The 284,298-nt window shown below is 39.3% G+C and overlaps 1 protein-coding gene across 1 annotated transcript; it reads right to left on the bottom strand.

The window, feature by feature from the left end:
* Positions 1–96,274: 96,274 nt before the first annotated feature.
* MARCHF11 (membrane associated ring-CH-type finger 11) lies at positions 96,275–213,210 on the bottom strand. The gene is made up of 4 exons (XM_066360786.1): positions 212,620–213,210; positions 211,263–211,418; positions 118,599–118,791; positions 96,275–96,752 (listed from the first exon to the last, which is right to left on the bottom strand). Exons 1-4 carry the CDS (start codon positions 213,163–213,165, stop codon positions 96,430–96,432), a joined length of 1,218 nt encoding a protein of 405 aa, XP_066216883.1. The 5' UTR covers positions 213,166–213,210; the 3' UTR covers positions 96,275–96,429.
* Positions 213,211–284,298: the final 71,088 nt, after the last annotated feature.

Genomic DNA, 284,298 nt, shown 5'->3' with positions numbered 1-284,298 from the left:
TAATCATTTCACAGCCCCAGATTTCGCAAATTTGATGGTGTTCCTACTGCTGATTAAACTGGTGACCTTGTTGCAGGTATTTAACCTTAGTTTCCTGATCATGAAAATATGAATAAAAGTACCTACCGCATGGGATTGTTGGGAGGATTACTTAAATTGATACAAGTAAATCAGAAGAGCACTCAAGTGACTCTGTGAGGACAGAAAAAGTAAAACAGCCCCCAAATTACTTTTCCAGTACCTCAGCAAACACACTGTAGATATAGTTTATTTTCCACTTCACCTCATCAATTAGCTTTCAGAAAGCAGGGGTCTAAAACTTTAGATTGCATTGCAATAACCTGGAGGGGCTGTTAAAATACACATAGATGGGCCCCTTGCCTGGATTTTCTGATTTTTGCAGGACTTGAGAATTTGCATACTTAACAAATTTCAAGGAAATGCTAATATTGCTGGCTTGAGGACCACACGGAGAACCATTATTATAAACCATTGATTTCATTAAATACTCTTGCTGTTAAGCAAACTCTTCTGTTCTAAATGGAACAAGATCAGGTTAAAGTACATTAATCTATTTGTGATTCATTTAAAAATCACTTATCAGAATTTATAAAAGTATACACTTTCAATACTATTTTATGAGTTGACTTCTTTGAATGGAAATTTCAAAAAAGAAAGTGGAGAACAAACCTAGGACATGGCTATTAATTTGAACCTTCTGAGCATCACCCAATCTTATACAACTTTGGGTATTAGTTATGGCTTGTTTCAGGTTTATTGCTATTCAGAAAACTAAAATGAAAAGCTGGGGCTTGCTATGTTTTCAGAATTGTAAGGCTGTAGAGCAGATGATACAACCAGGGGCCTAAAGACCTTTTCTTCACTTTCTATAAAGTACCAGCTGCAATGACTTCTGAGATCACAGGAGAAAGAAAATCTCATCCTCTTGATGGAAAATGAAAATCCCCCTAGCGTTTACGAGACTTGGAGAGGAAGTGGCTGTTCACTTCATGATATGGAGAAGTACATGCGGCAAGGGCCCAAAACTCTGAGCCTGCTTTCCATCATGTTACACACAGAGAAGGGACACAGACATGCCAGAGATAGTCTATATTGAATGCAGATGTCCCCAAAAGAGCAAGTTTATTCTGTTAAACTACCACAGCAACACCAGCTGCTTATGAAATCATGAGGAGAGAGAGGTGAGGAGGGTTACATGTTCAGACATATATTTACAATAATTTTACAAAACCTCATTATTTCTAAGGAAGAACAAGATGAAAGCAGCCTGCTTAGAAAACCAGACTTGCCGATTAGCTCAACCATCGCCCACTATCTCAAACACCATTTCTGCAAAATATATGCACTAAATGGAGAATTGAGGCAGTTATCCAGAGCAGTCAAGAAAAAAAAAAAAAAAAAAAAAAAAAAGCTCATTTTGATTCAATCAACTGTCTGCTTTAGTAGGCAGATTTACCTTACATAAACAGAATCGAATCTCCTCTCCTTATCGGACAAGATGGGTTCAGACTTCATGTTTTAGAATGACATCTGGCTAACAGTGCCTGAAAAACCTCTCCCAGCTTCCTTTAACATTTTTCTTCACTTTATGATCTTTCTGGCTAAAGATCAATCCACCCATAAGTCAATCAATGAATTAATAATGACTTTGGTCAATCTGAAAAGTAGACATGATAGGCAAATGTTTTTAAAACAAGGAAAATTCCAATGACTAAAGAACTGATGGAAAGTTATGTACTGTCTGCTTCTGACTCAGAAAGGTAAGGATGGTACCAGTCAGAAAATTGGACCATAGCTTCTCATCTACATGGAAATGTCAAATGAGGCACTACACGGGTTTTGGGGTTTTTTTGATGTGGTAGTATCTTTATGCTTAAATGCATTGGATTTTGAAACTCCCAGGAAACTTTTGAGCAAAAAGAAAGGAGGTCTGAAGGAGAATATCCTGGGAGAGGAAGAACCTAAGAAATATTCTCTCGTTGTAGCCACAGAGACAGCCAGGAAAGCATTTTGAACAGCTTCAATTGATGAAAAATTAATCAAAATTTAAATCTAACAAATAGCTTACATAGTAACTTAACTTATGTGAACATAACAACATAACTATAATGCTTTTTACAAAGTAAGCCAGACCACGTCTGTCTGACTCATCTTTTTATCTCATCCTTTTAGACAACTGAGAATAGAAGTAAAGAGTATAAAAGATTTGCTTAGTTTTCCCTTTGCAGTATTCATCTCAAACCTAGAATTGATAAGGCTCGTGGATTATCAGTTCATTCTGCGATGCAGGGATAAACCTTGGTCCTAGATTGTTACCCTCAGCTTTAACTCATTTAGTAGCAGAAAATGTGTTTGTTTGTTTTATAATTACCCCATAGCCATGGTTAATGACATCTAAAATAAAAACCAGTTTTATTTTGCACCTATTTTGTAGCCTTGCCGACCATGGCTAACTTTGCATATTTGAGACACTGAATTAGGAGTTTTAAAAGTTTCTTTATTCATAAAATTAGATATGCATACACAATATAATACATTGCAAGTTACTTGAATAATAATTTTTGGTTTCTGTAAAGTTCAGGTAAAGACAGCAGTGATTGGAGATTATTAATTAAGAAAACCTAATAAATTCACTCAAGTGTGCTGATATTAGACATTACTGACTAGTTCTTAACAAAATTTTTCATATGAAAGGTATAAAGTTCCCCCTCTTAGGAATAAAACATCAGTGTGCACAGTATGATTTCATCTCTATTTATTTAAAAGCATAGAAAAGGACTATAAAATCACACTCAAAATATTAACTAACAGCTGTATATTTTCAATGTTTTGAGTATAAATTATGTAAACATTTCTAATTTTTCTATCATAAACATGAATAATTTTAAGTTAGAAAAAATAAACATTAAAAATTCAGAATATACAATGTTATATATATTAATTCAACCACATAAAAATTTATAACAAAAGAGTAAAATAACATAAATTAAAGTGTTAGCAGTATTTATCTCTAAGATGTAGGAATATAGAAAATTTATTTTCATCATTTTTGCAATATTTTAGTCATTTTGATAATAACCATGTTTTAGATCTAAAAGAGATTAATGAAGGAAACATGAAGGCATTTGAACAATAATTTATCTTTGAAGAATAACTGTATAAAAAATTCACTGAAGAGTTTTATGACCCAATAATAATAAAAATCATACTCAAATAACAAGAAGTAATATTTATATGAAGGGTGTTATGGAGAGAGAAAATGGCAATGGAGTAGGCAGACGTTACAACTCCCACCTTCCAGAATCAAAGTGGATTACAACTTAACTTAGGAACAATCATCTTGAAAAATCAACTTTGGACTAAACTAAGCAGAATCTATAACCAAGTATCACCAAAACACCATACTGAGACTGGTAGGAAGGGCAGAGATGCAGAAAGGGCTACCACACTCTCAGAAGTGAGAGGTGGCCTGGAGGGACTCTTACAGAGTGGTGGGTTGCCTGGAGAGTTGTGGGTCCTCAGCCCAAGGCCCGGAACCCCAACCTGGAGCCCCAGAGACTAAAGGAGGTACACGGACAGTATTTAGTTGAAAGAAGAGCTGGGTTACTGTTTGCAAGAGAAAGATAGAACTCTCATACCCAGGCTCTGTCTTAAAGGGACTGTGAAGAAAACCTCATTCACAGCCACTTACCTGGGGTTCCAGGAGTGGGGAGCACCAAGAGAACTGGAGTTGTGAGAGGAGAGTATAGTCTTGGAGGCACAGGGAGAGACTATAAGGGACAGCCATCCTGACCCCTGTACTGAGTAACTCCCCAAATCTAAAGTGAACATTTCTCCTGGGAGAACCAACACCAGCAAAGGGAAGCAATTACCCCACCCACCAGAGGCTCTCCTGTTCCAGCCAATGCAAAGAGTTGCTTAGAAGTAGGAGGTGCACCAGGGACACAGACTTTGAGTGCTGAGGTCTGGGCTACAATGCCCCCCAAACTGCTGAGTACCCTACAAATGGGGGGAGGGCCCAGCAGTGGCAGTAACCATGGTGCTCAGCCCACAAAGCATGGGAGGCCAAAGCCCAGCGAGGCATCCTGTGCACCTGCAGGGGGTGTAGCCTGGCGAGGCAGTCCATGTGCCTGCAGGACAGCCTGAGCTGCAGCCTGTGAGCCCACATACCCAATAGTGCTGGTGCCTGAGTGCCCAAGGAGGTGGTGGTGGCAGCGGGCCAGCAGACAGACCACATCTCGGGAATAGAGAGGCCACACAAACTGGCCAAGAGTAGATAAAAGTCAGCCTAAGAGTGCAGTTGATATTTACAATGGCATCTGGGCCCAGCAGAGGCAGCCAAAAATTCTGGATCACCTGTAGCTCCAAGAAGGTTGCTAAGGGCCAGTCATAAGCAGTGACCCCCACTGGTCTGCACCAGGTTCTGGCCAGGAAGGTCCAGGGCTGGCACATCCAGCAGCTAGGTACAGAGAGAATCAGCACAATACCTAACAACCCTAGTTAGATTGGTATCTTATGGAAGGGCTCCTCACACCTGACCCAGCTAAAGCATAGAAAATGCTGACACAAATAGAAAAAAGAGGAGTAGCAGCAGACAAGTAGCCCACAGAAGATTACAAACAACAGTTGAGGCCAAACCAAGAAGATCTAGAAACAACAAAACTGAAAGCTGGAGGCAGACAACATCAACCCTATACTCAGCTAGCTACACAAACAGCACATTCAAAGAAGCAGTCTATATGGAGACAAAATGGGAAGACAGAAAAATTAAATCCAAATTAATCAATAAGAGAAATTCCCAGAAAAAAAAAAAACCTGAATGAGATGAAAATAACCAAGGTCCTGGATGCAGAGTTTAAAATAATGATTGTTAGGATGCTCAAGGATCTTAGAGAAACAATGGACAGACAAAATGAGCAAATAAAGAGATAGCAAGCATCAAAAAGGACATTGAAATCATAAAAAAGAATCAGACAGAAATGACAAATACAATATCAGAAATGGAGACTACACTAAATGAATTAATAGCAGGCTGGATGAAGTAGAGGATCAAATCGGTGATTTAGAGGACAACATAAACAAAACAACAGAAGCAGAAACTAAGAACTATCATCTGGAAAATCCAACATTGGACTAAATTAAGAAGACTCTTCAAACAGGAACACTGAAGAAGCCACACTGAGACTGGTAGGAAAAGTTGAAATGCTGAAAGGGCTGCCCAGCTCCCCAGAGTGAATGGCAGCTGGGAGAGACTCGCGTGGCAAGAAGTGAGTTTAGCAGAGAGGGAAGGGTCCTGAGTCCCAGGAACAAAGCACCAGCCTGCAGCCCCAGAGCCCAGAAGAGGCGTAAGGACAGTATTTAGCTGGAAACAAGTCAGGATACTGTTTGTGAGAAAGAGTCTGATTTCTCAGACCCAGGATTCTTCTTAAAGGGACCGCACAGAACACCTCTCTCACAACCACTCACCCAGAGCTCTGGGGGATAGGGAGAGAGGAGAAGACTGGAGTGGCAGGAAGAGAGTGTAATCTAGGAGGCACAAGGAGAAACATTTTGGGAGACACCCACCCTAACCCCTGGGACGAGTCACTCCCCAAATCTGAAGGGAATATTTCCCCCAGAAACAGCAATACCAGCAAAGGGAAGCAGGATGCCAGCCAAACAAGTTCTCCCGCAGCACTCAGAGCAGAGTCACTTAGGAGGAGGGAGCTTTTGGTGCTACAGTAGTGAGTGTTAGGGTCTGAGCTGCAGCACACCCACCCACATGGCTGAGGGCTCCCCTGAGGGCAGGAAGCAGTGGGACACAGAGGCGCTGTTCTGTCGGCAGGGGCAGAAGCCTGCTGGCTACCACTGAGCTCATGTGTGAGCTCAGTCTTGCCCAGCTGTGGAGGAGTAGGTGTACAAAAGCGGTCAAGCCCAGCTGCCAGCAGCCTGCAATCCAGCCTGCGGGAGAAAGGCAGGAACCTTGAAAGGGGTGGAGACCAGCCCTTGAGCAAGGGTGCAGGAGCACAGCCTTGCCCTGCCTGTGGAACTGAGGCTTGTGCCCTGACTTGGGAGCCGGCTCCTCCCACAGGGGTGGAGACAAAAGCCTAGAACAGGCGGAGTTCCGCTACTGAGTTGAGCGTGGGCATGCAGTCCTGCCTGGCCGGTAGAGCCAAGGCTAGCAGCCGTTCCATGAGCAAGCTCCTCCTGCAAGGGAGGAGCGAAAGCCCGGAAACAGGCAGAGACCCGCAGCTGAGCAAAGGTGCTGCCACTGCCCTCAGGGCCAATCATAACGCCACCCAGGGGGTGGGGCAAAGGCCAAGGCCACCAAGGCTTGTGCACCCGAGCACGTGATCACAGCCACTCCCATGAAGGAGAGGTGGAAACCTCAGCAAAAGCCCCAGTGGGCAGGCACCCGCAATGCCCAAACCCAAAAGCCCTAGACAGCAACAGAAGAGGAGGTGGTGGGCCTGCAGACAGACCATACCTAGGGAACAGAGGCCATACCCAGTGGACTCCAGTGGCCAAAACCTTCCTTTACACAGAGAAAATGCGAAGGCAGAGAAATGCAACAAAAATGAACCAAGAGAAATCCCCAGAAAAGGACCTAAATGAATCAAATATAATCAAATTAACAAATGCAGAGTTAAAAATAATAATTGTTAGGATGCTCAAAGATATTAGAACAACAATAGATGGTCATTATGAACACCTAAATAAAGAGATAGCAAATATAAAAAGGACATTGAAATAATAAAAAAAGAATCAGTCAGAAATGACAAATACAATATCTGAAATAAAGAACACAATGGAAGGAATTAAAAGCAGGATGGAAGAAGTGGAGAATCAAATCAGTGAGTTAGAGGACATGATAAATAAAGGCACAGAAGCAGAGCAGAAAAAGAAAAGAGACCCAAAAAGTCTGAGGAAACTCTAAGAGAACTCTGTGACAACATGAAGAGAAATAACATCCACATCATAGGGGTTCCTGAAGAAGAAGAGAAAGAACAAGGGATAGAGATTTTGTTCAAACATATCATAGCTGAAAACTTCCCTCAATTAAGGCAGGAAAACATCTCACATGTTCAGGAAGCACAGAGAACTCCATTAAGAAGAAACCCAAAGAAATCAACACCAAGACACATCATAATTAAAATACCAAAGCTAAGTGATAAAGAGAAAATATTAAAAGCTGCTAGAAAAAAAAGACTATCACCTACAAAGAAGCCCCCATAAGAATGACTTCTCAACAGAAACACTTGAGCCCTGAACGAAATGGCAAGAAATATTCAAAGTAATGCAGAACAAGAGCCTACAACCAAGACTACTTTATTCAGCAAGGCTATCATTTAAAATTGAAGGAGAAATAAAAAGCTTTATAGACAAAAAAACCCTCAAGGAATTCACTACAACCAAACCAAGGCTGCAAGAAATGCTAAGGGACCTGTTGTAAACAGACCAAAGGAGAAAAGAATATAGCAAAAGAGGAATACAGTTTTAAAGAATAAAATGCCAATAAACAATTACATATCAATAATAACCTTAAATGTAAATGGATTAAATGATTCCATCAAAAGGCATAGGGTAGCTGGGTGGATAAGAAAACAGAACCCATACATATGCTGTCTACAAGAGACACACCTTAAATCAAAAGATGCACATAGACAGAAGATAAAAGGATGAAAAAAAAATATTTTATTCAAATGGAAATGAAAGAAAAGCTGGGGTAGCAATGCTTATATCAGAAATAATGGACTTTAAAACAAAGACTATAGTTAGAGATAAAGAAGGTCACTACATAATGATAAAGGGAGCAATCCAACAGGAAGATATAACCATTATAAATATCTATGCACCTAATATAAGAACACCTAAATATATAAAGCAGACTTTGATGGATTAAAGGAAGAGATCAACAGCAATACTATAATAGTAGGGGATTTCAATACCCCATTAACATCATTAGATAGATCCTTAAGAAAGAAAATTAACAAAACAGCAGACTTAAAGGACATATTAGATCAACTGGATTTAATAGATATCTTCAGAACCTTTCACCCTAAAGCAGCAGAATATACAGTCTTTTCAAGTGCTCATGGTACATTACTAGAATAGACTACATGTTAGGGCACAAGAGTGGTCTCAACAAATTGAAGATTGAAATCATATCAACCACTTTCTCTGATCACAATGGCATGAAACTAGAAATCAACCACAACAGAAAAACTGAAAAATACTCAAACACTTGGAAACTAAATAGCACGTTATTAAATAATGAATGGGTAAACAATGAGATCAAAGAAGAAATTTTAAAATTCCTAGAAATAAACGATAATGAGCATACATCAACTCAAAATTTATGGAACACAGCAAAAGCAGTCCTGAGAGGGAAGTACATAGCATTACAGGCATACCTTAATAAGCTAGAAAAAGCTCAAATAAAAAACTTGACCCTACATCTAAAAGAACTAGAAAAAGAACAGCAAGTAAAGCCCAGAGCTAGTAGAAGGAAGAAAATAATAAAGATCAGAGCAGAAAATAATGACATAGAGGCTAAAGAAACAATACAGAGGATCAATGAAACCAGGAGCTGGTTCCTTGAAAAGGTAAACAAGATCGATGAACCTGTAACCAGATTCACCAAGAAAAAAAGAGAGAGGACTCAAAGAAATAAAATTAGAAATGAGAGTGGAGAAATAACAACTGACACAACAGAAATACAAAATATTTTAAGAAAATACTATGAAGAACTGTGCGCCAAAAAACTAGACAACCTAGATGAAATGGACAAATTCCTTGAAACATATAAACTTCCAAAAATTAATCTGGAAGAATCAGAAAACCTAAACAGACCAATTACAACACATGAGATTGAAACAATTATCAAAAAACTCCCAAAAAAGAAAAGTCCTGGGCCTGATGGCTTCACAAGTGAATTCTACCAAATATTCAAAGAAGAACTAACTCCTATCCTTCTCAAGCTATTTCAAAAAATTCAAGAGGAAAGAAGACTTCTAAGCTCCTTTTATAAGGCGAGCATAATTCTGATTCCAAAACCAGGCAAAGACAACACAAAGAAAGAAAATTATAGGCCAATATCCCTGATGAATTTAGATGCAAAAATTCTCAACAAAATATTAGCAAACCGGATCCAGCAAAATGTGAAAAAAATCATACATCATGATCAAGTGAGATTTATTCTTGGGAGGCAAGGCTGGTACAATATTTGCAAATTAATCAATGTGATTCCTCACATAAACAAAAGGAAGGACAAAAACCACATGATAATTTCAATAGATGCAGAAAAAGCATTTGATAAAATCCAGCATCCGTTCATGATCAAAACTCTCAGCAAAGGGGGAATACAGGGAACATACCTCAACATGATAAAGGCCAACTATGACAAACCTGCAGCCAATATGATACTCAATGGGCAAGAATTAAAAGCAATCCCCTTAAGATTAGGAACAAGGCAGGGGTGCCCCCTCTCACCACTCTTATTCAACATAGTTCTGAAAGTCCTAGCCGCAGCAATCACACAAGAAAAAGAAATAAAAGCATCTAAATTGGAAAAGAAGAAGTAAAACTATCATTACTTGCAGATGATATGATATTGCATATAGAAAACCCTAAAGTCTCAGTCAAAAAACTACTGAACCTGATCAGTGAATTCAGCAAGGTGGCAGGATATAAAATCAATACTCAGAAATCAGAGGCATTTTTATACACTAACAATGAACTGTCAGAAAGAGAAATTAAGGAATCAATGCCCTTTAACATTGCAACCAAAAAAAAAAAAAGTACCTAGGAATAAATTTAACCAGGGAGATTTAAGACTTGTACTCAGAAAATTATAAAACTTTGATAAAAGAAATTAGGGTAGATACAAACAAGTGGAGGCATATACCATGCTCATGGTTAGGAAGAATAAACATCATTAAAATGTCTATATTGCCCAAAGCAATTTATAAATTCAATGCAATACCAATTAAAATACCAATGACTTACTTCAAAGATATTGAACACATATTCCAAACATTTATATGGAACCAAAAGAGAACATGAATAGCCTCAGCAATATTGAAAAGGAAGAATAAAGTGGGAGGTATCACACTTCCGGATATCAAATTATATTATAAGGCCATTGTACTCAAAACAGCCTGGTACTGGCATAAGAACAGGCACATAGATCAAAGGAACAGAACTGAGAACCCAGAAATAAACCCACACTTTTATGGACAATTGATATTTGACAAAGGAGGTAAGAGCATACATTGGAGTAAAGACAGCCTCTTCAACAAAGGGTGTTGGGAAAATTGGACAACTACCTGAAAAAAAATGAAACTAGACCACTAACTTACACCATTCACAAAAATAAGATCAAAATGGATAAAAGACTTAAATGTAAGCCATGAAACCATAAGCATCTTAGAAGAAAACTTAGGCAGTAAGCTCTCTGACATCTCTCACAGCAATATATTCACCGATTTGTCTCCACTGGCAAGTGAAATAAAAGACAGGATAAACAAACGGAACTTTATAAAACTAAAAAGCTTCTGCACAGCTAAAGACAATAAGAACAAAATAAAAAGACAAACTACACAATGGGAGAATATATTTGACAATGCGTCTGATAAGGGGTTAATAACCAAAATTTATAAAGAACTTGTAAAACTTAATACCAGGAAGACAAACAATCCAATCCAAAAATGGGCAAAAGAAATGAATAGAGACTTCTCCAAAGAGGACTTACAGATGGCCAATAGGCATATGAAAAAATGCTCAACATCACTAATCATTAGAGAAATGCAAATGAAAACCACTATGAGATATCACCTCACACCAGTCAGAATGGTGCTCATCAATAAAACAACACAGAATAAGTGCTGGCGAGGATGTGGAGAAAAGGGAACTCTCCTGCACTGCTGGTGGGAATGCAGAGTGGTGCAGCCACTGTGGGAAACAGTATGGAGATTCCTCAAGAAATTAAAAATTGAACTGCTTTTTGACTCAGCTATACCACTGTTAAGAATATACCCCAAGAACACCATAGCACTGTATGAAAAGAAGAAATGCACCCCCATGTTTATGGCAGCATTGTTTACAATAGCAAAGATCTGGAAACAGCCCAAGTGTTTGTCAGAGGATGAGTGGATTAAAAAGCTTTGGTACATATACACTATGGATACTACTCAGCCATAAGAAATGATGATATCGGATCTTTTACAACAACATGGATGGACCTTGATAACATTATACTGAGCGAAATAAGTAAATCAGAAAAAACTAAGAACTATATGATTACATACATAGGTGGGACATAAAAATGAGACTCAGAGACATGGACAACAGTGTTGGGGTTACAGGGTGGGGGGGAGGAGAGGGAGGGGTTGGGGGAGGGGAGGGGCACAAAGAAAACCAGTTAGAAGGTGACAGAAGACAATTTTATCAATGTCACCCCATTAAAATTAATAAAAAAATAATAATTTGTCTCACGGCTAATTCAGGCAGATAGAACAATAGTATAAGTATGCTAATTCTGCTTCTCAGGCCACATCCTGCAAAAGGGGCCCCAAGAAAATTGGTGATTTGGCTCTTCTAATTTTGCCAATTGAATTTAAAAAAATAGGTCAGGAACACCCTGAAATGGAACTAACATTACATGAGCATAAATTTAAAGGACTTTTTGATACTGGAGCTGATGTATCTCTTATTGCTAAGCTACATTGGCCTAACAGATACATTGGTATCTGTTATTGCTAAGCTTCCTGGCCCACTCATGGAGCAGCCACAGAATTACAAGATATAGGGCAGAGTAAATCCCCTCAACAAAGTTCTAGTTTTTTACATTGGGAAGATTAAGAAGGTCATTCTGGATTTTTTTTTAAGCCTTATGTGCTCCCTGGATGGCCAGTTAATTTGTGGGGTAGAGATGTTTTAAAAAATATGGGAGCATTGCTTGTCAGTCCTAATGGTTGAGTCAGTACTCAGAAGCTTGATCGGGGATTCTTGCCCACCAAGGGACTAGGGAAAGAACAGCGAGGAATCCTCACCCCCATAGAAGTGGCGCCCAATACCAGAAGGTGTGGATTAGGATATCAAAATTTAACATAGGGGCCTTGGTAGCTCCTGCTACCTCAATAATGCATTGTGCAGACCCAATTACTTGGAAATCAGATAATCTTGTATGGGTAGACCAATGGCCCCTTTCTCAGGAGAAACTTAGGGCAGCTGCTCAATTGGTACAAGAGCAGCTACAGCTTGGGCACATTGAACCATCTAATAGCCCATGGAATACACTCCCATATTTTGATCTTGTCACCTCCTGGATTATCAAGGGGCATAGGTTTTGAGCTATGCCTTACAGCTTATAGGTTTTGAGCCTCAAAATTATTGTTGTTCCTTTTTTCAAAAGATAAACAACAATGGCTCTGGGAAACTTCTACTAAATGGCAAATAGCTCTTGCAAATTAATGGACAACTTTATACTGAAACTGTCAACTTAAAATCAGCTCAAAGACTAGAATTATATGCCACTATCATGGCTTTTCAGCATTTGACATATTCCCCCTTTAATCTATATACAGACAGCAAATATTTACTTATGGTGTTTCCACTATAAATAGTGCTGTCTTAGGGACAAAAGCTGATGAACTATTTCAGCAGTTCCTCCTTCTTCAAAGACTTGTATGTCAACATAGAGCTCCATGTTTTATAGAACACACTCGACCTCACTCCATGCTCCCTGAAGCTTTAGCACAAGGGAATGCCCTTGTTAATCAAGATACCCAAAAGAAAATTATTTGGAGCAACCATGACAGATCAAGCAATTCAGTCTCATACTATTCATCACCAGAATGCTGCAGCCCTGTGTAAACAGTTTCAACTTTCTTGGGAAGCAGCATGCAGATTGGGAAATCCTGCCCAAGGGGTACTATACTACAATCTGTCCCTTCATTTGGAGTTAACACTCAAGGACCCCTACCAGGACAACTGTGGCAAATGGATGTTACTCATATACCTTCATTTGGGAAACAGTCCTATGTCCACGTTACAGAGGATACATATTCTGGATTTATAGTAACCTCTGTCAGAACAGGAGAGGCTGCTAAGCATGTTATAGCTCATTGTCTGTATGCATTGTTCTATTATTGGATTTCCTAAACTGGTTAAACTGACAGTGCTCCTGCATATGGAGCAAAAGCATTTTGTCAAACCTTTCGAATTATGGGTATTTCTTACAATATTTAAAGTCAAGGTATTATTAAAGTGTACCCAGCAAATATTTTAAGGTCAATTTAAAAAAATTTAAAAGGAGTGAGTCATATCCTGGAACTCCTATGGGTCTACCATATCATGCTTTTCACTTAAAAAATTTTAAATTTCTTTTGAAAGCTGATGAACAGGAGATGCCAAATCTTTTTCTCTTGCAAACTACTACCTTTTTTTAATTTGATCCAGCTAACACTGTTTTGTCTTTTTACAAATAGCTCCAGATATATGGAAAAGATTTATATAGGCAGATGGGGATCCTCAAACCCCTCAGCGAGATCATCTGAGCATGGCTTTTAAGGTACCAAGAGGCAGAAAAAGCCCAATAGAGATCAGGTGAACTACCAGCTTTTAGGATATGCCCTCAAAGGCTCCAATGCCCCAAAGGGGTATCATAGGATGCCATCGGGGTCCTGCTTCAATAGTGGAAATAGAGGTCATTGAGCTAAATCCTGCCAGATTTACATTCCTCTGCTGTGAGGAATCAGAGACACTGGAAGGTAGGCTTTCCCCTCACTCCTATAAGGGAGGGTTCAGTCTCTTCTGGCCCTGCTCCAGCCACCTATGACCTAACCTTGCCCAGAATGCTGGGGTTTGCCACTGAAGGCTGAAGGTGCCCAGGGCCATCGGCCCCATCTACAACACTGTGGATGAGCCTAGGGTATTTCTTCCAAGAAGCAGGTAAACTGATCTCATTTCCACAAAGGCCACTTAACTATGTCTTGCCTGAATAGTCAGGTTTTTTATTCTTCCCTCGAAGATCTCTGTTGTGGGTGTTGATAGTCCTATTTTCTGCTGCTTTGTTTAATATATAGTGTTTTCTCTATTCCTCCTACCTCAATGCCCCACACATATTTCAGGCTGGGACCTACTCCTCATTTAGAGCTCTCTTTCCCCCTTTTGCCAACTTCTATTATGAATCTACCTTTGCCACCCAGCTTAGTGTATCCCAAGGTTCTCTTTACCATGCCACAGTCACAGAGCTCCAGGGAAAAGCATCCTGGTCTCATCTCTCCAAGCAGAGGAGAACAGAAGCTCCATCTCCACACATGCTGCAGATGGCTTTTTCAGTCTACCTGAATCATTACCAGCTAGAAGCAGTGGTTACTGGGACTTGGATGTGAGCTGCAAAGTATAGAATTGTGACAACAATTCCAGTGCTATGAGGACTTTTCCTGGATGTGGATTTTTCCTGGACTCCTTCTCCTTGTGATAGCTCCTAACAGACTGAACTGGGGTTGGGTTGCATTTTTCAGGGATTTGGCATGGTGATGGTGGCAACTTGGACTTGGTGAACATGTTAAGGACACTACTCTTTTATGGATTCTTGCTGTATTGGCCAAGAGTTTGCTTAAAGGCTTTAATCAGTGTAAAAAAAAATAGAAGACTGGATAAAGAAGATGTGGCACATATACACCATGGTATACTATTCAGCCATAAGAAATGATGACATCGTATCATTTATAACAAAATGGTGGGATCTTGATAACATTATATGGAGTGAAATAAGTAAATAAAAAAACCCAAGAACTTCAGGATTCCATATATTTTGGTGGGACATAAAAATGAGACTAAGAGACATGGACGAGAGTGTGGTGGTTATGGGAGGTGAGGGGAGGGAAAAAGGGAGAGAGGGAGGGGGAGGGGCACAAAGAAAACTAGATAGAAGGTGACAAAGGACAATCTGACTTTTGGTGATGGGTATGCAACATAATTGAATGACAAGATAACCTGGACATGTTTTCTTTGAATATATGTACCCTGATTTATTGATGTCACTCCATTAAAATTAATAAAAATTTATTTATTAAATAAATAAATAAATAAATAAAAAGATACACATAGACTGAAAGTGAAGGGATGAAAAAAATATTTCATTCAAATGGAAATGAAAAAAAAGCTGCGGTAGTAATACTTACATTTGACAAAATAGACTTTAAAACAAAGGCTATAGTAAGAGATAAAGAAGGTCACTACATAATATTAAAGGGAGGAATCTAACAGGAAGAGATAACCATTATAAATATCTATACACCTAATGTAGGAGCACCTAAATATATAAAGCAGATTTTGATGGATATAAATGGTGAGCAAACTATAATAGTAGGGGATTTCAATACCCCATTACCAAAAATGGATAAATCCTCAAGAAAGAAGATTAACAAAGAAATATCAGCCTTGAAGGACACACTAGATCAACTGCATTAAATAGATATCTTCAGAACCTTTTACCCTAAAGCAGCAGAATATACATTCTTTGCAAGTGCTAATGGTACATTCTTTAGGATTAGACCAAATGTTAGGACACAAAATGAATCTCAATAAATTAAAAAGATTGAAATCATATCAAGCATCTACTCTGATCACAGTGGCATGGAACTAGAAATCAACTACAATAGAAAACCTGAAAAACATTCAAACACTTGAAAACTAAATAGCATGTTATTAAATAACAAATGAGTTAACAATGAGATCAAGGAAGAAATAAAAAATTTCCTTGAAACGAATGAAAATGAACATACAACACCTTAAAATTTATGGGACACAGCAAAAGCAGTCCTAAGAGGGAAGTTCATAGCATTACAGGCATACCATAAGAAGCAAGAAAAAGCTCAAATAAACAACTTTACCCTGCATCTAAAAGAACTAGAAAAAGAACAGCAAGTAAAGCCCAGAGGAAGTGGAAGGAAGAAAATAATAAAGATAACAGCAGAAATAAATGACAGAGAGGCTAAAAAAACAATACAAAAGATCAATGAAACCAAAAGCTGGTTCTTTGAAAGGTAAACAAAATTGATGAACCTTTAACCAGATTCACCAAGAAAAAAAGAGAGAGGACTCAAATAAATAAAATTTGAAATGAGAGTGGAGAAGTAACAACTGACACAGGAGAAATACAAAGGATTGTAAGAAAATACTATGAAAAATTAGACAACGTAGATAAATGGACAAATTCCTTGAAACGTATAATCTTTCAAAAATCAATCTGGAAGAATCAGAAAACCCAAACAGATCGATTACAACAAATGATTTTGAAACCGTTATAAAAACTCCCAACAAACAAAAGCCCTGGGCCAGATGGCTTCAGAGGTGAATTCTTCAAAATATTCAAAGAAGAACTCCTATCCTTCTCAAGCTATCCCAAAAAAATTTGAGAGGAGGGAAGACTTCCAAGCTACTTTTATGAGGCAAGCATAATCCTCATTCCAAATCCAGGCAAAGACAATGCAAACAAAGAAAACTATAGGCCAATATCCCTAATGAATTTAGATGCTAAAATTCTCAACAAAATATTAGCAAACCAAATCCGGCAATACATGAAAAAAATTATACATCATAATCAAGTGGGATTTATTCTGGGGAGGCAAGGCTGATATAATATTTGCTAATCGATCAATGTGATTCATCATATAAACAAAAAGGAGAAAAATCACATGATAATATCAATGGATGCAGAAAAAGCATTTGATAAAATCCAGCATCCGTTCATGATCAAAACTCTCAGCAAAGTGGGAATACAGGGAACATACCTCAACATGATTAAGGCCATCTATGACAAACCAACAACCAACATCATAAACAATGGGCAAGAATTAAAAGCAATTCTCTTAAGATCAGGAATAAAGCAGGGGTGCCCCCTTTCACCATTCTTTTTCAACATAGTTCTGGAAGTCCTAGCCACAGCAATCAGACAAGAAAAAAAAAAAAAGCATCTAAATTGGAAAAGAAGTAAAACTATCATTGTTTGCTGATGATATAATACTGTACATAGAAAACCCTAAAGTCTCAGTCAAAAACTACTGGACCTGATAAATGAATTCAGCAAGGTGGCAAGTTATAAAATTAATATTCAGAAATCAGAGGCATTTTTATACATCAACAATTAACTGTCTGAAAAAGAAATTAAGTTAAGCACTTGCCCATGAAAATAAATCAGCAAATATATTGCTGCAAGAGATGTCAGAGAGCTTACTTTGTATGTTTTCTTTTAAAATGCTTATGGTTTCATGACTTACATTTAACTCTTTTATCTATTTTGAGTTTATTTTTGTGAGTGGTGTAAGTTGCTGGCCTAGTTTCATTCTTTTGCACGTACCTGTCCAATTTTCCTAACACCATTTGTTAAAGAGCCTGTCTTTACTCCGTTGTATGCTATTACCTCATTTGTCAAATATTAATTGTCCATAAACATTTATTTCTGGATTTTCTGTTCTGCTCCATTGATCTATATGCCTGTTCTTATGCCAGGACCAAGCTGTTTTGGGTACAATGGCCTTGTAGTATAACTTGATATTAGGAAGTGTGATACTACCCATTGTAATCTTCTTTTTCAAGATTGCACAGCTAAAAACAATATAAACAGAATAAAAAGACAACCCACATAATGAGAGAACATATTCGATAATATGTCTGATAAGGGGTTAATAACCAAATTTTATAAAGAACTTGTAAAACTCAACACCAGGAAGATAAACAATACAATCAAAAAATGGGCAAAAGAAATGAATAGACACTTCTCCAAAGAGGACATACAGATAGCCAATAGGCAGATGAAAAAGTGCTCAAATCACTAATTATTAGAGAAATGCAAATTAAAGCCACAATGAGATATTACCTCACACCAGTCAGAATGGCGCTCATTAACAAAAAAACACATAAGTGCTGGCAAGGATGTGGAGAAAAGAGAACCCTCCTGCACTGCTGGTGGGAATGCAGACTGGTGCAGCCACTGTGGGAAACAGTATGGAGATTCCTCAAAAAATTAAAAATGGAACTGCCTTTTGACGCAGCCATCTCATTTTTAGGGATATATCCTAAGAATACCAAATCACTGATCCAAAAGAAGAAATGCACCCCCATGTTTATTGCAGCATTGTTTACAATAGCCAAGATCTGGAAACAGCCCAAGTGTCCGTCAGTGGATGAGTAGATTAAAAAGCAGCGGTACATATACACAATGGAATACTACACTGCCGTGAGGAAGAAGAAAGTCTTACCTTTTGCGCCAAATGGTGGACTTGGAAACTATTATGTTAAGTGAAATAATCCAGGCAGAGAAAAAAATATCATATGACCTCACTCATTTAAGGAATCCAATGAACAATATGAGCTGAGGAATGGAATAGAGGCAGAGGCGGGATTAAAGGGACCAGAGGGAAAGTGGTCAGAGGGAAAGGGGATGAGAGGATGGGATCAGAGAAGGGAAAGAGAAATTATAGTGAAATTATATATATATAACACAGCGTTATAAAGAGAGGACAGCAAATCCTGGGGGGAAGGAAGGAGGCTTGGGGGGAGGGAGGCAAGGGGGATGTCTAGGGGAACACGGGGGTGGGGGGAGATATATTTGGTGGGACACTTGAATCTATGTAAGCACAATAAATTAAAATCAATAAAAATTTTAAGAAAAGAAAAAGGAAAAGGGTGTTATGTGCCAAACACTATCTGAGAATTTGCATGTTTCCCTTATTTTACCTCTAAAACAATGTTATGCATTATATTATTATAAGAATCATTTCACAGATGAGAATGCTAAGGCTAAAAAGGGGTTATAAATGAGTAAGTTACTTGCCCAACAGCTAGAAAAGAGTGAGGTCAACATTTAGAACAAAACCTCTGGTCTAAAAACTGAAGGATAAAGATAAAAATCACTCAGGTCATGTCATGTTTACTTGCACCAGATAAACGTCCAGAGAAGGGTCCCCTTCCAGCCTAAAGACACCACAACTCAGGCACATCTAATTTTTATACTTCCAGTTTTGACCTGCACACAAATACCCCATGTGAAGGACCCAAATAATTTGGCAATTCTAGCTGACCTCTTTTCTATCAGTTTTTGTGTAATATCAACAAAAGAAATAGAGAGAGGGAGAGAGAGAATGAGAAGAGGAAGGGAAGAGAAGAGGAAAGGGAAAGGAAGAAGGAAGAGGAAGAAGAACAGGAGGAGGTGGAGGAAGAGGAGGAGGAGGAGGAGGAGGAGGAGGAGGAGGAGGAGGAGGAGGAGGAGGAGGAGGAGGAGGAAGAGGAGGAGGAGGAGGGGGAGGAAGAGAGCTTCCCCGGCATATCAGTGCAATCTGCAACATTTCTTGACTTCCTGGTGCAGGTCAACCATCTTACAATGTGTTATCTCTGCTCTGTGGACCTCTTCTCTTACCTTTCCTAATTCTTGTAAGTTTACTTTTATATTGACACCATCCAGGGAATGGGAAACTAGGAAAATATGGTTTTGTCTAATCAAATTGACACAGTACAAGCAAGCATGCTTTTCCTCTGTCTTTTCATCCATGAACTTGCAAGATGTTTTTTGTCTGCAGTATTCCCAGTCTCTGTCAGTGTTCCACAGACTTCCCACATTCAATTCCTGGGAGGAAATGCCCAGGATGGCTTGCTCTCATTCTGAGCCTTTCTCTGAAAGATGAAGAGATTATTTCTTCAAGTCCTTTGGGTACACAAAGCCTCATTATTGTTATTGTTTTACCCTGCAAGGCTTAATTGAGAAAAGGATAAACCTTAGGAGAGCAGTACTTTTTCTAGAAAAAAAACAAAAACAAAAACAAAGCCCTTCTACCTCTGATGGCAGGGTCAGTATGACTATACTGCGGCTTCTGTTCATCTCTGAAACTTCCCTGGGTGCGTCATCACTGTGCATAATTGTGATTGTCTCAATATAAAGTCACAAAAGAATTTCTGACTTTTAAAATGAGTAATGTGAATTCAAAACTCACAGCCACTTTATCTTTCGGGATGATCCCAGTTCTGGGTGAAGCTGCCATTCTCGGAACATCCGATCATGAAGAATGTTCACAACACTTCCCTAAGCTGCCAGACATCAGGCTAGAACTGGTGGGAGCGACCTAAAACCAGCTTGGGAGTGATGGCCAACTAGCAGAGAACCAATATTCAGGAAGTTTATTATTAGCAGTGTGTGGCCATGAGTTTGTACTCAGAATCACAGAAGCAAGGCAAATACAAAGATCAATTAAGAAAGTGAGAGGTCAAAATTTGGGTATAATTTGGAATTCAGATAAGGCACAGCTGTCTGAATTTATTTTGTTGGTATTGTCCCTAAGACCCACTACAGTAATTATAATCCCTTTCCATGACATCCCCTTTCTCACATATCATCATCATCATCATCAACAACAACAATATTATCATCATTTAAATGCTGCTGTAAACTCTAAAAATAGAAAAAAATATTCAACAAACCCAGACCTACCAAGAATTGGTCAACCTGTGTGCTGACAAACTACAAACACTGTTTCAGAGTGTCCTATCTTTGTAAGGCCATCGTGACACTTCACTTTACTATATATTGCATTGACTTTTACCACTGTATGCCACACAGTCGGCCTGTGTGAACTAACAGTCATGCTTGTCTAGCCCTAATTTGGGATGAGTGTATTTACAAATGTAGAAATTCACAATGTAGTAGATAGAGTGTGAATGTCAACATCATGACACTTGGTGTAAATATTCTAAAAATCTATCTTTCAAAAAACCTTATCTGCTCTTCCCTTATGCAATCAAGCCTTTTCTATCATATGTTATGATAATCTATGTCATATACTCTCTCTCCAACTCAGACATAAAAAATTTTTAGCTCAGTTTGTTTCAGAGTTGTCTTTTCATTTAAGTAAATAAAACAATAAATTTTTGGACTTTGACATTACTTGACAATTCTCAATTTTATTAGCTTTTAGCCATTTACTTTATGTTTTCCTTATTAGTTTGTGGTATATTTTTTTTTATGTTCAATGGCAATTATCAATAACAAAGTTCCTGAAGATGACAATTTATTAATTTGCAAGTTTATCATTGGAATCACTATGTCTTACCTGATTTTGAAGTAAAATCACTGAACTGTGAGATGGGTAGAAGCACAGTATGTCATGGAGAATAAAATATACTCACTGATTCAGACGAACATAGGTAGAAAATCTCACTCTCCCATAAACTAAGAATGTGATTTTGGACAGTTTCCTTATTTGCAAAGTGTAAATAATAACGCCCATCTCTGGGATTGGCTGTGGAGAAAAAATAAGATGTATGTAGAAAAAGATCACACAGTTCATGCTCAATTCATGGTGGTTTTAAACATTTTTCTAAATTTCAGAATAAATAAAGTAATTAAATTAAAGTAATTAAAAATAATGAAACTTCATAACTTGGAGCAAATGCATTAAAAACCATCATGAAGCACTTTTTACTGTGAGATATAAGATATTAAATTGCATGGCTTTCAGGAAGAAAGGGATGCTTGGGGTAAGTATGTTTCTAGCTTTCTAATGATGATAATAAAAAGCAAAACCATGCCGTCTTATAACATGCAAGGGGTGTGTGTGACTAGGAGCAGAGGACTCCTTGGAGTGTCCATCGGTGTAACCTAATGCAACAGGGAGCCCAGATGGCAGCGTTCCATGCCCTCCACCACCACTCTTCTTATATACAACCTCCAGCTTAATGTGAATACTCCCCAGAGAGATGTCTAGAGAAGATGTCATTTTTATAGTGTCCAGGAGGCCAAGGATTCAAGAGGTGTGACTATTACTACCAAGTAGTAAAACTGCAGAAGGAAGCTACATGCCTTAGTCACCATGTCATCTGTCAGCTCCCTGGGGGCTGCCTGTGGCTCCTGCAGAGGTAGGACTGAGTCACCACAAACTGCAGAACAGAGGCGATGTCCAAAGATAAGACTTATTGATCTTGAAGTGCTGTACCTTCTAAGCTCTTATCCCCAACTCCACTGTGTGGGATCATGATAGCAACTAAGGGTGTGAGAGAGGAAAGGGTCTAACTCATTTGTACCCCACAGTATGATTGTCTTTCCAAAAGCCATCCCAGTCACTTAGACAGGAATGTACATGATCCTTCACTCCTTCCTCCTTGTGATAGTTGTGCAATAGGTCAACTTGACTAAACTGAACGATGGTATCTAGAATTCCCTTTCTGGTATATTAGTGCTTCAGATGAGCTAAAAGGATGTCTTTTGTAAGAGTGGGAGGGTAGGAGAAAGGCAGCCACCAATTGGTAGAGTACACACCCTTCTCCCTGGTATTCAATCAAACACTGTTCTAGATGCTGCTATGAAGGGATTTCTTATATGTCATTAGAGACCTTAATCAATTGATTTTATGTTTATCCCAGGGGAGATGTTCCTGATGGGTTGGCTTCTGTGTTATGCCAGTAGGTGAAGTGTGGGGTCCTTGACATGCTCCTAAAGCTTCTGTACCACTCGGCTTTCCACCATTGCACTGTCCCTTTGTGCCACATTCTGCTCTTTCACTGTTATCCAGTGGCCTGAAATGTTCTTCCAGCGTTTCCTACCTGGCAGAATAATAGCCTCCCAAAGATGTCACATTCTAATCCTCAGGACCTTGCATGATATGCCAAAGTGGAATTAAAATTGCTGATGGAGTAAAGGTTACTAGCTGGCTGATCTTCAGGCAGGGTGATTGTCCTAAATGATCTGAGTGTGCCCCACCATCCTTATTAGTGAAAGAGAAAAGCAGGAGAGTCAGAATTTGAGAGATAATTGAAGATACTACAATGTCAGCCTTGAAGATGGAGGAAGAAGGCCATGATCAAAGAAACAATGGTAGCTTATAGATGCTGGATAAAGCAAGGACATGGATTATTTCATCGAGCCTCCTGAGAAAACACAGCTTGGCTAACATTTTGATTGTAATCTGGCAAGACCTGTTTTGATCTTGGGACTTTCATAATTGTTTAATAAATGTGTATGCTTCAAGACACCACATTTGTAGTAATTTGTGAAAGCAACAAAGGGAAATTAATCTATCCATCATTAGGAATTCACACAGCAGTATACACACACACATACAGAAGGAAATAGAGAAAGAGAGAGAGATACTGATAAATATTGAGTAAGAATAAAACAGGGAGACAGAATGATAAACAAGATAGAAAGAGAAAATGATAAACAATGTGGAAAAATTTTAAAAATTGGTGAATCTGGGTAAAGTGTAAATGAGAGTACTTTGTACTATTCTTGTAAGTCTTCTGTAAGTTTCATTTTTTTTCAAAACAAAAAGTTAAAAGTTCTTTCATTAATAAAAGTAAGGGTGTAGTAGATGATAATTATTTTCATTTATAAAATTAAAAGTTGATAATATTTACCTTCATTTTGGAAATATTACTGCTGTGTGAATTCCCAATGATGAATAGATTAATTTTCCTTTGTTTCTTTCACCAATGTGGTGCTTAAAGTATACACATTTACTAAACAATTTTGACAGGGATTGCCAGAATGGATTAAATACATACATATATGTGTATATGTGTGTATATATATATATACATATATATATATATACATATATATATATGTATATGTTGTCTACAAGAGACTCATTTTAAATTCAAAGACACAAATAGTTTGAAAGTTAATGAATGGAAAAATGCATTCTACACAAACAGAAACCATAAGATAACAGGGGTGCTTATACCGTCAGACAAAATAAACAAATTTTAGGAGTTTATAAGAGTCAAAGAAAGACATATATTAATAAAAGGTTCAATTCAGCAAGAAGGTGTAAGAATTATAAACACACAGCAAACTATCATCAAAATATGAGAAGCAAATTTTGCAACATTGAAGGGAAAAATAGTTATGCAATAATAGTTGGAAACTTCAACACCCTACTTTCAATAATAAATAGAACAACAAACAAAAGATAATAGAAATAGAAGGCTTAAACAACTCAATATATCAACTAGATCTAACATATGTGTATAATATACTCTATGACAGAATACATAGTACACATGTATACATAGGACATTTTCTAAAACTTGAAATCCTTCAGTGAAAATGTAAAATGGTACAACCACTGTACAAAATAATATGGCAATTCTCTTTAAAAATAGAGATAGAATTACCATATACCAAGAAGCAATTCCACTTCTTGGTATATCCCCCCCAAAAATTGAAAACAGGGTCTCAAAGAGATATTTATACACCCATGTTCATTGAAGCATTATTTCTAATAGCTAAAACATGGAAGCAACCTAATGGATGAATGAATATGTAAGTAAAATGTAATATACACATACAATGGACTATTATTCAGTCATAAAAAGGAAGAAAATTCTGACCTATGTTACAATGTAGGTAAAAAACCTTGAGGATATTTTGCCAAGTAAAATAGGCCAGTTACAAAGAGACAAATACTATATATTCCTACTAATAGAGGTATCTAAAATGATCAAATTCATGAGACAAAAAAGAATGTTGGTTGCCAGGTCCAGGAGAAGAGAGGAGTTACTGTTTTAGTAAGTATAGTTTCATATTTTCAAGATGAAAAGAGTTCTGAAAATGTATGAAGGTCTGAATGTACTTAATGTCATTAAACTATACACTTCAAATGATTAAGATTGTAAATTGTATGGTATGTGTGTTTTACCACAACAAAAAAATAAAAAAATCTTTATAAACCAATATTAAAGTGCACTATCAAAAAGTATCTTTCTGGATCTGACTAGTGGCTCAGTGGGTAGAGTGTTGGCCTCCATATGTACATCCCGGGTTCGATTCCCAGACAGGGCTCACAAGAGAAGTGACCATCTGCTTCTATTTCCCTCCCTCTCTCCCTTCTCTCCTTCTTCCCCTCCCACAGCCAGTGGAGTGGCTCAATAGGTTTGAGCATAGCACTGGGCACTGAGAATAGCTTGATTGGTCTGAAGTTTCACCTCAGGTGTTAAAAATAGCTCGTTACTCAAGCATTGGTCCCAAATGAGGTTGCCAGGTGGATTCCGGGTCAGAGTGCATGCGGGAGTCTGCTTCACTATCTCCCCTCCACTCATCTTTAAAAAAGTGTCTTTACTTCTAAATATAATTCTATCCCTTTTATTTTCTAACTCAAGTTACCAGCAACTGAAATCACAAGGACATATATACCATATCATAAAATAATTTGCTTCATCAGAAACTTTTCCACTAAGTCATCATTGGAAATAAGGGCTCCTGGAAGTGAATATACCAGTTTATCCTTGCATGGACTTTAATAGTTAAAATCCCCTGAGTCATCTCTGCCTTTATATGACTAAGTTCTAAACCACCACAGAAACTACTTATATTCTCCCCATCAAGCATTCTTCTAACCTGTGTATAATAAGATGAAGTTAAAAGAAAATGTCAGTGAGCATATTAATTTTTGAAGATCTCAAACACATAAACTGGATTTTAAAAACCATATGCTAGTCTTCTTTAGTTTCCAAACCACAATGGATGCATTGGGAATGATCATTCTAAAGTCCCTGTGATAAATAAAATCCAAGATGGTTACACAAATGACGACTTTCTGGTAGAAAATAATTTTATTCATTTGTTTTCTATCCTAGGGTTTTTTTTTCTCTTCAGAAATATATGGGGTGAGTATAAAAATGAAAAGATACAAGAGGCATGCTTTCAGTGTTTACAAAGCAAGAAAAAATTGGTATAGTTCTGTGAATGAAGAATATTTTTACAGTATTTCAGACTTGGCAGGACATCTGGTGTGAGTGTTATCAAGGGCATTAGAAGAGATAAATACTGCTATTAGTTCCCTTACTCTGCTACCATATACAGATTTTTTTCTTTTACTCTACTTATTATTTACTCAGGAGAAACAGAATCCAATTAAAAATGTATTTCTGAACTGATTCTTACCCAACTCTTGAATTCCCTAACACTATGATCTGTTTTTAGTACATAGGCTCACTTCCTGACCTCATCTTCCTTAAATAACTTTCCATTCATTGGCTTGAATACTGTATAGAAATCAGAATTTTTAAAACGTATGAATCTGGAAGACTCAATATTGTTAAGATATCAGTTCACTCTAAATTGATCTATGCAAACCCAATGAAAATCCCAGCGGTTTGTTCTGTGAACAATGACAAGCTGATTCTAAAATTTACATGTAAAAGAAAAGCAACTAGAGTCGCCAAAATAATTTTGAAAACAAAGTTGGAACCTTCACTATACAATTTCAAGATTTAATGTTAAGCCACATGAATCAAGACAGCATGGTATTGGTAAAAAGCATAGACCACTAACAGAGTGTATAATCAATAGACATCTCAGTAATATTGAACACTCCTGGAGACCAAATGTTTGTTTCCAAATGTCATTTCCTTATAAAAGAAACCAGAACTGCTTGTTGATGTTGTTGATTCTGAGGAGGAGGCATGGAAATGTAAGATGAGCCTGGAGCATCTTGTGCTATCAGAAAGTAAGGAAGTACACACAAAAGAAATATGGGAGCATTTCAAAAAGTCAGAGGAGCCAAAATGAAAGACCTCCCATTGTCCAAAGCTGGAACAAGTGGAGCAACAAAATCAGTGATGATAGACTGGTCTATAACAAAGAGACTATAATAAGCATCACTGAGTCCATATGACATAAATAAAAAATTAAATAAACTAATAAATGAAAGAGGACAGCTCTTCCAACTAATGAATGTAGAAGGGATGACAGTAATCAAAATATATCACCATTAAAATTATTGCAAGCAATGTCTACCAGTGAATGCTAAAAACAAATGGGCAAAACTTTGAGAAGAAACACAATATTTCCCTAGTCTCAAATTAGCTCCCCCAAGATATTTATCAGTTATAAAAAAATAGTGATTGTAACATAGAAAGACCTGGCACATAACACCTGAGCCAACTGATGAAGGTGAGCAGACATACTGGCATCACCCTAGTGCCCACAGGATGCCAGGTATTACACACACACACACACACACACACACAGTATAATACACTAAGAAGGTACCTTCTCTCTGTGGTGCTCTTGATAAAAATTCATAGATTGAATCTATTCATGAAAAAACATTAGTGAATCCAAATTGCAGAACATTCTGCAAAATATACTTCAAAAGTAACAGGGTTATGGCAGACAGAGTGAGAAACTATCACAGACTGTGAGAAATTATGGCATCACAGAAACTAAATGCAACATGGAATCACGGATTGAGCTATGGGCCAGAAAAGAACATTAGTGGGAAGACTGACAAAATCTAATAGGGTCTGTGGTTTAGTTTTGGTTTTTTGGGTTTTTTTAAAGAAAAAGTAAGGGTCTAGGTGCAGGCTCTTAAATAAAATTCCCCTAGTTACCCTAATATGGTCTAAAAAAGTATACCCATGGTGGGCTACTGTGACTGTTCACTGCATTTAAGAGTCAAGAATAATTATGGGTGTGTGAATAGATACTAATAAATTCATGTTTTAGAAGGTGTTGGTAATACGCAACTCAGCTTCAGGAGACAGTATCATGTAACAGAAAAATTTCACATTTCCTAATCTATTGATCTCCTCTGTTCTCACTGGTCTCTAAAAGTGTTGTTTCTTCTCCTCTGCCCATCTGTCTCTCCTTTCCCCTCCTCCCTCACCTCCCCCAGTCCCTCGGCATTATGTTAATACATAGCATAAAACTGAAGTCTATTTTAAAGTAACCGATATTATCAAGTTTTATAGCTTCTCTACTTAAGCTTTTAAAACTTTTTTTTTCAAAATAAAAAGTCAAAACTGTATTAAGGTTATCGTTTTTCCGTGTAAACCTTAAATTGCTATACCATGTGTGAGGTTACTGGCTTTTGACAGAAAATGTTTTCCTGTTGCTGGCAAAAATCTTAGAAGTCTATTCAGGACACAGACAACAGTGTGGTGATTGCCAGTGTGAAGGGGGGCAGGGGGAGGAGGGTATAAACGGTGATGGATGGAGACTTGACCTGGGGTGGTAAATGCACAATATGGTGGACAAATGATGTGTTGTAGGATTCTGCACCTGAAACATGTATACAGTAATTTTGTTAACCAGTGTCACCCCAATAAATACAATAAAAGGGAAAAAAGTCCATTCAGAATAATGTTGTCAAAATAGATTTTCATGAGACACTTTGAAATAGATTTTAAAAAAGCACACAAAGATTTTATTCTTTACCATTATAAATCAACCCTGTTTTCCCCTTCCTATTTATAATCATGTTGCAGTTGAACACAATTATGTAGGTGGTCAGCTAAAATAAAAGTCATTGAAAAATGTGATGGTTCTTTTTTTATATAGAAAAGCGTAACTTTTACTTGCAAAAGAGAGTTCATCAAATTCTGTCACATTTCCTTTTCCACTGTTAGTACTTCTTCAGAAAAACAAATTATATTGAGTGCTGAAATGGTACAAATTAGGACGATGAGAGGTGCTGCCTGAGTTAGCTACCCCATAATTTATATCAAAATTAACTTCAAGTGGGCCTCAAGTACTTTCAGAATCCGGTTGTCATCCTAAATGTCTTTATGATGGTTGCAAAATGTCATTACTTTTTCTTTTCAGTTTTCTGCTGATTTCCTAAGTTGAATTACCTCTAACTTAATTCTGAAACAGTTTGATCAGAAATGCTTGGTGCGATGGGAGCATGATGCTGTGTGCAGATGATGTTTTGAGTTGTACACTTGAAACCTGTATGGTTTTGCAAACCAGTGTCATCCCAGTAAATACAATTAATAATAAAGAGAAAAAATGAAAAGATCCCAATGATCAAGGGGGATACAAATCTATGTTCCAAAAGTGAAATTAAATATAGCATTTCTCAAAACCGTTGGGAAAATATGAAACATTAAAAATAAGGCTGAAGATACAAAATTCTGACCCATAACAAACAGAGATAATTCAAGTAGCTAAAGGACACTTTTTAAATCTTTCCATTAGTCCCTCAGAGAAATATGAGAATATTTTTGCATTCATAAAATAAGTATAGAGGAGCTTTATTAAACTAAAAAACATGATTGCTCCAACTTTTAAAAATTCAATAGGAGGGTTGAAAAATACAGTGTGTCCGTAAAGTCATGGTGCACTTTTGACCGGTCACAGGAAAGCAACAAAAGATTATAGAAATGTGAAATCTGCACCAAATAAAAGGAAAACTCTCCCAGTGTCATACCTATTCAGTGCAGTTCGATGTAGGCTCATGCACAGATTTTTTAGGGCTCCTTAGGTAGCTATCCTGTAGAGCCTCTACAGACTCGTCACTGACTGATGGCCTATCAGAACGGGGTTTCTCCACCAAACTGCTGGTTTCCTTCAACTGCTTATCCCACTAAGTAATGTTATTCCTATGTGGTGGCACTTCGTTATAAATGTGCCGATATTCATGTTGCACTTTGGTCACGGATTCGAATTTAGCAAGCCACAGAACACACTGAACTTTCCTCTGTGCCATCCACATCTCAACTGGCATGGCTGTGGGCTGCTCCACTGTATACACGGTGTTACGTCATCATCTGCACATGCGCACATGCTGCCACATCATCCTATAGAAACTGGGAGGGTAAAAAAAAAAAAAAAAGAAAGAAAGAAACTGGGAGGGTTTTCCTTTTATTTGGTACAGATTTCACATTTCTATCATCTTTTGTTCCTTTCCTATGACCGGTCAAAAGTGCACCATGACTTTACGGACACACTGTACATTTAAGGAAATCTACAGGAATAAAAGGAAATGGGGACCATAATTATGCAAGATATGATAGGACATAGAGATTAAATCAACAAGTCTCTAGCAAACACTGATAGTTGCCTACTCAACATCCAATTTCCATTTCTTCCTTATTAACATTTAGAATAAAGGGGACCTCCGATGGCTTTTCCCTTTCCCCTTCACTCTTCTCTCCACTTTCTGACAGGACCACAGGAAGGACACATGGAGAAGGAGCAGTCACGTAAGGTGATGACTAGGGAAAGAGAATGACTCTGGGTCTGTATGGCATTGTGCAATTGTCATACCAGATTTCTGACCTCTAGATTTCTTATTATATTTAAATTCAGAACTGTGTTCTGTTGAATGAACCACATAAGTCAGGTTTCTATTTACATGGAAACATATAATAACTTTACTAATATAATTAATTCTAAAATAGCATCATTTTTACTTAATAACATAATGTCATTCATTTATAACATTCAGATATCTGCAAATAATAGTATCTAATACAACACCTAACTAATAACCAAAAAAATGAGTAAAGAGAGAAAGAAAGGGTAAGAAAAAGAGATGGTAAAGGAGAAAAAAGTAAAGGTGAAGAATTTTCAAAGAAAATAAATTTCAAAAGATGAAGGAATGCAATTGCTTTACATTTGGAAAGGCCTTTCAAGTGCTGAAATAATTAATGAAAAACATTCACATTTTGTACAATAAGAATAAAAAAGATCATCTTAAAAATAAATAATATATACAAAGGCCCTGGCTGGTTGGCTCAGTGGTAGAGCGTCGGACTGGCGTGCAAGAATCCTGGGTTCGATTCCCGGCCAGGGAACACAGGAGAAGTGCCCATCTGCCTCTCCACCCCTCCCCCTCTCCTTCCTCTCTGTTTCTCTCTTCCCCTCCCGCAGCTGAGGCTCCATTGGAGCAAGGTTTGCCCGGGCGCTGAGGATGGCTCTGTGGCCTCTGCCTCAGGCGCTAGAATGGCTCTGATTGCGGCAGAGCAACGCCTCAGATGGGCAGAGCGTCGCCCCCTGGTGGTCATGCCGGGTGGATCCTGGTCGGGTGCATGCGGGAGTCTGTCTGACTGCCTCCCCGTTTCCAACTTGAGAAAAATACAAAAATAATAATAATAATAATAAATAATATACACAAAATATAATATAAAATAAAATTGAAGAAAAATTTGCTTGAATTAGAATGTCTAATTAAACATCTTTAGACATACATGGATTTAGAAAGTTTATCTTCCACACGACCTTTCTTAGAAGTTAGGTCAGGATGCTCTCCAGTGGTGGAAACAGAGGATTTTTGTTATCTTTGTTGCAGTTGTTTAATGACTAAAATTAGTATATATTATTTCTTTTAATTGTTAACATATCTTTACATAATGCAAATAATTACTTTCACATTTATGTTATGTTTATATTTATACAACAGATATCTTTAAATTATCTTGATTTGAAAATTTTGATATCAAAACTTACTCAACATTTATTCAAACAATTTTAAAATTCAACTTATCCATGCCTTAAAATGTCAGAAGTTAAATCATCTCCTTAGACTGTTTTTTTTTTTTTTAATGAGAAGAGGGGAGATAGTGAGATAGACTCCCGCATGCACCCCAACCTGAATCCATCCAGCAACCCCTGTCTGGAGCTGATGCTCAGACCAACCAAGCTATCCTCAGCACCTGAGGCTGATGCTCAAACCAATAAAGCCACTGGCTGCAGTAGGGGAAATGGGAGAGAAGGGAGAGAGGAAGAGGGAGAAAAGCAAATGGTTGTTTCTCCTGTGTGCCCTGACTCGGAATTGAACCTAGGACATCCATATGCTGGGCTGATGCTCTATCCACTGTGACAACTGGCCAGGGCATCCTTAGATTTTTTCTAATAGCAAATTGAGGAATCAATGACTTAGTAATCTATGTTTTTTTTTGAGATATAGAAATTTATTTAAAATGTAATAAGACTAGTCTAATAAGTTCCTTGTGGAGGTCCAATTGTATAGAATTGCAATCTTACAGAAAAAAAAATCTTAGTATTTTTAATTTTTCAGGTCTCCTGAATGAGCTTTAATTCCTACAACCCCTGGGACATCCCATCCTGATATATTTGTTGAGCTGAGATAACTCATGGCAAACTTTGAGAACACTGGTGAATTATTTAATAAAGCAATGAAGGAGGGAGTCCATCACACAAGACAGCGCTAAAGAACTGAACAGAATCCAAATTTATTCTTCTTGATGCTTCTGAGTTACTGTCCCAAAGTCCCTTGAGCAAGGAAGGCCAAGGCCAATTATATTGGCATGGAAGAAAATCAACAATTAGCATTCCCACTGCCATTTAGTCTTTTCTTTAGCTTTTTACTCTCTAAGAGTATAATTAAAAAGTGATTTTTAGGCTGATCTCAAGAGGTAGAATTATAAAAACATATAAAATTCCTTCTTGCATTATTGCAAGTAATTTTTTTTATGTTGGCCACTGCAATAAGACATTCAGAATCACTAAATAGTAACTGTCTCAGATTAAAAAAGAAGAAGAGCCCTGGCCGGTTGGCTCAGCGGTAGAGCGTCGGCCTGGCATGTGGGGGACCCGGGTTCGATTCCCGGCCAGGGTTCATAGGAGAAGCGCCCATTTGCTTCTCCAACCCCCCCCCCCCCTCCTTCCTCTCTGTCTCTCTCTTCCTCTCCCGCAGCCAAGGCTCCATTGGAGCAAAGATGGCCCGGGCGCTGGGGATGGCTCCTTGGCCTCTGCCCCAGGTGCTAGAGTGGCTCTGGTCGCAGCAGAGCGACGCCCAGGAGGGGCAGAGCATCGCCCCCTGGTGGGCAGAGTGCCCCCCCTGATGGGCGTGCCGGGTGGATCCTGGTCAGGCGCATGCGGGAGTCTGTCTGACTGTCTCTCCCCGTTTCCAGCTTAAAAAAAAGAAAAAGAATACTCTGAATCTTTTGAACAGTTCAGGTGTCAATGCTAATTTCAAATGTTTTATTATTATACTTTTCTAGTACCTTCTAAATCACAAATAACATTGGGTAAAAAATTCAGTAATGCTTTGTCTGCTTGGCTATCCCTGGACTCAATATTCTCCCTTTTGAGAGCTGCCTGAAGTAGATAATAATGTGAAATACAGATGTTATGAGAGGTGGGTGGCAAGAGTGTCTTGTTGCTACTTATCAGAGGTCTTTTCAATGTCTTTTTCTGAAAGAGAAGTGGTTTTACTGCAGATTGCCTTGTGAGTATTTGGGAGAGCTTAGAGTGTAACTTTTCAACCAAAGAATCAAACAGTGTATTAACTTTCTTGATCTTAGGAAGATCATTGGCAATTCAGAAATTATTAAAAGGAATATAGACAAATTAATTTCCTCACTGGAAGTGGTTTTCCTGGATATTAACATTTCTGATGATTTCTTTTATCCTTTCTTTGCTTATATATTTTTTTCTTTTTGCTGCTCACCTCCTTCCATTTTTAGTTCATTGTTTTCTTCCACTTTTTTCTACCTTTCTAAGACAAGTCCTACTACCACGTTCCTCTTACAAACTCACATATTATGTGAACAAGAAAGAAAAAAAAGGAGGGAGAAAAAAGGAAATTTTTTTATTAGCTACACATATTTACCTCACCATCTAAAATACTACCAGTCTCATGGACCCTGATTGATTGTCATGTTTGGATTTGTGAAGATAAAAACTGTGCTCTGTGGAGATAAAAGTATTATAAGATGATCCTTTGGCATCACTTAGCCTTATCCCTCTTACTGTTAATGCACATACAATTGGTTTGAGAGATGAAATCTTTAGTAACCTCAGGCACCTTTCTGTAAGCTATGCTCACTTTAACTGCCACTTATCTATATGCTCCTATAACACCTTTGTGGAACAAACTGGAATTTATGAACAGAAGCAATTTAATGTAGGCTGATGCCTTTGAAACCTGTCCCTGTAGCACTTACAGCACTAGTAGGCTGGTAAATATTTAACAATCAACTCTTTGTTTAAAAAACCTTAATTGTAGTGTTTGCCAATATCCAAGTTATAAATAGCCTCACCATACCCAATTCCAAGGTAGCAACATTTTGTCACTAGCTTAGGTCTGGGGAGAGATGCATACAGTGGGCACTCATGAACAGGTATGAGGCAGCTCCTGTATCTTTCTTTGCTTATTGGATGAATTTACTAATACTTTAAGCACTTGGAGAGGTCCTGGGTGTCCTTCTCATGTCCCATTTCTAATATCTTCTCTCTCAACATCCCCCACATACTCTCTAACATTTCTATTCATGCCTATCTTTGCCTCTTACTTCTAAGAGAAAGTGTTGAGGTGATCAGACAATATCCCACCAGATTCCTGCCCCTAACATACAATGTCCCGTCTTTGCATCCAACCTCAGTCTTTCCTCCACCCTCTGAGGAGGAGGTGGTCTTTCCTTAAAGTTAAATTTTGTATTCAGGATCCCATCTCCTCAATTCCCTTTAGAGTTATTCTCTGTCTCCTAAAGTTTTAATCCACTTTTTGTGTCCTTTCTCTCTTTTCAGCATGCAAACATTCCCAAGGTTTGTTTTTGACCATACTTTCTAAAATCTCACCTAATCCCACTTCCTCTTAGATTATCCCTCTCAGTTATTTTTCCATTCATAGCAAAGCTTTGTGAAGGAGTGATGTGATAGACAGAAATATAAGATAGGCAGAAATCCCAAGATGCCCAACTTCTAGTATCCACATCCTGTATAATCCCCAGGATTTGTGAATGTGATGGCTCTCGTGTCCATGATTAAGTCATCTCATGTGGCACAACTGACTTTAAAAGTGGGAGATTATCCAGGTGGACCGACTTAATCACATGAGCCCTTTAAATCTGGGTCTACGGCCAGAGACAAAGAAGTCAGAGAAGGATTTAATGCACCACTGTTGGCTGGAAGAAAGAAAGGGCCGCACGGCAGGGAACAAGGCAGCCTCTAATAGTTGAGAGTAGTATCCAGTGAACAGTCTGCAAGAAAATGGGGACCTCAGTCCTTCAACCACAAGAACTCAGTTCTGCCATCAATAAAAATTCTAAATTGGAAGTTCTTGTCAGAACTGCCAGACAAGAACTCATCCTGGCCAACACCTTGATTTTTGCCCCAAAGAACACAGAAGCTTTCTTTAAATCGCAGAAGGTCTTGCAGTAATGCCCAAAGGGCCAGTCATATAAAGTTTGATGACATCTGAATAAAACAAATGCAATTAATTTCTGTAAGAATTTCCCCCCATTGTATATGGGATTTATTTCTATCTTCCTACATTATTTTAACATACAAATATAAACACTTAACTGCCTTCCTTTGCATCTGCCAACTTGGAGCTCAGCACCATTCAGAAAATGGAATTTTTCCTTAAGGAATTTACACTCTGGTTCTAAAGATAGCATTAAGTACCTAAATAACTTTCACATGAGGAGAGTGATGTCTCACTAAAAGTGGAATTTGTCCTGGCCAGGTTGCTCAGTTGTTTAGAGCGTCATCCCAATATGCCAAGGTTTCAGGTTCAATCCCTGGTCAGAGCACACACAAGAATCAAAAAATGAATGCATAAATAAGTAGAACAACAAATCGATGTTTCTCTCACTCTCTCTTCCTTTCTTTCCTTTTCTATAAAATCAGTAAATAGAAAATGAAATTTAAATTTAGATATAAACTTCAGAGAAAAGACTAATAATTTCCTGCTGAAATAACACAGAAGTTTTATCAACAAGGTGTTACAAGATCCTTGATTCGATGTGCAAACTGAGATAAGTAGTCTGTTCTGGTCACCTTAGTAGAAAGCCAGGATATCACTATTTGTTTCTAAAAATGTTGTTCCCTCACAGAGCATCTTGGGTTCAGTTCAATAAAAAGAATAATAATAACTCTTCTTTGGAAACTAGTTATTATTCTCAAAGGAATACAATTCTGGGGTTTTCATTTTGGTAAATTTCTTACATTAACAAATCGCAGCATAGTAAAAAGACCCACTGCTTCCTTACTACTGGAGTAAGGTGACATGCCCAGGCACATCCCAGGCAGAACAACCCCTATTACTGGGGTTCAGTCAAGGAGCATCACAGAGAAGTCCATGTTTTTCCCAAATATTTTACCAATCTCCACCAGGAGATACATTTTCTGAACATTTTGCTCCCAAAGGAGGGAAACAAAATACATCATTATTATTCATTAATGCCTCAGCTCTAGAGAGTTTCATGACCAATCAGCTGTCAATGGGGACTTCAGAGAACAGGATCGTTAGGGGACAGAGCATAGAAGACAGAGTGTGTCATTTGGAGGAGAAATGGGGTGGGCTCAGCAATAAGCCACATGCTCAGGACACAGGTGACTGCAGACCACAGAGACAGTAGGAAGCTTTTCTAGAAGAGAAGAAAGTAGAGGAAAAAGGGTGCAGTAGGGCAGACTCCCTGGACTAAATGGGACCTTCAACAAGGGCTTAGAAAGGAAATAAACTTCCTCCAAGGTCACACAAGTGACAAATTTTGGTACATGAGCCTGAATTTAGTCCTTTCTCTTGCTTCCCCTTGACTCTACTAGGTCTGTCAAAGCAATATTTCCTTCTGAGATTGCAAGCTTCTGAATTGGGAGGAAAGAGTCAGTCTTACCTTTCTTTCTCTGACAGCCCTCAACACATGTTAAATAGGTGTTCTTGAAGCAGAATTTATTTTTTCTTTAATATTTTTTAAAATTTTATTGATTAATTTTTAGAAAGTTAAAAAAAGAGGGAGAGAGAGACAGAGAGAGAGAGAAATATCAATTTTGTTCCACTTTTTTTTTTTTGTTCCACTTATTTATGCATTCATTGGTTGATTCTTGTGTGTGCCCTGGTGGAATAGAACCCACAACCTTGGCATGTCCAGACGACACTCTAAACAACTGAGCTACTGGGCTTAGGGCCAGAATTTATTTTTTCTTAGTCATGAACATTCTATTTCTGTTCATGCAGCTCTGTAAAACCTGTCCTGCCGAAGTTCATCCACATACACACACAAACACATACACATGCATGAACATACACACATACATGCATAAACATACATACACATAGCAACAAACATGCACGCAGATACATATATGTACACATACACATGCACACAATTTGTGCGTATATACATGCACATATATGCACATGCATGCATGAACCTATACACATGCAGACATGCATGTGTATACATACACATACATATATAAACACATACACATACATACCCTTCTCAAAAGTTTCAGACAAAATGTTGGCTCTTGGTTCTTTACACACAAAGAACCATCCTAATCTGTCTCTTTTTTACTGACCTTTTTGCCTTTTCAATTGCTGGTGCAGGCCATCTCCCCATGAAAGTACCAGAAGTCACATCAGAGAGCCCAGATTTACCTATGCACTAGAATACATTGAGAAACTTAAAAAAAAAAAATGATGCTGGGGCTGTAGCCTAGAGATTCATTGTTAATTGTTCTGGGATGGGATTCAGGCATCAAGATATTTAAGTGGTCCCAGCTGATTTTAGTGTACAGCCAGGATTGAGAACCACTGATGTAAATGTTATTACTTTTCCATGGAGAAAACTCCGCCCCAGACTAATGAAATCAGAATCCTGAGAAATGGGGCCCAGGCAGCGGTATTTCTTTAGCTCTCTCATGCAATTGTGATGTGCAGCCAGGGCTGCGAATATCTGTATTAAAACAACGGTCCTGCGCCAGTAGCGCATATAAGAAACCTCCAAGGAGGTTGGGAAGAATACAAATCCAAGAAGCACCCTCAGTCTACATCAGGCCCCTTAGTTGGCCAAGCTCCACTCCTGTCGCTGCCGGTGATGGAGGATGCTGTTAACGGGGGCAGACCACCTGCAATTTGCTTTTTTGAACTCCTCAACCCAATGAAAAGTGGAGCGTCCCATCCCATGGCCCCGCTGCTGCCGCAGACAAAGAAAAAGGTCCCACCGAGCCTCTGAGAAGGAGACGCTGGAGTGTTGACAAGCAGACTTGGCCAAGGTGGCATGCTGCCTATGGGTTTATGTGCCTCCAGGTGGGCCTGCGCTCAGTGCTGGCATTTAGAGACAACATCATTGCCTAAGATGAAGCAATGTTTATGTCTGTATATCGTGGACACTCAAAAACATTCCTTGAATTAATGAATCTAAGGAAAGTTCTTAATGGGCCTAAATCTCTGGCCTCTGAGGGATTTATCTAACAACTGGATTCCATACGGAATTTGTTAAAGAAAGTTTACTGGTAAGAAATGAGCCTGGGCAGCAGCTTGCAATTATGATGAATCTCAGTCCTGACATTAGACACTCTGCTGCTAGTGACAGATAAGAAAATGTCAGCTCTGACTGTCCACTCTATCCTGCAGCTGACAACCCACTCAACAGGTCGAAGAGAAAGTATGAGGTTTGCAATGCGCATCCACCTTGGAGAAGCATCCCTGTTACTCCTTTGTGGCATGATCCCACCATGACCTGTAAGTGTAAGTTAAATTTGTCTAATGTGTAACCGGTCTCATGTAATCCCAGCAAAATGTCAAAGAGAGTGTTGAGCCTTTCATAGAGCCACTTTGGGTCCTCAAAGAATATTCCTTCTCTTTTTGGGTAACAACACATTTTATAAGAAATGGTTAGTTGCCACTCACCCTGGGGCTATGTATTCTAACCCTTCACCTTCACTCCCCAACTTAATGTTGACTCCTTGGCCTAAAAATATAAGAAACTTCTCTTAAAGGAGATAACTGCTGGAAATATTATGGCTGCAAGCTGGAAGAAATGAGGTGTGTACCACAGACCACATAAAACAATGGAAGCAATTTAGAGACAAAATGTACAGGGTAACAAGGACAGCTTTGCAGTATCAAAAGCATATGAGTGGCCTGCCGCTTTGGGCAATGCTCAGCTAACCATGGCCTTCACCCAGCCAGCCTGGGAGCCACTCTGGATGAAGTCTGGGTAGCTAGAACCTTCCATCATCAAAATTGGCCTTTCTGAGTGGCCCGTAGTGGGTCACGGCAGACATTATGAACCAGAACTCTTCAGTGCTGTTTATTTCCTGCTGATTTAGAAGAGGGGCAAAACCAAGGGACAATTTACAGTTGATTAAGCGGCCAGTGAACTGTGATATTCCTTCTGGTTAGAGTCACCATTGTCTTTTTAATGAAGCGCTTAGTTGAACAAGAGCTCCATCTATGGGAGAAATCAGTTATACAGACTTCTACCCTTAACATTTAGGAGATTATCATTTGCACTAGACCAGTAGTTTTCAACCGGGAGTGATTTCCCCCTCCCCCAGGGAACATATGGCAACGTCTAGAGACATTTTTGTTGTCATAGCTGGGTTGCAACTGGCATCTGGTGGGTAGAGGGCTGGGATACTGCTAAACATTCTACAATGCACAACACAGCCCCACACAGCAATTTTCCCACCCTAATAACAAGGTGGAGGAATTCTGTTTTGAGAACAAGAGAAACTGAAAGTTATGCTTAGAGATGAATTTAAATCCTGCCATTCCAGGCCAAAGAAGTTAATTTATTATTTAAATCTTTTCATATTCTTCCGCCAATACTTTAAGCTTCTCATCTCCCTACCTTTTTTTATTGTCCATAAAATTAACAAACTCTTTAATCCTAAAATGTTAGAGACTTAATATATTAATCTGCATCTGGGCTATTGGATAAAGTAAACTAGAGAACAAGGACAATATTTAAGGCAAAGCCATAAATTTGTAACAGTAGAGTTTTAGGTACTGGCCTTAAATGCAACCAGTATTTTGGGGTCAAGGGTTTTCCTTGTAGCCTCCCAAAAGGTGGGACCTCCCTTGTGGCTGGTTAAACTGTATCACCTGGTATTCAAACCATGGCAATTGACATTGTATTTGCAGAAGTCCTCACAGTAGGTACACAACACTGTGAAAGTGTTTGGCTTTCTTGGATTCTCCACTCAACATCTGTCACAAGGTCACCATTCAGTGTCACAGGCAGCAATTTACTAAGTGGAGTTGTGGAGGACTCAAGACTAACAGTCAACTTCTGCAAAATTTTTGTTTTGTCCACAGGGAAGCACATGTACCCCTGAAGTTTATGATGGAGAAGAATTTTATAAAATTATAGCCTTGAGCCAGATTTTTCTGTCCTTTAAGGACTCCTAATTGTAGATTCTGAGTAAAACTTAGAAGCCTTGTGCTCAGAATTGTCACAACCTCAGGTGCTCTCAAGGATCAAGTACTGCCCCATGCAGAAGAATCTTTGTCCTGGCTGCAGAGCCTACAGGAACCCCAGTCCAGGGAGCCTCACTCTAGCCATACCACCTCCAAGAAAAGCAAAGGATCAGCCCCCTTGCCTGAGAATATGCGGCTCTTTATTCATCTCTATGGCTTTGTGTCCCTCCTCCCCTTGCTAAGGATCAAGCATTAAACTCATCTTACCAACCAATAAGCACCCACAACGTGCTGCATGTGGGAACACAGAGATGAATACGAGGCAGTTCTAGTTCATGAGATGACAGCAAGCATGTCATACCTGCATGCCCTGACTCCTGTCCATTATTGTTCCATGTACTGTAGCATCTGGCTCTGGCTGTTGCAATGAAAGGAAAACAAGCATTCTTAAAAATTGTCTGTTGATCTATTCTGTCATTCGCATTAACAGGTCAAGTATTAGACCCTGAAAATCTCTAGGAAATTGCCTGGCTTTTCTACAGCATATCGACATTTCTACACTATGACGGTATTAGGCAAAGTATGTTGTGAGAAGTAGTAGAGCATCCTAAAAATTCATATTAAATGAGTAATGATTTAATAACTTTCTTCTTCAAGTGCCAACAGCAAGAAATTGTACAGTTTTATGGGGACCCTTGATTTATTGGTACTGAAGATTGCCTCAGCACAGCCAGTTTGCCTCATAATTTGTGGGAAAGAAATAAGATTAAAAAGAAATGTGAAGGGGAAAAAAAATGAGTTGAGAAAAATTGGCAATGGGGCTTATGCAATATTGACTGTAACTGAGAAGAGGACATCCCTGTCGAATCTAGGGCATGTTTATTCATCATGTGCTCTATAATGAGACCAGTGTCCTCCAAACTGTCTGATGTACGATCATTGCTTGTAGTCAAATGGATCTGATGAGTAGTGCATGTTAATGTGATATTCTCAGTAATTACAAAAGTAAGTATAAAAGATGGAAAAAAATAATAATGCAACACCTACAAACACTGTAAACTCAAAGGTATGGAGTTGTTCTCTTTCCAACCAAGACTTGGTGAGATGGTTGGAGGAGTGTGGGTGATGGAGGAAAACACATACAAATGTACATAAATAAAATAAAATAATGAAGCGTTTTATCATCTTTTATGTTGACAAGAACAAGAACTTTCCAGAATATCGAAATATTCATTCAATGACCTAAATATATAGTAGTAAACAAAGAAAAAGAACAAAACAACTGGCCAGGACTGAATTTATCCCTAAGAGATCAGTTTACAGCAGTTCAATCATGGGCTATGGGATTTGAAAAAGATTGAAAGTCTGAGTTATAGACTCATAGTTCTGCATAACAATATTATTTGCTAGTCCAAATGCTGCCAAATTTTGGTTTGCTGGGATAAAATAATTTACTTCTTTTTTTCTATACAAAGAAATTGTTTTAATAATTTTAAATTTTTAAAAAATTATTTTATTATTATGTGTCTAGATGGGACTTACATTACCAAGAATGCGTAATTGCTTTTGTTACTAATAAATCTAGGTTAATAGTTAGACAGTTTGTGGCAATTGCTTAGATTTCTCATGTTCCATTTGAGAAATGTGAAGTTATTAAATTATAACCCATTTGATATGAGTTTATAAAGCACTACAGTTTTGGTACATATCCTAACTACTTCAAACATAGAAGGCCAGGTTTTCTACTCAGACTCTTTTGAGAGCAGTATGGATTATCAAGGTTCTAAGAAGTTATGGGTTTTGCGATCATTTCTGCAAAACTTTGGGACTAGAAAAAGCCAAAGATCATCTGACTAGCCCATACAAGTTCAAGGCAGCCATGATGAGCCAGAACTCTTCAGTGCTGTTCATTTCTTGCTGATCCAACTCCAATGCCATTTCTTAATTATCTTTATTATAATATGCCTACTAAATGTTTGTTTAATTGGAGATTTTAAGATTTCCCAACATTGTTCAATCTATTTGGGGAGGCTGATTTAACTATTAAAAATGATGATTTTTTTTACACTAAACTCAAATGTTTACCTTTTGGTAATTATCTTTGTCAACATTGGTCCTAGATTATGCCCTGGAGCCATATTAAATAGTGTGTGTGTGTACATATGTGTGACTACCTACTTCTTCAGAGACAGACTTTGCAACATGTGTAGATAGCTAGCTAGCTGTTATCATCCAAGATATGAGACTTTTCTCAATAGGCTAAATAATTCTATTTCTTTATATAATTTAGAATTAACTTTTCTCTAGTTTAGGATTAACTTTGATAATGGATAGTTCCTCTGTTCTCAATATACTGCACTTTGTCCATATGCATTTAAACTGTGACATCCAGAACGGCAGCAGAAACCTCTGCTGTCTGATCTAGTAAGTAGAGATGATACCTTCTCTTTCATCTACATTTTTAATTCAACAAAATTGTATTGGGCAGCTACTGTGTGCTGGACTCTTTGCTGGGTGTTGAGGGTATAACAATGAACCACAAGATACAGCCTCTGCTGTGGTTAGATATGAGCTTCAAATAAATACACACCAATAGAAAAAATTATTACATGTGATAAGTAAAATGAAGACACGGAATTTGTGCACTTTAAACAACACCAATAAGGAAAAATCTGATTTATTTTGAATTCAAGGAAGGTTTTTTTAAGGGACATTGAATCTGAAACCAGAAAAATGAATGAAATAATTTTTCTTACTGTATCAATTAATAGAGTCTATGGCCAAACTAATTTTCAAAGGATCTATATCAATATGTGGACTCATTTTGAGCTTATTCTCAGATTTGATCTTATTTCTCATTTTTTTTTACAGAGACAGAAAGAGAGTTAAAGAGAAGGACAGATAGGGACAGACAGACAGGAAGGGAGAGAGATAAGAAGCATAAATTCTTCATTGCAGTACCTTTGTTGTTCGTTGATTACTTTCTCATATGTGCCTTGACTGGGGAAGCTACAGCAGAGTGAATGACCCCTTGCTCAAGCTAGTGACCTTGTGTTCACATCAGTGACCATGGGGTCATGTCTATGATCCCACGTTCAAGCCAGTGATCCCCCTCTCAAGCTGGTGAGCCCACGCTCAAGCTGGCGACCTTGGGGTTTTGAATCTGGGTCCTCCGCATCCCAGTCCGATGTTCTATCCACTGCGCCACAGCCTGGTCAGGCCTTCAAAAATATTTATTGAGCATCTATTATCTTAAAATAAATAGATACAAACATACACATATGTGTACTTTAAACATTTGTGCTAAGTCCATAGAAGACTCCCTCTGCCAAGGCGAGTGTATATCCATTTTATGTAATTCCTACTCTCAACTTTTCAAAAAATACCTCCAACACACAAGGCAGTAGAAGATAAATCATTCACTGAATAAACCTTTCCAAGAATCTGCTAGGAATGGAAGTCACCTTAGTGGCTGCTAATTCTCAAATTCTACAGTGTCCATTGTGTTGCAATTGCACTAATGTTTTCTTTTTTCTCTCATTTATTCCTTTATTGATTGAGTCTACTTTTCATTCTGAACTTCTAGAGCACAAAACACTTTTGTATGAATAATGACGTGTTCACGTCTAAGCAGAGAAAGTGCACATGGACCCCTCTGGTAGACCACAAAGAAAGAGGAGTCCCTCCTCTGCGCTGTCACAATCCCCCTGCAGGGACGAGGCCTTTCCACTAGCAGGGAGTGGGTTATATTTTAGCCCTCGCTGACACCTTTGTTCTGCCATCCTTGAGGCCTATTCCTAGACTACGGAGTACCATTCTTTTTCTTCACAATACCTTAAAGATCATTAAAAATGATTTACCATTTTCATTTGCAAGCTTTCAATACTGCAGACTGGAAGACTGGTTTTGTCTTAACTTTTATTTTTACCCCCTTCGAACAGATCATCCAATCTTTCCAAGCCTGACTTTTACCATATGTAAAATAAGGATATTAATGAATCCTACTTGCAAAGAATTTAAGTAACAATTACATGAGATAATTCACATAAAGAACTTAGCACAATGCCTGGAACTTTGTAAGTATCCAATAAATCATAGTTCTTATTACTTCTGGTCCTTGGAAGGCAATGGTCTGAGCCAAGAAAGCACCGCAGCCAAAGTTTCATTTTCATTTATTCGTATATCTTATATTTCAGTCTCCACATACCAATGAGGGTACTTCATGTTTAAACTACAAATAAAACAGAAAATAGTCATCAGGAGTTGTGATTTTACAACTAGATTGTCATCCAGCTCTATAACATAATTACATTCGGTGTGTTCAAACTACAAAACCATCTCTTCTGTGATCATTCTCTTCTAAAAAGAATTTAGAAAGCCACTGATACTGCCTTTAGGGTTTTCTCAGTCTGTTCAGGCTGCTATGGAAAAAACATCATAGCTTCACTTGTGTAGCTTATAAACAATAGAAATTGATTTCTAACAGTTCTGGAGGCTGGGAATTCCAAGATCAAGGTGTGGACAATTCTTGTGTCCAGCGCGGACCCGCTTTCTGATTTTTCTCTCTGTGTCCACACAAGGAAGAAAGGACAAGGGAGCGATCTGGAATTTCTTTTTTATGGACACTAATTCCCTTCATGAGGGCTCCAGCTTCATGACTTAATGACCTCCCAAAGACCCCACCTCAAAAATACTATCACATTGAGAATTAGATTTCAACATATAACTTTGCGGGGAGGAGTAGGGAACAAACATTCAGCCTAAGGCAAGGGTTTTAGTCTCACTGGCATAATTCTTAAAGGTTTTATTTTACTTGGGAATATAGCCTTATTTCCTATTTCCTACAGCTTTGGAGCTACATACTCAGAACTTGAGCTTTGGTAGTGTTAGATTGGGTAGCTAATTAGACATGAGCTGGGTCAGGCAAAGGAGGGGGAGGAAAGAATTGCCCCCATGCATTCCTTGTATGCAATGCAGGCTCTACCTCACCACACTCAGACTGATGGTCTCCAGTTCCCTGATATGGTATCAGCCACATAGTAATACAATGAAGACAGATAATTAAGAAGAAGCTGAAAATAAAGAAAGAAAGAAAAAAAAAAGAAAGGGAAAGTCCAGGAAGTTATGCCCATAAATACCTAAATTCTGTACCTGATCAGGACACTCATTCTCGGAAGTGAGTTGCCCACTCAGGCCTTCCTGAGTGTATTCTTGCATGGCCAATAAACCCTTGCTTTGCTTGCTGTACTTTGTCTCTTGATTGAATTCTTTCTCTCAAGCAAGACAGGAATTGAGATTCCATTGCCTCACATAGAAGTATCTTAACCCTCTTGATCCCTTTCCCCAACTAGTTCCCATAGCATGCAATTATCCATTTCTTTAGACCTAGATCCCACTCCAAAGCTATCAAGACATATCCAAAGCAATATATGTGTATTCTTCAGTGATTTCTCTAACTTCCTTCTCTGCAATAAAATTCTCTTATTCATCAGAATTGAGGCCATAGAAGCAATTCTCCTATTTCTTTCTTCTATCTTTAGGAAAATCAACCTGTAAGACAAACTGGTCAAGAATGTATCAGACATTCTACTTTCAGCCCAATGATACTCCAGCAGATAGATGGTAATGAGATTGAATTCCCTCAATGAACCTCTCTCAGGAGGCCTAGTGTGCTGTTGGTGGGATGGCATAAGTTGGTAATTACAAAGTAGTCACAGGGAAGTAAGTAAAACACATGCAATATAGTCAACAATATTGTGATGACTGTGCATGGTGCCAGTTGGGGTGATGAAAATATCTAAGCAACACTGTAAAGTGTATGACTGTCTAACTCAGTGGTTCTCAGAGTGTGCACCAGGGTGCACTAGTGTGCCTTAGAAGATTTCCAGGAGCACCCTATGGTATTCCAGAGAAATATGTGCCTGTTGGGGACCAAAAAACCAACAAGATTTTTGGGGGACAGAGATGTGAGGAATTGGCTGTAAGCTGACAGTCTGCCCACCCCCACCTCACTTGCCTGATTAGGTTGCAAAAGGCTATTAAGCTGTGGTGCTGGATTGTTTACACTACCCCCCATGTTCCCCGGAAGGACTGGAGGCAAGTTTCTTCTATCCTTTGTTTGGTGTAAAGTTAAGATGATATGTATGGTGAGGGTTTTCTGCACTCAACACAATTAAGAGTAAAAAGAGAGAAAGTCTTCAATGTATTGATGAGGAAATGAGAGTTTGCCTTTTAAATATAAGCCCAAACATTGAAGAAATCACTAGGACACATCAGGATCATGTTTCTCATAAACACAAGAATAAAAAAACACATTTGTGTTGGGACCTGCCGAATTTACTAAATCTTACTAAGAATGTATCTATATATATAAAAAGAGAACATTTTGTCATTTTTTTTAATTTTTAACCCCTCTTTTTTATGAATTCTAAAAAGCATAACTCAAAAAATGTAACATAAAAATATTTTTTAGTGTCAGAATAAATTTAATTTTGTTGTATTTATTTCACTTAATTACCATAAAAGCATGCTTAGAGTTTATATATTTTTTTCAATATTTGACTTAATTATCATAAAATATTTCTCAGAAATTTGTATATGGTGCATCTACAATTATTTGTAGGATTTTAAATGCACCTCGACTTAAAAAAGTTTGAGAACCACTGATCTAACTACTAATAGAGAGAGAAAGAGGCAGAGAGAGGGACTGATAGGGATAGACAGGTAGGATGGAGAGAGATGAGAAGCATCAATTCTTCATTGTGGCACCTTAGTTGTCCGTTGATTACTTTCTCATATGTGCCTTCACAGGGGGGCTACAGCAGAATGAGTGACCCCTTGCTCAAGCCAGAGACTTTTAGTTCTAGCTTATGACCTTGGGCTTTAAGCCAGAGACTTTTGGCCTCAAGCCAGTACTATGGGGTCATGTCTATGATCCCATCCTCAAGCCAGATGATCCCACCTCAAGCCAGTGACCCCATGCTCAAGCCAGATGAGTCTATGCTCAAGTGGCAAACTTGCAGTTTCAAACCTGGTTCCTCTGTGCCCGGTCTGATGCTCTACCCACTGTGCAACCACCTGATCAGGCCCAATACATTTTTAAAAAGCAAAAAATAAAATAAAACACAATGAGGCCTTTGGGAGTTATGATGTTGAAAGCAAGTTACAGAAAGATATATTTTGACAATCTGAAAGCTTAAAAATATCAACATGTTAGTAAAAAGCATGTAGTGATTCACACATGTCTAGTAACAAAGAGGCATGAAAATGAGAACAGCAAACACGAGAGTGATCATCTCTGGCAGAAAGTGAGAACTAGGATTGGGAAAAGGAAACACAGGTTTCAGTAGGAAACTATTTGTCTATGGTTTATTTTATAAACATATCATAAATATGTTTATAAACATATTACTCTTTTTTAAAATGTTTCCATTGGTTTGGGAGAAAGAGAGAGAGAGGAAGGGAGTGAGAGAGACAAGCATCAACTCATTGTTCCACTTAGTTGTTCCATTTAGTTGTGCACTCACTGATTGCTTCTCAAACCCTGACCAGAGACTGATCCTGCGACCTCAGCACACCGGGATGACGTTTTATCCACTGAACCACACGGATAGGCCTCGATATTATTCTCTATACCTTTTTTGTGTCTGAAATATTTCAGAATAAAACTTTTAATTTTTTTAAAGCATCCTCCTGTAGCCCAAGATACTATGCTAGAATTATGATATATCTATAAATATCCTCCATTTCCTTCATCAGGTCAAGCACACCCATGGTGTGCTCAATCAATAATTTATTACTCTCTCCTTTTACCCACTCCCATGGCTAAATTTTCTGACATGCCTCTGTGTTTGGTTTTATAGATTTCCAAGCAAGTATATATATTTTTAATACTCTTAGACATAATTCTTTTAACAGAAGAAGAAGAGAACCTAATTGAGCTGGGTTAGCTATAAAAAATGATCCAAATTGGCTTTTGTAAACAAATGTGAGAAGAGCAAGGATGCATCAAATTATGAACTCTAATGCTATTGTAACTCTCTTTAGGTTTTCTCTCTTCCTCTTTCAGCAATGCTGTGATTCTGTAGTAAATTCTGTGATATGCTGCCTTCAGGACTAGAATGCTTATCCCCCCAGATACCCTTCACTGTCAGCTATATTTACAAATTGCCTTGACCCAACAAAGTTACCTAGCCCATGTTCATGTCCACTTTTAAGACAGCTCATAGCCAGTGAGTGGTCAGTGCAGGCTTCAGTCTGAAGATGCATTGTTTTTGAGAGCTCCCCACATGGTTAGCCAAATCTTTTACTGAAAGTACATTTTAGCCCAACCTCTCCCACCACTCGGTGCTGCTTTCTTCCCTTTTTTCCATAGCTATTGATCTCAAGAGAACTTAAAAAAAAACCAGCCTGACCAGGCAGTGGCACAGTGGATAGAACGGAGCATTGGCCTGGGACGCTGAGGACCCAGGTTTGAAACCCTGAGGTCATTGGCTTGAGCATGGGCTTGTCCAGCTTGAGAGCAAGGTCATTGGCTTGAGCATGAGATCATAGACATGGCCCCATTGTCGCTGGCTTGAGCCCAAATGTCGCTGGCTTGAAGCCTTAGGTAGCATGCTAATTTGAGGAAGGGGTCACTGGCTTGGCTTCCATTTAAGGCACAAATGAGAAAGCAATCAATGAATACCTAAAGTGCAACAACTACGAGTTGATGCTTCTCATCTGTCTTTCTTCCTGTCTGTCTATCTATCTCTCTTTCTCTTTCTCTCAAAAAAACAAACAAAAAATACAAAAAAAAATCCAGCAAGATCATCTCTGTCTCAGGATCTACTTCTCTGTCTCAGGGTGCTCATCCTTCAACAGCTTCCCATCTTTGATATCTACAATGAAAGGGACTTCTATTTGCCAGCTCTATTTCAACAAATGCAGAAAAGAACTCTCATTGAACTCCAATACTATCCAGTTGTGTGGCCAATATTGCCCAGTGTCAGCATATTGGACAGCACAGCTCCGCACCAGTCACTAGGACCTGAAATATGGCCCATTCTGAGGTAGGTGTCCACTCTTATACCTATGGCTTTGGGCAGTGAGACAAGATTATGTTTTTCCTATTTGCATCTCAAGAGTTGGATAGGGAGAAAAGATTCACATTAGTGACCGAGAAATGGCACTGGGAAGACCCTTGGTTAGCCTGATACTCTTCTCTCTCCCTTTTCATACTTCTGTTTCTGCTGAATAGATATGCCTTTCCTTCACCATATTTCAATTTTTAGTCCTTTCCTATGCACAGCTTAAGTGATCATGTCTCTATGTTTGCAAGTTTATGTTGTTTGTACTAGTACCTGTATATCACCAGTAAAGCATGTAAGTGCACATTTATTGGCTATTATTCAAAAAGTATGAAAATTTCATCTTTAAAATATTATAAATTTCATCTTGATTATATTATCCTAGTAAAGCGATACATATATTTTTCTCTTCCTTTTCTCCAAAAGTAAGTCTGCCTCACCCAGACTTACCACACAGATTCAGGCCGGGTCAGGACCATAAATGCTTGTTAGTACATATGTGCCCACTGGTTATGATATGCAACGTGGGAAGAACACCGTCTTTCTGACTGCTGGTGCCACATGGCTAATTACTATTGTAAACTCTGATCTTCCCCCTCTTCATACAGTTTAACTGAAATATGTCTCAAAACCATTCAAATAAATGCACCCAGGACCTAGGTACAGTCTCTTGATTAACACTAGGGAAATGTGCTTAGGAGTATCCTGGACAGAGAAAGGGCACAGTCCACACAGGGAGTCAGCTGGGGACTGAAGGGAATTTTAAGACCAAGCCAGACATTATGTTCTGTGAGCATTCAGACCTCAACATGCTGGCTGCTCCTTCCTAAATTCAAAGGGATTTCACAACCCTGAGGAGCTCAAAATTGGCCCTAAAACTAAATCCAATGGGAATAAAATTGCTTATACCTTTGTGCATTATGTTACCCAATGGATATATTCTTCTACCAACTTACCCTTACTTGTTTTACTCATTTGTCAAAGTTTGTTCCTCTAAATCCTATTTACTGTACATTGTTAATAGCTTTTTAACAATTGTTAAGTTATTTAAAGATTAAACTTATTTGAACAGAGCTCAAAGGTGCAATAAAGGAGATATATATCATATCTTAGAAATTTGGTCATTTGCTTCTGAAATTACAAAAATGGCACTAGCCCGGGGAGAGCAACAGAAAGGAAAAGAAACTGCCATCAAAAACTATAAACTCCCAACTGCTTCTGAAAGGTCCATTTTCCAATAATAATAATAAAAATATCAAACAGCTCACATTTATAGAGTTATTACATGTCAGGGATTATATATAGCTAATACCATGTATTATTGCATTTTTTCTCTTAAAGTGATCCTAAGAGGTGGGTAATCTTTTAGTTAGCTTCATTTTACAAATGAGCAATTCAGTAAGTAATCTAAGCCCCCCACCCCCGCCACCAATTAGCTCACGGCAGGGGCAAGAATTAAACTTGACTTTAAACAAGAGCTAGGCTTCCTTTCTCCTGCCCAGGGCACATGGTCATTTGGCAGCTTTTCTATAGAATTGCATGTTTGTAAAGCTTTTGTTCTGTTTAGAAGAATTTCAGATCTATTCATTTAATAACTTATTAAAGCTATGTAAATTTTCAAGCACTTAGAACAACCCTAGAAAATCTTGTCTATGGATACCCAAGAATCTAAAGAACCCATTTAAGTTTAGTAAAATATGGTCAAATTATTCTCTTGTATCCAGGGAAACACCAGAAATGGGAGACCCAGAGATGCCCTCTTCTCCCTTCCTCTCCTTGGCCTCAGGATGAACCTTGGGCAGCGTCAAGCCCATTGTCAGGGCCACCACACTCAGAAATGCAGGACGAGCCTTGTGTAAGCCGGACTGACCAAGGTGATGAGTCAGCTCACGTCCTGACTGCCAGACTCTGGACCTTAACACTGGACTGCATCCACCAGGAGTGGGCACTATTTCCTAATTTGTACAAAGACTTTTATATATATATATGAGCCAGTGTGACGGCCTACACCGTGGACGATACATCAACCATAAATGCCCTGACTTATGAAGAAAAGTCTCCCAATCACAAAATCAAAAAGCCCCAGTTTCTCACAAAAATTGCCTCGAAATGGATTGAAGACTTAAGTATAAAACTTGATGGCATAAAAACTCCTAGGAAAAGCATAGGGGAAAAGCTCCTTGATATTGGTCTTGGAAATGATTTTTTGGATCTTACATCTAAAACACAAGCAACAAAAGCAAAAACAAACAAGTGGAACTACATCAAACTGAAAAGCTTATGCACAGCAAAAGAGACAATCAACAGAATGAAAAGGCAACTTGCAAAGGTATTTTCAAACCACATATCTGATAAGGAGTTGATATCCAAAATATATCATATAAGGAACTCAACAGCAAAATAAATAAATAAATTAATTAATAATCCAATTTAAAAAATGAACAAAGAGACTGAGTAGACATTCGTTTCTCCAGTGAAAACATAGAAATGGCCAACAGACACATAAAACAGAACTCAACATCCCTAATGAGAATGAAAATCAAAACCACAGTGAGATATCATTTTATACCTGTTACAATGGCTATTATCAAAAAGACAAGAGATGAAAGTTCTAGTGAGCAGGTGGAGAAAAGAAAACCGTTGTATGTTGCTGATTAAAATATAAGTCGATACAATCACTAGGAAAAAGGGAATGGAAGTTCTTTTAAAAAAATAAAATAGAACTATTATACAATTCAGCAATTCCAGTTTTTGGTATTTATCTAAAGAAAATGAAATTAATATCTCAAATGGCTGTATCTATACTCTCATGTTTATTATAGCATTATTCACAATAACCAAGACATGAAAACAACCTAAGTGTCCATCAATTAATGAATGGACAAAGAAAACTGTTTTATCTATACAATGGACTATTATTTAACCATAAAAAGAAGAAAATCCTACCATTTGCAATAATATATTTAACTTTTGATGGCATTATGGTAAGTGAAATAAGCCAGACAGGAAAAGACCAATACAGTAGTCCCTCTGTCCTCACCATCTGGGGTTTTACTTTCTGAGATTTCAGTTACCCATGGTCAACTGTGATCCAAAAATATTAAATGGAAAATTCCAAAATCAAAGTTTGTAAGTATTGCATACCATCCTGAGTAGCATGATAAAAATCTTGTACTGACCCACCCTGTCCCATCTGAGACATGAATCAGAGCTTTATTCAGCATATCCACACTGTCAGGCGTCCCCAAACTACGGCCCGCGGGCCGCATGCGGCCCCCTGAGGCAATTTATCCGCCCCCCCCCCCCGCCACACTTCTGGAAGGGGTATCTCTTTCATTGGTGGTCAGTGAGAGGAGCACTGTATGTTTCAGCCCTCCAACGGTCTGAAGGACAGTGAACTGGCTCCCTGTGTAAAAAGTTTGGGGACCCCTGCCTGAGATGGTTCCCACTTAATAGATATCGTAGTTATCAAATTTGTTATCAGAGAGAAAGAGACTGTATTTATGCAACTTTTATTACAGTATATTATTATAATTATTCTATTTTATCATTAGTTCTTGCTGTTAATCTGTTACTGTGCCTAATTTATAATTTCAACTTAATCATAAGTACATATATATAGGAAAAATATAATATATATAGGATTTGGTACTATCCTTCGTTTCAGGCATCTACTAAGGGGTCTTAGAACATATCCCCACAGTTAAAGGGACACTACTGTACTGTATGTTCTCTCTAATATGTGGAATGTAAAAAAACTTCACTTACAGAAACAGAAAACAGGCCCTGGCAGGTTGGCTCAGTGGTAGAGCATGGGTCTAGTGTATGGATATCCTGGGTTCGATTACCGGTCAAGGCAAACAGGAGAAGTGACCATGTGTTTCTCCACAATTCCTCCTCTACCTTTTCTCTCTATCTCTCTCTTCCCTCCCATAGCCATGGCTCAGTAGGAGCAAGGTGGCCCCAGGTACTGACGATGGCTCCATGCCTTGCCTCAGACACTAAAATAGCGCAGTTGCCAAGCATTGAAGCAATGCCCCAGATGGGCAGACCATGGCCCCATAAGAGGCTTGCCAGGTGGATCCTGGTCAGGGCACATGTGGGAGTCTGTCATTCTGCCTCCTTGTTTCTCACTTAAGAAGGGTCATACTGGATTTAATTTTCTAGTAGTAGAACCTGCACAATGAGGATTTTCACACCCAGTCTTATTACAATTCTTAACAGATCTCATCAGCTGTGAGAATGCCAAGGACCTGGATCTCAGTCTTCATCCATGCCACCAGCATTGCTTAAATACCTACTATGAACCAAGTATTGGAAAGCCCAGTGGAGAGCAGAGTAAGAATAATTGATATTGTCCATCTTGGAAAGGCTATCATAAGATTTATGTAATTAAAATGGATAGACAAGACCCAGAAACTTGTAAGATACCCTCAAGAAGAGATAACACACTGATCACATGTCTAATGAGGCCTTAAATTCTCTGCTTTGACTTATGTAATAATATTCTCATATTAACATGAAGAATAATCTTAGATGGTTTAGAGAGCTGCCTAAAAGTAAGAGAGTAATCCAAATAGCCTCTGAGGTCTCTTTCAATCATAATGCTTCAATGTATCGACAGACAAGCAATCCTCTGAAGTTGTATCATACACTTGGGGGAGGAGGAAGCAGAGCACATGTACTTGTGCTGAACCCACTTGTTTAAGTTACAGAATTAAGACGTGGGATATGTTTGCAGCCCACTAATTTCAGACCTCTGCATTTGACCTACACTTTATACCAAACTTCAGGGCAGATGAGCTAGTAAGAGCACAAAATTTCCCCTAAACTACCTCATTTTAAACTCAAATTTCATTCCATCTCTGCTTTCTCTGTGTCTTGCCCTTCATCTCTGATATCTTGCAGCCTTCTTTTGTTTCCTGTTTTATGTCTGTTTACCTATCCCTCCAGATTCTGACCTTTGTATTTTCATTGCACTGAACAAAGGGTGTCTTGTTTTCTTGTCCCAGGGTGCTTAGGACTGCCTCTCTGACACGCCTTGCTGCACATCCCCCGGGGCCAGCACTAGTAGACAATATCTCCCATTCCCAGGATGTGCCATATCTTCTCTGGCTCTTATGCCCAAATGTTGGATGTCATATTCAGGTGCAAGTGATGGCAAACATAACAAAACACACTGCACCTGACCAGTAAGTGACCTGCCCTGTAACTGGCTGTGGCTGCCAATTCCACACTATTGGTAGTCTTTCCTGAAAGCATGATAGTACTACTGTACTAACTGTACAGTATTCTGTAACTACTTAGTCATTCATTCTATAAGAAAATATCTTCAAGTTAGAGGAATCTTTGAGAGCAGTGAGGAGACCTGAATGAGTGACCATCCCCGTGGCTCTTGAGTGAGTTTGGGGCCTGGACCAGAGGCCCTTCTCCAGACAGAGTTCAAAGAGCTCTGTGGAGCTGCTGCCAACTTTGGCAAAGGAGGGAAGCGGAAGGCCACCAAATGCAGCAGCCCTCCTGGCTGTGGGTGTTGATGTGTCCCTGACGCAAGTTTCTATGCCAATATTCTGTCATTTAGACTGTTGGTGAATTGTTCCAGAACAAGTCAAGCTATGCACACTTAGAATTACTTTTTACTATTAGGGGCAACCCAAAAAAAATGAATATGTGCTCTGGTCCAGAGACATAGTACAAAGGGAAAAGAAGGTAGAAGAAGCAGGAGAGCAAATCGGCAGCTAAAATAGAATGACAACTGGTAGTAACACAATGTTCCAAAAATATTCTATCGGGTTACTCTGTGAATAATGACTGTGTCTGGAAAAGAGAACTCTTAAAGGCCATAAGCATTTATAGAAATGATCTCATGCTGAAGAAAAAATGAATAGTTAGATGGGGTTTTGGAGGGTTAGAGCAACAAATAAAGTCAGACAATATCCACTATAATCTTTTATTTGGAAGTGTATGTAATTCATTTGTGTTGGTGTTGGGTTTTGGTACTGAGGAATATATCCCCTGAGGTGCACTTTATGAGAGAAACAAATAAATAAAACAATTTGCAATAGATCTGAGAAAGTTTAATCCCTTTCTACTGAAAAGTGCTTATGCTTACCTACAGGGCTTAGTGAATTTGGGTCTTTCTGAAGTAAAATGTTTTTTCCCCAATAAATAAGTGTAACCACCTTTTATTTCAAATAAAGAATGTGAAGGTGAAATTTGAGAGATGTTTATTGACAGGTTAGAGAAAAATAGGACTGGAAGCATAGAAAGGCAGTTCATGCTTTCAGGGAAGAGATAAGAAAAGATAATATAACAATAATGTCTTGAATTGGTAGATTGCTTTGGCTTTTACAGAATGCTTTTCTATATTTTTCCCACTGGAATATAGACTTTTTAAAAATAAGAAATTTGTCTTAATCAACCTTTGATTACTCAATCTTTAACATAATGTCTGGCTCATATAAGGAACTTAATAAGTATTAACTTTATGAATATACCAAAGAACAACTGATGAAAAAATTTACCATTTTATTTAATTTTTGCTGTAATCCTATGAGTTTGGATTTATTTTCTTGATTTATGTATGAAAAAATCAAAACAGATAGACAGAAAATGACTTGTCCAAGACCATGTGAGTCAAAAGTAGAGCCAGTTTTCCAGACCAAGTTTTCTGTCCTTGGCCAGAGCCTTTTTACAGTAATAGAGCTCAGATTTTTGGGGTAATTTTGAAATAAAGCATGGGTTTGGATTTAAAAAGAAAAAGAGAGGACCTGGCCAGTTGGCTTAGTGGATAAAGCATGGGCCCAGCATGCAGATGTCCTGGGTTCAGTCCCCAGTCAAGACACACATAAGAAGCAACCATCTGCTTCTCTTCCTTTCCTGGTCCTCCTTCTTTCTCTCTTCCCTTCTCACAGCCAGTGGCTTGATTGGTCTGAGCTTCAGCCTGGGCACTGAGGATGGCTTGGTTGGTCTGAGCTTTGGCCTCAGGCTCTAAAAATAGCTTGGTTGGTCCTAAAATGGCCCCAGACAAGGGTTGCTGGGTGGATCCTGGTTGAGGTGCATGCAGGACTCTTTTATACTATCTCCCTTTCTCTCACTTAAAAAAAAAAGAAATAAAGAAAAAGAGATGTGCTTTCTTTTATTTTTTAAGGTCAATCGCTATATGTCAGCAATCACCACAATCATTTTTTATGAAAAAAAAGAATATCTCTTAAACTCAGTTGAGGATGACAATAAAAATTTATTCTCAAGTAATGGGTCTGCAGGTCAAATGACTACAGATGGACTGATTTAGTCTGGGATTGGCTGGTGGTTCTGCTTTAAGTTTCAAGTTGGGCTGAGTTTGGATCCTCACTAGATGTTGGGCTCAGTACTCTTCTAAGTGTATTCATTCTGGGGCCCAGACAGAAGGGCCATCAGCTAGCTACCTAGGTGAGTTATTCTTATAGTGAAAATGGAAGAACCAGAAATGAAGCTATTGTTGCAGGTACATTTCAAGATTCTGCTTCCATCTTCACTACTAATATCCTGCTGACCAAGATGGTAGTCAGAATGAACCCCAAAGATGCCTATGCTCTAATCACTGGAACTTGTGAATATGTTATATTACACAGCAAAAGAGACTTTACAGGTATAATTAAGATGATGAACCTTCAGATAAGGAGGTTGTCCAGAATTATCTGGATGGGCCCAATCTAATCACATGGGTCCTTAAAAACACAGAAGTTTCTTCTGTTGGAATGAGAGATGCATCAAAACGAAATGTTGGAGACATTTGAAGCATGAGAGGAACTCCACCCACCACTGCTGGAGGGGCCACATGGAAAGCATGAGGAGCAATGCAGACCACCTCTGGGAGCAGACTGGACTCAGCTGTCAGCCAGCAAGGAAACAAAGATCCCAGTCTTCCATTCACAAGGAACTAAATCTGACTGACAATTTGAATGAGCTTGAAACACTCATCCCTAGAACTTCCACATAAGGGTCCAGCCTTTCCATAACCTTGACTAAGGCCTTGTGAGACTATAAGCAGAGGACCCCGTTGAGTCTGCTGAACCTCTCACTTACAGAAACTGTGAGATAATCAGTGGAAGTTGTTTGAAGTCAATAACTTTGTGGCAATTTGGTATGAGAGCAATAGAAACTATTACAGCCAATGAAAGTCAAGCAGCCACACCGAAACTCAAAGGTCAAGGAAGGCTACTCTTTATATCGTTTGGCTGTGGCTAATCTTAAATGTAGTAGTACAGGACAGTGAAAAATCAGAGGCAATATTTAAACTTCCCCAATAGAACTAAGGTGAAAAAGAGCATCAGTTGTCCAGAGAAAATTTAGCTAAAATTATTGGGAGGTCAAGAGGCTACTTTAAAAACTTTCCCCAAGATACAATAGCTCAGAAAGGAAAAATATTTTATTTTATTTATTTATTCGCTTTTTGTATTTAGTGAGAGGAGAGGAGGCAGAGACAGACTTCCACATGCACCCTGACTGGGATCCACCCAGCAAGCCCACTAGGGAGCGATGTTCTGCCCATCTGAGATGTTGCTCTGTTGCTTAGCAACTAAGCTCTTCTTAGTGCCTCATACAGAGGCCATGGAGCCATCCTCAGTGCTTGGGGCCAACTTGCTCCAGTCAAGCCATGGCTGCAGGAAGGGAAGAAAGAGAGAAAGAGAGAGAAAGAGAGGCTAAAGGGGGAGGGGTGGAGAGCAGATGGTTGCTTCCCCTGTATGCCCTGACCAGGAATTAAACCCTGGACATCCACATACTGGGCCGGCACTCTACCATTAAGCCAACTGGCCAGGGTTGGAAAGATATTTTAAGTAAGTTGTTAAACCAGAGAAGTTGTTGAGTGACTTTTGAAAAAAGTAATTTTGACCTGAAACAGGTGGGAATAACTTGTACATTTTTCCAAAAAAGAAGGGGCTGTTTGGTGGGAGTAGAAATTAACACTTGAAGATTCATATTCTGGGAAGAATCCACAACCAACTAAGGCTCCATTGGTTATTCAGCTTTGTATAGTTTTTTTGGTGGTATTTTCTCATCAATTTATGAATGTAAGTTTGTATTTCAAAGGGGAGATTCTAAATATTCAAGGTAGAAAATCTAGGAACAGTATGGAGTGGTCCCAAGATTTATAAAGGAGTATTTTCTCTTTTCTCTTAGATGGTGGTGGCATAAATTATTGTGGTAGTGACTCCCAAGGGCCCAGGGACATGCTGAAAATGGGTCCTATAAGGGTATTAAGGAGAAAATTATTTTTTTACTCCTTCTTATGTTGTGCCTTGTATCTATAGTTTATAATCCCGCTGACCAGTACAGTGAATCACCTAACAACCAATGCCATGGAGCCAGGTCAAGCTTCTTCTGAGGAAATGGAGTTAAGTTTTTCCAGGAAACCTTGTTTAGAGACAATAACTGTTTGTTGATATGTAGTCAATATTCTAAGTACAGACAGCTCCACACTCAGCCACTCACTTTTATCAGATTTATAAGACTTGGAGAATTCAGATAAAGCAACCTGTCCCAAAGTGAGTGGCTTATGTGAGGGAAATCTGTGTTTGTTTCAACCGTTAGGAAAAATAATTTTCTGAGTCTGAGAAGCTGTCTTCTCTCACAGAGACCTAAAGAGCAATGGTGGGGGCTCTTTGGTTTGAATGGGTATGAGCCCCAGTTCTCCTCCATCATAACTGTGTGATTTGGGGTAGAGTATTTAATCCCATTAAACCCAATGTTAATAATCCATAAACAGAGGCTATCACAGTAGCCCCCTCATAGGCAGAGAGTCATTCTGAAGATTAAAGAGTAGCTGTGGTTGTCATGACTCAGGGTTAAGCAACATGTAATCAGCTGGCTTTCAGGAGAAGAGGATTAAGGTTGACACGAAAAGGGACTTCACAAAAGAAAGACTTACAAATCATACTGCGAAAACTTACAGAAACTCCTCCCATGAAGGCCTTTGAAAGTAATCCAACTATAAAATTATTTGACAGAAGTTTCTGGCCATTCAAGAATTTATATAGTCAAGCGATGGTCATCATCTCAAAGTTACCACCTTGGGAATTTCTACACTGATTCTAATGATATTACATTCAGGCAAACATTCTTTGGCACCTCATCACAAAAACAACCTTCAGAGAATGAATGTGCTCCCTTGACATTCCTTTATAAAGGACTGTTGTCATCTTAGGAGCGCTGATGTGACTTAAGTGCAACCAAAAGTCATTCAGGGTGACTGAAGAGTGGTGACTATACCTCTCTATGGTTCGAGTCGTTGCACTAACATTTACATTTATGGGGTCTAGATCATATGACTAAATTAGAAATGAAAAACACTGTTGTATATAGGTTTAATATGATTTCAAATCCATTTGTTAATGATGTAAGTGAAGTTGTTTTAATCTATTCATTTATGACAAAGACCAAAAGAAGTTGTTTTGATAGACGTATGAAGTCACTTGTGCCAGGCTGTCACCCATCTACATCTGTTGTTGATAAGCAGTCTGCAGCGTGGCTAATGAGGATCCCGCTGGAGGTTTACTGAACATAGGGAGAAGCAGCTAGGACAAGGGGACATTTAAACTACACAGCCTGAGAGTTTGTGAAGACTACTTGAGTTGTAGTTTGGGTGAGATGACCCTTGGCTAACCTAAAAACTCTCCAAAGACCCTTGAGACACTTGCTGCTACCATGGCTAAGGCAACTCTTTGGTTGGTTGTGGTGTTAAACAGTTCAGCTGTCTAAGAAGTGACAGTTGTCAAAGCAGCTCGCCCCACCCTTTAACACTGGCATCTTTGTTCCCTAGCAATGTGCTCTCTCAACAGGGAACTTTTAGTTTTGTGCTGGCAGCTGGAAATCAGCTCTAGGTTGGTCACCATTTCTCTCAAGTGTCTCCCTGTATAAAATGGTCCATCTCCTATTAAATTTGGTCTTTTCTCCTTCACCTCCCCTTGTCTGGAACAATAGTGTGTGGTATGTGTAGTTCCAGTACAAGTCCAAAGGCCTGAGGACCAGGAGAAACAATGTTGTAAGTTCTAGTCCAAGAGCAGGAAAAGACCAATGTTCCAGTTCAACAGTCAGGTAGGCAGTTACCTCTTACTCAATCTTTTATTTTATTCAGGTTTTCAGTTGATTGGATGGAGACCACTCTAAGTAGGGCAATCTGCTTTAGTCAGTCTACTGATTGAAATGTTAACTTCATCCAAATACATTCTTATGGACATACCCAGAATAATGTTTTATCAAAGGTCTGGACACATTTGTGGCCTCTTCAAGGGGACACATAAGATTAATCATCATATCATGGTTGGTTTTGTTTTGTTTTGTTTTGTTTACAGAGACAGAGAGAGAGTCAGAGAGAGGGATAGATAGGGACAGACAGACAGGAACAGAGAGAGATGAGAAGCATCAATCATCAGTTTTTCGTTGTGACACCTTAGTTGTTCATTGATTGTTTTCTCATATGTGCCTTGACTGTGGGCCTTCAGCAAACCGAGTAACCCCTTCTTCAAGCCACCGACCTTGGGCCCAAGCTGGTGAGCTTTGCTCAAACCAGATGAGCCCGCACTCAAGCTGGAGACCTTAGGGTCTCAAACCTGGGTCCTCCGCATCCCAGTCCAACGCTCTAACCACTGCACCACTGCCTGGTCAGGCATATCATGGTTGTTTTTAACCATGCCTTGAAGTTCTCCTAAGGCACTAGTTCCCATTTGTAGCTCCCTCTTTGGAGAGAAAGGGCATGTGTATGCAAAAGGGAGACTCTGGTCTCTATTCTGAATTTAAGCTAGAATTGGTAGATAGGTCACACAGATGCTATCTCTCCCCACTTCTGTCTCTTTGAGAAAGTCTTTGATAGTTGACCCCAATCCTCTTTTCTGGTGAATATAGGGTCATTCTCTGAATTTCTTCTTGCATAAGAGTTTTGGATACGACAATCAATCAATAGAACTTAACATGCAAGATGAAATCTTTGCCATCAAGACTCTGATCCAGGTCCAAGTAGCTCAGAAAGCAGATGCTTTATGTGCTGCCTCTTCCAATATTTTTATGACAAGAAACATATTTATAATGTACATAAGATTCTAAGTGTTACTTCTCTAGAATCAGAACACCTGGAAAGTTAAAATATCAGAGATCATTTCATTCAAATGACTCAGTTTGCAGAAGAGTAAACAGAGTCTTGTAGACAGTATCTCTTTCTCTGACTGTTGAGTGTCTGAAAGCATCTTACAAATGGATGATTTCTTAGGTCATGAGTCTCACTGGGAAGCAAAGCTTGACTCCATAGATGCTGAAGACCTGACTTTTACATTCTCATCCTCTGCAGCTAAGACATAGGCATGTGTCCAAGGCTCTCCCAATCAGATGTACCTATCCCAAATTCTGAATTGGGAGCTTGAGATGTGAGGAAGCAGAAAGATTTCATCCTGGTGTGTGTGTGGGGGGGGGGGGGGGGGGAGGGCAGTGTTTTTAGGAACTCCAGCCTGATGATGCAATGGTGGCATTCTTGCTCAGTCCTGGAGGCAGCAATGGTATCTAGACTGGTTTTGTCTCATGGTCCTAGCTGCTGCCAGTATCCCATGTTCCTGAGCAATACTTTCCTTATGGCCTTCCTGATTGTTCTGAGTGCTACCCCATCTCTTCTCAGTAAAATACCTATCAGTCTAACTCAGTCAAATGTTTTATTTTTTTATGTTGTTTTCAGTTTGTATTTTAGTTCCTCACAACTAAAAACCCTGACTGATAAGTAACCCACTGGGGACACACACTCCATAGGTCTTGTAGCAGATTTGGGATTGGGGCTGAGTAACTTCCAGCTCTGTGTGATTTACTGGGAGCACAAATATTACTCTTGTTATGCTAATGCCATTTCTAGTCTTCTTCTCTGCCTTCTCCTGAGAAACACTGTACTAGGATAGCATAGAGGGTCAGCTTCACTCAAAATTTTGTGAGTAACAATTTAAGTGCCTGTATTAGTGAGAAATAAGTCAGGCAGCAAGAACCTAAAACTCATAATATCAGCAGCTTAAATGAGCTGGAAGTAGATTTCTTTCTAAATAAACTAGAGAGGTGCACAGTGGGAGCTTTGGAGCTCCAGCCTGTTAGAGGTCCAGGCTTCCTGCCTCTAGTTTCCCCTCTACCCTTAGCACTAGGGGACTGGCTTATGAGGTTTGTAGTTAGTATCTTCTTGTAGACAGAGCCTAAAATGTTTCTTATCCAGCCCCTACTCCCTTTATTTAAAGAAGTATGCAGATGCTTGCTAAAATTCTTCCCCAAATTGCTCTACCATAGACTGGTAACACAAACAGCAAACTTTTTTCACAGTTTGAGAAGTTGGGAGGGTGAAGATTAACATACCAATTAATTTGGTGTCTAGGGAGAACCCAGTTCCTAGTTTCCAGGTGGTGAATTCTTCTTTTATCTTCACATGACAGAGAGAAAAGAGCTTTCATTTCTTTTTATAAGGACACTTATCTCATGGGGGCCTCTAGCCTTATGACTTTATCTAAACCTAATTGTCTATCAAGCACCCCACCTTCTAATGCCATCACTTGGGGAGTTAAAGCTTTGACATATACATTTTGAGGAGACAAAACATTTAGTCCCTAGCACCACCCAATGCCAACATTTTTCAGGATATGAGCTCAGAATAGGCTTTTTTTTTTCTTTAATTGAGAGGCAGGGAGGCAGAGAGAAAGACTTTTGCAAGCCCCTTACCAGGTGATGCTCTGCCTATCTTGCCACTGCCCCACTGCTTGGCAACCAAGCTATGTTAGTGCCTGAGGCAAGGCCATGGAGTCATCCTCAGCACCTGGGGCCAACTTGCTCAAACCATTTCAGCCATGGTTGTAGGAGGAGAAGAGAGAAGTGGATGGGGAGAGGTGGAGAAGTAAATGGTTGCTTCTTCTGTGTGCCCTGACCAGAAATTGAACTCAGGACTTCCATATGCTAGGCCTACGCTCTACCACTGAGCCAACTGGCTAGGGCTGTTTACATGAGTTCAGAATAGACTTTTCAGCAAGTGGGTGGCAGGGCGACAGAGCAGACACCTCTGCACTTAAATAGCACTGACTGTGCAGTTCTGACCCACCTAGCCAAGCAGTGGATGAATGACCTTGGAGAGGGAGGGTCTACTCTCAGTTCAAGTTATAAAGCCAAAGCAAAAACAAAGTCTTCTCTCTGAGTGATATGCAACACAAATATGCCTCTGGGCACAGATGGCAATCACTGGGCACAGATGCCACAGTGCCAGGAAATGGAAGCTTTTATCTTGAACTTTTCCAGCCAAATTTAATCTGATTATATAAAATGATTGCATTGTAAATCTTAAGTGCATGATGAATTCTGACTGCCCTGGCTTTGGTTCCTCTTGAAATCATCAGAAATTATTCTGTATTCAATACCTCCAAAACTCCCAAGAAAAATAAAGGATCTCCTCTACAAAGAAGGACATTATTTAACATCTCTCAAAGCCAAGGTTTTATCTGCTAGTAGCTTCATTGATCATCTTCAACTCTTTTCTTGTTTGCCTGCTTATCACCAATTCAAACCAGCAGAGGTTATATTCATGTTAGTGACTAGTATTTTGTATTGGAATAGGCTTTCTCTCACATCAATGCAGATGCATGATAATTATAAAAAGTTATCTGTGAGTAGGTTTATTACTGATGCTATCCTGTAACCAGAACAGGTACTTTAACTTTTAATTATCTTCTCCTTTAGATTCTGAAAACAATTCTTTTAAGCTACGGACTCTCTATAACATCTATTACTGTTAGGATCAGCCTCCCACCTCTTCAAACACATAGGGTATTTTTTCCACTCAACATCATTTGGTCAAGGTTAGTGTAAGTGTTAAAATCTTTTCACATCTCAATAATTACATCTTCCTCAGTATCAAGAAGGAATGATGAATAGCCACAATGAGAGACAGAAATAACAATAACTATTTGCAAAAACACTTTGGCAATTACAAAATGTTTTTACATAAACTATTAAAAGGTAACAACCTGAATCTCCCAACCCCACTTTATGTTGCTTGATTTGGCCAAAATGCCAACCCTGAGCAAATAATGTTTATTGCATTAGTTTTCTTTAGCAAAAAGAATAAAAAATCCTACAGTGGTCTCAGTAAAAGTTCAGCAATTGTTCTCAGAGAAAAAAGAGGAAAATAGCTCCAGGTATGTTTGATAGAAATCAAATGGCCCAGTATGGTGGGCTGAACAGACAAGATTACACCATGGGGATGCTGTGAAAATCGAAAGCATTGATTTTTTTTTAAAGGCAGAGCATGGGCTCCCAATATTGAAAGAACTCCTGAAGCGTAGTGTCTGGTGTGAAACAGGAAGCACGCTTGGCAGCCTACGGGGCCAGGGTCGGTTACCACTGCTGTGCCCCAGCGGGGAAAAGACTGTGGGAGGCAATTTAACTCCCTGCAAAAAAAAAACCACACACACACACACAAAAAAAAAAAAAAAACCCAAGAAACAAGACCAACCTCCGAGATATGTTCTACATGACATGATAAAACATCAGAGCCAGCTCTTAGAACTGCTAAAATGCCACAAAATGACTTCTACCCTCTACAGCACTGGGTTCCTAAGCTTGGGTTAGCTCATGTCAATGAGAAAACATGTGTTCCATGACATTGAGGTTTTAAGAACTCCCCAAGAAGACAGGAGGCTCAAGGACAAGTTTGGCATGAGCCAGTGCTTCCCTGTTTGCATGGCTGACATCATAGACAGTTGTCTCCTGGCCCAGGACCGCCTCAGCAGCCGAGCTAGCATGCTGGAGCAGGAGGGCTGGCCCTCGGTGGTGGCGGGGAAATGAAATGCTGAGGGCACTGATATCCTCTTCTTATTTTTTGCAACTTAAAGTTTATTGTGTTTAATTTATAAATGTTGGGAACAAACCAGAAAGATAAACTGAGTTCATTTGAACCCACCAAAGTTTCTCTAAAATAATATACACATTGTTCTGTGTAACAATTATAACATTGCTGGTTTATCAATTACTGTTATTTTACAAACAGAAGTCACTTTCACGGCTAGCCTATCAATTTTAGAGATTGTGAGCAGCCGGAGTAAATGCCATGTGGTTTTTGTCCTATCCTTGGTCTCTGCTTACCTTCCCAGCTTCAATTCCTGCCTCTCTTTCTCCCCTTTACACATTGCTTCAGCCACAATGAACTACTGTAAAACACCATGTTCCTCCATTCTATCTCAGAGGTTTTGCATGTTCTGTTCCAACTATCCGTCAGCCCCTCTTCCTTGCTTATCATTGCACACCTTCAACCTGTCTTCAGCTGTCTGCTTAAAACATAATTTGCTATACAATTTCACAGCACCCTGTACTTCCTTTGTCTTTACCATAATAATGGCAAATACTTATACAACAAAGTGTTCTAGGCCCAATTCTAAAATACACATTCTCACATCACACACCAATATGTGCCTATAGATCCATGTACATGTAGCTACTGTCTATCTATAGATATGGTAACAGTCAAAGCAGAGGAAATAAGGACATACAAAATATAATATATGCAGATAAGATTTTCACAGCTTAAAAAAACAGAGACAGAGAAAAAGAACCAAATGTGCAGGTTCTTTTCAAAAGAAGATATCATAAACTTATGGTTTGGGATATTAAAAATTGCTTTACATTTTGTAACATGAGAAATCATGCAAACTTTAAACTAGAAAGTCTTTCATATTTCTTCTAAGTCTAAGATTATCTATGAAATCCCAAATGGCTATGTAGTGATATATAATTTTGAAAGCAATAGTGTTCCATCAACATTCTACTCTTCATCCTGTAATTAAGTTGAAACATTTATGTTAATAAAATCATCAAATACATGCACAGATGCACAAACAACACATGTTCATGTTCTGACACACACATGTTTTCCTGATATTTCCAGTGAATGAAGATCAAGAATATTTGGGGAATATGAAACAAAAAGAGTGTAGTTAACCTGTTAGATACTGAACACCTTTGCAAATGAACAGAATAAAACCTTATATTTGGAAAACTATTGACACACTGACAATCATACTTGGGGAAAAAATTAACAGCTGTAAGAGACAATCAGTGTTACAGTGGTGTTTGGAGAAGTGAAGCATGTTTTCAATTACTCTAATCCCCAGAGTCAAATATTTAAATTATGATGTCACCATGGACCAATGAAATGTTCATGCTCCTTCGCTGCTCTGGTCTGGGTGGGGCCTGACAGGTTCTTCACTCAACAAGGCCAGCCAGAAATCAAGGGCAGTGAACAGACCTGAAGGCCAGTGGTGAGGCAGGAGCAATTGCATTGTTTCCCAGTCGTTGATGGAAATAATGAGCTCCATAGTGCTTCTCTACACTAAGATTAGACAAAATGCTCAGTTGATTGAAGTTAAGATATGAATGTGCTAAACACAAGCACTGAGCTTTCCAGAGTCGTGTGTATATGGGTTTGAGCTGGATGATAAAGCAATCAGGAAACCCAAGGCTTTGGAGTGGATTTAGACATCTTTGGCAGAAAAATCAATTGGGAAGACTGTTAAATGTATAGATATCAGGTTCCAATTTAGACACACATGAAGCAGAATCCCCAAGCTACAGGTCAGAATGGGCCAGTTCAGCTAACTTGTGCTTTAAAAGTTTTCTACAGTTGATTCAAAATTTTTAGCTAATGATCAACCCCTCTCTGTCTGACCTTGAGTTACTTTTCTCTCTCCTTCATTCAAGAAATCTTTTTATAGTGGGCAAGTGTGGAGAGTCACAATTTATATGGATATGAAAGTGGCCTACTTTGGACACATGTTGTCCCTTGTTCTCCAGCTAATTTGCTTGATCTGGCGGCTCAGGGCCCTAACTCCATAGGAGCAGTCCAAAGATAGGCCATACCTATACATACATGGGAGGTGGGGGAAAGGGTGAGATTTTCTCATAGAATTCCCCAACTTTTGCCTTTTTAATTTAAAATGATGTTTTTCTCCCTTGAGTATGGCACTTTGCTCATAATGTTTGAATATATTCTATTGTCTGCAAATTTTTTTTGTTTTTTTCTATAATCAACTCCTACATTAAGATATAGATTGTATATCTTAGAAAAGTCATTATTACCAGTTAAATTTAAGTGTTTTTTAAATTTTACTTGATGACACATATATATATATACATGTAGTTATGATGCATATTGATTATGGCTTTGGATGTAGACATCCTCAGCTCAAATACTGGCTCTGCCACTTGCTAGTCTGTGACCTTGGACTAAATCTCTTGGGCTCTCAGTGTTTTCATCTATAAAAACTACTTTATAAAGCTGTTATGAGGTTAAGTGAGCTAATATTTATAAAGTGCATAAGACAGAGATAGGGCAATAATAAGGACTTATTATGGGTTAGCTTGTATTATTCCTTTCTTTTTATGTGTAGATAAAGTGAGACTTTAAAAAAATAATTCCTATCTTGCATCAGTTTTCTTTGCCTTAAAACAGGGCAATAAATAAACAACTCAATTCCTCCATCTACAGATTGGAAATGGGAGCTCAGCCAACCTTTGGAGTGAAGCATGGGAGATATGATGAAATATCATAAGCCCCTTTCACAATGGTGGGGCAGAAAAGGACTTCACTCTTCACCCTCTAAGGACAGTATCACTTGGAGAATATTGGCACAGTAGACCTCAGTTACTCATTACATTTATCATGGGAAAGTGAAAATTCTGTGTATCTCTAAGTTCTGAGAGAACTTCAGGGAAGACCAGGAGAACTGATGGATGTAGGAAAGAAACCAGCACTTACAGAGTGCCTAATATATGCCAGACAGTATGATATACCACAGTACTCCCCAAAACAAAGATATTTACAATACTTAGACTCAAGGTACTGCCTGCTGCTCAAAGTGTGGCTATTTTCTCTCTACATGCCTCCCCAGGGATGGGACATGAGGTCCATTGCTCATTTAGAACCCAAAGATATGCAAGGGAAGACTGAGCTCATTGAAGATTTCCCCAGGACTCACCCCACCCCACCCCACATCTGCACACTCCACCCTCACCTCCAGGGTACCAGGGCCACCCTACTTCATGCCATCTCCAGAGTAGAGAAAATTTACCAGCAAGTGAGGGCAGGTTGAGAAATTTTATTGAATTAGGGAGATGTTTGGGGGACTATGCAATTCTCAGAGATAATATTCATTTCTCGGATGAAGAAATATACTTCTGTAGTATATACCAGTATATTAGATGTCCCAGGAGTTTCTTTTCAAGTTTTAGTAAATGTATCTTTACTTTTTGAGAGGAGGGCATACAGAATATGATTTTAATAATACTAATTATTCATTTTCATATGTATTGAGCTATACATGTCTATAAATTATTTTTGTACCTTTTATATCTTCTAATTATAATAAAAGAATATCTTATAACATAAACCAAATAAAAATGTAGAGAAAAACTTTGCATCACACCGGCCACATACTGTGTCAATTGTGAAGCACCCAAAACAGACTCAGGACATAGTCCTGGGATAAAGCCAGGGAACATGATGACAAAGGACCCTTTGTTCTTCCTATGGCCACACATGTATATATAGTGCATCCTTTCTCCACACATACATGTATAGTGCTTCCTTTCTCCACACATCTATATCCAGCTCCAAGGAGGATCCACAGAAAGAGGTTGGTGCCTGAGATATTTGAGTGACTAAGCAATCTTTCAAGTAAGACCTATCATTATCTAAATGGAATCTTTAAATATGGAATTGAATTTAAAGTACTTAAGTTACTTTTATATCATTTTTAAGTTAAAATGGTAAGCTATTTAAAGGACTTAAAGTGCACAGCTACTAATGTAATGAGGTGACACTAACATACATTATGGAAAACAATGTGTCTCTCATACTAGCCGTATTTGCTCAGTCTGAAGGCAAGATGAACAAATTTTAGACCAAAATAATTGTAAGATATTAAGGAAATCTATGAAGGAAATGGGCATTTATAGAATAAGAAGTGACAGCATTGTTTAACAGTGCTAGAGCCCAGTGACCTGTGTCTATATTTTATGTGAACACAGAACTCAGTGAGAAGAGTGTATAAAAAGAAGAACTTTTACCTAAATTCAATGCCTCTACTACCTACTCAGATTGCTGGGCATGACCAGAAGGCAGGGCAGAAAAGGATGCAGCTGAGTGTACCTGTGTCCCAGGAAATGATCAATGTCTGATGAAACACAAATGACCAGTCTCCTACTTCAGATTCCTAGAAGAATCTATAAGCAAATTCTTGGAATTACTCTGTATGTGTAGAACAAAATGTCAAGGAAATATATTACGCCATCATTAAATAAACTTTTACCCCAAGTCCCCATCTTCTCTATAGCCTAAGATGGTTCACATGTGAGCCTCGAGGTACATGTTTGTCTGCTTTGTATAAGGGATCAGACCAGATTCTAATGCAAACTACATAGAACAAATAATATATACTTCATAAGCATTAACAACTATCATCATCATTTTTTATTTTAAGCAAGTCACCCTGTCCTCCTGAACAATAAGCCTCAGTCTTCTGGCCTAGACTTAATGGGGAAAGGCTGCCTTATCCAATGGGGAAATATAATATTATTACAAAGCGTTATCCTGCTAACTTAGTTTTCAATATAACAGTTCTATTTGTTTGTCGGTTTCTTGTGGATTTTTGAAACACAAAAGAGACATAGCCACAACTGAGGACTGATAAGTTTTACATTTGGAGGAAAATGATGACTCAGTATTGCCTTTCAGTTAGATTTCTTAAAGTGATATTTATATATAGACAAGCCACAATTCTTCTACCCTCTACCCTGAGAAATAGACTCTGGGCATCCATAGCCATAAAGGAATATTTTTGTGGTAGTTACCTCATAACTCTCTGTGTTCTTAAGACAAATTGACTCAGGTTTTTGACCCACAAATAGATTTTAGAGCATAACACATGCAAGATAGAGCTATTTCTTGACAGTGGGATCAGACAAATGATGACTTCAAGGGAAATAACATTTGAAGAAGCCATTCACATTGAATTAAAGCCAAACTAGAGACATAAATTAGATACCAAAGGCCAGATAAAACTGCTGGTTTCATAGAGAGGAAAAGCTGAGAAGTTTATTGAGGAATACAAGTATGATTATTTCTTGCCAAAACAAAACAAAATCATTATCACAGAGGTTTGCCTTTGCAAGCAGACACAGCTGTATACAATATGTAAGTATGTGTCTCAGGCTCAAAGACCACATGGAAATCGAGTTAAGAATCTGGCTTATATCCATCAAAGTTTGGGTAATGTCAAGGTTACGCCAAGTCTTCAAACCACAGAACACCCTGTGTGATGCCACAGCTCCTCCAACCATCTGGTTCTTTATATTGGGTTGTTTGATCACCAGTCATTTTGGATCTCTCCACACAGGTCTGGAAAGCAGAGCCTGGGGCTCAAGACTACACTTTGGTTTGTTTGTTTTTTTTCTTATCCCTTGCAGTAAGCTCTGAATCTAGGAGTTGGCCGCCATATTTTCTAAGCCTCTGTCTTTAAAGGAATTGCACTTCTAGTAAGTAAGAACTTTTTATTAAATGTATTGGGGTGACATTGGTTAATAAAATTGTATAGGTTTCAAGTGTACAAAAAAATCTGAATAAAAAATAATGGTGGTATTCATCACTGTGCTTTGGTGGGAATTAAGAGGAAGAAAGAAAATCCAGGGAGTAATATTATGGGATCCCTTTTGAGGGGTGTAGATTCGGAATAAAGGGAAATCTTCAGTCATAGCTAAGCAAATTCCATTGTTGAAATGGACTTAGGAGTTTCTGCTGGCCATGGTGATGATGAGAGGAAAAGATGTTTCTGGGAAATTATGTGCGAATAAAGAGTACAGCTGATGGAGCCTTCAAATGAAAGTAACAAAACAGCGATTACCTATTCACTATCTAAATGTTTTCTATCTAGGTTTGTCACGTGCCTTTCCACATAAATGGTGTCTGTGCAAGTGGCAGGAAATATTGTATGATCTGACAGATTTTTTAATTAGATGAAAGTGACTGCCGAAGAAATTGAGATATTGGAGCCAAGGAGAGAGACCTAGAACAGAGCCTTCTGTTATGACCATCAGCACAAACCAACTTACTGGCTCCTTGATCTTGAACTATGTGAGAAAATAAATTTCTGGTTTCTGCACTTCCAGCCTGTAGTGTTTTGCTAATGGCAGCCCAAACAAACTAATAAAGAGCTCAATATATGTTTGCTATACAGAAATGAGAAGGGCTGGAAGGGAAAAATGATGTGTCCACAGAACAACACAAAGAATTGACATGATTACAGCTTCCCCCTTGAGTTGACCTCTTTAACTACCTCAAGTAGCTCCATCTTTCTGACCCCACACCAGTATCATGAGATAGTCTTTCTAAGTCAGAGGGAAAATTTGGGAAGAATTTGCAGCTACTTGCAAGCAAAGGGAAAGCAGAGTGTCATCAGTATCAATTTATAGACATTTTTGGGAGGAGACTGTGCTTCAAACCACACCACAAATAACACAAAAAACAAAAGCCTTCATTCTCCACAAGGCTATTCACCATTTGCAAGTATAAGTCAATAAAGCACTCCCAAGCGCCTTGTTTCTTGTCTTGATTTTTTCAGCCCAAAGAAACTTAGAGTCCAGAATAAAATAGAACAAGCTAGGACAGTATGCACCAGCCTCAGTTCTAGGGACCTAATCAGTGCAATCATTAAACAATATGTTCTGGGAATCCACTTATATTGGGTAATATATGCAAACATGTAATTTCTTATTCTTGACCCAGACTGTCATTCTGCAATTAGGTCCAGGAAGCTAAGGGAAATAAGGCTTGGAGCTATATGTCTTTTCAGTGTCATCGCAACTGCAACAAAAACAAAAATTCCACAGAGATCTAATAGCATATTGTTGCCAATATGTGGATCTTTTATTACTGAATGTTCTTTTTCTTTTGCTTGTGGCACAGTTTTAAATCACTAGAGCAGCTTACGTTTAGGAGCAACCAGATGATATTTTTATGTTCTGTGGTCATACCCCCAAAACCCATTAGTTAGCACTATACTTCTGTAGGCAATGCATGAAATGTTTAAAGTACTTCATTAAGGCCCTGGCTGGTTGGCTCAGTCAATAGAACATCAGCTCGGTGTGTGGAAGTCCCAGGTTCGATTCCTGGTCATATCACACATGAGAAGCAACCATCTGCTTCTCTTCTCTTCTCTCTCCTCCATCTCTCTCTCTTCCCTTTTCACAGTCAGTGGCTCAGTCAGACCGAGCCTCAGGCACTGAGGATAGCTTGGTTGATTTGAGCATCAGCTGCATAAAGGGGTTGCCGGTCAGGGCACGCGCAGGAGTCTGTTGCTCTATCTCCCCTCCTTTAAAAAAAACTCATAAAGAATTCACACCAGAAGTGCCATGTGACTCTCTGGTTAATGAACCTCAAAACAAACATAACAAAGCTGGAGAAGGTCCAAAGACACAAAATTGAAAGATAAAAGATGTCACTTTGAAGGCGGATAAATAATCAAGGGTCTCCCTTATACAAAGATTAGGATTTAAGGAACCATGGAGATAAATATCCTTAAAAACACTGATAAAGTAAATATTGATTTCTCCAATTTATTCCAAAGTATTAGAACTACATACTCCCTTAAACTTAAAAAAGTAATTTTAGGACAAATACTTTATATCATGGCTCAATATGAAAAGTATCTCCACTTGACCAGGCAGTGGCACAGTGAATAGAGCATAGGACTGGGATGCAGAGCACCCAGGTTTGAAACCCCGAAGTCACCGGCTTGAGCATGGGCTCATCCAGCTTGAGTGTGGGTTCGCTGGCTTGAGTGTGGGATTGTAGACATGACCCCATGGTTGCTGGCTTGAGCCCAAAGGTCTCTGGCTTGAGCAAGGGGTCACTCACCTGGCTGTAGCCACCCGGGCAAGGCACATGTGAGAAAGCAATCTATGAACAACAAAGGTGCGGCAATGAAGAATTGATGCTTCTCTCTCCCTTCCTGTTTGCCTGTCCCTGTCTGTCCCCCTCTGTGACTTTCTCTCTGTCTTTGTCAAAAAAAAAAAAGAAAAAAAAGTATCTCCACTTGATCAGAAAATATAGATTCACAAAGTGTAAAATAAATAGTTAATAAACCAAAATTACTGTGCTGGGTTGGAGTTTCGGGAAAATTCTTAGAAATCACATTTTAAAAAACAAAGTTATGTTAAAGTAAAAAAAAAAAAACCAGTAGAACAAGTCTCTCAAGCACCATGAAACAAACTATCTTTTATATTCTTTGAGTAAAATACACTTTTAAGAGCTCACTGACTTTTTTTTTCTAATTTAAATATTTTATTTCTTATAACATATAAATCATTTTTGCAAAGGACTGTTTTGGATTTGTTGATGATTTCAATTCTAATCATTCTTATATATTTTTTTAAATTTAAAATTTTAATTTATTGTGTTGATGCGGTTTCAAGTGTTCCACTTAAGAGCTCACTGACTTTTGAATAATTCATTGCCAAACAACATCACATGTAGGTATGTCAGTGAGAGAGTACAAGTTGTCCTCAGTGCTGACATGAGCATGTAAGTTACCAATTAACTGTCAACATTGCCAGAAAATTCGTAGAATTTTATTGGCTAATCAGTTCCCAAGTCATGTACCTTGATAAACAAAGGGGTAACTTTCAGATTTAGAGGCTGAGCACTAGACTACACAAAATGTGTTTGTTAAAAATGGATACAATTGTATTTTCAAATATATTAATATATTTTTGAATTTCAGTTAAATATATTTTGTTTCTACTGTCTCTTCTGAAATTCTCTAAAATGATAGTGAAAAGATTTAAAGAGGGTCATAAGGATAAAGTGAACCATGGAAGGAATGGCAATGACCGATTTTGGAAGCTGGAAGGGAAATCAGAGTACAAGAAAAGTTCCCCATGGAGGAGAGAAGAAGCTGGCTGAGTTGGACCTCAGAACCCAAGAAGTTCTCACAAATTAAGAGGCATCACAGGAGTGCAATCAGGTTTGATACAGAATGATCATTAAGTAATTTGTTTAAGAAGCTGTTAGCCTGACCAGGTGGTGGTGCAGTGGATAAAACATTGGCCTGGGATGCTGAGGACCCAGATTCAAAATCCTAAGGTTGCCGGTTTCAGGACCGGCTCAGCAGCTTGAGCTCGGGGTCTCTGGCTTGAGCCCAAGGCTGCTGGCTTGAAGCCCAAGGTCTCTGGCCTGAGCCCAAGGTTGCTGGCTTGAGCAATGGGTAACTGGCTCAGCTGAAGCCCCCCAGTCAAGGCACATATGAGAAAGCAATCAATGAACAACTAAGTGTTGCAACAATGAGTTGATGCTTCTCTTCTCTCTCCCTTTCTCTCTCTCTCTCTCTCTCTCTCTCTCTCTCTTTCTCCCACACGCACTTAAGAAATAAAAAGTTGCCTCTCAGTGCCATTTACTGTATGTCCCCATGTATAAGACACACCTTAATTTTGGGGCCCTAAATTTGGAAAAAAAAATATATTACATAAAGTTATTGAACTCAAGTTTTATTCCTCTACGACAGCGGTTCTCAACCTGTGGGTTGTGACCCACAGGTTGAGAACCGCTGCTCTACAACAATGAGCGCAAAAACAAGCGAGAAATGCAAGTAAAAATAAAAATCTACAACCACTGTATAAGACACACCCAGTTTTAGACTCCAAATTTTTTGAAAAAAGGTGCGTATTATAAATGGGGAGATACGGTACTCATCTGTAAGTTGGGAAGACTAAAGTCCAAATGTCACTAGAGAATATCTGAGTCCCTGGGGCTTCACCCTCCTCAGTTCTTGTCACACTCACAGGAAAGAATTCAGGGGAGACAGGGTGCAGCGTCCAAGCAAAGCAAGCAGTTTATTAAGCAAAGCTACACACTTGGCACAAAGCACAAAGGAGTCAACTCAGCTAGTCTGAGTGCCCCGCCTGTTGGAGTCTTAGGTATTATATACTGTAAGCTTCAAGGCTTTGTATCCCTGTTATCAAGGCTAATAGGCAGGGTTTCAGGGTTCTCCTTTGTACTTTTTTCTTGCAACTGTTGGGACATCTGGTTATCTTGTTTTCTCTGGTCTCAGGACTACTGACTCCCTTATTCACTGGCTGAGATAAACCCTCTGGCTCCCCTTCCCCTTCTTCTGTCCTACTAATTATCTGTCGTACCTAATATAAATTCTGCATGGTGAATTTAAATTTCTAAAGCTCTTTAAGTTTTTTAGAGAAAGAATTCAGAAATGAAAATTTCCTTTGCTGTCAATATGCCGAATACAGGTAAGAAAATGTTTTGTGTATAAGTGAACATAAAATATTCTGCAGGAGAATTGAGCAAGCTATGGGGGGGGGGGAGTTTTGAAAAAGAATAAAAAGGACTGTGAACTTTGTGAAGAAATAAGGGGAAGGAGTTAAATTCTAATTCCTTGTAGCAATTATTTTTTCCCCTCGGGGAAGGACATTAAGAACTTTATGCTGCAATGCCATCTATATTTTATTGCGCCAGTGCACAAGTACATCTTTCCAAACTGCCACTATTCATTGCTCTTAAATAAGAATAGATGAGTTTGAAAGGATATGAAGATTCATTAGTCCCAGCTCTAAATACTGCAGGTGAAATTCTTTCCATCCACTATAGCCTACTGCAGACTCAGAGAAGAGCACACAATACCCTTGAAAATTACATTTCCAAAGAATGTGGCCCCTGTTTGGACAAATGCAAAGGCAACAAGGCACAGGCCTTTGTTCATTAACCCAACCCCTCATGCATTCTGCCAGATAAAAAATAATATTTAGTCTCCTAGGACAGAGTCTTTTCTAAATATTAAGAAGATCCAAAAAATTGGTGGAGGGGTCCTTTGATATTATTACTAAGGCGTTTATAAAAGAAGTTATATAGTCAGAAGAAAAGTATTATTAAAAATTCCTTCCTTCCAATCATATTAACCAGGGCAGTATGCATTCCAAAATACCTGAGGCAGCATTTACTTCTGGGGAAAAGCTGACATGAGGAGCCATGAATTTTACTGAGCACCCACTCGCCCTGCCTGGGTAACTGGTGGTTGACATTTATTACCATATTAATTGTCACAACACTCCAAAATGGTAGATATTGTGATCTGCATTTAAAAAATGGGGGCATAGAGACACAGAGGGCTTAAGTTCAGTGCAAGGCATCTTGGCTCCTTTCCACTAGGCCAACCGAAAAACTGTCCTATCCTATCCCATATTTGGTGACTATGTCATATCCCTGAGAATAATAATTTTTTTAAGTTCTTTTAAAATAACCAAAACTCTACTTCCACATTGTCACCTGGTTTACCTCCCTGTTACATGCCCAGCCCCTAAATGAGAATACCTAAGTCTCCCATACAGAGGAAAGGCTATTCCTACGTACTTTCTTAGGGTGGTGTGTTTAGTTTCCCTAAAATGTACACAGAGTGTAAGACATGACTGGGGAGGGATAACCATACCTCATTTACAACATTTGTTTTAATTTTCAGTTCACCAGGCTTTGTTACTTATATGAATGACTAAGGGCAAGAACTGTGTCAGGCAACCGGAATACCCCATGGCAATTAGCCCTATGCCTTTTACATAGTAAGTCTTCAAAACTTATGAATATTGGCCCTGGCCGGTTGGCTCAGCGGTAGAGCATCGGCCTGGCGTGCGGGGGACCCGGGTTCAATTCCCGGCCAGGGCACATAGAAGAAGCGCCCATTTGCTTCTCCACCCCCCCCCCCTTCCTCTCTGTCTCTCTCTTCCCCTCCCACAGCCAAGGCTCCATTGGAGCAAAGATGGCCCGGGCGCTGGGGATGGCTCCTTGGCCTCTGCCCCAGGCACTAGAGTGGCTCTGGTCGCGGCAGAGTGATACCCCGGAGGGGCAGAGCATCGCCCCCTGGTGGGCAGAGCGTCGCCCCTGGTGGGCGTGCTGGGTGGATCCTGGTCGGGCGCATGCGGGAGTCTGTCTGACTGTCTCTCCCCGTTTCCAGCTTCAGAAAAAATACAAAAAAAAAACTTATGAATATTGTGACTGACTGACTGATTGAATGAATGAATGAATGAGTGAGTGGACAATAGCTAACTGATGGGGTGTCCTCAGCTGCCGATCTGTTTCTCCCTTTTTACTCACCTTCTAGCAACTGAACCACTCCCCAAACAAAAGTCTTACCTTCCTTTTCCTACTGCTCCCCTGACTTGCTCTCCACTATATCACCCTCTGTTGACTTGGCACATCTTAATGAGGACCCAAAGAGAATGATTCAGCTTACTGTCATGTTTAGATCTTTTGTGACATTTTCTCTTTATCATTTGTTCGTTACCAGTCTAAGTGACTCAGCTCCTACCTTAATCAAAGTGGTATTTATCTGTATATAATGTCACATACATACAATTTTATATAGCATGGTTTTTTTATAATATAATTTAAGAACTCTCCCGCAGTCACTCTCATTTAATTGGCATAGAACCTTCTGGAGCTAACAGGACACACCTCTTGAGTCTTATCTCACAGGAGATAGAGGTGACTGAAGCAAGGTCCCATAGCCAGTTAAGCTAGTAAGTGTCAGACACATATCCCATGTTTTTTTCACTGGACCACCAATCTCTTCTTCGACTGCTAATGACCTTGTTTCTGCCCTCAGGGCAAAGGTCTAATACCAAGGACTCAGTTCCAGCATCACACAATGGTTACTGGTAAACTTGATCATAACTTCTAATGGGGCGCTCTTGTTTTTTATCTCACTAGCCTTGAAGGATTTGTAAAAGCATATTTCTGTTATGAACAAAAAAATGACCGGAATTATTTAATATTTCTAAAAACCCAACCTCACTGAAGTATTATCAAAAACTGACATTCCCGGCCCTGGCCGGTTGGCTCAGCGGTAGAGCGTTGGCCTAGCGTGTGGAGGACCCGGGTTTGATTCCCGGCCAGGGCACATAGGAGAAGCACCCATTTGCTTCTCCACCCCTCCGCCGCACTTTCCTCTCTGTCTCTCTCTTCCCCTCCCGCAGCCGAGGCTCCATTGGAGCAAAGATGGCCCGGGCGCTGGGGATGGCTCTGTGGCCTCCGCCTCAGGCGCTAGAGTGGCTCTGGTCGCAATATGGCGACGCCCAGGATGGGCAGAGCATCGCCCCCTGGTGAGCAGAGCGTCGCCCCTGGTGGGCGTGCCAGGTGGATCCTGGTCGGGCGCATGCGGGAATCTGTCTGACTGTCTCTCCCCGTTTCCAGCTTCAGAAAAATACAAAAAAAAAAAAAAAGAAACTTCAATTTGCCCTGCAGCATAGTTGTAAAATAAAACAAGATGATCTATGTAAGGTATATAAGACGATGCTTGGCACCAAGCAGTTGCTTAGTAATTTATTTTCTGGGTGAGTTTTCATATGCTTCTTCTTGTTGTTGTTGTTTTTGTGTGTGCATTTTTTTTTATTAAGTGACAGACTCTTGCATATGCCCCCACTGGGATCCACCTGGCAAGCCCCTAAGGCCAATGCTCTGTCCATCTGATGCCGCTGCTCCATTGCTCAGCAACTGAGCAGTTTTAGCACCTGAGGAGAGGCCATGGAGCCATCCTCAGCTTCCAGAACCAACTTTCTCAAACCATTTGAGCTATGGCTGTAGGAAGAGAAGGGAGAGAGAAGGAAGAAGGGGAAGAGTGGAGAAGCAGATGGCCATTTCTCCTGTATGCCCTGACCAGGAATTGAACCCAGGACTTCCACACATTGGGACAATGCTCTTCTGCTAACCAGTGGTCAGCAAACTCATTAGTCAACAGAGCCAAATATCAACAGTACAACGATTGAAATTTCTTTTGAGAGCCTAATTTTTTAAACTTAAACTATATAGGTAGTACATTCCTTATCAAGGCAGTGCCCGCATGTGGTATTTTGTGGAAGAGCCACACTCAAGGGGCTAAAGAGTGCATGTGGCTGGCGAGCTGCAGTTTGCTGACCAGTGCCTAAGCCAATCAGCCAGAGCAATGCTTCTGTCTTTTATATCATACACACACACATTTCCTACAATTGTCTTGATGCCTAAAGTCCAGATCTCTTGAAAACACTCTTGTTAACATTTCTTCAGTCTAGAGATGAAATCCATTAGCTAGCTAGTAAACAGATAGATGATTGATAGATAGATAGATAGATAGATAGATAGATAGATAGATAGATAGATAGATATAGATGATAGCTAGCTAGGTAGACAGACAGATAGAGAGCCCTGAAGAGACAAATATATGATACATGAAAACATACACACACAGAAAGAGAGAGAGAGAGAGAGAGAGAGAGAGAGAGAGATATTAATGGAAAGACAGAGAGAGGCAACTGAAGTATTGTTTTTGACTCATCCACACCCCAGAGGTGTCACCACTCATTCTCCCTGAGTCCGAAGCCTGAGTAATCACAAATAACATTTGGACTTAGGAGGTTTCACTGCAGGTCCTGGTTTTTTAAATAATTTCTTTCTTGTGACTGAGTAATAAGACATCAGAGGAAAATGGAGGTCATGAATAAGAAAGAAAACATTTAAATCTACTCAGATACTAAATATGGGCTTATATGAAAACTGGAGAGCAAAGACCATATGTTTTCCCCATTCTAATTGTACAGTTTCAACCCTTCAACTCCATCAGGACTCCAATAAATGCCTCAACACCTTACCTCCTCTTCCTGCCAAACATGCCTCTGACCTCAGCTTTTACTATGTAGCTGGGAGGTAACTAAAATTGCTGTTTATGTAGAACTTAGGAGTGAGAAGATTCACACTGAGGAAAGAGAAAAAGAGGCTGTAAGGGGCAGGTTCTTGGAAGAAAGGGCACTGGAGAGCACAGTCCATCGAGACCAGAGTCTCACAGGCCTCGAGCAGGGAACAGTCTCAGGCAACAGTATCCTCACTGACCATTACCAATATACAAGGGCACGTGCAAGAAGTGGACATGGTAGGTCTGAACAAAGTGGTCACAGTATGTGTTGCTGACGTGGGTCCTACAACAACAGGAATCACGTGAGGATGGAAGGATTCCATAGATCCAGGAACACTTTTACCTTGTTATCATACCGCTGAATAAATAATATGTCTGCACATTCAATTCATAAGCAGCACTTGAAACAGTACATGGATGAGTAGGCTTGTTCTGAAGGCCTCCTTGTCCTGACACTGCATGGTCAGACCTCCTCCTCTCCAACCCCACAACTCCCAGGACTTTCTGTCTCAAGGCTTTATCATGCTCACTTTGGGACATTGACTATATATTGGTCATGTTCTTGGGCTCAGAGACTGTGTCTTCTTCATTCTTTAAATTCATGTAACCATCATGTTTTGTCCATGTAGGTGCTCAGTAAATGATTTTAGGATGAATGAATGCATAATTCTCTATCTAGCTCCTCCCTTCCCCCACTGAAGGTATTTGCAAGTACAGATGATTTGAAAATGACTGACTTAGACTATGTAATTGGTGGTAATACCAGGTCTTTTGTGAGAAGGAATTTCGGCATAGGATTCTGTGAGAGCTCCCCTAGAGAGGTTAGTATGAAGAGCATGTCACAGATTCAGTTCCAGGAGTTCTTTTCCTGGTCCTCTGATAAAGCAGCTATTGGTAAGCAGCAATAGACACTATGATCAGTAGGGGGTGAGTGGTCAGTGAAGATGGCAGTGTCTCTGGCCAGTCCCAGTCTGAGGGTGCTCTAAGCCATGACTTTCATGTAGAACCTGGGACAGAATGAGAAGCACCTTCATCAAAGCCATGAGGACCACACTGGCCACCATAAGGCTGAACCAGATAGACTTGGGGTGTAGTCATACTACCTGGGCTGCTGACCCCGACTGGCTGTGTAACAGAGGTTTGCTCCATCAGGTCAAATTCTGACCAAGCCACAGGGAAATGTTTCCTCCCCAGCTCCCACCAAGGATGTGACCCTAGGTAGAAGTCACCGATTGCTAATTATAATATAACGAATAAAAAGGGACACTGGAACATTGCAAGTCTGATGTTGGGTTTTGTAGGGCAACATGAACCTAACTGGTTGGTACTTTTGTCACAGCGCTTGGGTCTACTCCATGCAGGTACTTTGGGTTTTTCAGCAGCTCCCTCTCAGTCTGATACAGCTAAGAACTCCCTGCAGGCCCAGCCTCAGCCTGGGATGGGATAAACCAGCCTTCCCTAAAGGCAGCAGGATCTGTGTTGTGTTATTTGAAAATGATCTGTGAGATTTGGATGACAAACCACTGAGGTTGAAAGTTTCTTTTTGTCCTCAATTGGATTACACATGCTGAGATCATTTCTTCCTTTGCATTTTGCAGAATGCTTGTCACTAAGATGAGAGCAGGGAAGGGGATGGTCAGAGAGGGGTTACAGACAATGTTCCCAAATAGGTTACCATTCAGGGGGTATATACCAAAGAAGTCTGTGCTCAAATCCCTGCTTCTAAAGCCCACTCTGAGTGGATAGCATGCTGTCTGTCCCTGTTATCTGACATCCCACTGGCCTTTGCACAGCCGCTGTGACCTTGGATTCTTTACAAAATGAATCCGGATGCCTATCTTGTACATTCAGTGCAGTGGCACAGGTCAGTCATTGCTTGTTAAATCTCTAAACTTTTCAAAAATGGGAAATACATAAAAACAAGCATGGTAGCAATGTGTCAAATACACACCCTGAATCAAGCTTTTGATGTCTGGTAGAAATAAATCAAAAGCAGACACGTCCCTCGACCCTCGATGAGGCGATGCCTGGAGCTGGCGAACAGCAGGTTGCTGAGTCTAAAGTGCACATAAAATCCAATTGTAAGTTGACTGATCACAGATAAGGACTGGATTCACTTATTGCTAATTAGGGTGAATAAAAAGAGACACGGGGAGATGCAAAGCTTGGGATTGTGGGTAGTGAAAGCCACTTGGTGGGAGGAAACCAATTTTTCCCGGTGTTTTGAAAATCATTATCATATAGTGTCTAGTCTGTTACCTATGCCCTGAAGTTTGCATGTAGTAAGACCCAAGAATATTTCTAATAAAAGTACACTCCAAGAAACATAATCAGAAGTGGTCTTAAGGGTCTAAACTAGGAAGAATGAGTGTGTTTGGCTCACTACTAAAGAACAGATCTTTTGTTACTAGCAAAGATAGTTTTGCTTCTGCCCAAGTTGTAAAATGCACACCACTGAACAATGCTCTGGATGCTATCAGCTGAGGTTGGTGTGACGCCAGGTAGCCCACTTGATTATCGGTTATTTTATATGTACCTCCTGATGCTAACTTCTCTTTCTTTGGGTGAGCTCACTATTCCTTTACACTATTTAGAAAAGAAATGAGCTGCTAGGTTCACACAAGCAAGGAGTGAATGTGAGGAGGTTTATAGCCAGAAGACACCAGTTAGAGATAGTGCTGGTTAATAATATAAATGGAATTTTTGTGGGAATTCTTACTCCATAATGTTGGAACATTTCTTTGTCCCACTTTATGACCAGGGGTGAGATAGGAGACTTATTTTAATCTTAACTCTATTCAAAACACTAGAGTTTTCCAATGAGAAAAAGAGTTTTGCTGAACATTTTAAACAATAGATTCCAGATGGATTTTCTTTGTATCATATTTGGAATTGTTTTCCCTGAATGGGTCCTAAAGATAGACCATACATATTCACCAAAGACTGGAGGAGGCTGAAATATTAAGCAACTAAGATGGCAAGTTTACCTGCATCAGGTGTCACTTTGGACAAATGGCTTCAATTCTCTTTTTTTTTTTCTTGTTGCTTCTAATGATGTATTTAATATAGTAACCCTGGCAGGGTAGGCATCACCGGATGAATTTGAAGAATCTACTCAAGTGCATACTTTGAAGATATTTGGTAATAATAAAGAAATGAATTTTATTTCAAATTAGTTTCAGGAATAATTATAATGAGAACTGGTGTATGTGTGTGCATGACAGAGAGAAGGAGGGGGTGCAGGGAGAGAGATTCTAGTGAAGAAGCCAAGATTAAAATCTGGCTTTGATTTCCACTCATGTCCAACTTCTAAATAGTTACCATCAAATAATCATCATGCAGAGGTAAGAGTCAAGAGTATTGGTCAGTGCCAGCGCTACTCGAACAGAATGAAGGCCAGTTGTAAACTTCCAGCAGAGCTGTAGCTAACTTTGGGCAAACATCAGCCATGAACTGACGTTCCAGAGGCTCTGCTCCCTTGCTGCACCTACGGCCGCATGTGTTGTCTTGTTCTGTGCTGTCAGACACTGATATCCTGGCCACAACAGACTGAAACACAGATTGATTCCTCAGCTAAAAGCCACATCACATACGTAGTAGCCCAGTGGCTTACAAGGTAGCTAAGTGCCAGAGAGGTGTGCCCCTTTTCAGATTAAGTCCAGCCAACAGAGTGAGAGTTTCTGGAATAGTTGAATCTACTCCAGAGTGATCTGGAATGACACAGGAGGCAGAAGACAGACATAGAGGCAGGGCACCCATAGAGAATAGCCAAGAGCAGAAAGAGAGACCAAAAAAAGTTGAGTGTTGAGAACAGCAAACTCACTAGAGAAGGTTCCAACAGATGCTATTGGCACTCGAGCTACTGAGGATCTGGAATGATGCTGCAATGCCTGGGACACCTACTGTGGGAGACTTGGGTGGGTTTCTGCCCTCCCTCACCTCACCAGGTGTTCCCTATTGGATCCCCACCATCCGAAGCATCTCAAGCATGTCTCTTCTTGTGAGCCAAAGTAATTATAATAATAATAACTGTCCAGTAATAATAAAATGCTTGCTATATGCTGAAAGTTTTAAGTAGATTTTACATTTTATTTCAAAAACACTGTGAAACAAATATTATAATTAGGAGATTCATTTTACAGATGAATAAACTAAGACAGAAGAGGGTCAAGAAAAAAGGAAGCCTTCCTATAATAAGTACTAGTAGTCAGTTAATTGGAAATGCAAATTGAAACAGGAAATTGTTAAAAACTGATTCATGCGTACTTTAAACACTTAAAACATAGTAATGTGGCCTGACCAGGTGGTGGCGCAGTGGATAGAGCATCAGACTGGGATGCAGAGGACCCAGGTTCGAGACCCCGAGGTCGCCAGCTTGAGCACGGGCTCATCTGGTTTGAGCAAAAAGCTCACCAGCTTGGACCCAAGGTCGCTGGCTCCAACAAGGGGCTACTCGGTCTGCTGAAGGCCCGCGGTCAAGGCACATATGAGAAAGCAATCAATGAACAACTAAGGTGTTGCAACTTGCAATGAAAAACTAATGATTGATGCTTCTCATCTCTCTCCATTCCTGTCTATCCCTCTCTCTGACTCACTCTCTGTCTCTGAAAAAAAAAAACAACAACAACAACAACAACAACAAAAAACAAACAAAAAAAACCCCATAGTAACATGTATCAGTTTGGCAAGGCATTTTCTTTCAGTAGGAATTGCTAATTGGAATGCAGCTCTGTTTTCCTGGCAGAAACCACACATATAACATATGCTCAGCATTTCTGAGTTTTGGTTTCTTTGATGCGAGATGAACCAAGAGGCATTTGTGAAGCCATCAAATGCAGAATCTTTCTAGACTTCTCTCTTATTTCTTATAATCTTTTCTATTTACTCTCCCAGCATCCACCTGGAAGGGCTCATTCTTGTCCAGTCCTGCTAAAACATTCAAGTTTGTCTTCACGGGGAAAAAAGCATCTTTTTTCACACTCAGATTTCATCATTAGCTCTATTTAATTAAATTATATGATGGCAACTGGTATTAAGATATTTGGGGAGTAACTCAGACAAATCACCTGGTAAAAGCAAAAGTGTATTAGAGAGGGTCTAATAGGGAGGACTTTATATTCCAAGATGGCTGAAACTATATATACCACCTCACATGCTCATTTAGAATCTATTCTAAATAATTCTTCCCCCAAAGCTGAAGGGGACTTAGTGATCACATTGACAGAGTTTGAAAAAATGATGCTACCTCAGTTTCAAGCCAATGCTCTTACACCACAGCCCATAGCCCTGACCAGCCTCCCAGCTGACACCAACACCAACTTGCCAACCGTGTGAATGAACCATCTTGAAAGCAGTTCCTCCTGTCCCAGTCAAGCCACTCTGTTATACCACGTGCAATGGAGATGAGTCGTCCCTGCTGAGCACTTCTCAATTACAAATTAGTGAGCAAAATAAAAGACAGCTCTTTTAAGCCACTATGTTTGGGTGGTTTGTTATGCAGTAGTAGACAACTGGAATGAGTGCTTTGGGTGCAACTGGTAATTTTCACAGAGGGAGTGGAGGATATATATCAACCAGCAGGTCTATTAGATAAACTTTCCCTGAATTCTCTAAGATCACACAAGAATGAAAAGATAAAGCCTAGCTTTGAACTCAGAAGACTATGACTTTAGAACTATATTACTATATATCTCTGAAAAAAATGTTAGAAGCCCTCCTAAGTCGTGCATAGTAGTGATGATACATAGCAGTTTGGTCTGATTTCTTAACTACATGCTTATAGACCAGCTCTTTAGATTTACAGGGTCCAAGGCAGGAGTACTAATTAATACCAGAAGTCCAATACTTAGAGTAAAAAAAAACCCAACAAACTATTAAATAAGGTAAGTTTCACAATACCTTATCAAATCTAAACAGTCAGGTCTGAGTTCTTGGACTCCATGATTTTCCCCCTTTCCTTTCTACCTCTGCATCCCCTCCTTACTGCAGGGTCTTTGGTCACATGTGCCTAACCTAACCTACAACCCACACATCCAAGCTTCATTCACACATCCTGTGGCCCCATCAGCTGCCTCTTGGTCAGCCCCAGGTTCTAGAGCTGGCCCTGCTGGACAATGGTCAGCCTCAGCAGAATGAACCAAAGGGAAAAATTCATGTTAGCTCCGGCAGTGGCCTTGAGCCATGTGGGCAGTGACTACAGCATGGCCTAAAGGAGAGGTAGGTCTGGATGGACTCTGTGTGGACATGGACCCATGGTCCACAGTTTTCTTGTGCCATGGGGGTTGTGCAGCTGGGGGGACTAAAGCAGCACCCTGTGGGCTCTAAGGACAGTACTTTCTCCACCCCTCACTTGGTGCTTCTCTCTCAACTCTCTCCCCCATCATCCTTCATAATGTCTGGCATATAATTGAGGATCGATAGATATTTACTGAATAAAGTAGCCTTATTTCCAAACGCAAGTTTTACATTTTTAATCTTGGGAGGGGCTTAAGATTATCAGCCTTGAGTGAGGTCACAAAGCTGAGATAAGAGCCAGGTTTGCACACACCTTCGAGCACAACTAGAAAATTGATTCTAAGTGACTCCAAAGAATAAGCACAGTGGATGACAATTAGATTTGGCTCAATGAATGGTGACACAAAGCAAGCACCAGACATTTGAGAATGAAACCTTGAGCACTGATTGTCTCAGCTCTTTGTCCTGACAATGAAATTTTCCACTGATGCTGACAAACTGCTGTCATCTCTCCCCAACACCCATGCCCAGCAGAGACTGCTCCTTTCCCTACCCAAAACACAGCCAAATAAAGTGGGAGTAATTAGAGTAAGGCTTACCTCACTGCTCCGTAGAATGTTACAATGCTGCATTTAGGAGATTTATTTGAAAATAATGACTCATCCTGATTATACCTTCTGAGAAGCCTTTGAGGAACCACAGAACCTTCCATGTCCAGCACCAGGAGCTTTAGAAGCATGTACAAGTCACAGACCTTCTAAATGTGTAATGTATCACAGACTAAAATCGTTCCAGTGTTATGTTGCAGCATATTCTCTGCTACGTCCAGAAAATCATTACCTATGGAGGTAGATGTGTTATTTAATCAAAGCTAGGTGTTTTAATACTATCTTAGTCTGAACCTAAAGAACCTGAGTCAAAAGTCTTATTAAAAAAAAGTTTGCCAGACTGTGGTGCTACAGTGGATAAAACGTCAACCTGGAATGCTGAGGTCACTGGTTTGAAACCCTAGGCTTGCCTGGTCAAGGCACATATGGAAGTTGATGCTTCCTGCTCCTCCCCACTTCTCTCTTTCTTTCTCCTCTCCTCTCTAAAATGAATAAATAAATAAATATTTTTAAGTTAGCCTATCATTTTGATTAAACTTAGTTCTACTAGCTTCAGAAAACGACCCATATAAGTTGTAACTGAGGGGATTTTAGGTAAAAGTGAAAAGTAAAAAAAAAAATTTCCTCCTGCAATCCTGTCAATAAATTTAATTTATGTGTACTTTTATTTAGAAGAGGATTAATGCCAATTCTTCATAAATATGGCTGTGTGGAGATTTTTAACATAACAAGACACAATTCTCACGGGGTATAATTTGTAAGTACACTGAGAATTCTGTTTCCTGTAAGGCTACCACATCTGAGGCCAGCACAAAGATCAAGCCTGTGAGAAATGAATGTCACACTCCCTCACTGAATCTTCTTCTGACATTTAAAATGTCCCTCAGGACTCAAAAAGTTTACCTCTGCCTGAATTCATGAGTGGAGCTCTGGGCATAGATGTTGACCAAAAATTACAGGGGTCCTTGGGTTCCATTCCTATGACAGTGACGTAATGCAAATTTGGGTGTAACTTGAAACACATCCTATCCTAAGTCACTTACCTATCCTAACACAGTTCTAAAATCATAATCTAGAACTTAAAAACACACCTAAGCCACAGAAAAAAGGAAAAGTCCTATACTGTAGTAACAGAAAAAATGAGTGTAAAAAAATTCCTTACTTTTATTCCTGTGGTTGGCTTGCACACTGGAAGGGGCATTGCAATGTGGAAGAAAGTGACCTTTTGGGAGGAGGAAGTTGGAAAGTCAAGATAACCTGCAGAAGGTTCTGGAGATACTGGGTCAGGTGAATCAGGATTGCCTAAGGAACATGCAGGAGATGCTGGAGATGATTTTACCTGTACTACAGGTATTGCATCTCGAGAAGCAGCTGATGTAGAGGGATACAGGGTCTATTGCAGGCCTCTCCACCTTCTTAAAGAATTGTTCCAGGCTAGTTTGGAAGGTTTATGACTACTTCTCTTCCAAAATCTGCCTATAGCATTGCAAGGCACCCATAACAGCTCTGTAGACCTTACTGAATCTATCCTCGCTGGGGTCCTCAGCCTGAAATTTTTCCCCTACCATAGAAAAACCTTCTGCCAAACTCTTGGTAGTAAATCTGTTGGGTTCTGGGGTTTCTATCTCTTCCTCTTTAATCAGCTGCTTCTCCAGCTGAATGAGATCCTCAGCAGACAGTTCCTCTCCACGTGATGCTAGTAGCTCTGTGATATCCACCATGATGGCTTTCCTCTTCTTTGAAGAACTATCATTTGAAGACTCTTTCATTTAGAACCCATGATAAGGGCCAAAAATTCACCAAACGGTGACATAAACGAAACATTTGTGCTTTTAAAAGTCCAAAATGGCGTAGGTAAGCAGACTGGGGACTCCAACTCTCTCACTCATATGCTGCATTATTGTGTATTCTTCCGCCGCTCACAGCCAAACTAGTTCGCCCACGTAGTCCATAAGTATGAGGCTAACAGCGTATGCCAAAACACTCACCTCTCAATTTTTTAAGTTTTCATGGAAGTGAGCACCATAAACTTGAAAAGTCGTATGTCGAGACGATTGTAAGCCGAGGACTTCCTGTACATAAATTGATGTTGTAATGGTACTTCACCTTTAGAGATTTTTTTAGAACATTTTATGAATTGAGGGGAAGTAAAAGTCAACTATGGGGACGTAATTTATTAATTATCTACAATTAATCTTTTCCCTCTTATGTCTATGGAAAACTAAAAGGTAAAAGAGTAAGTATTTCTTCTCCTTCCCCCATCCCCAAGACTGTGTTTACATTTTATCCTGTTGTGGACAGTTGTTTTGTTTTATTACCATTATTATTACATGCCCTGAGGGTAATTATCCTGGTCCTGGAAGGAATGGGAGGGGAGTGATGCAGAGAATAGATGTCTGCTAGGCCAAAGAATGGCCCCACAGATGTGTCCCAATCTGTGACACTGGTGACTATGTTACCTTACGTGGCAAAGGGGAGTTAAAAGAGCTAACTTACCTGGCTTTTGCCTATGACTTTTTGCCCATAATGGGGGCATATAGCCATCTCTAGCCAAAAAAACTGAAGAACTGAGTATATTTAAAAGGGCATAAGTATAGTTGCAAGAGGCAAGATAGAAGAAGGTAGCGGGGAATGGGTGCTGAGCTGGCCAAGCAACAGTATTTTCAAAGTCCAACGCAACACACAAGTGTTAATGGTGAGAAAAGCTGGGGAATCGTGCAAGGCCTAACACCTTGGCCTAGTGGATTTTTAAAACCCCTATATTTGAATATTTAGGAAAATGAAAAAAAGAGGTGATTTGGATAACTTTATGTGAACTAAAACAACTAGGTGGAAGGTAGTATTGTTGAGCTGAAGATAGCTTTAATCAGGCTGTCTGAATTTGCACTCAGCTCTGCCTCTCACCAAATGGGTAGCCCTCCACATGTCTTCTAGCCTCTTATGCCAGAGCTTCTTCATCCACAAAACAGACATAAACATACCAAACAGATTTTAACATGGAGCAAAGACTCATTAACATTAGCTGCTTTTATTAAATCCTGCACTCTGAAGGTCTTTGAACATGTTGTTTTCTTTAGTTATTATAATGGAAAGTTACATTTAAAAAGGTAATCAAGTGATTTATAGTCTAAAGCTATGCTTTTTAAAAACCATTCTCATCCATAATTTCCAAATAAAATTTTATGTTTAAAATAATTCTCAGATTAAATAACAGTAACAAATAAATAAAAACAAGGGGAATTTGGAGAGTGATACGATGTTATTTGCAAGTCTGAGTCCATTTCACTACCAGTAAATTCCATTGGGCTTCTTAATTCAAGGCAGTCCAGGGATAAAGGAGCACTCTGTCTTAAAGGGATTACTAAGAAACTAAAGCAGATTACTCTGTGTTAGTGGTCTTCATGGAGGTCGAGCAGGTGAGCAATTTGCAACTTCAATAGGACTGCTGAAGCTAGCATTCTTCTTAGTAGAACAGCAGCTCTGGGTCTGGGAGGTAAGAGCAGAGGAGTACTTTTTCTCTCCCCAGCCTTCTCTTGTTGGGCTAGGTAGTGACCCAGAGGCTACATGTTTCTAATATCTAAGAAGAAGAAGAACAACAACAAAAATCGAATAACTTGGATATGATGAAGACATCTCTGGAAACACATCTGGTTCCTGCAGAAAATTATGCTCAATAGTACCCAGGTACAACTAGGACCCAATCTTGAAAGAGACTCAAAATAATGTGCTTGTACATGAGCACAGTCTGAAGACTACACCTGTGATGGGCAGAATAATGTCCCCACAAACATGTCCTACTTCCCCAAACCTGTGGCAGAAGGAACTTGGCAGTTAAACATCTTGAGATAAGGAGATTATCCTGGATTACCTGGGGAAACAAATGTAATCAAAAGCATTCTTATACGATTGAGACAGAGGTTGGAGTGATGCATTTTGAAGATGGAGGAAGGAACCAAGAGTCGAGAAATGTGGGCAGCCTCTGGAAGGTAGAGAAGATAAGACAACAAATTCTTCCCTAGAGCCTCCAGAAGGAGCCAACCTTGTTGTTTTTAGCTCTTTCCAATTTGTTAGTCCATTTTAGACTTCTGACCTCCAGAAATGTGCTATAATATATTTGTATTTTTTAAGCCATTTGTGGTATATAGAATTTGTCTCAGCAAAAAAAGAGGAAACTAATATAAGACCTTATCATTTGTTGTTTCCATGATCATGTGTCTCAGTATATTCCTTCTTATGTTATTAAATCTCTTAGAAAGGAGGCCAGTAAAGATTCTCAGTAAGTAACATTGGGGTATGAACTGCCTCACTTCTGGCCCTTCCTCCAGGTTATATCCTTCTCAGCCCCCTACACACATACGCACTATGCACACACGCACGCACACAGCCCTCTTCTCTAGGCGCTGGATCTAGGTGATGGAGCATCTCCAAATGGACCTAGGACACAGAAGCAGGGCTAGAGAAGTAGGGTTCTATTAAACACCAGGAAATGGGAACTCTTCAAAGTTGGCCAAACAACAACCAAAAATGAGGCTATAGAAATTCAACCTGACTTAATGAGATTTATTTGACTATCTCAATAAGCTACAATGACCATATCCAAACTTCTGATGGATGCCTTATGAATTTAAAAGATTTAAGGAAAAGTGATTGAACATCATCTCCCAGTGCATCGAGTCTCTGTTCAGCTGACAGTGTGAGAAGTTACTTCCATCAAAGAGAGCTCTGGTAACTCCTGCATCAAGTGATTCTTTCTAATGTGACAATGGACCATTTAATTTGGCTCTTTCTAGACTCTCACTCTTTCTCCAGGTGGGAAGACCTCTGTGTAACTAAAGGACTAATTTTATTGACTCTGTTGATCATCAGTATGCTATAGGGGGCGTTTAAACATTAATCGTACAAGCATTTTGGCAGCCCATAAAACAGTCTTTAGGAAGCTGATACGATGAAAAGTTCATTATTCAAATGCTGTTAAGCCAATTCTAGATATGCTTTGACAAAATTAATCAATGCCCATTCTGTGGTCCAGCTGCTGGCATAAATACTCTTACTCCATAAAGCAGGATTTTAAAATGCCAAGGTCACCATTACCCACCTTCATACATTAGGCTCCATTCCTGGTGCATCTTAGAATAAACCTTTTATTTTCTACTTGTAATACTGAAAAAAGATAATTTCCTCTGAAACACCACATTGCATATAGAAAACTTCTCAAAAAATAGGAAGACATGTACCTTGATTTATCAATGTCACCCCATTAAAATTAATTTAAAAAATTAAAAAATAGGAAAACATGAGAAAATTAAGTGACTACTAACTTGTTTTAGAAAATCAATATAACCCTGGCCAGGTAGCTTAGTTGGTTAGAACATTGTTCTGGTACATTAATGTTGTGAGTTTGATTCCCAGTCAGGGCACATATAAGAGTCAACAAAGGAATGCACAAATAAGTAAAACAACAAACTGATGTCTCTTTCTTCTCTCTTGCCTTTCTCTCTCTCTAAAAAAAAAAAATCAATCAATCAATAAACATTTTGAAAAATCAAATCAATATAAAATGCTTTGGGTTGAGGTTTATGACGTGTTTTATAAAAAACTTGCGACCAAAATTTTACAGAAAATTATGCATCTGTTTCATCCCCCTATTGGCTCCTAGTGTACTATATTTCCTAGGAGAAAAATCTCTTAAAATAGCTTTGAAGTCTTTGACTAATTTACTAAGTAAATCCACAGCATGTAAACAGGCGTCTTTACGAATGCAATGAATTAATTTCCAGGTTCCACCGGGGCCTAAGACTTCAAGCTTTGCTATAAATCACAGCACCTGCTGCAGTGCTGTATCTCACACATGATGGGAACATTTTGTTCTGAACTAATAAATTAGAACTGAAATGCATGCCTAAAGAATCTTCTGAAGGTCTTACACAACTATTTCATAATATATCGAACATCAAATTATTTTATATGCTATGTCATTTATACAAACATATAAATTGAAAATAAAAACCAAACTTTGTGAGTGAAATTTGATTAAGGATAAACTTGAAAAAGAAGCTTTAAAATACCAGCTACATGCAACCTACTGTCATTAAAATTTGTGAGTCAAACAAATAAGGTATAAAGAAAAATACAAATACAGCATGATCTTTGTTTAAAATGACACCGAATACTAGACAACAGCTAACCTAATTCGAGATTAACAAAGACAAATTAATGTTGCTGTTGGACTCCATAGGTATGGGAGAATTGAGCATTAGTACATTATCCAAAATAATAGGTTACATTAATATTGCTAACCTATGAGAAAAACAACAGAAGGAAAATAATAGCAGTTCTAAACAAAAGCAAAAGCAACAGAAAAAGCTTGTTTTATTTTGGCATATTTTTAATTAATGAATAATAAAAAAAATTAATGATACTTAAGAAAACTCAGATGATAAACTTTAGTTACTCTGGGAAGTGTTTGGGCATAATTTCAATAATGGAGAAACTGTCTTCTACTTCACAAAAATGACAATGTGCTCTCCTTTTCAGAATTACGGGTTTTGCCATCTTCTGGAGGAGGGGAGGAAGCCCACCTGTCTGATATTTCTATTGCATTATATCATTTACAGGATCAGCGCTTGTGGGTGACTTCTACCTATCTCATTATATAGGATATGGTCACGATTCACTACTTTATTTTATTCCGAGCTTAAGAACTGGCAGTGTTACCCAGAGGTATAGGGTAAAGAAGGGACATCATCCTCTAGAGACGACCTTGTCAACTATTGCCACCTGTTGCTCTAAGACCAGCTTCTTACGGTTCCATGTAGAGTTCAGTCCCATCTACCTAGCCTACCTCATAAGGTTGTGCCATATCTTCACATGCAGCCTGTGTTCCCCCATGTGAACTCTCACCATTACTGGAGTATGCGTCTTTTATACCCAAGCTGTTTCGAGAACGTTCTTCTCCACTTGTCTGACTGGCAAACTTCAGTTCATGATTTAAACTCAAGTCTCGTCAGCTCCTCGGTGTCTTTTTCACTTGCTCCAGGGAAAACTGATTGGTCTTTTGGACTGACACTTGCCTTGGCTGACCTGCATCCTGACACATAAGGTATCATGTAACACATCCTGCCACACAGTCTCCCCGCGACCCTGGGGCATCTGTGGTCCACCGCTAACAATGCCCGACAAACATGGAAGGTGCTTTATGAAAGGTCAGTGGCTGGAAACACACAGACTGCATACAGGCCTGTTTTCACCACACTGGAAAAAGTTTTTTGAATAATTAATTTAAAATATTCCCAACTTATTTCCTGACCATAAATGTTTTTGAACTTTAAGGCAGCCCAAGTTTGAATTATAGCATTCTCAACTGGAAGTTAATTGCTTAATATCATAACCCATATTGCATGATAATAGAATTTTATTTTTAAGTATTGATTTCAATTCTCTAAATGTGCCCCCTCCAGCCAACCCCCCCCCCCCCACACACACACACATTGAGTATTTCTTTTGAGTTTCTATTTACTGTAATCATTTCATGGGTGGTACATTGTGTTGAGTGGAAATTGTCAGATCTATAGTCCAAGAGTGATTGATTGGGTCACGTGTGGACATGTGTTGGAGTGTGTTAGGAGGTGGGGGCTGTGAAGACACTGCAGGAAAATAATGGGTGTGGACAAAAGATTCCTCCAAAGGGCAAGGTGCTGGAAAGAAGGGGAATCAAGGGGTGCACGGTCCCTTCAGACTGACAAAGCCACTCTGCTCCTGACAGTTCAGCCATCTCTGCCTCCTGCACCCCACACGGATGTCACAGAGGGCTTCTCATCCATTGCCCCAGGGTGTTTTCCAGTGCATTGTTAGGAATATAAAGTGTACATTGATGAGAAGAGCAGGCTTGCTAAATATTGGGGCAGCAACAGTCTAATCTGTGTCTAAAATCTTTATAGAGTACTGTTAGTGCAAAATCCTGAAAACAGCATCCACGATGACACCCTATAAAATGTGGTGCTAGGTATTAGTGAATAAACTGTCCAGGACAAATAATGGATTATTTATTTGACAGTTGTGCATCCCTGGCGCCTCTGTTAATTAAGTTGCCTTTCTGCCTGACCTGTGGTGGTGCAGTGGATAAAGCGTCAACCTGGAATGCTGAGGTCGCCGGTTCAAAACCCTGGGCTTGCCCAGTCAAGGCACATATGGGAGTTGATGCTTCCTGCTCCTCCCCCCTTCTCTCTCCCTTCTCTCTCTTTCTATCTCTCTCCCCCTTCTCTAAAATGAACAAATAAATAAAAAATCTTTAAAAAATAAATAAGTTGCCTTTCGGTCCCAGGTGGCAAGATTTTGAGATGAAGACCAGCTTTATAGGACTGACCTCCAGTTCTCAGTTCCTCCCCCAAGATTGTGCTCCTGTAATATCAGATTAAAACGAACAACATTAAAATGAGAAGGTTTAACACCCTCACTTCCTAGATCTGACCCTAAATGGTGGCTAAATTTTCTTTCTTTCATAATTCCCTGATTCATTCACATTTCTGCAAATTTTTACATCCTTAACTTATTTGTGACAATTTTTTAACTGAGGATATATTTCAAGTGCTGGTAGAAATAGCTGTGTAACATTCGCAATGCTACCTGTACACAGTCACTATTCTATTATCAATCATTCAAAGAGAATTAGAAAGTAGAATGTGAGACATTTTATTTCATATGCTTTAAAATCTGATCAGTTATTTCAAATGACCTACATGTTCAATTCATGTTGCTAAGGAAGGCAGACCACCTGCCTCCTCATCTATTCTGTCATTGTGATTAAAATATGCCATTTACTTCCATTAGGAGGATAAAAAGGTGAAAAATCTCCAGGTACCACTAGTTAGCAGCCGGATCCTGGGGAGTCAATAGCCTCATTTCTCTTTTTCTCTTTTCACTTAAAAAAATACTTATCTAGTGAAAGAGAAACACTTCTTGCTGTTAATGAATGTATTTCCCCAGGACTTCATTAAACCAAGTAATAGAATCGGTGTTTAAATGATTAAGTAGGTATATAAGCTTTTTCAAAAAGAAAATCTAATTAAGATGGTGCTTGTAGAAACCAAGACACTAATAATTAACCAAAATAATTTCGATAGATCTATGAGAGGTTTATGTAAATGTAAGGTGGTATTATTCTCACAAATGCAATGGTGCAATGTTTTGGTGAGCTCTGAGGGTTGTAAGTGTGCAGGGTGCTCTGCCTATGCAACAGATGGGAGTAAAACTGTTTTACTCTGCTCATCCTTATCTTTTTATAAGCGCTCTATACTGTTTCAGAAGTTAGATAACAAGCCATAATTCTTAGAATTTGCATTCCTGGTGAAAGGCTATTTTATCCCAGGGGGGAAAAAAAGTCATGATCAAGTTTGCCACCCAGCATGAGGCACAAGGTGGTCCAGTGCAGAGCATGATGGGAGCCCCTCTAGGATGCTTTATTGATAGGCACTTTGGAATCTGCCCACAGAATTCTAAACCCTTCCCCATTCATAGCATGTCTGAAAAACTACACATGGAGCACAAAGTTTGATAAAAAATATATTTAAAACAAGCAAGAAAAAATAGTTTTGGCCTTAAAGATCACTTTCATCATTCTTTTAACCAAGTAGAGTTAAATTATAGGTATAATGATTTCAAGTATCAACTTATAAAATGTGTGATAAATCAGAAAACAAACAAGAGAATTCTTTTTTTTTTTCAGAAAAATGTATTTGCAATTCAAATGTTCATATAAAAAGCATAAACTTTAAAAAGTTTATAGATGTGTGTTTTTAGAAGTGTTACGGTTTTGCCATTCATTGCAATTACATTCCCAAATGTGGAGGGTGGTCCGCACTGCTTACATTTGTCACACTGAAGTCACTCTCATCACGACTTCCCCTGAGCTGTTATCTTCTGACAGATCTTCATGGGGCCTCATTCGATTGAACAGATGTAACAACACGTAGCCACACTGAAACCTTGGGGAGGTTAACTGCGTTGGGTGCACTAAGTTCCTGTTCCGCAGAGCAGTCAATGGCAACCATAAAGTCCTGCTTGAAGAAGACTCTCCCCGACTACTTTCTTCGATGTCTGTGGCTTTGTCATAATTTAATACATCCCAGTGTAAGTTAACAGCTCTCCAGCGCTTAAATACTCTGTAAACTGCAGCTCCTTCATGGAAGATGAGACCTAAAATTCAAAAATAAACAAATTTAGAAAGACTGGTCATGATCAGAATTTGGAATATTATTTTGTGTGCAAGTAAGGAATTGAAGAAATAACTAGTCAAATCTCTGTTACTCATCATATTATGCTATTCTGACTATCTCAGATATTTTGGCTAATGGCAAACAACTAACCGTATTACATGGTAATAATCAATACTCAAAGATTAAGACTCAGCTACCGTGCAGAAAGTACAGTAATCGTGGACATAAATTACTTGCTCCATTTTGACTCAGAACATACTTTGGGTATTTCATTGCCATAAGAGAAACATCAGGTTCATTTACTCACTCAACATATATTTAACATATATTTCTTGAGCCAAACAATGTTAGAGCTTGGTGCAGCTGGGAACTTAATCTGAGAAAGAGACAGATATTAAGATCAATATCATCTCCCCAGTTTCTAAAACAATGTCTGACACACAAGAGGTATGATATAACTTTTTGTTATTTTTACTCTCTTCCAAAATTCAACAAAAATTTATTAAGCGCCTATTTGAGAGTTTATGCATATTATCTCTTTTGTTCTCATCACAGCCTGATGAAATAATTATGAGCATGTTCCCATTTCACAAACAAGAACGCCAAGCCCAGGCATGTTCAGGAACTTGCTCAAGGGGAGACACTAACAGCGGTGGAGCGGGAGCACAGACCCAGGCACGTTGGCTCCAGGCTCCTTACTCTAGGCTGCCACACAGCGAATTGGACAATCACACATTTCGGAGACAGTTTCGGGAAAACAAGCTAGGTAATATGAGGTCCTCAGAACACAAACTAGTCAGTGAGTCAGATATGGTGTTCTAATACATGGCTTCGTATCCTCTGTCCACCCAAGGTCCTGCATACCCGCAGGGTGTGCAAGGGTCCAAGAGCTTTTGAATTTCTGACCCTCTCAAAAAATAATGTCCCTGGTGGGGGTGGGGAGGTCCTCTAAATGGTGAAACACAGAGGAGCTCTGTTCTTTCAGAAGCTGAAATGCCACAGAAAGTGTGTGGGGAGGCCAATCAAGTCTTTTTTCAGATGGACAACAGCATGTAAGTAGAATGCATTAGATGATAGCCATTTTATAACAATAAATTTGAAAATGAGTGGATCCTACCTCCTTGCCATTTACAACCTTGAATATATGTTCTCTAGAAACTCTCATAATTGTGAACAAGGAAGCATGTTTAAAATGTTTATTTGTATATTTGTTTTTGAGAAAAAAAGTCACTACAATCTGTCAGTCCTGAGAATAGATAAGAGTGCAGTGTATGGACCCAAAGGAATTAATCCACTCATTAACTGATAGGCACTTGGGCTGCTTCCAGATCTTGGCTATTGTAAATAACACTGCAATGAATATAGGAGTGCAAATATTCTTTTGAATTAGTGTTTCAGGTTTCTTCGGATAAATTCCCTGAAATAGAATTTCTGGGTCATAAGGCAGTTCTGTTTTTAATTTTTTGAGGTAACTCCATACTGCTTTCCACAGTGGCTGCACCAGTCTGCATTCCTACCAACTGTACACTTACACAATAGAATACTAATTGGCCATTAAAAAGAAAGAAATCTCACTCTTTGTGACAGCATGTATGGACCCGGAAAGCATTATGCTAAGTGAAATAAGCCAGTCAGAGAAAGGGAGTACCATATAATTTCACTCATATGTGAAATTTAATGAATAAAATAAACTAACAAGCAAAATAGACAAAGTAGGCTGGCAGCTGGCAGGGGTAGGGGATTGGAGGGCTGGAGGCAAGGAGGAGAGGGATTGAGCAAAATGAAAAAAAAAAGAAAAAACTTAAGAACACAACAACAGTGTGCTGATTGCTGAAGGAGGTAGAGTGCGGGGAGGTGAGTGAGAGTAGAGGGCAGTCACAGGGTGATGAAAGGAGACTTGACTTGGGAGAGTGAACACACACAGTGCACAGACGATGTGTGGTGTAATTGTGAGCCCGAAACTGATACAATTTTATTAACTAGTATCATCCCAATAAATTCAATAATAAATAAATAAATAAATACAGTTTTACCTTAAAAAAAAAAGGACTTCAGCAACAATATAGAAGGAAACAGTCACAAGCACAAACACGGACAAACCTCATAACAAAAATAGTGGAAATCTCAAAGCAACAAGGAAAAATAAATTAAAGTTTCAGGAATCAATGATTAAATAAATAATATACATTTTTATGGATACAGATAGAAATGGTAAATAAAAGTATAAAAGCATGCCTGAGAATAATAACCATTAAATTCACAACAGTGGGAAGGAAAACACGAAATGAGATACGGGAGAGGCTTCAAAGAAGGCTTTCAACTGTATCTCTAATGTCATGCTTTGTTTTGTTTTGTTTTTGATGTTCAACATATTATTCTGTATACTTTTGTGTGCCTGAATAATTCATAATTTCAAGAATCCCAGAGAATGAAGAAAATTGATTTAAGACAAATTAAGAAATAGACAGATGAAGTAAGAGAGACTATAAGGAGGTTACCCATATAAATGTGAGGAGTAAAGTAGCAGCAGTAGTGAGAATACAGAGGAACAAAGTAATAAACTTGCCAGAGGAAAAAAGGGCAGGAATTGTAATACAAAAAAAGGGAGGGGGGACTCAGAGTTCCACACTTTTAAGGCTAGAGGAATAGTGATTGAAAGGATGAGCACAAGTAAGGGTTTGGAACATGCTTTTGTTGAGAAATTATTTCATGTTTTTGTCAGTTAAAGCAATGCCAGGTAGGTGATAAAGATACCCAGCCCTTGGAAAGCCACACCTACCTAATAGCAGAATTTAAGTTTTACACAGTTCTCTTACCAGGAGATCAACTTCAGACACAGGTAACTTAATAGCATTCCAGAGATATATCATAGGCCACTAAAAATGCACATGGTCTAATAAATAAAAGGAGTCTATAGTTTAACTATTGTATACCACCAAAATAAAATGGAGAAATGTAAAAGTATGTTAATCACAGCAATTTCAAATAACTGTTATGATCAACTTCTTTTTCCTAAGGAATAATTGGAGGGGACCCAACTGCTCAGATGACTTTGGGAAACAGTCAGAGTTAGGAGTCAAGACTACCAGATTTTAATGGATGATTCCATTAGTAGCTTTCTAATAGCTCTGTGGCCAATATTTAACTTTTCTGGTTCTATTTTTCCCCTTAAAATGTAATTGGAATACCTAATCTATACACTTAACAGAATAGTATGAAGATAAATTAGAATTCATCAATGATAAAGCACTCAGATTTCCTTGGAGATGGTAACTATATAAATACAAGATATTATTATTAATTTAAAAATCTATAGTGAGTCTATTTGGTGAGGAACATTCATTCACACTAATCACAAAATCATTACAGCTTGCGACAGGTTCATTGTACATAAGTGCCATAATGGGGTGACAGTTTTACCAGGGAAACCACTCATTTTACCGAATCCTATTCTTTTTTTTATTGATTTCCTTTGAAAGGCCAGAAACCAGTTCATAAGCTAGAGCTTAAAATCACTTTCTGGGTATATACGCCGGTAGCCCTTTTCTAGATACATAAATCCACCCAGTGTGCAGAAATAAGTCTCACAAGTCTTCGGAGAACATTTTGAAACAAATTTAAAGAGTGAACTACTTGAAGTCTTCATGAAAACACAATTCTCCAAAATTTCCAGCTGCAAGTGCTGCTTCTTAACTGCATTTCAAGTTATAAACAATGCTTAGATTGCGTTTTGTTCCCTGTGAGCATTCAGAATTAAACCTTGCCCTCTAGAAGCTTAAATTTTATTGAAATATGAGGAACCCCATCCCATCTTCCAAGGTGGTCCTCTGTAACATGCATTTCCCCCTTTCTTCTTTAAATGTTCTGGAGTTGTGCCAAATGCCTTCAGTACTAGTGGTTATGAGAAGATATGACAACTATGATCATTAAAATCCAGGGGTAAGAACTCATTCAATCCTAGTCTATGAAAAATCCAGCTATTAAAGATCATAGTGCCATCCTTTCTTACTGCTGATTGGTCTCCTCTAGTTTCATAACAAAAAGCTCCCTTCTTCCAGTAGCCACCTCTCTCTGAGTAACACAGGTTAAACCATAAAACAAATTTATCACCTTGACATTTTTGGTCATATGAGAACAGGCTTAAATTTACATTTTCATCTGAGTCACTAAACCTGAAGGGAAAATCAAAAATTTCTGTAAAATGTATGTATTAAATATTTTAGACTACTTGATACATTATTAATAGCATGGATGTCAACAAGATGTGAATCATGGGAATTTAGAGTTTTAAGAATTGAGCTCTGTTTTTGTCATTTCTTGCCATTAACATTTTCTTTTTCTGAAGTGAGAAGCAGGGAAGCAGAGAGACAGACTCCCACCTGAGCCCGACTGGGATCTACCCGGCATGCTCACCCCAGGGGCAATGTTCTGCCCATCTGGGCCATTGATCCATTGCAACCAGAGCCACTCTAGTGCCTGAGGCAGAGACCATGGAGCCATCCTCAGCACCTGGGCCAATGTTGCTCCAATGGAGCCTTGGCTGCAGGAGGGAGAGAGATGGAGAGGAAGGAGAGGGCGAAGGATGGAGAAGTAGATGTTTGCATCTCCTGTGTGCACTGGCCAGGAATTGAACTCAGAACTTCCACACGCCAGGCTGATGCTTTTTGCCAGTAACATTTAATTGGAGCACTCCCTTATTGATGTGCAGAAGAACAGTTTTGTCAGGGAGTAATACTGAAAAACAAGGCAGGGTTAAATAGTTTCTGATTTTATTGAAATAAAAGCAAAGTGTTTATATAGGTAAAGTATATCCCAAGTATGGAAGTGGTGTGTTAGTTGAAATTCTTATACAGTAGTAAAATCAGACCTCAATATTCAAGGAAATGATGGAGCAGACTATCAGGTACACGTGTTCACACATGCAAGTATGCATGTACACACACACAAACACTATGTGTCTCTGTTTATTTCAACACAGACAGATGGTGTGTTATAATTAACAGAGACTTCCAAAATTTACAATCAAGTACAAGTTTTGATGTTAACTTTTGTCCAAGTAAGTCTGGTTATCTTCATAATTTAAAAGCCAAATTTTTATCAAGAATATATTTTAATAGTTAAGCATTGTTCTACGTGCTTTACATGCACAATTTTCGTTTGGTCATGACAGCAGCTCTACAAAGAGATACTATTATTAAACAATTTCAGAGTTGAGGAAATTGAGACCTACAAAAATTTAACTTGTCCAACATCGTGAAGATTTAAGAATCAGAGCTGATGCCTGACCTGTGGTGGCAAGTGGATAGAGCATCCCCTTGGAATGCTGAAGTTGCCAGTTTGAAACCCCAGGCCTGCCCGATCAAGGTACATACAAGAAGCAACTATTATAGGTTGATGCATGCTGCTTCTCCCCTCACCCCATTTCCCTTTCTCTCTCCTCTAAAATCAATAAATAAACTCTTTTTAAAAAAGAACCAGAATTGAGATTAAAGCTCAAATTTGTCTATAAGCAAACCATGGGTACTACAGTTATTCATGCTAAACGTCCGACATAAGGGCAGTCTCTCCTAGTCACAGAATGATAACCAACTAAGAGACCTTGCTATCAACTGTATCTCCCTAATATTTATGTTGAAGCCTTTATCCTCCATGTGACAGTATTTGGAGGTGGGACGTCTGGGAGGTAATGAGGGTTATATTAAGTTATAAGGGTGGAGACCTCGTGATAGGATTAATGCTCTTATAAAAAGTGGAAGAAACACGAGTTTTCTCTCTCTCTGTTGTGCAGACACCAAGCAAAGGCCATGTGAGAACATGATGAGAAGACAGTCATCTGCAAATCAAGACGAAAGCCCTACCCAGGTACTGAATATGCCAGCACCTTGACCTTGGACTTCCCAGTCTCCAGAACTGTGGGAAATAAATGTTTGTTGTTTAAGGCACCCAGTCTGCAGGCTTTTGTTTCAGTAGCTCAAACAAGCTAAGACAGACTTTGTACATAAACAATATCACCCTCATTTAAAATATGAGTAAATTAAGTCTTGGTCGGTTTAGGCAAAGTTATACAATTAGTTGCCATTTTTAACATCCTTATGTGTCACTGCCACTGTTTTATCTCTAAAACTGCCAACAAAGCAGCCCTATTCTTCCCTCCCCGCCCACGTGAGAGAAGAGGGGTGGGAGCCTCATCTGAAGGCCATGCTGTAAGTGGTGAGAAGTTCATCTGGTGAACTGCACTCATGCTGAACCTTCCCAAGAGATGCCAGGCCTTGAGGAAGCCACAAAGAAATGCAGCTAAAGCCCTATGTGCTATTCAATCAAAATGGCCCTGAGATACCCTTTGCCGCGATAATCTTTGCTAGAATGTAATAAAATGCATGAATAGTACTGGCATATTTTCCCAACCTTCCCCAAATATAAATGCCCAACAGTCCTGAAAACTTAGCTTTGAGTGTAGAGTTGACAACTTTAAAAGTCACTCCTACATTGTTGAAATAACTGTAAGTCATGATTGCTATGCATACTGAATGTTTTTTGTTGGACTAAACCAGTGGTAGTCAACCTGGCCCCTACCGCCCACTAGTGGGCATTCCAGCTTTCATGGTGGGCAGTAGGGGAGAAACCAAAGTATAAATAAAAAGATAGATTTAACTATAGTAAGTTGTTTTATAAAGATTTATTCTGCCAAACTTAGCGAAAATCCGACATAAAGTACTTGGTAAGTAAACATTATTATAAGTTTTAACTTGTTGTAACTCTGCTTTATAAATTTTATAAAGTTACTTCCTTACTTTATAAATCACCATTACTGTGGAACCAGTGGGCAGTTAGAAAATTTTACTACTAACAGAGATACAAAAGTGGGCGGTAGATATAAAAAGGTTGACTACTCCTGGACTAAACTATTGATGGAATTTAAAGAAAACAAAAAACAGCAGTGCAAAAATATAAGACTTAAAGATATAAAAACTGAAAGCAATACATATGTCATCATAGAAGTCACCAAGTTCACAAAACAAAGTCACAGTAAACCAGTAACTTAAAAGCTGAATTTCAATGAACTACAATGTCCTGGTTATTGCCCATATCAAGAATAAATAACATAAAGACAAATCCCACATAAAATACATTTGCATCTACAGAGGATGGATTGATTTTTGTGTAGCTGATATAAATCTTAGATATATACTCACAGAACCAAGTTGAGAATGGTGGACTGGTTATGACAGCTTAAAGCTTAGGAGTTCAACACTCAAATCATTGGTAATAAAATCTGTGCAAAAAGCATGATAAGGACACCAGATTATTCAGAAACATCCCATGACATGAAAGTCTTTGACAGTAGAAGCTGGTTAATTTCCAAATATTGGTGATCTAACCCACCCCACCCCCAAAGGAGCATCTAGGGCACATGAAGAAATGATTATTGATTGGTGGAGACCTTAAATGACTGTTTCTCTGAGAGCACACAAAGGCACCCTCATGGTCGTTGTCCCAGACATTGCCACTCTCTATGTCCTTCTCTCTGCTCAATGAACTGCAGCCATCAGCCTGATGCAAAAAGCACGTTTGTGCTGCATCTTTAATGCTGATGACATCACTGACTGGAAATAGAACAAGATGGCAAAGCCAGGTTCCAATAAGAAGTACAACCTTTTCCTAACTGGCAGTGAGAGAAGCAAGCATGCCCTTGTCTGACAGGTCCTGACACAGGCTGAAGTTGCATCTTGATCTGAGATCCTTGTTTCAGTTAATAACCAGCCCCCCAAGTCAAGTCAGCTGAAACCTGAGAATCACTGAGACTCCTCTCTCTTCTTACACTAAATTCTGCTAATTCTGTCTTCTTAGCAAAACTGAGATAAAAACATAAATCAGAGAATTCCCTGAAAGGAACACTCTCTTACATTTGTAGATGAAGTATTAAACATGCTTCGAGATCCAAACACACTCATAATTTTTTCTCTGACCCACTCAAAATTAATCACTCCCTCCTACCACTCCACACAAGCAATACCTGCATTGCTTTAATGATTACTTGTATTGGAATGTCTCAATTATATGCCTGTGACCCTAGTCAGCTGTGTACTCTCTGAGGACAGAAACCCTATTCCTACTTCAATGCTTGATACACAGTAGGAATTCAATAAATCTTTACCAACAGAGAAGAAATGAGAGAGTAGCCATGATTGGAATTTGGAGGATGACAAGAATTGACTTAATCTACATAGTGTGACTGCTATTAAAAGAAAGAGATCCCAAGTATTGTTCTTTGAAGTGTTAGTGTGATATCTTGATATCAAAGACAAATGGATGTACACTCCAAGAGTAGAGATGAAAAGGGCCCCTATTTTATGACAATGGTCTTTGGGTTAGGGAGTGGGGGTGGTGTAGACACACACAGACAGATACACACATATACACACAAATACACACAGGGGGTCTAACAGGAATAGAGGAGCTATAAAGTTTTCTACAAGAATTTGTTTTTGTCCCAACAAATTATAGAAGCCTCCCCCATTGTTTTGCTGGCCTGGTTACCAAATGTTTGCCTGCATCAAACTATCATGAAGCCAGACAGTTATAAAATGATTGTGCCAGACCTAAAGTCTATGAGATGGGTATGGATTCCAGACAAACGGAGAATAAAATAGATGCTGTCCATTCATCTCACCACTTGCTTTTCTAAAAAGCCAATCTAGCAATTATTTTACTGATGTCTTGATTCTTTTGTGGATAGGAGAATTCTGATCTTTTTATTACTAGCCTTGGAGCACTAACATACCATTGATATATTCATAGAATATTCCTCAAAAGCTGCAAATTTAGTTACACATTAGAAAATACATAATGCTAATTTTTTGTAACAGGATTCAAAGAGTTTACTAGAAAAAACTGTTATAACATCTAAGTTTCTACCCAAAGTTGTTTGAGGTAAAAACAAAACAAAACACTAGGGTTATGATTATTTCAATAAAAGAAATAAAAGAATAAGCCCAATACTTTTGTAGATTAAAAAAAAGAGATCCTAGGCCCTGGCTGGTTGGCTCAGTGGTAGAGCGTCGGCCTGGCGTGCAAGAGTCCCGGGTTCGATTCCCAGCCAGGGCACACAGGAGAAGCGCCCATCTGCTTCTCCACCCCTCCTCCTCTCCCCCCTCTTTGTCTCTCTCTTCCCCTCCCACAGCCAAGGCTCCATTGGAGCAAAGTTGACCTGGGCGCTAAGGATGACTCCATGGCCTCTGCCTCGGTCGGTAGAATGGCTCTGGTTGTGACAGAGCAACGCCCCAGATGGGCAGAGCATCGCCCCCTGGTGGGCATGCCCGGTGGATCCCGGTCGGGCGCATGCGGGAGTCTGTCTGACTTCCTCCCCGTTTCCAGCTTCAGAAAAGTACAAAAAAAGAGAGAGAGAGAGAGAGAGAGAGAGATCCTAGAGTTCTTATAAAACTATAAGCATGGATTAGAATCAGTTTCATTTCAGCTGCAACTTCAATTCTTTCCTTCTATTCATGAATAGGTGAAACACGTGGTAGCAAAGGGATGACATTATATATCCCAGGGATCAGAAGTGGACAAATACAGTTACTGAATTACAAAATTAGAAAATTTGGGGTATGATTTAATCCAACCCCTTTATTTTGGGGCATGAGGACTCCAAAGACCAGAGAAACAACATGGCTTGACAAAGGGTCTGTGGTAGTTAGTGTGTGAGCCCAGTATCAGGGCCAGGCCCTTAATGCCTGGCCCACTGTGCACACTCTGCAAGAACTCAGACTTCAGCAGCCAGCCTTGGGCAAGCCAGTCCCCACTGTGTCTCGTTGGCCCAAGGGGGCTATTACACCGACTAGGAAGTAGACAGAGTCTGGGGTGCTAAGTTCTCCTCTGGCCTTTATCCTCAAGGATACATTGCAGCATTTGGATAGCAGAGGGGAGGGTTACAGTGACCCTCACAATTTATCAATAAATCACTCTGCAGGCCCTGATATCAACTATTTGGTTAAAAAACTGATCAAAATACATCTTCTAAAGTGTTCATCAGAGCTCTTAGGATTGGTAATCTATTTTGATGGATCTCCATTGGTTTCCCACACTCTATTATATAGACCAAAGCCAGTGCTTAAAAGAAGACGATTAGTAGATTTTTCCTCATAGACACAACTAATTTTCCTTTTTTTTTTTCTCTAATGGACAAACTGTCTACTGCAAATTCACAGAACACAATGTTTTCAGGGTAAATCATAATGTATTGGTCATTTTATTTTTCAGGGTGAGAATAATATTTTAAAATTTCTAAATTAAAAAAACCTATTCATCTCTGTAACTTATAATAAGATATTTCATTTTTCTTGGCCTGTTTTTTCATTTCTCTTAAATCTAACAGGCAGAGGGTAAAAATTCCAAACAGAAGCTGTCATCTAAGCATAAACGATATTTCTAACTCTTTCATTTCATTCACATTGGTCAAGTTTATTTAATTGCAAATATTAATGGAATTTTTAACCTGAATATAAAAATGCTCAGACCTCTGGTTTCCTTAATATTTTATTTTGTGATCTAGCAACAGAATTCAAAGTTGAAAAGTGATTCCTTACATAAGCAATTCTTATTAAGGAACTGTTTCACTCAGACCAATGGAAAGAGACAGTGGTTTTGGTATGCTGCATTAAATATTTTCCATTCTTTTTACTAATGTTTTTGTATGTTTTTGGTTGTATTGATTTAGAATAAATAAAGATGGCACAGAATAGTTATATTACTTTAGATTTTTAGAGGAAAAATTTCTCCATTTCTGATATAAAATAAGCTCCTTCATATTTAAAAGTATTTCTTCTTGATGTTATGCCTCAGGTATTTGAGGCAGCAACAAAAGAAGTGCTTTCACTTTATTGATTAGACAATATTTTGTAAATTAGTCATTCAAGCTCAGCATATAAGAAAGGATTTTTACCAAATAATAAAAAGAATTAACTGACACATAAACACAGTCTCTGAAGCCACAGGGTCTAGATTCCAATCTTGGGTGCCTCTTCCAATCTGTGTGTCCTCAGGGAAACTAGTTATTGTTACCTTAGTCTTCTCATCTCAGAGAAAAGAGTAATAACAGTACCTATACCCCATAGGGTTGTTGTGAAGAATCAATGTGAAAACTGAATTAAAGTGCTTAGAAAGTTGCCTGGGTCACAGAAAGCATGGTCTTAGCTCTCATGGGAGATACAGTTTCTACAACCTCATTTCTGCGTATTTGGAAGCAGCTGAAAACATACCTAGACCTCACTTCTGTGCTCATTCCCGGGGTTCCTCCTGACACTGGAGTTCGTCCCCACTCCATCAGCACCCCAGTCCCTCATCCTCCATGTTATACATCAAAGCGTCATTTGAAAGAATAATTGTATTTACATCCTCTTTAGAAAAAAATAATTCTTTGCCACAAAATAGGATGAGACAAGGAGATCCCCAAATAGGCGGGTGCCAGTTCTGAAGAACATTCTTGGGCAGGTGGTTTAAGGAAGTTGCCTTTTCTTGTCCTGGTTCCCTTGCCACACAATCTCCAGTGCTCTCCCTTCCAAGGAGACTTCCCCTTCCCAAGTTGAGTTGGCCTCTGAAATAACCTCATTTCAGAGTGGCCTAAGCATACACTCAGTGCTCTCTATCATGGTGCAGCTGTCCCCAAGCCTCATGTGTTGAGAATTCTCATAATCACTCTTCTGGAAAGCAGTAAAGTCACAGACAGAGTGAGGTGCACGAGCACATCTGCGCACACCTACATATGGAGTGAGCTGCAAGAGCTGTTACCTCCTGACCTCTGAGCCGCTCTCCCTGATCACGAGTGGCATGTCCCCTGACTTCTGGATGTCCTCAGCTTCCCAGACCCACACACTTCAGGTCCTTGTGGACGACTCAGACACAATCTGGTGTGTCTAACCCTTGCCTTCTGCTGTTCATCTTCATTCCAGTCTAGAATTGTCCCTTCCAGAAATCGTTGCAGTTACAAGCTCTGACACCACCACCCATTGCTGACAACCACCCCCTCCAATACTTCCCACTCACTCACTTTCTTAATTTCAATGTATCCTGTTCCACTGCCTAAAGATTTTGAGTCCCCAAAATGCAGTTTTCCCCGGATTAACCAGCTTCTTTCTAGAGGTGGTTCCTTCTCCAGCAGCTAAGAAAGCACACCCCCATCCTCTGATCCCTCTCCCACCATTGCAGGTGAAAGGCAAGGTTGGCCTGGCGCTGTCTTCCTGCAGCTCTGCACACATCTTCTCGTAGCGCATGCTCAGCATTCCACTGCTCTGCACTTACTCTTCATCCCTATTGGGTGAAAAATCACAGCCATGCAGCCCTGTGCACTGGGGTCACCCCTGCCCCCACCTCAGGAAGGCTCTCAGTCACACCCAATAATGTCTCTTGGCTCAACTTCCTCTCCTAAAGCTCTCCACAGACTCTCTGCCCACACAGTGCCTTCGCTGCCTCAGCAGGTGGCCATGCTACCTTCTTGACTTGCCTACTTCCCTGACTCTCGCTCTCCAGCACTGGACAGCAGGGTGTGTGTTATATTCCAGAGTAGACCATTTCTGCCGAAGGTCAGATAGTAAATATTGTAGGCTCTGTGACATTATGGTCTCTTAAAGGTTGCCACTACTCACTGACAACACATGAATGGATATGTCTGTATTATTATAAAACTTTATTTATAAGGCACTAAAATTTTATTTGATATGATTTTCATATTTCACAAAATAATATTCTTCTTTTGATGTTTTTCAACCATTTCAATATGTAAAAACAATTCTTAGCTCATGAGCTGTATAAGAATATCCCTGTGCTATTTAATCTTTACTCTACACTCTAGGCTATGGATACAATAAATAGTCAATAGATGACTGACACCTCATTGGCTAAACTGCCCCCAATTGAGAGAGCTGGTTCAAAGAGTCACATTATACCCTAGGGAGGGAATGGAAGTCAACAATAACAATATATTTGATCAGCTGCTCTGCTAATTACATCAATATTTCTCCAGAAGAACATGAACTTTACAAGGTCAAATGAAAGGTGTTGAGTTGGGTTTTTTCCCAGAAGAGGCCTAAAGAGTTAATTATATAGATTTGAGGAACCATGAAGGGCAAGTAGTAAAATAAGTTCCCTTCAATTTTATTTCCTGGGGTTTTAAAGGCAGCAATATCACTAATAACTAACTATGATAATAATCTTTAGAGAAATTGGCAAACATCTGTATGACTAAGGTGTACAAAAGCCTATAATTTATACCTCCAGAATAAAGAGATAATAACAGCCTATTTCTCAAAACATATAAAGGATAAAAAATTGTTGCCTCTGTAAGGATTCTGAATTATAAAGAGCCACTGTTTCTCCCCATCCAAAGGGTCTGACTGGGATGTGCTCAGAAATGAGAGACAGATGACCTGAGGCTGGGCTGGTGGTGGACAGCAGACTTTGGCTCGCGTTGCATCAGAATCTTTCTATACATGAAGCTGTGGCATTTCCTGGGGCAAAAAGCACACTAAGCTATTCTGAAATCAGGAAATAATGATCTGTACTTGCGAAGGAATTCCACTGATCATTCCAAACAAGCTAGCAGAGCATGCAACTCTAGTAGCAGTTATGTCTGCAGGGTGACAGACCCACCTGCAGGGCCAACCTCACAACCCAGTCCTCAGCTCAGCCTGGGAGGAACTTTGAAGGGAAACCCAAGGGGCTCTGGGCCAGAGTGGAAGAAGTTTCCTGTCTGCCCTGCACGAACCAGCAGCTGTGCAAAGGTCTCCTAAGTATCCAAACGGTGGCACCGAATGGATGTAGGTCCCTGACCAAATTATAGATCAGGAAATGGAGGCATTCCTGGAACAAAAGTGGCTGACAGTCTTCAGATGTCAGGAGGAAAATTGTGATACAAGATTTAACAAGGTTTTCAGTTGTTCTTTTTTTTTCACATGCCTATGATTCATGCAAACTTCTCCATGTTAGTGCTTCCCATGAAACTCAGAAAGAGGCAAGGGTGATACCCTCTGCAATGCACCTTCTTGCTCTGTAATGCAAAGTGCCAGCCTCCCACTTAGGTAACTTTCTCCATCCCCCTCTGCGGCTGAATGCTGACCTGCTGACATTCAGAGCTGTTTTCCTGCATGATCTCAGTGCTCAGACCCCAGGCTTGGTAGTGGAGGTTAATAGGCTGGGAGGGGATGAAGTAGGATGGAAGGTTGGAGCTTCCAATGTTCTTTGATTTTAAAAAAAAAACATACTTGTGCACAGATTTAAAGTCTTAGGATCTATCTCACTGACATTTTGAATGGGGTGTGGTAGGTGTGGGAGTATAAGCAGCTGACAGTTAGTGTCTCCACTCCCCACAGGGAAAGTATTTCCAATGTGGCGATGGCCCATGTCCAGTCACACTGGATCCTGTCGTCCTGGGTCTCCCTGGGGAAAGTACGAGGAAGCTCCCTCTCAGGCATCGCCAGCCCCTCCGCACAGGACTGTGCTGGAGCACGCCCTCCAGAGCGCAGCCAGCCTGCGTGTTCTTTTGGTAATTTCACAGTTTCAATTTCACTTGGAACGATTTGATAACATTATATTTTATACATATAATTTTATATTTATTCATAAATATTTTGCAGCTTAAGAAATGTTCTCTGTCCACAACGACCGAAGGGCTATACATTTGGCCAACTCTGCTGACCACTCCTACTCTTCCAGACAGAGTCATCTGTGTGGTGCGTGACCCTGCGTGGCTACGCGGGACCTGGCGGTGCACCTGTGCTCACCGGCAAACTCCTTTTTTTTTTCTGCTCTCAATGATGGCATTTCAATTCCAATGCTGATCTTTTACAAACTCTTTCACTAAATATGTTTTTCATCTAAAATGCTTTAGGAACTATTGCCAATTTCCGAATCGCGCTGAGTGAGACGTGCCAGAGAGCACGAGGAATTTTAAGCAGGAGACAATCTAAAAGTCGTTCCTAATTTGCTTGGAATGCATTAGAATTTTTTCTCCTTAGTTGATTTACTTTCTTAATTATGCTTTGTTTAAGCTCATTGCTTTCTACTAGTTGAAAGTGAGCCACACAGAAAGGAAGATGACCTGAATGCACCACTTCAGGCGGAAGCAACCCTGGCATAAACCAGACCGACAACTGGTCACCCTCCAGGGCAAGAGTTCATGCGTGGTAACCGAGACCAACTACCCTAAAATTACTTGTCAAACTTCTTCACCTTTCCTTATATACTGTCAAAAAATTGGAAAGTGTGCATTTTAAACTTCAGGTCAATAATGTGTTAAGTAATAAGTTACTTTTAGCTGCTTTACCTGGAGGAAAAACTAACAAAGTGAAGCAATATCAAAAGCAAGGGAGAAATATTACCTTGGCTTTTAAAAATGTAAAGATAGGTCTGATATCAGCAGTCTAATACCGTAGGACTGGAGTGTGTTTATTCGTTGTTTGGAAGTTCTATAATGAAATGTGGATTAAAGTTGCCAATTGGGAACTCTAAATAGTTTTCGTGTGTACAAGTTTTCACATTGCTCTAGCTAAATAAATATATTACCAACTGCAAAAATACAGATTTTCAAAAGGGCTGTAATAATAGAGATAAAATTTACATAAATTTTTTTAAAAATGTACTTATATTCAAAATATAGGAAAATAAAACTTTATTTTGGAGAGAATGGTATTTCTGCAGAGGAGCATTTTTCAGTATTGACTATAACTGATAGAGCAAGGAGAAGATATTTTGATCTGATCCTCACTCTATCTCAAGTTATCTTTTAAAATTCCCTAATCTCTGCAGCTTTCAAAAGGAAGACAGCATTAACAATCCCATTATACTTTATTTCATTATTACAAGAGTGCCTTGAGAAATATTTTGGGTTCTGGATGGGAAAACAGGACGCACATGCGTGCGTGCGTGCGTGTGTGCGTGTGTGTGTGTGTGTGTGTGTCCGCCTGTGCCTGTGCCTTAATCTGAGAAATAGAAAAACACAGAAAACAAGCAATAACAGAATCAGTACTTTAGCCACAGAGCTAAGTGACAGAGAGAAGCAATTTTTCTTAAAGCAATTTCAGGGAGCACTTTCTACACAGGGTAAAAGGGACAGACTGAGGAGTGAAATGCTCTGTGTCAACAGTGTAACACAAGGGAATGGCCCAGAGCTCCCGAATGTGGGGGGAGGCAGGGATTTTCAGAGGTGGTGATCTCTGATTTCTATCACTTCTGCTGGATTCCATTTCAGAAGGAATACGTGGAGTGTTTACACCACGTCTATGTCCCTATACAGCACGTTCCTGGCTTCCCGAAAGACACCAGGCAAAGATGAGCTGTACATTCGCATGGCCCGGTGTGGCCACTCTTATTTTCTTCGATAAAATTGCCCTTCAGACTTAAAAAGTTATAAAATGGATTTTTTAAAAAAAAACACTCTAATGATGTTAAATATATATAGTTCCAACTACCAATTACAATGTCAAAAAGTAATAATCATGCTTTGTCAAGGTGTGGGAAAACTGGAATTCTTGAATATTGGAGGGGGTCTGAATTGGTAAAGCCTTTTTAGCGTACAAAATGTTAACATGTGCTTATTACTCAAACTAGACTTTCACTTCTTGGAATCTAGCACACGGAAACACGTGAAAGGATGTCCCCTGCAGCACTGCTCCTAATGCCAAAATACCCATCAACAGAAGAAAGTGTAAGTAAATCATGTACATCTGTTCTAATGCAAAAAAAGCTCAAGATCATATTGTTGAATGAACACAACTATTTGTTCAACAATATGAGTAATTCTGATTCTGCTTATATGAAAAATAAAATGCATTAACATGTTGGTACCCATATGCATGTTAACCTAATGGAAAAGGGGTGAGGACATGCATCCAAATGTTGAAAGGGGATGTTTCTTCGAATGGCGTGACATGGCTTGGCTGGTTGGCTCAGCAGTAGAGTGTCGGCCTGCCGTCTGGAAGTCCCAGATTCAATTCCCAGTCAGGGCACCCAGGGAAGCAGACATGGGCTTCTCTACCCTTCCCCCTCTCCTTCCTCTCTATCTCTCTCTTCCCCTCCTGCAGCGAAGGCTCCATTGGAGCAAAGTTGGCCCGGGCACTGAGGATGGCTCCATGGCCTCCACCTCAGGCTCTAGAACGGCTCTGGCTGCAACGCGGAGCAATGCCCTAGATGAGCAGAGCATCGCCCCCTGGTGAGCATGCCGGTGGATCCCAGTCCAGTGCATATGTGAGTCTATCTGACTGGCTCCTAGCTTCTAACTTCGGAAAAATACAAAAATAAAAATTATAAAATGGGGGGGTGACATAACAGAGTAGTGTGAGTAAAATGATCTTTCTTAAACTTTATATATTTCACAATTATAAATACAAAGGTGTTTATAATTTGAACATGTATATATTTATGTAAACAATTAAGAAAAATTATAAAAGAACAAAAAGTAATCCAAATGTTTAAATTGTGTAACCATAACTAGTTTCTTCCCTTAGTATCTCAGGGAAGGTCAAACATTTTCCAGACATGGAAATGTTTCACTACTTCATAGTATTAATGAGATTAGGGAGAAGCACTGCTATCCCAACCATAGTAGGGTTTTAGTTTTAGTTTGTTGCTTCTACAAGAAACTGGACTTACCCCTTTTCTACCAGACACTACAAGACATGGTAACTGTTCTCTCTTTTTGGATGCAAGTGAATCAAATGACTCTCTATCTTATGGCCATCTCTTATCAATCTTTTAGTCACTAATAAACATATTCTTTTTGCGGCCCAAACTTGCTATGAAGCACATGACCAATGTGCACAATCCAAATAACCAGATGCTGTACACAGTGCCATCAGCATGCATTTATTCTGCATTTCTGAGTTTGCTAACTTTTCTTTGTCTACTGTGCAAATCTTCTTAGGAGGGAATCTTCATGAGTCTGCTCTGGTTATTCTCCCTAAATTACTGCCCTTGGCTACAACATCTGGGTGGTTTAAATCCTTTATGTTAGTTTTCCTGGTGCACAATGATGGTCTGAATGCCATCTGTTTAAATAGTTAAAAAGAGCTCCCCAAATATAATATAAAGTTTTATCTCTTTACACCTCCATGTCCTTAAGACATATCTTCCTCTGTGGCTCTCTGTGTACCTCTTGACCACCACACTTTTACCTTTAGTACTTTCCTTCTCTTAAACCTCTTGAACTCATTTTCACTTTAGTCATCTCTTGTGGAACAGTTTCTTTATCTTTTAGGAAATACAACCCATTTATATAGACACGGCAAAATATTAATGAAATCCTTATGCATTGACCATTCTGTCAACATTAATGAAATCCTTACTCATTAACCATTCTATAGAAATCAGTTCTATATGGTATAGCCCCTAGCCATATGTGGTTATTTAAGTTAAATTTGAATTAATTTAAATAAAATAACTTTACTATTCAGTTTCTCATTCTCACTAACCACATTTCAAGTGTTCAATAGCCAGATGTAGCCTGTGTCTATGGTACTGGGCATCATAGATACACAACGTTTTCACTATTGCAGAAAGTTCTGTTGGACAGCCCTGATTTAGGTACTTCAATTCTAATAGTTGCTAAACCCTTGAGAGAATTCAAAACTTTAAATGCAAAAAGAAACTGGCTCTTGGAAAAGCAGAAAACTTATTAATAATAAATGAAAGCAACAAACAAATTCACTCTGGCTGGATATAAGTAAATAAATTTCCCAAGTACATAAATTTTTTACAAATCTTTGCATTTCTGTTTAACAATCCAATAAGAATCTCTTTCTAAACATTGCATACACTGGCTGTATTATAACATTTTTTTATTCTGGAATAATCTATAGATTTTCAGAATTCTTCTTTAAAAAGAACATTTATGAAGCTGCCAATCTGCTCCTTCTCATTAGGTATAAACAAGTGTGAAAAGCTTGGATGAATAGGGATATAAGAATATTTTCAACTATTATACTTTAAAGCCCACTGAATATCACGCTGATCTCACATCCCCTGGCAGTGACAAGAGGACCAGCTCCCCATTTGCCAAACATCTACTCATCCGGTGGCCTGCTTGGCTCTTACTTCCCCAGGAAATCTACCTGAAATCTTTCACTCCCTGCATACCACATCCCAGCGTTAATCTCTCTGAGCTTTGTCCAACTACAGTCTCTTGTGCATTCTAGTTACCTACTTGCATGTCTGTCTTGCCTGTGGGGTTGGAAGCTTCTTGGGGGCAAGACGTGATTGACTCTTATTTTTATTCCCTGCACCTGGCACTGCATCTGACACATACAAATATTTATTAATTTTTAATGAAATATTTATTAACTTTTTATTAAAATTGTTTATATTTATTATTTTAAATAACCATTAAATATTTATTAAAATGAGCCGAACAAATTGAGCTCAAAACTGTAAACCTGCTTTTTACTCTACTCTGACTCAAAGTCTTGCTGCCAGGGGTATTTGTGAATGTGATCTATTTTGTCACTATCTACACTTAATAGGCAGACATTTCAATTAATTTGAAATGTTAGCAAGAGCTATTACAGGCTATGATACTTTTGGCTATTGGTAGCCTACCTATATTTGCTTTTTTGACTACAGTAGTTTCCTAATTTCTTGGGGGAAAAAATAAGATTTTTTTCTGAATCCAAACAGACTAATTAATGAGATTTCCAAGTAAAATCAAGACTTGTTTAATCTGAGTTCTTTGACATTTTTCAAAATATACAAATAAATCTTTAAATAATGAGATTCAGATTTGATGAGTCAAAAGACAAAAGTATTGTCAATATTTAAACTTGGATAAAAATTTATTTTTCAAAGTACCTCCAGGAAAATGTCAATTGGTGTTTGTTTTTAAGAAACTTTACTTGACAAATTGGGTAAACACCCAGATTTCTAAAAGGAATTTCAAATATGTCATATATTGTCAAAAAGTCATGAGTTTGTATGTATGTGCTTTTAAAAGCAGAATTCTAATCATCTTGATTAAAAGTCTGGCATTAGCATTCAAAACATGATATATAATAAGACTAAATACAGTTGTAAAATTCAGGGAAAAGATTTCCTGACCAGGAAAGATATGGCCTTTTCTAGTTAATACTGAACAATTTTACTAGAGTTTATTTTTTCCTCCAGGATGGATTGGCAGGCTAATGGTTCTTTTGCTTCTCACCTCCCCTTTGAATATTAGTGGAATACTACATTTTATAACAGTTATGTTGAAAATCAGAAGAAAAACTATCTCTGAATTTTTTGAGCGACTTGTAGAACAAGTTGTAATTTTCTTATTTAGAGCAGTGCCCAAGAGATTACATGTGTACAGACATTCAGAATTTCCAAAAGTGTGCATAAGCGTCTCCACATCTAATAGCAGTTGTTCTTATACACGATTAGCTCTATTATTCAGGCAGCATCTGTTCAGTTCTACATACTATTTATGATATTTTTCTGCCTTATTTTATCCTTTCTAGCCTGAAATTTGATCGTGTTCTTTCTTATTAGCTTTGTACCAGTGAAAAAGGAGAAAAGAAGAGAAAGGAGAAATTCAGGCTGATTATATATATTTTTTTAAATGACTGAGAATATCAAAAGTGCTACATTTCTCTGAGTAGAAGCCTAGTGATCTAAATTATTTCCATTTATTTGTGATTTACTCAAATGCCCTTAATTTACAACTTTCAATTAATAACATTATTTTATAATCATGATTTCCTTTATGTAGGCCAGTAAGCTAGGGATGATTATCCCCATTTTTATAGGTAAGAAAACAAGAATATGGACAAAGTTGATCTGTCTAAGCAGGGGCCAGGATTCGAAGCCGAGTCATTCGATCCAAGCTGTGCATCCATCCCCTGAAATCAGCATGTATCAGAACTTTGGGGGGGGGCTTGTTAGCCACAGATGAAGCTGAGGTTTCTGATCAGCAGGCATGGGGTGGGGCCTGAGCATGTGCATTCCTGAAGAAAGCTGCAGGCACTGTTTCTGCTGCTGCTGGTGGTCCTTGAACCACACAGGGAGAACCACTGCTTTACACCACAAGCTGCCCGCCTCCACGCTTTCCACATCCCACTGAGCTGCCAACCACATCAGACCAGGGAAAGTCTCCTAGCACCGGTGTCACCCCTCCCCACGCCAGCCCCCCACTGCCAACTGCTCGCCATCAAGGTGTCTGTGGCACCTCATACCCACATGAACACTGCTTGAATCGGCCTCCATTTTCTCCCAGTATTAGGGAAACACAGATTGGTTACGTGAAACACAGAAATAGAAAACCTTTTTTTTTTTGTAGGGTCTGTTTAAGCTAAAATGTTTGATCCTTTTTCTCTCCTAAGCCACTGAATTAAATAAGTGAAACAAAGAGGACAGCAAGGAAAACTATCCCCAAGTGCCTGCCCTTGGGCAATCTGAGTCACCTCCAAGTGTGGGCCCTCTCCCCAAATGCATAACATTGCCATTGGCATCCATCAGTGCTACCCCAGCTTTAAGAATGGTGACTGATTAGCTCTTATTCCTTAGAAATAAATGACTGTCCTTATAGTGCCCACCCCAAATAATTTCTTTGATTCCTCCTTCCTTTGCGTTTCTAAATATGTCACTTAAAATGGGCATTATCTTGTTCACTTATTCAGATTACTTAGAAATACAGATACTATGCTTTTTGAGAAAATTAACCAGATTGTGATGTCCCTGATAGTTAATTAACCGGAGAACCAAGATCATGCCAATGACAACATTCTATATTACATCCAACTGTTGAAAATGTAATAGCTGCAAGAAATGATTACTGACAGTTTGTTAATGTTTAATATCATGGGCTTACCTATGCACACTAGATCCATAAAACCATACATTCCATAGCAGATTCGAAAAAGGATGTCCTTCCTCTGCCACACTGCATAGGGGCTGAAGGCTGACCAGAGGAGCCAGGTCACACTCGCTATTAAGAACAGGGATCCTAGGGTTACAGCAATCATCTGAACTTTCTCAACCAGTGTTATAGAAATGCTTTGCCACTAAAAGAAAAACAGAGGCATGTAAGAAAAAAGGTGCTGTGTATAATTTAAAAAAGAAAAAAAGAAAAACATTTTCAGCCCCATGTTTCTCTTCATAATGTTAGACCCTTTTCAGTCTGATCGGCCCCCCCAATGAATTTTTTCATTTCATCTAGGCTATACAAAATAGACAAGGAGATAAATATTAATAAGTTGCCTTAACTTCATTATTTTCAGTAATTCACCGTTCTGCAAGCTTTATCTAGTTTTATTGCAGATAACAGCACTGAGCATGAATGGCTGAGGAATATTTAGTACCTGGGAATCACATTATCTTCTTTCAGGCATGCACAGAATTAAAAACACTCTGAAGAAACATGGTAAGGATTCCTCTATTTGAAAATTTATTTTGCTCTTAACACATTTAGCTACTGCAAAAAGGGGAATCTCTTGTTTTGTGAGAAAATGTAAAAAACAAATAATTAGATTATATAAGAACAAAAGTGGAAAAGCTGTTTAAAGCAAAATACTAGAAAAATTATAAGGGAAGTATAAATTATGTATTATCTCTCATTAGTACATTTCATGTACTCATATATTTCTGACCTTTAATTATCTATAGGATAATCCATGAAGCCATTTCTGTCAAGATTTAGAATTTGTACACAAATGGAGCATCTTTGAAACTCACAAACTGTATAAAGCGCACACTATTAAAGTAATTTGAGAGACTTGATAGTACAAATAATCAAAATCCTTGAAGGGTGTTATCGACTTGAAATAATTCATTAGTTCCTGTTTTGACTTTTACATAATTGAAACAAAAGTAAAATGCTATTGCGGTTTGTCAGTAAACAATGAAACCTAAAACAACCTGTAGAATCTCATTCTGTGTGAGAGCTCTGGCTGTTGCAACATATGGCTTGTCAGAAGAATTCCTTAACTATTTCTTAACAGTTTAAAGAACCTTTAAAAACAAATGAGCTCCCACTAGTGAATCTGGTATTTTCTTAAACTCTTTACTTACCTGAAGTCTGAATATGTGCATCCTCAAGTGGTAAGTCTGTCACTGCCCACAACTTCCCTCGCTCCCTCTCATGAGCTCTCTGTCTTTCATCATAAATAATTTACATATTACATTTACATGTGCATTTTTACATGCATATTCATGGTGTTCTTAATTTCTACATTTATGAAAGATTAAATATTAAAATACTTTTGAAATATTTCATTCTCTAAAGTCATCTATGTTTCTTTAAAAAAAAAAACAAAAAAAAACAGAATCTGCCCTGGCCGGTTGGCTCAGTGGTAGAGTGTTGGCCAAGCATGTGGAAGTCACAGGTTCAATACCCAGTCAGGGCACACAGGAGAAGTGTCCATCTACTCCTCCACCCCTCCTCCTCTCACTTCTCTCTCTCCCTCTCTCTCGCTTCTCCTCCTCTCCTGCAGCCATGGCTTCATTGAAGCGAGTTGACCCCAGGTACTGAGGATGGCTTCACGGATTCCACCTCAGGTGCTAAAAAATGGCTCTGGTTGCAATGCTTCACTCCAGATGGGTGAAGCATTGCCCCCTAGTGGGCTTGCCTGGTGGATCCTGGTCGGGATGCATTTTAGGGAATCATCCATTTAACTTTGAACCTTCTATGACTTGGATTGAGGAACTTTAGTTACTGTAAAAGCACTGAGTCTTTTAGTCTCTTAGATGCAAACACCAAGAAAGTGTGAGTAGGTGACCTTTGGGCAGACACAAAGGAATGCATCTGAACGGATTTTAGACAATTAGCCTAGAGGTTCTGGATTGCTCCTTCCTTTGTGCTTGTTAATTAGCAAAAGAAAAGAATGTACTGACCCAAATTAGCCCTTTCTCCATGTCAGCAAAATAGCCATTAGTCATTCTTCCCCTTGTCACCTGATCTCCCTCCCCTGTAATCCTGTTACCCCTGTTCTGCTTCTGATAATAAAAGCTAAGGGAGAAGGAGATTCAGGAGGTCTTCTTTGCCTCCCTTGTCAGGCTTCCCCCTCTCTTCTTCTTGACATAAGTTTGTGTCTTGAGTAGGTTTTTTTCACATGACACCAGTAGTTTCCAGCAGACTGGAGTACTACAGTGAGTGCAGGAGTCTGTCTCTGCCTCCCCTCCTCTCACTAAAAATTAAAAATATATATATAATTAAGATAGAAATGAATAAAAAAGAAACCAGAACCAAATAATAAAGTTTGGTGGGAATTCTATAAGAAATATATTTCTAATTATTTTATTTATTTTTTAAAACTTTTATTTAATTTATTGGGGTGACATTAATAAAATTATATAGGTTTCAGGGGTAAAATTGTAGAATACATCATCTGGATATTATATTGTATGTCCACCACCCCAAGTCAAGTCTCCTTCCATCATCATTTTAATACAAAGATTCATTTATTGAAAAATGGTTCTTGCTTTCATAATTATGGATGAATAATTAAACTAATCAATATTATCTTATCATTACAAATCAATCAATGTATTTCAAGCATGTATTTGAAGTTGGTTTTTCGTGAACTTCCTGACAAAATTTTAAACAAATTCATTTCAAACTGCTAGGAATTTTCATTTTAAACCATTTTAAATTTGGTGTCACTAAACAAGCATAAAGTGTTCATGTCTGTTGTTCTTTAGTGTTGATGCTCACTAAACTTTGCATTAAGTACAATCACATGGTACGCAATATAGAAAACTACTTCCAACTACAATCTGTCCTAGATGAGTGTGCTACCGTGACTGTATGTGTTAGCTTACCCTCTATTGATTAATTAATCATATCAGATAGATGAAAACAAAGCATACTTTTAAATCCATGTGGCAGCTACATTGGCCTCCTTCCTGGCCCACTCATGCAGCAGCCACAGAATTATAAGGTATAGGGCAGAGTAAATCCCCTCAACAAAGTTCTAGTTTTCTACAATACATTGGTAAGATTAAGAAGGTCATTCTGGATTTTTTAAGCCTTATGTGCTCCCTGGATGGCCAGTTAATTTGTGGGGTAGAGATGTTTTGAAAAATATGGGAGCATTGCTTGTCAGTCCTAATGGTTTAGTCAGTACTCAGATGCTTGATCGGAGATTTTTGCCCACCAAGGGACTAGGGAAAAACAGCGAGGAATTCTCACCCCCATAGAAATGGCACCCAATACCAGAAGGTGTGGATTAGTATATCAAAATTTAGCATAGGGTCCTTGGTAGCTCCTGCTACCTCAATAATGCATTGTGCAGACCCAATTACTTGGAAATCAGATAATCCTGTATGGGTAGACCAATGGCCCCTTTCTCAGGAGAAACTTAGGGCAGCTGCTCAATTGGTACAAGAACAGCGACAGCTTGGGCACATTGAACCATCTAATAGCCCATGGAATACACTCCCATATTTTGATCTTGTTGCCTCCTGGATTATCAAGGGGCATAGGCAACCCTTACAGCTTATAGGTTTTGAGCCTCAAAATTATTGTTGTTCCTTTTTTTTTTTTTTTAAATAAATTTTTATTAATGGTAATGGGATGACATTAATAAATCAGGGTACATATATTCAAAGAAAACATGTCTAGGTTACCTTATCATTAAATTATGTTGCATACCCCTCGCCCAAAGTCAGATTGTCCTTCGCCACCCTCTATCTAGTTCTCTGTGCCCCTCCCCCTCCCCCTAACTCTCCCCCTGTCCTCCCTCCCCCCACCCCTGGTAACCACCACACACTTGTCCATGTCTCTTAGTCTCATTTTTATGTTCCACCAATGTATGGAATCATGTAGTTCTTGTTTTTTTCTGATTTACTTATTTCACTCCTTATAATGTTATCAAGATCCCACCATTTTGCTGTAAATGATCTGATGTCATCATTTCTTATGGCTGAGTAGTATTCCATAGTGTATATGTGCCACATCTTCTTTATCCAGTCTTCTATTGAAGGGCTTTTTGGTTGTTTCCATGTCTTGGCCACTGTGAACAGTGCTGCAATGAACATGGGGCTACCTGTGTCTTCAGGTATCAATGTTTCTGAGGTTTTGGGGTATATACCCAGTAGAGGGATTGCTGGGTCATAAGGTAGTTCTATTTGCAGTTTTTTGAGGAACCACCATACTTTCCTCCATAATGGTTGTACTACTTTACAGTCCCACCAACAGTGAATGAGGGTTCCTTTTTCTCCACAGCCTCTCCAACATTTGCTATTACCCGTCTTGTTGATCATAGCTAATCTAACAGGGGTGAGGTGGTATCTCATTGTAGTTTTGATTTGCATTTCCCTAATAACTAATGAAGCTGAGCATCTTTTCATATATCTGTTGGCCATTTGTATCTCTTCCTGGGAGAAGTGTCTATTCATGTCTTCTTCCCATTTTTTTATTGGATTGTTTGTTTGTTTGTTGTTGAGTTTTATGAGTTCTTTGTAAATTTTGGAAATTAGGCCCTTATCTGAGCTGTTGTTTGAAAATATCATTTCCCATTTAGTTGGCTGTCTGTTTATTTTTATATCAGTTTCTCTTGCTGAGCAAAAACTTTTTATTCTGATGTAGTCCCATTCATTTATCTTTGCCTTCACTTCTCTTGCCATTGGAGTCAAGTTCATAAAATGTTCTTTAAAACCCAGGTCCATGAGTTTAGTACCTATGTCTTCTTCTATGTACTTTATTGTTTCAGGTCTTATATTTAGGTCTTTGATCCATTTTGAATTAATTTTAGTACACGGGGACAGGCTGTAGTTGAGTTTCATTCTTTTGCATGTGGCTTTCCAGTTTTCCCAACACCATTTGTTGAAGAGGCTTTCTTTTCTCCATTGTGTGTTGTTGGCCCCTTTATCAAAGATTATTTGACCATATATATGTGGTTTTATTTCTGGGCTTTCTATTCTGTTCCATTGGTCTGAGTGTCTATTTTTCTGCCAATACCATGCTGTTTTGATTATTGTGGCCCTATAATATAGTTTAAAGTCAGGTATTGTAATGCCCCCAGCTTCATTCTTTTTCCTTAGGATTGTTTTGGCTATTCGGGGTTTTTTATAGTTCCATATAAATCTGATGATTTTTTGTTCCATTTCTTTAAAAAATCTCATAGGGATTTTGATGGGAATTGCATTAAATTTGTATATTGCTTTGGGTAATATGGCCATTTTGATTATATTTATTCTTCCTATCCAAGAACAAGGAATATTTTTCCATCTCATTGTATCTTTTTCGATTTCCCTTAACAATGCTTTGTAATTTTCATTATATAGGTCCTTTACATTCTTTGTTATGTTTATTCCTAGGTATTTTATTTTTTTTGTTGCAATCATGAAGGGGATTATTTTTTTGAGTTCGTTTTCTAATATTTCATTGTTGGCATAGAGAAAGGCTATGGACTTCTGTATGTTAATTTTGTATCCTGCGACCTTACTGTATTGGTTTATTGTTTCTAATAATCTTTTTGTGGAGTCCTTTGGGTTTTCGATGTATAGGATCATATCATCAGCAAAAAGTGATACCTTTACTTCTTCTTTTCCAATATGGATGCCTTTTATTTCTTTGTCTTGTCTGATTGCTCTGGCCAGAACTTCTAGCACCACGTTAAATAAGAGTGGAGAGAGTGGACAACCCTGTCTTGTTCCTGATTTAAGGTAGAAAGTCCTCAGTTTTATGCCGTTTAAAATGATGTTGGCTGATGGTTTATCATATATGGCCTTTATCATGTTGAGATATTTTCCTTCTATACCCATTTTGTTGAGAGTCTTAAACATAAAATTGTGTTGTATTTTATCAAAAGCCTTTTCTGCATCTATTGATAAGATCATGTGGTTTTTGTTCTTTGTTTTGTTGATATGGTGTATTACGTTAACCGTTTTGCGTATGTTGAACCATCCTTGAGATTCTGGGATGAATCCCACTTGATCATGATGTATTATTTTTTTAATATGTTGTTGTATTCGGTTTGCCAGTATTTTGTTTAGAATTTTAGCATCTGTATTCATTAGAGATATTGGTCTGTAGATTTCTTTCTTTGTGCCATCCTTGCCAGGTTTTGGTATGAGGGTTATGTTGGCCTCATAAAATGTGTTTGGAAGTATTGCTTCTTCTTCAATTTTTTGGAAGACTTTGAGTAGAATAGGAACCAAGTCTTCTTTGAATGTTTGATAGAATTCACTAGTATAACCGTCTGGGCCTGGACTTTTATTTTTGGGGAGGTTTTTAATAGTTTTTTCTATTTCCTCCCTGCTGATTGGTCTGTTTAGGCTTTCTGCTTCTTCATGACTCAGTCTAGGAAGGTTGTATTGTTCTAGGAATTTATCCATTTCTTCTAGATTGTTGTATTTGGTGGCATATAATTTTTCATAGTATTCTACAATAATTCTTTGTATATCTATGATGTCTGTGGTGATCTCTCCTCTTTCATTTTGGATTTTATTTATTTGAGTCCTGTGCCTTTTTTCCTTGGCGAGTCTTGCCAAGGGTTTGTCAATTTTGTTGATCTTTTCAAAGAACCAGCTCCTTGTTTTATTGATTTTTTCTATAGTTTTTCTGTTCTCTATTTCATTTATTTCTGCTCTGATTTTTATTATCTCCTTTCTTTGGCTGGTTTTGGGTTGTCTTTGTTCTTCTTTTTCTAGTTCCTTAAGGTGTGAAGTTAAGTGGTTTACTTCGGCTCTCTCTTGTTTGTTCATATAGGCCTGAAGTGATATGAACTTTCCTCTTATTACTGCTTTTGCTGCATCCCAGAGATTCTGATATGTCGTATTTTCATTTTCATTTGTCTGTATGTATCTTTTGATCTCTGCGTTTATTTCTTCTTTGACCCATTCATTTTTTAGAAGTATGTTGTTTAGTTTCTACATTTTTGTGGGTTTTTCCCCCTCTCTTTTGCAGTTGAATTCTAGTTTCAAGGCTTTATGATCAGAAAATATGCTTGGTACAATTTCAATTTTTCTAAATTTGCTGATATTGTCTTTGTGGCCCAACATATGGTCAATTCTTGAGAATGTTCCATGTACAGTAGAGAAAAATGTATACTCTGTCGCTTTGGGATGAAGTGTCCTGTAGATGTCTATCATATCCAGGTGTTCTAGTATTTCGTTTAAGGCCACTATATCTTTATTGATTCTCTGTTTGGATGACCGATCTAGAGCCGTCAGCGGAGTATTGAGGTCTCCAAGTATGATTGTATTTTTGTTAGTTTTTGTTTTAAGGTCAATAAGTAGCTGTCTTATATATTTTGGTGCTCCTTGGTTTGGTGCATATATATTAAGGATTGTTATGTCTTCTTGATTCAGTGTCCCCTTAATCATTATGAAGTGACCATTTTTGTCTCTGAGTACTTTTTCTGTCTTGTAGTCAGCATTATCAGATATGAGTATTGCTACACCTGCTTTTTTTTGGGTGTTGTTTGCTTGGAGTATTGTTTTCCAGCCTTTCACTTTGAATTTGTTTTTATCCTTGTTGCTTAGATGTGTTTCTTGTAGGCAGCATATAGTTGGATTTTCTTTTTTAATCCATTCTGCTACTCTGTGTCTTTTTATTGGTAAGTTTAATCCATTTACATTTAGTGTAATTATTGACACTTGTGGGTTCCCTACTGCCATTTTATAAATTGCTTTCTGTTATTTTTGTATCTAGTTTGATTCTTCTCTTTTGTTTTTCTATCATTTGTTTCTGTTTGTTTGTGTTCCATACTTCTTTCCTCTGTTGCTACCTTTTTTAAGTCATGTGTTTTTGTGGTGGTTTTTTCTAGGGTGGTTACCATTAAGTAATGAAAAGGGTACCTACCATATTCATTGTAGTACCCTATCTTATAAGTATTTCTGCACTTCATCGTCCTTTGCTACTGTTAATCTCCATTCTCTCCCCCCTTTTTTTTTCCTTTGTTGTCACAGTTTAAGTTTGGTTTTCTTGTGTTCTTGGTGGAGCTGTTACTTGTGGTGTTGTTTTCTTTTGTTCTTTGAATCTGGTTGGAAAACCCCCTTTAGTATTTCCTGGAGTGGGGGCTTTCTCGTGATAAATTCTCTCATCTTTTCTGTATTTGTGAATGTTTTTATATCTCCTTCATACTTGAAGGATAGCTTTGATGGGTATAGTATTCTTGGCTGAAAGTTCCTCTCTTTCAGGGCTTTAAATATTGGGGTCCACTCTCTTCTAGCTTGTAGAGTTTCTGCTGAGAAATCTAATGATAATCTAGTAGGCCTTCCTTTATATGTTGTACTCTTCTTTTCCCTGGCTGCCTTGATAATTTTTTCTTTGTCATTGGTTTGTGTCATCTTTATTATGATGTGCCTTGGAGTGGGTTTGTTGGGGTTAAGAAAACTCGGTGTTCTGTTTCCTTCTTGAATTTGAGGCTTTAGTTCTTTCCACAGGCTTGGGAAGTTCTCGTCTATTATTTGTTTGAGTATATTCTCCATTCCATTTTCTTTCTCTTCTCCCTCTGATATACCTATTATTCTTATGTTATTCTTTCTGATGGAGTCAGATAATTCCTGTAGGGCTTTCTCGTTTTTCATTATTTTTGAGTCTCTTTCTTCTTCTCTCTGTTGTGCCTCAAGTTGTTTGTCTTCTATTTCACTAATCCTATCTTCAATCTGGGTTGTTCTGCTAGCTAAGCTTGTTACCTCGTTTTTCAGCTCGTGAATTGAGTTTTTCATTTCTGTTTGATTTGTTTTTATAGTTTCAATTTCCTTGGTAATATATTCTTTGTGTTCATTGAGTTGTTTTCTGATCTCCCTATATTGCCTTTCTGTGTTTTCTTGTATATCTCTGAGTATTTTTAAGATTTCTATTTTAAATTCTCTGTCATTTAGCTCCAAGGCTTCCAATATGTTAAGTCTTTTCTCCATAGATTTTTCCACATCTATTTGTGTTACCTCTCTTTCTTTTGTATCCATAATATTCGATTTCCTCTTTCTTATTGGCATCTGAGGGTGGTCTTGTTGATAGCACTAATTAGAATTAATAAAGAGTAAAAAGTAAAAAAAAAAACAACAACAAAAAAAAACAAAACAAAAAAAAACAAAGGGTAAAACACCCCACAAAAAAAAGCAGTAATAATTTATTATTTCCCCCTTTTTTTTCTTTCTTCTCCTTCCCTCCTCTCCCCTCCTCAGGGAAATATCGTGCCTATAATGGAGGGCCTGGTTTGCGGTGAAGAGTTCAAGGGGCAAAAAAAAAAAAAAGGGGAGTAGGGACTTACTAAATGCAAAAAAAAAAAAAAAAAAGGAAGAAAATCTTAGACAAGCATAAGTTGATCTGCCTGCGGGTGATGGTCAACTAAGAGATATAATGAGAGGGATAAGAGGGAACCAGAAAAAAGGACAAAAAAAGGAATAATAAAGAAGAAAAAAATAAAAATAATAAGTAAAAATATGTTGTATTAAGTGGAGCAAAGACCAAATACAATGGAGACCTTGGGTTGGGAGGACCCAAAATGCCACAAAAATAAACTAACAAGAAAAAAAACAAAAACAAAAGCGAAAAAGAAAAATAAAGCCAAAAAAAACCTTGAGTCCCAAATTAACTAATTTGTTCGTGATTGAGGATTAAATGGGAGGAAAGTAAAACGAGAAAAGAAAAAACGAATAGAAAGGAAAAAGTAAGAAAAAGAGAAAAACGAAGGAAGAAATAAAAAAGGAAGAGAAAAAAACAAAATAAAGCAAAAAAAAAACAAACAAAAAAAAACAAAAGAGGAGAGAGTGAGAGTTAAGTGTCCTGGAGTATAACCCCAAAGGAGGGTGAGGATGAAGAAGAGAAATAAAATGTAACACTTATGGGTAGTGTAGTTCAAGAAAAGGGAAGCATAAGATGGGCAGAGAATAGAAGGACCGAGGTGGAGGAAATAAAGGCAATAAGATAGAAGAAACAAACAACAACAACAAAAAAAAAATTTAGTGGAACAAGTTGTAAAGTCTGTGGATTTTTCTTGATTTTGAGATGTTAACTTCTTCCTTTTTCTTTTCTCTCCCTCTTCCTGGTCGGTGACTCTGTACCCCAGGCTCTGCCCCTGTGTCACATTTAGGTAGGGATTTGCAGTTGATGGGATTCTATGGCAATGTCATATAATTGGCTTTAGTCTTGCTGGTAGTCAAGGCTTGTTTGCGTTTGCAGGGTCCAACGATGAGAGAGTTTGCTTTTGTGGATTGTCTCTCCTAGTCCCCCCTTCCTGAATTAGCAGCCTGGTGATCCAGTTATAAGGCTGCCACTGCTTCTGCCTGGGGAGTAAGAGGCTCAAAGAGCTGGGAAATCCCCACTCTATCCCCACTCAGTGCAAGGCTTTCGGAAGGGCTCTGACAGTCAGGGCCTCCAGTGTAATCAGGCGGGGGTGGGAGTCAATTGTTGTCAAGGTGACTGTTCAGCGCCTAGCATTCAGTTGGACCTCTCAACCCAGGCTTTCCACACTTTGTAGCCTGTTTTGGCTGGTAAGAAGAGGCACTAGTCTCTGCTTGCGACTAGTGTGGTATAGATCTTATTATCTGCCAAGTCCTTCTTGTTAGCGTTTATCCCTGAATATGGAGGCTCTATCAATCAGAAGTTGCCCCCGTCCCTTTAGCGAGAGGCACTAAAAAATATCACGCCTCTTGTCTTGGGTCGGTGAACTGAGAGAGATCTTATCAATTAGAACCGAGGGTGCGCAGATTTCACGGGTTAAATTAATTTTAGTAATTGGGTCGCAGCTGTGCTCCCGAAGGTATTTCAAGCTGCCTGCGCGCGCCCCTCCCCCAACGCTTGATTGTTAGCTTGAATGGCTGGGTGAGGTGCCCCGCCCGCGGAGAGAATCTCCCAAGTAGGGAATACCGCCCTGGGGCCTCTCCCGCTCCCCGTGCGCGGGCCGCTGGGAACGTTAGCGGTGTTCGGTCTGCAATGCTCGGTCTGCAACCAGACCGGGCGCGCGCCAGCGGCTGCTCGCCGTTCCGGAGTGTGGGCAGTGCTCGCTTTGCAACCGACCCGGGCGCTGCTCGCGGCGGCTGGCGGCGGCGGCTGGCGGCGGCTGCTCGCGGCTGCTGCTCGCGGCTCCCGAGTGCGGGATGACTTACCACAGGCGCACTTCCTCGCGGCTTGAATGAACGTCCCTGCGGTAGCTTCCTCCACACCCTCGACTCTCAGATTCAAGTGATAACAGTCCTTTTGCTTTCAGTTTGTGTGGAACTCCGTAATGCTCCGAAGATAAATTTTCCTGTTTCTAGTTGATAAATTTGTTGTGATTTTGGGGAGATCTGTCGGACGCGCTGCTCACGGCGCCATTTCCGTGACATCACTTGTTCCTTTTTTCAAAGGATCAACAACAATGGCTCTGGGAAACTTCTACTATTATAAATTGCAAATCGCTCTTGCAAATCAATGGACAACTTTATAGTGAAACTGTCAACTTAAAATCAGCTCAAAGTCTAGAACTATATGCCATTATCATGGCTTTTCAGCATTTGCCATATTCCCCCTTTAATCTATATACAGTCAGCAAATATTTACTTATGGTGTTTCCACTATAAAGACTGCTGTCTTAGGGACAAATGCTGATGAACTATTTCAACAGTTCCTCCTTCTTCAAAGACTTGTATGTCAACATAGAGCTCCATGTTTTATAGGACATACTCGAGCTCACTCCATGCTCCCTGGAGCTTTAGCACAAGAAAATGCCCTTTTGGGGGGGGGGGTATTTTTCTGAAGTTGGAAACGGGGAGGCAGTCAGACAGACTCCCCACATGCGCCCAACCGGGATCCACCCAGCACACCTACGGGGGGGGGGGGGGGAGGATGCTCTGCCCATCTGGGGTGTTACTCTGTTGCAACCAGAGCCTGAGGCAGAGGCCGCAGAGCCATCCTCAGCGCCCGGGCCAACTTTGCTCCAATGGAGCCTTGGCTGCGGGAGGGAAGGAGAGAGACAGAGGGGAAGGAGAGGGGGAGGGGTGGAGAAGCAGATGGGCACTTCTCCTGTGTGCCCTGGCCAGGAATCCAACCCGGAACTCCTGCACACCAGGCTGATGCTCTACCACTGAGTCAACTGGCCAGGGCATAGGAATGCCCTTGTTGACCAAGCTACCCAAAAGAAAATTATTTGGAGTAACCATGACAGATCGAGCAATTCAGTCTCATACTATTCATCACCAGAATGCTGCAGCCCTGTGTAAACAGTTTCAACTTTCTCAGGAAGTAGCACAGAAGATTGGGAAATCCTGTCCAAGGGGTCCTATACTACAATCTGCCCCTTCATTAGGAGTTAACCCTCAAGGACCCATACCAGGACAACTTTGGCAAATGGATGTTACCCATATACTTTCATTTCGCAAATAGTCCTATGTCCACGTAACAGTTGATACATATTCTGGATTTATAGTAACCTCTGTCAGAACAGGAGAGGCTGCTAAGTATGTTATAGCTCATTGTCTGTATGCGCTGTTCTATTATTGAATTTCCTAAACTGGTTAAACTGACAATGCTCCTGCATATGGAGCAAAAGGATTTACTGTATTTTGTCATTCTTACAATCTTTAAAGTCAAGGTATTATTAAAGTGTACCCAGCAAATATTTTAAGGTCAATTTAAAAAAAATTAAAAGGGGGGAGTCATATCCTGGAACTTCTACGGGTCTACCATATCATGTTTTTTACTTAAAAAGTTTTTAAATTTCTTTTCAATGTTGATGAACAGGAAACACCAAATCTTTTTCTCCTGCAAACTACTACTTTCTTTATTTGATCCAGCTAATAACACTGTTTTGTCTTTTTCCAAATAGCTCCAGATATATGGAAAAGATTTATATAGGCAGATGGGGATTCTCAAACCCCTCAACGAGATCTTCTGAGCATGGCCTTTAAGATACCAAGAGGCAGAAAAAGCCCAGTAGAGATCAGGGGAACTACCAGCTTTTAGGATATGCCCTTAAAGGCTCCAATGCCCCAAAGAAGTCTCATAGGAATCCATCTGGGTCCTGCTTCAATAGTGGAAAGGAAGGTCATTGAGCTAAAGCCTGCCAGGCTTACAAGTCTCTGCTGTGAGGAAAAGACACTGGAAGGTAGGCTTCCCCCTCGCTCCTCTAAGGGAGGGTTCAGTCTCTTCCAGCCCTGCTCCAGCCACCTATGACCTAACCTTGCCCAGAATGCTGGGGTTTGCCACTGAAGGCTGAAGGTGCCCAGGGCCGTCGGCCCCATCTACGACACTGTGGATGAGCCTAGGGTATTTTTTCCAAGAAGCAGGTAAACTGATCTCATTTGCACAAGGGCCACTTAACTATGTCTTGCCTGAATAGTTAGGTTTTTTATTCTTCCCTCGAAGATCTCTGTTGTGGGTGTTGATAGTCCTATTTTCTGCTGCTTTGTTTAATATATACTGTTTCCTTTATTCCTCCTACCTCAATGCCCCACTCATATTTCAGGCTGGGACTTACTCCTAATTTAGAGCTCTCTTTCCCCCTTTTGCCAACTTCTATTATGAATCTACCTTTGCCACTCAGCTTAGTGTATCCCAAGGTTCTCTTTACCAAGCCACAGTCGCAGAGCTCCAGGGAAAAGCACTCTGGTCTCATCTCTCCAGGCAGAGGAGAACAGAAGCTCCATCTCCACACATGCTGCAGATGGCTTTTCCAGTCTACCTGAATCATTACCAGCTAGAAGCAGCGGTCATTGGGACTTGGACGTGAGCTGCAAAGTATAGAATTGTGACAACAATTCCAGTGCCATGCAGACTTTTCCTGGATGTGGACTTTTCCTGGACTCCTGCTCCTTGTGATAGCTCCTAACAGACTGAACTGGGGTTGGGTTGCATTTTTCAGGGATTTGGCATGGTGTTGGGGCAACTTGGACTTGGTGAACATATTAAGGACACTACTCTTTTATGGATTCTTGCTGTATTGGCCAAGATTTTGCTTAAAGGCTTTAATCACTGTAAAAGGAAAAAAAAAAGAAAACAACCCAATTACAAAGTGGGCCAAAGACCTTAACACATCTTGCCAAAGAAGATATAAAGATGGCAAATAAGTATATAAAAATATGCTCCACATAATATGTCATCAGAGAAATATATATCAATATAAAAACAATAATGAGATACTACTGTACATCTATTAGAATAGTCGAAATCTGAACACTGACAATATCAAATGCTGATGAGGATGTGGAGCAAGAGAAACTCTCATTCATTGCTGGTGGGAATACAACATGCATGATACAGCCACTCTGGAAGACTGTCTGGCAGTTTCTTACAAAAATAAGTACATTTTACCCTGAATAACACAGCTTTGACCTGCTCAGATCCACTTATAGGATATATTTTTCAATAAATATGTATAGCACCAAAAAAAAAAAAAAAAAAGTCCATGCGGCAAAAGTGTTTGCCAGTAACCCTTTGTGTTCTAAATTCATTATGCAATTTTAGTGAAGTTAAATTAGGACAGCTCAATATTGTATGGTTAATTATATTTAGCTTCAATTAGGCTGGCTAAATTAATTGACCCAAGACTGCCTGCATTCCAATTCAGTAATAAATAGTGGCCAGCAGCCCTACTAGACACTCAGATTTGGGTGAACTGGTGTGGTGAAGCAGCTGTGCCGTTTCCTGGGAGACAGGAGATTGTAGTGGCTCTCTCCTCACAGTCAGCAAGAATGCAAGGGTGGGGGACTGAGCAGGTGGCAGGCTTCTGGCATGGGAAGCTTGGCTGATCCTTAGCAGAAAAGGTGAATAATTAAAGGGACAGACTTTCGAGGAATAAGAAACATTAATGTTTCATACTGGTTTGTTGATACCAAATTTAAATGGTTTAAAATTCTGGCAGTTTGGAATTAATGTGTTCAAAATTATGTCAGGAAGCAAAGAAAAAACAACTTGATTATAGTACACCGAGAAAGAATTACTATTATCATAAACATAATTTTTCTTTGTGGATAAAAAAAATTCAAGATTTTTGAAGCTTACTTTTAAAGAAAGATAAACTGTTCAAATCTATAATGAGCTCACTGAAATTTCTCATTTTATATCTCTTCACTAATAATGCAAATCTGTCTGCCAGTGCATCAGTGTTCTGCATAAAGTGATGAACCTTAAAATTAACACCATTTTGCTGAATAGCTAATAAGAACAAACCATTATTGAAACCAAAATTATTAAACTAATTATGCACATAGGCATTTCCTTTGAGCACTGATAGTATCTTGGTAATTTCTTTGCCCACTAGATACTGATCTTTCTTATTTTTGCCATTATGTGCAATAGTAGGATTTGTTCACATTCTTCCCGCAGGAGAAACAGCGCTGCTTCCCACCATTGGGAAACATCCACCTAGCATCTTTGTCCTGGGAGGCACACATTTATCTACAGGCTCAGCCTCAAGGAGCTATGCTAATGGACCATTAGCTTGGACAATAAAAATAGAAGATGAGTCTCTCAGGGTCTCTCTCTTTACCCCAGTGGTATCCCAGGCCCGGATTTCAGTTTGTAAGACATGTCTGCATCTTAAACAAAATCTGTCAACTGATGAACACACTTTTCTCCTCTAAAACTTGACATGTATGTGGGCATACATACTTTTTTCACTGAAATTTCTTCCCAAGATTAGTAAGAGAAGTAATAGAACAATAACCAGATTGGCTCTAAATAATTGTTAATATTTTATTTCTTTTCATAATATTTGAATATGTGTTGACACTTTTATATTCCTGAGAAGTTATTCAATTTCACATGAACCATGTATTGTTTCTAGCAAAGTGGGACCAACTAGCCCCCCTTTTGGAAGTTCGTCCTTATTAAGTAGACTGGAAGCAATGTAATAATCCTAGCTTATGTTTATATAAGGCTACCACGTGGCAGGCACTTTTCTAAGAGACTATATGTATTAACTAACTTAATCGCTATGACAGCTCTAATAAGGAGGTACAATTATGATCCCATTTTGTAAATAAGTAAACTGAGGCAGAGAGGTTAAAGAATTTGCCCAAGATTAAACACCTAGTAAGAACTGGGAACTGTGATACAAACCCAGGTAATCTGACTCTTGGATTCATGCTCTTAACCCTTATACTATATGTATAATAATTCCACCAAGCTCTGGAAACAATTAACTGGACATGTTCTGTGTTTGCAGTGCCACGGCACTTTCCTGATAAAAGCTTCAGGTCCATCCTCTCCAAATCTACTGAAATAGCTTCCCTATTGGACTTCTAGCTGTGAATCATTGCCTGACCCTCTATGTAACTCCTAATGAAAGGGGAACTGCCCCCACTGGGTTGGATGCTAAGCTCCATCAGGGAGAGCTAAATTTGGAACAGCACATATTCCTAGCATCTGGCACATAACTGTTGCAGTAAGGATGAAAGAATGGATGGAGGAACATTATGAGGAAGAGAGGAAAGGAAGGGGTAAGGAAGTTGGAAGGAAGGAAGAAAAAAGTATGGGAAGACAGAGGCAGGGCACACTCTTCAATTTTGCTTCATCTGAATTCTCTGACTTCTCTCAAATGCTATGTCCATTCTACTTTGTCCCCCTCCGCCTCTGCACACGCTCCTTCCCCAGCATGTTGTGCCCGTCTTCGCCTCTCACCAGGTGAAATCTTGCATCTGTTTGTAACAGGCTCTGATGGCATCGGAAGCCACCTATTCAAGCTGCTCTAGTTCTAAGCAGAATACTTCTTTCTGGACCCCACAGTCCAATGTTTATACTTCTGTTCAATTCAGGTTTCCTTCTCACTTGAAGCCCAAATAAGTGTTTATCTCCCCATTGTCCGTGGACTGACTGGAGGTTTCATAAAAGCAAAAGCTGAGTCTCGTCTTCCTTTGTTTTCACCAAAGAGCTGAACACACTGATGGGTTCAGGCCAGGGTGTCCCAAATATCCCAAAGTGGCATATTGATTACTTTTAATTAAGGTGACTTGACAAGAGGCCAGTGTAAAAATGGCATGTTACCCCCACCCTGCTTTGAATGTAAATATAAATCTTCCTTGTGAAAGATGCCCTCTGTGCTCCAGTGGGGCAGTGGGGATGGGGGAGGGTCCTAAGAGAGACAGCCTCTTACAGTTATATAATGTTATAGTAGTTAAACATATGGAAATATAGAAAAATATAGAAGATATATAGAAACAAGTTAGGATATAATATTAAAAGCCATTAAGGCAAGTGAATAAAGCTACGCCCTTGAGGTGAGAGATACTCTAGTGCATAGGGATATGATAGACAAGACTATGCCCATTGTGCAGGGCTCAGTTAGTGTGTGTGTGAAATTATATAGATAAAAAGAGCACCTTGCAAGGAACTCCCCAAAAGTGGCTTGATGTGATAATCCCATAGATTAACACCTATTAGAAGATGTATGCCAGAAAGGGTACTAAAGCTGAGGGACTCCCCAGCTGCAGTCAGTTGTCCAGACTTCAATGTTCAACATGAATTGTTTCCACGCTGCTTCACCAAGGACAGCCGAGAGGAGCACGCGGACGGGGCCCCATTAAGCTGTACCCAGGCACGCCATAGGATCTGTGAGTAATAAACTGCCTATGTGATTCTTGCAACTAACTTGTGTGTTGGTTGTGTCTTTCCTCTAGTGGTGATTAGACTCGGTATTGATAAGTAGAATCGTCATAGCCACCTCAAGAGTAGCCTCAAAGAGGCTGCCAGCTCTGCTGTTAATTTAAGCAGGAGTGTCCCACTGCACAGGGAAGTTGAATCCGGGACGACTGGTCGACATAGAGCTCAGGCTCTACTGGGACAGAGCCCTATTACTCAAATTAAGGAATCCAGCGTGGAAAAGTACTCCTATACTACCCACACCCAAGCTTTGTTTAGATTCCTCATCAATGAGCAGCCAAACCTGTGTCTTCATTGAGGGAGAGAGTTCTTCCCTGACAGCCCCCAGAAAATGCTTTACATAACACGGTTCCCTGATGTTAGTTTCCATCAACTGACTGACTGCCAAACTGACATTCTCTCCACACCCATTCTGTCACTATCTACAGGATCTAGGCACAGCTCTGGCCAAACCACCAGTCATCAGAGAGGGAGAATTTAAACTAAGATCTGTTTCCAAAGCCAAAGTCTCTAAAATGCCTTTCTCTCTGCCTGGACATAATTATATCTCTCTAAAAAGTAGTTGTAGGGACAGGAAAAAGTCAAACAGGGAAAAGTAGCTCAGCAGAGTGCCAACTAAATGAGACCCACAGCTGTCTAAATGGCATCCTGTAAGGCCAGTGGCCAGTGGCTGTGGCTATGCAGGTTCTCATCGGATTCGGGCAGACGGTAAAGAAACTGCGGAGCCAGAAAATGGTGGGCCATTCCATTTATTAGAGTCTTGTAATGGTGGACGAGCGAACAGGCAGGAAAGACAAGTTGCCTTTCTCTCTCCAGACTCTCCTGGACACCCAGGCCTCCACCAACCTTAGCACTCCCCAGCCAAACAGGCTGGGCAAAAATCAGGGCTCCCAAGCCCCTCAGCACTCTCCCCTCTCCTTCCCCCTCCCCTCCCCTCCCACCTCTCCTCTCCTCTCCAGCAAAACAGGCTGGGGGAAAAACTCTTCTCCAGCAAACAATAGCAAACTATGGCTCCTCCCCTCTGCAGCAGACAGTCTGCAATTTGCAATTTGCTGCCCCGAGGGCAAGCACCCACAGCCTTCCAAAGACTATACACACATAGTACTGCCCCAATACAAGCAGCAAACCTAAAAACACTTGTTACAAACTTATTTGCCCAATACATCCTCAACTATTTCTTGCATCTAAACGTTGCACTTTTTAAAATAAGTGTTAATATAAAAAAGACAATCTCAAGGAATTATTTCCTTCTAATTTTAATGAAGTTTGAAAGGAATTAAGTAAACTCACATTGGAAATTCTTTAATATTCTCTTTATACAACTGTTCTTAAGATGCACTAAGTAAAGTCCACCGGTCATAAAAAGATATAAGCACTAGCTCGACCAGGCAGTGGAGCAGTGGATAGAACATTGGCCTGGGACGCAGAGGACCCTGGTTTAAAACCCCAACGTCGCCGTCTGGAGTGTGGGCTCACTAGCTTGAGCCCAAAGGTTGCTGGGTTGAGTAAGGGGTCACTCAGTCTGCTGTAGTGCTTCCCCCCAGTCAAGGAACATATGAGAAAGCAATCAATGAACAGCTAAGGTGCAGCAAACAAAGAATTGATGCTTCTCATCTCTCTTTTCCTGTCTGTCTATCCCTATCTGTCCCTCTCTCTGTCACTCTCTCTGCCTCTATTTCTCTCACACACAAAAAATGTACATGGCCCAGAATTGGGTATCATTTTGTGTGAGGGTCTGTGTTACTGTGACACTCTTTACGTGAAATTAGGTAAGCGCCCCAATAATTACTGCAGACTGTTGCAAAACTGCAGCAAAAATTATTGCCCTTGCCAATGAAATCTCACTAATCAACACAGATTTATTACTGCTTTCAGAGAAACAAAAGAATAGAAGAGCTAAGAATTTTCTTTAAAGAAATGATAACAGCCTAAACCAAGGTAAGACCAAGAGTCTTCCCCTTGTATAAATCTATTTCAACCAATAAGATAAGAACTGAAGAAAGGCCTGATTCAATGAGGCCTCCAGAAGGCTATTTAGAAAGCTGTACCTGTCATTTCATTGTCTGAAAGAGTTAATGCACCTCCTCAATTTAGAACTCAATTTCCTCCCTGAAAATAACAAATGCTCAGAGAGAACAAGGCTGAACTCAGAGAAAGTAGATTCACTCAGTGTGCATTAAATCATTGAGTTTAAAGAATTGTTTCATCTCTGTTTTTACAAGGAAAGCCATATATTAATCATAAGCTAACAGATTTGTAGTACAATGATTTACAGTACGCAGGTGACAGGTGGGATTACTCACCAGTGTCACGGGAGAGAACACCTGCTCTTAAGAAGTGTCCTCTTCAGTAAAATGAATTTAGCTAAAGCCTATTTTCAATCATCTTTAGATGGTTTTTAAATTGAACTACTGAAGTTGGGATTTAAAATGCTGGCAGAAAAGATCTCAATATGTAATCAATTTGACATGTGGATACGACATTCAATTAATTATACGCTCATTCTTTGTAGAATTGTATTTATAGGCTGCATGTTAAAAGCAATTTCATGGTTTGGTATGGGTCTTCTCTGACAGAAAAACATCTTCATAAACTTAGCAGTGCTGAGATAAATGTCAGACATAAGAAATTTGCTTTGCCTCTGAGAAAAGTGAAATCTAAACAACCTACAGAAAATAATTGGAAAGATATAAACTGTTTCTTTAAAATATTAATAAAATAAAATTGATAAAACTTCAGTAAGACTAACCAAGATATAAAAGAGGAGATGCAATTACTGATTCTACAGATAATAAGAGTTGTAAGGAAATTTTATAAACAACTTAATGCCAACCAATTCAATACCATCAATAAAATAGACCCATTCTTTGAAAAACGTAACTTTTTGAAAAACATAGCTTATCAAAACTGACTCAAGAAGAAATAGAATGTATGACTAACCCTATATCAAATAAAGTGAACTTTTAATCAAAAGCTTTCCACAAATGAACAAACACTTCCAGGACAAGATGGTTTTACTGGAGAATTTTATCAAACATTTAGAAAATATAATCTTGCATATACTATTTCAGAAAATAAAGGGCAGAATATTTTCCAACTCATTTTATGTGGCCAGCAGAAACCTGACACCAAAACCTGACTAAAACATAATGAGAAAATAAAAATTCTAGACTATTCTTTACAAGCAGACTTTTACAAAACATTAGCAAATCAAATTCAGCAATATATAAAAGAGGGAATAGAGTTTATCCTAGGAAAGTAAAGTGCATATAATATACAAGTATCGGTATAACTGACCTTATCAACCAACTATATAAAGGAATCTCTCAATAGATGAGGTAAAATTATATGACAAATATCCATTCATGATAAAAACTACAAACAGAAATAAACTTCTTAACCTGAAAAAATGTGTCTACAAAACACTTAAATCTAAAATAATACTTACAGTGAAAAAATGCTCTCATACTGTACCCATGACCAGTAACTAGACAAAGATATCTATCTTATTCTTTTTATTCACTATTAAACTGATGTCCTAGTCAATGGAATAAGGTAAAAAAAAAATGAAATAAAATAAGTATAAAGATTGTAAATAAAAAAGTATAAAGTTGTCTTTATTTGTAGATGACATAATAATATATGTAGAATATTTTACAGAATTGACAAGAAAACCTCATAAAATTAGGGAACTAATTTAGCAAAGCTTCAAAATAAAAGGTCATTAAACAAAGATCAGTTGTATTTAAATACCAGCAGTAAAGAGAGGGAAAACAAAATTACAAAAACAATATATAAGAAGAACAACCGAAATCAGAAATCACATAGGAATAAAAAATTTAAAAGATCATCTACAAATCATTGCTAAGAAAAATTAGAGATGACCTAAATTGTCAACCAAGGATGCATGGACTCACTATTGTTCAGATAACCATTCTCCCCAAATTTCACTTCTACACTTAAAAGAGAAGCAAATGGTATCAGAAAAACAAAGGTTTCTTATCACTGTTTACATTATTGAAAAAGAAACTATTCCTGTAGAATAATCATCAATTGATCATCAATTGATTTTAGCAATTGAATTTTAAATCACAGTGATTTAATATATATATATATATATATATATACACACACACACACACACACACACACACACACATATATATAAATATATCATAATGGGAGTTTGGTAGTACACATTTATATATATATGTATATATAAAATGCTGACCTGTGGTGGTGCAATGGATGAAGCTTCAACCTGGAATCCTGAGATTGCCAGTTTGAATCCTCAGGCTTGCCCAGTCAAGGCACACACGAAAAGCAACTATGAGTTGCTGCTTCCCATTTTTACTTGTGTTTCCTTGGCCATTGGCAATGCATATCCTTTCAGGAATAGTGACTTAGCCACAGATCATTGCTTTTTTAATTAAATGCCTGGAGCTAGATCATGTGACCAACAGAAATGTAGAGAGGTGAGTGGGCAGCTCCACATGTTTACTAAGGACAGTTATGAGAGGTTCACATTATGGTACAGAACTCAGAACATCAATAAAAAAAATTTTTCTGGCAAGCCGTGTTTCATAACAATGGAGATGTGCTCAATGTGGTTTGTACTTCAAGGTGAGGGTAAGCGTGTAGGTTCCTAGAATTAGTGTCCAGGACTGTTGGCCTGGGCACTAGGATCAAAGCAGAGAAACTGTCTTCTACCAAAAAAGGAAGTTCCTGAGGGGACAGGAACTCTAAGAAGACTTCACTTCAGCACTGAGATTCTTCCCTGCTGTCTCCACAACAATTGGGCTCACCTAGTATAAACACATGAATAGGCAAGGCTGCCCTTTGACTTTAGAGCCCAAAGAATATTAAGTCTTGGATAAATCCAAACTAAAGTGAAACTGTCCTGAAGCCACATGCAGCCATAAAGGGACTAAGAAGCCCAAGGTGGACCACAGGGATCAGACAAGCCTGGAAAGTTTCAAAATTCAATCCCAGGAGGGGAGAAAATGAATCCAAGGCGAAGGTTTGGTTACTAAGTGAGTAGCAAGACTAGCAAAGCCCAGAGGCACAAAGTAGTAGGGATGCTGAACAGAAGCATCTGCAAATGGCCAGGCACCATGAGACACTAATTGCAAGAGTGAGGTGGGCCTTCCAAAGAAATGTCTGTCCAGAAAAACCCTTCCAGCAAAACCTCTCCTTTATCATCCAGATGGAAGTCTGTGGAGATGTGAGGCTGAGTCCTGGAAACTATCCTATCTGGCTGTTTCCGGATTCACAGGAAGTGGTAGATCAAAGGTGTATAAGGTGTGAAACTTCCTTATAGAAGATAAGCACCCTTAGTTAAAAAGTTTCATCTAACTGATAAAAATCAAATGACTCAGTATCAACAAGAACAACAAATTTCCAAACTGACTATCAAGCAAGAGTATTTTAGCAACTATGGAGTATAAAGTCTATGTAAGAAATGCAAAAGGTTCTAGATCTCTGTTAAAAAAACACATTTATTTCTTCATTTTTTCCCCAGAACCATCCATGTCTCATCTCTCAATGTAATTTCTTGTTCAACTGTTTTGATTGTTATAGATTTTCATACTTGTCAAGGGCTTGTTAGTTCAGATTAAGCAGTCCAAATCTGAAATACAAAGACATTCAAGAGCTATATGGACTTTTCTTTCTCTATGTCAGTGGTCGGCAAATTCATTAGTCAACAGAGCCAAATATCAACAGTACAACGATTAAAATTTCTTTTGAGAGCCAAATTTTTTAAACTTAAACTATATAGATAGGTACATTCCTTATCGAGGTAGTGCCTGCACGTGGTATTTGTCTAAGAGCCACATTCAAGGGGCCAAAGAGCCATATGTGGCTCGCGAGCCACAGTTTGCCAACCAGGGCTCTATGCTATTTCTTATAACAAAAGCAGGTGCTGTCTATTATTTCAAATCAGGAAAATTTGGCCCACATATTAACTGTAATGTAGTCAGCTTTAATAGCTAGATTTTGCCCCATATAAATTAAAAGTGTGTGTCTACATATAATGCATTTTTATTTCATTACTCTTCTTGATATTCAGTATTAATTATGTTTAAACACAGACTCCCCGGGGGATCTTTATCTAAGTAATTATTAGGTGGTCATAATCCTATTCACTTATTCTCTCCACGAGGCATTAAAAGCTTTCTTTGCTAAGGGAGTTTATATAACTCTCAAAGGGCTGTCACTGTTTTCAACCTTGCTCTTGGAACAGAATTTCCTTGGAAAGCAACTACCTTCCCATTTGAAATACTTCAGTTCATATAGACCAAAAACTGTCATTCTCCTGATGGTCAGAACAGCACCGTTGGTAACTAGGGACCATAGCATGAGACATATCATCACTTCCACGGGATTTATGCAGGGTCTTTTCAAAGTGGCTTTGTCTTGGTGATGGGAAGGCAGTGTAATGTGCTGAGACAGAGAGCTGTGAACTGGCTCTACTACCAAACAAATTACAGCTAGTGCTCGACTTGCAACCATGATTGGTTCCAACAGACCAGTTGTTAACACGATTTGGTGGTAAGTTGAGTAGGCTATATGTACAGTACTGTGAAATGATGTTATAAAAATCTTTAAGTCATATTTTATCATAATTTTTTTCATTATTGTTATATATCATAATTTTCTTTGTTCAGTTTATGCCATATGTATCATCTCTACACCATTTTGTTTCTAATTTTTACATTCATCAGGTTTAAGTAAAACACTGCATTACCAGTACAACTGGTTTAATATTTGCAAAGATAATTTCCTCTTGGGAGGGGTTTGATGAAAAATATCCAAGACACAAAACACAAATTGCTGTACCGAGTCTGGGATAACAGTTGAAATGGTGCACGCGGAGATGGTAGGGCTGCCAGAAGCTGGTCCGCACTGTCGTATGCCCAGCTGGGCAATGTTTGCGCTGCCAGACGCGGAGCAGTAGTGGCTAGTGATTGTGGTGGTAAAGTCAAATGGTCGTAAGTTGCATAGGTCGTAAGTTGATCAATATTTGTATTCTTTTCATAAGGACCTTAGTACCCAATTATTCAAAGATAAATATGTCAAATGTCATTTTATAGAAAAGGACATAGATGTCCTGTTACTGACTTAACCACCTGATAGTCTTCCAGCCACTCATTCAGTCCCCAGGACCTCATTAAGGAAGGAGAACAAGGCATGAAGGCAGTTATTCTGAGCTAACTATGTCAAATGTCATGCTATAGACAACAGCATGAGCAAAGAAGCTGGTATGTTTGGGAAGCTTTGAAATTTTTATTGTCACTAGAGGATAGAACTTACATTGGTTTCCACCTTGAAATAGCCCATAATCTACTTGAGTGATTAGACAAATGCATAGGAAACAGAGGGGACCAGACAATAAGCCATAAGCTATGCAAAAGAGGTTGTGAGTTTCATAATGGGAGTTTAGTGGGTAGACATCAGTGTAAGCTAAAGCAATCCAGAATGGCTTTTTGGAGGAGACATGCCCCTGTCAATGGCAAGGAGAATTTGGAGGTGCCAACATCTGAGATCTAAGCAGAAACATTAGCAAGGCTCCAAGGAGGGGGATTAATAACAAGGGATGCTTCTGAGGTACCCAATTTAAAATAAGGCTGTGTCCACAGGACACTAGGGGAACCATTTGAGAGGTAAAACACATGCTAAGGATCTGATAGATTTGGCTAGATACCATCCAGCAATATGACTAATTTCCTCCCTATAAGTCTTGTGGATATATGATTATCTGTTTACACATCTGCTTTCCCAACCTCACTGTGAGCTCTCTGTCAGCACGAACTGTGCCTTATTGATGTCTGAGTCTTTATTACTTGGCATGGTGCCATGGCACATTAGCAGAACTTAAAAAACATTAAGTCAATGAGTTAGGGTTGGTTTTGATTTGTCTCTTTTTTTATTTTTTTATTTTATTTTTTAATTTACCATTGATTTGAGGGAGAAGGGAGGGAAAAGGGAGAGAGAAAAAGAAAGGGAAGAGAGAGAGAGAGAAGCATCACCTCATTGCTTCACCTACTTGTTCCATTTAGTTGTGCACTCATTGTTTCTCATATATGCCTTGACCAGGGATTGAACCCATGACCTCTGGTGTGACGGGCTGATGTTTTATCTACTGATCCACCTGGCCAATGCCTACTTTGTCTCTTTATGTGACTTATTCTGATAGCATGAAGGGACACCAAAAGTCTTAGTTTCTTAACAGCAGTGATGTCTTAAGTGTGTCATTGATCATCTCATCAGCCAGAAAACTGCATTACATGGTGACTGTGGCCAGAAAATGCATGAGAAATGAATTGTGCAAAGAGGACAATGTCAGATAGTGACTAATGTGTGGATGTATTTAAGGTGCCTACTTAAAAGTGAGTTCAAATTCTTTGTGATTCTACCTGCCATAACAGACATGTAAATATATATTATGACAGCATGCTAATTTATCAAATGAATGATGGATGATTCAATGCACTTAGATAAATGAGGAAAAAGCATATTCCTTAAAGAAAAATTTCTTTATAGCATGGAAAAATAAATAGAGATGGATGGATGAATGGATGGGTAAAAGGAAGATTGAGAGGGAGAAAAGAAGGATGGATGGATAGATAGATAGATAGATGGATGGAGGAAAGGATGAATGAATAGATTGATGATGGAGAGATGAATAGATAGATAAATGATAGATAGATAGATAGATAGATAGATAGATAGATAGATAGATAGATAGATACAGACTGATAAACCGATATATAGATGGATAAATAGAAAGACGGATGAATGGATGGACAAGTGAGTGGATGAATGGATGGACAAGTGAGTGGGTGAATGGATGGATGATGATAAATGGATGGATGGATAGATGGATGGATAGATAGAGAGAAAGAGAGAGACAAATAGATACACAGACAGATGAATAGACTGATGGGTGGATGGATGGATGGATGAGCAAACAGACTGAGCTGCCTTCATCCAAGGCCACAGCTAAGGCCATTATAAACATCCTGCATTGTCTTCATACACTCTGATCACTCAAATTAAAAGAAACAGTTGGCCTTTTTTGGTTTTGGTTGAGAATCAGAAAAGGCTATTCAAAAAAGTTAGAATGATGCAAATGTTCAAGGGCCAGACAACTTCTGGATCAGGCCCCCTTTAGGTCTCAGGTAGGTGAAATTACCCTGCAGACTAAATGGCTATTCTGGAGAAAAGATGGCTCTCCATATAGGAGAGAGGAGCAAAAGCAATCTGGTACTGAGACATGGTGGGCATGGATAAAAGGGTGCCCACTGACCAAATCCAGCCGAGTCCACATCTGAACATAGACAGTTTAGAACTTTCTTTATAAAAAACATATTTGGAAAAAGGCAGAAAGCTTCTCAGAGGCCTTTCAATTTAAGGAAGAGATTGGTAAAAGTAGAGAAGTGAACTGCTGTGGCAAAACCCCTGAGCTGCCTGCTGGGACAGCAACATGAGCACTGGATTTGGTCTAGTATTCCTAGTACTTGGCCACAATGCCTCTCAATTTACCCCTTTCTTTCTTAACTTGGGTCATTTGCTGAATCTTATGGGGTCATGTATTATTCACTCTCAATTCTGTCTTGACAATCAAGGGAGTCAGCTCATTATTTATGACAATGACATAAACTCCCTGCCTCATGACCCAAAATTTCAGAGGTGACGGAGGGAGGACCTGGAACCTCAACCACAGCCTGAATTCTGGCTGCAGGGAGGTGTTTTACGAAGCTGCACCTGACCTTCTTTTGAAATTTTTGTCCATCCTGAAAAACATTCCAAAATAATAAATGTTACAGAAGGGATGAATATGAATCTCTTCACATGACAGCTGAACGAGCTTTTAAACTACTTATGAACAAGATTTATCTGATAAAAGGTGTTTTCCCTCTGCTAAAAGATGCTTAGAGTGAAAAAATAGATGATTTGGAGAAAAGAAGAAGGCCTGAAGGAAGCATTATTGATTTTTTGGTAATCAGATCCTGTGTTATTGCTTTTGAGGAGGTTATGTCCCTATTAAAGAATAATTGATTTTTCAACAAATTTTGTTGACAAAAGTTTTGTAATCAGAAGTAAGAATACACAACTAGAGTGAAGCATGCTTTGCAATAAGAAACTTGTATCTCTAAAAAATAAAAAAAAATTAAATAGCCACACAATATTAAATATATCCCCCACTAAAGTAAGTACAGCTTGTATCAGGGCATTTTAGGGCTAAGAGAAGAAAGAGGGCGGGCAGACATGGGGTTTCAATGGGGGTTAAGAAGTTGGAAGGCTCTGGGAGGAGGAAGGGGACCTGCTGGTGGCACAACTGTTCCCAGGGTAGGATCAGCTCTAGTGGAGGAAAGGAACAGAGAACCACACCTGTTCATTTGTGGAAGCTTCAGCTAGCTTGGTGTGGAGGAGGGAGAGTGAGGAGGTGGGACAGGGTGGGGAGTAGGTTACACAGAAGGAGGCTGGTGCAGCTCCAAGTTGCTGAGGCACGTAACAGAGTGCACTCTGGGTAGTGCTCTCCTTTATGGAGACAGCATCTGTGTAGTGTGTACATATGTGTGCATGCATGTTTCTGATTATGTGCCTGTGTCCCCTGCCTGGTGTTGATGATGGCTCACATCACAAGCCTCCATGTGGTCGGATCTCAGTGAGAGTCCCAGTTCTGTCATTTCCTATATAACCTAGAAAATGTGCGGTACCTCTCAGCTGCCTCATCTCTACCTCAGAAGAGCAATACCTACCCCAGAGGACTGCTATGAGCATCTCATGAGATGCTTAGCAAAATCCCTAGAACGTATACAAAATCCCTATGAACAATATCTAGCTATTAAATGGTAAGAGGACAAAATTCCTGAAATTCATCACCCCCGCTCTGCAAGAAAGTGAGCCTGGGGCTGAGTCGTTAAGTGAGCAAGGACAGAAACTGCCACTTTTCCCCCAAGACCATGGAGACACATCAGAAAGTCCCATGGGGGCACATTTTCTTCCCAGTTCTCTAGAAAAACTGGGTAAATTATATTGATGTGTTTTTATTAATTTAGAAAATTGTATGATATGTGCAATTTTAAAGGCCCCTCTTAAAAAAGAATAAAGATAATGCAAAGAATTTTTGGTTAGGATACTGAGACCAAGATCACATAATTCATTTTCTGTATTTATAAGATTATTTTACACAAAAAAATCATTGAATCGTGTCATTGGGCTTAGGAGACTGGATGTAAAAAAGAGGACTGTCCATCCACCTGCTTTCATATGTTTCCACGGTTCTACTGATACGTGGATACCATCTGTGGGCAAAGCACCTTCACATGTGAAGTGCACAGTCATAATAAATATAACAACATATAATATAAAGTAGATATTTATCTGAACTAGAGAATATTAGAGGTTAAAAAAATGCTTAGAAACATTCCAGTCCAAACTCTCATTTCATAGAAGCTGAGGATAAATATAAGGTGACTGACCCAGGGTTACACACACTAGTTAATGGTCATCATAATCAACATTACAGATCTTTACATTAGCGGTTATAATAGCAATCTCAAAAATGGTGTGAATTTATCTTCCTAATCTCCAGCCTATGAAGTAATAATAATTTATTCCTTAAGATCTGACAAGAAGATAGATCATTTCATGTCAAAAGCTAACAAATTAAAAAAGGACATGGCAAAAAGGATGATTTTTTTTATGGTATCCATGATGGGAAATTGCTAATACATGGCCAACACCATTAGTAAACTCTAGGCAATACATGATGTATTTAAAATAAAACTGGCTCAGGTATACATTATTTGTCCTTAAAATTATTAGTAGCTTGGCCCTGGCCAGTTGGCTCAGTGGTAGAGTGTCGGCCTGGCGTGCAGAAGTCCCGGGTTTGATTCCCGGCACACAGGAGAGGCGCCCATCTGCTTCTCCACCCCTCCCCCTCTCCTTCCTCTCTGTCTCTCTCTTCCCCTCCTGCAGCTGATGCTCCATTGGAGCAAAGATGGCCCGGGTGCTGGGGATGGCTCCTTGGCCTCTGCCCCAGGCACTAGAGTGGCTCTGGTCGCAACAGAGCGACGCCCCGGAGGGGCAGAGCATCGCCCCGTGGTGGGCAGAGCGTCGCCCCCTGGTGGGCGTGTCGGGTGGATCCCGGTCGGGCGCATGCGGGAGTCTGACTGTCTCTCCCCATTTCCAGCTTCAGAAAAATACAAAAAAAAAAATTATTAGTAGCTTAACATGATTTATAGAAAGCTCTTTATACAGTAGATTAGCAATATTCAAGATATCTTACGTTTTTTGTTTGTTTGTTTGATGTTTGGTGGTGGAAAATGGAGAAGACTTCCAATCCAAAGGAGGCAATTTGTAACATATAGTTTACCATTTTGATAGAACAACCATCATTAATGTTGATTAGTGCTCAAACGACAAGTGTGACTAAAATTTGGAAGAACATTCCTAAGCGTACTGAAAACTCAATATATTTTTAGTGTTTGACTTTAAGAAAGATAGAATTTTAGAAAGATAGCCTTTTTTATATCAGAGGCTATCTTCTCCTGTTAAATAAAGCATTTATGTACTTGGATGAAAATAAAGAGGACAGAATTGAGGAATGACATCAAGATCTCAATACCACATTGAGAAATTGTTAACAATACAATCCACTATCTTCATTACAGTATTTTATATCAAGGGAGTATTGTTATTTTCAAAGAGAAGTTATTACCTTACTTTTTCATAGTACTGATTTATAACACCAGAATTAAAGGTAACAGAAACCTTGGTTTTAAGATGAAAACTGAGGTTATACAAGTAAAGAAAAATTACAGAAATAAACCAAAAGTTGAAAAACAAAATTCTGTGCTTCATTTTTGTAGTGATAATGTTTGAGGGTCAACTGTTTACATGCCCTTTTCCCTTGCTTCCAGCTCGTGCATCTCCCAGAAAGCATCACCACCCTTGGTAAAGCAGTAATCTCCCTCTTTTGTCTAGAATTACCACACAGTCCAACCAACAAATGTGGGGGACCTCCTGGCATGGATACAGGGTATTTAAAATAACATTGGCTCTGATGTCCACTATTTTCCTTCAAAATTACTAGTAGCTTAACTTGATTTATAGAAAGCTCTTTATACAATGGATTAACAATATTCAAGCTATCTTATCATTTTTTTTCTTTTGGGGTGGAGAATGGATATTTCTTTTCCAAAGAACAAGCATAATTAATGTTGACTATTGCTCAAATAAAAAGCATGACTAAAATTTGGAAGAGCTTTCCTAAGCATACCGAAAACCCAATATATGTTCAGTGCTTGACTTTTAAAAGGATAGAATTTTAGAGAGTCTTTCTAAATCAAGAAAAATGGCTGCCTTAATTATTAATAGAAAAATAAAACACAATGTGGTTTCTCACACATTTTTCCCTGGATTAAATGTACTTGGATTATTTGGATTGTCGTTTTAAGAATAAAAAACCTGTGTTGTGGAATCAAAATCATTTGAGCTTTTCCAGTTGATAGTATTTATCCATAAACTGCATACCATGGCTCGCACAGCTGCAGTTACTTCATCTCTTGGCTGTGACTCAATTCCTGTCATCAGTGAGGTTTATGAATAAGATGATGAGTCTTGACTTTGCAGTAACACTTCTAATGGAGACTGAAATGCATCTTTGTAAAGGGCAGTTTGCATAAGTATAACTTAAAATGAAATACTTAGTCCACGTACTTATTAAGATAAACTATGTGAGTCTAACATAAACTCTTATTTTGCAAGGAGTGCCCTCTCATTCCTCAACTCGACTGCTGTCCTCCCACTTGCATTTGGCATGCACTCGCGTCCTAGCTGCAGAGGCTGTGTCTCGTGCTGCCAGCTTCTTCGGGATGGAGGAGCCTGTCAAGTGCAGCTGGATGTCACACCCTCGTCAGGTTATGAGAAAAAAATGAACTCATCAGGAAATCTGAATCAAGAGGCCTGAAGGTAGAAGAGAGGATAGAGAGGATAGAAGCAAGGCATAAAAGAAGTGTTTTTCTTTAAAAAGCACTTTCAGCCTGACCAGGCAGTGGTGCAGTGGATAGAGCATCAGAATGGTGACGTGGAGGACCCAAGTTCGAAACCCCAAGGTTGCCAGCTTGAGCGTGGGATCATAGACATGACCCCATGGTCGCTGGTTTGAGCCTATGGTTGCTGGCTTGAGCCCAAGGTTGCTGGCTTGAGCAAGGGGTCACTCAGTCTGCTGTAACCCCCAGTCAAGGAACATATGAGAAAGCAATCAATGAACTAAAATGCTGCAACAAAGAATTAACGCTTCTCATCTCTCTCCCTTCCTGTCTGTCTGTCCCTCTCTCTGTCAAGAAAAAAAAAAAGCACTTTCAGAAAGCACACGTTAATAGTCAAGTATTTTTTAACACATTGGGTAAAAAGGAAGGAATAAAAGATTTATGTAAAAATTTTGTGCCAGTTAAATTAAAACTAGGAGTTTTGAGATAATTTTGAACGTGCTTCTGAAAAACTAACAGACTCCTGAGCACAGGATGATACACATTCTGTGAAACTGAAAATTTTGGAAGGAAGATGGCAGTTACTGCCATGGTTTCAGCCTTTGGATAATGCAGATACTTATGAATAGCCATCAGAAGACAGAGCAGGCAACAAAGAACATCATCTTCTTTACGTTTATCAAGTCTATGAATAGTATTCTTGAAGTGAGTGTCCTCAAACAAAGCATTTCAATCCTGTGAAGCTTACTGCCTGTCTGTCTGTTAACACGAAGTTGACTCTATCACTAAAGAATCAACCAGGCCTGACCAGGCAGTAGTGCAGTGAATAGAGCGTCGGACTGGGATGCAGAGGACCCAGATTCAAAACCCTGAGGTCGCTGGCTTGAGTGCTGGCTCATCTGGTTTGAGCAAGGCTCACCAGCTTGAGCCCAAGGTCGCTGGCTTCAGCAAGGGTCACTTGGTCAGCTGAAGACCCTGATCAAAGCACATATGAGAAAGCAATCAATGAACAACTAAGGAGCCACAATGAAGAATTGATGCTTCTCATCTCTCTCCCTTTCTGTCTGTCTGTCTCTATCTGTCCCTCTCTCTGACTTTCTCTATCTCTGTTACACGCGCGTGCACACATACACACACACACACACACACATCGAATGAACCAGATGTCCTTCAGTGCCTGGAGCCTGGGGCTCTCTCCCACCAGAGAACACACTGCACCCACTACACTGCCTGAACACACATCACCCAACTAGCAAGGAGCTGGGACTGTTGCATTCCTATGCTTACCATTTCATCAAACGACTCTGAGCATCTTAAATGGTGTGTAACCCTCACCCCCAAATTGCAGAGACTGTAATAACAGGTGATTTAGAAAATAGTTCCTGTGACCATATGAACTCCTGAAAGAAAGCAGTGCTGAGCTACTGATTGCAACTTGTCTACTTAGACAAAGTATAAAGACCCAATGCGACTTGATAAAAATTGATCTTAGGCTACTGGAATCCTAAGTAAAAGCTGCTATTTGGAATAATAAGTAAAAGCTGATGCTTGTGCTACTGGAATAATTAGTAACTAAGTTGGTATCGTCCCATGCATGATGACATCACATTTTAGAATAGTTGGAAAGAATTTGAAGGTAAAACCTGCACACAAATACCTAAACCTCCAGACGAATGTTTAAGACATTGGATTTGGGTACGAGTCCCACAGAAAGTGCTTTCTCAGACACAGGCTTGCACCTCATGCAGGGTCAGAGAGCGGGAGGTGCTGGCACTGTCTTCAGCCACAGGGAAGAAAGCTCAAGCAGAAGAGTTGACCTTGCCCAGCCGGGACATTTGAGGACAGAGATAATGGGAGAGAACCAAACTCTAACACAATGTTGTTCTGACAATTAGAACCTCAGAACAATCACTTATTCCAAGTCGGAAGCACTGAGAAGGGCAGAGGTGAAAACTCCAAGTGGTGACAGCCATGGGGAAGTTACCAGGGGAGGAAGGAGAGCCGGACGAAGGAGGACTTCTGCAACTATACCATCTGAAAAGAACCACCTAACTTAACACACACAGAAAGGGGTAGCTGAGCCCCACACTGCTCTGGAAATTTTCTCAAATTGATTTTCTTCAATATGGAGATAAATAAAATATGACTGAATCAGCTGTGCTGTGATGTGGCTCATTTAGGAGGCTGTGAATTATTTATTCCTGAGTACATACCCATTCAGCATATTTATTCACTAACCTCTTCAAGCCATCTGATGAAATGGTGCAAATTTTTCTTAACTCGATTCATTTGGGTAAACCTGCTTCAGAAATAGCTCCTTCCCTTTGAATTCCTGAGCTAACATTCATCTCCACATCTGGTAAAAACAACATCCATGTCAAAAGTACTCTACAAACAGCAACAGAGACAGGTGCACCCAGATTTGGACTGGGTCCCTCAGGAAAGCCACAGGCACAAGAAATTGATGGCTGCTCTCTTTGAACTCAAAATCCTCCCAAAATAAAGAGAGGGCTATACTTCACTCACCCACCCAGCAGCTCAGTGCTGACTGTACGTCAGTGAGAAGCAGGCAAGTCCTCACATGGTCCTTACAGGCTGGCAGAAGGCACAGACAATAGATCAGAAACAGCACAGAGGAAGAAGGCATGCAGGTATACATTGGGACGAGCACTACGAGCACTGGTTGCTTGAAGAAGGAAAACAGAAGGGACTCACTCAGGCTTGGGGGTTCGAGGAAGCCTCCCTGGGCAAAAGGTTCTTCATCCTGAGACTGGAGGGGTGGGCAAGCATGAGCAGAAAAGCAGCGGGATGGGCGTGCCTGGCAAAGGGAAGCATGTTGCAGTACCTGCGGCAATCCTGAGGAACTTGTCCAGCTGTAGATGGAACGTGGCAGGTGAAAGAATGAGTGACGTGAACTGAGCTCCAAGACATAGGCATGGCCTGAGTTGGGCAGATTTTGTGCATCCTGTTAAGGGTTGAAGTTTTCTCCCAAGCTCACTGGGGACTCAGCCACTGAAGGGTTATAAGGGAGGAGGTGACGTCCTCTTCACTGCTATATAGAGAATAGATCTGAGCAGGGGAGAAGTAAAAAATCCACTTAAAAGGTCATTCAGCTGGTTCCCTGTAACTTCAGCCAGGTGGTGGCTCAAGAGAATGGAGATATGGCACTGACATGGGGGGGGGGGGGGAGGTTTGACGCAAAGCCGAAGAGTTCTATTCTAGGCATTTAGTTCAAAATTCCCATTAAGCAGTCCAATGATGATAACAGGTAGGCTATTGGATTTACGAGCAGGAAAGAAGTGCCATGTTCAATAGACAGGGAATAAAGAGGATAAAAATCAAAACAAAACAGAGCAGATATAGCATTCAGCAGAACTCCAGAGACAGGAATCAAGACCAGGGCACTGCGCTGTGTTCTGTCTGAGATGTGTGAAGACCCACCTTCCAGACCATGGCTGGCTTTAGCAAGACCAGTTTCAGCAAAGCAACACAGAGGCAGAAGCTAGCTTAGGGTGGGTTGTAAATGACAGGGCCTGAAGAGGTGCAAAGATATAAGTGTGAGCAATATACTTCACCCCTTGAACAATGAAGGGCTTAGGGGTTGCTGATGCCCCACTCAGTTGAAAATCTGCACATAATATTTGACTCCCCAAAACTGAACTACTAATAACCGACTGTTGACTGGAAGCCTTACCAATAACATAAACAGTTGATTAACACATATTTTGTATGTTATATGTATTATGTACTCTAGTCTTACAACAAAGAGAAAATGTGATTGAGAACATCATAAGAAAGAGAAAATACATTTACAATATTTTTTAATCTGCATATAAAAAGACCTGTAAATTCAAACCCGTGCTGCTCAAGGGTCATAGGAGTATGGCTTAGGAGACAAGAAGCCATGGCTGGGGGGGGGGGGGGGGGGGGGTCAAGAGAAGCTTTGTTTGTTGGCTCTTTGCTTTACTCTTCTGTTTTTTAAAATTGGAGGTGGGGACTATGGAAGTCTATACAACTACTCTGGAAAATAATCCAATGGAAAGGAGATACTGGAGACTCAGGAAAGCTAAGAAACAACTGGGGAACACACACCTTAAGCCATTAAGCACCACACCAGGAGGAGAGGGATCACAAAACCGTCATCACCCTGTGTCCCACACAGAACTTGAAAAAAATTTTTATTTTAATTTTCCAGATTCCCAGGGCCATATTGATTGGAAGCCTTGAGAACATAAAATGTTGGGATGCCTATACATGAACATTATTTGTTTGGAATACTGAAGTCCTATCAGCCAACAGAACAATTTTGCTTACTGACTGACTTGCTAAAAATACCATTTAAGAACCCTCAAATTCTGAGTTTATTTCACCAATTTATTCTTCTAAGACTAAACAACCCAAGGCTCTGTGTTTTATTACTTCTATTTATAGTCATAAAAATTCGATCCACAGATTCAAATAAACATGCAGAATGCAACAAAGTAAAATGAACTAGCTTAAAATGCATTACTAAGTAGCGCTGCACAAATGGAGTCTCTGAGGCTTTATGTCCCTACATGTGCTGCTAAGTGCTTAACTCAAGGACACTCTCATCCCAGCAGCAGGTCCAAGGACAACAGGCTCCATTCATAGATCCTATACACAGAGGCCTGCCTCTGCAGGGCATGCCAGGAGCAGCCCATAGCCAGCTGGGTCCTCTACTGAGTTTCTGAGAATGGGGCTCTATTCATTTCTGATTCTTCACCTTGAAAATCTAAAGTAAAACAAATTCATTCACTCACTCATTCAAGAGATATGTATTGATCATCTACCAAGTGCCAGCCACGGTCCAGTGCTGAGGAGACTGTGGAAAATAAAATAATTTCTCTCAAGATGACAGAGAGAGAATAAGCACAGGGAATTATTCAATCTGTATCTTGAATGTGACTATTTCTTACCACCTCACTCATTCCAGTACTTGTTTTAAACCACTAAACTTTGAGGCAGTTTGTTATGCAGCAAAAGCTAACTGTTACAGCTCCCTTTATCCATCTTGTTCCTGTCTCACCCACCTCCTTATATACTTTGAAGCTTGGGGTCTTTGCACTTGCTATTTCCAACATGTAAGAGCAACTCCTCATCTGGATAAAGACATATATCATTCCCTTTAGATCTCCAAACAGCTGTGACTCATCAGTGAGACCTGCACACGCTACATAGAATTGCAAACCCACCTGCCAACTCACAACCAACATTATTTTGTTTTTCTGCATAAAATTTATCACCATCTGCCATACTATTGATATATTTATTATATATTTACCAAGTTATGTATTTTCTATCTGCCTTGCTGATTAGAATACTAAGTCCCATGAGGACCAGGACTTCCTCTTGCTCTGTCATACCTATGTCTCCTATACTAACACTCCAGTATCTAGAATATGGTAGAAATGTAATATATACTGGTTAAATAAGTAAATGAATGGATGAAACAAACCGGGAAATGTAAGATAAATATAGCTATTATAAAAACATTTAAAATAGGGTAATAAGCTAATGAATAGGTTTCCACTTTAAATTTGGAAGTGACAGAAGTCATCACTGAGAAGGTGTCATTTGAGTGGATGCCTAAATAAATCCAAGTTCTTCTAAATATACTGCTCACAAAAATTAGGGGATATTTCAACACTTCATATTTATTTTGAAATATCCCCTAATTTTTTTGAGCAGTATATAGAAGGTTCAGGTGGCAGGTAAGCCTTACACCAGCAACGTCTCTGTTCCCAACCACAACCGACTCTGCCACACCAACACAGGAATAGTCTCCGTTCACAGATCCTGAAAGCAGGACTAAAGCATCTATGTCCAATAAATAAGCATTCCCATCCTGAAGCAGGTAGACTTAACCTGACCACTCCATCAATTAAGCCATCAATATTGTTATAGCTATACCATCACAGCTAACAACACCAACTTGTAAGCACTTGTACTATGTCAGGTACTGCTCTTACACCCATTATGGGTTTCAACTCACTGTTACTATTATTACCCTCATCCTACAGATAGAAACTAGGAGACAGAGAATTTAGGTACTTTGTCCAAAAAGCACACAGTGGGGGCTAAAAGGAAAATACCACCACACTGGAGATTACACTTGAACATGTGGATTCAGGGCATGAACATCTCGTCCCTAATATCAGGTAACTGCAGTAATACAAAGTCTTTGAAGTGGGCCCTAATCCACCATGATAGGTGTTCTTATAAGAAGAGGGAATTTGGACACAAAGACACATATAGAAGGAAGACCATGTAAGGATGCAGGAGAAGGCAGCTATCTACAAACCAAGATGAGAGGCCTGGAACAGACCCTTCCCCCTAGGGTCTCAGAAGGAACCAACCCTACCAATACCTTGACTTTAGACTTCCAGCTTCCAGCACTGTGGGACAATAAATTCCTGTTGTTTAAGCAAAACAGTCATATAATAGACATGCAAGGAATACAAGAGTATGTTTTCTAGAAGTGGAGTCAAAACTGGAGGCATGGTCTACTTCTTTTATACTCTATTAATAAAGATTTCTACTTCCCATAGGGAAGTGTGAAAGATGCTATCCCACAACTTCCCTTCTACTCACTTTAGTGATAGCTACAGGGAGTTTGGCGTTGGAGGTGTTTCCTCAGCTTGTTTTATCTCAGTTGCCTCATAAAATTAAAATCTAAGGTAGCCATAAATCTTGGAAATTTAGTCACCAAATCAGGACAATTAATGTCTCAAGAAAAGAACTGAGGTTAACCTAACATAAATTTATAGTTATGATAAGAACTATTAGATAAGGTCTTTTTAATTGAATTTATTGAGGTAACACTGGTTAATAAAATTATATAGGTTTTGTGTGTACAATTCTATAATACATAATCTGTATATTGTATTGTGTGTTCACCACCAAATTTTCTTGGTTCACTAGAGCCCTAATTGCGACAGTAAATTTTCTAATATAACTACTAGGCCAAAAGAAAAAACTTACAGTTATATTTATTAAGTAGTTGAATTCAGACAAATGTCATTATTAAATGACCCCAATACTTGTAAAGGGACATATGACCTTGTTGAGCACTGCACCAGCTTCTGAAATTTTGGACTCAAATAAGGAGCTACAACTTCCTTTCCCAGTTCTACCTTTATCTTTGGGGGGGGAGTGGCATTTCATTTTATCAGAGCAATCACCAAAAAATCTGGCTTCATGAAAGTATGATATCAAAAGGAAGCTGTGTGATCTAATGAGACCTGAATCCCTGAGTACCTCTAGTTAGCAATTCACCCTCTTCCCTACAGATGGCGCTGTATTTTCCTTGAAAATTACGATATCCAGTGGTGCCCTGGGAGAAGGGGAGTCTCCGGGCATAAATTTCGGAACCAGGAACTTAAACAATCGTTACTTTATTTCTCAGATACAACAATGCACTTAGGGGCAAGATTTGTAATTAACAATAGTGGATAAAAACCCACATTTCTAATAATCTCTTCATCATTTCTAAGTTTTGGGCTGAGTGTTTGGCAGATCTGATATTTGTCTTTTTTTGTGTATGTGTCTAAAAACATGGTTGTGCACTAATATGAAAATGCTAGGTCGGCCATGTTCTTATTGGTTGACTACATTTGCATTACTATAATTGCCTTCGATCTGAGGTTTCTTTGCAGGAATATTTTTCAGCCTCTTGTCAATTATGTGATAGTAAAGTGAAGTTTAAACCAAGTCTTTTCACCTGTACTCTCAACTGCAAGACCTGATAACTGTGATATGTCCCATTAAACTGAAATGCAACATGAGTGAGGGTGGCACTGCCAACCACTTATTCTTTGGAACACCACTGACAGCATATTCATGACGATCTGATGCTCAAACTGTGCACTGGGCACAAAAGCCAGCGTGGATATTAAACACAGGTAAAGCTTCCATGGTGTGGCTTGAAGATAATATATGTAACTATCCTAGAACTGGAATGGCACATGAATCAAGTTCCATAAATCTTGTTACTATTGTAATCCTAGAGTTCTCAGTTCTGTGAAGAGTCCCCCCCCCCCCCAATGACCCCTGCCTTATGGTATTTAAAGCAGGAATAACTTCCCAGCAATGCTAGGACTGCCATGAAGAATCTAGTCCCAAGCCTGGCATCCAAGGATGGACATGGAACTTGTAAATGCAGCCAACACCTTAGGACTGGTTCATCCATGGACACCTCAGCTGATGAGCCCTGTCATCTGTGAGCTTCATTATATAAATAATATCAAAGAGACACATGTCAAGAAACCCAGAATATGCGGCCTAATCATGAGGAAATCTAACAACAGTTACTCTACAAGGGAAAGAAAAGCTACACAAATAAGTGAGGAAAAAATTAATACAAATCACTTTCAGGTTTAGTTGATAAACCCAGATAACCTACCCTTTTCCTTCTCTCTGTAAGTCAGACACAACAAAGACGTGTTGGCTCTGAAATCTGTAGACTAAGTCAATGTGATGAGAATTTCCTCATTCTAATTTGTGAACATAAATTTTTGCTAGCAAATCTTTAGAAAACCATCAAAATAAATGTTCAATGTAAAGGATTCAGATAAATCCTTTCACTGTTACAGTTATTAGTTTGTCACTCCAACAGTTATTAAGCATGCAACCAGGTGTAGTAAAAAAGAAATCATAATTGAAAAAATAAAGCAGTCATCATTGTAATGTAAACCTGGATAATTTTCAGTCGGGGTGTCGGATAGAGGGTATACATAGGGTATACATAGGAATCACCTGATATCTACAAAAAGGAAAATCAAAAATTGAGAAAAACGGGGTGGAAGGAAAAATGAAAAAGATGACAGGAAATAAAAGATAAAAAATTCCACTTGTAAAATAAATAAATGATAGGAATATAATGTACAGCACAGGGAAAATAGTCAATAATATATTAAATTTGTATGGTGACAAATAGTTACTGGACATATTGTGGAGGTCTTATAGTAAAGTATATAAGTGTTAAATCACTATGTTGTACACCTAAAACTGATATAATACTGTATGTCAACTACATTTTAACAAGAAATAAATCTAAAAAGCAAAATTAAAATTACTTAAGATAAACCATTTTCTCATTTGTACAGTGCTCATCATTTCCATGAAATCACATGCCAAGAATGTACCATGTAAATGCCACTAATTAACAACTAAGTCATTTATAAGAAAATATTGGCAGAGAGACTGATTTTTAACACTTGAATTATATTGCACTTTATTTCAAATTAAAGTACTTTGCAAGTGGAATTCTTAATTGCAAAGCCCCTATTTGATATTGTTATTGCTACAATAGCTGCTTTCTAATCCCCTGTATAGACATTTTACAAATAAAAATTAAGTGTTTATAAGAATTTTAAAAATTAGCATTATATTGTGGTCTTATATTTCCTAAGAAAAGAAAAGCTAAATGATACATTCTTTTTGTGGACCTTTGTCTTTTGTCTTGAATATTTGGTTTCTACAAAATATCTCATGTAATGGGACATGTAGAATTATGATTCTAATTGCAGAGTTAAGATTCTAGTAAATACTGACATTAAATCAATTCACAATTTTAATTGTTCACCGTAATACAATTCACTTTTCTAACCTTAGATATCGCATCTTCAGAAGTCCCACTTTGGATAACATCTACTTTTAATAGGCATGAACATTTTATGAAGAGTGAAATTAATAACTTGATTTAAAAAATAACTTGATTAAGCATTAAAAGTTAAAGAAATATTTTTGAAGAGCCATAAATCTTTAGTAACAACATAAATCAACCTACTTATATAATCTCAACTCAGTCAAAAATTAAAAATAAAAAATATCTTCCATGGTTCTTCCAAATAATGATGGAGATAATTAAGGTTTCATATAATTAAAAATTAGATAATTAAAGTAGTATATCTAGAGTAACTGGTTAAACATTCAAGTTTCACAGGGTATGGTGAAAATTCATAAGACAACAAGAATTAATGGATAAGTGCAAATATGGGGGCTGAGTATTCAATTAACGTGTGTTAAGAAGTCCAGCTCCCTCTAGTTATATCCATTGACAGCATTCAGGCACAGAACAGAGACTGTTTATACTCCTCAAACCTCCTGCCTTTCTTTGCATTTAGGTTGGAGCCATGTGACCAAGTGATCAACAGGATGTAAGTGGCCAGATGTCAGCTACACAAGGCCAGGCCATAAGGTCATTTTATGTGATCCTGTCTCTTTGGTTCATGAAGACCTGGTGTTGCAGATGGTTTATCTCAGGACGGAAGAAGGCACTTGACCCATCTTAGACTAGAACATGAGCAAGCAGTACTCTCTGCTGGGTTAAGCCACAAAGAGTTTGGGGTTTGCCAGAGAGCACAGCCTTGCCTCCTTGAACTAATATGAGGTGTGGATGGGCAATCTGGTGACTGCCTGGGTCTACACGGCAGAAGTTTATTTGCATGATTAGCCAGCCTCTGGACAAAAACTCAAATGCCGCAATTACAATCTGTCATTGTTCCACAGAGAAGAGAAACTGCTCTGAATGTGGCAAGCCATTTGCTTTACAGATTTCTACACTGACCCAGCTCTGACCCAGCCTAGAGGACTCATGTCTAGTGCAGCATGGAGAGGGGAGAGGGAGTGAAAGGGACTGTGCCGAATACTCTTTATTTGGCCCTCCAGGTCTTGTTTCAACCTTTTCCTGCCCTGTTTTTTATAAAACCATAGCATTAGCTCCCCTGACCTCTGGCTTCTGGTTGGATGGGCCCATGGGAGGGGACTACAGAGGTCAGAGAAAGAAAGAGAAGTGAGGGCATCCACTCCCCCTGATCCCTCTCTTCCTGACCATGAACCTGGCAGCTGCTAAATTCTTCTACACCCTAGTTTATCTCCTTTTCCACAGGTACACTCTATACAGACAGTGTCTAGGAAATCTCCAACCGCCTCTGCTCACTGAGGGGTCTGGCACCTGTTAGTTCTCTTAATCCTGCTCATACCACCTACAAAAGGTGTTGACTGACCCATCTGATCAATACAAGAGCTGGTACAGGCTACACAAAAATCATAAAGCTAAAACTACCCTTACTGAAATGTTTTTAAGACACCAAGATACGCCTGACCTGTGGTGGCGCAGTGGATAAAGCGTCGACCTGGAAATGCTGAGGTCGCCGGTTCGAAACCCTGGGTTTGCCTGGTCAAGGCACATATGGGAATTGATGCTTCCAGCTCCTCCCCCCCCCCTTCTCTCTCTCTGTCTCTCCCTCTCCTCTCTAAAAAAAATGAATAAATAAAAATTAAAAAAAAAAAAAGACACCAAGATACATGGCAGCACTATCAGATGAAGTGAGGTGTTCCCTCTACTGTGACTCATTTGCAGGGCTCCAGTGACTGACTCAGCAGTACTTACACCTCTGGGGGTGAAGGGACCCACAGAAACAGCACCTGTCTGCAGGGAAGTCAAATACGGGCACAGGAAGCAGTGGCCCGGGACTTCTGCACAGATTTGCAAATTACTAAACCATTTATTAACTGCCAGGGCATGCTCAAGCCCACTAAGAGGATCCCTGAGGATACCCAGAAATGGATGGGAAAGGGTTTGGAAAACATTTGGGTCCCATAATAGGAAGCAAGGACAAGAGCTAAAGAAACAGAATTTAATGTACTTGGTCTCACCACCTATGTAATTCTAAGCTGGCGTGGCCTGGGGAGATGGTGTTGTGGGGAAATGTGCCTTAAGCAAAGAAATAAATAACTTCTTTGGGATAAACTTAAGAGTTTTAGAGTCATATACCAGAGAGAGAGAGAGAGAGAGAGAGAAAGAGAGAGAATACCACTTCAAATACATTATTTCAAAGTTCATAAGAAAACTGATTGGATACTCAAAATTTGGATTAAAAAACTGTGAGTAAGTTTGGTCATTTGTTCATACAAGTAATTCCTAACACAGGGATTCCTGATGGATACTTAAACCTTAGGTATGCTCTTGTTCTGCCCTTTATGCCCACCTCTTTCCATTTTCAAAATTGCTTTTTTTTCATTTTGTATATAAGATCTCCCCATTGAACACTTATATTTTTACTCAAAGTTCCATTAATTAACCTTTGATTGTCAAGGGTTGATTAGAAAAAAGAGCTTACTACTGCATGTCTCTAATTCTAATACCATCATTCAGTCCCCTGAGTGACAACACAGAACTTAGAAACTGCTCAGCACAGTTCGTGCAACAGGCATGTAATTGACATGAGCTGCTCCTTTGCTGCTTACCTTGGCACAACACTTTTTTTCATTTCTGAAGGATCAAATGTCTTAACAAGTGTAACAGTAAACCCCAGACCAATCAACAACATTCATAGATTATCTAGAGTTGTGGAATCTCTGGGAATGTTTCTTATCATCTTCACACCATTATCAGAGTTTCTTTGCTTCTATTTCCTGGGCGTAGCTCAGGAAAGCTTTGTCTAGAATATATATAGTTTGTGACCTTCATTTTTCCCTATAAAGCAACATATTAAAATAAATTTTTAAAGTCACAGTACACAATGAAATAAAATTTTCTTATTTTTAAAGTCCAGTGTTTCATAATGATATACCTATGCCAGATTTATTTTTACTTAATATAAAGATGTCCAAATAAAGATATTTAGAATATTTATTTTATTTTATAGTCTCATTATGCCTTGCTCAAATAAATGATTTTTTAAACAACTTGCTGGCTCAACAATATTTAGTTTCTACCCTGTGTTTCAGCAATTCCAGAAAAGACTTTATAAAAGTTAATTGAAGAATATAGTAAGATATTTGATATACCCTTCTTGAGTTTGTTTTCAGGTGTTTCAACAGAGAACCTACCATTTGAGGTCATGTTTTTTTACTCAGTCGGAAATATTTTAATCTTTACACAGGACTGGAGATACATTGTTACCAGAGTAAGGAATGCCTGTCAGTTACAAGGACTAGAAAATTTTTTTTAAAAAACCGAGTATACAGTCAAATGTCTGCTATGAAATACAAAATGGATAAAATTAAAATTTCCATGTCTTATTTTTTTCATCTCAAGGTATATTTCTTAGGAAATTAATAGAGACAAAATATTTCACCAGTTACAGAAAAAAAAAACTGTGAAATACTGACTGTCCTAAGATTTTGTCTAACTGCATTATGTAAATACACATAAAATCACATTTTAATAAATTAAACAATTATATCCAGATTCAATTTAGAAATTAGGTCCACTTCTCAGCTGACATTTCATATTAACCACTGTATGGGAGGAAGAAGCATAAATTCTACATGAAACACACACACACACACATTATAGGTGTGTTCATGTTTTCATTAATCATTTATTAACCTCTGGGCCATGTTTCTAACCAATGAAGATCATATAAGGTCAATAAGATTGAATGTGCACAGCTCTTGAACTTGATACTTCTGTTTTGATAAACAGACTTACAAATTAGAATACTGTGATAAAAAATATTATTGTGCTAGTTATATTAGGGCATTATAAATATTGTTTTGTTGTTTTGCAGACTTCTATAAAGTAGTGGGCTGTTATATAACATAATATAATAAGTACAGGGTGCTACTAAGTAGATGACAAATCACTCTTTGGAAAATAAAACATCCATGGTTCTAGTAAAAAAAAGAAAAGAAAGAAGAAACGGAAGGAGGGAGAACGGGAGGGAGGGGGACAGAGGGAGGGAGTGGAGGGAGGGAGAGAGGAAGGAAGGAAGAAAGGAAGGAAAGAAAGAAGGAAGGAAGGAAGGGAGGGAGGGAGGGAGGGAGGGAGGGGAAGAAAATTAAAGAAAAAAATCTTTTGATAAGATAGAGTAAGTCCCCGAGTTACAAACATCTGACATAAGTATATTCATACTTACAAATGGAGCACCATAAGGACTGTTGGTAATCTGCAGTTGGACACCAGAGGAAATGATATCATAGAGTTACTTGACTCTCATAGCTAAGAGCTAACCAAAAAATACCTTATGGAACCAGAACAGCAGATAATAACACAAAAGAGTTAGCTGATGCTTTTCCACTCATTGAAGCAGGAATAGCAAAGTTAGACGAGTAAGATCCTGATACAGAGAGGTTCTCCGAAGTTTACTGTATGGTTACTGAAGGCCTGAGATGCTACAGGGCCATTTATGGTGAAGAAAAAGAAAAGCTTTGTACAAACTTCCCTTGATGCCAACTTCAAGACACTGACTTCAGCAGCAGAATCCAACCCTGACCAGTCCCATCCTCTCCAACAAGTCCATCATCTTCTGCATCATCCAAGATTGTTTAAGGTTGTACTTGAAAATGTTTAAGTATTCATATGCACAGAAGGGTAAAAATAAATACTATGTTAAGACAAACATCTGTCTAAGTTACATTTAATAGGTAACTGTACCTGTTCCAACTTACATACAAATTCAGATTAAAAACAAATTTATAGAACTTATCTTGTTCATATCCCAGGGACCGCCTGTATATATGAAAGAAGTAAACATAAGAGTGAAAAGACAATAACAAGTTCATAGATGAAAACAATGAAGAACACCTTATTTTTTTTTAAAAGTCAGGAGTGCTAAAGATACACTTCTAACTTAGAATTACTGGGATAGAAGACAATCACTGTCACAAAAAATCAACCTAGTAGCACAGCCAGAGATTGAACCAGTCTATCTCCAGATATGTTTATGTTGTAGGCACATTGTCCGTTCTCAATTAAATTCACTTCTTAAATCTTTTCCCATCTGCAAAAATTTATTTTAATCCACATGCCTGAAGGTTTGTGTTTATTTACCAAGCAAATGTGATCAATGGATCCCTCATCTTAAACAGATGAAGCAATGTTGAATATTTACTTATGCCTGTGAATATACATTTTAAAGCCAGCTGTACACCTTGATGACTCCATTTAACCGAGGGTAGCCTGAAGAAGTAGATAACGGGGAACTAAATTAACATGAATCCACATGTAGCCTGACCAGGAGGTGGCACAGTGGATAGAGCATCGGACTGGATGCAGAGGACCCAGGTTCAAAACCGTGAGGTCACTGACTTGAGCGCGGGCTCATCTGGCTTGAGGGTGGGCTCACCAGCTTGAGTGTAGGGTCACTGGCTTGAACGTGGGATATAGATATGACCCCATGGTTGTTGGCTTGAGCACAAGGTAGCCGGCTTGAGTTGAACATGGGGTCACTCACTCTGCTGTAGCCCCTTGGTCAAGACACATATGAGAAAGCAATCAATAAACAACTAAGATGCCACAACAAAGAATTGATGCTTCTCATCTCTCTCCCTTCCTGTCTGCCTGTCCCTATCTGTCCCTCTCTCTGTCTCTGTCACAAAAAAATAAAATAGAAAAAACTCATGATATATTCAGGCAAGTGCTACAAGAGTTAAAGCTACTCTTATTAAAAAGCTCAGAAGTCTAATCTGAATGCCAATAACTCATAATTAAATCGTAAGGAAGACTGCAGACAATCATCATAAAAGAAACAGCATGCAGTAATGTAGTTGGTTCAGTAAGCAGTAGCATAATCCCATACAATTACCTTTTATGCAGAAACCCAGAAGTTGAAAACAGTAAGTTTCAGTTTGTTATTTATTATTTTCAATTTTGAAATGTAATAAATATATAAATGTGTAATTATATTAGCACAGGGTAAAAATAAAAAAAGGTGGAATCTGGTAGAAAGGAAAGAAAAAAATAAAATCTAAAACAAAATGTAATGTCAACAAAGCAGTGTGAAGAACTGGGGGGAAATAAAGAATAAAAATTCAGCAAGTTGAGTGGATCTGGGTAGGAATCTTTTCTTTCAGTTACCCACTCTGGAACCATGAATGAGTCTGTTTAACCTCTCCGGGGCTCAGTTTTCTCCAGTTGAAATACATGATCTCTCAAATCCTTTTCAGCTCAAATATTCTGGAAACATTGCCTTCGCACAAAGTATAGCTCAAAAAAGAAAAATTATTTTATTTTCTGCTTAGGAATTGAAATATATGTCCTTTTTTCCCCTAAATACCTACTCAGTTCTAACTTCTGCCAACTTCTGATATGAGATATTAAATAAGGGTGATGTGGCACCATTTAAAAAGGAGACACAATAATTAAGTCACAGATGCTCTGAGGTAGGGTCAAGTCCACACACAAAAAAACCCAGAAAATACAAGCTAAGACATGCCACTGTCTACCATCCTGGAATGCAGTGCAGAGCCAACTGGAGGAGTCCTTACACCGGGACCCAGAGCCCCCACAGAGCCACAGCTCTCGCACCCTGGGCTGTGGCAGGCAGGCTGCCCAGGTGACTCGGAAGAATGCAGTGGGGCAGTTCTTCCTTTTGCCTACTGAGCAGGTTTGCCACTGCGTTCAGAATCAAGCATAAAATGAGTTATTCCAAGGTGTTTAAATGGCCTAAGCACAGAGATAAGGAGAAGAAATAATCATAGAGCTGAGAAAGAGAGGAACAAAGAGTCATGAGCAGCCATCTAAAGACACTCCTTTGGCTCTAATCTTATCAACTTTCAGGCCAGTCACGTGTGCTCTACCATCCAACCAAGGACTTCACAAAAACTAGGGGATATTTTATAGTTTCATAGTCATTTCGAAATATCGCCTAATTTTTGTGAGCAGTGTATTTCAGGGCTCCATTACTTGCTGGTCTAGAGGCTCCCACTCCACATCCACCTTTTGCTTCTTCCTCCTAAATGTGGTCCTCATACCCTCTGACAGTGCCTGGAGTGACAGGACTAATAACAGTCAATGATGGAAAGTTTGTATGTGGAAATCTACTTGTATAAGAAGAGGGGTTTTTTTATATAAGCAAAGTACCAGGATATAAGATTTGAATGACAGGCAAATAAACAGTTTTATTTGGATAACAATGGTTTATCTTCAGAGTGTCAGAGAACAAGATAGTATGCAGTGTTAGCCTGGGGACCAAGAATTAAGACAGCTGTTGCCTTATTAACAGAACCCAAAGAACATTTCAAAAAACTTCTTCAAAGCCTCATAAATATGAAAAAAAAGCTATGCCTTGTAAGAAGTAGAAGTAGAAAATAATAAGAAGAGATCCTCAAATGAAAAGTTGGCAAGAACACATAGAAATACAACTGGCTGCAACAGTGATAAAGATAAATCATTGCAAGGAAATAAAACATAATAGGAGAATCAAAATTCACACTGATGGAAGCAGCTGACATGCCCACAGACAATAGGAACAGATGCAATAATCAAAGCCGTGCTGAATAAAACTCTCTTGTACTTAAAAACAGTAAATTAATTTTGAAATGCCTCTTAGATACATCCTTAAAAAATATTGAAATAAAAGGATGAGGAAATATCCTAAAAGGATCCTGTTAAAACAAAACAAAACAGAACCAGTTACCTACTGTAGAAAAATGGAAGGAAATGGCCACAGCATCCAGTTCTCCTGTATCCATGCCTTTTGTATTTTGCAGTTCCTCTCATTGAGAGGTAGAGTCCATTTAGCCATTCCTTGAATCTGCTCTGATTCTGTGACTTCCTTTTGCCAATGAAGATGTCAGAAATAGCTGTGCACCAGTGTCATGCCTGTCTTGAAACCTTGCCATTTGAACAAGCCACACCAGCCTGGAGGAGAGAGAGCCCAGTTGCCCTTGTCCAAGCCAGAGTTCAGCAGCCTGCCAATGCCCAAAACGTGAGCGATCTTGGGTAAGATCCACAAAAGCATCTCTCTCCCCTATTGCTGACCACAGGGGCATAAGAGAATCCAGCCAAGACCAGAAGCTCACACAGAATACTCAGAGACTAACAAATAACAAAGGATTACTGTCGTAAGCCACTGAGCTTCAGGGGTTTTTTACACAGCATAGCTAACCAATTTACTTAAATAGGAGCAAAAAATTGTAACATGCATAGACACACACACATATTTGCAAAAATGTGAAAAGTGTTTAAATACTTAAAATACTGTTAAAGGAAGTAAGCAAAATTTGAATACTCCAACAGCCAATTGAGCAAAAAATATCTCTTTATACAATTCACAGAAAAAATATAAATGGCTAATAAACATCACAGTCTTCTCAACTCCATTGATAAAATAAATAAATGAACAGCAAAATTTGATAAATGCTGAGGTTGGCATGAGAAGACAACCACTCAAGCACACTCCTGATGAGAGTACAAAATGGTACAGCCAACCCCATATCCAACCTCATATTGTATCTTGATCCCAAAAAATGCTCATGCACCTGCTTTATACATATAATATTTCATAATAAACACTGAAAAGCAAAACAAAAAGTTGTCACCCAAAAATCCTCATGCTTTTTAACCTATTAACTTTACTGGGACCTTATCTTAATGAAATAGTTATATATATATGGACATTTGATGACATAAGAATTTCAAAAATAAAGGAGTGACTATATGTATTCTGATAGACTTTTTTTTAATTAATTAATTTATTTATTCATTCATTTTTTTTAGAGAGGAGAGGGAGAGACAGAGAAAGAAAGAGAGGAGAGACAGAGAGAGAGAAGGGGGGAGGAGCTGGAAGCATCAACTCCCATATGTATTTTGACCAGGCAAGCCCAGGGTTTCAAACCGGGGACCTCAGCATTTCCAGGTCGACGCTTTATCCACTGCGCCACCACAGGTCAGGCCTAATTAAGAACTATGTAACAACTACAAAACCTATATGTAATGCATATTTACCACAATGAAATAAAAACAATTTTTAAAAACTTGGCACTAAATTTTAGGTATATAAAGCATGACTACAACTTAATAAAAATGTGCGTGTATATTTAAGACTAGATGGAGCCTGACCTGCGGTGGCACAGTGGATACAACATTGACCTGGAATGCTGAGGTCACTGGTTGGGGTCCCTGGGCTTGTCCACTCAAGGCACATATGAGAAGCAACAATGAGTTGATTCCTCCCGCCTTCCCTCTGCCTTTCTCTCTCTGTCCTCTCTTGAAAAATCAGTATATAAAATCTTAAAAAAAAAAAAAAAAAAAAAAGACCAGAAGGAAAATCAAAATCATGCCAAGCAATCTTTGCATTCTGCAGGTACAAATATCTCCAATATATATACACACACACATGCACACACACACACACACACACACACACAGTTTTTAAATTCCTTACACTAAGCACACATTGATTTTATTACTACAACTAATACATTCACTCTTTTAACTATTCTTTATAGCTTTGGGTAAATTTAGAGATTGTTTTCTAGCTCAGTATATTTTATCATCTTTTCATCAGTGATTATACATTGGCACAGTATTTAAACTTAATAGCTTTGGGTCTTTAACCAAACCAGAACACTTTATGAATGTGGAACGACATTGTTAAGTGCAGAGATGATCAAAAATAAACAAGATGAGATTCAAAAGGGACCTCTGCTGGGTCATTTACAAAAGATGAACTAATTACATAGTGTAACACAGAAAATGAGGGCAGGTGTGTCTAAAATAGGTCTCTGAGTTAGTAGATCAGAAACTGAACATGAATTAGAAAGCTGTGGATAAAATCAAATATATTATCTAAACCTAAATTGACAAGTAAAACATTAGATAAATTCCTCCTCACTCTACTGGTCATGTATATAGTGTTTTATGAATATCTTCTACAGTTTTTGGATCCACAATATAAGAAGAGGGGGTCAAAGGAAAACATAAACAATAGTATCTCTTTAGAAATGAGATCATGTAGCCCAAAGAGAAAACACTGTTGAAAAGATTTAGATCTTGGAATAGATGTAAAGTAATTATTACATAGCTGGCAAAGGCCAGGTAGTCTTCATGTCTACTGAAAAATGCCAAAAGAAATATGAGTGAATCATATGATAATCATGTCATCTCCCTCCCCGTCAACACCTCTTGCCCTCAACTAGCCAGTTTTATATGGAACCAGTTCCCCAATGCAAAGATGTGGGGAAACACATAAAAGACAGTAAGAAAGAAGAAAACAAGGGAGGGAGGGAGAAACCAGGAGAGAGGAGGAGGTAGGGGAGTGGAGGAGAGAGAGAAGAGGGAGGTTTAAAGGGAGGGAAGAAGGGAGGTTAAAAGGGAGGGAGGGCAATATGGGAAAGATATTCTCCAGGAATAAAGGAAAAGACAGAGAGGGACAGAGACCTGGTTTTGAATCCCAGCCAGCCCTGCCTCTTACCATGCTTCAGTTTCTCATCTCTAAATTAAAGAGGGTGATAAATAAAATACACTCTTGAAAAAACTCAGGGAAGTTTTGGTAGAAGTTAAACAAGGAGATACTGTATTTGCATAAACGGTGGCCCAAAACAAGAAAATGGCAACTAGGACAGAGAGAGAGAAGACAGGCAGATGTAATACAAGAAAATGTTTGAGAAATTTGGTTATAAGAAACAGTTTGAAAATGTATATGAAATGCAAGAAATAAATTTGGCATATAAAAATAAATATAAAGTTAATGAATCTCAACAATAAAAAAATATCCTTTGGATATCCAACTAGGATAAAGAAATAAATTTATTGGAAGGGCTTAATAACATTGGCTAACTTGGGCTTCTCCCCACTAACATTCCATATTAAGACATGGAAGAAGGCCTCAAAAGCCCTCAGGCAAAGAAAGTCAGGTGAAAAATAAAAAGCCTTAGCATGACTAGTAGTGATTGTCCAGTGAGAGAATTAAAGCGACTGTGAAAACTATGGCTCTAGAACCAAATGGAAAGAGTGTATACCATGACAGTATAGAAATTGGTTAACTAAACTTGGGGAGCACACAGGAAGAGAAGCAGAGAGGGGTGAAATGCAATGATAGGATAAAAACATAAATTTTAAATCTGATAGAGGAAAAGGGAAAGCAAGGAAAATATATTAAAATATAAAGGTAAATACAGAATAGTTAAAAATAATAGTATAATCAACTAAAATTACATGGTAGAAGGAGGTAATAAAAGGTAGAAATAAATGGAATTATGTTTACTTCTTCATAAGTTCTTGGGGGCATAAATATACTATTTAAAGAAATATAATTAACTAAAATTGCTATGAAGCTACAGTTACAGAGCTATCACTAAAAAAGTTAAAATGAAAGACAAAAATTTCCAAATAACAAGAAAAAGATAAAATTAAACCAAGACCATATAATAAAAATTAAGAAACAGAAACAAAGCAAAAAAAATAACATAAGGTGTGATTACAGATTTAAGACTAAATAGACCTATTCTTGCCTGACGTGTAGTGGTGTAGTGAATAGAGCATTGACCAAAAATGCTGAGGTCACTGGTTCAAAACCCTGGGCTTGCGCAGTCAAGGCCACATGATGAGCAAGCAATGAATGACTAAAGTGAAGCAACTATGAGTTGATACTTCTCCCTTGCCCTTCCTCCCTGTAAAATCAATAAATAAAAATATTTATAAAAAACTAAATACATATATTATATGAATAAATATATTAGCATTATATTAAAAATCAAACAAAAAGACTCCCAGACTCATTCCCTCCCCCCCAAAAATGGTATGTTCTATGTAAGAAATATTTAAAGTGACTCAGAAAACTTAGAAATAAAAGGTTAGTCATAGGCATGCCAGGTGAGTACCAACAAAAATGAAGGGATTTTTATCTTAATTTCAGACTTATTGAATTCAAAGCAATTAGATCCAATAAAGAAAAGGTGCTTTAAAACTGTAGCCAATGAGAGTGATGTCAGAAAAATGGTGACGTGAAAGGTGCTCCCGATATCTCCCCTTGAAATTTCAACAAATTCAACAACTAAAGACAGAGAAATAATCTCAGGAGCACCTGAAATATACACATACCAGAAAAGGTATGATTGGGCGAAAAGGTGGCTGAATATATAATCCACTCTGAAGGAAATAAGATGGAGAATGGGGTTTTTTGCTTTTCTCACTGATCTGAGGAAAGGGCACTTTCGTCTGAAGCTGAGAGAAGTGGAGGGTCTAAGGCAGAGGAAAGGAGCTGGGTTAGGGTGGATGTTCAAGCAGAAGAAAGAACATGCTAGCTCTGCCTGAGATCATGGATGTGGGGCATTCATGGGCGGCAGGCTCCAACTAAGGTTACTGGTGTGGGGTGCCTGCAGAAGCCAGCACCACCAGCTTTGTTCATTCCTGGCTCTACAATCACAGGCAGTGTGTGAGTGGCTCCACCTGGAACCACTGGCATGGGTGCATGCATGCGGGAGGGCTGGAGGGCTTAGCCTGAGATTATCAGCGATAGACATCTATGTGAGTTGTTGCCACCATCTTTGTGCATTCCCAGCTCCACGACCACCAGCACAGGACATGTGCAAGGGCTGGGATCCTTGGGCCTGCTGGGGCAGTGCGCCTCCACAGAGCAGAAACAGGCTTCTGAGTGCATTTCCATATTCCTGGCTCTGACCATAAAGTTTTGAAACTAGAATTCAACTTCAAAAAAGAAGTAAACCCCCAAAATGTGGAAATTAAACAACATACTTCTAAAAAATGAGTAGGTCAAAGAGGAAATAAAAGCAGAGATCAAAAGATATATATAGATAAACAAAAATCACTACACGACATATCAGAATCCTTGGGATGCAGCAAAAGCAGCAATAAGAGGGAAGTTCATATCACTGCAGGCTTATGTGAACAAACAAGAGAGAGCCCAAGTAAACAACTTAACATCACATCTTAAGGAAATAGAAAAAGAAGAACAAAGGCAACCCAAAACCAGGAGAAGAAAGGAAATAATAAAAGTCAGAGCAGAAGTAAATGAAACAGAGAACAGAAAAACTATAGAAAAATATCAATAAAACAAGGAGCTGGTTCTTTGAAAAGATCAACAAAATTGACAAATGCATTGCAAGACTCACTAAGGAAAAAAGAGAAAGGACTCATATAAACAAAATCCAAAATGAAAGAGGAAAAGTCACCACAGATATCATAGATATACAAAGAATTATCGTAGAATACTATGAAAAACTATATGCCACCAAATTTAACAATCTAGAAGAAATGGATAAATTCCTAGAACAATGCAATCTTTCTAGACTGAGTCACGAAGAAGTAGGCTAAACAGACCCATACGCAGGGAGGAAATAGAAACAACTATCAAAAACTTCCTAAAAAATAAAAGTTCAGGGCCAGATGGCTATACTAGTGAATTCCATAAAGCATTCAAAGATTTAGTTCATATTCTACTCAAAGTCTTCCAAAAAATTGAAGAAGAAGCAATACTTCCAAACACATTTTATGAGGCCAACATAACCCTCACACCAAAACCTAGCAAGGACAACACACAAAAAAAACCCTACAGACCAATATCTCTAATGAATACAGATACTAAAATAGTAAACAAAATACTAGCAAATTGAATACAACAGCACATTAAAAAAATAATTCATCATGATCAAGTGGGATTCATCCCAGAATTACAAGGATGGTTCAACATATGTAAAATAGTTAACGTAATATGCCATGTCAACAAAACAAAGAACAAAAACCATATGATCCTATCAATAGATGCAGAAAAGGCATTCAATAAAATACAACATCATTTTATGTTGAAAACATTCAACAAAATGGGTATAGACGGAAAATATCTCAACATAATAAAGGCCATTTATGACAAACCATCAGCTAACATCATATTAAATGGCAAAAGACTGAAAACTTTTTCTCTAAAATCAGGAACAAGATAAGGCTGCCCACTCTCTCCACTCTTATTCAACATAGTGCTGGAAGTTCTAGCCAAAGCAATCAGATAAGAGAAAGAAATAAAAGGCATTCATACTGAGGAAAAAAAGAATTAAAGGTTTCACTTTTTGCAGATGATATGATCCTGCACATTGAAAACTCCAAAGACTCCACAAAAAGACTATTAGAAACAATAAACCAATACAGTAAGGTCACAAGATACGAAATAATAATATACAGGAGTCTCTTGCCTCCTTATATGCCAACAATGAAACTTCAGAATATGAACTAAAAAAAATAATCCCTTTTACTGTTGCAATAAAAAGAAATAAAATATCTAGGAATAAACATGACAAAGAATGTAAAGGACCTATATAATGAAAACTACAAAGCATTGTTAAGGGAAATCGAAAAAGATACAATGAAATGGAAAAATATTCCTTGTTCTTGGATAGAAAAAAGAAATATCGTTAAAATGACCATATTACCCAAAGTAAAATACAAATTTAATGCAATTCCCATCAAAATTCCAATGTCATTTTTTAAAGAAATGCCACAAAAAATCATTAAGTTTATATGGAACTATAAAAAACCCCAAATAGCCAAAATAATCCTAGGGAAAAAGAACAAAGCTGGTGGCATTATAATACCTGACTTTAAATTATGTTATAGAGCCATGATAATCAAAACAGCATGGTATTGGCAGAAACACTCAGACCAATGGAACAGAATAGAGAGCCCAGAAATAAAACCACATATATATGGTCAAATCACCTTTGATAAGGGAGCCAAAAGCACACAATAGTGAAAAGAAAGTCTCTTTTATAAATGGTGCTCAGAAAACTGGACAGCCATGTGCAAAAGAATGAAACTCAACAACAGTTTGTCCCCTTGTACCAAAATTATCTCAAAATGAATCGAAAACCTAAATATAAGATATGAAACAATAAATTACATAGAAGAAAACATAGGTACTAAACTCATGGATCTTGGCCATAAAGAACATTTTATGAATTTGACTCCAAAGACAAGGGAAGTGAAGGCAAAGATAAATGAATGGGACTACATCAGACTAAGAAGCTTTTGCACAGCAAGAGAAACTGACAACAAAACAAACAGCCAACTAAATGGGAGATGATATTTTCAAACAACAGCTCAGATAAGGGCCTAATATCCAAAATATACAAAGAACTCATAAAACTCAACAACAAACAAGCAAACAATCCAGTAAAAAATGGGAAGAGGACATGAACGGACACTTCTTCCAGGAAGAAATACAAATGGCCAAGAGATATATGAAAAGATGTCCATCTTCATTAGCTATTAAAGAAATGCAAATCAAAACTATAATGAGATACCACCTCATACCTGTTAGATTAGCTATTTTCAACAAGACAGGTAATAACAAGTGTTAGAAAGGCTGTGGAGAAAAAGGAACCCTCATCCACTGTTGGTGGGAATGTAAAGTAATACAACCATTATGGAAGAAAAGATGGTGGTTCCTCAAAAAATTAAGAATAAAACTACCATATGACCCAGCAATCCCTCTACTGGGTACATACCTCCAAAACTAAAAATCATTGGTATATAAAGACACATGCAGCCCCATGTTCATTGCAGCATTGTTCACAGTGGCCAAGGCATGGAAACAACCTTCATGGAAAAAGTCCTTCAATAGAAGATTGGATAAAGAAGATGTGGTACATATATACTTTTGAACACTACTCAGCCATAAGATATGATGACATAGGATCATTTACGACAACATGGATGGACCCTGATAACATTATACTGAGTGAAATAAGTAAATCAGAAAAAACTAAGAACTGTATGATCCCACACATAGGTGGGACACAAAATTGAGACTCATGGACATTGATAAGAGTGCAGTGGTTACCAGGGGGAGGGGAAAGGAGGTGGTTACCAGAGAGAGGGGGTGGGGAAAAATTTGGGGCATAAAGAAAACCAAATAAAAGGTGATGGAGGACAATTTGACTTTGGGTGATGGGTATACAACATTATCAAATGTCAAAATGATCTCAAGATGTTTCTCTGAATCTATGTATTCTAATTGATCAATGTCACCCTGTTAAAATTAATTTTCTATATAAAATTTAAAAAAAAACTGTAGCCAATGCAATCCATATTGAACATCTAACAGTCATACATATGGCATCATCATTTATATAGCAAAACCTATGGGAAATACAAAAGCGTAAGAAATATGTACATAAGTACTATACTGAAATGTATGTCTTTCTGCCAAAAAGCCACTTAAACAAGAAATAAAAATAAAATCACAAAGCTGATCTAATTGATATATAAATGGAATTCCATATATTAAAATAGAGAATGTAACTTCTTTACAAATCTCTGTGGAATATTTTCACCACTAAATAGGTAAAAATATAAAGCCTCAATCGATTATAAAACCAAAAATGAAATAATTTCTGTTTGTCATGTAATAGAAATAAAAACCTAAAATGAAACTAGAAAGCCAAGGGGCCCTACCATCTGCAAATTTTTAATTCTCAAACATAAACTTAGTGTCAAAAATAAAATGAAACAAAAAATACAGAATATCCAGAAAATAATGAAAATGGAATACAGTCAGAATCTTTAGGATAGAGCTGTAATGTACACAGAGGAAAATTCACAGCCTAAAACTTTTTATATTAATAAATTTGAAACAAAGAGTTTTTCAAGTCAAGAAATCTAAGGGCAACAAATGAGATAAACCCTTAACTAACCAAAATAAAGAAGAAAAAGAGAAATAACCACAAATTATTAATGGAATATGTGAATCAGATAAATTGCTTGGCTCAAAAATATAATAAATGTAAAAACCAAAATGAGTGGATGATTTTATATACTACCAATTACCACAAATGAACCAGTCATGCATTTTCTTTTTTTTAATTTACTTTTTTAAGACTTTATTTATTTTAAAGAGCAGAGTCAGTCATGCATTTTCAAAGATAACTCCTCCCAAAATACACCAGATTTATGAATCCCACAAATCATTAAATCCTGTATGCTATTTCTAATACACACAGCAAAGTAAGGGAAGCTCTGGATTCTTTCGAGGAAACCAGCATAACACCCGCACCAGCCTGTGATAAAGAACACTCTCACACGAAAAGAGGCCTCAGACAAGTTTTACTTATCTCCTCAATGCAAAATCTCAAAGCAAATATGTGCAAGCAGAATTGTGCAACACAATGGAGCATGTAACAAGTGTGTAAGGACTGCTCAATGTCAGAAACTAAGTCAAGATAATTCTTCATATTATATTGAAGTAAAAAGAGAGAAATCTTATGTCCCCCATTAATGCTGAGGAATTAAACAAAACTTAGAGTAATTTAAATTTTATCTATTTTTAATTTTTAAAAACTTTTAGGAGAAAAATACAGAAACATCACTCTTTCTTAATAATAATGCCTAACCTTTATGTAGTGCTTATTTTGTGCCTGGTGCTGTTTGAAGGGGAGGCATACCTATTCAAAATTGGGCATGTACCTGTTCAAAATTGCTTTCCTTGCTTTTCCTAAAGTAATGGTAAAGCAAGGCAATGGCAGTGGGGATGAGGGATGGGGATGGGGCACAGCGCACAGCCTTCACTGTGGGACTCTTGGTTTAGTCTGAGAGTCAGAAGAATCGTCCAGTCACCAAACTAGAAGAAAAAGAACCATTTAAAATCTGCTTCCCAGAGTTCTCCTGCCCCTCTGGACAGGACAACCTTGAGATGTGTATGAGGCATTCTGCTTTATCTAATAGTTGATGTATAATACATCAGATGAAGACACATTCTTCCAGTGTACAAATAGTCACTGAGTGCCTATTGGGTGCCAGACACTGTCCTAGGTATTAGAAAAACCAATAGTGATAAGGCACCCTCAACAAGCTCTCTTTCTGGTTCTAAATCTAAAAGCAGGCATTTAGCTGCGTGAGTCCTCTCCATTGGCAGTGAACACTCCCTGAATCTCAAGCACTGAGAAAAATAAAAACAAACATGTCGCTCTTTCCTATGGAGCCCACAACATCCACAAGGACACGAAGGCCATCTGCAAACCAGTGACCTGCGAATTCCTGAGTCATTTTTTTTTTTTTTTTTTTTTTACAGAGACAGAGAGTCAGAGAGAGGGACAGATAGGGACAGACAGACAGGAACAAAGAGAGATGAGAAGCATCAATCATCAGTTTTTTGTTGTGACACCTTAGTTGTTCATTGATTGCTTTCTCTTATGTGCCTTGACTGTAGGCCTTCAGCAAACCGAGTAACCCCTTGCTCGAGCCAGCGACCCTGGGTCCAAGCTTGTGAGTTTTGCTCAAACCAGATGAGCCCGCGCTCAAGCTGGCGACCTTGGGGTCTCGAACCTGGGTCCTCCGCATCCCAGTCCGACGCTCTATCCACTGCACCACCGCCTGGTCAGGCCCCTCAGTCATTTTCTTTGGGCAAAAAAAAAATCAGGAAGACCTTGGAAAGTCTTCAAACAAACATGCAGGAGAAACACATCCCCTGGAAGCTAAACAGCTTGGGACCCAGCCTCAACACAACATGTTCCCTTTAATGTTTTGTAAAAAACTAACATTAAAAAATAATAATAAATAAATTCCACTTTCAATACACCTCGCAAATGTGAACTGAAATTCAAAAGTCAAAAAACATGAGAACAATGTATTCTGACCTTGAGCAAAGAGTGGCGCTGCCTCCAAAACATCTCTATTGTGAAGAGGACTTTCCATTGTCCAGGTATTCCACATTCATTATCGCATGGCACAGGGACCCCCAAGGACCTCAGCCATCGGCATGGTGCTTGATTTTCAGAGGCCCTCTTTTCCTGGCAAATCACTTTAATGCTAAGATTTTAAAAGGCAAAACCAAACCACCCTATGATTTCCTTATGACTCCCTGCCAGAAATCAAGAGGGCAGCCTTGTGAGCATTTTAGAAGGAAGGACAGCAGATGTGTATTTGTCACAAGCCACAATGACTAAAAACCTCACTGGAAGAGTTGGCATAGCGGTTTCTAAAACTAAAAGAGTTAACAAGAAGTGAAAATGGGTTTAAAAATATTAAACTATTTTACAAAGGCAAGCCATTTCTAAGGTGAGGTTTTAGGAGGCAAAAGCACCCAAGGTCACCATCTCCTCCACTCAAGCACTTTCTTTGTTAAAGTAACATTAAAAGTAATTCCAATGCAGGACTGTTGGGACAGATTTCAAAATCCCTCTTCTGAGCCCAACACCATTTTAAGCCAATTAGCTCATAAAGCAACCGAATAACAAAATGTATTCTAGAAGACTACAAGGCAGCCTGGTCTTGCCCTGAGGATGCAAATGGCCTGAAGTTCTGGATGCCAGAGTTTCCATGTAGCACAGTGTATGCGCCCAGTGACTTTGGGCAAGCTCACCAGCACAGCTTCCACCACCTCGGCTTCCACCACCTCCTCTCCCATTAGCTGCACTCAAAGGGAAGCCCTGTTTACACTTTGGGCATCTGGCCTTTTAATGTATAAAAGCTAACTATATCAGGGGCAAAAACACCTTGTGCTCGTATAACCTTCCTTCTCCTTTCTTTGTTTCCTAGTTTCCTTACCTGTCCTTGGCTCTTCATTCTATCGGAAGCTCTCTAGCTGGTCACTTCGTCCTGTCTCTATTTCTTACACGTAAGATGGCATAGGGAGGTGGAAGGTGCTGGAACCAGGGAGGTGGAGTGGGGTGGGGCAGGACAGCTGATGGGGAGACTTGTCTTGAACTGCCCTCTGCTCCTATTGACCAGACATTTCCGCTCCAACACTCTTTCTGGTTCCCTGGGCCACGGTATTTGACTGCCCTGGTCCACACTGACTGACCTGTTCCTCCTCTCGTGTCAAGAGCTGGCTCCACATGCCGCTGAACGCTGCTAACCTCCACCCCTCAGGCAGATAATATGGTAACACTAACAAGAAAGTGCCCTTCGAAGAGAACTATCTTAAGCAAAAACAAGCTCTTGTTAGTGCTCCAAGAAATATAGGTATTTTCCTCAACTTGAATCCAGTCTTTCTGTCTAAACTAGAGAGATCAATTGCAGAATAGAACAAGGCCAGAGAGAGGGAGGCAGGTTGTTGAGAGAATTTTGTCTAGGTTTAGGACAGCGACTTTCAACTTGTTCTATCTCATGGCACACATAAGCTAATCATTAAATTCTGCAGCACACCAAAAAATATATCTTTTGCCCAACTGAAAAAAAATATAGGTATAATTTTGATTCATTCATACTAGATGGGCTATTGCTGTGTTGGCTGTTGCCCTTTTATGTATTTGACAATCTAAGGAAGAAGAGGTCAGTGCTCCTGACTAAGTAGTCAGGTATTGCATGTTTTAAAAATTCTAGCGGCACACAGGTTGAAAAGAGCTGTGCCAGGGAGACATGGGCGCGAAGTGGGCTGCAGCCTCAGGCCTGAGTTTGGGTGAGGCCCCCAAAACAGAGACCTAGTTTAGGTACCTAAGTAACAAAATCTTTGCAGGACTTCAGAAGGAGTTTGATTTAAATGGATTTGCAGTGGATTTAAGTGTACGAGCTGCAGTCTGGAGACCCAGGGGCAGGACCCCTCAGTAGTCCCTAGCAGGGAATGTTGCTCACTCCATGCTAACTCCATGAAACCAACTGACTTGACTTGAAACAAACAGAAATTCCTGGGTTTTATTTCAGAACAAGTGATTCAGAATAAATTGTTTAACCTCCCTAGTCCTTTTATTTTTTTTATTTTTTTGACAAAGACAAAGAGAAAGTCAGAGAGAAGGACAGATAGGGACAGACAGATAGGAAGGGAAAGAAATGAGAAGCATCAATTTTTTGTTGCAGCTTCTTAGTTGTTCATTGATTGCTTTCTCATATGAGCCTTGACTGGGGACTACAGCAGAGCAAGTGACCCCTTGCTCAAGCCAGAAACCTTGGGCTCAAGCCATCAACCTTGGGCTCAAGCCAGTGACCTTTGGGTTCAAGCCACTGACCATGGGGTCATGTCTATGATTCCATGCTCAAGCCAGCGACCTCGGGGTTTCAAACCTGGTCCTCCACAACCCAGTCTGACACTCTATCCACTGCACTACTGCCTGGTCAGGATAACCTCCCTAGTCTTAATGTACCCATCTGTAAAATGGACTAGTGGTAAAATTAACATCAAAGATTTTTCTTAATGGATTTTTGAGCTATTGCATGTGAAAGCACTTTATACATAAAAAAGCAAGAAAATGTCCATTATTGTTGTATTTCTCAGAAAAAAATCAGAAGAAACAATGTAAAATGACTTCAATGAATAAAGGTAAGGATATGTTCTTGAATACCCCCAAAAGATTCATTGAGATGATTTAATGTCTTTAAAAATGAGCTTTATCAAATAGCTCTGCGATGCCCATAACACATTCTTCCCAGTGTGTTATTCACCTCAATGTATAATAATCAGCAAGTCCTCACGGCTATCTCTGTGACAGAACTCCATCAGCATCGCCCTGCACACTCTGGTCCTCTCCTTCATTCTGGACCACTAACTATTAAAGTGTGCTCACTGACCTGCTCTCCTCTTTGTCCCATAACCCTAGCTCCTGTTCTCCCATCAGCCAGTTTGATTGACTTTGCGGGTTTTCACTTTTAGTTAAAATGTGCATCCTGATTTTTAATCAAAGCAACATACTACAATCTGTTTGTCACGTGTGCAGAGGAATGCTCAGATATGAGTCATGTGGCTCCACAGCCAGTGAAATTATATTATAACTTAAGAACAAAGGGAGGAATTCATGGTGCCAGAGTAAGTATGTCACTTAGCAGTGCCAAACACTGTGATTTAAAAGAAATAATTTTCAGTTCATTATTTGAATTTTTAAGCTATTAAACAAACATTTAAATTAAGTGGAAACATGGAGATAGCAGACTAAATTTCTCAATCTTAATCTTGATTTTAAAATGCAATATGCTCACAACAGAAAAAAAAAAAATTAAGAGTGAAAACTGACAAAAATGAGAAAGACACACAGCACATGGAGCCTATGACACAATCACTAGCAAAATATTCCCATTAGAGTTAGAATAAGGATTAGAATTGGGATTTGCTTAGATGTGGAGGGTTAGCAGAAAAGAGCTGAGTATGTCCATTTAATAAAGTCAAAGACCTTCCACCCTTTGACAATGGGTCACACTTACTAACTTGTTTTCAAAGAGTAGATTATGGAGGAAGGTGGAAGGAGGGAGTAACCTTACCATGAAGAAATCTGACAAACCCTACCTCAAACCAGTTGATTGAGGTCAACATCAACAGTAATAAGTGATGTTGACAGCTTGTACCCTTAATACAGTGTGATGACAATGGCATTTCACCTCTATGGTGCTTCCTCCAAAAAACACCATGTCAGTCTACCTAAGAGAAAAACATCATCAAACCCACATTGAAGAACATTCTAAGAGACACTTGACCAATACTCCTCAAATCTGCCACGTCATCAAAAACTAGGAAAGTATGGAAACTGCCACAGTCAAGAGGAGCCTAAGCAGATACAATAAGTGTAATATGGTATCCTAGAGAGAATCCTCAACAGAAAAAGGATATTTGGGGGAAATAAGTAAAAGTTTAGTAGAGTGTGAGACTTAGCCAATAATGATGTGTTAATGTTTTTCTTGCTCTACTGTGACAAAAGTATCATAATATATATATATATATATATATATATATATATATATATATATATATATATAAAACCTGTGTATGAGGTACACAAAAGCTCTGTGTACTATCTTTGCAACTCTCCTATAAATATAAAACTATTCTAAAAAAAATTTTTTTAAGTTTAACAAAATGCCAAAGATCATTAACTGGAAAAACTAAACAAATTAATGACTTTTTCTGAAATTATTTTGTAGAGCTAGAATAAATCAGAGGCAGTTATATTTTGTTGTTTCTATACCTTCAAATTCCAGAGGGGGACTTCATCTTTTTCTCGTCGTTCTTGGTGTCCTGGTGCTAGGTGTCACCCCCCAGAACTCTGAGAGCAGGCCCGCATCTCTAGCCAGCTCCCCGCCACAGGGTCTTACACTCCCTTTCCTGACCCCTACCATGGCCTCTACCAACCATTCTGTAGGGAAAACTGATCCATCCTTTGATGTTAATGTCATCAACAGCTCTTAAATAATCTACAGCCTCCTCGAGTAATGTCTAAAGAAAAAGAAGTACAGGCCTGACCTGTGGTGACGTAATGGATAAAGTGTCAACCTAGAACGCTGAGGTTACCAGTTTGAAACCCTGGGTTTGTCAGATCAAGGCACATATGGGAGTTGATGCTTCCTGCTCCTCCCCCTTTCTCTTTCTCTTTATCTCTCTCTTCTCTAAAATGAACAAAGTCTTAAAAAAGAAAAAGAATAACATTTAATTGGAAAGGCCCATAAATTTGGGGGCAACATGAGATTTTCTGGACTTTTCCAGCATGCCAAGGTAATGTGTAAGAGCCCATTCCTCAGTGAGACAGCTGGACAGTATTTGTAAATATCTCAGTGCCCTTCCAAACTTGAAATAAAACTGACACTTAAAATGCTTTTGCTTTGTAGTTATCTACTTAAAGTCCAGAAGTAAGAAGTTTTTGCTATGAACTGAATTGTGTCCACTACAAAATTTATATGTTCTAGCCCCAATCCCCAATGTGACCATACCTGAAAATAGGCCCTTTAGAAGGTAATTAACATTAAATGAGGTCATAGGGTGGGGCTAATCTGATAGAACCATGATCGCATAAGAAGAGAGCCCTCCATGTGAGGACACAAAGGGAGCACTCTACAAGCCAGAAGAGATCCACATCAGGAACTGAATCAGCCAGCACCTTCATCTTGCACTTCACAGACTCTAAAATTGTGAGAAATAAATTTTTGTTGTGAAGCCACCCACTCTGTGTTATTTCGCTAAAGCAGCTCAAGCTAACTAATAAAGTTTTTTATGAAAGAAAAAGTGGTTTTAGAACATGAGACCAAACAGATTTATTCTATGTAAAATGATATATGGGATAAAAAAATCAGTTTCCTGATACTGATAAAAGTGTATCAGACAAGAAAAAGCTAAAGGAGTTTATCACCTCCAAAATAGTATTACAAAAAATGTTAAAGGGACTTATTTAAAAAGAAAGAAAAAAAAGAGCAAAAATATGAACAATAAAATGGCAATAACTACATTCCTATCAATAATTAATGTAAAGGTAAATAGATTAAGTTTGATCAAAAGACATAGGGTGGCCAACTAGATGAAAAAACAAGACCCAGACATATGCTGCCTACAAGAGACCCAATTTGGATTGAAAGACACATACAGACTGGAAGTAAAAGGATGGAAAAGGTATTTCGTGCAAATCAAAGTGAAAAAAGAAATCTTAAATCTTAAGTAGCAATACTTATATCAGACAAAATAGACTTTAAAACAAAGCCTACAACAAGAAACAAAGTAGGACCCCCCAATTCCACTTCTGAAAAAAACCAAAACACTCACTCAAAAAGATATATGAATCCCTATGTTAATCGGCATTATATAGAATATTCATATTTACAATATGCAAGCAACCTAAGTATCCATCAATAGAGAAATAGATAAAGAAGATGTGGTACATATATATAATATATATAATGGAATACTATTCTGCCATAAAAAGACTAAAATCCTGCTATTTCTGACAACATGGATGGACTCAGAGGGTAAGTGAAATAACTATGACAGAGAAAGAAAAATACCATGTGATTTCACTTATATGAGGAACCTAAAAAAATGAACAAAAAAGCCAAAATATATTTTGAAAAAAACATAAATCATATTCTTTTTTCTCATTCCAGGACATGATTTTACCCAATCAAATGCATAAAGATATTTTTCTTCCTGATGAATGTCATTGGTGCTACTTTTCATAGAATCACCATCTCCATATTTCAATATTAATTAAATACATAACCCTCAGATGAATGCCCTAATTATAAATTTCCTTCCATTTTTTTTTTAATTTTTCTGAAGTTGGAAACTGAGAGGCAGACAGACTCCCGCATGCACCCCACCGGGATCCACCCGGCATGCCCACCAGGAGGCGATGCTCTGCCCATCTGGGGCGTCGCTCTGTTGCAACCAGAGGCATTCTAGCGCCTGAGGCAGAGGCCACAGAGCCATCCTCAGTACCCGGGGCCAACTTTGCTCCAGTGGAGCCTTGGCTGTGGGAGGGGAAGAGAGGGACAGAGAGGAAGGAGAAGGGGAGGGGTGGAGAAGCAGATGGGCGCCTCTCCTGTGTGCCCTGGCCAGGAATCGAACCCGGGACTCCTGCACGCCCGGTCGACACTCTACCACTGAGCCAACCAGCCAGGGCCTTCCTTCCATTTTTACCTAAGTTTTGTCCATAGTTGCCTAAGAAATTATAAGATAAACTTTTACCTTTTTTATGCACTGGATATTTAAGAGAATTTTGTGTGGAAGCATTTCAAATCCCTTATGCCTAATTCAATAATACTCCCCCCCAATTTTATAAATGGGTGTATCATCCAGTTGCACTCAATTAGTGGACATTTGAATGCAAAATTCATGATTTTCAAGAACAGCAGAAAACTGCTTGATTTTGTAAATAATAAATTGGGACGAAAGGTCAACTTCCTCAATCATGAGCAGGTGATCTTGACAATCTCCCTGTCTAAAGACCAAAACCCAATTTGTTTTTATTTTATTAAATTAAAGGGACAAGTAGTGTCCCTATGACCTCCCCCAGGGGTCTCTTTTATATTGCACCAAATATTCTAACCCATGGAAGTTGATGTCTGCTACACATCATTTAATATAATGAAGTAAAACAAGTTACAGTTAAGCAAGTAATTTTCTAAAAGCATTCTTTGTTTTTCCTCTTTAGCTGATAGTTTAAATAGTTTTAAGAGTGTTAATGCTGAGAGGGGAAGACCTCCACTCAAAAGGGCAGAATTCTCTCCAGTTCATTACCATTTGGAGAATGGTGCAAAGATCCCTGGACTCAAGGACCGCTACATCAAGGCTTAGTCCACCAGCTCTGTTATCCCGGGGACTTGGAGTATATATGGTATATAAGGGACCTGTGGCTCTAACAATAAACTCGAAAGGAATTTGAAGTTCTGGTTTGAAAAGCTGAAAGAAGCAAGAAACGAGTAGGTTGTTTGCAAGTTTTTAAGTTTTAGCACAATAACCATGCTGGAGAATAGTCAATAATTTCATTTTAGCTTTCTGCTGAAACAATTTGAAAGTAGTCCAGCTAGTGCAGGAGCAGAAATACAGGCTGTCACAGCCACATTTCTTAAGCAGTACAACTCTTACTTTTCATTGAAGTACTTTGTAGGAGAGGAATTATCAAAGGGAAAAGTGGTGATTCTGGCTTAGCTATTCTGTGCTAAAAATCTTAAAGAGACAGAAACAGAGGTTGACAGAGACAGAAATAGAGACACTAAGATGCTGAGCTAACTGCTTTTAAGTTTACCAGAATGAAAATACCGGAAGTATCTCAATAGTTCTCAGATTCATCTTCTCAAAGGAAGGAACTTTCCAAAGAGCTCTCCTTCATCTATCATGGTAGATGTCATGTTTGAGGAGACTGTGGTTAGAGTAGGGCACAGCCATGATAGGACAAGTTTTGACTGGTTATATCTACAAGGAGCATAAGTTAGCCTGTTAGGGATTGATCTCAACAGAAGTTATACAAGTGTAGATACAGGTAAAAATTTATTAAGCTATAAACTTTAGATATATACACTTCATTCTCTAAGAAGCATTGCTAAGGAAAGAGTCCATTATTATAAGTAAATTATACAATTCTTAGACTTTAGAAGGGTTGTGTGCCTGCTTCAGGGATAGCAAGAAGCTGTAAGAACCAATTCAGGCTGCAGTCTACCAACAGAAGGAGGCTGTACTGCTCAGAACAAGTACAGGTGAGGGAGGTTTGACTTTCTGGGCCCTGAAAGCCAGTCATGAAATTGGAGACATTGAGGATGAGGAGAGATTGTTTCCCACCCCACCCCTCAGATCCCGAAATCAATTCGATCAAGAAACACACAAGGCCCTGGCCGGTTGGCTCAGCAGTAGAGCATCGGCCTAGCGTGCGGAGGACCCGGGTTCGATTCCCGGCCAGGGCACACAGGAGAAGCGCCCATTTGCTTCTCCACCCCTCCGCCGCGCTTTCCTCTCTGTCTCTCTCTTCCCCTCCCGCAGCCAAGGCTCCATTGGAGCAAAGATGGCCCGGGCGCTGGGGATGGCTCTGTGGCCTCTGCCTCAGGCGCTAGAGTGGCTCTGGTCGCAACATGGCGACGCCCAGGATGGGCAGAGCATCGCCCCCTGGTGGGCAGAGCATCGCCCCTGGTGGGCGTGACGGGTGGATCCCGGTCGGGATCATGCGGGAGTCTGTCGACTGTCTCTCCATTTCCAGCTTCAGAAAAATGAAAGAAAAAAAAAAAAAAAAAAGAAACACAGGCTAAATGGCCTCAGTGAGCAAGCCCAAGAACCCCACATTGTCTCTGTGAGTGAAAAAGTATTGCTATTTCCAAATGGGTTTAACACATTACCTGTTAGTGAGTTGGAGATGCCCTTTTGCATTAGTGTAATGGTCAATTCTGAGATAGTTGTCTATGTTTGTTTCTAGTATTATTTATTCTCCACTTAGTTAGTCCAACCTCTAAATTTCAACCCCACTCACCTCTTCTAGAAACCTCCTCCATGCAGCCGTTCACCCTCTACTCCTACTCACACATACAAGGGTTAGGTCAGTAGCATTTTCAGTACACTCACAGTGCCCGGGCACATCTTTGTGGATGCATTTTCCATACTGGATCATAATTTATGTGATTTTATTCTCCACTGGGCTGTAAGTTCCTTGAGTCTAAAGGCCATAACTTATATGTGATTCTTGGCATCTGCCTCACTGCTTAACACAAACATTGTGGATGAATGCATTACACCTACTTGGAATGCTGATCCTGCATCTCCACCCATTCATACTCGACTTCCAGGAAATGAATCAACTCAGGTGCTTCACACAGCATGAGACACTCTTGGATCTCTCTTGCTGTACCAACCATCCCCTTCTCTGAAATTCTGTGATCTTAAGAGCTCATTGTAAATATCTTTATTACTCGCCAACAGCTTTGTGTTTGCATGTATCTCCTAGTTAGGTTTTAATTACCAATGTCAGTATTTTGGCAAATGTTTTTTGTATCTCTCTATATTCATAGATATGTTCAGCTATAGAGCTATATAGATCCATCTATCTATGCAGCTACTAAGTGTAATAGAGCATACATGTGTTCAGTAACCTCTTATTTGTCTTCAACAATAGGTTGTGAAAAACTTTCTAAGTCAGTAAATGGCACTGGCTTCTTAATGCTCCCCTGTACTGAGATGACATAATTTACATGACCACTCACTAGCGCTTATGGATGAGCATTGAGGTCTTTTCCAAACTTCCTCTATCACAAATAAGGCTGAAGTCAATATTCAAGTCCATACATCATTTCAGACTTGTATAATAATACCCTTAGAATAAACCTCTTGAGGTGTTATTGCCAGTCAAGGAGTGGAAGACTTTATATAAGATAAACGGTCCTAGATCCACTCTCTAAAAACACTGTATCAGTTTATGGACCGCAAGTCCTTTTTCCAGAACCAATCCCCTATCACATCCTACTTTTTGAGATTGATTCATTCTTTTGTCTCCTAGAAGGACAAAAGCATGGCAACTTGTAGCCTTGCCCTTTTGTCTGAAGACCGTGTGTGATGAGAGCTATCAAAAGGCAATGTCAGACAGAATTCTCCCTTCCATGTCTCTAGTTACTGATACAAGTAAACCTTTTATATTCACTCTTGACATAGCAATGAACATATAAAAAGGCACCAAATCTTCCTACTAACAAAAAAATAAATGTCAATAAAATAAAAATTACATTTTTGGTTTTGTTTTCTTCTCATCATTTTGGGGTGAAAGCAAAGAGCAGCATCCTATGTTGATGTGAGTGTGGGGAAATGGTGTTTGTTCCCATTTTTTCTTCTCTTCCCAAATGCATTAGCTAGCACTTCCAGAACAATTTCAAATAATAGTGGTGATGGCAGGCACTCATGTTTTGATCCTGACATTAATAGTTGTATTTCCAGTATCTTGGTCATTAATCATAAGGAGCTTTTTAGTTGAGCTTTATATTTTTATTTATATTTGACTCATGATTTTGTTATGATTAAATGACTTCTACCAAATGCATTCTTGTGCATCCATCAGAATGAATAGACAGTGATTGGTACACTTACAATGGGTCTGATATATACCAGGCAGTTTCTACTGGCTTACTTGTTTGTCTAACAAAGAACTTTTCACTTTCTGTCCTAACATAAAATTTGTTCAAAGTTTTCTGGGCCAACATGGAAAAATGTAGTTAAAACACATGTTCTGAGTATATGTACGGCATAAGAGTTAGAACAGTGTTATCAAGATCCATGTCACAAGCTCTTTCAAGCCCTGTTTATTAATTCAGCTTAGAGAAACTGAGGCAAATCTGGCAGGATCCAGTCTTGTGAAAAGAAATCCTGATTGAGACATGAGAGATATACGACCACAGAATAAGATTACCCACAAAGAGCTTTCACAGACATCCATTTCTTCCCCTCAACCAGAGACTCACATAAACTCCTAGGTACTTCATCACTCCTCCCCAAAGTTTATGAAATAAAGTGCCCCCTGATGAATCCAACTGCAGGAACTGGCAATGTTTCTAAACTCTGCTTCCTCTATTTGGCTGAGAGTAAATCTGTTAAAATATTAAGATATGCCAGTAAGTGGCATCATGTTTTTTTTCTCACCACCTGCAGCTAGTTATACTATCTTTGAATTAAATGCATCTCTCCGCTTATTACTATGATCAAGCACCAATGATGTCATTTGGGCCACACAGAGAATAAATTACGCTAGGGTAATACGATAATTTCGATTTCTATAAATATGATGGCGGTAAATGTACACATTTAATACACAATCAATCATTCACTTTATTAAACTTCCTTTATTGATGTGTTGTCCAATGTTAAGACACATGGCCAAGTATCATAGAGTATAAACAAGAATAACTTAGGTACCAATCCTGCCCTTGAGTCCCTCACAGTATAGTGGAGAGACAAAAATGTGTGCACAGCTGCAGAAGCACAGAAAAGATAAAATGCAATGGCAGTTCCCAGGGTTGGAGTGATCAGAGATATCTTAGTGGACAAGTGGCTTTGGATTAGACTTAGAAAGCAAGAGGTGATTTCTCCACGTAAAAAAGAGAAAAAAGGCATTTCTAGGTGAGAGAGGAGTGTCACTGGCACAGGAACTAAAACTGTACTTATGGTCTGTGCTGGAAAAACACAGTAGCTGTTCAGCAGGTTCACAGTTGTAAAATGCACAGGAAGTGGGCACTCATTTGGTAACTTCCAATGTGGAAGTTAATATTCTGACTACCACACTAGTCAGCATGAATGAGACTTAGGCAATCAGGAGGTGAATATCTTAAGAAGGGCATGTTCAGAGTTGTGTTTTAGGATATAGATAAGGTATGAGTCTAAGTATTTTAGCAAAGATTGTACACAAAGTTAAGTACAGTATTCTTTATACTTGAAGGTACTTCTATTCAATAAATTAAGTATTAATTGATGGGTAGATAAATAGATAGATAAAACTGGTTATGACTGCTAATTGTTCCTCAATACCTACTCATCTCTTTCCCCAAATTCAGCTTGTCACAGGTTAACCAGAATTAACACCACACACTTCCTACCTTGCCTTGCAGCTAGATGTTGATGTTATCATATGACTAAGTTGCAGCCAAAGGGATGTAGTCTGAAGTATTGTGCACAGATTCTGGGGAATGGCCTCCAGACATTTCTAGAAGGCTGTACTTTTTCTTTCTCTTGGAATGTGGATGTAATGTCTAGAGATAAGCAGTCATTTGGGGCATAAGATGAACCTGGGAGGGCGATCACATATATCAGGATAATAAGAGGAAGAGCTGGACTCAGAGACATAGAGCAGCTGCATGGCCCTAGAGAACCTTACCTGACACTTTTATGAAAGAAAGAAATTCCTATCTTTTCTAAGCGTCAGATATTTTGGACATCCACCACCAGATCCTACCTGACATGATTGGAAAAGGGTTGCAAAGGGCTTTATACAGCTACATGGCCAGCAAATCTGTTATCGTTATCTTAGGCACTCAAGAATTCTGTAAGGGATGGAGCAAACCATACTGAACAGCCCAATGAAACTTGAGAAACTGCATCCATCCACTGGAGAAAGCACATTCTTTCAAGCATACATGACACATTTACAGAAATTAACCAAATATTTGGCCAAAATTCAAGTGTCAGCAATTACTGATAGAATGAATTCAAACCGAAACCAATATATATTCTCTAATCACAAGGCTATTAAGCTAGAAATCAGTAACACAAAGATAATCCTCAAGTTTAAAAATTAATTGCATGATAAATTGTTAATGTGTATGCCCCAATTAGATTGTAAGTTATGTAACAAACTGACAGCTCAAGCTAGCCAAAAAATTTTTAAGTTTGTAATAATGTTGAGTATACATTTTTAAAATTAATCAATTTGATCACAATCAAAAACAGGTAAGGGATAGGAACATATAATTCACACACATATACACAATCACAGAAATTCCAGCTGTTAGTAAACGGAGAAAGCAATGTTCATCCTCACTAGTAATTAGGGAAATAAAAATTAAAAAAAAAAAACACAAGGGGTAGCACATTTATAAACCACTAATAATTTATTTTGTTAATTATTAGTAATTGATGATTTCTAATATTGGTGAGGATAGAGGAAATGGCTACTGTCCTACATGGCTGATATTAATGTAGCTTAGGCTAGTACAGAGCTGACAGTGAGCAATCTGCAAGTATCTATCAAAAGTTTCATAGTGGTAGAGCGTCGGCCTGGATTGCAGAGGTCCCGGGTTCGATTCCCGGCCAGGGCACACAGGAGAGGCGCCTATCCACCCCTCCCCCTCTCCTTCCTTTCTGTCTCTCTCTTGCCCTCCCACAGCAAGGCTCCATTGGAGCAAAGATGGCCCGGGCGCTGGGGATGGCTCCTTGGCCTCTGCCCCAGGCGCTAGAGTGGCTCTGGTCGCGGTAAAGCGACGCCCCGAAGGGGCAGAGCATCGCCCCCTGGTGGGCAGAGCGTCGCCCCCTGGTGGGCGTGCCGGGTGGATCCCGGTTGGGCGCATGCGGGAGTCTGCCTGTCTCTCCCCGTTTCCAGCTTCAGAAAAATACAAAAAAAAAAAAAAAGTGGAATGGATTTTTTAGGCCAATATTAAATAGTCAATGCAGAAAAAAAAAAAGTTTCATGGGACATACTCCATACCCCAACTTTTCCACCGCTGACTCACCCCTGCAGTAACTCACCCAGTGTGTGCGTTGAGTTCACTGCAGCATTTTTTTAACAGTGGAAAGTGTAAACTACCAAAATGTCCTTCAACTGTTAAACTGTTAGATTCATTCTGAAGAATATAATGCAGTGGTTAAAAGAATAATAGAGTCATATGTAATGACATATCGTTCAGTGAAAGAAACTTCAAAACAAGGCAGGTAGTGAAGAAAAAAATATTATAAATACACAGACACACGTCTATGCATGTAAATGCAATATCAAAAAGTCCAAAAGGCTACAGACCAGTCATTTAACAGGAATTCCTTGGACTGCGGGGGATGGACTGGGGTGGGCTCTGGGAGATAAATAAAAAGGATTACCCATTCTGTAGTATTGGTTTTCATATTATCTAAATTACTTAAATTTTAATATGCATTTTAACAGTATTATGTTTTCCTGAATTACTTGTGTAGTTAAAAATTGTTTAGTAAGTTATTAGATTTACCCAAAATCTCATAGCTATGTGTGGTAATTTCAAAAACTAAACTTCTGTCTCCCTACCTGTCTCCCTACCTGATTGGTTTTTCTATTTTCCCGAACTCATTTCAACTTATTTGAATTCCAGAGAATATGATCAATCCCATTAAATGCTGGCACAATGTAAACTGACGTACCTCAAAGTAAGATACATTTTTCAAATTGCTCACTTACAGCTTTCTTGAGAATTAAATGTGGCAATGCCTCTTAAGCACTTTGGAAGCTGCCTATCACATGAAGGCTCAATAAATGACAGCTACTGTTATTACCAGTAAGAATCCCGAGAGGGAGTCGTTGACTGGCGACAGAAACTTTTAGCAAGGGTGCTGATTTTCAGAACTCATCAAAGGTTCAGCCACAGTGAGCCAGGGAGGCACCCAGACAACTTCCTACTCCACATCACCCTCAGAATTTTCAATCCGGGAAAGGACATGTTGGAATTTGCTCAGCTGATCTATATCACTTTCTACTGCTGTTTGCTATGCAATCAGGTTAATTTTAATCCACAAATATCTTTAAAGCAATATATTCATTGTACTGAGTTCTGAATGGATTTAGCAGATTTTTAAAAGATAATAATTGTATAGTTCAACTTCTGTAAAGTCACTTTGCTAGCACTGTTGTTTTTTTTTTTTTTCTTTTTGATCAGACATCTAGAAAAAAATTCTATTTTCAAATTGATTCCATGTGAGAAATGAAGACTCACTTCTGAAGCGCTGGCCAAATTCTGACTCACAGCTGATAAGGAGCTCTATATTACTTTTCATATCACACATCTGTCACCCACATATACCTAGCACCTTATTTGAAGTAAGGGCCTTGTCTTCAGACTATGAATAAAAAGTGCCTTCAACAATGGCCAATATTCTCTTAGTTCTTTATAAAATACTACTCTAATGTCATGGTAGTACTGCTAGGAAATGGTTAAGTGAATATATTTTAATGTAGAACATGCAAAGTAGATACATTATTAATGTTAGCATTTTTCTCCTCTCTCTCATTGAAATCTTAAGCTATTTCATTGAAAAATGCCCCAGTTTTTTTGTTTGTTTGTTTTTTGTATTTTTCTGAAGTTGGAAACGGGGAGGCAGTCAGATAGACTCCTGCATGCGCCCAACCGGGATCCACCCAGCACACCCACCAGGGGGCGATGCTCTGCCCATCTGGGGTGTCGCTCTGTTGCAACCAGAGCCATTCTAGCACCTGAGGCAGAGGCCACAGAGCCATCCTCAGCACCCGGGCCAACTTTGCTCCAATGGAGCCTTGGCTGCAGGCGGGGAAGAGAGAGACAGAGAGGAAGGAGAGGGAGAGGGGTGGAGAAGCAGATGGGTGCTTCTCCTGTGTGCCCTGGCCAGGAATTGAACCCGGGACTCCTGCACGCCAGGCTGACGCTCTACCACTGAGCCAACCAGCCAGAGCCTAAAAATGTCCCAGTTTTATATCAACCCTTTTCTGCAATATTGCCATAAAAAAATAATATGTTCTATATTTTGCTAAAGGTTTTAACTGCTGAAAACACAGTATTGTCCATGCCAAATAATTTTAATTTACTATGTGTTTATATCATTTAGTACCCTAGGGTTTGCTGATGAGAGAAAAAGTCACTAAGGAACATAGGTCACATTTCTGGTTGTATCAATATCAAAAAAATATTTTTCTCACTGTCCAAACTAAAACATATGCTACCAAGACATTCAATTTATAAATTAACAATGGAAATGTATTCAGTTCTTACCATGTTTAGCTTTTAAATATTCTCTGAAATCTCCGTTGGCCTAGAAAAACATTTCACTTTTTGATAAGGACAAAGTAACTACCCTGTACATCTTTATGTGAAAGATGGTGTATTTATTTGACGTATCTATCTATTCACCTAAAACCCACCACACTTTGTAAAGTGAATGTTACGGCCACGTCATCATCTAACAGAAGCTTCATATTCCCACAGGGCCCAACTCCACCCATGATTCTTGAGAACCGCGGAGTTGGCATGGCTTTCCCTCATAGAGGCTGATGTTCTTGGTACCTTCTGCGGGGCTATCTTCTATCTCTTGATAAATGAGAATTTATCATAGAATATAATTGTAACATCTAAAGGTGTCTGCCAAAATATTTGTAATATATTGATGATCCAGTATTTTCGCTAAGATGGCAAGGACAGTGTGAGAAACCAAGTTATTTGAGTTACTTCCATTTACTTTCAATAACTAATATATCATATTTTCTGTGCATCAAACCTGGATAACTGTGGCTTTGTTGGCCTGGAAAGGGTATGCATGTGCTTCCAGCAAATCATCTAATACCCACCACTACTGTTCTTGAAATGCCTTGTACCTCTAAAATGAAATTATATTTCCCTTTTAGAAAAAGAAAACGATGTTTATCTCTCCTTCCTTTCTCTATTTCTTGGTTGTTCCCAGTTCTTTCCAAGGTACAAAGCTTTTCCCAGGAATTCACAACCAGCCAGAGAGACTTGTTTTCCACACCGTCTCCCACCAACCAGGAACCTCAGAAGGTGGCCGGTGCCTCAATAATTACTACTTAATTAAAGCTCCTCTAGCTGTTAACTAAGAACTTAAGCTGCTTGGAAAATTTTTCTCCCTCAAGCAAGATGGCTTGCCATTAGTAAAATAAACGGCAGTAAATTACAAACCTCATTTTCAAATATAGTTCATAAGTGTTACATCATGAAAATTGCCTCTCATCTAATTCTCTCTTAAAATGTTGTCTTAAACAAAATAAAAGTCCCTCTTGGAGAAAATTAAAGCCAAACAAAAGTAAAAATGCAATCACTGTTTCTGTTTTAAATAACAAAACTGTACCAATATTAGGTCAATGGTTGCTTTTTAGTTACAGGAATTCAAATAAGGGATATTCTTTTTGTCTGGTTTGACAAAAATATCCAAAATACTTGATTATCAGTATATTACAAATATTTTGGCAGAAACCTTTAGATGTTACAATTATATTCTACATAAACTTGTGGCTCTCATATATTCAGTGGGCCAAGAAAATTTGAATGTACTTCCTAAAATCATTTTAAATGGAATTAACATTCTGCTTGAGTTCATATTCTTAAACTATTTACAAAGTAGCTCTTCCAAAATCTCTGTACATAGTAAAATTATTTCCTCCAAATTGCCAATGCTATAAAGAAAACAGAAAATGCCTGATTTAATCAAAAGATAAACAGATAGAAAAACAGACACTTATTCTGAAACAAATTAGGCAGATGTCAAAGTCTTTTAAGCAAGTGGGACCTGGATCAAACTGACTTTCAAACAAGGTAAAAAAAATATATAGAAATATCTCTAACTTCATAGAATTCTGTGCACCATGGGTCAGATTTCAAGAACATGACTCTAGTTAACAGGAAACACTAGAGGGCAGAGTTGCACAGTAAAGTTCTAACATCTAATGGGAGAAAGGGATACCAATATTGGGATGAATCTCTCAAGATCTCACTACTGACTTATTTTGAAAGGTTTTAAATTTTTAACAGTTGATCTAAACAAGTCCCCTACTAAGGCAATCAAGCAAACACAGGAAACCCAGACGAGGGCTTCATGGATAATACTTACGCTAAAAATGATCTACCTTACTGTGTGTGTTCATCAATATAACATCTCACTCCCTGTGAAATGGTCATTACTTTTCTCTTAAATAAAAGATTCTTAATAACCCACTTATGCCTATGACCTTTGAAAGCTAAAGGTTTTAAGTTACAGATGACATTACCCATCAAATTTAGGGAACTGATTATTCCATTTAGGTTGACTAAGTACCATAAGGCCAAGCAAAATGTCTCCATATTAAAAGTTTTCTGGAGAGGAGGAAAGAAGCTTCACCCTTCAAAACTTCTTTATATTTATATTCTTTGTCAATGATGGTGATGCAAAAAAAAAAAAAAATGAGCTGCTCAACATCTTGGTGCACTGATGAATAGAAACCATTTATTTCGAGTAGGTTTTAGAAGCCCAAATATCCATTTCTATAGCTCCAGGAGACATAAAAAGTCATCTCCCTTCTTTAAGTCATTGCATGACTTTCATAGTGGCCAGGTCATGTACAGGACCACTGTATCTCCCAATTTTATTACCTTGAAAATTATAGCCTCAAATACTCATTCTCCATATAACAAAGTTTTCTTGATGCCATTCAATAAGATGATAGAGCTTCTCTTCAAAACAATCCATCTCATAAAGTATGTGTTTTTTAACAGAAAAAAAGGTACTTGTCCAAGAAAAAAATAAGGCCAGTATTAATTTTTTACTTGTTTTATTATCAGCATATTAATGAAAATAATTACAATACAAAATAGGCCAAATTTCTCATATATAATAACTTTTATTTAAATCCTAGCCCCTTGATAATTTTGTAGATGGAGCAGTAATGTGGCAACATAAATAATTTAAATAACTCAGGAAGAGCAAATTGAGTATCTGTGATTTTTAGAATCTAGAATACACTGCTATTCTTTTTCTCTTAATCTGTCTGATTATACTCTTTTGTTTTCCTTTCTCTTAAAAGCGATGTCTTGCCTGACCAGGCAGTGGCACAGTGGATAGAGCATCAGACTGGGTTGTGGAGGACCCAGGTTTGAGACACCGAGGTCACCAGCTTGAGCATGGGCTCATCTGGTTTGAGCAAGGCTCACCAGCTTGGACCCAAGGTCGCTGGCTTGAGCAAGGGGTTACTCAGTCTGCTGTAGCTCCCCGGTCAAGGCACATATGAGAAAGCAATCAATGAACAACTAAAGTGACGCAACAAAATCTGATGATTGATGATGTTCATCTCTCTCTGTTCCTGTCTGTCTGTTCCTATCTATACCTCTCTCTGACTCTGACTCTGTCTCTGTAAAAGAAAGGAAAAAAAAAGAGCAATGTCTTGAATATTCATCATAATATCCAGGATATACAAATGGGCCAAGGAAATTGGGTCCCCTATCAAAGTTTTAAAATATTGATGCCAAATATAAAACTATAGGCTGTAAATATTAACAAGTTCACTGACAGAAAACTAAAACTCAGAATGAAATGTACTTCAGTAGGAAACCCAACCATGATAAACATTCACTAGCATACCGTTTCTAAAAAGCCATATATGAATAATTTCTATCAAAGTCAAAGATCATGGATTGGCAGCCTTCCCTACCCACCTTAATCTAAAAATTTAACCACTCTTCTTGACATTTTTATCCCCCCTTCTTTGTTTTTCTTTCTTAGCACTACTAATTAATTTACTAACTCTTTTACAGTAGTCTCTCCTAATCTTCAGGGGATATGTTTCAAGACCCCCAGGAGATGCTTGAAACAGAAGATAGTACCAAACCTTAGATATACACTTTCCCCATACATGCAAAACTTATGATAAAGTTTAACTTAAAAGTTTAGGCAGAATAAAAGATTAACAGTGAAAACTAATAATAAAATAGAAAAATTATAACACTATAACACTATACTGTAATAATAAAAATTATGTCAATGCAGTCTTTCTCCCCACCCCCGATAATGAAGATGGCTACTAAGTGACTAATGGGTGGGTGGCATATACAGTGTGAATATGCTGGACAGAGGGATGACTCGGGTCCTGGGTAGGATGAGGAGGGACAGCTGGAGATTTCATCATGTTACTTAGAACTTAAAACTTATGAAATGTATATTTCTGGAATTTTCCATTTTATATTTTCAGACTGCAGTTGACCTTGGGTAACTGAAACCATGGAAAACAAAACTGCATATAACGGGGGATTACTGTACCTGAAATTTTTCCTCATATGTTCAATTTCCCTCTCTAGAATGTATACCCCCTGAGGGTAGGGATTTTATTTCTCTCGCTTACTCTTTTGTTCATCACCAATCCCTAAAAGAGTGTCTAGCACCTAGTAAGTAATTAATAATTATCTGTTGTATTAGTAAATAGGTAAATAAATAACAAATTCAAAATCTGGCAAAATTGCATGTGTTCTAAACAAGATTAGGAGTCAATAAAACACCATCACAAGCCAAGAACTTTGAACATAATTGATTTAACCTGCCCAATAAAATTAAGGATTTAATACACATGGCATCACTACTGGCCAAACAGCTTAGTATGTGGCTGAGCTAAAACTTGGACCTTGGTCTACATATTGCTAAAGTCCATGTTATTCCCCATCCTTGTGTTTTTTGAGCACTTCTTTACTTTCTGGTACAGTACATGATACTCCCATCTCATATTGCATAAGAACAGCATCTTATATGAGACGGGTTCCTTTTATTGGGGAATGGTATTAGAAACCAAGATTTGGTGTTAGATGTGCTTTTTGTTACTGGAGTATCACTCCAAGGCTCTCTCAAAAGACAGAGCTAGGAAAAAGGATTCTTGTATACTAACCCATGCATAAGCACATATCTGTAAAAACTTCTTTATGTAATCATTTATTTCTATACTAAGCAAAATATGAGCTTACACTGATTTTTGGAACTATAATCCAAATTTACACAGTTCATTCTAGTATATCCTTTGTTAATCACCCAGTTATTAACACAACCTACTTTTATTGTTTATTGTCTGTTCCTCACTGTCTAGAATTTAAGTCCAGAAACAGAGGTCTTAATTGTTTAACAAACTTTGTGGCTATAAGGCCTAGAACAGTGTCTTGCTACATAGCAGTGGTTAATTTGTTGAATGAGTGAAAAATAACCAAAAAGAATGTATTGATTATATAATTCATAGTAGAAAAAACAAAGATAAAATATTTTGAGGCTACCCATTGATATGAGTAAAATCATTTTTTAGACCAAAGACAAACACATATCAATCCATCGTTAGGCTGCATTATTCATCTGCATGCATTCATCATCATTTAGCATTGAAATTTTCTCACAGGCAATTCAAGAAATGGTTGGTATTTTTCTCCAAAAGTTTACTAACGAAGATCTTAATCATGTCCAAAACAAAAATAACAAATCTCAAATGTCCTTTTCTGCAACAGATATCACCTTTAGTCGTAGTAGGGTGCAGAACAGAGAGAAGAGACAGGAGACAAGGAGATCATCCCTCATCCTTACATGTTTTACAAAACTAGTCGAAAAGGTTTCAAAATCTCCCCCATTGTCTAAGAGCCATGTGTCACTCAAAGCTAACCAACAAAGTTTGGTAAAATTGGTTCTAATCTTATAGGTGTATGACCAGTAGCTGTGGCCACCATCACAGCCACCTGGACCGAGTAGGTTCACATTTAATTCAGACAGATCATAATGAACTGTGGAGCCAAGAACTGTACGCCATTTTCCTTTATTCTAGACTTGTATTGGCCAACGACTGAAAAACAAACACACGGGACACCAAAACCCACTCACATGTTCCTTCAGTTCTACAACCAGAAGAATCTTTCCAGTTTTCCTAGAATCAAAGGCCTAATAGACTCACTCAGTCCCCTCTGCATGCTTCCATTCTGGCGGCCTCCTCTCCTCCACGTGGCCTCCCTGCCCTGGTACAACACGGGCGCCTCCTCTCTCTACAACAACGTGGTCTCCCTCTCTCCCAAAATGGCCTCCTAGCTCCTCCTTTTAAAACTTTTTGGCATGAAGGTCCCTCCTCCAGCACACATTAGCATATCCAAGCCCCTTCCCAAGCATGAAAGGCAATTAGCTTTTTCATGTGAGCAGCAGCCATCTTTAACAGAGTGAGCATAAAAATTACAGTTTACAAACTTATTCTTCCAACAGTTGGCTTCACATTTGTGTACTTACTACTACTTCTCAAATTGCTGATAAGTCTTGTCTATATCTGAAAATGATGTTACTAGGAGCTATGGCAGTACACCGAGAGTCTATCATAAAAGGTAAAGAAAAGCAGTGGGGGCGGGGCTGAAAGGTGGTTTTTCATTCAAGATTTTCTTAGAACTTCCAGACTTGAACTTAGGCATGGGAGGTCTACAGAATACAATGTGGGGAAGGGCTGTCTCCCTTATTTATTGTTTCTTTCTTTCCAAAAGACTGGTAACCTCCCATCTACCTATCCCCCTCCCCAAATAAGGGCACAATGTTGTCAAGAAGAGGAGGAGATGTAAGGAAGAGGATGAAACAAACATTTACTGAACGCTCACTATATGCCTGGCAAATCCTGTGCTCTTTGCTACTCTGTAAGTTTTTTATTTTCTGTATTTTTTTATTAAAATTGAGAGGCCACTTATATGCATATTTGTGTTCAAAATCTACAAATGTAACATAGAAAAGAAATTAATACTGAGAGTTGGGGGGGGTGAAAAGGGCAAAACTATTTGCTGAGGCTTCTGGAATATTCTTTCACACAAATTAAGTAAAACCCAATGATATTTATGAGAGATGTTATCTTTTTAACATTTTTTTAAAACAGGCTGAACAATCCAAGGCATGCAGATTTCTTGAAATAGTTCCTTGTTTATTTGAACAAATGAGTGTCATGGCACAACTGCAAGTCCATAGATAACAAAAGAGCACTGGGAGGAGAAGTTTCCTGGAACAAGAGCTAGATGCACATGGGCGGGCCCCTGTCCCCAAATTAAGCCTTGGCCACTTGGACATAATTAGCATACCACAAGGAGAAACAAAACTGAAAAGCACATTAATGCACTGGAACTCTGTTATTATGATAAGGAGACATTGTCCAGGTGTCACCAGTCACAATGAGCTATTTCAGAGAAATAAAAACTGGAGAAAGAGAGGGTCTTTAGATGGTAATTTTCAGAGCACACTGCACCTAAAGGAAGGCGGTAATAAGGAATGTTTCCCCAGGAAGGTGTCTTGTTGTCTTTGTACAACTAGCAATGCTTCCCGGTTTCTTCATGTCTTCCCACGTGACTGCTTCCAGTCCACCTCTACCAATGTGGGATTTTATTGAGCTAAATCACATAGAACAGCTGTTGAACGATAAATTATGCTCACAGGGAAAACACTGTCAAATATCCAAGGATACAGAAAGCACAAGTCACATGCCTTTTTCCTGGCGAGTTCTCAACGTCTGCTCTCCGTTGACTTGTAATTGTGGGTCATTATCTCCTCATCAGTCCACTCCCCACTGCTCAGAACGGTCGGAAGTACTTTAGAGCTCTGCTCTCAAGAGTCATCCTATTCTACTCTTAGAAGGTCCAAAAATAGAAGGAATCTGAGCTTCCTTTGTTCCAATCTCTTCAGCAAACATCAGTCACACCACAGCAAAGCCACATGCCAAGGCACAGCAGGAAACGAGCAAGGAAGAAATGGTCTGTTCTCTGGCTACATTTCCCTGTGTTGGAGTACCACTTTCACCAGTGGAAAATCACTTTTGTAGTTATGGTACAACTGTACAAACTGCTCATCCAAAAAAAAAAACAAACAAACCAAAAAAACCATCACCTGTTTTCAGCCAGGTGGCAGATCTCACACCAAAAAAATTATACCCGGTAGACATTCTTAGCAGCTCATCTATACCCATGATCATACAGTAAAATTTCCAACAAATTATTTGGATTCTCTAAACAAACACTAAATGAAATCCTTCAACCAGTGTCAACCACAAGAAAGCAAGTGTGTCACACTTGGGTAATTTCACATTCACTGAGTCTTTTTTCATGACATTTTATATTTTATAAAGAGCAGGTGTGTCTCACTGGTAATTTTTTTTTAATTCTAAGTTTCTAAAAATAGATCCCACTCTCAAGGTTTTTTTTCCCCTCTGTGGTCTAAGAACTGAATGTATATGCCCAAGCAGAATCATAGGATTATTAGAAGATCAATTTAGGAGCAAGTTGAAGCTTACAGCCAGTAGATGGCAAAGGTGTGAGCAATGAATGCAATTTGATTTTCGTAAGTCATTTTCTCCCTGCAGAAATATAAACACGATCCCCATGATTTTTTCTACCTCACTAAAACATTCATTCAACCATACCACAAACATTCACTGAAGGCCCACAGGGACCAAGAATGTGAATCCCAAGCTCTACTGATTTGTGTTACAATTTGTTTGAAAGTCTGTCCCACTCGCTTTGCTAGCCCTCTTAGAAGGCAAACCTGGAAATCTCAAGAAAACTAAAAGAACATCATTGAATACATTTAAAAAGGGGTATTTTAAGCACAGCTGCTGGGCTGCAGAGAACCTGGGAGGACCTGTTTCAGGGATGGACGTAAATGCATTCTAAAACTCACTGAGACGAGAGGGTGGCCCATTCCAGGGACACTAAGGGCTTATTCTGAGATGTCCCTGCCTTCTGCTTCTGACTTAACTAAAACTACTGGAAATTTAGGATTTCAGTCTTAGACAATCAAGACACTGTTTAGAAGACACAATGGTTTTAATATTAAAGAATTAATAGCATTCTGTTATGGGGCTATAATGCCACTGTTTTTTAAGTAAAATAGGCTTATAATGACTACTCAAAATTACAAAGAAGTACCTACATATTTTAATACACTTCACCCACTGAACTTTCTACGAGGCCAGAAAACACCTTAGTCCACATCAACACACCACACACCATCCACTTAAATCAGAGGTTGGCAAACTACCACCAAATCCCGGTGAGCCACACCCAACTCACCAACTGTTTCTGTGTTACCCACGAGTTTTTAAATTTTAAATGGCTGGGGAGGGGGAAAACCAAAAGAAGGACACTATTTCCTGACACATTGAGGTTATGTGAAATTCAAATTTCAGGAGCACAATGAAGGTTTTATGGAACACAGCCATGCCATCTTTACGTCGCATCTGTGACTCCTTTCCTACTGGGACAGTAGTCAGGATGGCCCTTAAAACCTAACATGTTTACTGTCTGGCCAGAAAAAAGATTTGTTGACTTCTGCTTTAAATAACAAGATGAGTATTACCAAATGAAGGTATCTTTAATCCACAACAAGGTTCCCCTACCCAACCATGCCCAAATCTTGCCCCCCTCACTTGCTCTGACCGGTAGGTCTGCCCAGCTCCACCCAAGAAGGGGTTCTTTCTTCTACAGGTAGCTGAGAGGTGGAGCCAAAAGAGCAAAGAGGGAAAGGTGGCAAAAGGGAAATATACTTAAAAAGAACTAGAGCCTGACCGGGCGGTGGTGCAGTGGATAGAGCATCAGACTGGGATGCGGAGGACCCTGGTTTGAGACCCTGAGGTCGCCAGCTTGAGCGCGGGCTCATCTGGCTTGAGGAAAAAAAAAAAGCTCACCAACTTGGACCCAAGGTCGCTGGCTCGAACAAAAGGTTACTCAGTCTTGGTCTGCTGAAGGCCCACGGTCAAGGCACATATGAGAAAGCAATCAATGAACAACTAAGGTGTCACAACGAAAAACTGATGATTGATGCTTCTCATCCCTCTCCGTTCCTGTCTGTATGTCCCTATCTATCCCTCTCTCTGACTCTCTTTCTCTGCCTCAGTAAAAAAAAAAAAAAAAAAAAAAGAACTAGAAAAATGTAGAAAAAGCAGATACATGTGGTGAAGAAAGTTCTGGAAAGTATCATCCACTGGAACATTGACATTAATTCTCTTTCTATAAAGGGCAGAAGCAAACACCAGTACTCAAAGCCCTAGATGGGCTCCAGCTTTTTTACTACCATCTCAGAACCATCTGACTTTGAGACAAACTATAAAATCATGTGGTCTACACAGTAAATAAGACAGTGAGAGTAGTAGACAGAGTATAATTTACATAATTTATTCAGTAGGGAATCATTACTCTGTTCTAGCAAGTAAAATGAAAATGTATGTTTTGAAAATCAGTAAGCAAATGAAACAAAAATATTTTAAAAGGTGAGTCAATTGTGTTGTGATGTGCTATTCTGACATTTTTAATTACCTATAAAATCTGCCAGTATATGCATTTAAATATTACATTTAACAGTGTTTCTCAGTTGTTCAGACATGGCAATGAAAAGCTGCCTCAGCTTGTCATTTGCCATTAAACCTACAGAGAATGTTAGCGACAAAGAAAAAGTAGAAGAAAAGGGGTGGCTTGCTATGTCAACCAGGTTGTAGGCATGCAGACATTTTCATCTATAAAATGCAAATACCTCGAAGTGTTTCAAATGACAGCATGCGATGCTAATAAGGTTCATGCTCTCATGTTTTCTTAATACATTTTCAAATCATAGTCAATTTTCAATGATAATTTGTCAGCTTCTCCTAGTGCATCAGTTCCGTCATGAGAACGGCTTAATCACTTCTGAAGGTGAAAGTACCCCCTTCACGACAGAGCCCCATTTAGGAAAGTAATGACTCCAGGGTCCTCAAGAAGTTAATTAAAGTTCTATAAAGACTTTACAAATACATCCAAAAGCTGTACCTCGGAATGTTTGCCAAGATGAACCTATCAGGTGCCAACTTCCTCTCTAATTCAGAACTGTCAGTGATGAATCGTAGGGTGTTAAGAATATAGATAAAAGTGAAAACTAAAGTCATTCTCCTTCCCAGGAGACACTCTCATCATTCTCATTGCTATGAGAAGTCCTGCTGCTGACAGCACAGTCTAAGTTTTGAAAGGAAAAGCAGTAAGAAGGCTAATAAAAATGTTAGTAGATAGTAAAAATGGCCAGGGGTTTAATATCTATAAGGTATATGGCCTACAAGCAAGTCTCAATTCCTTCTCAGGCAAATCCCTTCCTAGTCCTTTCCTCTGGTGCTCTGAGTAACAAAGGAGAGGAAGGGAAGTCTGATGGACACCACTGTTCAGGACTCTGGCCTGGTCACCTGCGTGTACCCCTTTGTGCTTACCTCCCATGAATCACTGGAGCTTCCCCTCCTCCAACCAAGGTGTAAACAAACAATGGGTGCCTGAGCACACTGTAGGGGTGCCTGGCCACATACAAAAGCATCTCTTAACTCCAGCAAAACTCACAGGGAGGGACATCTGGAGAGTAAATACGCTCCCATGTGCTGAGACCATTATATCTCATTATACCTGATTTTTAAAATACTGATTCATTCATTATTTACAGTAACAAATTTAGCCAGAAACTGAGAAGGGCTCTTCCAGCAAAAGGAAATAAAAATCCTTTCTTTTTTTTAAGGGATAAAGAATGAAATGAAAAGAGGAGTCATTAACTTCCCTTATTTGACATCAGACTAAAGAAAATAACAGGGACCTGTGAACATTATTGCCGTGAGCAACTGAAGGTCCCCATTTGTTTGAACAGGTAATAAGAATCAGAGCTGACATTCAAGTGTGCCAGGCACTATTCTAAGCACTTTCCATATATTCGTGTACTTAATACTCAAAATAATGTATAAATAAATGCCATCATCTTTTAAAGGCAAATTAACTGATACATCTTTTAAAGGTGAATTAACTGATACAAAGAGTTAAAGCAACTTGTCCAGGTAATATAGCTGTTACCATCCAATCACATGGTATTTCTCTATGTTTAGGAAGTACAATTTGTTTCCTAGAGCAAGTTTAAAGTTTCCCATGTAATACTGTATCTAGTAAACGTTATCTCTTTGAGCATCTATATCTCTTGACAAAGTACTAAAAGCACTCACACACTTAGTGTAGCTTAATTAGTTTACAATGTCACTAACATATAAAAATATATTTGATCTTATGTTCTTACATTTCACAAATTTTACACCACACTATGAGATTCAAAACAGAATTGGCTATTACTCTTAAAATATCATTAATGCATCATCTTAACTATGTTAATCAATAAAATACAATCCAGAAGTAGGTAGGAAGGTAAATTCATGTTAATTACTTCAAATATCTTAATTAACTTCTACTGCTAATGATATAGCAATTAAGGTTTAACTATGTTATACATCAGTTTTCTACGGAGTGATGTTGTTGAGCATCACAAAAATCCAATGAAATGGGGAGGGTTAGGCCCAAATGTTCAAAGATTTCTAATCTCATTGAGAACAACAAGTAAAAACTAAGTTTTTAGACTTACTGAAGCATATTTCCCTCACACACACCTGTTTCCTGGCTAACTGCTCCTTTCCCTTCTATTCCCATGTTACCCTGCAGGCCAGGAGGCACATTATGGTAACAATCACTTCTGAAAGTACTTGAGGATATGCACCAAGCACCACGGATGGAGTCAATCTCCCGTTCCTTTTTTTAACCTTCTTTGTTTCTGAGCCTTGGGAGGCAAGTTACACAGATGGCTACACTTTTTAAGAAGGGGTATAGTCCATTTTTTCTTTCTCTTGAGTCTGAGCTGGTCCTGTAGTTTGCTTTAAGGAAAAGAATGCAGCAGACATGGAACTGTCATTCCCAAGGTTGAGCCTGTGACTTCCACTTTCTTGGAACCCAACCCAATATTGTGAGATATCCAAGTCATGTGAAAAGGAAACTGAGGCACCTACTAATTGACAGTCCCAACTGAACTTCCAGCCAAGAGCCAGCACCAAGAATGAGTCAGATAAGTAAGCCATCTTGAATGTCTCAGTCCAGTCAAACCTATGGATGACTACAGCTCCCGACTGAGGCCACCTGTGCATAAGAACCTCCCAGCCAACCTCAATCAATCCAGACTCTTAAGAGATAATAAATCATAGTTTTTAAACCACTAAGTGTTTGAGATGGTTTGTTATACAGCAACAGATAGTCCAAGCCTTTCTATAACACCTGAGACCAGGCTGAAACCAGCCCCTGCTTGACCCCAAAACATCAGGGCGCTACAATGGAGTTGAGAAAAACACTTTCCAATATAAAGCACGGTGGCTTAGACCATGGACATAGGAGCCAGTCTAAGTTTGAATCCTGATTTTGCCTTTCACTAGATATGTACCTAATAGAAGTTACTTCACTTTTCTGTGCCTCAGTTTTTTTGTGTGTAAAATAGATATAGCAATATTCCATAGGCTTATTATGAAGATTAAATATCAGTATTGGTATATGTAAAGCACTTAGACCAGTCCCTGACACAGAGTAAGAATTCAGAAAATATTCTCTTTTAATATTATTATTATTATTATTATTATTATTATTTATTTTGTTTTAGTTCTAAGAAACCACCATCTCAAAGCTATGTGAGAACCCTATACATAGGAAAAAGGAATGTAGAGTGTGAAGGTGAGGGCCACAACATACTTATTTGATCTTGGATCATGAGAAAATGATTATGCCAAGCCATAATCAACGTAATAAATGCTAAACCTAATTGGCCTCACACCAGCACAGGAGAAAACCAAAATTCAGAGTAAATGTTCAGTTTACGGGTCACTCAAAACAGAAATGTCAGACAATTAGTCAAATTTTATCTGAGAATAAACTACTCCTATGCGTAAGGACCCACACTTTGGGAACCTTATAACTGATTGCTGTTCATTAAGAGTACTAAGCTTTACTTACATACAATGTAGTCTTGGAAAGCTGTTATTTGGAATGATCTAAGCTATCATCATCACACTCACATCAACTTTGTTTTTAAATATTTTCTAGACCCTGGTCAATTGGCTCAGTGATAGAGCATTGGCCCCACATGTGGATGTCTCCACTTTGATTCCCAGTCAGGGCACACAAGAGAAGCAACCATCTGCTTCTCCACCCCTTCCCCTTCCCTCCCCCCCTCTCTCTTTCTCTCTCTCTCCCTCCCTCTTCCCCTCCTGTAGCCATGGCTAGATTGATTAGAGCACTGAGGATGGCTCCATGGATCCTCTGCTTCAGGTATTAAAAATAGCTTACTTGTGAGCATGGCCCCAGACGGGCAGAGCATCAGCCCCAGATGGGGGTTGCCAGGTGGATCCCAGTTGGGACACATGCTGTCTCTCTTATCTTCCCTACTCTTACTTGGAAAAGAAGGAAAAAAAAGTATTTTCTAGTTTACTTCAATAAACAAATCAGGTTACATATCATGGTAGTATTTGCATAGGTCATAAAATTAATTTTAAATATTTAGTAATACTTGGTTAATTTATTGTTTTGGTTGTTTATTGTTTTGTTTTGACATTTTTTACCATAATATATACATACTTTGGGAAATTGCTTTTGTTAAAATAATTATTACATTTGTTGAATGCAGCAAAACATAGAGGTAATCCATTTTACTATAGGATTAGAATTAGAAAATTGTATTTTGCCCCAGCACTTTATTCTATATTTTAAATTATATCAAGGACCCATATTTACTTATGTCTAAAGCAATCATCCCAAATGAATTAATATACAGTAGCATAAATTTAAGGGGTTTTTGTTTGTTTGTTTTTGTGACAGAGACAGAGAGAGACAGAGAGAGGGACAGATAGACACAGACAGAAAGGGAGAGAGATGAGAAGCCATCAATTCTTCACTGCAGCACCTTAGTTGCTTATTGATTGCTTTCTCATATGTGTCTTGACCAGGGGACTACAGCAGAGTGAGTACCCCCTTGCTCAAGCCAGCAACCTTGGGCTTCAAGTCAGTGACCTTTTGGGCTCAAATCAGCGACCATAGGATCATATCTATGATCCCACACTCAAGCCAGTAACCCTGCGCTCAAGCTGGTGAGCTCGCACTCAAGCCAAATAAGCCCACATTCAAGCCAGCAACCTCAGGGTTTCGAACCTGGATTCACTGTGTCCCAGTCCGATGCTCCATCCACTGCGTCACCACCTGGTCAGGCTAAATTTATAATAAGTTTTTGAAATACTTGGTACTCTGTTTCAGCTCTTGAACAGCAGTTCTCATGGGACTTTTCACTAGTTCCCAAAGCTCTCCATTTGTCACTTCCACATATTTCTATTCAGAAAATTATTGTAGATTTGATTACACTTACTCATATCCTGGTCTTTGGACATGGTTCCATCTGTTTTTCAAGACAATTGTGATGGATCCATAAATTTATACTCAAGGAGCTCAATCAATTAGAGGCTCTGGGAAAATGTGTCAGGTTCATGCCTATCTTCTGCATGACAGCATCACTAATCCACATTAGTTATTCTTCTTCTTTTCAAATTATTTATAAGCCTTAGGTTAGCTTAAGAAAATTGAAATTTTCATTTCATGCCTGATAATCGTGCCTTAAAAGGTGAATCTCAAAGACACAAATTAATTGCAAATCACATGATGCACAAATGAAAAACTCTAAAAGTTAAACTTTTTACAAGATTTTATTTATTCATTTTAGAGAGGAGATAGAGAGAAGGGAGGAGGAGCAGGAAAAATCAACTCCCATATGTGCCTTGACCAGGCAAGCTCAAGGTTTTGAACCGGTGGCCTCAGCATTCCAGGTCAAACCTTCAGTCACTGCGCCATCACAGGTAAGGCCAGAAATTAAATTATTAATGCCATTGGAATCCAGTTTCCAGATTTCTTCTGCAAATACTGACAATCCCACCTATTTTAAACTTCTCAATGCAAACTACATTTGGTATTTTAAATAGAAACAGGGAACACAGATTTTATAACTTTTTTCCTCTCTCTCTCTCTCTCTTTTTAATTTATTGATTTCAGCAAGAGAAGAAGGAAAAGAGAGAGAGTAAGAGACAGGAACATCGAGTTGTTCTTGTATGTGCCCTGACCAGGAATTGGACTGGCAACCTTTGAACTTCAGGATGATGTTCTAAATAACCAAGCTATCTGGCCAGGGTTTTTTCTTTTCCTTCTGTTACCTCCTGTGGGCTTAGAACCTTACTCTTTTATGTCTGCTTAACTTCAGTTTCATGTCACTATCAGATCTGGTCAATTATACACTCTTCTGCTTTAGTTTAAGATGTCATCCTTACCATTTTGTATTTTACATCACATCAGTTTTTCAAAGGGCTGGATCAGCTTCAATATGACCAAAAAAAAAAAAAGCTTTTTTTTCCAAAGGCATTTGGAGGTTTATGGGTTTATGGGTATTGTGTTATTATGTGATTAAACACAAAAAGTTTAAAAATATATAAAATTTCAGTAGTATTACTGTTGGGAATACTTCTGTGTCCACTATGTAGTTGCTCACAGCAAAGAATGTAAGTAATCAAAATTTAACTGTACAAACTTGAAAAAGGCAATGAAAAAGAAAGCCTAGTAAAGTGAAAAAGTATTCAGATTAGAACTAGGTTCTAATCATTATTCTTTGAATAAGAGGACAACCAAAATTTCCAGACTGGTAAAGTTTTGCTTTACTTGCATTTGTTTTCCATAAATTGAGCTCATCCAGGGTTTCAATGCTTAAGTTAATAAAGTACTACTTAAATAAATTGTGAACATTTCTAGTTAATAAAGTTGATTTAATTTGAGTATAAGATTTTACCAACTTACCCTTTCAGAAACAAAGATAGGTATAATTTCATTAATAAATAATAAATTAATCAAGGAAACCATTTGAATAACATGTATTTTGAGTTTCTCAGATAAAAATGTTCCAAATTTCTCAAAACACATCTCTACAAATTCTAAATCTTGATTTTACCATGATTCGCATAAAATGTTTTTATTTAGCATATGTAAATATCCCTGGAAATAACTAAACTCAAGTGCTCTCATTTTTAGCAAAATTACTTCAGGAAAAAGAATGTCACAAGTGTTTACCTGGCATGGTTGTTTCATTTTAATGGCTATGACATGGTATCTGTAACAGCAGAGTTCACAGGTCCAGGAGCCCCTCTCACTGATCCACTTTAGCAGGCACAGCTGATGTGTATACCTAACTGACCCGTCACATCGGCAGGGGTTCAACAGCTCCCCCTGTAAAGAAAACAGCTCAGTGTATTTTTGCTTGTCTCTCTATTTTTAAAAATCTAGCACTTGTTGTTGTTTTTTTTCTTTCAAAATCATTTACCCAGAAGGATTTCAACATCAAACTCTATCCTAGGAAATGAAATTAAATTTTTATAACTCTGATGGGAATGAAACTAAAGTCTTAAAACTATTTCAAGGATATTGCTTAGAGTTATGACATAAATGTTCTACCAACATACAAAATGTCTACAAGATGTAGCTCCTAATACTCTTGGGGGAAAGCTGTACTATTAAATCTCTTTAATAACTTTTAAGTGGATGGTCAGATGCATTTCCTCTGCAGTTATTCTTAATCGTTGCTAAAGAAGAAATGCATGGCATCCCAGAAAGTAGCTTGCAATAGCATTATGCTTTTATTTTTTTTCTAAATGTAGCATCATAAATATTGACTTAGGGCACTATATTCCTGAAAGCCTGCATATTATTATGCAATTTCCTTACTTTTAAAAATATTAAACCTAATGTTTTCTCAGACCACACATTTTGTAGGAGTGATATATTATCCTGTTGTCTTCATGTGTCCTCTCAAATAAGTTTGCATTCGCCTCTCATAGACTTTATATTTTAGAATTGTTTCTAAAAATATATAAAGTACGTGGTTACCTAAATAGTGTTTCTTTCACAGGGACAGAGTACATTCCTATTTCTCTTATAAAAGTGTAACATGCTTGCCACACCACTGATATTAAGTCAACAAAATTTGCAACAAGGAAAGATATTGCCCTTTTGGTTTTGACATGACTCACCCGTTTGTATTCTGGCACGATCTGCCGATACATTTGTAGAAAAATACTACAGATTTGTTTCTATATATAAACAAAAATCCATTTAGTAAATAAAAGATACTTATGGCATTACCATTAAAGCACCTGAGGAATGTTTAACTTCAAAACAAATAGGGGGAAAAAAAGTGTAGCTCAAATAAAACCCTGTGTTCGCCACCAGAACATTTTTATCTGCCTTCACAGGAATGGAAAGAAGAACACGGAGTAGACGCCTCACGGTCAACCGACCAAACCAGCCGCACAGCAATGCCAGGATAGGCGAGCGCTGTCCGTGGTACTGAAAGATCGGCAGTCGCGAGAGAGAGCGGGACCATCCCCGCCCGTGCAACCGCCAGCGGCCCCGGGGTCCCTCCGGGCCTTACCTGCTCAGCTCCCTGGAAGCATATCTTGCAGATGGGCTGGTAGTGCTGGTGCTGATGCCCGGTGCGCTGGTCGCCGCTGCTGCTGCTGCGGCTGCTACACACCGAACGCGTCTCGGGCTGGTCGCCGGCGCGCCGCCGCTCGCCCTCCCCGCCCGGGCCGGCCTCAGGCTCTCCGGGGTCACCCTTCTCCGCTGCCGCCTCGGGGACCGCCGCCTCCAGAAGGTGCCTAGGACCTTCCGCGGAGTCTCCAGCCGCTGACACCTCCTGGCCGGCGGGTGGCAGGGGCGGCGAGGGTAGCTCGTCCGCGCCCCTGCGCCGCGTGACCAGCCCCGCCGACAGTTCGTCCGGCCCCGCGGAGCGCTCGGGGGACACAGGCGGCGCGGGCAGCGGAGGCAGGTAGCGCAGGGGCGCGGGGACCGCGGTCCGCTCTCCCGGCGGTAGTGGTGGTGGCGGCGGCGGGAGCGGCGGCGGCGACGGGGGCGGCTCGGCGTCCCCGCACTCCACCCCGCGGCGACGACTGCCGCTGTGGCCGCCCTCAAAGCTCATGGTGGTGCTGCCGCCGCCCTCCCGGCAGCCCGCTCGGAGGGCCGGGCTGGGGCTGCAGCCGGAGAGAGAACGGAGGGGGAAGGGAGGAACGAGGGAGGGACAGGGGGGAGGGCTGGGGCTAGGGACTGGGGCCCCGGGGGCCGGGGGGCGGGACCGGGAGGGACGTGGAGGGCCCGGCGGTGGCTGCGGAAGCTGCTGTTCCGCGGAGCCGCCGGCTCGGCTCTGACGGAGGCAGCGCGGAATTCGGCTGCGCGAGCGAGCCGCGGGGGGCGGGGGAGACTGGGGAACGGAGGAGGGAGGAGCAGCGGAGAGGCGGGGGGACCGGGAGGCGGTATATGGAGGGAGCTGGCGCGGGGCTTGCAAAGAGAAGCGGAGGGGGTGTTCCGGATGGAGGTGCGGTGCGCGGAGCACCGGCTGGAATTCTGGGCGGGGATCTCTCAGCCGCCACCACCGATCCCACCCCGGGGCCCCTCACGTCGGTGCCGGGGCGGTTTACCCCTCTCCAAGGCGCGCGGCACTGCGGCTCTCCAGAGCGCGGAGGAGGAGGGGAGGTGGGCTTCCAGTCCAGAAACCGTTACTGGGTGAGCAAGTGGGATGCGGCAGCATTGGGCGGTGTGGGGGTGACCGAGACACGCGTGGGCTGGGAGGCGCGCGAGGTGAGTGCCCTGGTCGCACGCGAGGGCGCGCAGCCCCTGAGGACTGTAACCGCCTCTTCCCGGCGACCGCTTCCAGCCCTTCCAGTCCTCTCCTTCAAGGGCACGCTCACTGAGCCACCCGAGTCCTAAAAACAAGTCTCTGGAAACTGTGTTCTCCCCTCTGTCCTCCGCGGATTTATTTGTAAATACTTGGTGACATTTTAAATATCTTGGTCATTTGCTGGAGTGGTTTCTCCTAGTGCCACGTTCTGTGGCCGGTGGTCACTTTTATCCTTGTTTAAAGGACTCGAATGACACATACCGTAAAGTGGCTGCAATCTCGGATCTTTTTTACGCACCCTGAAGCCAGTTTCTCTGCAACTTCGTTCCGCAAAACCTCTCTGGGACTCATCTGTAGGTAGAGCAACAGTCCTCTCAGTTCTTTTCTGAAAATAAACTACTTTATCTGCTGGAAACTAATTGAAAACCGTGCACGTGCACTAGTTTCCACATTCTGCCCTGTAAAATCACAAAGCACTAGATTTGTATACTGCAATGTGTCTATCCAAATCAATGGTGATTTTCACTAGCCGAACACTTGAACGTCTTGGGCATAACAGACTCGCATTGGACATTTTGAGCTGCAGTTCATAGCTGAAGACCCAGAATCAGATAGGCAAAGTAACTTGTCCAAGGTCATAGGACTGTTAACAAAGAACTTTTGAGCTCCCTGACTCCCGATTTTCTGGCTCAAACATAACGATTTTTTTTTTTCAGTTCTCCCTCCTGCCTCCTAAAATAGTATTGCAGTACATGTGTTTAATGGCGCTGATTCTGTTAATAGTTAGATGTTTTGAAATGGTCGAGATAAACTACCAGCTTAAATTATTTTTTCCACTACACATCTTGGCAGTAAAAAAGTATATTTGGTTTTTAAAAAATACCCTAGCTCTTTTGACAAAAATTAGTTTGGTTAGAAAACAGAGAAAGAAGGTAGTAAAAAAGTCAATAAGCCATCACCAAGGGTACTAGATGAAATAGTTTCCAAGAATGTCCTCCAACATTTAGCCCCCTCACACTAGCTTTATTTTGGGTAGCAGAGTGGCAGGCAGCAAGAACATTTTAAAATTTATAATCCCTGAATGTCCTAGGAACTTATCACTTTGAAGAAACATAGTTGTAGATATGCTTTCCTTTCCAGTCTTCACCTGTCAAAATGACATTACACAAGTCTCCATATTGCCACAGTCTTAAGATAATCAGAAGCCTTAGGATAATCATAAGCCTTGATCCTAAGTCTGTGAATTAAAAGATATCTAAATGTTTTTTTTTTAAATCCCCTAAATAATTCAATTTGTGACTAGTAAGCTTCTACTAGGTGCAATAAAGTACATTATTATTTGAAGGACAGCATAAAAGCTGTGGGTTCCTGATAATGCAGAATGACTCAGACAGCAAAGTCACATGGATAATAGAGGCAACGGCCACAGTCCTAGATGTGTCCCCAGTTGATTGGTTCTGAAAAATAATGCTGGTAAGAATAGCCTGACCAGGTGGTGGCACAGTGGATAGAATGTCAGCCTGGGACAGTGAGGACCCAGGTTTGAAACCCCGAGGTCACTGGCTTGAGCACGGGCTCACCAGCTTGAGCGTGGTGTTGCCTGCTTGAGCATGGGATCATAAATATGACCCCATGGTTGCTGACTTGAACCAAAGGTCACTGGCTTGAGCCCAAGGTCACTGGCTTAAGCAAGGGGTCACTGCCTCAGCTGGAGCTTCTGAAGCCAAGGCACATATGAAAAAGTAATCAATGATCAACTAAGGTGTCGTAACTATGAGTTGATGCTTCTGATCTCTCTCCCTTCCTGTCTGTCCCTCTCTCGCTCTCTCTTAAAAAGAAAAAATTAACTTTCCCTGGTATGGTGAGCAGCCACAAAAAAGCATTATTTCTCAGTTTCTATGACTTCCAGAGTTTATTACTCTCCTGAAAAAGAGAAACTTGTTCAAGATCTTCAGTTAACTCAGTGAGTCTTCAATGGAACAAGAAAAAACACCTTTATAACTGACTTCATCCTCTGCTGTAAAAATAGAAGACAATGAGGAACACAGAAGGATGAACCACTCTCAGCAGCTGGCACCCAGGTGGAAGAAATGATAAAACACTGACATGGGGTGAAGGACAGGGTGCCCACAGCCACTGACAGCCATCCAACACTGAGGTGCTTCTACCAACTAAAAAATCAATGAGGGGAGAGGCAATTCTAGCAATTTGAGCAAATACTGAAAGGCACATCCAACTCACATCAACCCATATAAGTGAGGAGAAAGATATAAATAATACAACAAATACTTGAAAAGTCTCCATTCCCATGTCTCCATCCCCCATCTCTCAACACACACACACACACACACACACACACACACACACACACACAGCGTAAAAAATACCCTTCACTAAAAGAAGTCTTTCATTGTGAAGGTGCAAACCTTTTAAAAACCTGGAATCCAAGGACAGGTGATAGGAGAAAGGGGCCCACAGAAATATGTCTCAAAAAGTTTTTTAATGATGTTAATTGATATATGTAGGATATTCTCTTTGAACTTTCCTAGTGACCACATCCTGGAGGTGTCCCCTGGAGTTACTTCAGGGTTGTTAGATAGAAACAGTCCAGGTTACACTAGGTCAGAATGGTTTCAGAATAACCTTGAAGCTAAATTAGCTTTGATGACCTTGCTACACATCCTGTAAACAAAAGGAGAGTTGGCCTAGGGAGCTCTTTGAAATTGTTTTTCAACTCTATTAACTTTAGCCTTTACAGATGCTCCATATTTTTCAGTTGGCACCTTTGCAGTGCATGAATTTGTCCTGGTAGCCACTGAGTACAATATACAGCAGTAGTCCCCAACCCCCGGGCTGCAGACTGGTACCGGTCAGTGGGCCATTTGGTACTGGTCCGCAGAGAAAGAATAAATAACTTACATTATTTCCATTTTATTTATATTTAAGTCTGAACGATGTTTTATTTTTTAAAAATGACCAGATTCCCTCTGTTACATCCATCTAAGACTCACTCTTGACGCTTGTCTTGGTCACGTGATACATCCGTCCCACCCTAAAGGCCGGTCCGTGAAAATATTTTCTGACGTTAAACCGGTCCATGGCCCCAAAAAGGTTGGTGACCACTGATATACAGAATTCTCAGTTGTTTTGAAATAACTGAGAAAAAATAAATTAGGAACTCTAAGTATATTACAGAGCAACAGGTTAAGTTGTGTGGGTAGGAAGGTGATTTTTAAAGAGGATAGCAAAATACAATTTGTATATTACACTGGGGAACAACTTTTTTTTCATTTTCTCTTGCATAAGGTTTTAGAATTTTTTCTATATATTTCTGCATCGCTGATTTCAAATCTGAAATCCGTTTTTTGGTGCATGCTCTAGTTTTTATGCAATTTTAATTTCTTTTTGTTACAGTTCATGGCATGCATTGGTTTTCAAATTGGAGTTAAAGGGCAACGACTCTTGGATTGAACATAACCACAAGGCAATTAATGTTTTACACACATCACTTTTACATAATTGTAGATGTTTTTAAATATAAAAAATTATTATCTGATAAAACGCCCTTTTATTTTGTTTTAAGATTGAATCATGGCTTCTTCGAGCAGGTGTAAATGTAAGAATAGTCCTGACACCTTCTGTTATATATGTGGCTGTTACACACTTCAACTTCAAAGGTGCAATATTTCATCATTTGTGACATGAGCATATATTGCCTATTTTCAAGTTCCCCTTGGCTATCAAGACAAGAATTGGGCTCCTCATATTGTGTGTCATAATTGTGAGGAAATGCTTCATGACTGGACAAAAGGAAAATGCAAAGGAATGCCTTTTGGTATTCCCATGGTTTGCCGTGAACCTAAGGACCACAGCAGTGACTGTTATTTCTGCCTGATTCATACAAAGGGCATCAGCAAGAAAAAATGGCATATGATCACATATCCTAATATTCCTTCAGCAATACGACCTATCCCACACTCTGAGACACTCCCGGTTCCAGTTTTCAATGGTTTTATTCCTTCTAAAGACAAAGAAAGTGAACATGGTGATCAAGTGTATTCTGATAAGATGCATAAGGAAATGGTTGTAGAATCTGAAGGGTCTTCCTCTGATGCCAAGCAGTCATTAACACCTCAGCAGTTTAGCCAACCCAAATTGAATGACTTATTAAGAGATTTGGGCCTATCAAAGAAAGCAGCTGAGTTATTAGCCTCCAGGCTTCAAGAAAAGAATGTACTTCACTGGTCAGCTAAAGTATCCCATTTCAGGAAGCGTGAACAAATTTTTGTGGACTTTTTTTCCGAAGACAAACACTTTGTTTACTGTCATGATATCAGTAGTCTTCTCAGCCGGCTAAGTGTTACCATTTATAGTCCAACAGAATGGTGGCTATTTCTTGACATTTCTAAACAGAGTCTGAAATGTGTTCTCCTACACAACGGTAATGTTTATGCAGCGGTTCGAAGTGGTTATTCAACTTATCTGCGAGAAGATTATAATGACATAAAAATTGCCCTCAACTTTCTGAAGTATGATGAGCATAACTGGACCATTTGTGTGGATCTTAAAAATGATAAATTTCCTGCTAGACAACAGAGAAATTTCACGAAGTATCCTTGCTTTCTGTGTTTGTGGGACAGCCGAGCTCAGGAGAAACACTGGACACAGAAGGAGTGGCCTAAACGTGAAGCTCTGGAAGTAGGGATGCAAAATATTGTGAATGAACTTGTGGTTAATTGAGACAGGATCATTTTCCCCCCACTTTACATCAAACTTGGCTTAATGAAGCAGTTTGTTCAGGTTTTGAATAGAGAAAGTGAATGCTTTCAACATATTATTTCTACCTTTCCTGCCTTGTCTTTCGAGAAGGTAAAAGCAGGTATATTCAATGGACCTCAAATTCAAACCCTCCTACGTGACAAAGAATTTGCCAGGAAGATGAATAAGGAGGAGAAAGCAGCATGGCAGTCTTTTGTGGCAGTTACAAAGAACTTCCTTGGTAACAAAACAGCAGAAAACTATGAACTTCTGGTTCAAAGGATGCTGTTGGCTTTCCGCAACATTGGATGTAATATGAGCATTAAGATTCACTTCCTGAACAGTCACCTAAATAAGTTTCTCGAAAATCTTGGAGCTGTTAGTGATGACCAGACTACTGCTGGAACATCAAACGAGATTGTCCTCAACAAGTACACAAACACAAGAGCTACAAATGCACATTTTTGCCTGAATAGAATTTAAATAAGTTTTGTGCAAATTTTATGATTAAAATAAGTATTTTAATATGTTCTATTTTGAAATTGTAGACAAATTCTAATGCAATCATATCTTTTAGTGTATCAATGTCTTTACTGCATTATATAAATTATTATATTTTTCACAAAGATGATGCCCAAGAAGACATTCTACTTCATTATGTTAAATGTTGAAAATTTTACAATAAGATGAAAACCTAAAATCTTGAATTGCAAAAAAACTGTAGCTTACAAGAGAAAAACTAATGTCATATTTGAGATCAGCACACTCTAATTAAGTAAGAACAAATGTTTTTGTGGATGCAACAAAAATGTTGTTCCCCAGTGTTATTTATGAGTACTTGATACAAAGTGAACTCTGTTGTACACCAGAACTGAACCAATGTCAACACCACACAACACAATGCCATGTGCAGACAAGGCACAGTTTATATCTCCTAACTTCTCCAATGAACTCAGGTATCACACTATCTCCTTGACTGCTCTACTTAGATATTTATCCAACATCTCAAACTAACCTAGTCCGAAAGCAAACAACATCCCACACTTGCTAGTTTCCCAATCATCATGATGCCAGTAAATCAGGTATTTGTTCATCCAATTGCTTAAACAAAAATCCATGGAGTGATCCTAGACTTTAATATTTTACATCATATTACCAGTGTATAAAAAAATTTAGATGTATTTTCAAAATATACGCCAAATTTCACTACTACTGTCCACCTTTATGCCCACAATCCCAGATTAAACCATCATCACAGTGCACCAGCACTATCAAAATAGCCTCCTGTCATCCTGCTTCTTATTCTTGAATCTAGCTCCTACAGCAGCCAGGATGATGCTAGTCATATATAAGTCCAGTCATATCCCATCTTGCCCAGCACTCACTAATGGCTTCCCATCATATTTCATGCAACATCAATAATTTTAGCATGCCCAACGAGTCTTCACTAGTTTTTTACTACATCTCTGAAGGCATCTCCGTACCCTCCTCCCCACCCAAGCTCCCATCCCTGCTATTTCACCCTATGCTGACCTTGAGCATTCCCCTTTTCATTCTTCTTCCACTTATTATGGTTCACTCCCTCACTTCTCTTAGATCTCTGCTCAGAGACATTGCATCAAAAAGACTTTCCTTAACCCTGCTATCTAAATAGGCTTCTCCACTTCAATTTTAACTCTAACCATTGCCCAGTTTTATTCTTTCTCATAAATCTTTACTATCAAAATTATATATTTACATATTGTGTGTATTTTTTTTTCTCATCTAACATCTTTATTGGAAAACTGGCTCCATCAAAGATTGTTTTTTGTTACTCCTCTGTCTCCAGTGTCTAGAACAGTGCCTGGCCATAGTAGTGCTCAGCTAGTACCTATTGAGTAAATCTATGAATAATTCAGGTGATCAAGCTAGTAAGTACATATTAATCAGCCTCTGTGCTGGTTAAACCATAGTTTCCAGGTGGGAATGTAATCTGTAAGACAATTAAGGATGCAGTCTTAGCATTTGAATGTGCTCCATGTGATACAAAATATTTTTTTCATTGCTTGACTGATTTAAAATAATTCTGCTCTTTTAGTAATATGTAGTTGCTGCCCAATTAGTCATTTTCTACCATATACAAATGAAGTCAAAGTTTTGGTTGACCTTAATCTCATATTCAACAAAGGCCATCAGAACTCTGAAAATGCAACAAAGATGTCAGAAATTCGAAAATGCATGTACTGTTGTTAAGGGAAAGTGAAGGAGTAGGGATGGATGGTCTCCATATTTAACCAAACTCTTTGATCATCCATCATGTTTCTCATCTGATTTTACACTCCACTGCATTCTGCATTTGTCATTTCTACCTGTAAGTTTTGTACAATTCTTTTCTTCTCTGTTTTTCTTTGCTTCTTGCCTCTCTTCATTGCTCCCTGTGCCTGTTGGCTCTTGTGCATATGAAGGCTTTCCAGTCTAACTGAGCTGCCCAATCCTCTCTGCTCTCACTAGGTGCTGTCATCCTCAGCAATTTCCTTTGAACTGACATTTCTCCAAGAACCTGATATTGTCTCTGAAAGCTCACAAATATCTACAGTGCATGCAAATACCATCAAAGCTCTGAGATAATTAGCTTCCTAATTTCTATCAAAAATGCTTCCTTCAATCTCCCCCAAAAGGCTTTGAGACCTTCAAAACAATAAAATATCTTAAAGAGCATGTTTGATTTAGAAAGGGTTGTACTGCATTTAAAAATTACAAAAAATAGCCTGACAAAGTGGTGGTTCAGTGGATAGAGCATCGGACTGGGAAGTGGAGGACCCAGGTTCGAAACCCTGAGGACATCGGCTTGAGCATGTGCTCATCCGCTTGAGCATGGGCTCACCAGGTTGAATGTGGGATCACTGGCTTGAGCATGGGATCATAGACACGACCCCATGGTCTCTGACTTGAGCCCATAAGTCACTGGCTTGAGCAAGGGGTCACTCAGTCTGCTGTAGCCCCCCCCCCCCCCAGTCAAGGCACATATGATAAAGCAGTCAATGAATAACAAAGGTGCTGCAGTGAAGAATTGATGCTTCTCAACTCTCTCCCTTTCTGTCTGTCCCTATCTGTCCCTCTCTCTGTCTCTCTCTGTCTCTGTCACACACACACACACAAAAAAAATCTTAAAGTTATTGGGTAAAAAACAAAGAAACCTGTGCTGCTAGAGGTGGCTAAGATCATCAATGTAGCTTCTCCAATTTAAAAACAAAACAAAACTGGCCCTGGCCAGTTGGCTCAGTGGTAGAGCATCAGCCCAGCATGTAGAAGTCTCAGGTTCGATTCTGGTCAGGGCACACAGGAAAATGACCATCTGCTTCTCCACCCCTCCCTTTCCCCCTTCTCTCTCTCTCTCTCTCTCTCTCTCTCTCTCTCTGTCTCTCTCTCCCTTTCTCTCCCTTCTATCCCCACAACCATGGCTTTATTGGTTCGAGCAAGTTGGCCTTAGGCACTGAGGATGGCACTGAGGCTTCTGTCTCAAACTCTAAAAAAAGAAAAGACTCAGTTGCTGAGTAACAAGAGCAACAGCTCCAGAGAGGCAGAGCTTCGCCCCCTAGTGGGCTTACCAGGTGGATCCCTGTTGGGGCACATGCAGGAGTCTCTCTACCTCCCCTCCTCTCGTGAAACAAAAAAAAAGAACTAAACTCAGGTGTTTTTTTTTTTAACAACTCTGTGAGTTCTGCGTCTGTGAGTTCAACTTTTTAGATTCCACATATAAGTAAGATCACACAGTACTTGTCTTTGTCTAACTTTTTTCACTTCCTATAATGTGCTCAAGGTTCATCCATGTGTTTGCAAATGGCAGGGTTTCTTTCTTTCTTTTTAAAGGATGAATAATATTTTCTTGTAAAAATAAAACAAATTTTTTTTATCCATTCATCCATTGATGAACACTTAGGTGGTTTCCTTATGTTGGCGATTGTGAACAATGCTGCAATGAACAGGGGAGCACTCTGTTAACAGATAAACTGATGCAGATTAACATTTTTTTAAAGTTTGGATAAGAAATTATTTGAATCAGACAGCATCCAATCTAGCAAAAAGAAAGGGGTTCTGAGGAGCTAGACAAAACGAAAGACTTCTATAGGCAGAGGGAGCAGGAGCAAGGACGTTGTCCTCGGCAGAACATGAAGTTGGCTGTTATAATATTACTGCTTTCCTTTAGGTCAGTGATTGTACACTGGTGTGCTGCTAGAATTTTTAAAATATGCAATACCTGACTATTTAGTTAAGGGCACTGACCTCTTTTCCCTTCAAATGCCAAATTTAAAAAAAATGACAACAACAGTCTTTTGGTGTGAATGAATCAAAATTACATCTTTTTTTTTTTTTTTGTCAGTTTATCAAAAATATATTATGGTGTTCTGGAGAATTTTAGTAATTAGTTTATGTGTGCCATGAGATGGAGAAGGTTGAAAATGGATGCTTTAGGGGATGCCAGGGGCCTATTAGGCAAATTACCTAACTAGTGTTAATCAGGTGATTCCTGATTGACTGGTTCAAGATTCCATTTCTGGGAAAGAAACTGATTAAGTTTCAATTTGGTGAAGTAGGGCTTAGCATAAGCGAATCCATTTGCGGGCCATTGTCTTGTTTTTAACAAAGGTAAACTTGAATTTCATCTACATTTTTGCATTTCTCTTCCTGAGCAGCAGGTAAAGTCAGGATGGGGGACTAAGGGTGGGGGTGTTACGCGTCTGACATTTTGAGATTGATATAGCATGAAGTAGCCCAGTCACGCTCCTTCAAAATTGTTTTTGATGCCACTGGCAGAGAGAAAACAACAGGACTGAAGGAGTACTGAGTTGAGTAACTGTGATATTTCCTAGGCTCTTTTCTTTGTACTGTCTGAAAACAATATACTGCAGCACAAGGCTTGTTCACTTTGTATCAGAGAATAATGTATTTACAAATTTTGATTGAGAACAGTATCACAAGCCTAAAACTCACCTTAGCTCTGGTTCTCAACAGGGAGAAACTTTGCCAACTCCCACTCCTTACCCCACAGACCTGGAGGACACCTGTCCATGTCTGAAGACATTTTTTCGTTGTCACAATTAGTGGGTGGTGCTTCTGGGATGGAGCTGAGTACAAGCCAGGTATGCTGAAGATTCTGTGATACCTAGGACAGCCCCCCACAACAAAGAATTATCTGGCCAAAACTTCAATAGTGCCACAATGGAGAACACCCACCCTAAGTAATAGCAAAACTCTTTCTGAGGTCTGAGTATAGGAGAAATGGTCAAATTTTTAAAAATAACACCAAAAAGAAAATTATTAACTAAACAAAGAAGGATAATTATGAAAAATTTAAAACCTTCAGGGGTAAAAAAAAAAAGGTTAAAATTTAAGTTTTTTTAAAGTCCTAAAAGAAAAACAACTAGGAAAAAAATGACAGTATCCAAAGACTAATTGTGAGGCAGGAGAGTGAGAAGTAGAATGGGGAAACTGAGACAGATGGCTAATTCAAAATGACCCCATCCAGCACCCCGACTCACCTGCCTCCTTCTCCCTTGCACAACCACACCCTTAAACATTAATACAATGAGGTTCTGATCAGCATCAAATCAGCTCCGGGCCCAGAAAAGCAGCAAAAACCAGATGGAGCAGCGCCATGGCTGACAGCAGGACCCAGTGCAATAACCAATAAACCCCTACCCTAAAACTGACCAATCAGTAGAGAATGACAACCCTGAAAGGACACACCTAGAAAGCTGATGAATATTCTATTGAGATGTTCCTGACATTCCTCTAAAATCAGTGCCTTTAGAAAACAGATAAAAACCCTTAAGGCAAAGAACCCAGTGCATGCATGTGTAAACTCTCTCTCTCTCTCTCTCTTGAACATCCCATACCTTTCCCCCTCTTCATTCCTAAGGCACATATCTTTGCTTTCTTTGTCCAAGGGCCCATCTTTTGCCTCAGTAATTTGTTTCCAGCGTTCACACAGCCCAGCTAGCTCATTTCTTCTGCCACTGTCACTTTCTTTCTAAAAAGCCAAGACAGCTCTGCCTAGGTTCACTCCTGTTGCTATGATCTTGCCTTTTCAATCTTAAGCCCTTTCTTTGTTTCACTGTCCTCAGCTTTAAAAAACATACTCTCAAAATCACCTGGACTTGTGTTGTGAAATCTTTCCTGCATCGAGTCAAGAACTAAGAGCCCACATCGCTGCCAACAATTGGACAGGCTATGAATAATGCAAGAACATATGCTTAGAATAAAAAGCTAATTTAAAATAGATTAAAAGTAATGCAGTACAAGAGGTAACTCCTAACAGTGGAGAGAGTCACTTTCTTTCAACTCGTTTTTCTTCTTTCCCAGTGCTCAGTAAACAGACTTTCCCCTGATTTAAAAGGATATTTTGGTTTTAAGATTACTTTTATGGAAGCTAAAAATTACACTTGAAAAATTATAAACTTCTAGAAATTTAGATTTTAAAACTTCTAAAATAAAGGGATGTTTATATAATTTATGCTGAAATCCATGTAGTAAACAAGAAATATTTTGATGATGGAAATTGGAACGATATCCAGAGGCGGTGGTGAGAAGAAAAAATTTGACTGGTGTTAAGAAAATGTCGTCCTGATAAAGTGGGTTTTAAAACCAGGAAGACGCAAAAGAAATCCCGATTCATCAGAGATCATGTTAGTAACTCCTAAACAAAAAGAAAATCTTTAATATGACATTGATTAGAATTTTCAAATTTTATCATTTGTATATGAACAGCAGAATGTGGCACCCCAAAATTGTCTCTTTTGGCATAAGGATTATATTGAACTGATTATTGCTCAGAAACAGCAGATACAGGAAAATCTCTGAAAACCAAAAGGTTCCTCTTTGTAGAGGAACATCTACATTTATAAGGGAAATCTTCAGTTTGCAAAGATGTCTCCATCTCTGTACCAGGAACAGAAGGGTAACTCTAAATCTCTAGAAACTCTTATCAGTGCAGAAGGTACGGCCCCAGATCTGCACAGCAACCTTACCTTTGTTGACTGTGCTTTTCCTGGTCACCTCCCCTATTTTCTCCCTCTCCCAAGGTCTGTCTTGTCTTTAACTGAAGAGGTCATGTAACGTGCTGGCTTGGGTCATTTAAGGAGTTACCCGGCTTTCCTTGGTAAAAACTAGGACATTCCTTTTACCTCTCCTACATACATATTTGCTATTTCCTGAAAATTTGAAAAATACAGAAAATGAAATAGAAAAAGAAAACGGTGACTTCTAATTCTACCACCCAGGAATAACAAACCAGCCCTTGTGGCCGTGGAGGTCTCCTCTCCGCCGCAGACCCCTTCCTAGGAAGGGAGTTTGCTGAGAGGAAGGAGAGAGCCACGGTCTCTGTGGGAATGACCCTGCGGCAGAGTCTGAGTTAAAGGCAGAGTCTGAGTTAAAGACCACGTGTCTCTGCTAGAAGGGAAATCGTATTTTGTGCAGGTGCTTCCCTTTGTTTGTTTGTTTACATATTTGTTTGCTTCTCTCTCATGGCCAGAAGAATCAGAACCACCTGGAAGGTATCAATTGATTAGCTGTAGACTCCACTGAAGACAAAGAGGAGGAAACCTTAAGATAGATTTCAGTGGGGTGAGAGCCGGAGGACAGAGACCGACCAATGCCTACAAAAGGGCCTTAAGGAGACAGAACACCATTAACATGACAGTGTCTTCTCCACCAGCTAGTCTTCAGAAGCGCATATTTAGAAAGATTATCTTTAGTTGATTAACCCCTCTAGTCTTCCCAAACATTATTTATGGCTGTGCTTTTCCTGGTCACCTCCCCTATTTTCTCCCTCTCCCAAGGTCTGTCTTGTCTTTAACTGAAGAGGTCATGTAACGTGCTGGCTTGGGTCATTTAAGGAGTTACCCGGCTTTCCTTGGTAAAAACTAGGACATTCCTTTTACCTCTCCTACATACATATTTGCTATTTTCCTAAATGAATTCTACTCCACTGACCAGAGGATTTTGATCATTTTTTAACGGTTAGACGGCATACATTACATGGAAGTACCATTTATTTATGCTCTCCTAGGACATTCAGGTTATTGCACCTTTTTTATCTGTTTGGTGTTTTATGGTTTTTGCTTTTTTGTTTGTTTGCTTGCTTCATAAAAAAACAGATGGGCCAGGGCTGTTATCAGTAATGTTTACATAAGCAACAATATAGAAGTTGGGGTGGGGTTTTTTGGGTTTTTTGTATTTTTCTGATTACTTCCTTTAAAGTAGTACTGTATTGATGGGCCAAGACGTCTGAAACAAAGCCATAACTGTTAATGATTAAAAAGAACACATAAATTTAAAATTAAGCTGCAGTCACTATTTTGAAACACAAAATAATAAACAAGAGTTCTCATTTTCAAATAGCTACATATTTAATTCCCTAGTAGCATTTACAATGTCATTGCTGCTGTTCTGACTGCCTTTGCTCTCGACACCTTTGCTTGCGACCTGACCAGTTCTATGTTCTTAATGTCCACTTGTTTCAGTAACTTCCCCTCCTCACTCTCCTAAGCAGTAGGAGTCTGTATTTCTTTTCCTTTTTTTTAATGTTTCAAATGGCTTCACCTTGAACTTTGAATTTCTCAGAAGCTGCTAGCTGTACTTGCTGAGATAGGTTCTTGACTTGGTGTTCCCAACACTATGTAGTTATCTGAAGCTGGATGGAGCGGACTGGCCTTCCGTGTTCGTGGGTGTGAGATCGGGTCTCTCATGATGGCCTTGGGGACCTGGGTCCCAGCGCCCATTTCTAGAACTTTCACTTGACACCCACGGACTGGGAATCAATTCCAGAGGCAGCTTCTCTCTGGAGGTGGAGCTGGGACAGAGCAGCTCTTGCCCCGCAGTTGCCCCAGCAGCACCTGGCCGGCCCCACAGCTGGCGCCTCGTCCCTGTCCTGCTGATTCGGTGCAGCTCAAGTTACTCTGCAGTGAGCTTGTCGTTTCTCAGCTTCGTTAGCTTTAACTAGCCGTGGGTTACCAACTGCTTTATATGTTCCAGAACTTTCTGTTTTATTATGCCATTGGCACTCTCACTGGCTTCTCAATATCTTATAGAGTTACTAAAATTTTTTTTAATAGGGCTTGAGAAGGGAAATGGACTACTAGCCTTCTCATTATATAAACTGAATTATAATTTGAAAGCTCTTTATATAGTATGATTGTCTGTGTTAAAAATTAGGCTTCGTGTTGGGCAAATGAGATTGTAAAATCTGTATTTTCTGAGCTTGCTCACTTTATTGTTAAAAATGGAACTGCCTGAACAGGCAGTGGCACAGTGGATAGAGCGTTGAACTGGGATGCGGAGGACCCAGGTTCGAGACCCTGAGGTTGCCAGTTTGACCGCAGGCTCATCTGGTTTGAGCAAAGCTCACCAGCTTGAACCCAAGGTCTCTGGCTCGAGCAAGGCGTTACTCGGTCTGCTGAAAGCCTGCGGTCAAGGCACATATAAGAAAGTAATCAATGAACAACTAAGGTGTCACAACGTGCAACAAAAAACTGATGATTGATGCTTCTCATTTCTCCGTTCCTGTCTGTCTGTCCCTGTATATCCCTCTCTCTGACTCTCTGTCTCTGAAAAAAAAAAATTATTAAAAAAAAAATGGTGCTGGTCTGAAATTGCTAATTACTTTCCTGCTTGGGAAGGAGCTTTGTTATGCTAATGTGTGCTGGAGGAGGCGTCTTTGTGGGCCCAGGTAGTTTTTTTAGAAGAAGGGGAAGAAGAAGAAAGAAGCCAAGATGGAAGGGAAGGAGAGAGAAGCCAGTTTTGCAGAGTAAGAGCCATGTTGGCAGATGGGGAACCAGAGGTGGCTGAGACCGGAGGGGTCCTTTGATTCTAGGAAAAACTGGAAAAGATTCTCCTGGTTGTGGAACCAGAAAATGTGTGAGTGGGTTTTAGTGCCCTGTGTGTTTTTACTTGCCTGCCGGGTGCGAGGCTAGAATAAAGGAATGGCACACCAGTTTTGGGCTCCACAGTTTCTTTACCGTCTGCCCAAATCTAATGGGAACCTGCACCTGCCTGGCAGAGACAGAAGCGTCAGTTACTGGCCATACACTTTGTTACTTTCTAACTGTATGACCTGGACAAATTACTGCCTCAGTTTTCTCATTTGTAAAATGTAGATAATAGTACATCATATTGTCATACAGAGACCATGTATGGGACACTCCATAAATGCTGGCTGTTATTATTTTGTCTGTCATATGTGCTGTAAAGTTGTCTTTTACTTGTGATGCTGTATAGCTATATGTGTATAGCTATAGGAGTGTGCGTATGTATCTCTATGGTTTTTAATAATAAAAGCTAGCATTTATATGGTGCTTGCTTGCCATGTACCTTTTAAGCACTTCACACACATTAACCTATAGTTCCAAAAGAGAAATCTCAATGGAAATTAGAAAATATTTTGAACTGATAATTCAAATACAATGTGATAAAACTCATGGGGTGTTTTTTCCATTATGTTTCTTAATTAGCTATCACTGGTGTCTTAAAAATGTTTTTGTTTCTGTTTATTTATTTTGAATCCAGTTTCAATACTGAGCAAAGCTGCAGGCAGAGGGCTTATGCGGTGTTACTTTATTAGGACTCACCATCCCCAGGAGTAGGAATGAGGACAGGGGGAGTGAAGATGGGGAGATAGGAGAGTCATGTGAATGTTTCCTACTGAGATGGCCACCTGCAAGTGAGTTACTCATCCCTGGACCGCCCCTAGGACTATGTGAACTGCACTACCTCTGGATGTTAAGGGGAGGGAGGGCTGGAGGGAAAACGCTTTCTTTACCAGTTTTCATCTTCTTTCACTCTGAGATTTTAGCTTCTCAATTCCCAGCCTTGACAGAAATCTAACCCAATAAGCTTGCTCTCCTCCAGGCACTTGGTCCCTCAAGTCCAAGATGCCTTAGCAAGACTCTGAAGTCTTCAATCAGAATCTCATTCATATATATATATATATATATATATATATATATATATATATATATAGCTTTTTTGGTTGTTCTTACTAAGGCATTGGTCTGCTAAACACCCCTAAGGTCAGAAGTAAGAGCTCACTCATATGTTTGATATGTGATTTTTTTTCATTGCTCTTTTTTTCCCTAAATATTCAATAGTTTTAGTTTTGGTTAACGCTTTACCTAAGAATCAGTGACAGATTTATTTTTAATTAGTGTTCTATCACTGTGTTTTCTTCACATCCTCTGAAACATAGTGGGCTAAAACAAGAAGATAATCATCTAACAATTTCTGGGGGTCAGAAATCTGGGCATGGCTCAGCAGCTGCCTCTGGTCTGGGATCTGTCTCCCGCTGCAGTGAAGGTGTCAGCCAGGACTGAACTACCTCAGGGTTCAGCTGGGAAAGGACATGCCTCCAACCCTACTTATGTGGACCATTTCTCTACAGGATGTGTTGAACCGAGGGCTTCAGTTCCTCTCGGGCTATTGGCCTCAGGTGTCTTCAGTTCCTTGACAGGTGGGCAGCTCACCCTGGCAGCTTGTTTCATCAAAGGAGCAAGTGAGAAGAGCCGGAGGGAGTCCGGCAAGAGGGCAATTGATCTTTCCTAACCTAATCACAGAAGTGATAGTCCGTCACTTTTATTATCTTCTTCTGTTTGTTAGAAGCAAGTCACCAGGTCCAACTGTATGCTTTTTCTAGGTTTAAGAACCTCCCATTGTATTTGAAAAAGTCTGTTTGCCTCTACAGAGTGTGGCGGTCACCACACGTTCACTGCCTTCCGAGCAGCTGGGTCACAGGTACACAGAAGACGTGTTCATCCGCTGACATGAGCCGCTGCCGACTTTGAAACAAAAGTTACTATGGGAAGAAGCAGGGTGGCAGCAGCTGAGCACCTGCTTCCAAGTACCAGGCCCAGCACTGCAGTGGATGCATGGCAGCTCCAGCCGTGAATACTTCTGCAGTCCAACTGCAATATCTGTGCCTGATTGTCTGCCTGCTTCCAGGTTCCCTAGGCTCCAAGCCTGGGACCTTCTCAGAGATATTGTGAGCTCAATACTATTTCTAAGTAAATTTCTTTTTGGGTTAAATTAGCCCAGATTGTTTTCTTTAGCTTGCAGTGAAGAAATCTAAATGCTACAATGTCTTCATCATTCTGCGAATTACATTTTGTTTAGTGTCTTCATCGGGATCAGCATCTTTTCATTTCTGTTCCTCATCCTCCATTCCCCTTTTGCTCATCTTCTCTGTATTTTACCCTTTCCCTGTGTATCTAAGATATGTGTGTGTCTGTTCCACCTGGTGATTTGTTTGTCCGCATTACCAATGAGTCTTCCGATGACAATTTGACTTCTGCAATTTTATCTTCACACTGTTTTCAATTTTTTCTCTCATCCAGCTATTATTTCTATATCTGTTTGATATAGTCAGGTCAAACAGGAATTTTCATCTCCTCATAGAGCTCTATTTCACAGAATCCATCTACTCTTAATTTTATTGAGTGTAAGAACAAATGTTCCGTAAATTAACCTGTTTTTCATAGGAATACTATTTTATTTATTTATTTATTTTAATATTTAAGAAATGTCTAAATTAGTTTACATTCAACATTATCTTGTATTAGTTTCAGATATACAACAAATTTTTTTTTAACAATCATATACTTTATACTTTGCCAAGTGTTCGCCCTGATATTTCCAGTACCGAACTGGCACCATACATAGTTATTATAATATTGTTGACTATATTCCCTATGCTGTTCTTCACATCCCCATGAATGCTTTGTAACTACTCATCTTGACTTCTCAGTCCCTTCTATTTTTTCACCCAGTCCCCAAACCCCACTCCTCTGGCGTCATCAGTCTGTTCTCCGTATCTGTGAGTCTGCTTCTATGTTGTTTGTTCATTTATATTGCTTTCTAGATACCACATATAAGCAAAATCATGCAGCATTTGTCTTTCTTTCCTTTTCTTTTGTTTTAAAAGTTTCTTGCCTGGTTTTATTTTGTTTTATTTTTTTAAATGATTTTAATTTATTGTGTTTACATAGATTCTAGTATTGCCCCGAATGCATCCCCCCTCCCCTGTATTCCCCTCAACATCTCTCTTGCCCCCCTCCTGTAGCACCCTCCTGCCTTCCCTTCAGGTTTATCCCATCTTATCATCCCCTTTTCCTCTGTCCTCTTTTCCTCTGGTCCCTTTGATCTTTCCTCTGTCTCAATTTCATTCCTCAGTTCACAATTTTCATTGGATTCCTCAAATGAGTGAGGTCATAGATATTTTTTTTTCTGCCTGGTTTATTTCAGTTAACATAATAGTTTCCAGGTCCATCAAAACTCAACACCAGGAAGATAAACAATCCAATCAAAAAATGGGCAGAAGAAATAAATAGACACTTCTCCAAAGAGGACATACAGATTCCAATAGGCATATGAAAAAATGCTCAACATCATTAATCATTAGAGAAATGCAAATTAAAACCACAATGAGATATCACCTCACACCAGTCAGAATGGCGCTCATCAACAAAACAACACAGAATAAGTGCTGGTGAGGATGTGGAGAAAGGGAACCCTCCTGCACTGCTGGTGGGAATGCAGACTGGTGCAGCCACTGTGGAAAACAGTATGGAGATTCTTCCAAAAATTAAAAATCGAATTGCCTTTTGACCCAGCTATCCCACTTTTAGGAATATACCCCAAGAATACCATAGCACTGTTTCAAAAGAAGAAATGTACCCCCATGTTTATGGCAGCACTGTTCATAATAGTGAAGATCTGGAAACAGCCCAAGTGTCCGTCAGTGGACGAGTGGATTAAAAAGCAGTGGTACAATGGAATACTATAGGGCTATGAAAAAGAAGGAAATCTTTCCTTTTCTATGAAATAGTTTTTCCATCCCTTTACTTTCAGTCTGTTTATGCCTTTTGATCTGAAGTAAGTTTCTTGCAAACAACATATGTAAGATACTATTTTGTTATTTTTGTATGTGCCCTGAATGGGGATTGAATCCTGCAATCTTGGTGTATCAGGACAATGCTCTAACCAACTGAGCTACCTGGCCAGAGCTTCACTGTATATTTTATTTTTTTTTTGTATTTTTCTGAAGTTGGAAATGGGGAGAGACAGTCAGACAGACTCCCGCATGCGCCTGACTGGGATCCACCCGGCATGCCCACCAGGGGCGACGCTCTGCCCACCAGGGGGCAATGCTCTCCCCCTCCGGGGCATCGCTCTGCCGCGACCAGAGCCACTCCAGCGCCTGGGGCAGAGGCCAAGGAGCCATCCCCAGCGCCCGGGCCATCTTTGCTCCAATGGAGCCTTGGCTGCGGGAGGGGAAGAGAGAGACAGAAAGGAAGGAGGGGGGGTGGAGAAGCAGATGGGCGCTTCTCCTATGTGCCCTGGCCGGGAATCGAACCCGGGTCCCCCGCACGCCAGGCCGACGCTCTACCGCTGAGCCAACCGGCCAGAGCCACTGTATTTCTTTTAATTGAAGAATTCAATCCATTTGCATTTAAAGTAATTGTTTACAGATATATATCTATTGCCACTTTATTATTCATATTTTTTATCTTTTTCTTCTTCTTCTTCTTCTTCTTTTTCTTCTTCTTCTTCTTCTTAAAGAAGACACTTCAACATTTTTTGTATTACTGGTTTGATGATGATGAACTCCTTTAGCTTTTTCTTGTCTAGAAGTTCTTTATCTGTCCTTAAATTCTAAATGATAGCTTTGCTGGGTAGAGTAATCCTGCTAGTAGGTCCTTTCTTTTCATCACTTGGAACATTTTGTACCAATCCCTTCTGCCTGCAAAGTTTCTGTTTGAAATCAGCTGACAGTCTTATGAGAGCTCCCTTGTAGATAACTAACTGCTTTTCTCTAGCTACTTTTAAGATTGTCTCTTTGTCTTTAAACTTTAGCGTTTTAATTATGATGAGTCGTGATATGGGCCTCTTAGCTCATCTTTTTGAGGACTCTGTGCTTCCTGGGCTTGTATGTCTATTTCCATCACAAGGTTAGGGAAGGTTTCCATCATTATTTTTTCAAATATTTTTTCAATTCCTTGTTCTCTCTCTTCTCTTTTTGGCACCCCCATGATGTGGATGTTAGTGTGCTTGAAGTTGTTCCAGAGGCTCTTTACACCATATATATATTTGGATTCTCTTTTCTTTTTGTTGTTCTGATTGAATGTTTTCATCTATTCTACTATTGATTTCTGGTAATTTATTCCTTATTTCAGTTAGAGCAGCCTTCATTTCTGACTGTTATTTCTATGGTTTACCTATCTTTCTGTTGGGGGACCGAAATATAAACAGGGTATTTTTACAATCTGGATATCCAGGGGACAGAGGTGCTGGGCCTAACCCCCCACCTCACCTGCCCAGTTAACAAAGAGCTATACCTGATTCTCACTTGTCTCACCCATGTTCTCCAGAAGAGGCTGGAAGCTAGTTTCTTACTGGTGTAAAGTTAGATCTAAATGGTATGGTAGGGGTTGTCTTTGAGTTGTCTTAGAAACAATTGAATTGCTAATGGACTACGTTTTTTTTTTTTCCCTGAATAAAAACGGATGCGCTTCTGGGAGCTGTCATTGCATCGGCTGAGGAACAGTAATGACTGTTCGCCGTGCGGTACTCCCAAACCCATCTTTATGTATATATCTTTATTTCTCTGTCTATCATTTATTTAGTTCCATACCTTTTCCCGTTCGAGGACCCCGTAATAGACTCGTAGTGGCTGAACCACGAGATCTTTTTTTTATGCTATTGAAGTTCTTACTAAGTTCCTTGAGCATTCTTATAACCATTGTTTTGACTGCTGTGTCTTGTAGTTTGCTTGCCTCCATGCCGTCCCGTTCTATTTTTGGAGATTTCTTCTGTTCTTTCATTTGGGACCTGTTTCTTTTTCTCCTTATTTTAGCTGCTTCCTTGTGTTTGTTTCTATGCATCAGGTACAGAAAGCTGCTACATCTTCTAAACTTAGTAGAGTGGCTTTATGTAGTAGGTGTCCTGACGGGTCCAGGGGCACAGCCTCTCTGGTCACCCAAGCTGGGTGCTCCAGGTGTGCCGCCTGTGTGAGCTGTGTGCACCGTCCTGTTGTAGTTGAGCCTTGATTGCTGCTGACACATCTCTGAGAGGGACTGTCCCCCAGGCCAATCAGATGCAAGGACTGGCTATGACTATAGCAGAGGCGCTGCTGTGCGGGGGCTGACACCATGGAGCAGAACTTGCTTCAGTGGGGCTTTGGTGCTCACCCAATCCACCCCTTGAGTGTGTCACTCTTGGAAATGCTTGGGTTGTAATACTGCAGATTCTGAAGCTGTTCACTGGGTACACTGGCTCTGGGATCATCCAGGAGGTGCAAAGCCAACCACCACCTGTGCCTAGCTGGTAGCCACTCAGCATGAGCTACAGAGTGATCTGCAGCTGTCTGCTACCAGTGCTGGGCTTGGAGGTGCCCAGGAGAGGCCAAGCTGCCGCCAATCAAGGCTGGCTGCTGCTAAAGCTGGGCTTGGGGCCACTTATGAAGAGGTGTGTAATGCACAGAGGCCAAATGCTGCTTATTTGAGAGAGTTCAGGAAAGTCTGAAACATGAATCAAGAGGGGCTGTTTAGAAAAGCCACTGGAAAGGGCTTTGGTGGACCCACAAGTTGGGTGGGCGGGGTCTCAGGGAATCACCAGAGCGTGAGCATCAGAATGAGCCAGGTTGATGGAGACTCAGTTATGGTGCCCGTCTGACAGCTCTGTGGGGAAGAGCTCAGCTAAGAAAGAAGTACTATATTTTTAAAAACTTTTTTTAATTTTATTCACTTTTAGAGAGAAAGAGGAAAAGAGTGAAAGAGGGGGGAAGAGCAGTAAGCATCAACTCCCATATGTGTCCTGACCAGGCAAACCCAGGGTTTCGAACCAGCGACCTCAGCATTCAAAGTCTAGGCTTTTTATCCACTGCGCCACCACAGGCCAGACAAAAGAAGTACTATTTTTAAATGTAGATTCTTTCCTATGTCTTAAGTGCTATGTTTTCTGTCATCAAAGGTGCAGAATCTTTTCAAAGATCAAGTCTTTTGAGGATAGAGTCTACTTGAGTGTGGTCTTTTTAACCTGGCTGCTGCGAGAATTTTCTCAGATTTAACCTAGAAAGCATGTGCATATGCACAGCCCTTCACAAACATTTTAAAAATTTAGATTGAATAAAAATTCCCTAAACAAACAGTGTATATTTTATAGGGTTAACTCAAAAGAGGAAATTTCAAAGATAGAATGGTTTACTTATAAAATTGGTTACACAAGGGGAAAAAAATTCCACCACTGCATGATCACAGTCAACTGACAAATAGCAAATGGCAAAAAAATACTGGCAATATTCATGTATAAGTTAATGTTTTTAATTTCACAAATATATATAATGCTTATAATAAACATTATTCATTTATTATAAATGATCAATAAGAAACTAATAATTATATATATATGGGCAAAGGTCATGAGTAGATAAATCACAGAAAAGGAAGCATAAATAATTTTATCCTTATGAAAAGATATGCACCTCAAATTAAGAGAATTGCCAGCTAAAACTATACTAAGATACCATCTCTCACCTGTCATCCTAGCAAAATTGTGACACACTGAGTGGGCAGGACTTTGGAGAAGGACACACCATACATTGTTATTGGTGGTATAATTTTTATACAATCTCTATAAAAGTGGTCTATATGTTTCAAAGTTTTGATTGTGTATACCAGGGGCCCCCAAACTATGGCCGCAGGCTGCATGCGGCCCCCACCGCATTTCCGGAAGGGGCACCTCTTTCATTGGTGGTTAGTGAGAGGAGCATAGTTCCCATTGAAATACTGGTTAGTTTGTTGATTTAAATTTACTTGTTCTTTATTTTAAATATTGTATTTGTTCCCATTTTGTTTTTTTTACTTTAAAATAAGATATATGTAGTGTGCATAAGGATTTGTTCATAGTTTTTTTATAGTCCAGCCCTCCAATGGTCTGAGGGACAGTGAACTGGCCCCCTGTATAAAAAGTTTGGGGACACCTGTTGTATACCTTTTGTCTTAGCAATCTCACTTGAAGGTTTTCATCTGATGGATATGCTTATACATATGCTTAACATCAGTGTAGCAGCCCGGGAGTCCCCAGTCCTTGCCACATGGCCTCTCCAGCAATCTAGCTTAAGCTTGCTCAAGTGGTGGTCTCAGAACTCTAAGGCCAGCAAGTGAGGGAAAAACCTGATGTACAGAAATTTTCAGTCTATGTGTATTACATTTTCTATTGCCCTATTAGCCAGACAAGCCACTAGGCCAAGGCCAAAGTCACAAAGGAGAAATTGCTACAGCCATTGGGGGGGGGGGGGTTCTACATATATCACATATCAAGGATCCCAGACTCAGGCATTTGCATGCAAGTCTAGAGCACTGGCTACCATGACAGCCTGCTTACATTTTGCTTCTATATGTCTCCAAGTATTTTTTTAAGGAAAACTTTTCTTACCCATTAAAAAATGATGCATTAAGCAAAATTATTAACGTTATCATTATTTTCAGCATTATTTAGGGCTTCTCAGGAGTTTAGCACACTACCATACAATGGGTATCTTTAAAATGAGGAATCTCCCTTACAGCATTTCAGAGACTTGTCTGACCAAAAAGCAGCACCCAAGACAGATGCTATCCAACACCACAAACAATTGTTGCTATCAGGTATGTGCATCCAATATTTTCAGATCTTCCAAGGTTTCAAAAAATGTAAAAAAAAAATTATGTGACATTTTCGAATTTTTTATATATTGACTAATGTATTCAAATTAAATATTCATTGTAATAAGCAAAATACAACTACAAATCAAAGTGGGTCACTTTACTTAAAGGATCAAGGAGCCTCTTGGGAAGGAACCCAGACGATGGAAGGCAAAGTGGAGGTTCAGAGCTCTGGGCAGGGGACGAAAGGCCCAGGTAGACAGGAGGGCTGGTTCTGAGCACAGCACTGAGTCTGATACTCAGATTGTTCTCAGCCCAGTGGGCAAGGTTTCACAGGCATCCTGGGCCACAGGGAAGAACAATATAAGATTGAATACAAACCAAAGAACTGTTATCTATAGTATGATATATCCTCAATGACACCAACAGCTCAGGGAGTATTACTGGTGAAAACATGTGGCCTCTGCTCAGTGCTCTTAGTTTTAGTAAAGACCTTATTCCTTGGTGTCCCCAGGAACCAGCAGAAGGAGGGGCTCACTCTTCCTGATGAGCCCACCTGTCACTGATTTGTTGCTTGACAACTAGAACAGAGATGGGAGAGAGGCAGTCTTCCTGCTCAGCAGAATGTGATCTTGCCAGTCTCCCATCAACAGGTAAAGACTATTTCTTCTGCTTTGAATCCAGGTGGCTTTTTGTGAAGAATCTCTTGTAATTGATACAGTGGAGACAAGTGACTCTGTGTGACTACAGAGGAAAGCCTTTCAGCTGTTAACTTTTTCTTTTGGGTCACTGGATCGATCTGTGCAGTGTCTCAACTTCAGCACTATTGACATTTTGGGCTGAATAATTATTTGTGGGGAGGAGTGTCTGGGGTTGTCCTGTGCATTGTAGGATATTTAGCAGCACCCCTGGCTTCTACTCAATAAATGCCAATAGCAACTCCTTCTCCAGTTGTAACAACCAACACTATCTCCAGATTTTGCCAATTGACCCCTGGGAGGTCAAACTCACCCGCATTTGAGAACCACTGTTCTACAGGAAGCCAGCAAACATTTAAGAAGCTCAACTACTCAAGATTCCCATGCTGGAGAGGTCAGCCGCAAGTTTCCATTCCACAGTCCCAGCTAGAGTCTAACCTACAAGCCATGCTCACCAACATGCTAGATTTGTAAGCAAAGCCATTCTGGACCCTCGGACTCTGCCAACTGAAGACCACTGAGTAATCTCAGTGAATGTCATTAGAAGCAGAAGAATTACCCAGCTGAGCCGTGCTTGAATTCCCTTGCCTAAACAATCTGTAACAATTAATTTTTAAAAGGTTTAATTTTGAACCCACTAAGTTTTAGGATAGTTTTTTATGCAGCAGTAGTAACTGGAATACCTATATATATGAAAAGTGAAAAGTAATGATGTTTTGCATTTTTTTTTAAAAAAGGAAAGCGGTATCCACAGCTTGTCCTTGAAAGTTTTTCTTAATTTTTATAGTCTGGTGTAGAGCAAATGAAATTACTCTCACTCCTCTATAAAATATTTAATGACTCTCATCTTTGTGCCAGGAATCATGTTGAATCTTACAAACACATAGTCAAATATGACATTTTAAAATCATTGTATCTGTGTGATTTCTTTCATGTACCTTGGTATGTCACTAACATTCTAAGTTTTGTGAGTTAGTGACCTTGAAATAACTTTCACTCTTCACTCTGTTTTCTGCTTCTGCTCATGCTAGTCCTCTTTGTGGAACTTCCTCTTCCCTCTCCACGTTCCTAAATCTTGTTCACATTAAGGCCAAATTAATACTACCCAACTCACAAAACCTTATCTTATCCACAGTTTAGACACACAGTTTAAGTGTTGTATTAAATTTCTATTAGTGGCCCTGGCCGGTTGGCTCAGCGGTAGAGCGTTGGCCTGGTGTGCAGGGGACCCGGGTTCGATTCCTGGCCAGGGCACATAGGAGAAGTGCCCATTTGCTTCTCCACCCCCACCCCCTCCTTCCTCTCTGTCTCTCTCTTCCCCTCCCGCAGCCAAGGCTCCATTGGGGCAAAGATGGCCCGGGCGCTGGGGATGGCTCCTTGGCCTCTGCCCCAGGTGCTAGAGTGGCTCTGGTCGCGGAGCGTCGCCCCCTGGTGGGCATGCCGGATGGATCCCGGTCGGGCGCATGCGGGAGTCTGTCTGACTGTCTCTCCCCGTTTCCAGCTTCAGGAAAAAAAAAAAAAATTCTATTAGTGTTTCACAACCTAAATGACACTCATCAGAAACAAGATGTTCATTTTTACAGTGCTGACCAACAGCATGATGCCACGATATTGAAACAGATGGTCAGTCCCAACTTGCGTAATTATATGGAATACATTCTTTCAAACAAATTGCTGCAGAACCTTTGGTATTTACTCAATACTTAATAGTTTGCATTGTTTCTATTAGGATTTTGTATTAAAATATCCACTATGTTCAATCATAGGAAGCCCTAGAAGGATAATTCTCTATAGCCAGAGTGTCCAATCTACCACAACCAGATAAAATAACCTACAGAACGATTCGGCTCCCTTTGGTGCCGCTGCGTGCTCACCGAGATTATGCATAGTTACCTGTTGGGTGATAGGAAACAGAAAATTCCCTGCTCTATCTCCTGGACAGCATTTACCTGGCCCTGAAAAATTATGATTCTGAATCTCTCTTGTGAAATTTCACATACCTTTTAGAACATTACCTCTGAGGGGTTACAATTAGACACATCAACATTTATTTTATAGCAGCTGTAACTTAATTTCCTTAATATTTGATAAACACTCCTGCGCCTAGATTGAGATGTGGAAAAAAACGCTACTTTTCATATAATTTTGAGGGTAGATTGCTTCAGCTGTTGGCTAATTTCATCCAAATTATGTTTAATCTTTTACGGCTCCAATGTATATAAAAACATGTTTGCTTTTACTAACCCAGTGTTAACAAAACATACTGATTATTGTGTGAAGCATATAAATTTTAATTATAGTAAATTGAATTGCACAAGGTTAGATTCTAAAGTTAGCTTATTTGGCAAAAAACCATGTGTAACATGTACCCTTGATGATCACCCAAATGCAGGCAGACATTCCTTCTCCGCCACATCCCACGCAGCCCAATCTCTTCCCTCATTACTGCAGACTGCTGTTTGGTAGGCTCCACACCAAGCTACTGGCTTGCATTTAAGGACAATTTTTGTGTGAGTAACATATTTCTATAAAACAAGAATGATTTTAGTGGTGTGAGACAGTCAGGCAAGCAAAGGCCCCAGGGGTTGACATTGGATTTTATTTTCATTTATGGGTACATGTCTGGTACAGTAGTAGACAGAATCACCAGAACATTCTGTTCTCTCTCTCTCTCTCTCTATCATAGAAGTTAAATATGCATATTCTGTGTCCACACTGAAAGTTTTAAGAACTGTCCTCAATAGCTCATTACAACCCTAACTAAAGCCAAGAGTTCATCTGTCGCCTGACCTGTGGTGGCGCAGTGGATAAAGCATCGACCTGGAAATGCTGAGGTCGCCGGTTCGAAACCCTGGGCTTGCCTGGTCAAGGCACATATGGGAGTTGATGCTTCCAGCTCCTCCCCGCTCTCTCTCTCTCTCTCTCTCTCTCTCTCTCTCTCCTCTCTAAAATGAATAAATAAAATAAAATAAAATAAAAAAGAGTTCATCTGTCTACTCAACCTATTCTAACAGTTTTCCATTTCTGATCATCACATGTCTGATTTCTGTTCTGGAGCTCTGAGCTTCCCTTACTGTGAGCAAACTGAATTTATCTATTTCTTCCATATTTTAATGAACATAGAAGGAAGTCCTGATGGGATTATCTATGGTTCTACTTTTAAAACACTTTCTTAAATAGCCAAGGGTGGCCACTATGGTACACGAGAGGAAATAGTTGTAAATGTTGCCATCCTCATTTTGCCCATGCCTAAAGTAGATATACCACTTCCAGTTTGTTTCTTCTCAGAGATGTTGGGGTTTAACTGACATAAAGATAACAAAGATTTTAAACTATTGAAATATTCAGTAACTTTGACAATGTATAACAGACACTTTCAATTAATTCAATTAACAACATGAATGATTAATAATACACTGTTTAAGTAGTAAATACTTTTCTGGTAACAAGACATAACCAGAACATATATAATCTTGACTGGCCTATTTATAACTTAAGGAAATAAAGACAATAAAACAATATTCAGGACATATTCAGAAAATAAGTGAGTAGATTCTCCACCTATTTTCTTTAGCAAATTGCAACCACCCTCAACCACAATCACAGAGCAGAGAAAGCCAAGTTACCTTTACTGCTCTTCCCCTCCCTTCTCAGTAGAAAATTAAAATAATTTTTCTCTAAAAGATTAAAATAATGATATAGTCTGTGGTGAAAAAAGTCAAACATCAGTAGAATATATTATTACTTTATATTTGTGTACAAATATGTTTTCCATAGTGAATCTATGTGTCTCATCTTTTTTGATTCTACTAATATCTGTTTTTATTGCAGAGTCCAAATACAACTCTCACCTTGCCTTTTTCCTTTACTTATATGTATATTTTAAAAGGGTTCTTGGATAAAATATGGACTGAATTTCAATTTCGAGTGCAGAGTAAGGATTCTACTACACATAGATCCATACCTTGGGCTTTTTGCTCTGTGCTTTGAATACTTGAATTAACATCAACTCTGTGTTCCTCATTGAAAATAGATGTTAAATCAAGACTGGATATTTTATTGTTGTGAAAAATAACATAAAAGGTAAGCAATTTGGATAATATTAGAAAACTACCAAAAAGCAGGTGTTCTTGTTATTTGTAGGGGCTTGTGAGAAAAAAAGAAGGGACAGCTCTCATCCACTGGGACTGCGGTTGAAGGACAAAACAGGAAACAGACCAAATAAGCAAGTCAGCAACATGAGTCAGAAGGAAGGCAAAGGCCCTGGCCACTTGGCTCAGTGGTAGAGTGTCCCATTATGTAGATGTCCAGGGTTTGATTCCTGGTCTGGGCACACAGGAGAAGCGACCATCTGCTTCTCCACCCTTTCCCTTTCTCTCTCTTTCTCTGTCTCTCTCTCTCTCTCTCTCTCTCTCTCTCTTCCCCTTCCACAGCCACGGCTCAATTGGTTTGAGCACATCAGCCCCGGGCACTGAGGACAGCTCTGTAGAGCCTCTACCTCAGGTACTAAAAATAACTTGGTTGCAAGCACAGCCCCAGACAAGCAAAGCATTGGCCCCAGATGGGCAAAGCATCGTTCACAGACAGGGGTTGCAGGGCAGATCCCAGTCAGGGTTCATGCAGAAGTCTGTCCCTCTATCTCGCCTCCTCTCACTTAGAAAAGTAGAAAGAAAAACAGGAAGGCGGATTTCACAGATGAGATATTAGTGACTTTCAGTCTCTTTTCTCTCCTTCCCTGAGCCCTCTCTCATGCCTTCCCTTTTAAAGAGAGAATTTTACTAGGGTACTGGATTCAAAAGATTTGGTGAAACATAATTATGAAAACAAGTATGCCAGAAAGGTATTTCGCTGAAAAAAGCTAACGAGAAATGTTTTTCACACATAATAAACAGCTAAGAAAATTTACAGGATGAAGGGAAATATCAAGACCTGGAGAAAACGAAAAGAACATAGATGGGCATCCGGAGAGGGAGATTTGACCAAAACGAGGGAAGGAAGGGACTAGTAGCAGTTATAATGCATGATGGAGTATTGTATGTTTATTTGCTTCCATGACCCACATTTTCACTTCTACACTGGAATAAAAATTGCAAAACAACCAACAGGCAGAAATGGATCCTCAGCTCTTGCCCTGCAGGTGGTTTCCGCCCCCCCCCCCCCCCCTTACAGTGCTAAGTGCCTGCTCACCCGCCAAGCCTCCTTCCTGCTCTCTTATCTTTCAGCTTTATCTGTGACTTAGAATGAAAAGCTTTGCCTAGGTGAAGGAATTTCAGGCATCACTGAGTGAGCAGTCAAGGAAAGTTTTTTGCCCAATGGCATGGAATCTATCACATACTGTCACTTGTATATTTACATATATATTTTTTAATTATCTTGTAGCCCTTAAGACAGGCAAATAATAATAATAATAATAATAACTTGACAATGTTGATAACTTATTTATATGAGGGTTGAATAGTGAAACAACCAGGGTGTTAAAGAATAAGCATATTCCCAAACTGAGTGATGTGTAATGGCCATTGGCAATATTAAGGGCTACGGCAATGGTCCCCAAACTACGGCCCCGCGGGCCGCATGTGGCCCCCTGAGGCAATTTAACCGGCCCCCACCGCACTTCCAGAAGGGGCACCTCTTTCATTGGTGGTCAGTGAGAGGAGCATAGTTCCCATTGAAATACTGGTCAGTTTGTTGATTTAAATTTACTTGTTCTTTATTTAAAATATTGTATTTGTTCCCATTCTGTTTTTTTACTTTAAAATAAGATATGTGCAGTGTGCATAGAGATTTGTTCATAGTTTTCTTTATAGTCCGGCCCTCCAATGGTCTGAGGGACAGTGAACTGGCCCCCCTGTGTAAAAAGTTTGGGGACCCCTGGGCTACGGAGAACTTCTCGGCAGAAGAAAGGAAGGAGGCTTCGATGCAATTTGGTGATCCTTGGAAAGCTCTATGAATGCAATCACGACAATAATTTCTTCAGCTCCACATTTTTTCAAGTATTTACTGAGCACCTACTCTGAGCCACACCGTTTTTGCAGCATTTGTTTTCTGCTGCGAACAGGACAGAAATGGTCCCGCTCTCGGGGTCTTACATTCACAGTAAAGGGGGAGAGCATGAAAACAAATACACAAGGGAATGTCAGGAGGTGGCCAAGTGCTCTACTGAGACCTGATGTTAACAAATCAAAACTTTTAAACCTTGTGGCCAGAAGCTGTTTCCTCAAGAAGGTAATATTTAAATTAAGCAAGTGTGCATGACTGTAAGAGATAGGTAAGTGAAGATCTGGGAGGAAGAACATTCTAAGCAGAGGAAATAAGTATTCTATGCACAGAATGTGGTAGATGTGCAGAGAGGACAGAAGGTGAAATTGGAGCTGCAGGCAGATGCCGGATTATTAAAAGTGGATGGTACAAACAAGAAAAAGAGATTGGATTTTATCCTGATTGCTATGGGAAGTCTTTATAGGATTTTAAGGAGTGCTCAGAACAGATTTAAATTTTTAAAACATCACACTGGTCACTGTGCACAGGATGGAGCACGAGGTGTCAAGAGTGAAAGTAGACTGACAAATTAAGAAACTATCATAATAGTTTATAAAGGCTAACAATAGCTCTGATGAGGTCAACAGGATTAGAGGCAGCAAGAAGTGGTCAGACTCAGAACACATCTTAGAAGCCTCCTCCACAGGTGTTGCATTTGAATTGGGTAGGTACAGGCAGAGAGAAGGAAATGAATCATGAATTTTCTGATGCTGGCTGCCAGCAATCGTGGGCAATCTTGGCTTGAAGCTGCATTACTCTACTTTCTGCCTCTATCTTCACAAGGCTGTTTTCCCTCTTCTCATAATGTCACCAGTCACAAGACTGAGAGCCCTTCCTAATCCAGTATGACCTTCCCTTATTTCTGCTGGGTAGACAAAATTTTTGAATTTTTAGGGGACTCTACAACCCAGTATAGTAGCCAAGGAGCCTGTACAGTTCTCAAGGGACTGCTCTCTCAAGTAACCTGTGTCATTCAGAACAGGCTCAAACAGGCTCAGGAGGCTATGAAGTACCTCATTGTCTTCTAACACATGGCACTGCAGTGTGGTGGTAGTTAAATACATGGGGACACCGACCTTTAGCTCTGGGACAGTGGATTGTGACTGGAGCAATAGCTGGAGGTGGGTAAAGGAGAAATGGAACACACCTGTGCCAGAATTTTATCTCAACTATGGAAGCAACAGGCAGAATCAGCAAGTATTATGCCCCAAATTGTGTCCCCAACCCTCCAAATTCATACATGAAAGCCCAAACCTTCAGTGTGTTTGTATTTGAAGGTAAAGCCTTTAAGGAGTGATTAGGTTAAATGAAGTCATAAGGGTGGGGCCCTAATCCAATGTGACTGGTGTCCTTAAAATAAGAGGTAAATATTCCAGAGCTTGTGTTCTCTCTCCACACACAGAGGAAAGGCCACACAAGGACTCAGAGAGAAGGTGGCCACCTACAAACCAGGAAGAGAGCTCTCACTAGAAGCCTACTCTGACAGCACTTTGATTTTAGACCTCCGGCCTCCAGAACCATGAGAAGATAAATGTTTATTGTTTAAGCCACCCAGTCTGTAGTATTTTGTTATGGCAGCCCAAGCAGACTACGAGAGCAAGTCTTCACTTCAGGTATAATAGATACTACATAATGCCCCACAGAATTAAAGGGGAGAAGATCATGATGTGATCTACTTATAGAAACACATCTCTTAAAATTTCATGACAGTTCCTGATTTGATCTGTTTAAATATTTATTGAACAAATATATATATATTGTGCATGTATTATGTATACGTCACTAGTTGCATCACTAAACTTCAGACGTCTCTCAAGGTCTAGTGGAGATTAGTGGAGCTTGGTCTGTTGCCAAACAGAAAATGGCTTTGTTGAGTCACTGTTGTGATGCCTTGAATGGAAACAGCATTCGCCTCTGGCATCATAATTTTAAAGAGATGGAAAGCAAACCTGTGCTGTGGGAGGGATGTGACATTAACTGTTTCTTAGACAGGGGAAATACAATTTGTTCTCTAAACCTAGGAGCAATATCCTAGACACTCTTGGTTCTTCTTGTCATCACTAGCGACATGAACTAAAATTGTTTCCTCCTCTCTCCTATGAGTTCTAGTTCTCACTTCATGCTCTAGCCCTGCTCTCCCAAGACATTTTCTATTTGATTACCACATGGGGGATTATTTTGACCCTTGATAACAAGTTTAGAAGCTCCTAGCAATCCGATTTCACAGCTTGTATTCACTCCAAGCTATTCCTGGATGGGCTCCCTGAAAGAGCACACAGAGAGGAACCCCGGGGTTGATTGGGAAGGTCTGGTTTAACATCTTTAATGACATCCCAGAAGAATACGAAAATGCCACAGTGAAATCTAATTCTAAACTAGAAGCTGCTGCAAGGACAGGAAAAAAAATTGAGGAGAAAAACCACAGAGTAACTGCAATTTAACTTGGGAAGTTTCAGTCTAATATATCTGAAAACTAAAAATAAATTCAAAATATGGACTGTCAATGGCTGAGTGAAGTTAGTCAAATACTAATGTCCCGAAAGGCCCGGGGAAATGGTAGTCAATCATGCATGCTAGCGGCACTGTGATGGGCTTGGAAATGATCAATGCTGTTCTGTACAGCAAAGGAGGGGGCACTGTCGGGAAGGGAGAAGTAAAGGATTGGTAAAGATGACATCGAGAGTGAGATATTATATTGGATGTGTTATTACTTAGAAACTCCCTCAATCACAGACAAAGTCATATATCAAAGGAGAAGTGGGAGGAGAGGCTTGACATTGGGGAACGCAAGTTGAATGGAGGGTTAAAGCAGACAAATACGAACTGGCCACATTAGCAAGTTTTTAAGATTACAGAAAGCAGGGTAGCTTAGAAGGTAAGAAGTTCAACATCAGACTGGTTTTGAGTCTCCCTTTCAGCCACTTACCTGTCATTAAAGATGTTTGACCTTAGGCAGGTTGTAGAACTCGTGACATCCCAGTGTTTGGGTCTGAGAAAAATTAAGTAGTAAGAAGACTTGGTCCTTAAGGTTGTTTTAGGAATAAACGAGACTGTGCATGCAAGAAATGAGTGCAATCCCTGATGCATAAACTCTCAGTAAGTGCTAACTGTGGCAAACAATAATAATGGCAACGATCCACACATAATCAGGTTTTCCATATTAATGTTGTACATTTTTTTGTCAAGAGATTTTTACCCTCTGTTCATGATGACTTTTGCACAGGAAATTTTCTAGACATGACATTAAACTTAGTGTTCCCACCCAGCAATTCATCAGCCTCTGTGCTAGCATAGTATTAATTTTAAGTAGTTCACTGTCCTCTATCCCTTTCTCCGCCACATAATTCTACCATCTGTCCGCCCATCTCTTCTTAATCAGAATAGTCCTAATAGGCAGTCCTGGATCTAGTGACTTCTTTTTTTAAACCAAGAGGATACGAAGTGAAGGGCCAGATGGTAAATTTGAACATATCTAGGACAAACACCTTATTTAGCTACAAAAACAAACAAAATTAAACAGTGGGTTCTCTCTTTTATATGTTAGTTTCCCTGACCAGGTATCTCCTTGAACTTTTTTAGATGACAAAAATTTCCATTCACTTATCATGTAGCATTATTATATCATTTCAATCCCAGAATGTAAGAGCAGTGTATTTTAAAATGCCCTGCCGTGTAATGGCTTCTGTTTGCCTGTATCAAGATTTTTAGCTGAAGTGTAAATGGAGAAATTCTTTTTTAAAAAGGTAAATATTTCAAGGGAATTTCATGTGAATTTAAATAAACAGATATGGACAAAGTGTGGTAATCCCCCCTCAGGAAAACTATGTAAGTGACCAGGCTAGATTTTCCTTCTGGAAGTTTCCATGCTGATGATTTACAGGCTTCCCAGGGACATGAAGGTAATAAAGTGGGTTCTCATGCAGGTTTGTTTCTGAGGTTAGAGCCTGGCTTGTCTCCTTACCCTTATCCTCTGAAGCCCACTATATTAATTAAGAAGACGGAACTCATTCCCTTCTCAGTTGAAAATTTGTGCTCCAATGGCTTGACCAATCTGATAACACTTAAATAAAAAAACATTCTGGTCCCAGGGGCCAAAATGAAAAGAAATGAATGACAGAATACTTTTACACATAACCCAGACGTGTCAATTTCTTTTTCCAAATTGAACATTTTTCCAGAGTCTGTGAAAACTGCCAAAGAGGTTCTGCAGAGACATTACTTTGAGATAACAGGTCAATCATCTCAAACCTTTCTGTGTCATCTTGGATTTTGATGCCACTGAAATAATTTACTTTGGGGTATTTCCACTCAGGCGCCAAATTTTTTTTTAATAATTTTTGTGTTTCTTTTTAAACTCATTAGCTCCACAAATGTTTCACTTCTTCTCTTAATGCTGTGGCTCCACAAAACACCAGAGACAAAAAATATATTCACATTTATAATACTTTTTATCAGACATTTATTTTTGCCTAAAGGACAGGAAAAATTATGCCTGACCTGGTGGTGGCACAGTGGAGAGAGCATCAGCCTTGGATGCTGAAGACTCAAGTTTGAGACCCTTAGGTTGCCAGTTTGAGCACAAGGTCATTGGCTTGAGCATGGGATCATAGACATGACTCTATTGTTGCTGGCTTGAGCTTAAAGGTCACTGGCTTGAAGCCCAAGGCTGTTGGAGGAAAGCCAAAGCACCGAGTGACTTTCTGTTCCCATCCTGAGAAAGTGAAGGTTGAGACCAAGCATACATGACTGAAGGCAGTCGCGTCCAGGGAAGGCCCAAGAATGCAGATGCTTGGCCCTGCTGGAGCTTTCTGCAGGTCAGGAATCAGAGAACAGATGGTGTCGTGTTATGTCTCAGAAAGGGCAAGACAAATCTAATCAGTTTTGCAAAAATAAATAATAAATTTGTACACTGTATTCTGTTTGTTAGTTTCTTACACATGATGTCATATTTCTGCTTAATAAATTGCATAACTGATCTCTCTAAGGCACCTCAATCCCGGAGAAATTGGGGTTCTCCACTTGCGGTATTGTTGCTGCCTCATTCCTTTGCAGCTTCTCTTCATGAAACCCTGAATATTAACAACACAAGGTCACTGACTTGAGCAAGGGGTCACTCTCTCTGCAGTAGCCCCCCAGGCAAGGCACATATGAGAAAGCAATTAATGTACAACTAAGGTGCCACAACTATGAGTTGATGCTTCTCATCTCTCTCCTTTTCTGTCTGCCTGTCTGTCTGTCTGTATCTCTCTCTCTCTAAAAAAAAAAAATTAAAAGGAAAAATTAGTACTCTTTCTTTCTGTAGATATAACATCAAAAAGCACCATGTTCTACTATGGAATTCAGTCATATGAAGGATGCTTTATTATTTAGGGAAGGATTTTTTCTCCATAAAAGTTGCTAATATCTACTATATTCTAGATGTGTATCAATTAACCATCTAGCTCTTGGCCTGAAATTAGAAGCTAATTTTGTTTCAGATGAATGTTTCTTAGCTTATATAAACTAAAATGATGGAATGCTGATTGGTTTTCCACCTGTATGCTCTTTGTAACAATCATATAAGCAATTACACAAGGCACATTGAATGTTTTTTGGCTTGGGATGTGTAGTTAAATGTCTCCCTGTCTGAAGTACAGTAATGAAGAAAAAAAGATTAGACACCTCACATGGTTTTATCAGGTATTCCACCTGCTCTCCAGGTCACTGAATGCCATATTTTGATTACCTGCTTTGTGTTGACTGGCCTCAGTTTTCTGCGATAACTTGTCTGCATTGGCTAGCAGTTTCTTAGGACATAAGAGGCAATCAAAAGGAAAACAAAAATATATTTTTCATTCCTAAGGTTCATGTCTCCCTTTTGATCGACTGTTTTTGTTTTGTTTGTTTGCTTGCTTGTTTGTTTTTAGTGAGGAAGAAAGAGAGAGAGAGATAAGGACAGACAGGGACAGACAGACCGGAAGGGAGATGAGAAGCATCAACTCATAGTTGAGGCACCTAGTTGTTCATAGATTGCTTTCTCATATGTGCCTTGACTGGGGGCTCCTGTTGAGCCAGTAACCCCTTGCTTAAACCAGCAACCTTGGACTTCAAGCCAGTGACCATAGGGTCATGTCTACAATTTCATACTCAAGCTGGATGAGCCCACACTCAAACTGGTGAGCCTGCACTCAAGCCAGATGAACCCATGCTCAAGCCTGCAACCTCAGGGTTTCTAACCTGGGTCCTCCATGGGCCAATACTCTGTCCACTATGCCACTACTTTGTCAGGTTTGATCAAGTGTTTTAACTAAATAAAACTAATTCTTGATTTTTCCTGTACAAATTTTGTTAGAAAAATATTTTGCTTTTAAGTGTTGTGTGGACTTCCTTTGGTGGTGGGAAATTTTTAAAAAGCTATTTATTCAGAAAAAAATAATAGACTTCTTGTACCATCTAGGGTTTGCTTCTGTCTCCATCAATGACTTGAATGATTTCATGCCTTCATCAGTATCAAGGAGACACCACCATCTGCTTCTGGATGATCTTGTCTGGGACAGTTAAGGACATTTGCTAACTTGGGCTTGTACCAATATGACTTATTACACCTCCAATGATTGAATCATACACTTGCTGCTACATCACGGTTATCCAGATATCTGGAGCAAATTCCATTTAGTTGTAGGTAAAAGCAAGCTGTCCTGCATTAGGGTTGATAGCACAGCATTAAACGTCTGCTACCTGAGGGGTATTCTTCACTTTTTAGATTAAAATGTCTGATAAAAGCATTTGTATATTTTCATTTACCATTTATTGTCTATGACTTGGAAAACTGTTCTCTGAAAATATCTTCAGTTGTGGGAGGGAACGGCTAGAGACTGTGTTTCTGTTGCTTTCTAGAAAAAAAAAAGGTCTTGTATGTAACTGAGCCACGTGTTGTCTCTAAATTGTTCAGTTTGTCATTGTGCACTGTCTTTAAATGCTTTTTAAATTTTGAACACCATACTGCTTCCAAAACAGTTAATAAGTTCTATGCACCAGAAATTCTGCTCCTTAAGAAGGAAAATTAAAAGGAGAGAAAGAAAAAGGAAGGGGAAAAGCTAGCTCTTAGTGTTCAAAGTGCAAGGGTTAGGGAAAAAACATGAGATAAAGAAATAGACATGAAAGAATATGTTTAATAAGTGTTGGAATTCAGAGTGCAGACCTAACTGGACAGCTGCAAAAGCCAACACCACAGGGACTTGAGGACTCAGAGTAGGAATTGAGGGGTTTTCAGGGTCCCTGAACCACCTGCAGGAGAAGGCGGGCGATTTACCATTGCCGGTGCCAGGGCCTCACACCATTCCTGCTGCATCAGAAGAGCCAAGGAGAGACCCAGAAATTTGCATGTCATCCACTGCCCAGGAGATTGAGATACGCATTGGAATCTGCTGCTTATACAGTCAGCCCAAAGCACTGAGAAATTCCATTGACCTCACCCTTAGCTCTCCGGATGGTCTTTAATTTGTCAAATAACAAAACCAAATATTTCTGTCACTTCTCTCACCCAATTATCAAAGCACTTTGAGGACGAACACCCTCCATCCATCAGCATTCTCATTACCATCTTCCACCTCTCACCTCGACTCCTCCAACAGCCTCTTTAGGGGTCTCCTGGCTCCCACTTGTAACCCCATCCTGTTTCCCAAAGAGTAGTCAGAGGTTTTTTGTTTCTGTTTTTGAAAAGTGAAAATAAAATCCTATTACTTCCCTGCCTCAAACTCTGGCTTTCTAAAGCACTCAGAGTGAAATCAGAACACTTCATCCCAGACGGCAGAGCAGGAGCGGATGAAGCCTCTGCCCCGTGTCCTCTCTGGCCGCCTGTCTCACCAGCCTCCCGCACTTTCTGCCCTTGTTTTCCTGCCACGACGCCTCCTTACAGATCCTCAAACATGATAAACCTATTTCTTCCCTATGGCTTTTGGGCATGTCACTGAATGGACTAAGCTTGGAGGGTATAATTAGAAAAGAGCTTTATTCTCCTCCCACCAATGTTCTGAAAGATTCTCTGTCGATCTGCTCTTCCCTGCCCATTAAAGCTGTGTCAGACAGTGCTCTTCAGCTTTCTACTCACTAATATATATATATATATATATCATACACACACACACACACACACACATGATCTCACCCCCAGTGTAAAGCTTGTGCCTCCCTCAGTTCAGGTCTAGTCTTATGCTTAGGAACCAGGAGGACGGGCAGCTCGAACCTCTTCGTTCCCTCTCCCTCTTCATCTCATCTCTTCCCCTTTAACATCTGGCCCCTCTGATTGGATACAGAGAGAAAAGGGATTAGCAGGAAGATGCAGTCACTGGTTTACATACCTGTGTTGTCTTAACTTGTCATGTTTTCACATGCCCTCTGTCATGGCTGACACCCCAGTGTTAGCCCTTCCCTGTTGGATGCATCATACGTTCTTCAGAGACATCTCACCTAGCATGACCACCATGCTGCACTGTCCCCTGATATGAGCAATGCATTCCTGACCTACCCCATCCACACATGTCCTGGGACCCTCTCCTTCAGCGGGCAGCTTTTGGGTGGTGTCTCCTTCACAGTCTCGGTATGCTGCCTTCTGCAGAGCCCAAAAGGTCATTGGGCACTTCCCCACACTGGTGTCCCACCCACCCAGTCCCTCCTTCCACCCTACCATTGCCAGTTTCCCCAGCCAGCTACCTAGCTGCAGATTCTCCAACCAAAATTTGAACAAGAGATTCTGCCACCCAAATCTCAGATTCTCCAAGAACTGCCCTTTCCTTTTCTCTGGCAGAAGCAGGAGGTGGAGTTCTGAGCTTCTGTGAGCAAGTTCTGAGACTGCGGGTAGGATTCCAGTTTACCTTCTTGCAAATATTCCTGCCCTCCCCCCAAATGTTGAGTTGCTGCCTTTAATGACATCTGTCTATAAAGGAGTAAGGACAATTGCAAGCTTTATAATTTATAATTCATTTTATGTGCATCTGTTTATACCTTAAACGAATAGTAACTTTTGCATGTGAATATATAATTATGGTATATTAAATGTTATTCTAAAAATCAGTTTTTGTTAAAAAAAATTTCCAAACCATGTAAATGTGTTTTGACTTTCCAAATTTACCAGTTTGCATAGGCTTTTCACAAATGCTATCCTATAAGGCACAGGACTAAAGCATGTGTGGAGACAGGTCTATCCAGTGGTTGCCTCTCACTGCCCAGGACATAGCTGACTATTCCCTGCTGAAAACTCTGGTCTCAAGATCACTGCTCATTTAATTGATGGCTACTGTCGTCATCACACAGCTGTTAGCCCATCAGGAAGATAGTTAATAAACTTGGCAATATATATTGCATTAACTTTTTTGCCCTAAGGTTAACTATGGAATTATTTTTAAATGTGCTTTTGATGTGTTAAGCTTCCCTAATAAATATGATTAAGTAAAATAAGTTGAGAGGGAGAACATCAATTCCATGAAGATTGCTTAACATTAGGCAGTAGGTTTATATTAAAGTAAAGAGAAATTTAGTGTCTGTACTTCATGGCTCTTCAGGAGTATTTGGCTGAGACCCAGATGCTGAGCTTTTCCCCTCACTGGGCTAAGACAGGAAAACACTGATTTATACATCAATATGATGGTCTTCAATGGAGTATTATTCAGGGATTTATTTTTGCATATAATACATGCTTTTTTCTTTATATCAAAATGAGCATTATAATTCTTTCTAGAATAATAATAGAGGATATTCTAAGACTTAATCAATGACTGGAATAAACTATGCTGAAATAGTAACCTCCAAAGGCCAAAATGTATTTTATAAAAAACATTCTCCAAAAACTCATAACTTGTACATTAAATATTCAGACTTCCTAAAGAAAAATCCATTTGCTCACATTTAAAAAGTAACTATTAAAATGCACTTGCTGTTACTACTGTAACTGTCTTCACTGCAACTATCCCTTAATATCCATCCTTCTGAGTGCTATTGTTTTAACCCTTATTGACTCAGTCAATATTAAATTAAATTTAAGGAATAAAAATAAGCTACATGGCATTTAGCACAACAAAGATTATACAGATCAGTAGAAACACATTTTGTAATATAAATGCCCTTATTTAAGCTTTTATTGGTCTTATTAAGAAAAATAGTCTCGGATTTCAACTTTCTATTATCAGTTCAGGTCTAAAATGATGTAGTTTTTAAAAATCATTTTGATATAATTGATTTGGTCACTGCCTCCTATGCTAATCAAAATCCCAAAATGACTAATGATGACATATCAGTTTGGGAATGATGGCAACCACCATTGAAGAGAAGAAATTAATTTATATTTGAATGGGATCTTTTTTTTTTCCAAATACAAAATCAGTACTCTCTCCCTTCTTAGTACAAAATGTACTTGCTGGGATAAAAATATCCCGTTCAGGCTTCGTGGACGCAGCCATGCATCTGATTTAATCTTAACAGAAGGAGAAAATCACAGAGTAGATGTCAGTAGTGGGGGAGCATCTAGTCTCTTCTTGGTTTAGAAGAGGAAGGGCAGCTTCTACAGTGGCTTCCTTCTCCAGATATAATCTCCATTCAGCTACTGCTCTAATGACATGGTATCACCTGGCATTACTCTATTTCTGCCTTGTAGTCACAGATACCTGGTAGAGGAGACATAGACATGCTCTGATAATCTGATACAAACTGAGTTGTGCTAAATGGTACAAAGGAAGCTCACACTCATGGGGGGGAAGGGGTAGGGACGTAGGAATCTGGGAAAGTTTTCTGAAGTGGTGGCAATTCAGTTGAAGCTTCATGGTCTTCAACAAGGGGGAGGGGCATTATGGACCCGGGAAAGAATTTGCACGAAGTCCCAACTTGAGGGCTCAGATTCCATTCCAATAAGAGGCTGCAGGGAGAGATATATAGAGATGTAATGGGATGAAGAGGGAGATAAACTGCAACAGGATGGAATGCCTTACTTATCATTTTGTAACCCCTTTTCTTGTTTCTACTTCAAAGGACATAAACATATAGTCCATTTCCTGAATGTGTCCACACTACCATAACACTATGCAGAATCCAGAAGATGATGCCAAACGGTTCATGCATTTGCCCGTGACAATCCTTCATTCTATAATGAGTCCATCTCAGGGTTCTCAAGTCAGTATCCCCTCTATAGCTTTTGGTACCCTTTTTCTTCACCATAGTTTCCTAGTCAGGGACCAGCAAACATTTCCTGAAAAGAGGCAGATGGTAAATATTTTAGGTTTCATGGGCCAAGTAGTCTTTGTCACAACTACTCCACACTGTTGTTGTAGCATGACATCGGTCATCAACAATATGTAAAAGATTGGTAAGCTGTGTTTCAATAAAACTTTATTTAATGCTTTGCTAGTGGTTCTAACATTTCTAGTAGTGCACAATTAATTTTACTTATGGTAAGTGTTGTCATTGTTTTTGTTGTTCTGTCAGTCACAGAGCATTTTATTTTGAAGTACTCTGAATTTGATGAAATACCACACTGTATTTTTATGTAACACATAAATAGGCATTAAGTTTTGAGAAAAAAAAAAACTTATTTAAACAGCAGATGGCAGACCAGATTTGGACCACTGGTTGTAGTTTATGGACCCCTGTTCTATATCCACAAATTCTTCTTTCTTCCTTAGAGAATCTTAGCTATTTCTACTCTCTGTCTTTAGTCCAAGAAAAGTTATTTGAAACCATCAGATTTCCTGCCTTGATGAACTGAGGCAGGACCTAATTTTGGAAGTAAGGATGAGAAAAAAGATAAGTCTTTTCTTACCTGACCTTCAAGACGAAGGATCTAAAAGACAAATTTGTTAGAATAACTCTAGGGTGCTATTGTGCCTGAAGTGTCTTACTTACAGTTTCACCAAAGGAATCTTTCTTCTAATTCAGCTCCTTTGGGCCAGGGTATGAGAATGGAACTATATCCCAGGAAGGAGGTCAACCAAAAGTAGAAGGATGAGAGATGAAAAATTACCACGTTGCTATATTTGTATTCCCCAGACCTAGTTATTAAGTGCCTGCTATTTGTCAATCCATTGATTCTTCTTTAATTACTGTAACATGGGAACAAAAAATGAAACATTTCAACTTTTTTAAAACAATCACCTTTTTATTTATATATTTTATTGAGGAGAGAGAGAGAGAAGGGGAGAGGAGCAGGAAGCATCAACTTCCATATGTGCCTGGACCAGGCAAGCCCAGGTTTCAAACCGGTGACCTCAGCATTCCAGGTCAACACTCTATCCAATGTGCCACAGGTCAGGCAAAATATTTCAACTTTATATACAGTGGAGAATCGTTGAAGGTTTTAGATCAGAGAAAAATATGTTCAGAATTTTTCAAGGAAATATAATTCTGATAACAATGATACAGTAAAGACTGAAAGCAGTGTGCTTCAGTGGAAAAGTCTCAGTGGTTGCAGTGGGGGGAAGAGGGTGGGGTAAATAGGCAAAGCATGGGGTTTTTAATGCAGTAGCACTATTTCGTGTCATATTACGATGATGGCTACATCTTATAAGTTTGTCAACCCACAGTATGGCCTGACCAGGCGGTGGCACAGTGGATAGAGCATTGGACTGGGATGCGGAGGACCCAGGTTCGAGACCTCGAGGTCGCCAGCTTGAGCGTGGGCTCATCTGGCTTGAGCAAAGCTCACCAGCTTGAACGCAGGGTTGCTGGCTTGAGCAAGGGGTTACTGGGTCTGCTGAAGGCCCACGGTCAAGGCACATATGAGAAAGCAATCAATGAACAACTAAGGTATCACAACAAAAAACTAATTATTGATGCTTCTCATCTCTCTTCGTTCTTGTCTGTCTGTCCCTATCTATCCCTCTCTCTGACTCTCTCTCTCTGTAAAATAAAAAACAACAACAACAAAAAATAAACAAACAAAAAAACAAAACAAAAACACCACAGTACGTACAACACCAAGAGTGAACCCCAATGTAAACTACTGGCTTTGGGTAATTACGATGTGTCAGCATAGTTCATCAGTGCACCACCCTGGCACAAGATGCTGACAACGAGGAGAGGCTGTGCATGTGTGAGGGCTGAGGGTACATGGAAAATCTTTGTACCTCCTCCCAACTCAATTTTGCTGTGAATCCAGAATTGTTCTAGAAATTAAATTCTATTTTTTAAAAAATCTCTGACAAGAAATAATCCTAGCTATAATTCATCAGATGGCACTGTCAGTATGCCTACACACACAGACACACAGACACACACACACACACACGCACACACACATATCTCTAAAGGAGAAACTGGGGTTGAGAGATGTAAGGAGTTTAATTTAAAACTACAGTCTAGTGGTAGTCAACCTGCTCCCTACCGCCCACTAGTGGGCGTTCCAGCTTTCATGGTGGGTGGTAGTGGAACAACCAAAGTACAAATAAAAAGGTAGATTTAACTATAGTAAGTTGTTTTATAAAGATTTATTCTGCCAAACTTAGCAAAAATCCGACATAAAGTACTTGGTAAGTAATTATTATATGCTTTAACTTGCTGTAGCTTTGCTTTATAAATTTTATAAAGTAAAGTTACTTCCCTACTTTATAAATCACCATTACTGTAGAACCGGTGGGTGGTTAGAAAATTTTACTACTAACAGAGATAAAGTGGACGGTAGGTATAAAAAGGTTGACTACCCCTGGTCTAAACAGAGTATCACCTGTCAATCAAGCTGTATGCAGACTGTATTTTCTAGAGTGGCTTCAACAAGAGCCCCCACCCCACATTTCTTCTTCCTATGTGATGCTTACACTCCTCTCATGGAGAGGTGGAAGATTTGTTCTCCCTCTTGAATCTTGGTGGGCCTGGAACAGCAGAATTGATGCTATGGAACTTTAAGGCTAGGATACAAAAGACCATACAGATTTCATCTGGTCCTCTTGGGACACTTGTACTGGCACTCCGCCGCCATACTGTGAGGAAGTGGCAGGCCCACACAAAGGTGAGGAGTAACATTCTGGCTAAAGCTCTAGAAAGTCCCAGCGAGTAGCCAGTATCTGCCACCTGACACATGAGTAGGTGAACCACAAGATGACTCTAGCTCCAAACACCATCTGCTTCAATAGCATTAAAGCCCCCAAGCAAAAACCAACCAACTGAGCCCAGTAACACCACAACAATCAGAGAAAATAATAAAGTGATTTTTGTTGTTTTGATGTGATTCTTTACATGGCAATAACCATCAGTACAATGGGTACAAAATGAGAAGCAACCCAGTGGATGGCTGTTGCTATTTAATAAACCAGTAGAAAATAATAGTTAATAATATCCTGCCTAGTTTTTATGTTCATTAATTTTTTCACATTTTGATCAAGTGGCTCAAAATCTCTTCTAAGGACCATCATATTTGCTAAGCTGCCATGAGTGATAGGATCCTACTTTCTCCAAGGCAAATGGCCTACATGAGCCAGCAGGCTAGGAAAACATACATTATGCTCAAATTACTATCCATATTTAATCTGTAAAAAAATTTTGCATTGTTTTGTAGGTCATGGGCTGATAGGATCAAGTCAAAAGATATCAAATCCTAGAGATATAATTCATTTCTCAGAGTAACCTTGCAAAAATTATCTTTTTATTATCAACATATTAATTCTTCTTTTACTTTTTCTACAGCTGCAGTCACATATCTCCTGGGATCACTACAAATCTTTTTTTTTTTGTACTTTTCCGAAGTTAGAAGCGGGGAGGCAGTCAGACAGATTCCTGCATACACCTGACCAGGATCCACCCGGCATGTCCACCAGGGGGCCATGCTCAGCCCCTCTGGGGCATCACTCCGCTGCAACTAGAGCCATTCTAGCACCTGAGGCGGAGACCATGGAGCCATCCTCAGTGCCCAGGCCAACTTTGCTCCAGTGGAGCCTTGCCTGTGAGAGGGGAAAAGAGAGACAGAGAGGAGGAGTGGGTAAGGATAAAGAAGCAGATGGGTGCTTCTCCTGTGTGCCATAAAGTGGAATCGAACCCAAGACTTCCACATGCCGGGCCGATGCTTTACCATTGAGCCAACTGGCCAGTGCTCCACTACAAATCTTGATAATACCCTATGGCATGTACTTTAACCTAATTATAGCAGCAACTCCAATAACATATCATTCACTTGGATGCAATGAGATGCATGAATTAGGGTCACATTCTTGGACTAATTCCACTCTTCAGTCAGCCAAAAGGCAGCTGCTTGAGCACATCCAAGGATGTAGAACAGGACTACTTCTACTTCCAAATCAGCATCTGCTCCCTTCATTCTCTGCAAACAAATTCTCTCCCACATTAGGAAAAAGAATAATATCACATCTCTGGCTTGTGGTGCCCATTCCTTCCTTTAATTGCTATAGCCACACTCCTCTTCTCCTCATGATCTGAGAATGATGTGTCCTTGCACATCTTTATCCTTCAGCCTGCCCCTTGCCAACTTCTTAGAGACTTTCTCCATAAATAATTCTCTCTTTTCTGTATCTTCATCCTCTCCCTCTCTCCTGATTCTTGATCCTCTGCCTATAATTATTTTAATTTTTATTTTAAAGGTGAACTCTTCTTTGTCTTTGCATTTCTTAAGATACCTCCTTATCTTCCCTTTTCAACCAACCTTCTCAAAAATGTTTTCAACATTATTTCCCCTTACATAATTCCTATTCATTCGTCCCTTATTCTGGTGTCACGTAGGTACTGGCTACATCAATTGAATTGCTAAATTCAACAATGATATTCTGAGATTATTTCCAGTCTTATTAAACTTGATTTTTGTTAAGTCGTCAGAGATTTTTGACCGTTTCAACCTTTGGAAATAATCTATCTTCCCTGATTTCTATGTCACTCTCACCTCATTTGACTTCTCTTCCCTCCCTTCTTCTCTCCTTTTCTTCTTCCATATCTTTATTTGTTCCTTCTTTTCTTCTTTTAGTTTTTTATTTTGAGAACATATAGGGTTACCATGACTGGTTAGCTCAGTAGTAGAGCATCAGCCTGGTGTGTGACAGTCCCAGGTTTGATTCCCTCCTGGTCAGGGCACACAGGAGAAGCGGCCATCAGCTTCTCCATCGCCCCATCCTCCTTTTCTCTCTCTGTCTTTCTCTTGCTTACCCCCTTGCAGCCAGGGTTTGGTTGGAGCAAGTAGGCCCTGGGCACTGAGGATAGCTCCATAGCCTTGCCTCAGGTGCTAAAATAGCTCAGTTGCTGAGCAACAGAGCAATAGCCCCAGATGTGCAGAGCATCACCTGGTAGGGGTTTGCTGGGTAGATCCTGATCACGGAGCATAGGGGAGACTGTTTCTCTGCCTCCCTGCCATCCCAGATCAAGGAGACAGCCAATTTAGTTTCTGGTGAAGTTTCTCTTTCTGGCTTGTAGATGGCCACCTTCTCACTATCCTTACATAAACTTTCCTTTATACGTGTGCAGAGAGAAAGAGAGAAATCTATCTCTCTTCCTCTTTTTATAAGAACATCATTCCTATCAGTTTGGGGCTTCACTTTTATGTCCTCATCTAACCTTAGTTACCTCCTAAAGCTTCCTATGTCCAACTATAATCACATTGGCAATTAGTGCTTCAATATATGAATTTCCAGGGGTGTGGGGCAGACAGAATTCAGTCCGTAACAGGTATAATTTGTCACTTAAAAAGTAGGCAGAGGCATGCTTCCCAGGTTGGCTTGCAACCCAGAGTGAGCTGTTGGCTTTCACTTTCATGCCTGTTACTTCCGAGTCCCAAGGTGGGTTCTCATCCTCAGATGGCTTCCTTTAGGGCTGAAAGCAGGCAAATATTTATATATGTGCTGGGTTTATATTTTAGGCGCAAGAAGAACAATAGCAGCAGACTTATTATTTTTTCCTGACCAGAACTGCCAGACATGCTCACTGAGAAGGGAGAACTTCCCTGATTGGCTCATCTAACCAATATCTACTTTCCCTGGAATAATGGTGGGCCATTACTCTACAGCACGTGGGGTCTGTCAGCCACAGAGACAGGAAGACACTACTGACTTTTCTCTTTCTGACTGTTCTCTCTCTCCTTTGTAATGTCCTCTTGCTGCAATTAGCTCCTTACATTTTGGTCTTCTCCAGGATTTTTTTCCTGGATTAATATTCTCTCTACTCTCTTTTCCCAGATAACCTCATTTATGCCCACTGTTTGTATTATGCCCTAAACAGTATAAATCTCCAAATCATTCTCTCTAATATAAATCTCTTTTCTTAGCTGTGTGTGTGTGTGTATATATATATATATATCTATATATAGATATATATATATATGTAAAATATATATATAAAATCTCCAAAGGTCTTCCTGGCATTTCTACCAAGAGTTTTCACCAACATCTCAAAGTCAACATGCTAAAAAATAAAACATTCTTCTTACCCTCAGTGCCACTCATTTTCCAACTCTTTGGTATTCTCTCTGTGGTTTGGTAGAAGCATCCTATAACCATTTATCCAAACCCATCTATCATCTTAGACGCCTTCTTACCCCTTACCTACCACATCCATTCGGTTACTAGCTCCCATTGTCTACTTCCCAAATATCTCAAAAATCTCTGCCCTTCTTTTCATCCCTACTGCCTTCCTGTCCTATGACTTGCCTTCTGTCTTGTTATAATATTTATCAACCCAGGACCTGTTATACTAACACATACCTTTGCACATCTTTCATCATTGCCAAACTTTCAGGTACAACAAGGCAAGAACCTTCTCATGTATATGTTTGCACCCATCACAACTACAACAACCTGGGAGATGGTAAGCCTTCACAAAACCCATTCAATTCAGTTGCCCAGACACACTTATACAGAAATGATAATGCAGTCTCCTTGCATAGGCTTTCTTTTTCATCTCAGCATAAGATTTTTGAAGGAAGACCCACTATCATTTACTTTCTTTGTAACTTTTCAAAATACTGAGTACAGTGCTTTCCACAAGTGATGACAAAAGTATTTAAATATTAAATAACTCCTGAAAGCAAAGTGATATGTTCTATAGTTATAAATGGACATGGCATTAATTTATCTATTTTGTGTACAGTGCCTTTCTATCTGCAGTGCACATGGACTCCCAGAGTTGGTCGTCATGAGAGTGTTTAATTCTATAAAATGGAATCCTGGCTCAGGTCAGGTCCAGGGTGCCTTCTGGATCCTCTGTCTTATGATTCTGTGGTTATAAGATTACTGAGAGAAGCAAACTCATTTTGACATAAATAAGCCCATTTATTGAGGAAGGAAAGTGCAATTCCTGATAATGTTCTGAAGTCATTGTTTGGCTCAAAAAAAAAAAGGTAGTTTATTTTTAGCAACATGGGATAAATCTAAATCTTTAAATATTTTGAGAGTATGATAGTTATTTTTTAGAAAAGACTATTTTCCAAAATAGATAAAAGGGATAAAGAGAAAAATCTTAAAAAAGAGTCAGAACAAAAAAATGAGTGACTGCTAACCTTATTAGGAACAATTGGAGGACAGAGTACAGTAGATTATATTGAAAAGAAACTCCTTCCTAAAAAGAAATAAACTAAATATAAAATTTTGTTAAAATATCCTTCAGAAATTAAGAAAAAATAAAAACATTTAATATTCTTTTACCATTTCTTTTATTTTAGTTTTTAACTGAATTTATCGAATTGACACTCGTTAACAAAATTATACAAAAAGTTCAGGTGCCTAATTCTACAACACATCTCTGTACACCATACTGCGTATTCACCCCTCCTTGTCCATCACCCCCCATACCCTCCTCCACACCCCATCCCGACAATCACTACACTGTTGTCTGTGTCCATGAACTAGTTTACCCCTTTTTCACTCAATAACTCCACCTCCTCAGACATTTTAGACAAATGCTGAAACAATCTGTCACTTTCAGACAAGCACTACAAGATACATTACGAGAAACTCTTCAGACTAAAAGAAAATGATACCAAATGGAAATTCACTCTACACAAAAGAATATAAAGTTCCAGAAAAAGTAAATATGTAAATAAATATAATTTTTTTCACATTGCTTAATTTCAGAGGGAAATGGATGTATACTATTTTAAGTATAATCATTGATACTTACATTAAATGGAATTGAACTTTAATTATGAGGAAAAGATTATTACACTGAATTTTCTTTCCTTTTTTAATTAATTTTAAATGGGGTGACATTAATAAATCAGGGTACATATGTTCAGAGAAAACATCTCCAGGTTATTTTGACATTTAATTATGTTGCATACCCAACACCCAAAGTCAAATTGTCTTCCGTCACCTTCTATCTGATTTTCTTTGTGCCTCTCTCCTCCCCCCACCCCGTCCCTGCTCCTCCCCACCTCCCCCACGCCCCGGTAACCACCACAATCTTGTCCACGATTCTGAGTCTCATTTTTATGTCCCACCTATGTATGGAATTATATAGTTCTTAGTTTTTTCTGATTTACTTATTTCACTCACTATAATGTTATCTAGGTCCATCCATGTTGTTGTAAATGATACGATGTCATCATCTCTTATGGCTGAGTAGTATTCCATAGTGTATATGTGCCACATCTTCTTTATCCAGTCATCTATTGAAGGGATTTTTGGTTGTTTCCATGTCTTGGCCACTGTGAACAATGCTGCAATGAACATGGGGCTGCATGTGTCTTTATGTATCAATGTTTTTGTGTTTTGGGGGTATATACCCAGTAGAGGGATTGCTGGGTCATATGGTAGTTCTATTTTTAGTTTTTGAGGAACCATCATACTTTCTTCCATAATGGTTGTACTACTTTACATTCCCACCAACAGTGGATGAGGATTCCTTTTTCTCCACAGCCTCTCTAACACTTGTTATTACCTATCTTGTTGATAATAGCTAATCTAACAGGTGTGAGGTGGTATCTCATTGCCGTTTTGATTTGCATTTTTCTAATAGCTAATGAAGATGAGCATCTTTTTATATATCTTTTGGCCATTTGTATTTCTTCCTGAGAGAAGTGTCTGCTCATGTCCCCTTCCCATTTTTTAATTGGATTGTTTGTTTGTTTGTTGTTGATTTTTTGAGTTCTTTGTATATTTTGGATAATAGGCCCTTATCTGAGCTGTTGTTTGAAAATATCATCTCCCATTTAGTTGGCTGTCTGTTTATTTTGTTGTCAGTTTTTCTTGCTGTACAAAAACTTCTTAGTCTGAATATAGTCCCATTCATTTATCTTTGCCTTCACTTCCCTTGCCTTTGGATTCAAATTCATAAAGTGCTCTTTATAACCAAGGTCCATGAGTTTAGCACCTGTGTTTTCTTCTATGTATTTTATTATTTCAGGTCTTATATTTAGGTCTTTGATCCATTTTGAATTAATTTTAGTACAAGGGGACAAACTGTAGTCGAGTTTTATTCTTTTGCATATGGCTTTCCAGTTTTCTCAGCACCATTTATTGAAGAGGCTTTCTTTTCTCCATTGTGTGTTGTTGGCCCCTTTATCAAAAATTATTTGACCATATATATGTGGTTTTATTTCTGGGCTTTCTATTCTGTTCCATTGGTTTGTGTCTATTTTTCTGCCAATAACATGCTGTTTTGATTGTCATTACTCTATATTATAATTTGAAATCAGGTATTGTAATGCCCCCAGCTTTATTCTTTTTCCTTAGGATTGCTTTGGATATTCAGGGTTTTTTATAGTTCCATATAAATCTGATAATTTTTTGTTCCATTTCTTTAAAAAATGTCATTGGAATTTTGATGGGAATTGCATTGATTTTGTATATTGCTTTGGGTAATATGGCCATTTTGATTATATTTATTCTTCCTATCCAAGAACAAGGAATATTTTTCCATTTCATTGTATCTTTTTCAATTTCCCTTAACAATACTTTGTAGTTTTTATTATATAGGTCCTTTACATTCTTTGTTATATTTATTTCTAAGTCTTTTATTTTTTTTTTTGTTGCTGCCATGAAGGGGATTATTTTTTTAGTTCATTTTCTGATGTTTTATTGTTGGCATATAGGAAGGCAATGGATTTTTGTATATTAGTTTTGTATCCTGTGACCTTACTGTATTGGTTTATTGTTTCTAGTAATCTTTTTGTGGAGTCTTTGGGGTTTTTGATGTACAGGATCATATCATCTGCAAAAAGTGAAATCTTTACTTCTTTTCCAATATGAATGCCTTTTATTTTATTTTTTCTTGTCTGATTGCTTTGGCTAGAACTTCCAGCACCACATTAAATAAGAGTAAAGAGAGTGGACAATCCTGTCTTGTTCCTGATTTAAGAGGAAAAGTCCTCAGTTTTATGCCATTTAATATGATGTTAGCTGATGGTTTATCATAAATAGCCTTTATTATGTTGAGATATTTTCCTTCTATACCCATTTTGTTGAGTGTTTTTAAACATAAAATTGTGTTGTATTTTATCGAACGCCTTTTCTGCATCTATTTATAAGATCATGTGGTTTTTGTTCTTAGTTTTGTTGATATGGTGTATTACGTTAACCGTTTTACATATGTTGAACTATCCTTGTGATTCTGGGATGAATCCCAGTTGATCATGACGTATTATTTTTTTAATAATATTCTGTTTATAAGGGAGAAAAATATGGGAAGAGGAATACCTCTCAAAAATTTGTTATATGAATGTTAGCATGGCTATATTAATATTAGATAAATTAGATTTGAGGATAAGAAATATTATCATAGTTAAGGAAGGACATTCCAAAGAAAACATGGTCAATTTATAAAGAAATCATTAAAATCAAAATATGTACACCTAATCTCAGAAATTCAGAAAACACAAAGAAAAAACTAATGGAACAAAACAGAGAAATAGGGAATTTTACAAATAAGGTTTTAGATTTCAATACTCTTTTCTCAGTAATAGAATAAATATACAAAACACTTTGTATGGTTATAGAAGACTTAAACAGCACTATCAACTAACTTGACTGACATAATATACATCGTTCCTCCCAAAGGATCAGAGAGTACTCATTAATATAGACTATATGTTGCATCATAAAACAAACTACAATAAATTTTAAAAGTTAGAAAAAGATGTAGGCCCTGGCCGGTTGGCTCAGCGGTAGAGCGTTGGCCTGGAGTGCAGAAGTCCCAGGTTCGATTCCCGGCCAGGGCACACAGGAGAAGCGCCCATCTGCTTCTCCACCCCTCCCCCTCTCCTTCCTCTCTCTCTCTCTTCCCCTCCCGCAGCCGAGGCTCCATTGGAGCAAAGATGGCCCGGGCGCTGGGGATGGCTCCTTGGCCTCTGCCCCAGGCGCTAGAATGGCTCTGGTCGCGACAGAGTGATGCCCCGGAGGGGCAGAGCATCGCCCCATGGTGGGCAGAGCGTCGCCCCCTGGTGGGCGTGCTGGGTGTATCCCAGTCGGGCGCATGCGGGAGTCTGTCTGACTGTCTCTCCCTGTTTCCAGCTTCAGAAAAAAAAAAAAAAAAAAGTCAGAAAAAGATGTATGTGGCTGTTGAAGCCATGCAAATAGATGAGATCTCTAGGATACAGAAAAAAATCACATAATTAAGAGTTAAAGGGGGATTTTCATGTTATATTTCTGAATATATTATTACTATGTGAGCAAACAACTTTTCATGAAGAAAGTCCAAGTTTTACATTGCTAACTTCTGACAGTGATTTCAAAGATGATTTCTTTTTCAAAACTGCAATGAGATACCACCTCACACCTGTTCGATTAGCTGTTATTAGCAAGACAGGTAATAGCAAATGTTGGAGAGGCTGTGGAGAAAAAGGAACCCTCATACACTGTTGGTGGGAATGTAAAGTAGTACAACCATTATGGAAGAAAGTATGGTGGTTCCTCAAAAAACTGAAAATAGAACTATCTTATGACCCAGCAATCCCTCTACTGGGTATATATCCCAAAAACTCAGAAACATTGATACGTAAAGACACATGCAGCCCCATGTTTATTGCAGCATTGTTCACAGTGGCCAGGACATGGAAACAACCAAAAAGCCCATCAATAGATGACTGGATAAAGAAGATGTGGCACATATACACTATGGAATACTACTCAGCCATAAGAAATGATGACATCAGAACATTTACAGCAAAATGGTGGGATCTTGATAACATGATACGAAGCGAAATAAGTAAATCAGAAAAAAACAGGAACTGTATTATTCCATACGTAGGTGGGACATAATAGTGAAACTAAGAGACATTGATAAGAGTGTGGTGGTTACGGGGGGGAGGGGGGAATGGGAGAGGGAAAGGGGGTGGGGAGGGGCACAAAGAAAACAAGATAGAAGGTGACAGAGGACAATCTGACTTTGGGTGGTGGGTATGCAACATAATTGAACGACAAGATAACCTGGACTTGTTATCTTTGAATATATGTATCCTGATTTATTGATGTCACCCCATTAAAAAAATAAAATTATTATAAAAAAAAAAGATGATTTCTTTTAATCATAAAAGAAAGTACTTAAACACAATAAAAAAAGAAAGCTGACAGTTAGTGATTATCTTGATTATAAAATATTAGGAAAAATGCCTGACCAGATGGTGGAACAGTGGATAGAATATTGACCTGGGATGCTGAGGATCAAGGTTCAAAACCCCAAGGTTGCTGGCTTGAGCCCAGGATCACCAGCTTGAGCATAGGGGTTGCTGGCTTCAACGTGGGATCATAGAAATGTCCTTATGGTCACTGGTTTGAAGCCCAAGGTCACTGGCTTGAGCAAGGGGTCACTGGCTTGGCTGGAGCCCCACAGTCAAGGCACATATAAGAAGCAATCAATGAACAGCTAAAGTGCCATAACTACAAGTTGATGCTTCTATCTCTCTCTCTCCCTTTCTGTCTGTCCCTACCTGCCTGTCTGTCTCTTACTAAAATATAAAATAAAATATTATAAAAAATATGAAATGTATATATAGTAAGAGTTCTACAATGATTAATTCTCCTTCAGTCTACAAATTTTAGAATAGATTCCCTCTCCTCTACATATAATATCCTCAAATCTCATGCTTCTGCTCTTCCATTGCTATAACAATATCACACAAAGTCTTTTAAAGCTAAATGCAAACTCATATGCACTCTTCATTATTGACAGTAAGACACTCTCAATAATCTGATGGTAAAGTAAGAGTGGGATTTACTCTCAACCTACTAACACTTAGCCTGTGTTCACCTGACTGTACAGTTTCTCATATTTTCATAGGTAAGATATTTTTATATTCTCTCAAAGAGGTCCCCCAAATTTTAGAAGTTGCAGCTAATCTGCACCGGTGCTGAATAAGGACTATAATACAAATGTTACAGACTACAGATTAATGAAATTAACCTAGTATTTGTAAATCATTAAATTAAATTAATAAGTTTGAGAATTGGTCCTCACACTCAAGTCCTCTCTAACAGGAGTTCTCCACCCTGGTTGCACCTCTGATTCCCCAAATGGGCACTGAGGGTTGAGAATCACCTTGTACCCTCCCTCTGCTAACACTTCTTATGGGTAAATACAGAGTTAACAAGTCCAAAAATACATTCTCAAGAAAATGTTCCGAAAAAGGAAATATTGGAACAAAGAAATGGAGTCTTTGCATTTATTTTATAGAGTCTTTGCATTTATTTTTAAGTAATCAGTTTACTAATGATTCAATTATACAAAGTTTTCTTTTATCTGGAGGAATTTTAGAATAACAGTTTATATTTGCTCTACAATCAGTCATTGATAATTTTTCTGACTTGGAACACATAATTAAATATCTAGCAACTCTGTATGTTGTCATCTACATAAGTTTGAATCAAATTTTATTCAAGTTCCATTGAGTTGATCTTCCATTAAGGACAACCACTCCACTGGTATCTCCACCTCTCTGATAATGTTGACTCATCCTTACATTCTAGGTTTGGAGGAGAGAAGTAGAAATCTCTTCCCCAGTGGAGTATTCCCCTGCCATTGCCTAGTTCAAGCCTTAACATCCTTATAAAAAGTATTTTTCAGCCTGTTTTTTTTTTCTCAACAAATAAATTTTATCTTTAATAAGAGGCAAAGAAGCAAGGGCAATTAATTATATATGAGAGAAATTATTTGAATATTTTCAAATTGTCTTGGGATTCTTTGGGCAGTTTGCTTTTGTTTTGTTAACCTCTTTATTCCATTTAAAGTGTCAGTTCTTACCTTCCACATATAATTTTTTTCTCCTTTCAGGCAACTCAAAGAAACAGGTAATGTAAGGAAAAAAATAACTAAATGAAAAACTTAGATTTTTGCGTCCAGCTCAATAGCTGTGTGTAAAACTGCTCAGGGTTCTTAAAATCTGTGAATCTCAGTTTTTTCTTCTGCAAAATTGGAATATAAATATGCTTCTTGTCTAATTCGTACAGGTGGTCAATGATCAAATGTGACATTTCTACCATGTTTTATTTTGCAGGAAATTTGCTTTGGGAGGTGGTCTTTGATTGCAAAATCTTTGACTAAATGCCGATTTAGAAAGCTGTATCATGGAGTGCATTTCAAATAAACAATGATCCAACTAAGCTTTTCACCTGAATGTGGTAAACCACAAGAGGCCTGATATCTTCCTTCACTAATTGGAAATGATTATTTACAGGTCATATTTTCTTTCATTTAGAAAATGTCTCCTAGGAAGGTAAGTATTACCATAATTTGAGAAGACGATGTTTCTGAAGGGTTTAAAATGGGATTGACTTGAGTAATTTAAAGGGCCACTATTGATCACTAAATATGAGTATTTATGAAATTATTTTCTAATGTAACATTATTTCTCAAAATTACTTAAGTCAGCATAAACTCTCCAAATGTGTGATGATAGCAATCATAGCAAGAGCTAAATGCTTATATAAATGCTGGAGCAAAGCAAAGTCACCGACTGGAGCAGGAAATACAGATATTATCTGTTGGACGGATAAACCTCTCATTTGACAGATAATGAAACAGAGATTAAGTAGTTCTGTCAAGAAGCTGTTCAGTTGTAGAATTGGGATGAAAACCCAAATCCCCTAAATCAAGATGTAGAGCTTTTTAAATTAACTACTCTACATTAACCATTGAGATATTTTCCCAAATTTTCATACTAAAATAACATTTGTTTTAAAATTGCCAGGGGGTGAGAAAGAATTATGTTTAAAATGCAAGGAGGCTACGTACTTAGATTTTTATAAAAATTTTAACAGATTTTTATTTCATAATTATTATCATAGGAGAGGTGCTCCATTTATATAATAGCTGAATTTTTGGTTCCAATATAGATTTTTCAATTAGACTCCAAGAGCCTAGTTAAAACATATTTAATTTAGCTGCTTGCTCTATATTTGCAGTATTGGTCTTAACTTGGGATTTAATTATAGAAATCATTACACTATATTAATCTTATTGGAGTTCATTTTATTATTCTTATGCAGCAAATATTTTTAAAATTAGCTTAAAGTAAAAAAAAATAAATAAATGGACATTCTCATATAAACTCTTTCTCAGTGGATTGATCCACTTTAAAATCTACTAAACGGTCTGATGAGATGAACATTTTTCCTTATTCAGGCCTGGGCAGCTAGGTGTACATTTTCAAAGTAATGATTAATGGATTTTTAACATCATTAAATACTGCCAATTCTACAAAATTACATGTAGGGTGTTCTGGATATTTTAAATCTGGACAAAATGTAAAGCAGAGAAAATCACCTAGAAAATTCAGCGAAGATTGTCCTTTCTGCCACGAGGGTAGGGGAGGAGGCATTATGTACTATAGCCTTATGCTGCTACAGCTGCTCCAAAATTCTTGTGTGGCAGTTGCAAATAGGAATGCTTTCCTCATAGATGCTTAACTCCAAGGTTATGGCCTTTTCGTTAAGAACTAGACTTCATCCCAGTTGTTCACTCTTAAGAGAGGATTGCTGTAGGTGGATGTAGACTTGGGTATCAAAATAGAAATTGTTCTTTTTGATAAAGAAAATTGTTCCCAAACCTTACAATGGTAAGATGGCTTGACTATGCTTGGGTACCAGCTCTATTACTGACTAATGTTGGCGAATCTCTCTACCCTCCCTGGGAATCATTTACTCCTTTGTAAAATGAATACCCTTATGGCCTATTCTATGTCAACTTTGAAGTCTCCAAATGTCCAACTTCATTGTTCAAAGCAGGCTGCTGGGTTCTTCTTCATGGGCTAAAATTACACCAACAGTCATTATTTTATTTTATTAAATTCAGTGCCACAATCTTTTTCTGATGAGGGAGTAAACAAATGAATGACTGAAAATAATGAATGGAATACAAATAACGATGTTTGTGTAGGAGACAGGAATGAGAAGGCTGGACATGTGGTCATTCATTGTTAGAATGACTAATAACCCAGATTACCATGAGGTACATCAGATATATCAGTGGAGTGAATGAAAAGCATATCTTCTAGGGGAAAAAAAATCTCCCCATTTGAGGTCAATGATTTTTGGAAGATATAGTGTTTGCCACTTTTATTCTGTTTTATTTTTTTAATTTATTGATTTTTGCCAGAAAGGAAGAGAGAGAGAGAGAGACAAGACAGAGCGAGACAGGAACACTAATTCATCCCTGTATGTGCCTTGACCGGGGACCAAACCGGCAACCTCTGTGCTTTGTGCCAATGCTCCACCCAACAGAGCTATCCGGCCAGGGCTCCTTCTGTTTGATAGATAAAAAAGAACAAGCTGCACTTTCACATAAAATTCACTCAGAAAACCAAATGAATAAATTCTGAGAAATGTGATGAAGGAATTTAACTTTGTGCAGAAGGATCCATCCGGTGAAAGTTTCCATCAGACTTTAAGAGCTGAATCATCCATTGCAACCACTAGGATGTAGCCTAGAAAGAACATGGGACTAGGAGATGAAAAAACCTGGACTTTTACCATCAGAAGGGGGTCATATCTTTCTTGTTTGACTTTGTATTCCTAGAACTTAGCTTGGCATATGGCATATCCTGAGCACTTGAAAATAAGTACCTCCATGCTGGCTCTACTGCCTCCCAGGTAAATGTCCTGGTTCAGGACATTTTAGGGAGCAGAACTGAGGTAGAGCTGTGTGCGGAGATCTCTCCTTGGGTGGTACAACCTCAAGGCATTGAGAAAGGAGGAGAAAGAACAGAAAGCAAATTAAAGGTCGTATGAACATTTACAGAGCCAGCAACAGATGCCAACAGAAACACTTGTGCTTCCCAGCCCAGGACATCATCCAAATGAGCCACATATAGCCCCTGAGCCTCAGAATCACCCACCAGGAAAAAAGGACTTGTTTGCCAGCTCCTACTCATGTCTCTTCTCTGAATTCCCTCCTGGGGCATTGACTTCCACCAACCTGAGTGGGGCTACCTGGCCCTGCCGGGAGCTGCTGGAGCAGCCTTATGCATTGCCTCATCTAAGCCCAGATGTGGTGTGAACAGGTAGGATCCATGGCTAAGCCAGGTTGGGCTTCAGCACAGGTGCAGTGTTTTCTGCAGAAGCACCATGGAAGCCATGCCAAAGGCCAACACCCTCAGAGCACCCACCACAACAGGCTTAGGGTGTCAGCGGGTCTGTCCACTAAGTATGTGGTTAAGCTGCAGGAAACAGGCAAAGCTAGCTGACTCTGCAGAGATGATAAATTGAGTCAGAACAATCTAACATTTTAGAAAATTATTTGACCCAAATCTTAGTCTCTTCAGCTCTAAAATGGCAAATCATACATATTTCTTCACATGTCATAAGGATGTCATGAGGACAAAATGAAAGACAAATCAAAATCAAATTTCTCATTTTTTCTCTTCTCTTTCTCACATTCACCCCATCAACCTCCTACACAGGACAAATGTGCCCACCCACAATCTCCTCACCTAACACCAGGTGCTGCTAAAAAAAAAAAATCATGCGGCCAGATAAATTGGTATTAGCAACCTCAGGTGGCTCTCTCTCCTCCATGCTGTTCCACCTTAGTGCTTTTCCCCATTAAGCTCACTCTGCCTGCCTCCTTTCCACACCTCCCCATCCCTTCTCCATTCTCAGGACGGCTGTGGCCAGGGGCAGAAGTGGGTTTTGAAAACTTTGAAGGTTATGCAGTATTACGAATCTTTTTTTTTCAAATTTTTTTTTTTATCGGTTTCAGGTATGCAGCTTAGTAGAGGGAATCCCTTTTAAGAAAATATTAAATATATAAAATGTGGCATGAAAGTAAATATTTATTTCAAATGAGCAAAGGAAACACATCAAAAACTAGAGACTTGGGAATCCAGGTCCTTTTCTTCTGAGGTCTCCTTAGGAAATTTACCAGAAATGCTTAGTGATTGCAACTCAGTTTACTTTCCTAACCTAGAAGACCCAACAGGAGTGCTTCTCAAACCCCAGAACACCTGTGAACAAATGAGGAGTTTGTTGAGGCATAAGTCCTGATTTAGTAGGGGAGGGGAGGCTCTGAGATTTTACATGTCTCCCCATACCTAGGGCATGTCCAGGTGAGGCAGGTATTGTCCAGCCACTGCCCACCCTCCAAGTAGCAAGGATCTTAACTCCTAGAACTGGCTAGGACTGTTGAAGTAGGGCTCAGGAAGCTTAAATCTCATTAACTTCATTGCTGTCTACCCTCAACACTATGCCAAACAAAGGACAAATTCAAAATGTTGGTTTAGGTATTGAGAAAGTGAGTAAGTATAGTAACTGGGTATAAGTTCCTTTTCTAATTATTACTTTCAACACAACTGAAAGAGAATCTAATCTTTTTGTCTACCAACAGGATATTCGAAATGATTTTTGATAGCCACACTCTCATTTTTGCCATAAGTTAGATGGCGTTTAGGGGATTGAATGGTATTGCTGGAACAAAAGTCCTTCCATTCTCATCTAGTTATTTCTGTGCAAAGGTTTCTCAGGGAGTATAGTAATAAAAATAAAAAGTAGGAGAAATATTGATACAGAACTCTCATTCTCATACACAAGAGAATAATACTGAACAATGGATACTTAAACTACTATACTTGGGGAAAAACTCCCCATCGATCTCTTTAACAGATACATTTTCAGTACCTTTTATATGTTTCACAATACTGTCAAATTTTATAATAGTTTATATTGTTTTGACCATTTGTATGCAAATACTGATTGTGAAATTTCATTCAGAAGCAATTTATTTATTTATTTATTTATTTATTTATGACAAAGACAGAGAAAGAGACAGAGACAGAGAGAGGGACAGATAGGGACAGACAGACAGGAAGGGAGAGAGATGAGAAACATCAATTCTTCATTGCAACTACTTAGTTGTTCATTGATCACTTTCTCATATGTGCCTTGACCAGGGGCCTAGAGCAGAGCAAGTGACCCCTTGCTCAAACCAGTGACCTTGGGCTTCAAGTCAGCAACTTTTGAGCTCAAGCCAGTGACCATGGGGTCATGTCTATGACCCCACACTCAAGCCAGCAACCTCATGCTCAAGCCATATGAACCCATGTTCAAGATGGCAACCTCGAGGTTTAGAACCTGGGTACTCTGCATCCCAGTCTGCTACTCTATCCACTGCACCCTGCCTAGTCGGGCCAAAAGCAAAATATTTAATACTTGAGGCCCTGGCCGGTTGGCTCAGCAGTAGAGCATCGGCCTGGCGTGCGGGGGACCCGGGTTTGATTCCCGGCCAGGGCACATAGGAGAAGTGCCCATTTGCTTCTCCACCCCCCTTCCTTCCTCTCTGTCTCTCTCTTCCCCTCCCGCAGCCAAGGCTCCATTAGAGCAAAGATGGCCCGGGTGCTGGGGATGGCTCCTTGGCCTCTGCCCCAGGCGCTAGAGTGGCTCTGGTCGCGGCAGAGCGACCCCCCGGAGGGGCAGAGCATCCCCCCTGGTGGGCAGAGCGTCGCCCCTGGTGGGCGTGCTGGGTGGATCCCGGTAGGGCGCATGCGGGAGTCTGTCTGACTGTCTCTCACCGTTTCCAGCTTCAGAAAAATACAAAAAAAAAAAAAAAAATTTAATACTTGAAAATTTATGATGAAGGGAATTTCTTAAAATTGAAATTCAATGTCCATATTTTAGTGCAAAGATTTCTCAAAATAGATTTCCAAACATAAAAATGTTCAATAAAATTGTGTAGAAGAAATAAGATGAAAATAAGATTACAAGTGGAAAAGATTGGCATTAAAGTTCCAACTTGTTCATGAATATTTTAAGTGAATTGCTGAATATCAAATTGTGTACGTATGTTGATTCCACTAGGTATTTTTTAAAGGACCATACACTAGCTTTCTCTTAAAATTTTTATAATTACAACATGCCTATGACATTGTGATTTATAATTGGAAGTTATATTTGGTCAAGTTTCTGGCACAAAGCTCTTAAAATTCTTGGTATTTCCTCTGTGAAAGAGTGACAGATGTGTCTTTTGTTAGGTCTATGATGTGGCTTTTGGGCCCTGCTGAGAATGGGCACTGGTTACTGAGAGGACCAACCATATGATTAGATGATTGGACTTTCAACCCCATCACCATGAGCTCCTTGGAGGGGAGAGGGACTGGAGATTGCGTCCAATCACCAATGGCCAATGATTTAATCAATAATTTATAAGTAACGAAGTCTTTAAAAAAAACCAAAATGCTAGGGTTTAAAGAAATCCTTGTTGGTGAACATGGAGAGAAAGAAAGAGAGAGAGAGATCCCCAATATACACATCCTATAATATATATAAACACATCCCAAAGGAATAGCCATTCTATAGCTTAGAGTAATGAAGAGCAAAAGTGTGCTGAGTCAGGTTATCAGGACTCTCTGTAGGGCAGAAGCAGAAAACTTCATAAAAGCAGATGGCTAATCCAAGATATTCAGAATAAGAATTAATTGCATAGGACTGAATGAATTGATGAGTGAATAGTGTAAGCATTTATTTTAATGCCTCATTTTCTTATGGATCTATAGTAGATCCTATTCTCTTTCTTCTCACACTGACCAAGGTGGAGGAAACAAGTACAGTGGTCCCTCATCTATTGCGGGGGTTAGTTTCTAGAACCCCCCGCGATAGGTGAAAATCCATAAAGTAGTGACCTTATATTTATATTATTATTTATATATTTTTTTTAAGGCTTAATAAACCCTCTTCACACTCTTATAAACCTTTCCCACACTGTAATTAACTTTTCCCACACTCTTATAAACACTTCCTATGCTCTTAAACACTTTCTATACTCTTAAACCTACGTAATTTTAACTACATATAAAAATACCTATATACCACCAAATCATGTGATATAGAAAAAAATCCACAAAACAAAATTAGATATATACAATTTGAAAATCTGAGATACAGTGAGACAGTGAAAAGTGAACCACAATTTGGTGAGGGATGACTGTATTCTGCTGAGACTTTCTTCCCCAAGGCATTCTCTTCTTCCCATCAAAACACTTCCTCTTGCCCTGGCTGGTTGGCTCAGTGGTAGAGCGTCAGCCTGGCGTGCAGGAGTCCTGGGTTCAATTCCCGGCCAGGGCACACAGGAGAAGCACCCATCTGCTTCACCACCCCTCCCCCTCTCCTTCCTCTCTGTCTCTCTCTTCCCCTCCCACAGCCAAGGCTCCATTGGAGCAAAGTTGGCCCAGGCACTGAGGACGGATCTGTGGCCTCTGCCTCAGGTGCTAGAATGGCCCTGGTTGCAACAGAGTGATGCCCCAGATGGGCAGAGCATCACCCCCTGGTGGGCATGCCAGGTGGATCCCGGTCGGGCACATGTGGGAGTCTGTCTGACTGCCTCCCCATTTCCAACTTCAGAAAAATACAAAAACAAAAACAAAAAAAACCCTACTTCCTCTTGTTTTACTCACTGCCCATTCATAATGCCACTAGATATTGACCAAAACACACATTGACTTGTGGAGAACCCAAGTGTGGGGTATGGAAATTTTGAGGTTCTCCAGACCCTTCCTCTCTGGGCTGGTTTATTTCCTGAGACCACTGACCTCACAGTATACTGACTGTTGCCTAAATGACCTTCTCTTACAAAACAGAAAATATATTTTAGAAAAGAAAATGTTTTTCATTTTTCTCTAACTTTGACACAGAAATAATATTTGTTTCAAATGAAATAATCGACAGAAAACTTTTCTTTTGATGAGTATTCAGGTTGATTGATAAGATAATCATCATAATGTCATTTTAATGGTGAAGCAGAAACTACCTGCTACTTTCTCCACGCTTTTCACATAAATATTTCAGTCTCAGTTATCTTTTTACTCTTCTTTCCATCTTATCAACCCCTTCCTATCCCATATACTTATCCAAGCATCTGACCTGCTGTTTTTCCCCTTATTCTCCATTCCCATTGCCACTAACCTGGCTAAGACCAAAGTTACACCTAACCTAAAGTGTCCTAACATTGGCCTAACCCATCTTCCTGACTCCAATCTTCTCACTCTTTGAACCAAGAGGTCACTCACACCATTCCCTACAATCTGCAGCCTTAAGGTTCCACACAAAACCCAGCTATAATCATGTAAGGACTCTGTTCACAGAATAAAACTCAAATGCTATCGTGGAATTTCAAGAACTTCTACCATCTGGTCCCACCTTCATTTCCTGCTGTTTACAGGCTTTGCTGCCCCCCCCCCTCCAGACGTTCTGCTGCTGTGGTTCACAGTTCTCTTCGCTTAGAAAGCCCTTTTTCCTTCTGCCCACACCCAACTGTGTTTGCATGTTTCAATTACACCCTGTCCACAGTTTCCTCTGATTTTGTAACTGTGAAAATTCATTTTTATTTTTAAAAATACAAACGAGAATTATTAAAAATATTTTTTAAAAATTAGTATAGTTTTTGGGCAATTAAAATGAAGACATTAAAATGTCATCTTTTGAGACTCAGAGACATGGACAACAGTGTTGGGGGTACAGGGTGGGGGGAGGAGAGGGAGGGGGTTGGGGGAGGGGAGAGGCACAAAGAGCATGGCTTTTCAGCATTTGCCATATTCCCCCTTTAATCTATAGACAGAGAGCAAATATTTACTTATGGTGTTTCCACTATAAAGACTGCTGTCTAAGGGACAAATGCTGATGAACTGTTTCAGCAGTTCCTCCTTCTTCAAAGACTTATATGACAACATAGAGCTCCATGGTTCATAGGACATACTCAAGCTCACTCCATACTCCCTGGAGCTTTAACACAAGGGAATGCCCTTTTTTTTTTTCTTTTTCTTTTTTCCTATTTTCTTTCTTTTTTGTTGTTGTTGTATTTTTTCTTTTATTTATTTATTTTTTGTATTTTTCTGAGGATGGAAATGGGGAGGCAGTCAGGCAGACTCCCGCATGAGCCTGACCGGGATCCACCTGGCATGCCTACCAGGGGGGGATGCTATGCCCATCTGGGGTGTAGCTCTGTTACAACCAGAGCCATTCTAGCGACTGGGGCAGAGCCCATGGGGCCATCCTTAGTGCCCGGGGTGGCTTTGCTCCGGTGGAGCCTTGGCTGCGGGAGGGGAAGTGAGAGACGGAAAGGAGGGAGGGGTGGGAGAGGGAGAGAGGTGGAGAGGTAGATGGGCACTTCTCCTGCGTGCTCTGGCCAAGAATCGAACCTGGGAATCCTGCACACCAGGCCAATGACTCCTATGGGTCTACCATATCATGCTTTTTACTTAAAAAAAAAATTACATTTCTTTTGAAGGCTGATAAACAGGAAACACCAAATCTTTTTCTCCTGCAAACTACTACCTTCTTTAATAGCTCCAGATATATGGAAAAGATTTATATAGGCGGATGGGGATCCTCAAACCCCTCAGCGAGATCTTCTGAGCATGGCTTTTAAGATACCTAGAGGCAGAAAAAGCCCAATAGAGATCAGGGGAACTACCAGCTTTTAGGATACACCCTTAAAGGCTCCAACGCCCCAAAGGGGTCTCATAGGATGCCATCTGGGTCCTGCTTCAATAGTGGAAAGGAAGGTCATTGAGCTAAAGCCTGCCAGGCTTACATGCCTCTGCTGTGAGGAAACAGGGACACTGGAAGGTAGGCTTCCCCCTCGCTCCTCTAAGGGAGGGTTCAGTCTCTTCCAGCCCTGCTCCAGCCACCTATGACCTAACCTTGCCCAGAAAGCTGGGGTTTGCCACTGAAGGCTGAAGATGCCCAGGGCTGTCGGCCCCATCTACGACACTGTGGACGAGCCTAGGGTATTTCTTCCAAGAAGCAGGTAAACTGATCTCATTTGCACAAGGGCCACTTAACTATGTTTTGCCTGAATAGTCAGGTTTTTCATTCTTCCCTCAAAGATCTCTGTTGTGGGTGTTGATAGTCCTATTTTCTGCTGCTTTGCTTAGTATATAGTGTTTCCTTTATCCCTCCTACCACAATGCCCCACTCATTTTTCAGGCTGGGACCTACTCCTAATGTAGAGCTCTCCTTCCCCCTTTTGCCAACTTGTATTATGAATTTACCTTTGCCACCCAGCTTAGTGTATCCCAAGGTTCTCTTTACCATGCCACAGTCGCAGAGCTCCAGGGAAAAGCAACCTGGTCTCAACTCTCCAGGCAGAGAAGAACAGAAGCTCCATATCCACGCATGCTGCAAATGGCTTTTCCAGTCTACCTGAATCATTACCAGCTAGAAGCAGCTGTCATTGGGACTTGGACATGAGCTGCAAAGTATAGAATGGTGAGAATAATTCCAGCGCCATGCGGACTTTTCCTGTGTGGACTTTTCCTGGACTCCTGCTCCCTGTGACAGCTCCTAACAGACTGAACTGTGGTTGGGTTGCATTTCTCAGGGATTTGGCATGGTGATGGGGTCAACTTGGTCTTGGTGAACATGTTAAGGACACTACTCTTTTATGGATTCTTGCTGTATTGGCCAAGAGTTTGCTTAAAGGCTTTTAATCACTGTAAAAAAATAGAAGACTGGATAAAGAAGATGTGGCACATATACACCATGGTATACTACTCAGCTAGAAGAAATGATGACATCGGATCACTTACAGCAGAATGGTGGAATCTTGATAACATTATGCGGAGTGAAATAAGCGAATCATAAAAAAACAAGAACTGCAGGATTCCATACATTGGTGGGACATAAAAGCGAGACTAAGAGACATGGACACGAGTGTGGTGGTTACGGGGGGGTGGGGGGAGGGAAGGAGGGAGAGGGGGAAGGGGAGGGGGAGGGGTACAAAAAAAACTGGATAGAGGGTGACGGAGGACGATCTCTCTTTTGGTGATGGGTATGCAGCAGAACTGAATGACAAGATAACCTGGAAATGTTTTCTTTGAATATATGTACCCTGATTTATTGATGTCACCCCATTAAAATAAAAATTTATTTATAAAAAAAATGTCATCTTTTCCTTTTTATGGTAGAACTATAAATCTAATTTCATTTTAAAACATAATTTGAGAATGAAACAAAACAAAATGATTACACAAATAAATCTCTAATTGTCTCAGACTTTTTCCTCATTTTTGATGGTTTTTGGAACTTTCCTCAACAGAAGAAAAAGTAGACTGCATGAAAAAGAAAAAAGAGGGAGAAAAAAACTCATGGACACAGACAGAGACTTGACTTGGGATGGTGAACACAATACAATGTGCAGAGATATATTGTGGAATTCTGCACCTGAAACCTGTATAATTTTGTTAACCTGTGTCACCCTGATAAATTCAACAAAAAGAAAAAAGACTGAGCCCAAATTGGTGACTTATAAATCACATTTATTATTGCCCACAGGAAGTTTCATACTTAATGTATGCAATGAGTTATGGGTAGCAATAAATGTGTGTCATTAAAAATATATATATAGCTATTAACTCTGGATTTTACATTTTATTAAAGGAATTCTGGGATGCATTTCTAAGTGGTTGTCATTTAACATATCTGTAACTAAATTTACACAAGCTAAGTAGTTCTGAATAAAGTGTATTATTTGACTTAATTATTTAAGGTCTTTTTACTTGACTTTGATTTTCTTCCTATAATAAATTTGAGACTGTAGTTGAAAAGTCTGTATAGGCACATTGCTTAGGGCTAGGTATTGATATTTCATATGAATTTGTAGTAGAGAGTTAAAAAGGTCCCCAGGTCAGATGGTGATAACATACTGTTCAGGTGTTAAGGGTACGTTCCCTGCACCAAGGAACAGTGGCTTCCACACCAACACAATAATTTTTCTTGGTAACATATTAGACTTCCAAAACCTTCCATTTCCTCTTTGAAAATGAAGGCACTTGGATGACATTTTCTCTGAAGGCCCATTTAAAGATGATATGCCTTTCTAATTGTATATCTCATTCATTGTTCTTTCACTTTTCATCCTTTTATTACAGAATAAACACTGCAACAAACACAAGGTGGCTGGCTTCTTTGCTCCCAGTCCTAGTGCCCTCATGTCATCCTCTATGTGCCCTAAGTCGCTCCTCCCAACCCTGCTGTCCCTCCGCAGTAAGCAGCCAGGGTTTGCTTTGCCCTTGCTGCCTCTCTGGGGCTCGCCCAGTCCCTACATTTGTACCCCTATACGCACAACAATTTTGAAATGATTTTAAGTTTCCTTCCCTGCTCGCTCTTCTGAAAAGTCTATTCTTTGAACTCAGGCTAAGGTCGGATACCACTGTCAGGGCAGGAGGCTGTGGTTCGGAATCCCGGTTGTCAGACTCTACAGTTCATGTTGTTGAGCTCCTCACAATGAGATCACATATTGATGAATCTTTAGTACCCCCGTGCTCCATTCTGCAACCTGTATTCCTCTTCCTGTTTTGTCTCTTTGACATCTTAGCCCATGAGCAGTCCACATCTAGCTATTTGACCTTTGCAACAGATTATTTTTAATCTCCCTCTGCTCTAGATATCACAATCATTTCTTAGCACTTTTAAGAATAATCACGATGTGAAACTTATAATAATAATGACCAGAAAAGAAATAGTGAAAATTTTCTTTTATGAAGCCTTGCATATAAAATCATGTCTCCGAAATGGAAATAATAAAAACTAAATAAAATAGCCCTGACCAGGTAACTCAGTCTGTTAGAACGTCTCTGGTAACACCAAGCTTGAGGGTTTGATCCCTGGTTAGGACACAGGGCAAATATGGGAAGCAACCAATGCATGCACAAATAAGTGGAACAAGTAAATGCTTCTCCTCTCTCTCTCTCTCTCTCTCTCTCTCTCTTTCTTTTTCTCTCTATTCCTTCATCCTCTCTCTATCTCTCTAAACATCAATTAATAAAAAAGAAAATAAATATTGCACTACAAAATAGAAAAAGTTTACTGTATTGGGTTGAATTAGGATCCTCAAAAGATTTGTCCAAGTCCTAATCCCTGGTGTCAGAGTCTTTGAAGATATAATTAAGTGATCAAGAAGAAATCTCCTGGACTAACTAGGTGACCTCTAAAGCTCACAATAAGTGCCCTTGTAAGAAGAGGAGAAAGACACAGACACAGGGGAGAAGGCCACGAGAAGAAGGAGGCAGAAATTAGGATTGCCAGCAGCCACGAGAGTCTTGGAGAGAGACAGAAAGCAGATTTTCTCTCAGCATCTCCAAAAGGAACCAACCCTCCCAACATATTGATTTCAGATTTCTGGGCCCCAGCACTATGATAAAATATATTTCTGTTTTTTTAAGCCACCCACTTTGTAGTAGGAAACTAACAGAGTAACAAGTTAGTATTTTTTATTACAAAAAAGTACATTTTTTGAAAAAGAGGAAAAGATTTTTTGCCTACATTTAAACTATCATACTAATGAAATTAATAAATAAATAGTGTAATGGTGTCTATTTTCAAGGCTTAACTTTGCAAAGTTCTCAGTGATTTCATCAACATTGATCTGCACAGCCCTGGCTCATTGGCTCAGTGAGAGAGCATCGCCCCAGTGTGTGGAAGTCCTGGGTTCGATTCCTGGTCAAGTCATACAGGAAAAGTGACCATCTGCTTCTCCACCCTCTTCATCCCTCCCCCTCTTACTCCCCTCCCACAGCCATGGATCAATTGGTTCAAGCACATCAGCCTGGGCACTTTTAGCCTCCACCATAGGCACTAAAAATAGCTCGGTTGTGAGCATGGCCCCCGATGGGCAGAGCATTGGCCCCAAATGAGGCCTGCTAGATGGATCCTGGTCCAGGTGCATGTAGTAGTCTGTTTGTCTATCTCACTTGGAAAAGGGAAAAACAAAGCCAAAAACATGGATCTGCACATATTCGTGTTCATTACAGAACATAAGCAGATTTATTCATCTATTCTTAATCACAGTTGATTGAATCACACTTTTTGTTTATTTTATTTTAGGAGAGTTTCTTTCACATGAAGCTACAGACTACACGCAGTTGGGGGAAAAAATCTTCAATGCAAGAATAAGTTTGGTAGAGAGTCATAAAAATCTGATCTCACAATAAATTCCAGGAGCCACAATACAATCCATTTCTTTGCTATCCTTTCCAACAGCTTTGAAATTTCTCTCCCTGTTGAAAAATTATAAACAAAGACAAAAACTCCAAGTGCTGTATAGGGAGACAGAGTTAAAATAACTCAAGTTTCATCTTGACAGCCCCAGGGCTATCATTGTTTACTTTGAATCTGTTCTCCAAACGCAGGACTACATAGTATCAGGAGAAGACACAAACCTCACACAAATCGAGGGCTCCAGCGATTCTGAAACTTGACTCTCTGGACGGACTGTGAGTTGCCGAACCTGTCTCTGGTGCAGGCTGACTGGATACCTGTGAATTCTCCAAATTAGTTTCCATGCAGAATACATTGTTTCATTCAAGGACATAGAATTTAAATGCATTAATGGACATAGAATTTAAATGCACTAATTGGAAGCTTACATATCTATTTTTAAAAAAACCAATAATAAATGCAGCAAGTGTTTATTTTAGATCTAGCATCCAACACCACACTTGGGGGAAGCAGTATGATGATTACTGAGGGTTTGGAATTGGTAATATGTGCTGATAATAAAGAAAGCAACCTTTAGTCCAGTGTCATTACTGTTTACCAGTGCTCTAAAACAGTGCACCCCATTCCTGCCTGTACACAGAGCGGGGCTCTCTCACCATCTTGCCTTCCTATTCTAGTGTCAGGAAGGACAAGGAAAAGGGGAGGGATGTTCTGTTCATTTACACAGGGGACACCCAGAGTCTCAGGTTTCTCTCCTCAGACCCGCACCACGTTTGATTATGAGAAAGCTTCCTTTCCGGATTATATCTGGTTGTTCCTGCTAAAAATGCCTTCACTTTGGCCTCAGACACGGGACGCCCTTTTTTCCAAGCTCCTTCTTTGGGGGAAGATCATCAAATTTACTCTCCAGGAAGGGTCCCGACGGAAACGAAACAGGAGATGGAGTAACTATGGCCCCAGTTTATGCTGTTGTAATAAACT

Source organism: Saccopteryx leptura, chromosome 1 (genome assembly GCF_036850995.1).
Source record: "Saccopteryx leptura isolate mSacLep1 chromosome 1, mSacLep1_pri_phased_curated, whole genome shotgun sequence".
Taxonomy (NCBI): Eukaryota; Metazoa; Chordata; class Mammalia; order Chiroptera; family Emballonuridae; genus Saccopteryx; species Saccopteryx leptura.
The sequence above is the reverse complement of the archived record's forward strand: the minus strand, read 5'-3'. Positions and strand labels throughout refer to the sequence as shown.

What these genes read in the sequence shown, in the direction of transcription:
- MARCHF11 (XM_066360786.1), bottom strand. Translation starts at nt 213,165, where the DNA reads ATGAGCTTTGAGGGCGGCCACAGCGGCAGTCGTCGCCGCGGGGTGGAG. An exon ending in AAATGAAACAACCATGCCAG is followed by an intron (nt 118,792 to 211,262) that starts GTAAACACTTGT and finishes TTTTTCTTTTAG; the next exon opens with TGGCAAAGCATTTCTATAAC. An exon ending in TATGGATCTAGTGTGCATAG is followed by an intron (nt 96,753 to 118,598) that starts GTAAGCCCATGA and finishes TTTGAATTTTAG; the next exon opens with GTCTCATCTTCCATGAAGGA.